Source organism: Myotis nattereri (genome assembly GCF_964212035.1).
Source record: "Myotis nattereri genome assembly, chromosome: 1".
In the NCBI taxonomy this organism is placed as follows: Eukaryota; Metazoa; Chordata; class Mammalia; order Chiroptera; family Vespertilionidae; genus Myotis; species Myotis nattereri.
In genome coordinates, this window is record NC_138075.1 from 164,391,521 (window position 1) to 164,660,074 (window position 268,554).

General features: G+C 39.6%; 1 protein-coding gene across 1 annotated transcript; it reads left to right on the forward strand.

The window, feature by feature from the left end:
* Window positions 1–17,018: 17,018 nt before the first annotated feature.
* STPG2 (sperm tail PG-rich repeat containing 2) lies at window positions 17,019–136,286 on the forward strand (the record flags this gene model as incomplete). The annotated part of the gene is made up of 11 exons (XM_081110189.1): window positions 17,019–17,127; window positions 30,203–30,306; window positions 38,990–39,148; window positions 44,564–44,725; window positions 57,095–57,207; window positions 59,190–59,193; window positions 65,165–65,254; window positions 122,695–122,802; window positions 126,166–126,325; window positions 129,805–129,965; window positions 136,278–136,286. 11 exons carry the CDS (start codon window positions 17,019–17,021, stop codon window positions 136,284–136,286), a joined length of 1,179 nt encoding a protein of 392 aa, XP_080966315.1.
* Between the last annotated feature and the right edge of the window lie 132,268 nt (window positions 136,287–268,554).

The window sequence follows — 268,554 nt, forward strand, 5'->3', positions numbered from 1 at the left end:
GGGATGTCAGAGAGCCAGTTTCTGCTTGATCCCACACGGGAAGCGCTGCTCAGGCAAGAAGCTAGCTCATAGCTAGCCAGCACAGTGGTGGTGGGGGGAGCCTCTCCCACCTCCACAGCAGTGCTAAAGATGTCCGACTGCCAGCTTAGGCCTGCTCCCCCCAGACATCCCCCAAGGGCTCCCAGACTGGAAGAGGGTGCAGGCCGGGCTGAGGCACCACCCCGCTGAGTGTATGAATTTCATGCACCGGACCTCTAATATTTACATAAACTCTCAAGGTACTCCAAATAGTCAACATAATTTTGAAAAAGAAGAACAAAGCTAGAGGACTCATAGCTTCTGATTTCAAAACTTATATAGTAGCAGTAATCAAAACAGTGCGGTACAGTTGTAAAGACAGACATATTGATCAATGAAAAAGAATAGAGAGCCCAGAAATAAACCCTCTCTAATATGGTCAAATGGTTTTTGACAAGAGTACCAAGACCTTTAATAGGGAAAGAACAGTCTTTTCAACAAATGATGCTGGGAAAACAGAATATTCACATGGAAAATAATAAAGTTGGATCCTATCTAACACCATATATAAAACTTAACTAAACTGGATCAAAGACCTAAATGTAAGACTTAAAACAATAAAAATATTTTTAAAAAATGACAAAAGTTTCATGACATTGGATTTGGTATTGATTTTTTGGATGACATCAAAGGCAGAGGAAACAAAAATAAGTAATAGACACACTGGATTTTATGAAAATTTAAAAAAATTGTGCATCAAAAAATACTACTAACAGGGTTAAAAGGCAATCCACAGAATGGGAAAAATATTTGCAAGCCATATATCTGATAAGGGATTAATATCCAGAACATACAGAGAAATTCTCAAACTAAACAATAAAAAGCCAAACAACCTAATTAAAAAATGGGCAAGGACTCAAATAAACATTTCTCCAAGAAAAATGCACAGTGCTTGCCTCAGCAACTCATGCACTAAAATTGAAATGATACAAAGAGGACTAGCATGGCCTTGTGCAAGAATGACACACAAATTCATGAAGCGTTCCATACAAGAAAAAACAAAAAAGGGAAATACATAACACCAATAAACATATGAAAAGATCCTCAGCATTACTAATAATTAGAGATATAAATCAATACTACAATGAGATCTATCTCACACCCATTTTGAAGGGTTAGGATATGGAGAATTTGAAACCTTCCGTACTGTTGGTGGGAATCAATAATACAGCCACTGTGGACAACATTATGGTGGTTTCTCAAAAAATTAAAATTAGAATTACAATATGATTTAAGGTACATGCTGCCTACAATGGAAAGCAGAGTCTCAAAGAGATATTTGTATACCAATGTTTATAGCAGCACTATTCACAGTAACTAAAACATGGAAGCAACCTGTGTCTATCAACTGATGAATAGATAAGCAAAATCCTATCTAATAAAAGGCCAGACCATAAGCATCATGACTGAAACAACTGTTCAACCAGTCGCCATGAGGTGCATTGACGACCTCTTGTCCCCCCCCCCCCACCCTCTCATCTGGCAGGCTGTGATTGCAGCATGGCTAACAGGGAGCCATGTCGAATAGGGGGTGGTGGTGGGGTGGGACTGGGGATTGGACTCGTGGGGCAGCGGCAGCATCACCGAGTGTCCCAGAGTGGCATCAGCGTCATGGAGCGTTCTGAGGCAGTGGCAAACAGCATCACAGAGTGTCCTGAGGTGGCAGCAGCATCACTGAGTGTCCCGAGGTGGTGGTGAGCAGCGTTGCGGAGTGTCATGGGCCCTGATGGCAGGCTAGGGTAGGGACTCTACATGCACACGATTTTGTACACTGGGCCTTTAAGTCTTATTATAAGTTCCTGACAAGAAAGAACTTGATAACATGGTTGGGAAAACAAAAGAGATAGAAATGAAAAAAATTATAGAACATTAACAAATTCTTCCATATGCCTGATAATCTTTATGTTTATCCTCCCTGCCTCAAGACTTATATGCCATTGATCAATTAAAAGTCATCTCCCTTTTCTCTCTTTTTTTTAATATATTCTTTTATTGATTAAGATATTACATATGTGTCCTTGTTCCCACGTTACCCTCTACCACCCCCCCACCCCACCGCTCATGCCCTCACCCCCCCGCTGTCCGCGTCCATTGGTTAGGCCTATATGCTTGCATATAAGTCCTTTGGTTGATCTTTCCCCCTTACCCCTCCCCTCCCCTACCTCCCCTCCAAGGCCCGACAGTCCAATCAATGCCTCTCCGTCTCTGGATCAGTCCTTGTTCATCAGTTTATGTTGTTCATTATATTCCACAAATGAGTGAGATCCTGTGGTATTTATCCGCTCTCCAGTTCCATCCATGCTGTGGCAAATGGTAAGAGTTCCTTTTTCTTCTTCCTCTTCTTAAAGAAGACCTTTCAGCATTTCATATAATGCTGGTTTGGTGGTGATGAACTCCTTTAGCTTTTTCTTATCCGTGAAGCTCTTTATCTGACCTTCCATTCTGAATGATAGCTTTGCTGGATAAAGTAATCTTGGTTGCAGGTTCTTGCTATTCATCACTTTGAATATTTCTTGCCACTCTCTTCTGGCCTGCATGGTTTCTGTTGAGAAATCAGCTGATAGTCGTATGGGTACTCCCTTGTAGGTAACTGACTGTCTTTCTCTTGCTGCTTTTAAGATTCTCTCTTTATCTTTTGCTCTTGGCATTTTAATTATGATGTGTCTTGGTGTGGTCCTCTTTGGATTCCTTTTGTTTGGGGTTCTCTGCGCTTCCTGGACTTGTAAGTCCATTTCTTTCACCAGGTAGGGGAAGTTTTCTGTCATTATTTCTTCAAAAAGGTTTTCAATATCTTGCCCTCTCTCTCCTTCTGGTACCCCTATAATTCTGATGTTGGTACGCTTGAAGTTGTCCCAGAGGTTCCTTACACTATCTTCATATTTTTGGAATCTCTTTTCTTTTTTCTTTTTTGGTTGGGTATTTTTTGTTTCTTTGTATTTCAAATCTTTGACTTGATTCTTGGGATCCTCTTGTCTGCTGTTGGATCTCTGTAAATTATTCTTTATTTCAGTCAGTATATGCTTAATTTCTAGTTGGTCCTTTTTCATGTCCTCCATGGTCTCACTATACTTATTGAGGGATTCATTAAATTTATCGGCGGTTTCCATAAAATTCTTGAAAAACCTTATAAACGTGGCCTTGAACTCTATATCCAGTTGTTTGCTTTCCTCCATTTCTGCCATTTGTGACCTGTTTCTTTGTCTCCACATTTTGTCTGCTTCCCTGTGTTGATAGAGTGGCCCTGCGCGCCAGGTGTCCTGTAGGGCCCAGTGGCTCAGCCTCCCCAGTTACCTGGGGTGGACACTCTTGGTGCACTCTTGGTGCCTTGGTTGTTGTAGGATCACTGGGAGGAATTGACCTCCAGGCCAATTGGCTGTGAGAATCAGCTGTGTCTGAAGTGGGAGAACTTCTGTGCTGAAGACACCCTTCTGGGGCAAGACTTGCTTCAGTGGGGCTTTGGTGCTCACTGAGTCTGCTCCCTGAGTGTGTCCCTTATGGATCTGAGGAGTTGCAATCTGGATGGTCCCCCTCTGACCACCGGGTACAGTGGCTCTTGGATCTAAGGAGGTGTTAATTCAGCCTCTGCCTGAGGCCACACAGCAGGAGCCACAAGAGGGTCAGCTGTGAAGCAATGCAAGCTGCTGCGGGGCCTTGGGCCTTCTCTTGGAAGTTCCGGATCTGCCTGGCTAGGCTGCAGTTAGGTACATTCACATGCAAAGGCTCTGCCACAGCCTGGGTGGGGCGGGGTCTCAGGGAGTCAAAGGGCAGGGGAAAGCAGCTATGGTGATTCTCCGCCCGGAGTCGCGCATCTCAGTGGCCCGATAATTGCTGCAAGCACCTCTGAGGGAAAGCTGCACTCAAGTTCGCCCGCTGCCCGACAGACCAGCTTCTCCCCGTATGAGTCCTGGGTCCCCAGAGACTTCCCGGAACCGGAGTTCAGAGCAGTCGGGAGCTTGTGATTCAAAAAAAATAGCCGAGTCCTCAGGTGCCACCCCTTTCCGCGCGCGCACACGTGCGCGAGCCGCCGTACCTCTGCACTTCACCTCCGCAGTCCCTCTGGCTCTCAGCGTGCTTTTCTTTCCTTCTAGTTGTAGAATTTACACTCAGCCAGGCTTCCTGTTGTTCTGGATGATGTCTGCTCTGTCCTTTGCGGTATTTTTCAATTGTTGTGTGAGGTGACAATTTCCCGGTGTTTATCTATGCCGCCATCTTAGTTTTTCCCCCTCCCTTTTCTCTTAATTCCCATCTCTTTCTGTCTATAGGTTGAATTGTAATAATTTCTGGGCATATATTTTCTATATTGATTTTCCCATTGAGAATAGTTCTGCCAGCAGAAAAAACATATTCATCCCTGTGTTTGGGTGGGTTTGCCTATATGAATCTCCTTTTACTCTACTTCTGTAGCCAATTAATGTCCCCTTTTTTATGGATATATTCTTTCATTAGCTATATTAATATATTTAATAAAGTATAGTAAAAAATTACAGACTTGGCAGGAATTCTGTCTTTCTGGTGACTGCCAAATAAATCAATTATAAGTAAGTACAGAGTTTAACTCTTTAAGGACAATCTTATTTACCCAACAACCCAATTCTCATGAGATCACTCCCTGTAACACTGTACTGACAATTGTAGGTAAGTAAATCAGTATTTTCTTATCACTGCATTTGGGGTTGGTGGCATTTCCATGACATCAATAGCTATTCTGATTGTGTGAGATGGTGTTTTAGGAAATCTCTTAAGCATTACTACTCCTTCTGAGTAGTAATTCTCCACTTGAGCTTAGGTATCCTGCTATTGTATTATTTGCGTTATTTCCATTGTGATAAACATCTGCATTCATCTTTATTTTCTTTCTCTCCTGTCTCAGAAGATAAAAGGTCCCTCCCACTGCCCAACCCACAACAATCTGGCTTCTGCCTATCCTCTACTTCCTTCACCCCATGAATGAAATTATCTTTACTGAAATAAAATAATGCACTATAATTATGATATTCAGTGAATTCTTTTTAATTTTACTGAATCTCTCATCTATTTCTGATTGTTGCACAGGCACTTTTCAAAACTCTATCCTCTCTGACCTTGACATTAGTTATTCTGATTCTAATCACATATGCCTAACCAATTTTGTTATTTTTCCTTCACAGGCCCCTCCTCTTTTGCCTATAAATCTTTAATTTTAGTTGTTTCTGAGTGTCTTCCTGTCTGCAGGCCCTGCTTTTCTCTCTTTGTCCCTCATGTTGGATAAACATTAAAGTGGTTTTAATTACCTCTTGTATGCTGACCTTTAAATCTCTATATCAACCATTATCTCTCCTGAATTCATACTTACATAACTAACTAGATACCAGTTCTCAAGTATTGGTGATGTGTTGGCATTTTAAACTGTGAAAATAATCATTTTATTGCCCAAACTTTAAATTTCTCAACCATATGTATTAGTATTAGGCAGATTTTTTCGTGTTAGAGATAGCTTCCACATAATCTTATTCTTTTGAATTTTTTTCTATTTCATTAGATATGTTGATTAAAAAGCGAAGAAAATTAGATACTTTTAAAATGTGTGAGAAATTAAATATACAACTGTAGGTAGATATGTTATCTCAAGTTTCTCATTTCAATGTCCAATATTCTTTTATGTATCTCTCTAGATATAACTATACTACAGATGCTCATTTTAAGATTGAGGCTATGTCCTAATAAACCCATCACAAGTTGAAAATATCATAAGTTTAGAAATGCTTTTAATTCACCCAACCTATTAAACATCATAGCTGAGCCTAGCTTACCTTAAAGTGCTCAGAACACTTACATTAGCCTACAGTTGATCAGTTATCTTGAGTTTAATCTCACGAGTAATTGCCTTCCTCCTCTCACCAGAAACAGGATACACAGGCAGGCATTTTGTAGACATGATGGGATAGGAAAACATATAATACAATATTCAAATAATACAATATCCAAATAATACAATATCCAAAAAACTCTGGAAACACAGAACACTATAGAGCAGCGGTTCTCAACCTGTGGGTCGCGACCCCTTTGGGGGTTGAACGACCCTTTCACAGGGGTCGCCTAAGACCATCAGAAAACATGTATATAGTTACATATTGTTTTTGTGATTAATCACTATGCTTTAATTATGTTCAATTTGTAACAATGAAAATACATCCTGCATATCAGATATTTACATTATGATTCATAACAGTAGCAAAATTACAGTCATGAAGTAGCAACAAAAATAATTTTAAGCTTGGGGGTCACCACAACATGAGGAACTGTATTAAAGGGTCGCGGCATTAGGAAGGTTGAGAACCACTGCTGTAGAGTATTGGTTGTTTACTCTCATGATTGTGTGGCTGACTTGGAGCTGTGGCTTTAAGCCGCTGCCAAGCATGAGAGAGTATCATACTGCATATCGTTAGCCCAGGAAATGATCAAAATTCAAATTAAAGTTTCTTCTAAATGCATTTTGCTTTAGCACTAATATAAAGTCAAAAAATCCTAAATCAAACAATTATAAATCAGGGACTGTCTTTAGCTTTATGTCAAATAAGCCTATCACTTAAAATATTTTGTCTGTAACAGAAACCCTGACTCAAATTGGTTTAAACAATAAAGAAATTTATTATCCCACGTATCAGTAATTCCAGAGGTAGAGTGGACCGCAGGGTTAGTCTCTTTACTGGCATGAAGACTTAGCTTTGTTCCATCTTTAAATCTGCTTATGTCTTAGTAGGGGTTAGTCTATGATTGTCAGGGTGATTTACTTTTAGGAACGCCATTGGCATAATCATGCACATCTACAAGTCAGCTGTAGCCATTAGGTTCAGACAGCAATATTCAAAGAAAGAAGAGACAAAGTTTGGTCCTGTGGCTCTTTTGTAGAAGTAATAAAATTTCCTCAGAACCAAGTTTTCTAATACTATCATGATAAGTCACCACAAACCTACTAGCTTATAGCAAACACTCATTTATTACTTCACAGTTCTGTGGGACAGAAGTCCAGGTGGGCTCTACTGAGTCCTCTGTGTACTAAAGGCTAAAGTCAATGTGAAGGCTGGGCTGGCCTCCTGACTGGAGGACTTGAGAGGAAAACCCACTTCCAAGCTCATTCAGGTTGTTTGCGAAATCCAGTTCTCTGTGGTTCTAAGACTGAGGTCACTGTTTCTTTGCTGGCTCTTAACTGGGGGTTGATTTCAGCTCCTTGGGGCTGACTACGGTCGTCAAGGAGTTCACTTGAATCCTTCTTGTGCTTCAAATCTCTCTGACTTTCCTTTCTCCCATCAGTTGAAGAAACCTTTCTGCTTTTGTGATTAGATCAGGCCTAACCTTTTTTAAAAATTAACCATACAAATAATGTAACGTAATCACCAGGGTGATATCTCATCATTTTCATCAGTTTCAGGGATTAGGGTAGAACATCTTTGGGAGGGGTAGCATTTTAGAATTATGCCTACAACAGCCACAGTTGGATCACATGCTCTTTCCTGAAAGAATCATTGTCACGGGGGATGAGTTTCCATAATTTGCTCATGAAGTCTTCTGGGATGGAATGACTGGGGAATAAACCACAATATATATTATGTACTCACATTACAATGCTTCTTTGAGAATTACCAAATGGGTTTATCTATTCTCTCTTTATGATATGTTTTTCTTACAAAGAATACTATCATATTATTAGTACTCTCTTTCCTCCTTATTTTCCATAATGCGTAATATATGTTGATTCAGATATTGGTTAAAAATTATTTTGGGGGAGGAAAAAAAGATGCTTTTTGAAGTGAAGCCTAGCATTTGAGAACAAAAAGAATCTGTTTTTATTACTCTATCATAGTAAACTATCCTAAAAAGAGACAGCTGAGTAACTTGAGCTGATGGATCAAATTTGGAATTTTTTAAAAATATTTATGTAAAACATGTAGAATTGATATTGGTTCAGCTGTTATAGGTAAGTCACCTTAGATGTCAGAACAACTCTATTAGAAATCACTGTCTATTTAGCATTACCATTGGTGAGCTACTTAATGACTCATTAACTTTCAAAGATCTACAGTATTGCTTTAAGAGTTCTTCTCCAGGAATTGTCTAACTTCTCTCACTTCCTCAGCCCATCCAAACCCCACTCCAGTTTGTTGAAATCTAAGGGCAATTTGGCTATACAACATGCCACTACATTAATATCTAGTGTAGCTTGGGACAGTCTAGCTAACAATGCAGATGTCATGTTTTTTTACTCCCCTCTTTTTTTTTTTTAATATATATTTTATTGATCCTTTACAGAGAGGAAGGGAGAGAGACAGAGAGTTAGAAACATCGATGAGAGAGAAACATCGACCAGCTGCCTCCTGCACATCTCCCACTGGGGATATGCCCGCAACCCAGGTACATGCCATTGACCGGAATCGAACCCGGGACCCCTCAGTCTGCAGGCCGACGCTCTATCCACTGAGCCAAACCGGTTTCGGCTACTCCCCTCTTTATATGTGGCCTTCCAGAGGTGTTCCTTTTGCCCAAGATGATAATTTTTATCTAAAGAGAACTTTTCATTAGGTAAAAGTACCTAAGTGGAGACTCACCCTATTAGAATCTCTTACGCAAAGACCTACCACAGTTGATTGCACCATCTGGCCAGAGTATGCACTATGTAACTAGGCAAGAGTTCTCCAAGAACCCCAGCCAGGGTTGAGTATAATCAGGGTTGGGAGATGATCCAAGTGAGGTGTACATTCTGCTTGTTTGGCTGATGTGCTGTCTTATCTGCCAAGATACGGCTCAAGAGCTAATACACTTTCAATAATTCCAGAAAATGAAGTGATAGTGAAAACATTGGATACATCTGCTACTTTTGCTATAAATATGGTATTTTTAGCAAATAAAAGGTCAATTGGATGCTAAATAAGGTAGACTCTAATCATTTTCTATTGCTTCTAGATTAATTTTTTTTCATTGTTACATATGAGGAAACTAAGATCCTAATTGTGTATAATTTGCTTAAGGCAAGCAATAAAGTAAGAAAAATTCATACTGTTGAATTTTTGGCTTGTCTACTTACCCCATTTTAAATATGCATAATGAATGGAATCACCAGCTTACTTTATTATGTTACAGAGTGTTATTATATGTTAGTAACACTATAAAAATGTTCATTTGATAGATATTAATGTCTAACATCTATAACTACTTGATGTATTTCACTGTAGAGAGGCTACTATTTTCTTTGGGTTCCTTAAATTATTCATCCAACACTGGAATTCTGGTTACTGTGTTCATAAATAAGAACATAAAACATGTTAAATTGGAAATATTATATTCTCAATAATTTCTTATGGTTATATAGGTTTCCTGTTAGATTATTTAGGTATAACTATTTATAAAGACAAATTATTTTATTTGCGAATTGATAAGAGGATGAATGACTTTATTAGCATAAATTGGTGAAATTGTGCCATCTAGTGTCCTTTAATGAAAAAACTGTATTAAAAAAAATTTTTTTTTCAGCTCCACCAATTTTTAAATGTTACTGATTAAAAATGAGTCTAGGAAACTATTTTTCCAATTCCTAAGTATGAAAGATAAGCAATATGAGTACAAAATAAAATAAACTTAGGACACATATTACTGGGAGAGTGTATTCCAGGCACAGAAGGAAATTCTAGACAATCTCTAGAAATTAGTGAGGTCATTCCAAGCATTTCCTAAGATTTTGTTTGCTATACGTAATATAATGTTTCCTACGGAGTGTGTGTATTATTGGGGAGTAGAGATAAGAGGAGTGTGAGACCAAAAGCCACCAAATAATGAGATTCTTGGTGACTGGTGATGAAATGAAGGGAAGATCTTTTTTATCCCTTTCGGAACTGTATTTTCCTGAAATGTTGCAGATCAGTTACAGCAGACAGAGTGTTGGCCAGCATGGAAAACTGTCCCTCTGGGCTTCTTTTTGCCTGCAGCAGGCACAGGGAAGTAACTGCAGCTTTGATAAGGGCCGTCAAAGGCAGGATCATGAAGACTCTGGCTTCAAGATTGTCGACCCTTCCTTGTCTTTCCCCTGTCTATATTGTCAACCTAGGCCCTATCCTGAGAATTGGGGGAAGTAGAGGTTTTTGTATGTGTGTGCATGCAAGTTTTCATAAGAGGAAGAAGAGAGGAGTTGTGAGTTGCATTAGGATAAATGGGAAATGTGAGGGAGAAGGTAGAGAAAATGAAAAATTATAGTTCAGTGTGCTGGCAGCAGAGATTAACTGACAGAAAGCTTTGAAGTTACTTTTATCCAGATTTGGTTTTTTGTGACTTTGGAATTACCCGATTACTTTTGATGACTTAATTTTCATATGTTAAAAAAAAAAGTGGAGGTGGAAGCAAAGTCAGGTAAATTCAGGTACCTTTTAAAATAGTTGTGCAGAAACATAGTGATGTAACAAGTATCAATTCCTTTCACCATAAAATTTTAGGAAGAATTTCTGTAACTACCTACCTATATAGTGGGACATATGCAGATCATTTGTATTAGTTATTATGCCTGTTCAGTTAGGCTAAAGATTTCTTTTATCTAGTTACCTTCACTTAACTATTAATCATGTATCATCTTGTGACTTCTATTATTTTCTTGAAAATTTTTGTATCGTGAATTGCTATTAATATTTTTAGGACCTGTGTCAACAACTTTATCTATATCCATATCTGCATATGTGTAAAATGTTTTGCATACCTCTCATGTTTTGTTCCTAGCAGGCAATTGATAAGTAGTTGTTACCTTGTTTTCTGGATTCAGAGGAATTTTCTTTTACCCAGGTAAAAACATGTTATCAACAAATCTGATATATAGTACATCCATTGAGAGAAAGTATATTTCATATGTCTGAGATTTCACAAACACTCATGTAACTTAAGGTAATTATTTTATTTTTCATTGTAAAAAATACATAACATAAAATTTAACATCTTTTTTTAAATATATTTTTTATTGATTAAGATATTACATATGTGTCCTTATCACCATGTTACCCACCCCTCATGCCCTCCCCCCCCCCCCCCCCGTTGTCCGTGTCCATTGGTTAGGCCTATATGCTTGCATATAAGTCCTTTGGTTGATCTTTCCCCCTTACCCCCACCCTCTCCTACCTTCCCTCCAAGGCCCGACAGTCCAATCAATGCCTCTCCGTCTCTGGATCAGTCCTTGTTCATCAGTTTATGTTGTTCATTATATTCCACAAATGAGTGAGATCATGTGGTATTTATCCGCTCTCCAGTTCCATCCATGCTGTGGCAAATGGTAAGAGTTCCTTTTTCTTCTTCCTCTTCTTAAAGAAGACCTTTCAGCATTTCATATAATGCTGGTTTGGTGGTGATGAACTCCTTTAGCTTTTTCTTATCTGTGAAGCTCTTTATCTGACCTTCTATTCTGAATGATAGCTTTGCTGGATAAAGTAATCTTGGTTGTAGGTTCTTGCTATTCATCACTTTGAATATTTCTTGCCACTCTCTTCTGGCCTGCATGGTTTCTGTTGAGAAATCAGCTGATAGTCGTATGGGTACTCCCTTGTAGGTAACTGACTTTCTTTCTCTTGCTGCTTTTAAGATTCTCTCTTTGTCTTTTGCTCTTGGCATTTTAGTTATGATGTGTCTTGGTGTGGTCCTCTTTGGGTTCCTTCTGTTTGGGGTTCTCTGCGCTTCCTGGACCTGTAAGTCTATTTCTTTGACCAGGTAGGGGAAGTTTTCTGTCATTATTTCTTCAAATAGGTTTTCAATATCTTGCCCTCTCTCTCCTTCTGGTACCCCTATAATTCGGATGTTGGGACACTTGAAGTTGTCCCAGAGGCTCCTTACACTATCTTCATATTTTTGGAATCTTTTTTCTTTATTGGTTGGGTATTTTTTGTTTCTTTGTATTTCAAATCTTTGACTTGATTCTTGGGATCCTCTTGTCTGCTGTTGGATCTCTGTATATTATTCTTTATTTCAGTCAGTGTATGCTTAATTTCTAGTTGGTCTTTTTTTCATATCCTCCAGGGTCTCACTAAATTTATCGGCGGTTTCCATAAAATTCTTGCAAAACCTTATAAACATGGTTTTGAACTCTATATCCAGTCGTTTGCTTTCCTCCATTTCTGTCATTTGTGACCTGTTTCTTTGTCTCCCCATTTTTTATGCTTCCCCGTGTTGGTAGAGTGGTTTTGTGTGCTAGGTATCCTGTTGGGCCCAGTGGCTCAGCCTCCCCAGTTACCGGAGATGGACACTCTTGGTGCACCCCCTTGTGGGCTTTGTGCACAGTCTTGTTGTAGTTATGCCTTGATTGTTGTAGGATCACTGGGAGGAATTGACCTCTAGGCCAATTGGCAGTGAGAATCAGCTGTGTCTGCAGTGGGAGAACTTCTGTGCTGAAGACACCCTTCTGGGGCAAGACTTGCTTCAGTGGGGCTTTGGTGCTCACTGAGTCTGCCCCCTGGGTGTGTCCCTTATGGATCTGAGGAGTTGTAATCCGGATGGTCCCCCTCTGACCAGTGGGTACACTGGCTCTTGGAGGTTACCCAGCAGGAGCTATGAAGAGAACTGCAGATTCCCCTTCCTTTTTTTGAGTTTGGAGGTGCCCTGATGAGGCCCAGCTGTGAAGCAATGCAAGCTGCTGTGGGGCTTTGGGCCTTCTTTTGGAAATTCTGGGTCTGTGGCCCAGCTGCAGTTTTTTAGGTAATTTTCAGGTTGCAAACGGCCAGGGCATTCATATGCAAAAGCCTCTGCTGCAGCCTGGGTGGGGCGGCGTCTCAGGGAACCAAAGGGCGGAGCAAGGAACTATGGCAGATTCTCAGCCCTGCCCTAAGGGGCCGCGTGCGTCTCAGTGTCCTGATAATTTAATTGCTGCAAGCACCTCTGAGGGAAAGCCGCCCTTGAGTTCCGAGTTCTGCCCGCTGCCAGACAGTCCAGTTTCTCCCCGTATGAGTCCTGGGTCCCTAGAGACTTCCTGGAACCGGAGTTCAGAGCAGTCGGGAGCAAAGCAAATCGGGAATCCATCCCGATTCAAAAAGACAGCCGCGTCCTCAGGTACCAGCCCCTTTCCGCGCACTCTTGAGCCTCCGTACCTTTGCACTTTTACTTCTGCAGCTCCTGACCCTCAATGTGCTTTTCTCTTTCCTTCTAGTTGTAGAATTTCCACTCCGCCAGCCTTCCTGTAAGTTCTGGATGATGTCCGTTTTGTCTTTTTTTTTTTTTTTTTAAATATATTTTATTGACTTTTTACAGAGAGGAAGAGAGAGAGAGATAGAGAGCCAGAAACATCCATGAGAGAGAAACATCGATCAGTTGCCTCCTGCACATCTCCCACCGGGGATATGCCCGCAACCCAGGTACATGCCCTTGACCGGAATCAAACCCGGGACCCTTCAGTCCTCAGGCCGACGCTCTATCCACTGAGCCAAACCGGTTTCGGCCCGTTTTGTCTTTTTATTGTGTTTTGAAATTGTTGTAGGAGGCAGCAATTTCGGTGTTTCCCTATGCCACCATCTTAGTTTCTCCCAAATTTAACATCTTAACCATTCATTCTGTTGCCTTAAGTACATCCATATTGTTGTGCAATGGAACTTTTTCATCTTGCCAAACTGAAACTCTGTATCTATTAAACAGCAATTCTCCATTTCCCCTTCGGCCAGTGCCTAGCAACCACCATTCTACTTTCTATAAGTTTGACAACTTTAGATGCTTCATATATGCGATATCATACAGTATTTTTGTCTTTGTGACTGGCTTATTTCACTCAACAGAATGTTCTCAAGTTTTATCCATGCTGTAGCATGTGATAAGATTTCATTTTTAAGGTTAAATACTATTTAAGGTAATTTTAAAAAAATACTTAGACTGGTTTGGCTGGTGTGGCTCAGTGGTTGAGCATTGGCCCATGAACCAAGAGGCCTCCAGTTGGATTCTTGGTCAGGGCACATGGCCAGGTTGTGAGCTTGATCCCCAGTAGGGGGCATGCAGGAGGCAGCTGATCAATGTTTCTCTCTCACTTATGTTGCCATCTCTCTATCCCTCTCCTTTCCTCTCTCTCTAAAATCATATTAAAAATAATAAAATATTAATAAAGACATTAAAAAAGTACTTAGGCCCTAGCTGGTTTTGCTCAGTGGATAGAGCATCGCCTGTGAACTGAAAGGTCCCAGGTTCGATTCCAGTCAAGGGCACAAGCCTGGGTTTCGGGCTCAATTCCCAGTGTGGGGCTTGCAGGAGGGAGCTGATCCATGATTCTCTGTCATCATTGATGTTTCTCTCTCTCTCTCTCTCTCCCTCTCCCTTCCTTTCTGAAATCAATAAAAAAAAGAATAAAAAAGTACTTAGATTGTAGCCAGCAGATTTATTTAATCAACTATAGGCCCAATGCATGAAATTCTTGTACAGTAGGGTCCCTAGGCTGGGATAGCAATCAGGGCCGATCAGGGCCTTCTGGCTCCTGGCCGGGGCCTTCCTTCGTTCCATGCTGTCCCCTGGTGGTCAGCGCATGTCATAGGGAGTGGTTGAACTCCCGAGGGGACAATTTACATATTAGCCTTTTATTACATAGGATGTGAACTACAAGTCAATTTAATATGGTCTACATATTAATATGGTCTACACAGAAAAAACAGCTACATATATTTAGTAAAGTGCTGTACAATGCTGAGACAGAATTCCAACAATTAAGAATCTTTTAAAACTACAATAAGCTCCTTTGTGATGTTATGTAAGACAGTAGGTTTTAAAAAGTGTCATGTAACATGCTTACATGTCTCTGGATCTAGGGTGGTGAAGGCCTGGGGTGGGTGGTGGGGGGAGCAGGCTAGAAGGGGCTAATGGGTGAAGAAAGGGGACATATGTAATACTTACAACAATAAAGATTTTTAAAAAAGTATCATGTAAAAATGTTCTTACATTTTTTTATCAACAAATTATAAGTTGAGCCACGAGATTCAGATCTTAATACCCACATGCTTTTCACTTTTAACATACTGAATTTAAATGACGATAGGTGTCAAAATTGCTGATTTCCAATCTTTTAAATGCACACACCAGATTTTAAAAAGATTTTCATTTAGTCTTCATTTCGCTTTCCTAGAAGGAAAAGTATAATGCCTTACCATGTCATTCACACTTTGTAAAATGAAAATACTGCATTTGCTATTGTTTTCCTTATTTTCACACTATTAAAAAAATATCACCAGTCTATTTTTTTTCACTCAGAACAATGTTTATTTCTTTTTTTAAAATTCTTTATTGTTAAAAGTATTACATATAATATTACATATAGTATTACATATCTCCTTTTGCCCCTTGACCTCTCCCTGCCCCCCCCCCCCCCCCAGTGTCTGTGTCAATGGGTTATGCTTGTATGCATTCCTACAAGCCTTTTGGTTGATCTCTTAACACCCCCCCCTCACCCCACCCCCATCTTCTCTCTGAAGTTTGATGGTCTGTTCGATGCTTCACTGTCTTTGGATCTATTTTTGTTCATCAGTTTATGTTGTTCATTATATTCCACAAAAGTAATATTTCTCTTTCTCCGACTGGCTTATTTTGCTTAGCATAATGTTCTCCAGTTCCATCCATGCTGTTGCAAATGGTAAGAATTCCTTCTTTTTTACCGCACCATAGTATTCCATTGTGTCGATGTACCACAGTTTTCTAATCCATTCATCTGCTGATGGGCACTTATGCTGTTTCCAAATCTTAGCAATTGTATTACCAGTCTATTATTAACTAGGACTATCCACTCTAGGAGAACCAAACTCACAGTAACTCATGATAAGGACAGGGAAAGCAATCTAAATATCAGGCTACCTCATTTGCTTTGCTCTCAAATGCAGTTTCCACAGGCCATCAGAAGAATGAGCAGTGGCCACTGCTTTCAGGCAGGTGATTTGTTATGTACACTAATATTGATCAAAGCTAGTAAGAGAGACGTTCTATCTGTCCCTTCCTGAGTAATTCCTAAGTGTGTAAACTTCATTTAACTTGCATCATTCCCTTCACGACCCTACATTGTGTGACAAAAGCTCTCCCAAGTGCCTTTCCACATGTCTCCTATGATGAACCTCGCTAGACCAGATGTGGCTCTGCTTCCAATATCTGTCTACCTCATTTGGAAACGGATTTTTCTCATCACAGTGTCATTTGAATCAGGTGGAAAGAGTCATTGTTTAATTTCTATTTTTGTTCATCAGTTTATGTTGTTCATTATATTCCACAAATGAGTGAGAGCATGTGATATTTCTCTTCCTCTGACCGGCTTATTGCGTCTCTAGCAGAGTTTCTATTATACATAGGATAAAGTCCGAGGTGCTTCTCTGTGAGTGCGGGGGTGTCCAGTAGGGGTTGGGCGGTGAGAGTGGCAGGACCCAGGCTCTGCTTTGAACTAAGGCTTAGTTTTTCATTCACAGTTTTTGCTAGTCCCTTCCATGTCGCCCTAATTCATTTATTGCGAAAATGCATCAGAAGCCCTAACCCCTTTAACTCATTTCCTACAGCTTTTCTGAGAAACCAGGACCTACAGCAGTTGACATAGAGCTCAGGATTGGACAAGCGAGGCGGGCTCCACGCTATGCGCATGCTCCGTGGGCCTCACAGGGGAGAGTCTGCAGCCGCTCCCCGGGAACTTCCGGGGCGGGGCCAGCGCCGGAAGCACAGGCTGGAGACCAGTCCTTAGATCTCCTACGGGGTGGGCGGCAGCCGCCCCTCTCAGCGGGTGAACCGGTGATTGTGGGAGATGCCTTAAGTCCTTTCGGCGCCTTTCCGGTTACCACAGGGCCAGAGCTCCCCGGGGTCCCTCGGGCACCCGAGCAGGTGGGGAGACGGCCCATGCGAGCTCCCTCTTCCCAGAGGCTGCCAGCTCCTCGGGCTGTCGAGGCCTTCCTTGTGCTGCACCAACGTGTCTTTACCCCTCTCAGCCGCCCCCTCCCAGCCCGCCCGCCGCTATGTATGAGCGGGCTCCCCGCGTGCTCAGATTCGCGGACGGCGGCAGCACCGCGGACCATGTGGGGCCCGGGGCCTACCAGGTGCCTTTCCCGAAGCAGCAGGCAGCAGGTGAGATGCGGGCTAGGCAGGCCTCCGCAGGGCGCCTCCCTTCCCTCCCGCCCCGTGGGGTGCCTGCAGGTGAATGGGATAGCGGCCCTTCCCAGGTGTCACCCACAGGAAGCAGCAGGAAGATGCCGCCCGTGTTTACGGGCACCAGCTGGTCACCGGGCCCGGGCACAGGGCCATGGCCGCCCACATCGTTCTTGCAGGGGTGCAGCTGGATGCCAGGTTTCGGTTTCCCGCCCTGTGGGCCGTCACAGGCTCCAGATGTCCTTCTTACTGCCCGCGGGCCTTTCCCATGGCGACCCTGTTGGCGTCACACACCTGCCCTACCTTTAGCGAGAGACACATCGATTTACCAAAATGTAATTTTTATGTTTCTGCTTTGCAATGTCATTTGAAGATGGTTCCATGTGTTTTTTCAGTTCGATGCCTCTTGTATGACCAAACCCCTGTTCTCTTTGAGCAGTCCCTTCATTCTCCCATTCTGTGCAAAGCAAAGCTTTACATCTTGAGAGATGAAGTGGGAATGGATCATTTAAACAGTTATTCACTCTCCTCATTTGTTTGCAGCTAGTGACTTTGGGAGGGATTTTTATGAAGTTAAAATAGTTCAATTTGCTTTCTGCTTTTCCTAATCTGCTGATTTTGTGGAGTTTAATACCATTCAAATTAAAAGTTTTTTTCCTTGTTAATCTGCATTTTCCCTATTCCTACACTATGTCTGTATTTTTATTATTTTGTGTCTGTATTTTTAAAAAATATTTTATTGATTTTTTTTTTTATAGAGAGGAAGGGAGAGGGATAGAGAGTTAGAAACATCTATGAGAGAGAAACCTCGATCAGCTGCCTCCTGCACCCCCTACTGGGGATGTGCCCGCAACCAAGGTACATGCCCTTGACCAGAATCGAACCCGGGACCTTTCAGTCCGCAGGCTGACACTATCCACTGAGCCAAACTGGTTAGGGCTATGTCTGTATTTTTAGACAAATGCCAGGATCCATTACTCTGTTGATATGACTGATCAGATTAGTATTTTAGGTTAATTTGGGTTTCTCTGGGTGGAGGACATATTTGTCAATTGTCCTTGCTTTAATATTGAGTTTTACTAGTTGTCAGCATCTGATTTCAATATCCTTGGAGCTTACCATGTCTGTCTTTAATGCAGTTGAGTTGTTAAAAACAGTAACTCCCTAACAGTTTACTAGCTACCAGTGATTACACGTATGATTTTATTTTGGCATAACTGACCACTCTGTTTTTATTTTGAATGTTTTAAAATGGATTTTTAGAGAGGGAAGAAGGGAGAGGGAGATAGAAACATCAGTTGCTGCCTCTGGCACACCCCTTACTAAGGAGTGACCCTACAACTCAGGTAGGTGCCCTGACAGGGAGTCAAAACTGGTGACCTCTTGATTCATGGGTTGACACTCAACCACTGAGCCACACCAGTTAGGAATAGTGCCTAATACATGCTGAGTCAGGGAATCATTTTCTATCTCTAACCAACCCTTCATAGTCTTATTTAAAAGTTTACATTTTTCTAAACATCTTTTAAATGTTTATATACTGTACTTTCTATTCTTTGCTTGTTGCTTTTCTCATGTGTACTTTCTCATTCAAACCCATAGCTTCAACCACTGTCCACATTCTGATTCTTCCCAAAAGAAAGTCTTTAGAGATACAGGTGATTTGTATCTCTAAGATGAGCTTTCTCCCTATCTTAAGTTCTCCGCATTGCCAATTTCTGTTTTGGACATCTCCACCTGGGTGGTTTCTGGCCTTTGAAATTCCAAATGTCTGAACTCATCATTTTCCCCACCTTTACTGGCTCCTTTGAAAAAAAATTCCCTACCAGTAATTTATAAAATTTAAGCTTTAGAATTATCCAGGCTCCTCCTTCTTCTCTGACTGACCATTCCATTGATCTTAAAGACCTATTGATTCTATCTTCTTATTATCTATCAAATTAGTCCTCTTTCTTCATTTAACTACCCTTGTCTTAGTTCAGGTATCATTATTATTATTTTTTTTTTCTGAAATAAACCCATAAGACATTGCTGGTTTCTCTCTATTTTAGTCTCCAATCCAACTTCTGTCTCATGGCTCACATGATCATTAGAGTTATGTTATTTGTTTTTAAAACTAAGATTGAAATCTGAATTCCTCAATAAGAGTCTTCATGATATGATCCCTGACCTGCTCTCCTGCTTTACTGAATTTTCCAGGCACACCTCCACCAAGACTTAACCTACATATCAGCAGTTCCAACTTTGCATTTTCTAGAAGTTCATGCTTAATCACCTCCATGCCTTTGTACCTCCAGATACCTTTGCCTGGTATGCTCTCTCTTTCTTCCTCATCTGGCTTATTCCTATTTATTCTTTGAGACTCAGGTAAAGCGAGGTTATTCTCTTACTTTACTCTTTCTTAATTCTTTCTTCTTTGACTTCTTATTGACGTTTGATAGCACTTTGATACTATCTTGCAATTATCTGTTAATCATCTGGCTGCTGCACAAAAATGTCACTTTCTTGAGGGCAATAATTAGGATTTTTACTCTGTTATTCTCAGGTTTTAGCTCAAGATAAGTGCTTAATTAAAAAACCCTACAGTAATTCTTGAAATAAAATAAAAAAATTAGTAAGTGGCACATAGCAGTATAAAAACTCATATAATATAATCTTTGTGAACTCTTGTAGAGAGCAGTAAAAGACCTGTGTCCTGGGTGCTGGAGGAAAACCGGTGCCGACAGCCAGGGGAAGGAAGGCCTATTGTGCGAATCTTCGTGCAACGGGCCTCTAGTCTATAATAATAAAAGGGTAATATGCTAATTACACTAGACATCTTTCAGGACAACATTCCAGACATCCTCCCAGACGAAGACGGGGCCAGAGGGAGGCCCAGGTCCCGGGTGCCTGTGGGCAGCCAGAGGGAAGCCAGCCCGGGTCCCCAGTGCCTGTGGGTGGTTGGAGGGAAGCCAGCCTAGGTCACGGGTGCCTGCAGGTAGCCAGAGGGAAGACAGCCCAGGTACCAGGGGCCTGCAGGCAGCTGGAGGGAAGCAAGCCCAGGTCCCGGGTGCTATAGGGAAGCCAGTGCTAGCAACTGGGGGAAGGAAGGCCTACTCTTGCACAAATTTTATGCATTGGGCCACTAGTCCTATCTAATAAAAGAGAAACATGGTAATTAGCGTACGACCGCTACCCTTCCCATTGGCTAATCAGGGCAATATGCAAATTAACTGCCAGGCAAGATGGCGGCCAGCAGCCAGGCAGCTTGAAACTAACATGAGGCTTGCTTGCTTCAGTGATGGAGGACTCCAACGTTCCCCACCTGCCGCTGCAGGCCTCTGAGCTGCAACTCTAAGCAACTATGTTACAAATATAGAAGCTAAACAAAACCCCAGAAACCTGCTTTAGTCGCCAGGCTTCAGCCAGCAGGATCGCAACATTGTTTCAAATACAGAAGGTAAACAAAGGCCAGAAACCTGCTTTCAGCAGCAGAGGCCTAAGACCTGGAGCCAAGCCTCAGAACTAAAGCTGGCCCAGAATATAAAAAAAGAAAGAACAAAAGGAGCGGTTGGGAGCTTCAGTCACCCGCCAGCCTGAAAACAGCCCTCAGCCCCTCACCCAGACTGGCCAGGCACCCCAGTGGGGACCCCCACCCTGATCCAGGACACCCTTCAGGGCAAACCAGCCGGCCCCCACACGTGCACCAGGCCTCTATATAGTAAAAGGGTAATATGCCTCCTGGCACCGGGATCAGGGTGACAGGGGGCAGCGCCCAAACCCCCTGATCGCCCTGCGGCTCTGTGTGTGACAGGGGGCGGGCCACAACCTCCCTATCTGCCCTGCTCTGTTCGTGACAGGGGAAGGCGCCCCAACCCCCTGATCGGCCCTGCTCTGTGGGTGATTGAGGGTGACGCCCCAGCCGCCCCCCACGGGCCTGCTCTGTGTGTGACGGGGTAGAGCCATAACCTCCCCATCGGCCCTGCCCTGAGTGTGACGGTGTGGTGCCCCAACCCCCTGATCCGCCCTGCTCTGTGTGTGACAGGGGGCAGTGACCCAACTCCCCTATCGGCCCTACTCTGTGAGTGACAGGGGGGAGCCCCCCAACTCCCTGATCGGCCCTGCTCTGTGCGTGACAGGGGGGAGCTCCCCAACCCCCTGATGGGACCTGCTTTGTGCGTGACGGGGGGAGCTCCCCAACCCCCTGATGGGCCCTGCTCTGTGCATGACAGGGGGGAGCTCCCCAACCCCCTGATCGACCCTGCTCTATACGTGACAGGGTACGGAGCCCCAACCCCCCTGATGGGCCCTGCTCTGTGAGTGACGGGGGCAGCGCCCCAACCCCCTGATTGGCCCTGCTCTGTGCCTGACAGTGGGTGGTGCCGCAACCTCCCCACCGAACCTGCCTTGAGTGTGACAGGGGGCGGTGCCCCAACCCCCTGATTGGCCCTGCTCTGTGCATGACAGTGGGTGGTGCCGCAACCTCCCCACCGACCCTGCCTTGAGTGTGACAGGGGGCGGTGCCTCAACCCCCCAATCAGCCCTACCCTGAGTGTGACTGAGGGTGGCATCGCAACCTCCCAATACGCCCTGCTCTGTGCATGACAGGGGCGGTGCCCCAACTCCCCAATCGGCCCTGCTCTGAGCCCGACCAGGGGCTGCACCTAGGGATTGGGCCTGCCCTCTGCCACCTGGGAGCAGGCCTAAGCCAGCAGGTCATTATCTCCTGAGGGGTCCCAGACTGTGAGAGGGCACAGGCCGGGCTGAGTGACCCCCCACACCCCCCCGAGTGCACAGATTTTTGTGCACCGGGCCTCTAGTCTTATATAATAAAAGACTAATATGCAAATCGACCAAACTGTGGAACAACTGGTCGCTATGATGTGCACTGACCACCGGGGGCAGAAGCTCAATGCAGGACCTGTCCCCTGGTGGTCAGTGCGCTCCCACAGGGGGAGCGCCGCTCAGCCAGAACCCGGGCTAATGGCTGGCGAGCACAGCGGCAGTGGTGAGAGACTTTCCTGCGTTGGCGGCAGCACTAAGGATGTCTAACTGATGGCTTAGGTCTGCTCCCCCACAGAGAGCAGGCCTAAGCCATCAGTCAGACATCCCCCAAGGACTCCGGACTGTGAGAGGGCACAGGCCAGGCTGAGGGATCTCCCCCCCGAGTGCACGAATTTTGTGCACCGGGCCTCTAGTATATATATAAAAGGCTATCTGTCTGACCTGTCACTATGACATGCACTGACCACCAGGGGGCAGACCCTCAATGTGGGAGCTGCCTCCTGGTGGTCAGTGCACTCAGGAAGCTCTGCTCAGCCAGAAGCTGGGCTCAGAGTGGTGAGTGCAGTGGCAGTGGCAGGAGCCTCTCCTGCCTCTGCTGCAGGAGGGTGGTAAGAAGCAAGGGGTTCCAGACTGCGAGTGGGCACAGGCTGGGCTGAGGGACCACCCAGTGCATGAAATTTCATGCACTGGGCCTCTAGTTCAAAAATAAGTGGCACCCCGGACCTGGTGCCAACAAACCAACACTCGGCTTCGCCCAAGTGGGATACAGGCCTCATCACCATCCCGGAGCGACACCCCACCAAATTACAGCCAATGCTGCTAAGACCCCATGGTGCAAAATACAGCCCAGCCCAGCCCGGAAATGGTGGCTGTGGGCAGCAGGTAATGACGTCACGTAGCAACACCTGGCTTCCTCTCCCTAGCGACTAGCCTCCTTGGAGTTTCTTCATCCCAGGAATATGACTTGCTTGACTTGCTTTATAGCAGGTGGAAACATTTTATACTTTAACCAAATGTCCATGAAGTGTTTTCCCATGCCTCATCTCATTTGATCCTCACAGAAGTCCTGGAGTAGGTTGAAAGGAGACTCGGTGGAATCCTATTTTCATTAGCCAGAAAACGGAGATTTAGAAAGTTTAGAAACTTGATCCGACTGAAAAGCAGTAAGAAATGGTGGAACTTGAAATGACTTCAGGTTTTCTCACTGCGCAGAATATAGTCAAACACTTCTACAGTTAAATATTTTACCCTTTATTCTCCCTGTGCGATCTACAATAATAATTTGCTCCATGTTGATATTTACTGCTGTGTTGCTGACAATTACCTGAAAGGGAAGTTGGGGTGCTTCACTGGGCTGGAAAAAGTTTAGCTAAATCAGAAAGCAGGCCTAATTAAGCACGTTTATTCTATATCTATAAAAGGCTAAGTTGACTGGCACATGCACGATACATATAAAGCTCTCACTGATGCAAATCGCACACGTGTTTCGATATGTTATTGTCGATTGTGAATTTGGTTGACACTTCTATTATAGAGAGAGGGTGAGTAGCAATATTAAAATATATCTTCTAATTAATTTCCTTTCAATGTGCATGAATCCGTGCACCGGGACACTAGTATTGTAATAACTATGTATGGTGCCTGGTGGGTACAGGAAATATCAGGGAAACACTTTGTAAAGTATATGAGTATCTAACCATTATGCAGAATACCTTAAACTAATACAAAATAATTTTAAAAGTAAACTGTAATTTAATAAATGGTTAGGTAGATTTTATAGAGTATGATGTATGAAGAGCAGATGTGGGGACTTTATATAACTTGTTACCTTGAATTACACAAGAGGTGAAGATCTTAGAGCAGTGATTTTTAACCGCTGTGCCACAAGAATTTTTAAAACATGTAATACCTGACTATTTAGTCACAGATACTGACTTCTCTCTTAGATTATCAATTAAAAATGTGACATGTGCCAACACCATAATAGCTGCCGTGTTTGAGTGAATTAAAATTATTATTATACCCTTTTTCTTGTCAGATTGGCAAAAACATTTTTTGGTGTGTGTAGAATTTTAGTAATTAGTTTATATGTGCCATGAGATGAAAAAGGCTGACAATTGCTGCTTTAGAGTCTTAGATCTTCAAAAGAAAGAAGCAAATACTCTTTGTTTTTGGCATTTCTCTTTCCTAATTACTGCTTTCCTTTTACTGTTGCCCACTCTGTCAATCCTGCAATGTACTGTAAGATTTTCCTCAGGAAATTCTTTCCACCCTAATTTTCAAACTTTATTGCCTTGGCTTTTGGCCATTTGATCCGGGAGACTTTTATAGATTTGCAGCCTGAAAGGGACAGGACTTAGCTGTTCTGATTTTAGGAGTAGGAGAGATAATGGATATTCCAATTCCAGAGTAATAAGAGCTATTTCTGATTTTTTCACAGTTGTCTGAGAAGCAAGCTTATCTTATCTCATCAAAGCAAATTTTCCCAAGAGACAACCCCCTTGGCAAAATACACTAAAAATATAATCCCTTTAATAATCTGCTCCTGGTATTACTGTGCTTAAGCAGTATTTCATTGTTGTTGTTTTTTTCCATTGGGTTTTGAGCTTGATTTACATAATCAATGGCACCTCACATTAGCTGTATATTAATTATCTGTATTGGTTATATATTAGTTTTCTAAACTGGGTGACATAAGTCCATAAATACTATATTCTTTCCCATATTTTTTTCTTTGATTGGAGAGCAGTTAGCTTTATTTGCCACAGAAGCATGAGCTGCCTGTGGTCTTGTACTTATGCCCATGTGCTTATGCCAACAATAATGATTTTATTTTATTAGCAAATCAGAATTTAAGGAGATCACATCAGGTTGTGCAGTCTATCTTTATTTAAGTTTAAATGAACAATATTAATTTGATTGCTCAATATCAGTGATTTTCAACCTGTGCTGCAAGAATTTTAAAACATGCTATATCTGACTATTTACTAGTAGTCAGGGGCACTGACCTCTTCTCCTTTAGATTGTCAAATAAAAAATGGCGAACACAATAGCCATCCAGTGAATGAATCAAAATTATACCTATTTTTTTTATCAGATCTGTAAAAATATATACATATATTTTTTGGTTTGCTGCATAATTTTAGTAAATACTTTACTAAAATTGCCATGAGATGAAAAAGGTTGAAAATTGCTGCTGTATATGCTCAAAGATCTACTTTTATGTTGGGAATACTCTTTTTTTGTTTTGTGGTTATAGTTGTAGGGGTGGAATTTATTTTTAATCACATGCTGCCCACCCTCTTTCTCAGAATGGACTGATTTTATTGCTTCATGCCAGTTTGATTTATCTCCTGCTGTTGGCACCTCAAACTCAATATATCCCAAAATAAATTTATTTCTTTTGAAATCTTTTCCTCTTCTATATTCTTATTTTCTTCCTACCTGACAGTTTATCATTTGTAGTTGCACACTTTACATGCCAATAGGTCCATATGCCCCAAATAAAACTTCTGTTACATTCCACCAACTCTAATTCCTCAAAACTCTCATCTCCTAAATTTTATACCATAATTAATAGCAGCACTATTTATAGTGTAATTATTTGCTTATTTGTCTGGCTTTCCCACTATTTGAGGCCAGGGTTTTAGCTTCTTCATTATTGTACCCTCACTGCCTCTCTGACATCTAATAAAGTATTCAGTATTGTTGAATAAATTATTAAAGGTGTAATTTAGAATATCACCTATTAATTTGATATTTATTGTTTAATATGCAGGGCACTATGATAGGATGACCAATTATCTTGGTTTATCTAGACATGTCCTGGTTTTAGCCCTAAAAGTCCTGTTTCCTGGGTAAACTAGGACAGTGTGTCACCCTAATTGTAAACATTAGGTATAGTCTATATAAAAGCCAAGCGACCGGAACGCCAGAATGACTAGAATGACTGGAATGACTAGAATGACTGGAATGACTGGTCGTTATGACGTGCACTGCAGCTGGCCAACTGGTCTGATCGGGGGGCTGGCCAACCTCCGCGTTCCTTATTCCCAGCTGGCCTGGCGCGATCGGCACCCATCAGGGTGGGCCAGCTGGACCCCATCCATGCATGAATTCATGCACCAGGCCTCTAGTGCTATGAATAAAACAGAAAACTCCATTCTCTCATGGAGATCATCAGTATAAACATTTTAATTTTCTTGTGGTTTTATTTGAACTCAATGTTTCATATAAACTGTTAGCCCATTGATGAAAAATTCTAAATAATTACCTTTGGAAAACTTCAGTGAAGATTTGATGAGTCTTGAATTCATGGGGCTGTTGTGTATTTTGTTTTTGCATTTTTATATAAATTTCAGTATTTTGCATTTAATTTTACATTTGTCTAGGTAAATTCAGTTAGAATCTCTGCATGCTTGGATAACAGCAGCCTCAGAACTAGCCTGAGCTTAGCTTTCTTATATTTCTCACATGTTAGGTCTCATTAACTTAGTGTCTGTATGAACTTAAATTAGAAGAAATAGACTTTTAATTGTGAGAAATACTTATGAAGAAAAGCATATAAAATATAAATTTATGGCTTAAAAAGTGAATACACGAGAAATATAACATTGCCAAAATTTCCTTTTTAATCATAATCCTTTTCCGTTCCCCTATAGATAAGCACTATTTTGATTTTTATGGCTATCACTTTTTGCTTTTCTTTACAGATTATTAAATTCTCTTGATGAAGTGATACCTTTATCATAATGAAATGTCTCTCTTATCCCTGCTTTTCCTCATCTGATTTTAATATAGTCAAAACAATTTTCATGGATTCATGGATACATGGTATATTTTTCTCATCCTTTTATTTTGAACCTGTGTCCTTATGTTTTAAGAAGGTCTACTGTAGACAGCATAAAATGGGGGTTTTGCTTTTTTCATTCAGTCTGATAATCTACCTTTTAATTGAGGTGTTTGGAATTCTTCCACTTAATTATCAATATTTTTACATTTAAATTTACTCTCTTGCTATTTGTTTTCTATTCATCTCATCCATTCTTTATTTCTTTTTTCTTCTTTCCCAACTTTCATTGAATGAGTTGAGTTTTTTTTAAAAATTATTCTGTGGTTTTTTTTGTTTGTTTTGTTGTTGTTATTTTATTTTATTTTTTTTTTTTGGTTAGTCCTCACCAGAGGATATTTTTTTCCACTGATTTTTAATTTTTTTTTTTTATTGATTTTTTTACAGAGAGGAAGGGAGAGGGATAGAGAGTTAGAATCATCTATGGGAGAGAAACATCAATCAGCTGCCTTCTGCACACCTCCTACTAGGGATGTGCTGGCAACCATCCCTCCTACTAGGGATGTACATGCCCTTGACTGGAATCAAACCCTGGACCCCTCAGTCTGCAGGCCAATGCTCTATCCACTGAGCCAAACTGGCTAGGTCTCCATTGATTTTAAAAAAATTAAATTTATTGGGGTGAAATTTGTCAGCATGATCATATAGGTTTCAGATGTGGGTTTCTATGTTACAAGATCTGTATTCCATTGATCTTTAGAAAGAGTGAAAGGGAGGGAGCGAGGGGGAGAGAGAGAAGCATTGATGTGAGAGTGACACATCAATTGCTTGCTCCTGCCCTCACCCCAAGCCTGCAACCCAGGGACATGCCCTTGGCCAGGATTCAAACTCTCAACCCTTTGGTGCACGTGCTGATGCTCTAACGGTTGGATAACACTAGCCAGGGCTAAATTGTTCTGTTTTTGTCTTCACTATTGTTATAATTCTTTGTTTTATTTTATTTATTTATTTATTTTTTTTAAAAAAATATATTTTATTGATTTTTTACAGAGAGGAAGGGAGAGAGATAGAGAGTTAGAAACATCAATGAGAGAGAAACATCGGTCAGCTGCCTCCTGCACATCTCCTACTGGGGATATGCCCGCAACCCAAGTACATGCCCTTGACCGGAATCGAACCTGGGACCTTTCAGTCCGCAGGCTGACGCTCTATCCACTGAGCCAAACTGGTTTCGGCCTTTGTTTTATTTTTTTAGTGGTTGCTCTAGGGCAGTGGTTCTCAACCTTCCTAATGCCGCGACCCTTCAATACAGTTCCTCATGTTGTGGTGACCCCCAACCATAAAATTATTTTCGTTGCTACTTCATAACTATAATTTTGCTACTATTATGAATCATTATGTAAATATCTGATATGAAGGATGTATTTTCATTGTTACAAATTGAACATAATTATAGCATAGTGATTAATCACAAAAATAATATGTAATTATATATGTGTTTTCCAATGGTCTTAGGCGACCCCTGTGAAAGGGTCGTTCGACTCCCAAAGGGGTCGCGACCCACAGGTTGAGAACCACCGCTCTAGGGTTTGTCTAACTTATCACAATCTACCTTCAAAAAATACTGTACCACTTCACATATTATTAACTCTTCTATTAACTCACAAAAATTTTGTTGTTAATTCTATCCAGTGGCACTTTTCATTTTAGAATTGATTTGAGTTTTTTAATGTAGTATCTTTCCTTTATCTTTTCATCATGTTCATCTTTCTTCTACCTTGTTAAATATATGAAGAATATTTGTGATACTTTAATGTTTGTATGTGCTATCTCCATCTTCTCATTTCTAGATCTGTTTCTTTTCATTGACTCTTTTCCTGTTTATAGGACTTATTTTCCTCCCACTTGGAAGAAGACGTTTTGGTAGTTTGCACTATTGACTTTATATAATCTGTAGCTTAATTAGTGTGTGTCTTGAATGAAACCTGTGTACTGTTCTCTAGTTTCTAAGGATTTCTGTTCTTGTGGTCTTTGTTACTATCCAAGTGTTTTGTTTTGTTTTTTTTTCTTTGCTTTGGGACAGCCAGTTCAAACCATCAGAGTTTTAACATCATCCATGAAGCTTTTCCTAGTCATCTAAGCATGGTTGAAAAGTTCTCTTCTTTTGAGCTTCTAAGCATTTTGGCACTTGATATATTTTTCTTTATTTAAAATTATTTTAGTTGTTTTCTTAATATTTGATAGACTATTGCTTTTTAAGGGTAAGGTCTATATTTTACTCGCTTCTTTTATGCTGTAATACCTAACATAAATAAATAATATTTGATTTCAGTCACATTTTAATACACGTGGGCCTCAAAAGAAACAGGTTATTTCTAGTTTTAAAATGAATACCTTTTAAAATTAGTCTGATTAGTGAGATTTTAAACTATTCTAATTATCACCATAAAATTTCATACTAGCCTTCAGTTTCTGTTAGTGTATAAAATTCTTACCAGTTTTGAGTCCTCACTTTCATTCTTTTATTACCGGTTGACTATAGCTGCTCTATTCTTTCCCATCTCATCTCTCTCTCTCTCTCTCTTTCTCTCTCTGGTTAATCCTCACCAAACAATATTTTTTATTGATTTTTTTTTTAGAGAGAGAGTGGGAGGGAGGGGGAGAGACAGAGAGAGAGCAACATCCACGTGAGATGAACAAATCACTTGGTTGTCTCCCACGTGTGCCCGGGACCAGGGATTGAGCCCACAGCTGAGGGAAGTGCACCTGACTGAAATCCAACCTGGGACCCTTCAGTCTATGGTCTGATGCTCTATCCACTGAGCCAAACTGGCTAGGGCTCCCATCTCTTCTTTAATATCTATGTTGCTTTAACTATACTAATTTTCTTGATACAGTTCTTGAAATATTTTATCAGTTTTTCAGCAGGCTAAGTCTGTCTACTGTCTGTCTACTAAGTTTGTCTAAGTTTATGATTGCTTTTACAGTGAAATTTATAACTTTTATTTATAAACCTTTGGGGTGAGGCAATCCAACTATGTATCAAAGCAAGGGGACATTATTAATTACTTGTTATAAACTCACTGTAAGTTATTTCTACTTAGGCTGTCTCTATAAACTTATATATGTCATTGTCTACAAATAATAGATGCTGTTCCAAAATACAAAACAGTGGTCTTTGGAGGATGAAAATACTTTATCAGCTAAATATAACTGCCATTTTTATTCCAACCACATATGCTTAGAAGAAAACAGACTTTTGTTTCTTATTTTCTTTAGGTATTTTTGCAAATTCAGGTTCTTATATTTAATACATATATTAATAGAAATTCTGCTTTTACATTAGAATCTTTAAAATGCAACAACTTCTGTAGCTAGCTGTTAGTTCTGATAGTATAGTATCAACAGTTGAAGTTAATAAATGATTTTATGCATTTTGAGCGCTTTTTCTCTGAAATCATTGGAACCTTACCTGCCGCCGATATGATTTTACTTTTATAGGTGGCTACGCACCATTCCTTTCTCTGGCTGCCAGAAACACTATTGCCCCTAACACTGAGGAAGCTATTCCAGGTCCAGCACACTATAATGTTTCTGAAAAAAAGGTAAGTTTATAATAATTGTGATAATTATATAAGTTAATAAAAATTATGATTTCTTCCTTTAATACACTATCATGTCAATTGTTTTTTTCCCTTCATATTATCTTCTTTCTCCTTTTGATCTATATTTTGTTGTTAGAATAAGAGAAAGTAAATGTGTTTCAATGCTGGTTGAACACATATTGTAAAGCCAGAACTATTGAAACGGAAACATATGTCTCCTAATTCTATACATTCTCAAGAGTGTGTGACAAGAATATTTTTGATATTCTATTTATGTTAAAAAAACAGTGATGTAACTCTAACATCTTCATAATCACGAATATCACCTTCCACTCTTTCCACACACTTTGCCTTCATAAATAATGATTCCTCACTGACCCCACCAGACCTTCTCTCCCTTGTTGGAGGCCCAAATACAGTCACTGAGGCCTTAACTTTTGCATTAATCTCCCTGAGTTGAGAATAGCAACCATTCTGTCAGTTAGTAAACTTTGGTTACAAGCAATAAAATAGATTTTAAAGATAGATACTAGGTTTACAATGAAAGATTTATAGGAAAGGCACTTGAGAAGCTCATAGACTTAAGGAATATTGAATAGTCAAGTCTTAAGGCAGGATAGGATTAAGATAATTCTAGGTATTTCAGTAGTAGAAACTTCTGCACCTTTTAATAGGAAGCTGCCATTAGATATAATTATTTATGTTTTCTTCTTTCTCCTCTTTCTCTTCCCCCTTCCCTTTTTTCCTCCCCCTCCTTCTCTTCCTTCTAAACTCCTCCTCCTTCCCCCCACTACCTTTCTTCTTCTTATTCTTCTCCTTCTCCTCCTCCTTCTCTTCCTTCTTCTTATGTTTAAAAAATTTTTTTTTGCTTCCTTTCATTTTTTACATGTGACTCCACTGAGGATTAAAATTCTCAGTAGGGAGAATCTGATTGGTCTGGTTTCATTATGGAACAACACCTGTGACTCCAGGGATAGGATATCCTGTGTTTGTAAGCTACTTTGAAAACGACAAAGTATTTTAGCTGTCAGAGGGGAGAGGGGTTATGGGGCTATGTGAAAAGTTCAAAGGAATAAGCCAGAAAACCCCCAATATTCATATACACAGATAACAGTGTGATGATTACCAAAGGGGAAGGGGGATGGTGGGAGGTAAAAGAGGATAAAGGGTGATAGAGACTTGACTTTGGATGGTGAACACACAGTATGATATGCAGATAATGTATTATGGAATTATACACCTGAAACCTATAGGATTTTATTAACCAATGTTACCCCAATAAATTCAATAAAATTAAAAATTAAAAAAATTTAAAACCCCCACAAAAGTTTGGGAAGGGGGCTAGGATTTGATTATCCCAAGGCTGATGAATATGCTGTTTTCCTATCTAATAAAAGAGAAACATGGTAATTAGCCATACCTCCGCTACCCTTCACATTGGCTAATCAGGGCAATATGCAAATTAACTGCCAGCCAAGATGGCGGCCGGCAGCCAGGCAGCTTGAAGCGAACATGAGGGTTGCTTGCTTCAGTGATGGAGGACTCCAACATTCCCCACCTGCCGCTGCCAGCTTCTGAGCTTGCAGTTTGAAACATTGTTACAAATATAGAAGCTAAACAAAACCCCAGAAACTTGTTTTCAGCCAGCCGGGATCTCAAAGCTAGAATTGAAACAGTGTTTCGATTATAGAACCCAAACAAACCAGATACCTGCTTTCAGCGAGGCCTCAGAGCTGGAGCCAAGCCTCAGAGCTAAAGCTGGCCCAGAATAAAAAAGAAAAAAAAGAGTGGTTGGGAGCTTCAGTCACCCGCCGGCCTGAAAACACAGCCCTCTCAGCCCCTCACCCAGACTGGCCAGGCACCCCAGTGGGGACCCCAACCCTGAAGGGTGTGTGACCAGCTGCAAACAGCCATCATCCCCTCATCCAGGCTGGCCAGGCACCCCAGTTGGGGACCCCCACCCTGATCCAGGACACCCTTCAGGACAAACCAGCCGGTCCCCACCCGTGCACCAGGCCTCTATCCTATATAGTACAAGGGTAATATGCCTCCCAGCACCAGGATCAGCAGAGCCGCGAGGCCTCCCGGCACCGGGATCAGCGTGACAGGGGGCAGCGCCCAAACCCCCTGATCGCCCTGCGGCTCTGTGTGTGACAGGGGGCGGGGCCACAACCCCCCTGATGGGCCCTGCTCTGAGTGACAGGGGGCAGCGCCCCAACCCCCTGATCGGCCCTGCTCTGTGTGTGACAGGGTGCGGCGCCCCAACCCCCCCCCCCCCACGGGCCCTGCTCTGTGCATGACAGGGGGGAGCTCCCCAACCCCCTGATCGGCCCTGCTCTGTGCGTGACAGGGTATGGAGCCCCAACCCCCCTGATAGGCCCTGCTCTATGCGTGACAGGGGGGAGCTCCCCAACCCCCTGATGGGTCCTGCTCTGTGCATGACAGGGGGTGGCACCACCACCTCCCCATCAACCCTGCCTTGAGTGTGACAGGGGGCGGTGCCCAAACCCCCCAGTCGGCCCTACCCTGAGGGTGACTGAGGGTAGCATCGCAACCTCCTGATCCGCCCTGCTCTGTGCATGACGGGGTGGCGTCCCAACTCCCCAATTGGCCCTGCTCTGAGCCAGACCAGGGGCTGCACCTAGGGATTGGGCCTGCCCTCTGCCACCCGGGAGCAGGCCTAAGCCAGCAGGGCGTTATCTCCCGAGGGGTCCCAGACTGCGAGAGGGCACAGGCCTGGCTGAGGGACGCCCCCCTGCCCCCCTGAGTGCACAAATTTTGTGCGCCGGTCCTCTAGTCTCTATATAAAAACCTAAGCGACCAAACGACCAGTTGGTAGACTGGTCACTATGATGCGCACTGACCACCAGATGGCAGATGCTCAAAGCATGAGCTGCCCCCTGGTGGTCAGTGCGCTCCTGCAGCGAGAGTTCCGCTCATCTGACTGACCCCACCAGCCTGGCAGCAGCCACTCACTTCCTCAGTACTCCTGCAGGTCTAATCTCTGGAGAACGGACCAGGCACCAACAAATCGGCTCCGCTGGCATGGACCCGACAGCACCACTAGCCTCCTGGAAGTCAGCCTTGGGCACCGCGTCTGCTTCCCCTCCCTAGACACCCCACAAGGAAGAAATAATATGAAAGTGGCCTCCAGGTTGCTCCCGACAACCAGCATGAATGTTAGCAGGACAGATCCGGATCCTGGGCCGACAAGGGCATACCACCACCTGCTCAGAGGGCCAATAGAGTACTGCCCCCACCATCACTCCTCTCAGTATGGGCTGCAGTGGCATAGCCTCTCCCAATCAGAACTGACTGGGCATGAGCCCACAGCAGGCTCAGTGGGCCGGGATGAGTGGGAGCGATAGGCAGGAGTGGCAGGCAGCATTGGACTGCCAGTTACAACCCAATCCCCACAGGCCACACCAAGGGACCCCTCCAGTGCATCAATTCGTGCACCGAGCCTCTAGTTGAGTAGATAATAGAAGAGATGCTGGATAGATTAATACAATTAATTTCCATTACATTTCACCCCTTCACTGCCCAGTTCTCTCCTCTCTCATGTATACAACACACAATACACATACATACATACACACATGCACACACACACACACATACACACACTGAGTTATTCTTACCATATATATGTAATTTACAAAAAGCAATTATCTTGCCAAAACCAGTTTGGCTCAGTGGATAGAGCATTGGCCTGCGGACTGAAGAGTCCCGGGTTCGATTCCGGTCAAGGGCATGTACCTGGGTTGCGGGCACATCCCCAGTGGGAGGTGTGCAGGAGGCAGCTGATCAATGTTTCTCTCTCATCGATGTTTCTAACTCTCTATCTCTCTCTTCCTTCCTCTCTGTAAAAAGTCAATAAAATATATATATTTTTTTAAAAAAGCAATTATCTTCCTGGGAGTAGCCAAACTACTATCTAGCTACTGCATGAAGAGGTGATATTACAGTGTCACTACTACCAAATGAATCCTGGATTAATAGATTAAAGCCATTAATTCTCTTGTTCTTTCACATTTCTATTTCATTATTTGGCAACCTATAGATTAAATAGGAAGTATAACATGAGATAGTATAAAGAAGTGGTTTGGACTGTAGGCTCTGGAGGTAGACTACATAGGTTCAAAAATCTGTCTCTGCCACTTACTGATTAAGCTGTGAGACTTAATCTTAACCTTTAAGCTCTTTGGGCCTCAGTCTCCTCAACTTTTAAATAGGAGTAATAACTTTATAGGCTTTTTCTAAGGACTAAATGTTAATAAGCATTTAGAACAGTGCCTGATTATAGTTGGCATTCAATACACTTCAACATTATTAATGTTGCCATTTTATAATAGAAGAGGGAAAGAAAGGGATGGAGGAAGTAAGGAAATAGTGGTAGGAACCTATTTTGTTTCTGTAACTGATCATGAGGTTATAGGTAATTTAAGAATTTTTTCCATTACTCATTCCACTTTCCCCATCTTTTCAACAAGCACTTTATCTGGTAGTTTTTAGTTTGGTGGGGTGATCAGAATCTTCAGTTCTAAGGAGCCTGAACTCTTGATTCTCAGGCTTGTTTCACCTTTAAATAAACTTGTTTTTTTAGCATTTTCCCTGTATTACCGTGTGAGGAAGCTCTGCAGGGTGTCCCTGGTGTTCCATCTAACCTTGGCTTTCATTAGTCTTGTTTTTCAGACCTGGTCAGGTTAACACCTTAGTCAATGCACTAACCTCCTTATTTTGCTTTTTGTTTTTTTGTTTGTTTGTTTGTTTGTTTTTGTTAATTCTTACCAGAGGATATTTTTTCCCCATAGATTTTTAGAGAGAGTAGAGGGAGAGGGAGAGACAGAGAAAGAGAAACATTGATGTGAGAGAGACACATCAGTTGGTTGTCTCACACAAACCCCAACCAACCCTGGGGATTGAGCCCTTGACTGGAATCACACCCTGGACTCTTCAGTCCTTGGGCAATGCTCTAACCACTTTGACAAACTGGGTAGGTCCTTATTTTGCGTTTTGCTTTGTAGCATAAAGACCCTGGAATGGTCAGTTGGTGGTCTCAGCTTCCAATTCAATGGAACATATGTTGCTTCTCCCTGTCTTAAAACTTTAAGAATGCTAGAGCTTAGAGGACAAAAAGCAAAAAATTCGATAGTGGGTCATTAAATGTAATCATTAGAAGTGTCACACCTACTTCCATGCCATGGTCCACAGACTAGCATATTAATGGATGTATGGGCTTTCTAGTTTTACCAACAGTTTCCTTATTAAAACTGATACATAACTCCAGTATTCTAAGAGGGAAATGTAGTAAAATACACAATAGGTAGAATTTAAACTTGTTAAAAATTATGTGTCAGGATGTTGGAATGTTATTTTATATTAATACTGATTTTAGTCAATTCCATGTGAGATAATATAAAGTACAATCTAGATTAAAATTTACTTTATTTCAAATTGGGTAAATTTCTTGGATTTAAAGAATAAGGAATTAGGAATTATGCTTTTTTTATGTAATGAATGATCAAGAAAAAAGTTCTAGTAGTCTCTGTTTTTCTTCTTAAAATTTTAAACAAATGCCAGAAGAAGATTGATTTCCTTGGTTTATAAAATGACTTCTAATTTATTTACTTAATTGCTGTTGATTTTTTTTTTTGGGGGGGGTGTAGTTTTAGTCTAAACTCTTGCAGAACTTTTAGAAGTTTAAGAAGTGTGCATTTATCACACTGTTTAAGAAATAAGGTTTATTTCATTTCAAATGGATGAATTAGGAAACATGATTGTAATGTGACATAGTTTACATAATTATTCTGTAAATATGGAACATAATTAAAGGGATAATACTATTGGAAATTAATATGCGTATTTAACTTTTTTTTAAACTTTTCTTTTGGAAACATAGGTTGAAATGTTGCTTTCTATCAGTAATACTTAGTACTAGTAAATATTATTTAGGGACTTCAAATGACATTTTGAAAAACCTAAAATGTGGGTTGTGGTTGTGAGGGCCTACCTCCAGTGTAAAATACAAAATACCTGAAGCTTTATTAAGTAGAACATTTAGGTGTTGGAACTGCGTGCCATAATTTGGTCTTGTGTGGTTCTCTGTATCCCTTAAAGCTATTTCACTTTGATTATGGGCATCATTACTATTCCAAAGTTGGGCAGGGGGTAGGGGGTGGGGAGGGAGGTTGGGTATACCTTTGCCTTTACAACTCTTGCCCAGTTATGGCAAAATCACTTTTCCTTTAGCATATCTAAAGCATGCTAAGTTTTTTTTTTTAATTTTATTTTATTGCTTAAAGTATTACATATAGTATTACATATGTCTCCTTTTTCCCTCATTGACCTCCCCCCAGCCACCCCCAACTTCTGGCACATGCCCTCACCCCCCTAGTTGTCTGTCCATTGGTTATGCTTATATGCGTGCATACAAGTCCTTTGGTTGATCTCCTACTCCTACCCTCCCTGCCCCCCCCTCCCCCCCCACTCCTGGAGAGCATTATGCTAAGTGAAATAAGCCAGTCAGAGAAAGATAAATATCACAAGATCTCACTCATTTGTGGAATATAATGAAGCATGCTGAGTTTTTTGAAAGGAAGTTTGTTTAGTAGAAAAGAACATAAAGGAATTAAAATAAAAGGAGAAGAATCAAGTTTACAAAGTGTAGGCTTTTGATCCTTTAGTAGATAATTAGCCCCTTAAGTTACCTGCCTTGTTCTGTTCATATCCTGTTTCCTAGGATTCTTACTTCAAAGTGTCAGTACAAAATTCACTTATGTTTTCTGGTCCTGTTCTTTTCCAATTTCTGACCTATCTCTGCTTGGTAGGTACCATTCTGTTTCTTGCTACATGAGAATGGTTCTAGATGTGGAATCTCTTCTCTGGATCTAGACAAATAGTTTCTTTTATAATTTTTATTATGTAGGCCTAGGAATAGATGTCCAAATTAGGTTTGATTTTTGATCTGAGAGAGATCTCTTACTAGAGCTGAGTGATAGGACATCACATATGATACAGTTCATGTCCTCATCCTTCAGATGAGAATTGCCCCTATAGTGTTGGGGGGTTGCTGACAATGTAATAACTCATCAAATAACTATAGTATTTAGACAAAAGTCAGTACTCAAAAAGTAGTAAAACCATTTTCTCAGAGGTTTTCATATAAAATGCACAATCAGTAATATATTTTTGGGTCATTTATCTGACATACGGCAGTTCCTTTTGTAACCTCTTATAAAATCAGTAGAATTGGTAATTATGAAATATGAATAACCTGAAAATATTCTGGTTAATTTGTATCATAGTTTAAAAAAATCTAGATCAATTTTTAAATCTTCTGTAAAAGTATTCAATGTAAATTTAAATTGCAGTTTGAGTTTTAAGATCCCAGAGACCATAGTAATGGCTTTCAAATAATCAAAATTTGAGGAGGCCTTCTCTCTTAGAGTGATTTAACTTTTTATATAACTTGTAATGTTTTTTGCAAAATCATTAAAGTTTATTATAGATCCAATCTCTTTAAACATAGGAATTCTGATCTTATTAAAATAGTAATCAAATAGTGAATTGGCTATTTAAGAATATAATTTGACTCATTTTTTTAAAAGAAGACCTCTATTGTGTACTTCTTAAAAGCCAAATGAAGGTAAATAAGATGCAAACTAGAGATAAGCTCAGTGAATAGTGATTGTGAACAACTGATTATATATATATATATCATGTGAAAAAATCTGTTGGTAAATCAGTGACTTAAAAAAAATTGTATCTGATCAGTCAAATGCCAGCCACTATTATGAATCATCTTTGGAATAACTGCACTATGACTGTTTATAGAAACTGTGATGGAATTTTATCTGAATAAACTGGCAGTTAGCCAGTTGATAATTCTGATTCGAGAGAATTCAGATATTAGGCATGGAAGACATTTCCTAGTGCCTTCTCTGCAATAAGAAAAATGTTTAAAATTAATCTGAGCATAAAATCAAGCAAGTGCCAGTAAAACTACATAAATATCATTAGAAATGACCAAAATGTTATTCACAAAAATAAATAATCATAGCAAGCTTAGAAGATTTACTTTTTTCCTTGCAATATAAATACCAGAATTTTTTAGCTCATTTCAGAGGTATAAATTCTCCATGAGCCTGTAAGCATATACTCTTTTAAATATAAATATTTTTATTGATTTCGGAAAGGAAGGGAGAGGGAGAGAGAGATAGAAACATTAGTGATGAGAGAGAATTGTTGATTGGCTGCCTTCTGCACAACCCCCACTGGGAATTGAGCCTGCAACCCTAGCAAGTGCCCTGACCCAGAATCCAACTGTGACCTCCTAGTTCATAAGTTTACACTCAACCACTGAGCCACATTGGCTGGGCTATACACTCTTTATTTTTGCTCCACAGCTTTGGAGACTCCTGTGTCTCTGATACCTATTCTAAAACTGAGTTTTTCATTTTCTTAGAGTGCTCCGAGTAAGTTTTAGTTTGAGTTTAGAGTTAAAACTGACAGGTATCATTGTCAGTTTCTCATCCTCTTAGGACTAGGTCTTCAGTCACGGGCCTTAATTTTCTCAGGTTGAGTTTAAAAACTATTTGTTCATATAAACATGTACTTATCAAATAGGTATTAGTTATAAAGTGCTTCTTTTAATTACTTCATTTTTTTCTCTTCAATTTAGTGTAATATAAAAGGTGGCCATAGTCTACAAAACCGGGAGAAACGTTTTAAGAAGTTTATTTCCGATAGTCCAGGACCGGCAAGCTATGATCAATTTTGTCCTGGAGCCTTAGATACCATGAAGAGAAAAGTTCTAGAGGCTAAAGAGCATCTTCAATCAGTAGGTTGCAATTTTAAAGTATGCTTCTAATGACATTTCTTTTAGTTAAAGTAGAAACGGTTCAGTGTTTCCTGTGATGTTAAGTGCATTTAAAAAGCAATACTATAAAAAGTAGTAGGTATATTAGTATCCATATAATAGTTATTTATAGTTAAATGAACGCTTGATTTTGTATACTTAAGTTTTTAATTGTATTGCCATCTGACTTCTTTTTTGCTTTGGATAATCTATAGTCACTTCCTATATCCATGGTGAACAGAAAGTAAGGAAGATTTTTAGAAACCATCTCAATGGTTTACCTGTATATGTGTTTATATATGAAACTCTGTTCAAGTGGTTAATACAATCAGTGAAATTTAAAACATGATTCCTGAAATAAAAAGCTTAACATTTAAGTGGTAAAGATATATATATATATATACGTATGTATATATATATATATATATATATATATATATATGTATATGTATATGTATGTATATGTATATGATATTATTTGACTGGAATGAGGAATTTGTGTAGGGGACTAGCAGGTAATATGTTTGTAAAGGTATGTTGGTGTTATGTAAATGAATATTTTTTACACCAAAGGCCTACCTCTTTGAAATAAATAATGTAATCTTTCAGATTTTGGTCATGGTTTCTTTTGAGTGGTTCTATCTTCTCTTGCCATAACTTCTTCACATAACTCATATTAATTAAATTTGAATTAGTTTCCTGTTTGTTTAGGAGAATATATTTTAGGGTTCAGTACTCAGTTGAATAATGTCAGTGCAATGACAATGAGATTAGTATACTAGAGGCCTAGTGCACGAAATTTGTGCACTTGGCGGGGGGGGGGGGGTTCTCTCAGCCTGGCCTGTGCCCTCTTGCAATCTGGGAGCACTTGGGGGATGACCCCCTGATGGCTTAGGCCTACTCCCTCGTGGGCCTAAGCCAGTGGTCGGAAAACTGCGGCTCGCAAGCCACATGCGGTTCTTTGGCCCCTTGAGTGTGGCTCTTCCTAAGCCTTAGGGGTACCCTAATTAAGTTAATAACAATGTATCTACTTATATAGTTTAAGTTTAAAAAATTTGGCTCTCAAAAGAAATTTCAATCATTGTACTGTTGATATTTGGCTCTGTTGACTAATGAGTTTTCTGACCACTGGCCTAAGCCATCAGTTGGACATCCTTAGCGCTGCTGCCTCTGTGCTTGCCAGCCATGAGCCTGGCTTCTGGCTGAGAGGTGCTCCCCCTGTGGGAGTGCACTGACCACCAGGGGGCAGCTCCTGCGTTGAGTGTCTGCCCCCTAGTGGTCAGTGTGTGTCATAGCAAGTGCTCGTTCTGCTGGTTGGTCAATTTGCATATTAGCCTTTTATTATATAGGATTTAAATTTTCTCCATTTCACGTGTGGAGACACGTAAATGTTTACTTACTCATGTAAGGATTTACCAGACATTTTTTCAGTAACTATGAGTATCAGCCATAAAGCCGGGCACTGATAATATATAGAATACAAATCACTGCTCCCTGGAATCTATAATTTTAACAGGAAAATAATGAATGAAATTCAGTATAAAAATGTTGATGAAATGAGATTTTAATAAACATATATACTAGAGGCCCAGTGTACAAAATTAGTGCATCCAGGGGGGTCCCTCAACCTGGCCTGTACCCTCTCGCAGTCGAGGAGCCCTCAGGAGATGTCCGACTGCCAGCTGGCCCTAAGTTGGTAGTTGGACATCCTTAGCACTGCCACGAAGGCGGGAGAGGCTCCTGCCACTGTTGCTGTGCTTGCCAGCCATGAGCCTGGCTTCTGGCTGAGCAGCGCTGTCCTGTGGAAGCGTACTGACCACCAGGAGGCAGCTCCTGAATTGAGTGTCTGCCCCCTGGTGGTCAGTGCACATCATAGCAACTGGTCATTTTGCAATTCGGTCAATTTGCATATTAGCCTTTTATTATATTTATAATAATAAAAGCATAATATGCAAATCGACTGAATGGCTGAACAGCAGAACTGGCCAGATGACCTTCTAGACGACCTTCAGGATGAAGCCAGGGCTGCAAGGGCTGAGGCAGCCGGGCTTCTAGTCTAATCTAATAAAAGAGAAACATGGTAATTGGCGTATGACTGCTACCCTTCCCATTCGCTAATCAGGGAGTTATGCAAATTAACTGTCAGCCAAGATGGTGGCCGGCAGCCAGGCAGCTTGAAACTAACATGAGGCTTGCTTGCTTCAGTGACGGAGGATTCCAACGTTCCCCGCCTGCCTTGCCGGCCTCTGAGCCAGCAGTTTGAAACATTTTAACAAATATAGAAGCTAAAAAAACCCCCAGAAACCAGCTCTCAGTGAGCTGGGATCTAAGAGCTGGAGTCAGAGCTGGAGTTATACATTGTTTCGATTACCTACTTTCAGCAGCGGAGGCCTAAGAGCTGGAGCCTCAGAGCTAAAGCTGGCCCAGAATTTAAAAAAAAGAAAAGAAAAAAAGGAGCGGTTGGGAGCATCCGTCACCCGCCAGCCTGAAAACAGCCCTCAGCCCCTCACCCAGACTGGCCAGGCACCCCAGTGGGGACCCCCACCCTGAAGGGTGTGTGACCTGCTGCAAACAGCCCTCAGCCCCTCACCCAGGCTGTCAAGGCACCCCAGTGGGGACCCCAACCCTGAAGGGTGTGTGACCAGCTGCAAACAGCCATCATCCCCTCACCCAGGCTGGCCAGGCACCCCAGTGGGGACCCCCACACTGATCCAGAACACCATTCAGGGCAAACCAGCCAGCCCCACCCATGCACCAGGCCTCTATCCTATATAGTAAAAGGGTAATATGCCTCCCAGCACCAGGATCAGCAGAGCCGCGAGGCCTCCCGGCACCAGGATCAGCGTGACAGGGGGCAGCGCCCAAACCCCCTGATCGCCCTGCGGCTCTGTGTGTGACAGGGGGTGGGGCCACAACCTCCCTAACTGCCCTGCTCTGTTCGTGACAGGGGAAGGCACCCCAACCTCCTGATCAGCCCTGCTCTGTGCCTGTTACGGGTGAGCTCCCCAACCTCTGATCGCCCTGCGGCTCTGTGTGTGACAGGGTGCGGTGCCCCAACCCCCTGATTGGCCCTGCTCTGTGTGTGAAAGGGTGCGGCGCCCCCCCCCCCCCCCCCCCACGGGCTCTGCTCTGTGTGTGACAGGGTAGAGCCATAACCTCCCCATAGGCCCAGCCCTGAGTGTGAGAGTAGCGGCGCCCCAACCCCCTGATCGGCCCTGCTCTGTGGGTGATAGAGGGTGGCACCACAACCCCCACCCCTCCCACAGGCCCTGCTCTGTGTGTGATGGGGTAGAGCCATAACCTCCCCATCGGCCCTGCCCTGAGTGTGAGAGTGGTGGCATCCCAACCCCCTGATCGGCCCTGCTCTGTGGGTGATAGAGGGCGGTGCCCCAACCCCCTGATCCGCCCTGCTCTGTGTGTGACAGGGGGCAGTGCCCCAACCCTCCAATCGGCCCTACCCTGAGCGTGACTGGGGGTGACATCGCAACCTCCCGATCCGCCCTGCTCTGTGCATGACAGGGGGTGGTGCCCCAACTCCCCAGTCGGCCCTGCTCTGAGCCCGACCAGGGGCTGCACCTAGGGATTGGGCCTGCCCTCTGCCACCCGGGAGCAGGCCTAAGCCAGCAGGTCGTTATCTCCCGAGGGGTCCCATACTGGGAGAGGGCACAGGCCGGGCTGAGGGACCCCCCCTCCCCCCCCGAGTGCACAAATTTTTGTGCACCGGGCCTCTAGTAGGATATATAAAAGGCTAATATGTAAAGTGTCCCCATGGGAGTTGGACTGGGAGACCGGGAGTTCTATTGGTGACTATGACATGTGATGACCACCTGTGGGCAGCATGGAACGAAGGAAGGCCCCAGCCAGCAGCTGACAGCTGGGGATAGAAGGCCCCGGATAGTAGCTGGAAGGCCCTGATTGGCCCTGATCACTGGCCAGGCCTACGGACCCTACCTGTGTACAAATTTCATGCAATGGGCCTCCAGTATCATAATAAAATGTTTACTAGTAGCCCAAAGAAGAGAGTTTTTTGAGGGATTAAGGATATCACAATTGAACTGCATCTTGAAGGATTCACTAAGTAGTTAAAAAGAATTGTAAAAAACCCCACTCTGGCAGAGAAAAAACACATGAATAAAGACATTATGGTATTTAATGACATGGTGTGTTCAGTGGAGAACAAAGTTCTTTGTAATACTTGGTGCAAAGGAGAGTAGCAGGAATAGAAGCTGGGGAGGATGTGGGGGCCGTATTTTGGAAAGTCTTGACATGATGCAAATAAGTTTTGAAAGTAGAGAGTAGAGGGGAAGCTATTTAGTGCTTTCCTGTTTTAATTTGGTAATCAGTATCATTAAATATCACTAAAACTACTTAATAGTTGTCTCTAATGATAAAAAAATTTCAGTCAGTGACAGTATTTTCATAACATAATTATATATTGGGCATATGTGCACCAACTATAAAATCAATTAATTATTTAATTAACTTAATAACTTTATTTATTATAGAGGATCAGTATATTCTTAATAAGGAATTTTCCAGATTGGTAAATGACTTAAATGTCTGTATTTTGATATATTTTATAGTAGTATTTTTTTCTTTCTCTTCCTTTTTTTGTTTGTTAATCCTCATCTGAGGATGTTTTTCCACTGATTTTAGAGAGAGTGAAAGGGAGGGGGAGAGACAGAGAAAGAGAACCATCAATGTGAGGGACGCATTGATTGGTTGCCTCCTGCATGCATCCTGACCAGGGCTGGCTGAGAATCAAGCCTGCAACTGAGGTATTTGCTCCTGACCAAAATCTAACCCAGGACCCTTCAGTCCATGGGTCAACGTTCTGTCTACTGAGCCAAACCAGCCAGGGCATATAAGATATTTTTTACTAAAGAAAAATATGAAAGAAGTATAATTACCCTGAAACTCATGACTCTAATATTGATATTATATTAATTTTTTCATAGTTCCTTTCAGTATTAAATCATGTATGTATATCACTTTATTCACTTATATATAATTTCACATAATTTACATAGCTGTAGTCATAGATTAAATTTCATATTTATATTTTTATTTCCTTTTAGCATTATGTCATAGACATTTTTCTTGCTACACAATCTGCACAATTAGATTATTAATAAAGGGCACCAATAATATGGAGATAGTCAGGAGCTGGGAAGGAATGAAATCAGGAAATGTTACAGAATATATTGTTTGTTTTTGCATAGCAGATACTCTGATAGCATAACACAAGTAATGTTGATTGTTGATTTTTGGTTTATATTATGAAATTCATAAAATCAATATTTAATAGTTGCCTTTTAGTAAATTTCAATATTTGATTCTTCATTCCTTCTCTTCTCTCTTGCCTTTGAGTAAATAATATAAAATGTTTTTTTACAGAAAATTTCAAGGTTACCTTCAGTTTTCAGAATGATTGTTCCTTCAATTCCTTCTTATGGACGATCATATGGTTATCATATTAATGAGGATGGCAGTATTATAAAACATCTTCCACCTGCTAGTGATATCACACTAGGTCCAGCATACTATAAACCTCAGTTTGTGAGTATAAAGCATTTCATATTGACAATTAGAAAAATTAATTATAATTATTTTTGTTAATGTAACACTAATTGCAGTCACAAATAGACTCCCAAACCTTAGTGGCTTAATACATCAGAAATCTTTTTTTTCTCCTCAATAATAAGGGCAATCTTTGTTAAGAGATTATCCTCCAGGTAGAGATTCAGGGACACAGGTTTATTCCATTTGCATTACTTTCATACCCTGAGAGCTTGTTGTCTTCTGCGTCCCGCTGGCAGAAGGAAAAGAGGATGGTGGACTGCTAGTGGGAAGATTTTGTAGGCCAGGCCTGAGAGTTGAAGCTCTAGAACATAGACATACTTAAATCCCAAAGGAGTCTGGGACATACATAGTCTAGGAAAAAGAGGAAATACTAGAAGTCTAGAAGTCTCTGCTATAATGTATAATCATATGCAATACATAGATATTCTTTTCTTGAATTTGAAAATGAAAAAGAAAATTTAATTATAAAGGAATTAGAATTTGATAGTATATTATTTATTTTATAAATGATTATAAATAAGGTAAGGAACTTCTCTTATTAAAACATCAAACATAATACAGGGTGTCCCAAAAATGTATATGCACTTTGAATGATTATAAAGTCATTATTAAGAGACAGTTCATTTTCAAAATTTAAATGAATATAGGAATGAATAAATCTTTTTTGTCAATACGTGTTTTCAAACTGATGACTATTGTGGTCCAGGCACTGCTGATAACTCAAAGCAATGGAATCGCAAACATCAAGAATCATTTTGTTCGGTATTTGTGCACCCTCAATTCATTGACTGTTGCAGGTTTTGTACCATAAATTTTGTTTTTTATGTATCCCCATAAAAAAAGACTAATGGCACTTAAGGATAAAGTTTCTTCATTCAAAGCTTAGTCTGACTTCACCCATTATTTCAAATCAGTTAACCCTGAAATGGAATGAAAATTGAGTTACCAGCTGTTAAAGTGTGTATACATTTTTTTTGGGACACCCTATATATAAGCTCGATCTTGTCTAGGTTTTAAATTTCAAACTTGGCAAAAGTTGAATTGAAGCAAGATTTTATGAGTTACCCATGAATACAGAGAATAAATATAGATGGGTGAGATGTCTGGTTTTACTTAATTAGTAGACTGAAATATATAGTGCTTTAAATGTATTGCATTTTCACACTTTTATGAGATCTGGAAGAAGTAATCCTAGTGAGGAAAATGGCAAAAGTTAAGTGTAGATTTAAGAAGAGGTTGAAGAGACACCTTGGGCAAAGAATAGGTACTCTCAGGATTTGGCTTGACCTTCATTCCCAATAGTTTTTTGTTTGTTTATGTCTCCAGCTTTAGGCTTAGGCTCACCTTCAGAAACCATTTGTTTGTGACAATAGGTATATTAAGGCATTTTTGGGTCTTAGATTCTTTGATTTATTGAAAGTTTTTTTCTTAAAATATTTTTAATGTAATTTATATAATTACACATTTAATAGTACAAACATAATAACTGATACCATGTACACTTCATAACATATAAAACATAAAATTTTCTCACACTTGAATTAGATATATTTTAAAATAAATATATTATTACAATTATTAACCTACCCAATTTCCCTGTCTTCATTCTTCTCCTTTTGTTAAAGTAAACACTAAATTTTATTATATGCATGAATAACTTGTATGGTTTAAAACATACAAGTAAAAGGTATCATCTGGTATATAGGTGTCTTACTGTTTCACTTAATGTTATATTTTCTAGGTTTAACCATATATATATATATGTATACATGTATTAGATCTAATTCATCCATTGTTTATAGTTAATTTCTTTTTTAAAAAATAAGTTATATTTTGAAATAGTTTTAGACTGATAGAAAAGTTATAAGATTAATACAAAAAATTCTCATATGCCATTCATTCAGATCCTGCAGTTAATACTTTATCACATTTGCTATATCATTTTTTCTCCCTATACATTTATTATTTTTATTAAGAAATTAGAGAGTATGTTTAAGGCATGATGCTCCTTTATCCCTAAACACTTCACTGTAAATTTTCAGAGAACAAGACATTCTCTTTTATAACCAGAATATAATTATCAAAATCACGAAACTTTCATTCATATAATACTATTATCTAATTTATAGATCTATTGAAAATATTGCTAATTACCTCATGATCTTTTTAAAAATTTTTTTGGTCCAGAGGCCAATCTGGTATTACATCATTTATTTTTCATGCCTCTTTAGATTCCTTTCATTTGGAACAGCTCTTTAGTCTTTCTTTGTGTTTTGCAACCTTGACTTTTTGAAGAGTACAGGCTATTTATTTTGTAGACTATGTCTCAATTTTGGGTTTGTGTATATTTTCTCATGACTAGACTATATTTTGGCAGGAATACTATAGATGTGATATATGCTTCTCAAAGCACGACATACAAAGCACAGGATGTAATTTATCCTGTAATTGCTGATGTTAACTTAAAGTGGTGTCTTCCATTTTTATTCAATGTAGTTACTATTTTTAAAAATTTATTATAGAGGAGTTACTCTGAGAATAAGTATATGTTATGTTCTTCATCAAACTCTCACTAGTTTAACATCCATTGATGATGCTTGAATTAGTTTTACTGTGATGTTTATCAAATTGTGATTTTCTAACTCCATCTTTTTCACATTTATTTTTTGACACTTACTGTGTAAAGAAGAACTTTATCTTCTTTCTCATTTATATCAGTATGGATTCAGAATTTCTGTTTTACTGAAAGGGTTATAATTTATTACTCGTTATTTATTTTGAGGTTAAATTACCTCAGACTTGATCCTTGGGAGCCCTTTCAAACTGCTTCTTGCATCTTTTTTTTTTTTTTTTACATATTCCCATCATTTTTTGAGCATTTCCTCACCTTTGGGCACAGTAAGACATTTCAGCTTCACCTCATTTTCCCCCCTGTCCCAACCTTGGAACTAGTCATTCTTTCAAAAAGCCCTACTTCCATTTAGTGGAAAATGATATCCAAACAAGATCAATGCACTAGTGACTAGATACATTCATTGTTACTGTGTTATCATTGTTTTTAGGCCTCCTCAGAGGACAAAATTAGAAATATATACTTATTTCTTCTCTATCTGTTAAAACTGTGAGTTTGTACTGAAACCTCCCAATGCTAAGCCAACCCCATAGGTTTATTCTAGTTTTTTGCATGTTTGAACTCCCTTCTCCTACAGTGAGAAATCTGGCTCCCATTATCTCAGTATATTTGCTTAATCCTATAAAACTCTGAAAGTAGTTACAGAATTGTTAACCCATCACTGCAAAAAACAGATGTAAGAAGGTACAAAGCTCTTATCTTTATATGACCTTCAAGCTCTACACAAGCAGGAAGTGAAGGCTAAGGCACAACCTTTAAACTGCCTCCTTGAGTAGTGAAGGTGTGCCTCAACACATGCACAGAGCATGTCTGCAAAGGTTGGAGAGTTATTGGTTCAAAGCATTTAAGGAAACCTCTTTCCAACCATTACCCGGCTGACTACTCAGCTATTCAGTCTGAGACTTAAGTGGACACACATGATGAATACAGAATTTAAAGAACTGGTCCAGGAAAATCACTAAACAAACAAACAAACCAACCTCTTGGGGTGAGGGAGATTCTGATTTACAGAGTTGCCACACTCTACCATTTAAAATGTTCAGTATTTAACAAAAATTATGCAAGGAACAATAACAAAAATAATGGTTTAAACACTTTTCTCATTACTCTTACTTAACCTATCTCAAAATGTTATTCTTGCTTTAAAATTATATCTTTATGTAGGTTATTTCTTTATTTTGGAATCATATGTCATCTATTAGAAGACCAGAGTAATGCCTCCAAGCCTCCCCAGATGTACAAAACCTTTTCACAGCCCTGGCCATTGTAGCTCAGTTGCTTGGGGGATATCCCATGCACCAAAAGGTTGCTGGTTCGAGTCCCAGTCACGCCACATGCCCAGGTTGCGGGGGTCATGGAGGAGATTGATGTTTCTCTCTCTCCTCACTTACTCTCTCTCTAAAAAGCAAAAACAAATCTTGGAAAAAAATCAAAACCTTTTCACATATAGATAAACATTATTTTGACATTTAACATTTGATTTCATTCTGGCTAAATATTATTAATAGAAGACCAAAATAAGAAGAAAATTTATCCCACAATTTTAATAAGTCTAGTTTACTTGACAACTTATTTTAGTAATTATTGAGTCAATCCAACTTGTGTTTATTAGCCTAAATATCTAGATTTGTTTTAAGAAAGCATATTATGTAAAAACATAGATTTATATATAAATTAAACACACAGTTCTTAATATTCAAAAAAGATTCAACAAAGTTTAATTTGAATTGAATTGTGATATTTTCTGAAATATCCATCTTGAATTTGAGAGAAACTAGAGATAAGGTGGTAAAGCTCAGTAGCTGAAGGCTTTATTTTCTTGTTTTTCTTGCAGAAAAAATCCCCCCAGGTTTCTCACAGGCTGCTGTGAAGGTGATAATATAGGAATGTTAATTCAAATCTTATCCAAATTTCTGATAATACCATTTTCTTAAGCTGTGGGCTCAGTTTCCAGATGTGAATATTAATAGAAAATTAAGAAAATAATCCAATAAATGGATAATTATTGTGGTTCTTCTCTGGACTGGTGAATAGCATCTACTGAAGGAATCTTATATAGCTTAAATATAGAAGCAACTCTGAAATTGAGAGTTGTATTAGACTCTAGCCAATAAGTGATGTTTTAGCTATATTTAATGTATAAAGAGAAATTTTATGTATAAATTATTTTATGTAACATTTTGAATTATAAAATTTAGCCTTTCTCTCTCTGTGTTTTCGAAGAGCCCAGGTAATCATTAGACATTTAGTTTTTAGAGGCAGATTTCACAAGCAGAGTTTGCAGTTGGAATTATGACACTGACATATTTGCTAATGATAACATGCTGGGAACTACCTGTATGCTGCCACACTGGAAAGCAGTCCATTAGTGTTTAAATTGATGCACTTTGGGACTTTATATTCTTCATAAATTCTATTTCCATACTTAATTATAGAAATGACTTGGGGGAAAAGTTACATAGCCACTTCATTTATTTCATTGTCATTGGGAGTGACAGTTAGTAATTCTTCTTCAAGTTATGTTACAACATTCACTTAAAATAATGCAGCTCCATGCTGAGTTTGTTTCAGTTAAGTCATATTTTATTTGCTAATGATTTTCCAAGTTGACAATGACCTTGGAGTTGGTATTGTCAACACTTCTTGACATAAAGAGAGTATGATTTAGAGTTAAGAGTGCATCAATTTAGTTTTCATTTTCTGTCTGTATTTTAAAAAGTATTTTGAATTACATTTTAGATGGGAACATTTACCTGAGTACAGCAAGGTTAGTGAGTTAAGTGCTTGCTTCTTCTCATGGTTTAAATAAAAACAATTTTAGTGTATACACAGGGAAAGGAATCTGCTAATGTCTTAAGTGGTGTGTGTATATGTATGCATAATCTTTCCTTCTACTGGATTATCTAAAGAATTGTTAATAGTTGAGCCACAAAATCACAATAATGTGAATTATTGAAGAAAGCTTCTTGGACATAATTTTGCTCAAGGTCTTGAATTGCTGTGTTAAAAGAATTAATATAAAACCTTAGCATGTATTTTTTAGGCTATAAATTATGATGTAAAAGATGCTTTATTAAAGTGCTCTGTTTTAAAATATTGCTTTTAAATAAATCTATAGGCTATAGTAAATCAATATATTAGATATTCTTTGCCTGAAATATATCAAATATCCCATATAATAAAACCTAATATGCAAATAGACTGAACGGTGGAACGCCCGGTCACTATGATGTGTGCTGACCGCCAGAGGCTCAATGCAGGAACTGCCCCTTGGTGGTCAGTGCGCTTCCACAGGGGGAGCACTGCTCAGCCAGAAGTTGGGCTCATGGCTGGCGAGTGCAGTGGCAGTGGCAGGAGCCTCTCCCACCTCCGCAGTAGCGCTCAGGACTCATCGGGGGATGTCTGACTGCCGGTTTAAAAGTCGGACATCCCCTGAGGGGTCCCAGACTGCGAGAGGGTTCAGGCCAGGCTGAGGGACCCACCCCCAGTGCATGAATGTTGTTCACCAGGCCTCTAGTCCAATATATCTAACACTAGAGGCCCGATGCATGAAATTCATGCAAGAGTAGGTCTTCTTTCCTCTGTCTGCTGGCACCGGCTTCCCTCTAGCACCCGGGACCTGGGCTTCCCTCGCAGCCCTGGCTTTGTCCAGAAGGTCATCAGGTCTAATTAGCATATTATGCTTTTATTATTATAGATTGCTACATTATATTAGCCAGAGTTTTACATTTGTGTACTTCACTAGTGATTATGCCTAAAATTGGCACAATTAGGGAATTCTGCTTCATTTCTAAATAAAAAGAAAGTACAACACAAATGAGAAGTTTTGCTCTTTATGCCATCAGAACTGTATATATATCTTTAAAATTCATGGCTATATTAGGTAATTCCATTTGAAAGATGGTCTAGATGTCTAACACTTATTTTAACAAAAGAAAGTATTGTGAGGCTCCATATTCTTTTCCAGAAACTTTATAGGGTGCAGCAATCTTTGGAGTTACCACTGAACCAAAGGAACAGGCTGCTTTTCAGCTACTCTAGTGGATTCCCTGGTTTCTTCCAGTACCTCTCTACTACCACCTGCTGCTCTGCTGGACATGCAGGCTGTGTAGTTTTTCTTTGCTGCTCTGCTAGTTGTTATAGCTTTTGTCTCTGCACTCCAGACCCAAAGCCGTTGGATGATCTGTCTGCCTTATCTCCTTTTGTGTTATACTCAGGAGTGTCAAAACCATATATTCAATGTGTTTAGAGATTGGTGGAATAACTCTTTCAATTTTTTTTAAATTAAATCTTTATTGTTCAGGTTATTACAGTTGTTCCTCTTTTTTCCCCCCATAGCTCTCCTCCACCCAGTTCCCACCCACCCTCTGCCCTTACCCCCCCCCCCCCACTGTCCTCATCCATAGGTGTATGATTTTTGTCCAGTCTCCTCCTGCACCCCCATACCCCTTTCCCCCCAAGAATTGTCAGTCCACTCCCTTTCCATGCCCCTGGTTCTATTATATTCACCAGTTTACTCTGTTCATTAGATTTTTTTATTCACTTGATGTTTAGATTCACTTGTTGATAGATATGTATTTGCTGTTCATAATTTTTATCTTTACCCTTTTCTTCTTCCTCTTCTTAAAGAATACCTTTCAGCATTTCATATAATGCTGTTTTGGTGGTGATGAACTCCTTTAGCTTTTTCTTATCTGTGAAGCTCTTTGTCTGACCTTCAATTGTGAATGATAGCTTCGCTGGGTAAAGTAATCTTGGTTGTAGGTTCTTGGTATTCATCACTTTGAATATTTCTTGCCACTCCCTTCTGGCCTACATAGTTTCTGTTGAGAAATCAGCTGGCAGTCGTATGGGTACTCCCTTGTAAGTAACTGACTGTTTTTCTCTTGCTGCTTTTAAGATTCTCTCTTTGTCTTTTGCTCTTGGCATTTTAATTATGATGTGTCTTGGTGTGGTACTCTTTGGATTCCTTTTGTTTGGGGTTCTCTGCGCTTCCTGGACTTGTAAGTCTATTTCTTTGACCAGGTAGGGGAAGTTTTCTGTCATTATTTCTTCAAATAGGTTTTCAATATCTTGGTCTCTCTCTTCTTCTGGCACCCCTATAATTCTGATGTTGGTATGCTTGAAGCTGTCCCAGAGTCTCCTTACACTATCTTTGTATTTTCGGATTCTTTTTTTATTTTGCTTTTCCGGTTGGGTGTTTTTTGCTGCTTCGCATTTCAAATCTTTGACTTGATTCTTGTGCTCCTCTGGTCTGCTGTTGGGAGTCTGTATAATATTCTTTATTTCAGTCAGTGTATGCTTAATTTCTAGTTGGTCTTTTTTCATATCCTCCAGGGTCTCACTAAATTTATCGGCGGTTTCTAGAAAATTCTTGAAAAACCTTAAAAGTGTGGTTTTGAACTCTATATTCAGTAGTTTGCTTTCCTCCATTTCTGTCATTTGTGACCTGTTTCTTTGTCTTTGCATTTTTTATGCTTCCCTGTGTTGGTAGAGTGGCTTTGTGTCATAGGTGTCCTATAGGGCCCAGTGGCTCAGCCCCCACCCCCCGTTACCTGAGGTGGACACTCTTGGCACACCCCTTTGTGGGCTTTGTGCACAGTCTTGTTGTAGTTAAGCCTTGATTGTTGTAGGTATCACTGGGAGGAATTTGCCTGTGAGAATCAGCTGTGTCTACGGTGGGAGAACTTCCATGCTGAAGACACCCTTGTGAGGCAAGACTTGCTTCAGTTGGGCTTTGGTGCTCACTGAGTCTGCCCCCTGAGTGTGTCCCTTATGGGTCTGAGGAGTTGTAATCTGGATGGTCCCACTCTGACCACTGGGTTCACTGGCTCTTGGATCTAAGGAGGTGCTAATTTAGCCTCTGCCTGAGGCTACCCAGGAGGAGCTACGAAGGGATCTGCAGATTCCCCTTCCTTGTTTGGGGTTTGGAGGTGCCCAGATGAGGCCCAGCTGTGAAGCAGTGTAAACTGCTGTGGGGCCTTGGGCCTCCTCTTGGAAGTTCTGGGTCTGTCTGGCCCAGCTGCAGTTTGTTAGGTAATTTTCAGATTGCAAAGGGCCAGGGCATTCATATGCAAAAGCCTCTGCTGAAGCTTCAGTGGGGGCGGGGTCTCAGGGAATCAACAGGGTGGAGAAAACATCTATGGGTGATCATCAGCCCTGCCCTAAGAGGCCCCGAGTCTCAGTGTCCTGATAATTGCTGCAAGCACCTCTGAGAGAAAGCCGTCCTCGAGTTCGGAGTTCTGCCTGCTGCCAGGCAGTCCAGTTTCTCCTCGTATGAGTCTGGGTCCCCAGAGACTTCCAGGAACTGGAGTTCAGAGCACTCAGGGGCTTGTGACTCCCTCCCTATTCAAAAAGACAGCCGCATCCTCGTTGCCAGCTCCTTTCCACACGCGTGCCTCCGTACCTCTGAACTTTACTTCCACACCTCCTCTGAGTCTCAGTGTGCTTTTCTCTTTCCTTGTAGTTGTAGAATTTCCACTCAGCCAGCCTTCCTGTAGTTCTGGATGATGTCCATTTTGTCTTTTAGTTGTATTTTTGAAGTTGTTGTGGGAGGCAGCAATTTCCGGTGTTTACCTATGCTGCCATCTTTGTTTTTCTACTCTTTCAATTTTTATTCATAGCTCTTTTCCTTCTAGGATTGACAAGGTTCTAGGCTGGGAATCATGTTATCAACTAGACAATCTACTTATAGTGATAGTAATGCCACTACTGCTAATAGTGCAACTAATAACACCCCTACTACTACTACTACTAGTGCTTTATAGTGTTGTAGCTTCATAGTATGTTAAAGCTCAATGTCCATAGTGAAGAGGGAAAAATACCTTTCTGCTGTTTGTGTTACAATTTATTGGAAGGGATATGTATATCAATAATCTAAGTGTATTTTTTAAAAAAATGTATTTTCATTGATTTCAGAGAGGAAGGAAGAGGGAGAGAAAGATAGAAACATCAATGATGAGAGAGAATCATTGAATGGCTGCCTCTGTACACTCCCTACTGGGGATTGAGCCAACTACCTGGGCATGTGCCCTGACCAGGAATCGAACTGTGACCTCCTGGTTCATAGGTCGATGTTCAACTATTGAACCACACTGGCCAGACTAATCTAAGCACATTGAGACCACTGGAAATATTCCTAATGGAAATAAGGATTAATTCTTCTTATATATGTAACAAGTTTTCCCAGGCTTCATTAGATTGTGATATAGAGTCACCGTTATGTTAATAACTCAAATATATGTTTGTTGTCTACTATTGAGTGAGAGGATTTTTAGTTTTCTGCAGAGTTCCCCTGTTCAGGTGTTTCTGGAAGTCCTCAGGGGCTGTCTCAGCCATGCCCCTAAACAAGTGTGTTTTCACTGGGACAGTTATTGTTCCAGCAGATGTGTCAGTCTCTTGCCAGATGGAGCTCTCTGCTGGGCATTTCCACCAATGCCCTTGATCACAACTGGAGGGATAATGTTGCTCTTCCTTTGCATTATTCTCTGTTAGAGTGGTCTGTAAGTCGTACTGATGTCTACTGGTGTTTTTATGAAACAGGTCTTCTAGATTTCTCTTGTAAACCCTTTGCAATCTATACGACACAGGCATAAATCCAGTGGGGACTGTCCATTAGGAGGCAAATTCATTCAACAGAAAAGACTCAATATTTGGCATTGCTACTCTTGCCACTAAGATTTTCTTACTAGGTGAGGATCATCATAATTACCTGCTTCCCATAGGATTAGATTTCACATTCACCTTCTGATTGGATTGCTCTATTTGTTCACCAGACATTCCAAAATATGTCTGAATCTTACTTGGATATGGCTGGTAACTTTGTTTCTCTCAGCTCAAACATCCCCTTAAGCAAGGAATGAACAAGGGGATTTGTTAAAATCAAAGCAGGGGAAAGCTTTAGAAAATTGTCATTTCATTTCTCTATGAGATTGCATCTATGAAAAAAGAATAACAAAGGTTCCATTTCACTTCATGCAAATATCAAATTTCTGTCAGAGTTTGTGTTGGCCCCTGTTTAATTCTTTAACATCAGGAGGGTGTAGAAGGGAAAGTTCAGTTTTATTGTGTTTGCATTTTATAACATCGGAAGGCTAGTTCTTAGTGCTACATTGTAGGAAGTAAAAGGCGTCACTTCGTAGGGAATTTTAGTGCCGTGTCAGCTTCTTTTTGGATTTTGTTGTGGCGTCCCAAAGCTTTCTGGAATGGTACCTTTCTAACTAGAAAGTCTGTCTTCATTAGATACTCACGGCAGTGTTTCTGATTTATTCCAATCATCCTTGCCAGGAATAGAGTGGGTATTAGTTAGCATTCTTTCACTTCATGTAATGGCACTGGTGCAAATAAATCTCCAAGGGCATTAGTAGTTTTGAGAATTTCTCCCTACTCACTGCCCAAAAGTCCATCCTTATTTCCAGTTTTTGTCTTTCTGGGGACATTAATAGAGTTCAGTTGAGGTTCTTTTCACATTCAGTGAGGTTTTTCTTCTTGTTCTAGTCTTTGCTGTGCTGTATTTCACAGAAATTCCTCAGAGTTTTGGAATGTGAATGATACCTTCTCTTAGTTTGTAGCACTGATAATTTGTATCTATTTTATATACTTCTTTTGAAATTTTGGTGAGAGCAGAGCAGATATGGATTTGAGTAATCATTTATAACTAGAATTATCACAAATATTGCTATTTATTTTTATTTATAACAGTAATAGAGAGAGATTGGGTCTCCTATTCTAGAATAGTAACAGTCACCTAGAACAGCTGACAAACTGTTTAATGCAGTTAAACTATAAGTTTATGTTATGGGAATTTTATTCAGTATCATATGGCAACTATTTTAATAATTCAAGCTCATTTTAAAACTCTTTTTACAAATGTGAATTAAAAGTAAGATAAATATATTAGAAGTCACTTTTTACCATCAGTTTAAAAATTGAGTTTTAAAAATATTCTTAAATGATTGCTCAATATATAAGGTATTAGGTCAACAGAAGAGAATTCTTGTAAAAAAAAAAAAAGCTTGTATTATATTTTGTTATTGTATTATATTTTGTTATCTCATTAGTTTTTATTAAAACCAGGTGCTTTAACTTCTCTAAAGTGAAATTTTTAACGGGTCATATGTAATTTTAATACCTATTTTAGTGGTATTAGATAATTGTTGATTTCTTATGTCATAAATAATTCCTTTGACATTAAAAGACTGATCGTGACCTCAAGCATTAATAATAAAATGAAATGGGGGTGATGTTTAATTTATTGTCATATACTTGTTATTCTGAAAACTTTACATAAATATGTTAGAGTTTTAAATATCAGGTAATTAGAAGTTATTTAATATCTATCAGTGGTATTTGCATTTTAATTGGATTTCTTGAAATTAATATAATTTCTGTTAAGGTCATTTTTAATAGAATTTCCCATTCCCTAAATCATACAATTCTGCCCTCCTCCCTTTTTTTAAATGAATGTATGCCAAGAGCAAAACTGTTCTTATTGGTTGAGGACACGCTAAAATGAGAGGCATTTCTCTAGAAATCCTGGCTGACTCAGGTATGGGATAAGCATTGCAGTAATAACTTACCTTGAGATCTAGCATTTACCCATGAAACCCCTTTGTCTAAGGTTATCCTTGCTTTAGCTTTAGACTTAAATAAAGTTAAAAATTCTTTTGTGACTTATTTAAACTATGTCTCATCTTCACTTTTTTTTTTTATAGGGTTTTTCCAATGCAACTTTAAAATACAAGGGAATACATTTTGGCAAATCTTTGGGAAGACTAAAGTTACCTATAAAGTCAGGGCCTGGTCCTGGACAGTATGATATAGTTCAGTAAGTAAAAAAAAAAAAAAAAAGTATGCCATTAATATAGTTTTTACTATAAAGTATTCTTTTTTTAAAAAAAAACTAGATTATTTATTGCTTAAAGTATTACATGTCTCCTTTTTTTCCCTATTGACCTCTCCCCAGCCGCTCCCACCCCCCCAGTACATACCCTCACCACTCCTACTGTCTGTGCCCGTTGGTTATGCTTATATGCATACATACAAATCCTTTGGTTGATCTCTTACCTCCACCACCACCCCCTCCCTCCCCTGCCTTCCCTCTGAGGTTGGACGTCTGTTCGATGCTTCTGTCTCTAGATCTATTTTTGTTCATCAGTTTATGTTGTTGATTATATTCCACAAATACGTGAGATCATGTGATATTTATCTTTCTCCGACTGGCTTATATCGCTTAGCACAGTGATGGCGAACCTTTTGAGCTTGGCGTGTCAGCATTTTGAAAAACCCTAACTTAACTCTGGTGCTGTATCACATATAGAAATTTTTTGATATTTGCAACCATAGTAAAACAAAGACTTATATTTTTGATATTTATTTAAATGCCATTTAACAAAGAAAAATCAACCAAAAAAATGAGTTCACATGTCACCTCTGACACGCGTGTCATAGGTTTGCCATCACTGGCTTAGCATAATGCTCTCCAGGTCCATTCATGCTGTTGCAAATGGGAAGAGTTCTTTCTTTTTTACAGCAGCATAGTATTCCATTGTGTAGATGTACCACTGTTTTTTTTTAATCCACTCATCTGCTGATGGGCACTTAGGCTGCTTCCAAATATTAGCTATTGTAAATTCTGCTGCTATGAACATTAAAATATTCTAATAATTTAGACTAGACTATGCTGCTTTAAAGGGAAAATCAGTATAAAATCTCCAAGAAGTATTATATTGTGGAATAACCTATACAAAAACTGTTGCTTTTTTGTGAGCCAGATCCTGTGCTACCCTGCTTTACATGTTTCACCTCATTTAATCTTCACCAGTCTCTATGTAACTACTATTGATACATGTATTTTATCAGTGAGAAATGCAAGGATTGAAGAGGATAAATAACATTCAAGATTATGTAGCTATTAAGTGGCAGAGCTGGACTTTCACTAAGGCCTCTTCAATTGATTATATAGCCCATGTATCTAGGTGCTAAAATATACTGTATTTCATTATTAAACAGACAAAAGATCAGAGAAAATATAAAATAAGTTGACCTAGGATTCTTCATTTTGTCCCTGCCTCTGATGTTTATTCTTCTGACTATGTGATAGCTTTAGAAGGCATTCTCAGTGTGGATCAGAGGCATAACAATAGGTTGGAGGGAATATTAATGAAATTTAAATAGGAATAAGATTTCTGGCATAATAGCTGTTTTTACACTAAGGTCTTAGACAAGGGTATGGAAGACCAAATCGAGTAACAATTACCATATTGTCCTCAGAATCTACCATTCCTTTTCATCATTAATTTTTTAAAAACAGGGTTCAGGTTATCTGAATGATACTTTCTCTCATAGAATGAATTTTCTCACAAGACGTCTCACAGTGATTATCTATCCCATTAGTTTGTTAGATTGATTCAGACACATCTATATGCCAGTGGTAGAAATAGCTTAGACTCTTATAAGATACCCCAGCTACTGTTTAGTCATTGAACAAGCATTGTTTGGATTCTTGCTATGTGCTAGTACTAAACTTAGTAACTGCGAAAGAAAAGAATAAAACATGGTCCTTGTTTTTGGGAACTTATAGTCTACTGTCCTCTTCACTCTCCTAATATTGGATATACACTTTGTATTTTTTTTTTAGTAGTTACACTAGAACTTTAACATGTATATTTAGCCTAATGGGGTCTAAACTGAATATCTTTGTCATTCTTCCAAAGAAAAGAAAGTCTATCAAATGCTTTAACACTGCTCATTCCCTTGACAAACGTTTTTGTTATTTAGTGTTCTAATCTTATCCTCATCTTCTTCCAGTGTGGTTGGTTTGCTTATCTGTCTATCTCTTTATCTGCCTGCCTGTCACTTTTATTGAGGCTTAATTGACATAAACAAAATTAATCTTTTTGAAAGTATCTGGTTCTACGATGATTGCTTTCCATTCATTCTATTACACTGTGACTAAGTATCAGGCACAACCAGGACTCTATTTGGTCATGTTTCTCTGACTTTATGTGCTAGTATTTAAAAAATATATATTTTTCTTGATTTCAGAGAGGAAGAGAGAGGGAGACAGAAACCTCAATGATGAGAGAGAATCATTGACTGGCTGCCTCCTGCATGCTCCACACCGGGGTTCAAGCCCTCAGGCATGTGCCCTGACTGGGAATCAAACTGTGACCTCCTAGTTCATAGGTTGATGCTCAATCACTGAGCCATGCTGGCCAGGGTATGTGGTGGTATTTTTAGAACAGCTTTTTTTCACTTCTTCAACCTTATCCCACTCCCATTTTCCTCTTGTTTTTTAATGTTACTTTTATTTGATCTTTGTTATTTCCCCTTTTTCTTCTCATCTTCTATATGTATTTTTACTTTTGCTCCTAGGAATTTATCTGTACTGATTGCATTCCAGACTGTAGTTATAACCATTTCCATAACTGTTTTTTTGGTTTTGCTCCTTTCACTGTATATTTTATATGAAGTTGTCTTGGTTCCTTCTGGCAGCTGAAATTTTCTACCTTTTTTAAAACTTTTACTTTATTGGATCATGTCAGAATTATTCTGGGAGATTTGATAGAGTATAAAGTGGAGATGCTTGACCCCTGTAAATAGAAAGATGAACTCACAGGTTTCTGTTTGGGAAAGACAGACCTAAATGATATGTGACTCTTCTGATACCTCAAATATAAATTTATCATCTATAAAAATATTTGAAGTTTTGAAAACAAGTTCATTTATTAAATACTAGTGGCCTGGTGCATGAAATTCGTGCATGGAGTGGGTGGGTTCCCTCAGTCCACCCTGCACCCTCTCCAATCAGGGACCCCTCTCATAATCTGAGACTGCTGGTTCCTAACCACTCACCTGCCTGCCTGCTTGATTGCCCCTAGCTGCCTCTGCCTTCCTGCCTGATCGCCCCTAATCTCTCTGCCTGCCTGCCTGATTGCCCCTAACTGCCTCTGTCTGCCTGCTTAATTGCTCCTAACTGCTCTCCCCTCCTGGCCTGATCTTGCCCCCAACTGCTCTCCCCTGCTGGTCTGGTCTCACCCCAACTGCCTCTGCCTGCCTGATCACCCTCAACTGCCCTCCCCTGCTAGCCTGGTTGCCCCTAACTGCCCTCCCCTGCTGGCCTGGTTGCCCCCAACTACCCTCCCCTGCTGGCCTGATCTCACCCCCAACGGCCGTCCCCTGCTGGCCTGATCGCCCCTAACTGCCTCTGCCTTAGCCCCCACCACCATGGCTTTGTCCAGAAGGAAGTTGGGCATCTGGAAGATGGCCAGTCAACCCAGTCTAATTAGCATATTACCCTTTTATTAGTATAGATAGGATAGGATTGCTTAAATGGGGGCAAAAAGCCTTTTTCAGCAGGAGGAGATGCTCTTGGCAGACAAAAATACATAATCCCTATATCTGGACTGATAGCCAGCTATATGCACTCTACTGCCAAACCGGTCATTAAAAAATTGAAAAATTGAACCGCTTTCTTCCACCTTACACCAAACAGCTTTTGCCCTTAAAACCCCTCCTCAGCCCCCACCTTAGGTTCTGCCTTCACAGTTCACCCAGATTAGGTTCCGATTGGTTGGTTTCTATGCCAGTCAGCATCAAAAGCTCTGCCTCCTAGGCAGCCATTGGCTCCTCACAGTTCATCCATATTTGGTTCTGATTTGTTGGTTTCTATGCCAGTCAGCATCTCCGGGCCTATCTCCAGGCCTGATCAGAGAGGTGGGGCTGATTAGCAGCCCCCTCAGAGGCCCAGAGAGAAATAGAGGCGCAGCTGCTGGCGAAGCCCAGAGAGAAAGAGAGAGGCAATGGCTGATCAATAGATGCCACGGAGGCTGCGTCTCTCTCCAGGCCTCTCTCTCTGGGCCTGATCCGCAGCCCCCTCAGCATCAGTGCTGGATCACTGTGCCTGAAGGAGCGCAGTCAGTGCTGGGTCGCCATGGTAACCCAGCACTGACTGCAGGACTGACTTCCGGTATTCCGTCGAGCCTTTGGTCAGTCCTTACGGACCCTGGGTTTTTAAATATTAGGATAGTATAAAAAATCATGAAGTCAGCCTTTAACAGTGAACTGATATGTTAAATGTATATTTAAATTATAGCAATGTCAAATAATTGTTTTTATGTTTTTTTATTATCTGATTTTCTGCTTATGTTCTGGATAGTTCACGGGATATGTTTCATATATGACTTAATTTTCTGTTTAAGAAATAGAAAAAAATAGCAGTATACTCAGTATAGCATATAATATAATGGTTATAATAACAGCTTGCCGGGAGCCGGTCCATGCATGCTGTTTCAAGGGACCTGGCATATATGGCATACTGTTCTTAATATGTTTGCTCACCTTGGCACTATGTGTTTTAACCAAGGTCTCTGAGAAAGGTTGTTTCCCCAGGTAGGGATTTTCCCCTGAAGTTAGGGAGCGAATAAAACCTCTTAACTAAGTGCCAGGTGGGTAATTAATCACTTTAACTACGAACAATCATGCTTAAGCTACATAATCTTTACTCCCTGGAATGGAGATAAGAAACGCCCTAACCTTTGGAATAGAGATTGATAGGATTGGAATCAACTGGTATAAATACAGATGTAAGAACACAGAACTTAGAACACAGAAAGAAGAAGACAGAACTGAGAGAGACAGAACCTAGGCACAGAACCTACACAGAACGTTCTCTAGAGATAGAAGAACTTTGCTGGAGAGAACATGGCAAAAGATCCTGGACAGAAACTGGCCTCAGAACCTAGAGAGAGAACATGGCAAAAGATCCTGGACCGAACCTGAGTACAGAAATTGGCAAGAGAACCTGACTAGAACCTGGTGACTGAACCTGACTGGAGAACCTGGACAGAACCTGGCTGGAGAACCTAGCGAGGGAACATGGCTACAGAACCTGGCTGGAGAACCTGGAGAACCTAGCAAGAGAACATGGACACAGAACCTGGCTGGAGATCCTAACCAGAACTTCGCTGGAGATCCTGACCAGAACTTGGCTAGAGATCCTGGCTAGGCTGCTGATCAACTGAACACTGTCTCCGTGTCCTTCCTTCCTTCGCCGACTCCGTCCACGCCTTTGGGAACCCCTGGACCCACTGGGTTTGGACCCCAGCACAGCTAACAGCTATTGTGTACTTATTATGGGTTTATGGGTATGAAAAGCAATAAACACTTTATATATATATATATATATATATATATATATATATATATATATATATATACACACACACACACACACACACACTAGAGGCCCAGTGCACAAAAATTTGTGCACTGGCCGGGGGGTCCCCTCAGCCTGACCTGTGCTCTTTTGCAGTCTGGCACCCTTCAAGGGATGTCCACCTGCTGGATGTCCACCTGGGGAGCGGGCCTAAGCTGGCAGTCAGACATCCCTCTGGCAACCTGTGAGTCCACTTGCCAAAGGGAAGCAGGCCTAAGCTGTAGTTGTACATCCTTAGCGCTGCTGAGGAGGGGGGAGAGGCTTCCACCACCACCGCTGTACTGGCAGCCGTCAGTCTGGCTTGTGGCTGAGAAGAGCTCCTCCCATGTGAGAGCGCCCTGACCACCAGAGGGCAGATCCTGCATTGAGCGTCTGCCCCCTGGTGGTCAGTGTGTGTCATAGTGACCAGTCATTCCCAGTTGTTCTGCTGTTAGGGTCAATTCGCATATTACCCTTTTATTATATAGGAGATTATCTATATACTCTAATCATTATAATCTTGAGAAGTGTTTGTTACTATTCCCAATTAGATGGGGAATCTAACCTGACCCTTAAAGAAATTAGGTGATTTGTTTAAGGTCACATAGTTAGTAGATAGCAATGCTAGGATTCCCATCAGGCTGTCTGACCCCAAAGCTTGGGCACTTAATCACTGCTTAGGTTCTTATTCTTTCTTGAGGTTGTGTACATTTCAATGATAATAAGCTTCCCTTTCATTTTCAAAGATCTTTCTTCATGTTTATTCCTTGATTGTTTTATGATATAAATAGCATAGGGCTATTTTCCCTGTTATTTTAGTAATAATTGAAATACTAAGAAATTTTAAATGTTAAAGAATTATACAGCAATTTTTTTGGTAGCTTTTTATTTATTTATTTATTTATTTATTTATTTATTTTTTAATATATTTTATTGATTTTTTACAGAGAGGAAGGGAGAGAGATAGAGAGCTAGAAACATCGATGAGAGAGAAACATCGATCAGCTGCCTCCTGCACATCTCCTACTGGGGATATGCCCGCAACCCAGGTACATGCCCTTGACCGGACTCGAACCTGGGACCTTTCAGTCTGCAGGCCGACGCTCTATCCACTGAGCCAAACCCATTTCGGCTTTTTTTTCTTTTTGGTAGCTTTTTATTTAAACTCCTGACACATCCTGTTTTATTTTTGGAGTAATTATTAGAATAGGTTATATTATAATGCTCTGAATTGGAAAATGCAGATCTACTCACCAAAATAAATAAGTACATTTTATAAAATATAGAATATATTGGTCTAACACACCAGATAAACTTATTATTGCATACGTTTTAAGCAGAAAATGTTGGTGTAAAATATTCTGTTGGTTTATATAAATACTTATATATTTATACTAGAGGCCAGGTACACAAAAATTTATGCACTTGGGGGGGTCATCCCTCAGCCTGGCCTGTGCCCTCTCACAGTTTGGGACCCCTCGGGGGATGACCACCTGCTGGCTTAGGCCCGCTCCCCGGGGGATTGGGCCTAATCTGGCAGTCAGACATCCCTCTGGCAGCCCGGGAGCCCTCTGGGGATATCCACTTGCCAGTGGGGAGCAGGACTAAGCTGCAATCCGACATCCTTAGCACTGCTGAGGAGGCGGGAGGGGCTCCCACCACCACCGCTGTACTGGCAGCCATCAGTCTGGCTTGTGGCTGAGCAGAGCTCCCCCTGTGGGAGTGCACTGACCACCAGGGGGCAGCTCCTGCATTGAGCATCTGCCCCTGGTGGTCAGTGTGTGTCATAGTGACCAGTCATTCCCAGTCGTTCTGCTGTTAGGGTCAATTTGCATATTACCCTTTTATTATATAGGAGTGCCTGCCCAGCCTGGGTAAGGGGCTGATGGTTATTTGCAGGCTGGGCACAGCCCCTTCAGGGTAGGGGTTCCCCCTGGGGTGCCTGGCCAGCATGGGTGAGGGGCTGATGGCTGTTTGCAGGCTGACCACAGCACCTTCAGTGTGGGGGTACCTGCTGGGGTGCCTGGCCAGTCTGGGTGAGTGGCTGATGGCAGTTTGCAGGCTGTCCACAGCCCCTTCAGGGTGGGGGGTCCTGTTGGGGTGCCTGGCCAGCCTGGGTGAGGGGCTGATGGCTGTTTGCAGGCTGGCTAAGCCCCCCAGCGGGGACCCTCAACCTATGAGGGTGTGGCCAGCCTGGCTGAGTGGCTGATGGCTGTTTGCCAGCTGGCCAAAACCCCCAGCCACCCAAGCTCCCAGTGGAGGCTAGCTGGAAGCAGGTATCTGGGATTTATTTGTCTTCTATAATTGAAACTTTGTTGCCATGAGCAGAGGCTTCAGCAAGCTCAGGGCTGGCAGGAAGCTTGGCTTCCTCCATTGCCCGGGCAACCAAGACTTCTGCTTGCTCTAGCTCTGTGGCTGCCAGCCGCCATCTTGGTTGGGCTAATTTGCATATAGTCGCTCTGAATGGCTGGTGGGCGTAGCAAAGGTACGGTCAATTAGCATCTTTGTCTTTCATTAGTGTAGATATTTGAAATTGCGAACTCAGTATCTTTCTTAATTTTTTTTAAGGAAAAAGACATATTATGAAAATATTAACATCAAGAAAGATCAACCAAAAAATTATTGTTTACATGTCCCACGACTTTATGAAGTAATAATAATTCAGGAGGTAAAAAAGGTAAGTTGGGAAGTAGCTATTTCATCTACTTTCTAGATTCTAAGATCATTGAATCTTATTATGACAAGGTTAAAGTACTCTTAGATTTACTGCATTTAGTTGTCACTCAGTGAATATTGTGGAAGAAACTGTATTTAAAATATCTGTCAAGTTATCACTGTCTCTGCTAGAACACCTCTTGTGACTAAAAAACAAACAAACCCTCCCCAACCCTAAGTTTTTTGTTTGTTTGTTTCAGTAAGGCCACTGTTTCTTACAATTTTCTTTACAAACTGACTTAAATTTTCTTTCCTGCTTGCAACCTACTTATTCTTTCTTTTCCTATGACTTCTTTTTAGTCTTCTTTTATTTTTTCTAGTAAGGATTAATGTTCTAAATACCTTTGAATATTCTCATTATTTAACTTCATGGTAACTTATTTTCTTTAAAGTTATTAAGGGATTTTCTTTCTTCTTATGTTTGTGAATCTCTCTTTTTAAAAAGCATATCAAACGAGAACTAAACATAATATTCTTCATGTATTCTGGTTAATACTCAGTAAGATTTTCATCTTCCTTGTTCTCAATAATGTATGTTTATTAGTATAAAACCTAATATTCCATTAAATATATTTTTTGTAGCCATGTTTCAGTTTATTCATTTGGAACTTGTAGGCAAATTATACCCTGAATTATTCCCCCTTCAATATATTATTATATTTAAACTTAAAAACTTGAAGATTATAGGATAAAATTTTAAAAATGGATTCATTTAGAGTAAGGAGAAATGATTTTTAGTTGAAAAATCAATAGCTATTTTATTAAGAATTTTCTCTGCATTTGATTTCTTTGGTCTTCCCCTGAATATTAATCAGAAATTAAAATATTGTTTATAGAAGTATTAGAAAAACATAACAGGATACTATAGTATAATTGTTTTCATAGAATAGCAATTTTAAATCTCTAACAGGATAAAAAGTGTTAATTTAGAATCATGAGAGATGCTAGTCTGTGGTTTTCTTGTAATCTCTTTGTCTGGTATTGGTATAGGGGTAATGCTGGTCTCATAGAATGAGTTAAGAAGTATTCTTCTTCTATCCTCTGAAAGCGATTATAAATGTCTTCCTTAAATGTTTGGTAGAATTAACCAGTGAACCCATCTGGCCCTGGTTTTGGAAGCTTACTAACTATTGATTCAATCTTTAATAAATATAGGCCTATTCAGATCATCTTGTTTCTTTTGTGTGAGTTTTTCAAGGAATTTGTCCATTTAATCTCGATTATCAAATGTATGGGCATAGTGTTATTCATAGTATTCACTGATTATATTAATGTCTATGGGATCTGTAGTGATGCCCTCTTGTTCATTTCTGATATTAGTAACTTGTGTCCTTTTTTTTCCCTTAGTTTGTCTGGCTAGAAAGTTAAAGATTTTATTGAACTTTTCAAAGAACAAGCTTTTTCCTTTATTTATTGCCTCTATTCATTTCTTATTTTTAATTTCATTGATTTCTGCTCTAATTCTTATTATTTCTTTTCTTCTGCAACAGTGTGGTGATGGCTAGAAGGACGGGGAAAAGGGCTGGGTGGAAGTGGGCCAAGAGGGGGTAAATGGGAGGCATCTGTAATAGTTTCAACAATAAATAAAAAAATAAATTAAACTGATGCACTGAAATTAATTATGGTACACAAAAATTAGTTATAGGTAGTAATATCTTGAAACTGTTTTAGAATACTCTATTTATATGGAGCCCATTGCTCTTTCCATTGTTACCTTGGATCTCACTCAGATTTCTGGCTTCTATTGATCCTTTCATAATTCTCTTTTTGGTTTACTGTAGTTTAGCTATCCTCTATGGTTCTCATATTTTTACAAAGTTCTTCCTCTGAACCCTGTAGTTCTGGCTAATTCAGGACAATCTCTTCCTTTTATATTCCTATAAGGGGGAAATTATCACACATGCTAGAAGAGGGGATGTAATTAATGTTTTTAGATTTGTTTCTCAATGTGGTTTTTATTCCATGTTATTTAGCTTGCCTCAAAATTCATCACTTTTTAAAGTTACAAGTTTGCCTTTAAAAAAAAATCAGCTTTATTAAGATACTAGAGTCCTGGTCCATGAAATTCGTGCATGGGTAGGGTCCTTAGGCCTGGCTGGGTGATCAGGGCTGACCAGGGCTTTCTGGCTGCCAGCCGGGGCCTTCCTTCCCCGGCTGCTGGCTGCTGGTAGAGGCCTTCCTTTGTTCTGTGCCACCCCGTGCTGGTCAGCGCATGTCATAGTGAGTCATAGAATTCCTGGTCTCCCGGTCAAACTCCTGTGGGGACACTTTGCATATTAGCCTTTTATATATATACTAGAAGCCTGTTGCATGAAGATTAACGCAATATGCTTTCCTTCCCCTGGCTGCCAGGCCTTTGATCCAGCCGCAGGAGAGAAGCCAAGCCTTGAGGCTAGGCTTCTCCCCTCCAGCCACAGCGAGGCTTGGCTTCTTCCCTCTGGCTGCAGTGAGGCTTGGCTTCTCCGCACCTGTGTATGCAAAGTAACCACCATCTTTGTTGGGTTAATTTGCATAGTTGCTCTGATTGGCTGGTGGGCATAGTGTAGTGACACCAATTTGCATGTTTCTCTTTTATTCCTGTAGATAGATAATTCATACATCTTACTGCTGGGGTCCAACCCCAGCAGGTCCAGGGGTCCCCAAAGGTGTGGACGGAGTCAGCGAAGAAGGAATGACACGGAGACAGCGTTCAGTTGATCAGCAGCCTAGCCAGGATCTCCAGCCAGGATCTCCAGCCAAGTTCTGGTCTCGATCTCCAGAGAGGTTCTGCTTAGGATCTCCAGCCAGGTTCTGTGTCCATGTTCTCTTGCCAGGTTCTCCAGCCAGGTTCTGTAGCCATGTTCCCTCACTAGGTTCTCCAGCCAGGTTCTGTCCAGGTTCTCCAGTCAGGTTCAGTCACCAGGTTCTAGTCAGGTTCTCTTGCCAATTTCTGTACTCAGGTTCAGTCCAGGATCTTTTGCCATGTTCTCTCGCTAGGTTCTGTCTCTAGGTTCTGAGGCCAGTTTCTGTCCAGGATCTTTTGCCATGTTCTCTCCAGCGAAGTTCTTCTGTCTCTAGAGAACATTCTGTGTAGGTTCTGTGCCTAGGTTCTGTCTCTCTCTAGTTCTGTCTTCTTCTGTCTTGTTACATCTGTATTTATACCAGTTGATTCAATCCTATCAATCTCTATTCCAAAGGTTAGGGCGTTTCTTATCTCCATTCCAGGGAGTAAAGATTATGTAGCTTAAGCATGATTGTTCGTAGTTAAAGTGATTAATTACCCGCCTGGCACTTAGTTGAGGGGTTTTATTCCCTCCCTAACTTCAGGGGAAAATCCCTACCTGGGGAAACAATCTTTCTCAGAGAGGAGACCTTGGTTAAATCACATAGTGCCAAGAAGGTGAGCAAACATTTTAAGAACAGTATGCCATATATGCCAGGTCCTTTGAAACAGCAAGGATGGACCGGCTCCCGGCATCTTACAATTTGTCCTTTTAAAGTATGCAATTTAATGATTTAGTATATTCAAAGAGTTATGAAACCATCACCACAATCAATTTAGAGTATTTAACTCACCCCAAATAACATTAATTCCCATTTCCCCCCAGTTATCACAGCTCTAGGCAATCACTAATCTACTTTTTGACTCTGTAGATTTGCCTATCTGGGCACTTTTTATAAATGGAATCATACAATATTTGTCCTTTTGTGATGGCTTATTTTACTTGGCATAATTTTTTTTCATGTTGTAGCATATATCAATATTATATTTCTTTTTATGGCTGAATACTATTTTGTTTTATGGATATACCATATTTTGTTTATCCATTTATTGATTGATGGTCATTTAGGTTGTTTACACTTTTTTGGCCAAGAATAAAAATAATTAGTATACTAATATGCTAACTAAAAGCATAAGAATAATGAGCAAAAGAATAATGCTGCTTTGAATATTAGTTTACAAATGTTTTCATTTCTCTTGAATATATATCTGGGATTGAGATTGCTGGATAATGTCATAAATCTATGTTTAACTTTTTATGGAACTGTTTTATAAGTAGTTATGTCTGCCAAAGTCTGAAGGTTCCAATTTCTCCACATCTTTTAAACATTTGCTATATTTTATCTTTTTGATAGCCATTCTTGTGTGTGTGAGGTGATATATCATTGTGATTTTGATTTGCAGTTCCCAAAGACTAATGACGTTGAGTACTATTTCATGCACTTATTGGCCCTTTATATATCTTCTTTAGAGATATATCTAGTCAGATCCTTTGCCCATTTTAAAGTTGGATTGTCTTTTTGTTATTGACATGTCAGAGTTCTCTAAGTTTGATTTTGTTTTGTCTGAACTTATGACTAACTTTAATAATGTTATTTCTTGTATGGAATCTTTTAAAATATATATTTATGTCCCCAATTAAAACATTCTTTTAGGACAAGAATCTTTTATTCTGCTTGTTTTTCGGTATACCTGTAGTTAGTAGAGTGAGATACATAATGTTTACTAATGCTTTTGGAATTAATTGACTACAGGTCTGAAAACGAGTTTAATTTTAAAATTTGAATTTAGAGAAAGAATTATTAGGCTTTTTCTTTCCTCCCATTTATCCTATTGCCTAAGAATAAATTTAAAGCAGTAAAATAATTAAACAATAATTAAGTAATAGAATAATTAAATATTCTAGGGTCTTTGGATTTAAGCATTTTCTGGTAGTATAACAAAATATAAGATAAAATAACATGAATATAATATTTTAATGCATGGTTGTGAGTTTTTAAATTTATTATTCCTTGAGTTCTACTTAATTCTATTGTATACACATTATTGTTTCCACATAGCTTTTGCATATATCATGACTTCCACTCTACTGTGAACTTAGGTTAGAAATACAGATATTAATTTTTATTCAATTTGAATATTTTGCATAGGAATATATCTTGCCTTTGGCAATAAAAATTCTTTTTAATATCTTCCTTAACATTAATGAAGTCTTTAATTTAAAAAATCTAACAGCTGTTCCTATTCAAATTCTTTGATGTAGTATGCAAAATTTATGAAGTTGCTGTATTAATGCAAAATTTATGAAGCTTATTATCTGTTAAAAAACTTATTAATATTTCATTAGGTGGCACCAATACTTTGGATCTTTATTGACATGAATCCTTATTTATTCATTCATTTCCCATATTCATTAAGATAAATGTTTAAATATTACATGGCAGGGTATGAAAATTTGCCTTGTAATTCTTCTGAGCAAACCTAAATTGCAAATTTTAATTCTTTGAAAGTTCTGCCAAACAGATATAATTTGGAACTATGTATTTTAAAATGTTACTTAAATTCTGGTTGCAAACAAAATTATAGAGCTGTTATGTTTCTTTATTTATGCTATAAATTTATTAAAATTGTTAGAATTTAAAAAGTTATAATTTAAAGATTTAACTTAGGTACAGTTAGGGGATAAGAAGATGGCGAACCAGCAGGATGGCAGTGAGGAAGAGAGTGTTAAGTGAGGGAGCAAAAGAGGAGTGTGTGGACGTGTGTGTTGTGTGTGTGTGTGTGTGTGTGTGTGTGTGTGTGTGTGTGTGTCAGCTAGGGACAGTTAGATCCTGCAGGACTTTTGGGGCTGGTGGACCAGGTGATCTTAGACTGCAAGACCCTGCTGCCACTGCAAGCTCTCCCGGACGGCAGGCACTGGTACAGAAACCACATCATCTTGAAGGGCAGACTGCTGTGACTGGGAACCCAGTCACACCAGCACCAAGACTGGCCTCAGACAAAAACCGGGATACTACAGCGACTCTGGACAAACACCTGTTACCACAGCTGCAGACCCATGGAAACTGAGATTCCAGCCATCCTGGCCGAAGATTCCTGAGTCACAGAGTGTGTCCCAGTCCCACTGGCCCACTGCAGCAGCATAGGACCGACGCAGCCTGTGGTGTGCTAGCGGGCCTCTCACTGATACAGGGCGGTCGTGCAACCCTGCCCCTCTAGCAAGCCCATGACTGATTCTTGGTGCACGCACATGTAGGGACTCTGATTCTTGGTGTGGAGGCCCCCTGTTGACCTGTGGCGGCAGAACCAACTGCCTGTGACTCTGATACTTGGTACATGCATGTGGGGACTCTGATTCTCAGTGCATGCACACATGAGGACTCTGATTCTTGGCGCGGAGGCCCTACACTGACCCGCAGCGGCCAAACCGAGCACCTGTGACTCTGATTCTTGGCGCATGCATGTGGGGACGCTGATTCATGGAGCGTGTGTGAAGCCCTGGGTGACCCAAGATGGCCAAACGGAGTGCCCATGACTCTGATTCTCGTGCACATGCACAGGGATTCTGAATCTCAGTGATGCATGTGGGGTCTCTGATTCTCAGTGTGCGCACAAGGCCCCAGCTGACCCAAGGCAGCCACACCGAGAGCCCATGACCCTGATTTTCGTTTCAGGCACACCTGGGGGCGCTGTGGCTGACCCCCAGTGGCTGTGCCACCCACCCCCGAGCTGGCAGATTCTTGTCACTTACAGCTCCCACTGGCCCAGGGCAACCAAGCCTCTTGGTGCCTGAGCTTTTCAGTGATGCTTGAGTGGCATTACACATGTGCCTCAGGCCCTCACAACTTGAAGCTTGGGCCTTTTGGTAATAGTAAAAATGGGGAGACAATGAAACAATCCCCAAAGGAAAGGAAAGAAGGGATCAGCAAGAAAGGAACTAAATGAAACAGAGGTATGCAATATGTAAAAAAAAGGAAAAAGAATTCAGTCATATAGTTCATAAACTGGATGGATGAGAAAAATCAACAACCTATGCAAGGATCAGGAGGAAATCAAAAGTGATATAACTACAGTAAAAAACACAATGGAAGGTTTCAACAGTAGATTAGGAGAAGCAGAGGACCGAATTAGTGAGTTAGAAGATAAGGTAGCGACAAAAGCCAAATCTGAACAGCAATTGGAGAAAAAATTAGAAAGCAGGAGGAGAGCCTAAGGGAGCTTTGGGACAACATGAAACGAAGTAACATACGTATAATAGGGATGTCAGAAGGACAATAAGAGCAGTAAGGATTACAGAATCTATTTGAAGAAATAATGACAGAAAATTTCCCTGATATGGGGAAGAAAAAAGTCACACATGTACAGAGAGTCCCAAAGAAGATGAACCCAAAAAGACCCACACAAAGACACATCATAAATATAATGGCAAATGTTAACGGCAAAGAGAGAATCTTAAAGGCTGCAAGAGAGAGACAGAGAGTTACCTACAAAGAATATCACATCAGATTATCAAATGATTTCTCAACAGAAACAAATAAAGCCAGAAGGGAATGGAATGAAGTACACAAAGGGATGCAAGACAAGTGACTTAATCCAAGAATACTCTATTCAGCAAGGCTATCATTCAAAATTGAAGGGGAAATCAGGAGATTCGCAGACAAAAAAAGGCTAAGGGAGTTTATCACTACCAAGCCAGCAATGCAAGAAATGCTAAAGAGACTGTTGTAAAAATAAGGAATAGAAAGGGAGGAACAGAGGCATATAGAATATCAGTGGCTACAAACAAGTACCTATCTATAATAATAAAAGTGTAATATGCTAATTAGACCAGACAGCCAAATGATCTTCATCATTCCAGATGTCCTTCTGGAACACCCGCGGTGCAGGGGCCGATGCAGAGATGGTTAGGGGTGATCAGGCAGGCGAGTGGTTAGGGGAGATCAGGCAGGCAGGAAAGTGTTTAGCAGCGATCAGGCAGGCAGGCAGAGTGGTTGGGGTGATGAGGCAGGCAGGCAGAGGGGTTAGGGGTGATGAGGCAGGCAGGCGAGTGGTTAGGGACGATGAGGCAGGCAGGCAGGCAGGCCAGCAGTTAGGAGCCAGTGGTCCCAAATTGTGAGGGGGATGTCTGACTGCTGGTTTAGACCCGCAGTGGGATTGAGTCTAAACCAGCAGTTGGACATCTCTCAACGGGGCCTGGATTGCAAGAGGGTCTAGGCCGGGCTGAGGTTACCCCCAACCCCCTCCTGTGCACAAATTTCATGCACTGGGCCTCTAGTCAATAATAACATTAAATGTAAATGGATTAAATGCTCCAATCAAAAGATATCAAATGACTAAATGGATAAGAAAACATGACCCATATATATCCTGTCTACAAGAGACCCAACTCAGGACAAGGGACTCTCACAGACTGAAAGTGAAGGGATGGAAAAATATCTTTCAGTGAAATGAAAATGAAAAAAAAAAAAGCTTGGGTAGCAATACTTATATCTGAAAAAATAGACTTCAAAGTGAAGGCCATAACAAGAGACAAAGAAAGCCACTTCATAATTCTAAAGGGATTGATACAACAAGAGGATATAACTCTGGTAAACATATATGTAGCCAATGCAGGAGCACCAAAATATATAAAAAAAATTTCTGGAAGATATCAGGGGAGAGATTGACAGCAATGCAATCATAGTAGGAGACTTTAATACTTCATTAACATCACTGGATAAATCCTCCAGTCAAAAAATCAGCAAAGAAACAGAAATTCTAAATGACTCACTATGGACTTAATTGACATTTTTAGAACATTCTGTTCCAAAGCTATAGAATATACATTCTTCTGAAGTGCACATAGGACATTTTCAAAGATAGACCACATACTGGGTCACAGGCAAAGTCTCTCCAAAATCAAGAAGATTGAAATCATATCAAGCCTTTACTCAGATAACAATGGCATAATATTAGAAATAAACTACAAAAAGAATAATCATAAAATTCAAACACTTGGAGGCTAAATAGCATGTTATTAAACAATGATTAGGTTACCAAAGAGAAGAAGAAATAAAAAACATTCTGGAAACAGATGACAATGAAAACACAACAATCCAAAATCTATGGAACACAGTGAAAGTAGTGTAGAGTATTACAGGCCTACCTCAAAAAACAAGAAAAACTAGTAATAAACTATCTAACTCTGTAAATTGAAATGTTAGAAAGAGAGCAACAAGAAAAGCCCATTGTGAGCAGAAGGAAGGAGATAATAAAGATCACAGCGGAAAGAAATGACATAGAGGCAAACAAACAAATACAAAAAAAAACAAAACAAAACCAATACAAAAGATCAATGAAACCAAGAGCTGGTTCTTTGAAAGGATAAACAAGGTTGATGAACCTCTAGACAGGCTCACCAAGAAGCAAAGAGAAAGCACCCAAATAAACAAAATCAGAAATGAAAGAGGAAAAATAACAACAGACCCCACAGAAATACAAAGAATTGTAAAAAAAAATACTATGAGCAACTCTATTCCAACAAACTAGTCAACCTAAAAGAAATGGACATATTCCTAGAAAAATACGACATCCAAAACTCAATCAGGAAGAATAAAAAAAAATATGAATAGGCCAATAACTATGGAGGAAATTGAAGCAGTAATAATAATAATAAAAAAAACCTTCTAGCCGAAACCGGTTTGGCTCAGTGGATAGAGTGTCGGCCAGTGGACTGAAAGGTCCCAGGTTCGATTCCGGTCAGGGGCATATACCTGGGTTGCAGGCACATCCCCGGTGGGGGATGTGCAGGAGGCGGCTGGACGATGTTTCTCTCTCATCGATGTTTCTGACTCTCTATCTCTCTCCCTTCCTCTCTGTAAAAAATCAATAAAATATATTTTTCTTTTTTTAAAAAAAAACTTCTAATAAACAAATGCCCTGGACCAGAGGGCTTCACAGGAGAGTTTTATCAAGCATTCAGGAAGAACTAAATCCTGCCCTCCTTCGACAATTCAAAATATTCAAGAGGAAGGAACACTTCCAAGCTCTTTCTATGAAGCCAGCATTACCCTAATCCCCAAACCGGATAAAGACAATAAAAAAAAAAAGAATTACAGGCATTATCCCTCATGAACATAGATGCCAATTTTCTCAACAAAAATTCTAGCACATCGGATCCAGCATTACATTAGAAAGATCATACACCATGGCCAAGTGGGATTTATTCCAGGGATGCAGAGATGGTACAATATCCACAAATCAATAAACGTGATACATCACATAATCAAATTGAGAGATAAAACTCACATAATCATATCAATTGATGCATAAAAAGCATTTGACAAAATCAAACACCCTTTCTTGATAAAAACTCTTAGCAAGATGGGAATAGAAGGATCAGACCTCAACACAATAAAAGCCATATATGACAAACCTACAGCCAACATCCTACTCAATGGGCAAAAAATAAAACTGCTGACTTAAGAACAGGAACAAGACAGGGATGCCCAGTCTCACCACTCCTGTTTGACATAATACTGGAGACCTAGCCATAGTGATCAAACAAGAAGAAGAAATAAAAGGCATCCAAATTGGAAAAAAAGAAGGAAAATTGTCATTATTTGCAGATGAAATGATATTGTACATAGAAAACCCTAAAGACTCTATCAAAAAACTAGTATAATTAATAAATGAATTTGGCAATGTAGCAGCATAAAAAATTAATGCCAAGAAATCTATGGCTTGTTTTTATACACCAATAATGAACTCACAGAAAGAGAAACTAAAAAAAAAAAAAATCCCATTTACCATTGCAATTAAAAAAAATAAGATACCTAGGAATAAATTTAACCAAGGAGGTAAAGGACCTGTACTCAGAAAATTACAGGACACTGAAAAAAGAGATAGAGGAAGACATAAACAAATGGAAGAACATACCATGTTCATGGATTGGTAGAATCAACATCATTTAAATGTCCATACTACCCAAAGCAATCTATAAATTCAGTGCAACCCCCATTAAAATACCAATGACATACTTTAAAGACCTAGAACAAACTCTCCAAAAATTCATCTGGAAAAAAATAAGACCCCCGAATAGCTGCAGCAATCTTGTGAAAGAAGAACAAAGTTGGAGGGATCACAATACCAGCTAGCAAGATACATTACAAAGCCACTGTCCTCAAAATTGCTGGTACTGGCATAAGAACAGACATATAGACCAGTGGAACATAACAGAGAACCCAGAAATCGACCCAAGCCATTATGCTCAATTAATATTTGACAAAGGAGGCAAGAGCATACAATGGAGTCAAGATGGTCTCTTCAATAAATGGTGTTGGGAAAATTGGACAGATACATGCAAAAAAAAAAAAAAATGAAACTAGACCACCAACTTACACTATACAGAAAAATAAACTCAAAATGTATAAAGTACTTAAACGTAAGACGGAAAACCATAAAAATCTTAGAAGAAGCCATAGGCAACGAAATCGGAGACATTTGTTGTAGCAATATCTTTACTGATACAGCTCCCAGGGCAATGGGAACTAAGGAGAAAATAAACAAATGGGACTACATCAAAATGAAAAGCTTCCACCTACCAAAAGAAACCATCACCAAAACAACAAGGAAGCCCACTGCATGGGAGAAGATATTTGCAATGTTATCTCTGATAAGAGTTTAATCTCCAAAATTTATAGGGTACTCATACATCTTAACAAAAGGAAGATAAACAATCCAATCAAAAAATGGACCCAAATAGACACTTTTCAAAAGAGGACATACAGAAGGCCAAGAGACATATGAAAACATGCTCAAAGTCACTAATCATCAGAGAGATGCAAATCAAAACAACAATGAGGTACCATCTCACACCTGCCAGAGGCAATCATCAACAAATCAACAAATGACAAGTGCTGGCAAGGATGTGGAGAATAAGGAACCCTCATGCACTGCTGGTAGGAATGCAGACTGGTGCAACCACTGTGGAAAACAGTGTGGCGTTTCCTCAAAAAACTAAAAATGGAACTTCCATTTGACCCAATAATCCCACTTCTAGGACTATATCCCAGGAAACCAGAAACACCAATCAGAAAGGATATAAACATCCCTATATTCATAGCAGCACAATTTACCATAGCTAAAATTTGGAAACAGGCTAAGTGCCCATAAGCAGATGAGTGGATTAGGAAACTGTGGTACATCTACACAATGGAATACTATGCTGATGTAGAAAAGGAAGAATTCTTACCATTTGTAACAGCATGGATGGAACTGGAGAGTATTATGCTATGGGAAATAAGCCAGTCAGAGAAAGATAAATATCACATGATCTCACTCATTTGTGGAATATTAATGAACATTATAAACTGATGAACAATAATAGATACAGAGACAAGGGGGCATCTATTGGACTGTCAAACTTAAGTAGGGAGGCAGGGGAGGTTTTGGGGGGTAAGAGATTAACCAAAGGACTTGGCTGCATGCATATAAGCATAACCAATGGCCACAGACACTAGGGGGCTGAGGGCATGTGCCGGGAGGTGGGGGAATCTGGGGGAGGTCAATGGGGGAAAAGGAGACATATGTACTACTATTTGTAATACTTTAAACCATAAAAATATATAAATAAAAATAAAGGTGTAATTTATAAACTAGGTTTTCCCCTTAAGTAGTAGATTGCCTAAATATAATTTACTAATCTTAAGTTGCTCTCAAGTAGAAAGGTATTATTTCATATAAGTAAAAATATGCTAAAAAGATTAATAACAAGGACATAAGAGAGAGAAATAATATATCCTTTTGTGATTATTTTTTGAAGCCTGCCATTATAGTATTAATGATTTTGTCTATGACTGGGTTGTCCCATTATTTCTGATGCAAAAAAATTACCATTTTACTTTTCATTACTAGTCTTTAATATTTATTAAATTACCTAATAGTTTGCATTATAATAGGCACTTGGCAATTTATTGCACTTAGTAATGATGAGTAGTACAAAGCTTCTTGAATCAAGAAATTAACACTTTGATGGCAAGTACAAATAGGTAAACAATGATATGATAATATTCAAACAAAGTACTATGAAACTTCAGAAGAGAAACTCATGGATTCTGCTTGGCGGATGATAGAAGTCAAGAAAGGATATCAAAGTATGATTGAGTTGTATTTTGAAGGATGTGTAGGTAATTTTTGTCAGATGGATAGAAAACTACAGGTAAAGAGGATGTGGAAAGCCATAAAGATTTGAGAAAAACTTTTTATTTTTAGCTAGAGGTGATAGTGATCCAGTGAATGTTTTAAGTAGGAGATTCACAAACAGTTTTAAAATTTTATAAGAACATGACAGTCATCTGTAAGTCAAATTGATGACATATGGGGAAAGGGAGGGAGAAAGAAGTCAGGATGTGGTACCTAGTGATTCAATAGTGAGTCCCTGTATTAAGATAGTGAAATGAACCTGGAAGTGAGGGGAAAGTGACATTTGAATGTTAGCATTGATTTTCGTCTAGTAATTAATATGATGTGAGAGGATGAGGGGGAAGGATGTATTAAGGATGACTCCTAGATTTCTCACTTAGAATGCCTCATGAATGGTGTAGTGAGTTAGAGAGAATATAGAAACCATGCCATACTGTGTGTGTGTGTGTATGTGTGTGTGTGTAATACTGAGGAATCAGATTATTTTAAACATGTATTTGTTATATAGGCATAAATGTTTTGAAGATAGTCAGAAAATTGAGAAAAATGTTGACAGGAGATTTAGAAATTAATTTTTGGGTTAAATTACATAATTCAAAAGGAGTAAGGATCGAGTGTGGAGATTGACTTTTTTTTTTTTTTTAACAAGTATTCCTCTAATGCATTGTTAGGTTAGTAAATACTATATAAGCAAATAGGAGTTGAATGAAGATTGAAGGTATTTGATTATGAAAAAAACCCACAATCTTATTTTTGCCAATGGCAGTGGTCAGCAAACTGTGCCTCACGAGCCACATGCGGCTCTTTGGCCCCTTGAGTGTGGCTCTTCCACAAAATACCACATGTGGGCGTGCACATACAGTGCGATTGAAACTTCGTGGCCCATGTGCAGAAGTTGGTTTTTGGTTGGGCGAGTCTCTTTTGAAAAAGTGGTGTTAGAAGAAGTGGGGGGTGTCGGTTGGTTGGGCGACGGGAGACGCGGCGCAGGTGGGCCCTGGGATACGCAGCGCGGGGGAGATGCGTGCGATTCATGCATAAGTTGAGTGAGCCAGTCAGTCAGCAGTCTCATGTGCAGTGGTTAGTGCTAGTCGCTTCCACAAATAGCGTGTGGGTGACAAAAGATAGAGGAAACAAGTATACAAGACGAGTGTGGATGGGAGAGTTGGAAGGGGTCGACTTCAGCAAACGTACCTCAATCAGATTGAGGACGTTTTTAGCAAAGGCCAGCTTAGGAGTACCCTAATTAAGTTAATAACAATGTACCTACCTATATAGTTTAAGTTTAAAAAATTTGGCTCTCAAAAGAAATTTCAATCGTTGTACTGTTGATATTTGACTCTGTTGACTAATGAGTTTGCCGACCACTGGCCTGTGGGATATTTTCTTTTTCTTTCTTTCTTTTATAAAAAATTCATTACCCAAAGATATGTGTTATTATTTTTTTAAAAAATTGATTTTAGAGAGGAAGGGATGCTCCTATGGGATATTTCTTATACTTCCAGGTATCTTTTGCTTTTTTCTGATGTTTAGACTGTTTCATATATCCACACTAGCTGAATAAATGACCCCTGTGTAAGTGATGTGTTGCTATAAAACAAGGAATGGTTATGAAATAAATCAAAGAGACCTCACTTTCAACTTTGAAGTGTAGAAAAATACGATAGGGATTATGAATTAGAAAATATGGATCTGAAATTTTGCTTCATCTCTTATTACTAAGTGTGGATATTGAAAAGTAACTTAATTTCTCTGAAGGTTTTTATTGATAAAACTAGAGGCCCAGTACACGAAATTTGTGCATGGGGTAGGGGAGCGGGGGAAGGAATGGGGCTCAGCCAAGCCTGCACCCTTTCACAGTCCAGGAGCCCTCAGGGGATGTCTGACTACATTTTTAAAAAATCACCCTGTACTTAATTTTCTTACTAACTCCTTTTAAACTCCTCTCACTCTCACATTCTGTTTCTTCATTTCATTTAACTATTTTCCTGGCCTCACCCCATTTTAGCATCCTTGTCTTTCCTGCTTTCTTTACCTCCCTCCCTTTGAACCTCCCATGGCCCCTCTCCTTCCCCCACTCCTCCTTTCTCTCCATTCCACTGTCTGTCTCCTTCTTACTCCTCCCCCCTTCCCCCCATTTGCCTTTCCCTTGTGAGCCTGAAACCTGCCTCCCTCTCTCCTTCCCTATTATTACCCCCCCTCCCCCCGCCCTTTTCTCTCTGGGACCTGTTTCCAGCCCCACCTGAGCACACTTTGATATTAAAGCTTCCGTTCAGGGGGCGTTAACCCCCAGCCGAGGGCCCAGCCCCAGCCAGGCCTTTGCTGTCTCCCACTTCCCCGGCTTCCCCGCCGCCATTCTCCTCCCATTCCCTGTCCAGGATGCCCCAACTTCTAGTCAACAAAGTACACTTAATGCGCCACCATTGTAACTCTGGCCAGTGGCTTTGGCGTCCAGACATCAGGGGTGAAAGCGGTACCCTCCTTAGTGATCGACTTTGCCCCAGCTAAGCTGCGCCTCCCCTCCCAGCGCGGGATGCCTGGCCCAGCGAGGTTGGCCGAGGCCCATGCCACCTGGGCGCTGCTGCCATGGAGCAGGACCGTCTCCACCCAGAAGACCTTGGACCGTCCACTCTTCCATCCCAACATCCTGCACCAGGGCAACAGCCCTCCTTCAGCATCTGGGTAGGGCTTCCCGCTCTGCGCCACCTGTGCCCCGCCCCTCGCCCCGTGCAGCTGCTTCACCGCCCCCCCTCCTCCCCCCGTGGTTGCCACCCCCTCCCACGTGCAGCCCCGAATTTAATTCCCTTTTCCATTCCTGCATTTTTTCTTTTTTAAAAATTTTGTTTTATTGCTTAAAGTATTACAAAGAGTATTACATATGTCTCCCTTTTTTTCCCCCCTTGACCTTACCCCTCCTGCGTTTTTTTCTTGTTCTCTTTCGGTATTTCTATTTCTTCTCTCAGCCTGTCTGCATGCAGGCCTGCCTTCCTCTCCCTCTCCTTTATTATCCCCTCTTATCGCATCCTATCCTACCTACCCCGGGACTTGCAGCTGCCTGAGTAGGAGGCAGGGATGCAGCCTGCTGAACGGATATTACATGACAGTGTCCTGTACAACTTGCGTATTCCTCTATTATTAATGTAGGTGGGAGTTATGACAATTCCAATTTCACAGTATTGTATAAGAAATGAGATAATGCATGTGAAAGAACCCATTTTGTTGAAAGCATTACATATATTAATTGTTTCTAGTAAATAATCACAGAAGCAACCACATGTACTTTGTGTTTATACACTGTTTTTGATAATAAAAATTTTGCTACATCACTGCCTTTATATAAATAAAACTGGTATATTTGGTAATGTGATTATCTTGCTGCTCTATTTATTTTAACTTATTTGAATGGTCTTATTATTTTTCTCTTTTAAAAAGTTCACATGGAATTTTTTATTGGATATTTTAGACTTATTAGGCTAAAGGAACACCTTTTTCTCTTTAAAAGTAACTATTGGGATGGTGTGTGTGTATGTATGTATAACATTGCGTACATGTGTTCACATTTGAATTTTAACTTTTAAGGATGCAGGTCATCTTAATGAAAGTCAGTCATGGTTCCCACTCCAGTAAATTGATTTGCTATAAGAATAAATAGTCCATTAGTGACTGAAGCAACCACTGGTTGTTTTAAATCTCCAGGTAGAAAGTGAAATTTAATAGTTTATAAACTGTAGAAACTTCCTCAAACTTAATTATAACAATTACTTTAAAACTAGAGGCATGGTGCATGGATTCATGCATGGGTGGAGTCCCTCTGGGTGGCCTGAAGGGATCTGGCCGAAACCCTCAGTCCAACGTGGCCTGCAGCTCCTACCTGCCGCTCCTGTTCATCCCAGCCCCACTGTGCCTGCCATGGGCTCGTGCCCAATCAGTCTCGATCGGGAGAGGCTTACTCTGCCACAGCAGCGCTTGCCAGCCATGAGCCCTGTGTCTGGTGCTCTCCCAAGGGGAGTGGCCTGTGGGATCGGGCTGAAACATGCTCTTCAATATCCCCTGAGGGGTCCTGGATTGCAAGAGGGCGCAGACCAGGCTGAGGGACCCCACTGGTGCACAATTGGTCCGGGGAGGGACCGCAGGAGGCCTCCAGGGTGTGTCTGGCCCATCTTGCCCAGTCCCGATCAGCTGGACCCAAGCAGCAAGCTAACCTACTGGTCGGAGCATCTGCCCCCTGTTGGTCAGTGCACATCATAGTGAGCGGTTGAGCAGCCTTAGCATATCATTAGCATATTATGCTTTGATTGGTTGTTCGGTTCTGCAGTTCAGTCTATTTGCATATTACCCTTTTATTATATAGGATAATATTTCTCATAGCTTTATGTATAAATGTGCATATTTTGAAAAATATGTTTCCACTTTTTGACTGTATATACTTTTTTATATGTATGAATTTATCTAAGTATCAATTTATGGCTTTATTGGATTTTCTTTAAGAGTTTAAGTATAATTTTACTCTGAAAAAACAACTGCAGAAATTATAATTCTTGAGTCTTACCCACAACATCTTTTAGAAAGTAAAATGACTATCTCTATACATTTTTTATGGGTATATAAATATTTCACAAATTGGTCTCTGTAAACAGTCAGTTTGGACTATGGCATGAAATAATTTTATTTCAAAGCAGATATTGACAATATTTTAAAAAGTAAAATTTTAGAGAAATTGATATGTGTGACAAAATTACATATACATGTACCTGAATAGTTTTATGACATAAAAAAATATTACCTTTTGTATTTTGCTGCATCATAACATGGAGTGGATATCTTGTGGGTCAGTCAATGGAGAAATTTAGGAGGAATTAATTTTTCAATAGTACTAGCAAGTTTATTTTAAAAGTCTGAGTCTAATAAGAGTAATAGTTTATAATAATTGATAAAGACAAGTAGTAAAGAGTGAGTTTATAAGAAAAAGCGAAAGCCATGTCCTGTTAAGACTAATGAGTATGTGAATTACTCATTTTGCTTTCAAACTATACCTTTTATTTAGGTGATCAATCAGTCAACAGTGGCAGGTAGTGACCATTAGGTGGATTCATTAACACCCTGCAGCCTGCATGTACAGGGTGACTCACATCTGTCTTCATTAGAAGTTTCCTAGTTGCCAGTAGTGAACAGATGGGTCATTATTGCCAACACTGCCCTCTGGGCCTACCTGGAGGACACACAAAGTCATCCTATACAGGATACATATCCACATTTACATACTAGGCTATGAGCGAAATATTTTGAGTAATGGTGATATATTAAAATATTTTTAACTAGAAGCTGCCCATGTAGATTTGTATTTGTAAAAAATTTTTACAAAGTATTATTTTGGAGGAGAGGGAAGTTATTTAAGTATGAATGTATACCTATTCTGAACATCTGTAAAAGCCAGGATATAATTGAGTTATAAATTAGGCATAAGTTGATAAATTTTTATTTAGATTATTTGAATTTAATAGTATGCTGAAAGACTTTAATAGAAAAATAAATGTGTAATAGATATGGTTATTATTGATGTTTTATATCACAAGTACAATGTATTTCAAGATTTCCTTCCATTTATCTAATAGAGTTCAAGTAAGATTATACCTTATAACAAAAGACATTAAACTCCAAGTTTAAGATAGTAAAAACTTACAGATCTATATATTTAATCCGCCTAATTGACTTAAGTAAAAGAAAATTTATATTCTTGTCAAAATATGCAATTTTAGTATTGAATTATATTTTGAGACTGTCTATTTATTTCAGTGGCAGCAAGCACTTTTGTAAGGGCAGATAAGTTACATTTGTTGTACTAACCTGGGTGTAAATGATGGGAAAATATTGACTGCACATTTAACTTTACATTCCTGCTTCTCTTTTTTTATCTACTGAGGTGTCTATGTTCATTAACATTTAGATTCACCACAATGGTGAATATTCAAGCCTACCTGTATATAGACAGGTTACTTTTCATATAATGCTGTAAAGCCCTATTTTAAATCTAGTGCTCTTTGTTTAGAAATCTGGAGGCTAAGGTCCTGAGGAATTGGAGGAATTAATTTTTTTCCTTAAATGTGACAACTGGCTAGTGATGAAAGTAAGTTTCTAAGATGCCGGGAGCCGGTCCATCCTTGCTGTTTCAAGGGACCTGGCATATATGGCATACTGTTCTTAATATGTTTGCTCACCTTCTTGGCACTATGTGTTTTAACCAAGGTCACCTCTCTGAGAAAGGTTGTTTCCCCAGGTAGGGATTTTCCCCTGAAGTTAGGGAGGGAATAAAACCCCTTAACTAAGTGCCAGGCGGGTAATTAATCACTTTAACTACAAACAATCATGCTTAAGCTACATAATCTTTACTCCCTGGAATGGAGATAAGAAACGCCCTAACCTTTGGAATAGAGATTGATAGGATTGGAATCAACTAGTATAAATACAGATGTAACAAGACAACAGGACACAGAACCTAGACACAGAACCTACACAGAACCTAGAGACAGAAGAACTTCGCTGGAGAGAACATGGCAAAAGATCCTGGACAGAAACTGGCCACAGAACCTAGAGACAGAGCCTAGCGAGAGAACCTGGCTGAAGAACCTAGAGACAGAACCTGGATAGAACATGGCAAGAGAATCTGACTAAAACCTGGGGACAGAACCTGGCTGGAGAACCTAGCGAGGGGACATGGCTACAGAACCTGGCTGGAGGACCTAGCAAGAGAACATGGACACAGAACCTGGCTGGAGATCCTAACCAGAACTTTGCTGGAGATCCTGACCAGAACTTGGATAGAGATCCTGGCTAGGCTGCTGATCAACTGAACGCTGTCTCCGTGTCATTTCTTCTTCGCTGACTCCGTCCATACCTTTGGGGACCCCTGGACCTGCTGGGGTTGGATCCCAGCACTAAGAGAAATATATTATGAGGGCTAGTAAATGATAAAGTAATAATAATAATAATAGTAATAATAATAAGCTTTTCCTTTATAATATTATTAGAAAATATCCTTTTCCTAGGGAGTCAAATGAAGGTAACTAGACACACAGTGCCCCACCTTTTGTTAAAAAGTATATCTTTCATCAGGAGTATTTTTCTTTCTTTCAGTGATCAACTTGCTTTACATTTGGGGAGAGAAACAAAGAGTTTTTTAAGGATTATATTTCTTTATTTTTTTTATTTATTACTTTTGGAGAAAGAGAGGAAGAGAGAAAGAGAAACATCAATTTGTTGTTTCACGTATTTACGCATTCATTGGTTGATTCTTGTATGTGCCCTGACCGGAGATTGAACCCACAACCTTGGCATATCTGAACAATGCTCTTACCAATTGAGCTATCCAGCTAGGGCTTTGAAGGATCATATTTGAGATGACATGACATTCAAGCCCTGTGTATGAGTTAAGTTTTTTTCATTTCCACCCTGCCCAGGTGGCTTAGTTGGTTGGACCCATGTCCTGTATACCAAAAGGTGTGGGTTCAATTCCAGGTCAGGGTACTTAACTAAATTGTGCGTTCAATCCCCAATCAGTGTGTGTGTGGGAGGCAGCCATTTGATATTTCTCTCTCACATCAATGTTTCTCTCTCAAAACAATAACCATATCCTCAGGGAAGAATAAAAAAATTATTTCAGTAAAACTGTCCTTGTATTAAGTTTTCAAGGGGCACAGAAAATAAAAGAATTAGAAAAATGTTGTGGGGCACATGCACAATGTCTTCTACCATTGTGATTCTTACTGAAATAGCTAAAACTTACAGAAGGTCACTAGGCCAACAAGAAAAACTTCAGTCTTCTGTATTAGTTTGTGAGGGTGGCCATAATAAAATACTATAGAGTGAAGGCTTACACATGGAAATTATTTTCTCACAATTCTGGAGGTTAGAAGTCCAAGATCAAGGAGTTTACAGTTGTGGTTTCCTCTAAGAGCTGTATTCTTGGCTTACAGTTAGATGTTCACCTTCTTGCTGTGTCAACACATGGCTTTTTCTTTGTTCACATGCATCCCTGGTAACTCTTCCTCTTCTTATAAGGACACCAATCCACTTGGATCAGGGCTCCATCTTTAGGATGTCATTGAACTTTTATTATGTTTTTAAAGTTCTTGTTTGCTCAAATATAGTCACACTGGGGTTTACGCTTCAACATATGAATTTTTGAGGGACACAATTCAGTCCATAATATTCTGTGAGAGTAGAAACATTTAATATTGGTGAATTATTTTTTTAAATTAATCTTTAGTGCTCAGATTATTACAGTTGTTTCTCTTCCCCCCCCCCCTCCCATAGCTACCCTCCACCTGGTTCCCACCTCATCCCCCACCCCATCCTTATCCATAGGTGTACGATTTTTGTCCTGTCTCTTCCCGCAACCCCCAAGAATAGTCAGTCCACTCCCTTTCTATGCCTCTGGTTCTATTATATTCACCAGTTTATTCTGTCCATCAGATTATTTATTCACTTGATTTTTAGATTCACTTGTTGATGTGTATTTGTTGTTCATAATTTGTATCTTTACCTTTTTCTTCTTCTTCCTCTTCTTAAAGGATACCTTTCAGCATTTCATATACTGGTTTGGTGGTGATGAGCTCCTTTAGCTTTTTCTTATCTGTGAAGCTCTTCATTTGGCCTTCAATTCTGAATGATAGCTTTGCTGGGTAAAGTAATCTTGGTTGTAGGTTCTTGGTATTCATCACTTTGAATATTTCTTGCCACTCCCTTCTGGCCTGCATGGTTTCTGTTGAGAAATCAGCTGACAGTTGTATGGGTACCCTCTTGTAGGTAACTGACTTTTTTCTCTTGCTGCTTTTAAGATTTTCTCTTTGTCTTTTGCTCTTGGCATTTTAATTATGATGTTTCTTGGTGTGGTCCTCTTTGGATTCCTTTTTTTGGGGTTCTCTGTGCTTCCTGCACTTATAAGTCTACTTCTTTCACCAGGTAGGGGAAGTTTTCTGTCATTATTTCTTCAAATAGGTTTTCAATATCTTGGTCTCTCTCTTCTTCTGGCATCCCTATAATTCGGATGTTGGTATGCTTGAAGCTGTCCCAGAGGCTCCTTACACTATCTTTATATTTTTGGATTCTTTTTTCTTTGTGTTTTTCCAGTTGGGTGTTTTTTGCTTCTTCGTATTTCAAATCTTTTACTTGATTCTTGCGATCTTCTAGTCTGCTATTGGTTCTCTGCATAATATTCTTTATTTCAGTCAGTGTATGCTTAATTTCTAGTTGGTCCTTTTTCATGACCTTGAGGGTCTCACTAGATTTCTTGAGGGTCTCACTAAATTTATTGGCGGTTTCTAGAAAATTATTGAAAAACCTTAAAAGTGTGGTTTTGAACTCTATATTCAGTAGTTTTCTTTCCTCTATTTCTGTCATTTGTGACCTGTTTCGTTGTCTTCACATTTTGGCTGCTTCCCTGTGTTGGTAGAGTGGCTTTGTGTGCTAGGTGTCTATAGGGCCCAGTGGCTCAGCCTCCCCAGTGACCTGAGGTGGACACTCTTGGTGCACCCCTTTGCAGGCTTTGTGCACAGTCTTGTTGTAGTTAAGCCTTGATTGTTGTAGGTATCACTGGGAGGAATTGACCTCCAGGAGAATTGGCTATGAGAATCAGCTGTGTCTGCAGTGGGAGAACTTCTGTGCTGGAGACACCCTTCTGGGGCAAGACTTGCTTCAGTGGGGCTTTGGTGCTCACTGAGTCTGCCCCCTGAGTGTGTCCCTTATAGGTCTGAGGAGTTGTAATCTGGATGGGCCCACTCTGACCACTGGGTACACTGGCTCTTGGATCTCTAAGGAAGTTCTAATTTAGCCTCTGCCTGAGGCTACCCAGGAGGAGCTACGAAGGGATCTGCAGATTCCCCTTCCTTGTTTGGGGTTTGGAGGTGCCCAGATGAGGCCCAGTTGTGAAGCAATGCAAGCTGCTGTGGGGCCTTGGGCCTTCTTTTGGATGTTCTGGTTCTCTCTGTCCCAGCTGCAGTTAGGTTATTTTCAGATTGCAAAGGGCCAGGCCTCTCATATGCAAAAGCCTCTGCTCACAGCTTGGGTGGGATGGGGTTTCAGGGGATCAACAGGGCGGAGCAAGCAGCTATGGCTGCTCCTCAGTCCTGCCCTAAGAGGCCCGGCTTCTCAGTGTCCTGGTAATCGCTGCAAGCACCTCTGAGAAAAAGCCACCCTCAAGTTCTGACCGATGCCACACAGTCCAGTTTCTCCCCGTGTGAGTCTGGGTCCCCAGAGACTCGCCCAGAACTGGAGTTCAGAGCATTCAGGAGCTTGAGACTCCCTCCCAATTGAAAAAGACAGCCGCATCCTCAGTTGCCAGCCCTTTCCACGTGCACCTCTGTACCTCTGCACTTTACTTCCACAGCTCCTCTGAGTCTCAGTGTGCTTTTCTCTTTCCTTCTAGTTGTAGGATTTCCACTCAGCCAGCCTTCCTGTGGTTCTGGATGATGTCCATTTTGTCTTTTAGTTGTATTTTTGAAGTGGTTGTGCGAGGCAGCAATTTCCGGTGTTTACCTATGCTGCCATCTTGGTTTTTTTCAATATTGGTGAATTATGCTTTCTGATTTAACTTTTACTATATTAACATTTATTGATACTCTTAGACGTTTAGTATTTAAAAACATAATAATGTAAAATTAATATTATACAATTTTTAGCAACAGTTTTTGATGTTTTTTCTTTCTTAATTTATCATTTAGGTTGTGGGGTACTGGTTCTCAAACTTTTTGACATCAGAACATTTTTATATTCTCAAAAATGGTTGAGGGCCTAAAGAACTTTTATTTAGGTGGGTTATATTTATGGATATTTGTTATATTAGAAATTAAAACAGAAATATTTAAAATACAAGAATATACAAGTGTTCATAAGAAAGCAAGAGTCAAATAGGCAAACAAAATCTTAGCATTTTCTAGAGACTGAATGTGTCTCTCTGAAATTCTTATGTTGAAACCCAATCCCCAGTGTGAAGACATTTGGAGGTGGGGCCTTTGAAAGTTAATTCAGATATGGGCCCTTATGAATGGGACTAATTCCCTTACTTCTTCCACCCTGTTTATTTTTTATTATTTATTTATTAAAAATATTTTTATTTCAGAGAGGAAAGGAGAGGGAGAGAGAGATAGAAACATCAATGATGAGAGAGAATTATTGATCGGCTGCCTCCTGCACGCCCCCCACCGGGTATCGAGCCTGCAACCCAGGCATGTGCCCTTAACCAGAATTAAACCTGGGACCCTTCAGTCCGCAGGCCAACACTCTATCCACTGAGAAAAACAGCTAGGGCAACCCTGTTTAAATTCAGTGAGAAGACTGCTGTCTATGAATCAGGAAGCAGACCTTCACCTAACATTGAATCTTAGAATCCGCAACCTCTGGAACTGTGAGAAAAAAATTTCTGTTATTAAAGCTACCTAGCTTATGGTTTTGTTATACCAGCCCATACAGACTAAGACAGCATTACTATGAAAATAATCTTGATCTTGAAGATTCCCTGAAAAGATATCAGGGACTCTACAAGGGTCCCTGGAACAAACTTTGAGAACCCTGACTGTAGGGTATGCTTTTTGTTTGTTTGTTTTTGTTAATCCTTACCCAAAAATATTTTTCCATTGATTATTAGAACGAGTGGAAGAGATAGGGAGAGACACAGGGAAACAGTGATGTGAGAAAGACACATTGATTGGTTGCCTTCCCAACACATCCCGACCGGGGCCGGAGATTGCAACCGAGGTACGTTCCCTTGATTGGGCCTATCCTCTATCCCAGGGGTCCTCAAACTTTTTAAACGGGGCCAGTTCACTGTCCCTCAGACCGTTGGAGGGCCGGACTATAGTTTAAAAAAAAACTATGAACAAATTCCTTTGCACACTGCACATATCTTATTTTGAAGTAAAAAAACAAAGCGGGAGCAAATACAATATTTGTATTTGCATGTGGCCCGCTGGCCCTAGTTTGAGGACCCCTGCTCTATCCACTGAGCCCAACTGGCTAGGTTGACTGTAGGGTTTTTGAAGTTATAAATAACATTGCTTTGTTTGTTGATTAAATACCTAGCTCAGAGAGCTTTTAACACATGTTAGCTTATTTAGTAGTAAAAATTCACCATATATATTATAACGTGTGTTTTAATGTATATGCACCTTTAAATAGGACTGTTTTTTACTTAATAAAGTACAATTGTACCCTTTATTCCAACATACAGTGAAATTGTAATTAGGAATGAGAATAGGTTTTCTGAATACACCCATTAAATTTATAGTGATCTTTAGAGTTATTACTGATATTTGCAACTTTTATATCAAATGTCTTTCAATATTATACTGTTAGCAGTGAACATGAGGATTGACTAGATTGAATGGCAGTTTTAGGAAGACATGAACTTTGAAATACCCATAACTGCCTTTAATGTCAAAAAGTACACGTGGCCAATCTCAACATTTATTTCAATGATTCTAAAATCTATGAATTTTCAAAATTGTGTTTAAGAAGCATCTTCTTACTTGAATGTGCCTTCAGATGTTCATATGGAGACAAAAATTGACATTTTCAATTGTGATATAAAATATGAGCTATTAAAAGTAAGCTATTTATTAGATTAAGGCTATATCAATTTTAATAAAAATTTAAGACTTCTCTCTTATTAAACTGTCTTTTGGGTTTTTAGTTCTTACCTTCAGTTTTTCATGTTGGATTATTTGGATGTTTTACCATTCATTTTTTTCTTTTATAATTGTATGGTCTTTGCTTCTTGAAGATTTTGTAAGTACCCCCAAGTGTTTCAAACTTTATAGTTAAACTAGGGGCCCAGAGCATGAATTTGTGCACCTTGAAAGGAACTGTGGGCCTTGAGGCTGTGGTGGACACAGGGGCGGGTCTTGGCCAGCCCCTCTCGCTGCAGCCTCTGGCCCCATCTGCCGGCAGCACCACTGCCCCACTTGCACCCACTGATGGCACAGAGCAGAGCAATTAGGGCCAGCACCAGCAGCGGGTAAGAGCAGGGCTGGCTCCATCAGTGGGTGCGAGTAGCGACTCTAGTGTTGGCAGTGGGTGCAAGCAGGGCCATCGCCGGCAGTGGGTGTGAGAGGTGGCTGCTTGCCCCAGTCACCCCTCAGGAGCAGGAGGAGGTGGAGAAGCACTGAGGGGTGATTGGGGCCAGCAGTTGCCACTCGTACCTGTACCCACTAACGGTGCCAAGCAATCGGGTACAAGCGGCGGCTCCGGTGCCAGCAGTGGATGTGAGCAGGGCTGGCACCAATAGCAGGTGTGAACACAGGGCAGGATGGCGGCGCATGGGAGCAAAGAATTTTCAGTAACCACCAAAGGCTCAGCCCGATTACAGTGCCCCTGCTCACCTGTGCCACCATCCTGCCGCAGCCGATGCCCACCATGTTCTGCGCTCTGCCACCTGCTGCCTACACCTGCCATGTTCTGCACGCGCCCCCTGGTGGTCAGCGCACATCATAGTGACCAGTTGTTCTGTTGTTCCCACCATTCCATCTATTTGCATGTTAGGGTTTGATATATATTTACATATATATATATATATATATATATATATATATATATATGTGTGTGTGTGTGTGTGTGTGTGTGTGTGTGTGTGTATATATATACATATATATATATATATTCTCAGTAAAAGAAAAGTTTTTTGTGTTCTGAAGGATAGAGGTGCTTCTTTTCATAATCTACAGAATACATTCCAATTTTAAGGCTGGGTTTTATTATTACATGACTCATTTTTCTTTTCTTTTAATAGTATTTAGTCACATGTTTTGGTGTCTTAAGAATAGTGAAGAATTCTGTTTCTGGGTATGCTGGAGTAGTCTGTACTAGCTACAATTATCCTGCTGAGAGCAATTGTTGAAGTAGATAAATTATGTGATTTCCAAATGGTTGAAGGCAACAAAGAGCAACCAAAGGAGATAGGACCTAAGGGATAAATATTCCAGAGAGAAAGAGAAATGCGTTGAGGTTAATCTGACATGCTCTGGACCTTTTTACATTAAGGCATTTTTTTAAACATTTATAAGTGGCATAGAAAGAAACGCTGAGGTGTTAAGCAGAAATAGCTGATAAAATCTTTCATCATTCCTACAAGGTTGGAAAATAAAAAACAATGAAATTCAGGAACAATGTAGTCAAAGCTTGAGGAAGCAAAGCCACAGGAAAGTAATGCTGCATTCTGTGCTGTTATTTTTTTTCCTGCAGGTTTTGTTGATTTGTATGATGTCTAGGCAGGAAGCCAAGACTCCAATTAGAAAGTGGCAGCTAAGTAGGTATCCTGATTTAGAAGCTTCATAGTGCTAGACCAGTGGTTCTCAACCTTCGCCAAGGTTGAGAACCACTGCCTTAGTTGACCAAAGTATTTGATTTTCTGACTCAAAATTAATATGCTTAAGAATAAGAAATGAGCTAGATAATTTAACAGAAAACCAAGTTTATAAAACAATCAAATAGAGATTTTAGGACTAAAAATACAATACATGAAATTTAAAACTCAGTTGATGGATTTCATGGAAGATTAGAAGTAAGCAACATTTTTGTCATTTTACTAATTGTAGAGTAGAAGAGTAGTAAATTTGGGGATAGTTCAGTAGAAAATATTTATAATTTAAAACACAATTAAAATATAGGCACATAAGGGCATACAAGAGACATGTGAACATATGTATAATTGCTGTCCCAGAAGTAGAGAAAAAAGAATGGGGCAGAAGCAGTGTGAAGAAATACTGGGTGAGAATTTTCCCAAAGTGCAAAAAGACATCAACCCACAGATTTAAGAATCTCTGTAAACTTGAAGCAGAATAAACACAAAGTAAACTACACCAAAGCACAATATGTTAAAATTGTTGGAAACTAAGTACAAAAGAAGAATTCTTAAATGTGGACAGAACAAAAGACATTGTATTTGCAATGGAGCAAAATTAAGCTCCAGGTTATTATTCAACAAAAATAATTGGAAATCAGAAGATAATGGAATTATATTTTTAAAGTTATAAAAGAAAATAGATGCTAACTTAATCATTTTATACCCAGAGAAAATATCTTTCAAAAAATGGAGGTGAAGTAAACATATTTTTATTGTCAATTACAGTTTGATAAAATAATCAAAAGTTATATCAGGCAAAGTAATTTTAGCAAATATGTTACCTTTTGAGTCAGTGAGAAGTGGGAAAAAAGATCATATTCGAGTATACATACATAGACTCTTAGCACTACAAAATCAAAATCAAAATTGTTTAGGGGAGCAGATATCTGAGGGGAAAGAACTTACACTGTTTGAAAAAGCTTTACCGGTTATTCTGATATTCCTGTCTTTGCCTCTATTTTAGAAGTTGATAATCTCTGTTTTAGGCAGTGATTTATGTGTTCACCTTTCTGATTTTACTTGAAATATATTTGCAATGTACTTATAAAAAAGTAACAGTGATTTATAATATACATATTCAAGTTTTGTATTTTATTCTTAATTTTATTGTTAGTTTATGTTATGAGTTATTTATAAAATTAAGAACGTTGTCAGAATATTTTAAATAGGTACTAAATATATATTTACATTATAAAATAAGAAAATTGTAGCCTAGTATCTGTCATGTATGTATACTTAATACAAATTAGTTGAATCAGAGTCTGCATATTAAATTCTATGAGTGAATTACAAAGAGGTAGGATAAATTATTTTAAAGTATGTGTTATATCTTTAATGTATAAGAAAAGAAAAATGGAAAAAATTCTAACATTCCTTTTATCCAGCAGTATGAATTATGTGGATCATAGTAAGAAATCTGGAAAAAAGTATAACAAGCTCCTTAAACAGCACAAATAAATAAAGAAGTGAATGAATAAATAAATAATAATAATATGAAGAATAACCCTATTTTCTCTAGGCATGTTAACTACCTGCTTTTTATATAGTATTTATTCTTTACAGCAGTCTTTTGAGATAATAATTATTAAATCTATTTGAAAATGAGATCACTTGAGATAAGGAAGATTAAATAGTTTGTCCATCATCACATGACTGATATGTAATAGAACTGATGTCAAGTGTTTAGGCAGTTTCTATGCAGTAGTATGGTGATAGCTGATTGATTGACTTGCTACTCTTCCATAGATTCAGCATATAAGGAGACAATGAGTAAATGGGTTTAGACAGTTTAATGCCTATAGTAATGTAACATCTTGGCTGTGGTCCCTGACCTCCTATCTCCATAGGTCAAAGAGAAAAGGGCCAGGTGTTGGTAGAATTTAATCTTATGTGAGAACTATGGCAAACCTACCCATCCTTACCTCGAGAGAAAGAGAGATTATCTTCCTTAACCTACAATATAGCAATTTTACCCTAAAAAGGGGTGGTAGGCATTTTAATCTTTATTACTCTTAAATGTCTCTGGGAGAGGGACAGCATATCTCTATATTTATTTTCTGGGAATGTAAGTTTGCTCCAGAAGTCATGTGTTCATCTTTCCAGGGCTGTCTGCTTATACAAATCTTCTTGAAAGGATAGTCCTGGAGAAATTGACTGTTAATGTCTAGTTGTGTGGAAATGTGAGACATGGAAAATTATCTCCCAACAGCTCGACGTCAACCTTTGTTCTGATAAACACCAAATGTTAGTAGCCAAATTTCATGATTGTTTTTTTTTCCGCTAAGAGAAGCTTAGAACTTACTACTCTTACTTTAAGCATCTTTCAATGAAACTTTTACTATGATATCCCAGCCCACAGCAAACTAAAAGAACTGATCAGGGACATGCTGACTGCAGCAAGTCTATGATGACAGATAAGGAGAAGGGAAAATTTTACAAAAACATACACAAGAACTATTTATCATGGCAGAAGAGTTCAGATATCAGTTATTTCTGATATAATTACTACTCAATAGCTAAAAATACTTAAATTTAAAAAGTTCAATTATTTAAAGAATACTTTTCATTTTTTGGGAAAATTTATGTATGTAGAACACTCAATTATCTTATGATGAAATGTGTTACAATACAAGTGTTTCAAAAAATGGTGATTGATACACTTGTACAATTGACCAATTATAGTAGAATGAACAAGCATTCATGTATTTTAAAAATATCTTTTAAAAATGTGTTTATTTTCCTATTCATATTCTGAAATGCAGTAGTAAGTACAGGTTGTTTTGGCACTTATAATACTCCCACACAGAACTTTTGGAGTTCATTGTGTCTAGACCCAGAAAAACCATATACATGTTTAAGGGGAAAATGGATAATTTTCTTGACCTCAGTAAATTTTTATATTACCATGAAACTCAGAAACTGTTCAGATTCATGACCATTTTTTAAACACTTGTGCTTCATTTAATAATTTACTCAACATCCTATCTAATAATAGACAAACATGGTAATTAACCGTACCTCTGACACGCTTCCCATCGGCTAATCAGGGCAATATGCAAATTAACTGCCAACCAAGATGGCGGCTGGCAGCCAGTCAGCTGAAGCGAACAGGAGGCTTGCTTGCTCCAGTGAAGGAGGAAGCCAAGGTTCCCCGCCTGCCGCTGCTGGGCTCTGAGCTTGCACTCTAAGAAACAATGTTGCAATTATAGAAGCTAAACAAACCCCATGCTTTCAGCCAGCCGGCTGAGCTGGAGTTGCAACAGAGTTTCAATTATAGAAGCCAAACAAACACAGATACCTGCTTTCAGCAGTCAAGGTCTCAGAGCTGGAGCCGAGCCTCAGAGCTAAAGCCGGCTCTCAGCTCCAGTGACATCCATAGAAGGTAAATAAATCCCAGAATAAAAAAGAAAAAAAGAAAAGAAGGAGAGGTTGGGAGCTTCAGTCACCCGCCACCCTGAAAACGGCCCTCAGCCCCTCACCAAGACTGGCCAGGCACCCCAGTGGGGACCCCTACCCTGAAGGGGGTGTGACCAGTTGCAAACAGCCATCATCCCCTCATCCAGGCTGGCCAGGCACCCAAGCGGGACTCCCACTCTGATCCTGGACACCCTTCAGGGAAAACCAGCCAGCCCCCACCTGTGCACCAGGCCTCTATCCTGTAAAAGGGTAATATGCCTCCCAGCACTGGGATCAGCTGAGCCGCGAGGTCTCCCGGCACTGGGATCAGCAGAGTCGCGAGGCCTCCTGGCCCTGGAGCAGCGTGACAGGGCACAGCACCCAAACCCCCTGATTGCCCTGCAGCTCTGTGCCGGGAGCCGGTCCATCCTTGCTGTTTCAAAGGACCTGGCATATATGGCATACTGTTCTTAATATGTTTGCTCACCTTCTTGGCACTATGTGTTTTAACCAAGGTCTCTGAGAAAGGTTGTTTCCCCAGGTAGGGATTTTCCCCTGAAGTTAGGGAGGGAATAAAACCTCTTAACTAAGTGCCAGGTGGGTAATTAATCACTTTAACTATGAACAATCATGCTTAAGCTACATAATCTTTACTCCCTGGAATGGAGATAAGAAACGCCCTAACCTTTGAAATAGAGATTGATAGGATTGGAATCAACTGGTATAAATACAGATGTAAGAAGACAGAACGGAGAGAGACAGAAATTGGCACAGAACCTACACAGAACGTTCTCTAGAGACAGAAGAACTTCGCTGGAGAGAACATGGCAAAAGATCCTGGACAGAAACTGGCCTCAGAACCTAGAGACAGAACCTAGCGAGAGAACATAGCAAAAGATCCTGGACTGAACCTGACTACAGAAATTGGCAAGAGAACCTGACTAGAACCTGGTGACTGAACCTGGCTGGAGAACCCGGACAGAACCTGGCTGGAGAACCTAGCGAGGGAACATGGCTACAGAACCTGGCTGGAGAACCTGGAGAACCTGGCTGGAGAACCTAGCAAGAGACCATGGACACAGACCCTGGCTGGAGATCCTAAGCAGAACCTCTCTGGAGATCCAGACCAGAACTTGGCTGGAGATCCTGGCTGGAGATCCTGGCTGGAGATCCTGGCTAGGCTACTGATCAACTGAACGCTGTCTTCGTGTTATTCCTTCTTCACCGACTCCGTCCACACCTTTGGGGACCCCTGGACCCACTGGGGTTGGACCCCAGCAGCTCTGTGTGTGACAGGGTGCGGGGCCACAACCTCCCTATCCACCCTGCTCTGTTCATGACAGGGGAAGGCGCCCCAACCCCCTGATCGGCCCTGCTCTGTGTGTGACATGGTATGGAGCTCCAACCCCCTTATGGGCCCTGCTCTGTGCGTGACAGGGGGCAGCGCCCCAACCTCCTGATCAGCCCTGCTCTGTGTGTGACGGGGTGGAGCCGCAACCTCCCCATCGACCCTGCGTTGAGTGTGACGGGGCGGCAACCCAATTCCCCAATCAGCCCTACCCTGAGCGTGACTGGGGGTGGCATCGCAACCTCCTGATCTGCCCTGCTCTGTGCATGACAGGGGGTGGCGCCCCAACTCCCCAATCGGCCCTGCTCTGAGCCCGACCAGGGGCTACACCTAGGGATTGGGCCTGCCCTCTGCCACCCGGGAGCGGGCCTAAGCCAGCACGTTGTTATCTCCCGAGGGGTCCCAGACTGTGAGAGGGCACAAGTGGGGCTGAGGGACATCCCCCCCCCCCACACACACACACCAGTGCACAAATTTTTTGCACCGGGCCTCTAGTATATTTAATAAGCTTCTACCATATGCCAGGTACTCTGCTAAACTCTGGAGATATAATGGTGAACAAAAGTACATGTAGACTCTCACCTCATGGAGACTAAGGAGAAGACTCTTAGGAATGAGGTTTGAGGTGAGATGTGAAGGAGAACATAAATTAGAGGAAGAGGTAAGGGAAGTTCATTCTAGGCAAAGGGAACATCAGAGGCCCTGTGGTGGCAGGGGGCAAGAGGATACTCAAGCACAGCCTGGATGTTTCTTGACATACCTATAGATAAGGAAATATAGAAAAGATTATTAATTACTTTGTGAAATCAACACCTTATTGTGGCCCTAACCGGTTTGGCTCAGTGGATAGAGCGTCTGCCTGTGGAATGAAGGGTCCCAGGTTCAATTCCAGTCAAGGGCATGTACCTTGGTTGCGGGCACATCCCCAGTAGGGGGTGTGCAGGTGGCAGCTGATCAGTGTTTCTCTCTCATTGATGTTTCTCTCTATCCCTCACCCTTCCTCTCTGTAAAAAAATCAATAAAATGTATTTTAAAAAACGACAGTATAAAAAAACCAACCAACAAAACAAAAATACCCACCTTATTGTGGATTTAAGATTAAATTTAGATAGCCTAGGTTAGAGCATACCATCAGAAAAACTTTTATAAGAGAAGTGAAAATCAAAAGAGCTGCTTTTTTCTTCTAACTTTAATAATAAATGGGAGATAAGGTTTTACATGTTGATAGAAAAATATAGACTTAGGAATGGAAGAATTCTTTTCTATACTACCCAATAAAGCATAAGTATTTTTCTTAATGTTATACTTAATAAAGATAATAATTTGGGTTTTAATCCTAACAACAAGGTTGAAAGACACAGGTTTATTAGGAACTCTGTTGTTTCAGTGCTCATTGTTGCAATCCTTTAAAATTTTTTTAACCCTACATATCTCTTAACTTTATACCCAAATCATATAATACAAATAATAGGTAATCTGAATATGGTTGCTTTTAAGATATAAAATAAAATCTTGAACTTTTTTATAGTTGGCATTGTCCCCCTTTCCTGCTCCCCAAACTCCATGAAGCCACTTAATTTTTTTTGATACTATTGGCTGAAAGATGATTACGACATTAACTTACTTTAATATCAGAAATACACCTGGCTTCCAGATGTAGAATAATAAGCAATACTATTCAAGCTATTAAATCATTATTTATTTATTTTTAATAGCTAAATTACTGTGGTTATCTCATTGGCTTGAAATTTTCTTTAAATATTATAGGAGCTATATAAATGAGTTTACTTTAGGTCAGAGTAATTTATTTAGTGTTTACATTGTGGAATTCAAACTTTTATCAAGCACTTGTCTAAGATACAGTTCCAGATTGCTTTCTGAAAAAAATCCTACCTCTCTCTATATGATAACCAGATAAGTATTTTTAATTTCCTACTTTGTGTTTTTATATGAGGAGAATATTTGACTCATTGAATTAGACTGATTGTTTAGATTTCTAAAAAGAAGAGGGGCGAGAAGGAAACATATTCTAAGTGTTTTGCTGAAATTGAATCTTGAGCCTTCTGACATCCATAAATGCTAAAATCTTAGAAAATGTAATTTTTTCATGTTTCTATATACATATTTTACATTTAACAAAATGACCATAACTGATACTGATCGTCAGAAATAATAAGCTTGTGAATAAATAAAGCAGTCACTTGTAAAGTTATAGGTAGAAAGAATGAAATAGGCAATTTGAGTACATGTTATTCACTTAATAGTAAAGGTGATTTATGGATATTACATTTTCTTGACTCATGAATGGTAACATTAATAGTTGGTCTAGTAGAAAGAGGATATATCTGCTGCCATTCCTGCTGTCTTTTATCAGTGTTGCTACAGATGAAGATATATTTTCTTGTTAGATATGGGTAAAGGAATGGGACATAAGCTATTTTCCAAATGGAATAAATATTGAAGTGTGGCTTCTGTTTAAATTTTGACAAATAACTTCTGCATTAAGATATACTATATATCCAGATTCAATTTGTCTTCTATGAGAGCCAGGTTGAATTGCATTTTCCACTAAATGTGTAATTTAAAAAAATTTAGGCACTAAAGTTGTTTAAATATGTACATAGGTGATATATTTGATTATATTAAAAATAATATATATATTTTTATTAAATAAACTTCCCTCAGCTTTGATAGATGTATATTTGATACATATTGTTTTACTTCTAAGTATCTGAAGACTTTGAAGTCTCAAATTGTTATGTTTAAGTCCAGTAGAGAACATTACATAAAATGACCTCTTTACTCACAAAACACATTATACTCTAGTACTTTACTAAACTGCATATAGATATTCAAATCAAAACATGGGTACATATTCTTGCAAATTCAATTACCCTGATAAAATTGTAGCTATAAAACATATATCTTAAACATAGAGTGTAATAGTCAAAGACAATGTCATAACTAAAAGTGGTCTTCTGAGTACATCTGTATTTAAACTCTGTTGCCTTATTGATTAAATAGCAGAAATAGTCTCAATATTGGGGCAGTTATTTAGGCATAGTATCTCTTTGTCATTGAAATGAAAGATTGGAGGTGAGGGAGTCTCTGATTTAGTAAATTGTTGAATGGAATGATTCAAGTATGTATTTGTTTATTTTGCATGTTCCTCATAGGTATACTAGAGGCCTGATGCACGAAATTCATGCAAGAGTAGGCCTTCCTTCCCCCAACTGCCGGCACCAGCTTCCCTCTGGCACCCGAGACCCGGGCTTCCCACGGCTGGCAGCAGGCACTGGGAACCTGGGCTTTCTGCGTAGCCCTGGCTTTGTACGGAAGGTTGTCCAGAAGGATGTCTGAAAGGACGTCTGGTCTAATTAGCATATTGCATTTTTATTATTATAGATACTCTCCTTGGCAGATATATTAGATGACGGTAAACAAACTCAATCAGTCTTAAATAGAAAGGAAATTTACTGGTACATTTTAGAGTACATCTAGCTCAGGCTCTCTTTCAAGCTCAAATGGTGTCTCCAGGACCTGGTTGCTCTTTTTGCTTTCGGGAAACTTGTCTGTATTTATTTTGTTCACAGATAAGATTTTCCTAATAGTGACAAGAAGGCTTTTGCACTTAATAGCGTCACAGTCTCTTGTTCAAGTACAGTGAGAAAAGAGTATCTCTGCTCCTGGATAATTTAAACAAAAGTCCACTTTGAATAATCTATTGGTTTGTGATGTTTAGTTACCATGTATTAAATACTTATATACATTATGGTCAGTTTGTGAGCCATTTCGATTGTTCATACAGCTAATATATGGTAGAGAGGTTGTGGAAGAAATTTATTTAAATCGTTATTAGGACTTCTTTGAGAAGAGTGTTATTTCAGAAAAGGGATGTGATGCCCTAACCGGTTTGGCTCAGTGGATAGAGCGTCGGCCTGCAGACTCAAGGGTCCCAGGTTCGATTCTGGCCAAGGGCATGTACCTTGATTGCGGGCACATACCCAGTGGGAAGTGTGCAGGAGGCAGCTGATCGATGTTTCTCTGTCATCGATGTTTCTAACTCTCTATCCCTCTCCCTTCCTCTCTGTAAAAAACCAAGCCGAAACTGGTTTGGCTCAGTGGATAGAGCGTCGGCCTGCGGACTGAGGGGTCCCAGGTTCGATTCCGGTCAAAGGCATGTACCTGGGTTGCGGGCATATCCCCAGTGGGAGATGTGCAGGAGGCAGCTGATCGATGTTTCTCCCTCATCGATGTTTCTAGCTCTCTATCTCTCTCCCTTCCTCTCTGTAAAAAATCAATAAAATATATTAAAAAAACAAAACAAAAAAAACCCAATAAAATATATATATTTTAAAAAGAAAGAAAGAAAAAAGAAAGGGGATGTGATAGCTCGTCCATATTGTTATTAGAGAATTGTTTAAAAACACTTGTACTAATGTTTATCAGAATTATACCTTCTTGGCACAAATGAAACTGTTTTTTAAGTAAAAAAAAAAAAAACACGCAACAAAAACACCCACCTCTTTTAACTGGCTTTAAGTGGAATAGAAAAAAGATTTTATTTAAAATTTTCATCTAATAACTGGATTCCTTACAAAACTTTTTTTTTAATTCTAAGAGATTTTCTAATAATTCTCTTAGCTCTTCTACATATGTAATCTTTGTAATCAAAATGATAATTTGTCTTTTGTCTTTGCCAGCATTATTTTTGGTTTGCTGTTTTGCTGCCTTGCACAGAAACTGCAACAATATGTCATTATAATGGTGGTATCTGACATTCTATTCTGTTTTTAATGGGAATGCCTTTAGTTTTCCCCTTTAAGCATGACATTGACTTCTAGCTTAACATGAATATTCTTTATAATTTTAAAGTATCTATTATAACTGGTTTTATAATATTTTTCAATTTGGAAAATGTGTTTAATGCTTTTTGTTATCTAATGACTGGTATAGAAAAATGAGGTCATCATATGCTAGATCTCACTAAACCTACAGACATAATAGATTTGTTGAGAGATTTTCTTATAGTAAGCCACTGTTGAATTTTTCAGGCATGGTAGACAATTCTACTAATATACTATTGAATCAATTTTGCATGTATGGTCTCACACAATATCTCTCTGGCTAACATTTTCCTAGTAGAGACTACCTCTTATTTATGAATGCAGTAATGTCATAGAATGTACATCCTTTAAACATAATACAAAATTTTCACAAAATGATGTGCAGGAAAAGTCTTTAGGCACATTTTAAAGTACAATTTTGGCAGAATATAAAATTCACCTGTAGATGTTCTTTAAGGTACACTGAGCTATCAGTGAAGGGATGTTCATCTTCAATGTCCTGGGCTAAGACAGGCTTCATAATATTAAAACATGCAAAGCAACTGTTTATTAATATCTATATGAATTGTTTGATTATCAGGAAGCTATGTTTTAACATTTTACATCTTAAACATAGTTTGTTAACTACATAGGTATTTTATAGGGATTTAGTTATTACATAAAAATCATTAGAGGTTTTAGGTTGATGTATATACATTATTATTGTTATTTTAGCATAAAACATCAGTTTTTAGGAAGGAATGATATGAGATCCAAGATGATGGTAGAGAAGGTGGAAGTTACACTCATATTCTTCCAGGATCAAACCAGAATTACAATTAAATTATAGAAGAATCAATCTGAGTAACCAACTGAAGACTAGCTTAATAGAAGTCTTATTATAACCAAGGATTTACAGAAGAAGCCACATCAAAATTTGGTAGGAAGGGCAGAGACACAAAGGGCTGGCTCACACCCAAGTGCAGTGGTTGAGAATCTGGAGGGGTATCTCAGCTCAAAGGTACCTCCTGAGGAGCAAGGAGTCTGGATTACACTGCACACTCCCCATCCCAGAGCACCAGAGCCAGGAAGAGGAGTCCACAAAACATCTGGCTATGAAAATCACAGATTCTATCTGCCTAGAGAGACAGGAATATGCTAGACATCCAGGTAACTTCTTAAAGGGTCAATGCACAAAATTTCATTCATGGTTACTCACCCTGAGCTCCAGCAGAGGGAAGGCGACTCACAGGGTTATGTGACTTTGGGGAGAAGGCTAAGGGACAGCATCAAAGTCTCTGTGCTGAATCCCTCATCCATACCACCCACAGACACCATCTCTCTTGGGTAGGGCACTCCCCTCCATATGGGATCAGCCTAAGGGAATGCACTAGCCTCACCCTCCTGGCTCCTCCTTGGAGAAGAGTGTGGCTAGCCTGGGACTGCAGTGCAGACTTTCTTGGAGGACTCTTAAGGTGGTCCAGGTGGACTTGGGGTGTCAGAGATGAACAGGGAAAGACTGAGTTGTGTTCCTCTAGGGCAGTGGTCTGCATACTGTGGCTCGCGAGCCACATGTGGCTCTTTGGCCCCTTGAGTGTGGCTCTTCCACAAATTACCGACTTCTGTGCATGGGCCACAAAGTTTCAATCACACTGTATGTGTGCGCCCGCACGTGGTATTTTGTGGATGAGCCACACTCAAGGGTCCAAAGAGCCACATGTGGCTTGCGAGCCGTAGTTTGCCAACCACTTCTCTAGGGTGAGGACCATTTTCCCCCTTTGCACTTGACTGGAACTGCTCTCACCAGGCCCATTCTCCTGATTCCTTGTCCCTCCCACCCACTGAGCTCTTTCCTTGCAGATGAGTCAGCTGGCTTTGGCTAGCCTGGGCCCATGTGCAGACTTTATTGGAAGGATCTTGAGGAGGTACAGGCATATTCATGGGGTGGCAGAGACTTAGTTGTGTGGTTCTATAGCAAGGGCCATTTTTTCCTGGCATGCCAATGCTACCATTCCTGTGCAGAGCCCTCTCTCCTCAAAACCGAATCTTGGTCTATTTTAGCTTGATGACTTCTACTGACATTATCCTGACAACTCCCTGAGACACTGCCCCATCACAAATATCTGCAGGCCTGCAGCGGTAGCGGCTGGTCTTGGTGTACTTTGAGACTTTTGCTGAGTAGCCTCAGACCCAGCACTGGCACCAAATTTGATCTGTGTCACCCTTGTGGACACCAGTTGCCTTCCTGGTGACTCACTGAGAACCTACTCACACAATTTGCATACCACTAGAGGCTCTTTCCGTGGCTGAGCCTAACAAGCAACCCAAAGGTGGAGGTGGATCTCAGGGTGCCTTAGGCATTTTGCTGATCTACCCCAGACTCAGTGCTACTGGAAGACAGCCTTGGTACACAGCTTGGCCCCTCTGATGCACCCCCAGGCCCATCAGAGGCAGCCACAAAATATGGATTGCTTTGTAGGTCCAAACAGGTAGCTCAGGGCTAATCACAAGCAGTTCCTGACTTTGACCTACACTAGAGTTTCTCCCAAGAGGCCCAAGAACCAACACACCTGGTGACAGCTTCAGAACACATCAGAGCACGACCCAATTAACCATTACTGACCTATTCTTTTCTCCCATAGCCTCTTCAAACATATTTTGTCAGATCAAGGGCTTTATGTTGTTTCCTAGTTTTGAAGCATTCTCTTTTAGACCTTTCCACTAAAAGTATAATTGTCCTTTATATAACTCTTGAAGTTTGATGGCCAGTCAGGCTAATATCTTGTTCTTTGACTACCCTCTTCTTAGGCTCAGCTAAGCATTCAGACTCACAAAACTATCATAGCCCATACTTGACATCATCTAGTTAGGAGGATAAAGGACAGGAACCACAGCTTGCCTGCCCAAAGAATTAGGAATTCTTCTATAAAAGTCTTTTTAGCAGTCACACAGAAATTATAGCTCAGGTGCAAGGATATGTGATACATATCTGATACTTATACTAGTATATCAGAATATCAGTGATGTTCTTCCTGGATTAAAAGTCTCATGCTCCATAGGAACCAATATCTCACTTTTTAAATTATTTTTATTGATTTCAGAGAGGGAGAGAGATAGAAACATCAATGATGAGAGAGAATCATTGATTGGCTGCCTCCTGCATGGCCCCTATTGGGGATTGAGCCCACAATGTGGGCATGTGCCCTCATTGGGAATTGAACCGTGACCTCCTGGTTCATAGGTCGACGCTTAACTACTGAGCCACACCAGCCAGGTGAACCAATATCTCTTGTTCCAATGTTCCATAGGCATAGCTTCCAGAGTCCCCACAAGGGACATGCCAACTACAAGTGATAAAGATACCCATGTCCTAATCCCAAGAATCAATGAATATGTTACCTGCCATGGTGAAAGACTTTTGCAGATATAATTATCTTAATGTGGGGAAATTATTCTGGATTTCCTGGGCAGCCCCAATGTAATCACAAGGGTCCTTAGAAGAGGGATACAGGAGACTCAAGAGTCATAGAAGGCAATGTGATGACAGAAGCAAAGATTGGAGTAATGTAGGCAACCTCTAAAAGCTGGAAAGGCAAGGAAACAAATTCTCCTCTGGTGACTCCAGAAGCAATTTAGCCCTGCCAACACCTGATTAGGACTTTTGACCTCCAGACTGTAAAATAATGGATGTGTGTATTTTAGCTATAAGTTGGTTATATTTGTTGGAACAGCTATAGAAAAACATTTTTTTCTTCACTGAGGAATGAGGATATTTTTTCCATTTGGAGAGTGGAAGGGAGGAGGAAGGGGAAGAGGGAGAAGAAAAAACATTGACATGAAGGAGACACATCGATTTGTTGCTTCCTGCTCGCACTACCACTGGGATTAGGGGCTGAACCTGTAATCGAGGTACCTGCCCTTGACAAGGAATCGAACTTGATGCTCTAACCATTGAGAAAACTGGCCAAGGCAGCAATAGAAAATGAATATAGATTTTTGTACCTGGAAGTGGTGTCCTAAAAAATGTGAAAGTGGCTTTGGAAATGGGTAATGAGAAGAGGCTGGAAACATTTTGAGAATAATGCTAGAAAAGGCTGAAATTGCTTTTTTTAAAATATATTTTATTGATTTTTTACAGAGAGGAAGGGAGAGAGATAGAGAGTTAGAAACATCGATGAGAGAGAAACATCGATCAGCTGCCTCCTGCACATCTCCCACTGGGGATATGCCCGCAACCCAGGTACATGCCCTTGACCGGAATCGAACCTGGGACCCTTCAGTCCACAGGCCGACGCTCTATCCACTGAGCCAAACCAGTTTCGGCCTGAAATTGCTTTAAACAGAATGTTAGTAGAAATATGAATAGTAAAGAGTGTTCTGCTGAAACCGGTTTGGCTGAGTGGATAGAGCGTCGGCCTGCGGACTGAAGGGTCCCTGGTTCGATTCCGGTCAGGGGCATGTGCCTGGGTTGCGGGCATGTCCCCAGTGGGGGGTGTGCAGGAGGCGGCTGATTGATGTTTCTCTCTCATCGATTTTCTAACTCTCTATCTCTCTCCCTTCCTCTCTGTAAAAAAATCAATAAAATATATTAAAAAAAAAAAAAAGAATGTTCTAACAAATGCTCAGAGGAAGTGAGGAGCATGGTAGAAAAAAAACCTGTATCATCTTAGAGAATACCTAAATAATCATAAACAGACTATCGTTAGAAATATGGATTTTAAAGTCACTGTTAGTGAAGGATCAGAAGAAAATGTGGAACATGTTATTGGAAACTATAAGAAAGAAAACCCTTATTGTATAGTGGCAGAAAATTTAGTAGCATTTATTTGTATAAAGAGATTGGCAAGCAAAGTGTTGAAGATACACTTAGGTTTCTTCTTGCTGCTTATAGTAAAACTAGAGGCCCAGTGTGTGAAATTCTTGCACTGGAGGGGGTGTGTCTCAGCCCGGCCTGTGACCTCTCGCAGTTGGGCACCCATCGGGGGATGTCTGACTGCCTGAACCAGCAGTCGGACATCCACTGAGGGATGTAGCAGTGTGTTAAGTGGCAGGCAGCCAGGGAAGAGCCCAAATCAGGACCAGGCACAGCTCACACTCGTCCCAGACTGCTGTGCCTGCTGCTGCAGAGTCAGGAGAGGCTCCCACGTGGCAGCTGTACTCGCCAACCATGAACCCAGCTTCTGGCTGAGCGGTGCTCCCCCTGTGGGAGCGCACTGACCACTAGGGGGCAGCTCCTGCGTTGAGCGTCTACCCCTGGTGGTCACTGCACATCATAGCAATCAGTTGTTCCAGTCATTCTGCTGTTAACGGTCGCTTAGGCTTTTATTATATAGGCTAGAGGCCCAGTGCACGAATTCAGGATGGGGCCAAAACTGGCTCTCTTATATATCCTCCGAGGGGTCCCAGATTGTGAGATGGCACGGGCCAGGCTGAGGGACCCCACCAGTGCATGATTGGGGTCAGGGAGGGATGCAGGAGGTTGGCCAGCTAGAGAGGGACCACAGGAAGGCTCCAGGGCATGTCCAGCCCGTCTCGCTCAGTCCCGACCGGCCAGACCCCAGCAGCAAGCTAACCTATCTGTTGGAGCATCTGCCTCCTGGTGGTCAGTGAATGTCATAGAGAATGGTTGAGCAGCCTTAGCATATCATTAGCATATTATGCTTTGATTGGTTGAGTGGTCAACTAGTCGACCAGACACTTAGCATATTAGGATTTTATTATATAGGATGTGCGCAGAAAAAGATAAATTGAGGGAAGACCTATGAAGCCAAATGAACCAGGACTTGATGATTTGGAAAATATTTAGTCTTGATTAAACATAATGAAAAAGACATGGAAAGTGTGCTTTGAAGAGAAAGCCAATGTTTTGGTTGAACAATCTTTTGCTAGTGTCTTGGAAGGAGAGAAGGCAATATGATGATGGAAGTAGAGGTTGGGAGTGATATGGTGCCATAAGCCAGGGAATGGGGACAGCCTTTAGAAATTGGAAAAGATAAGGAAACATACCCTGATGGCATACAATTCCAGTAGTCATTGTGATACCATTGTAATTAGCTAGTTATTAATACTAGGAAAGGAGCAAAAAGGAGGCCAGGCATTATAAGCATGTCATTTGGGCAACTTCACCAGGAAACTGCAGTGTTACACTCCCCAAGGAACCACTGGTCCATTTCCTACAAAACCCTGGGGGAAGGGATTGGACAAATGGGAAGATGGGGACATACGCAGTGAAATTGGGGTGACATAGGGAAGGTGCTTGCTGCCAGTCAAACCTGGGAAAAGAAATCATTGGTTGGGGGAAAGGGCCACTACAAGTATATGAAAATTTGGGATACATAATCCCCCAAACAAAGGAGTTTCCTCTCTCTCTCTTGGCTCTTGTTTTGCTCAGGCCTGTGCTTCCTCTATACCATGTGACCCTACAGACCCTACATGCAGTGGACTGATGGACTGCAGCGGCTAACACAAATGAAGCTAGCTGATGCTGGACTGGGCCTGTGCTCCAGTAAGGAGCAGAAACTCTGGACACTGGCTTTGATCCTAGCTTGGCTGAAGCCACAGCTACACTTCTTCTGTGGCAGGGCAAAAGGAAGTGGGACCTTGGAAACTCAGGGGTGCAATTCCACAGAAATAAACCTTTCTATAGTATCTCATCCTCCTGTGGGGCCTCCAGAAATTCTTATTCCAGTGGCACTCCAAGAACCTCACTTCCACCAATAACTGTATCAATTGCTTGCCTGCTATATTGATTAATCCTCAAATTCAGTTGAAGTCCAAATGAATACTCTTAATTAAAAACTCAGCTGTAAAATAACCTAATAATAAAGGCAGCCTCTTCACTCTTAGGCCTTTTCTTTTTGCTCTTATACTTTATGTAATGTTGGTGGAGTAATTTGCAGTAGTCATTTTATGACTATTGGATAGCAAAATGAGACAATGTTCAAGAGAATCTCAAAGATTTGTGTACTGATATTATTGAGCTTCTGAATCAATGCTTCCACAACCTATTTCTGGACTTCTTTCTTTTCTTAAAAAAAAATAAATTTTATTGATTTTTTACAGAGAGGAAGGGAGAGGGATAGAGAGTTAGAAACATCTATGAGAGAGAAACATCCATCAGCTGCCTCCTGCACACCCCTTACTGGGGATGTGCCCGCAACCAAGGTACATGCCCTTGACTGGAATCGAACCTGGGACTCTTCAGTCCACAGGCTGACGCTCTAGCCACTGAGCCAAACTGGTGAGGGATAGACTTCTTGCTTTATGACACATTAAAACTTTATTTTTCAAGGCAGCATTGGGTTTGTTGATATATGTGGACAAGTGCCTTTCTACCTGATATTCTTATAAAATGAGCTAAAAAGTCAGTGACAGTAATTATGCTGAAAGGAAAGTGAAATTCCTTCATTAAATGATACAATCAAATGTCATATAATATCAGTTGCATATCTTTAAAAAGCACCTATAAATATGTATTAATTATTCTGTCCAAACATGTAAGATATTTTGGTTTATAGTTGTGTTAAACCACTGATTTGCATAATATCATTTGACCCACGCTTAAGTGTGCTGCATATATATGTGGGGAAGAATTTGGCAACATTTAGTTATCGTTATCTTTGGAAACTCAAGCAAAAGGAGAAGTGGTGTGTCTTTGATTTTAATTTTATAAAACATGTAGACTTGAAAACTTGCATTGGGATCAGCAATGCATAGCACCAATCATATTCATCGCATAGAAGAGTAAATGAAAGAAATTCCACCCAAGTGGCAACCCATTCTCTGCTTTGTTCAGAGAAAACAATTGATAATCAACAGTGTGCTTCCTAATTTTAGATTGAAAGTAAAAAATATAGATACACTTAAATTGCAGTCAGCGTATATGTGTTTTTAGAGTATGGATAATGAAGAAATGAGTAATGGATACAACTGCTTGATCACACTGAAGTAAGTTTTCACATGAGCTATTGAAATAAAATATAAATTTAATACCAGTAAAGACCATTATGATTTTGTGTGTTTATTTTTCAAATGTCATATCTTAGTATCTTGAGTAGTCTGAACTCATTATTTCTAAGCCAAAACACTATGTTTTTTAACACTGAGGATATTTTCTCAGGATTTTAGAAGACAAACTGCAATACAAATAGTTTGAGACAGACATTTGGACTTTTTCCCAGCTCAATGTCTTTTTTAGTCTATGGAGAAAGAAACTGATGATGTATTATTTAGCTAATATATAACCACATCCAAATGTTGCAACAGAGCATGCAGAATTAATTTCCAGGCCTAAAAACAAGAATAGATTAGAAATATACTTTCTGTTGTCTTCCAAGTTGAAACATTCAGTCTTCCAGCTTTTGGCTATAAAAGGTTAGATAGAACTTGTCATCCGTTAGTACTGAAAGTAGTCTTTAGTGAGCCATCTCTCCACAATTTCTGGGCCATTTGTGTTTAATATGTATATCTGGACTTATGTGGCAGCCACTGAACTTGGTGCCGTTTATAATGATCTATGATTGTGAATTTGAAATTTCTAATTTAGTAGAAGCTAGCATGAGAAATCAATTGCCAATATAACCTCAATTACAAATTAAGCTATCCTCCATTGAGTTTCATAAAGCTACGTTGGTAGAAGACTGAAAACGATATTACCCTTCTCCTTAAAATAAAATGTATTTTATTGATAATTTTAAAATATTATTTTTAATCATGAAAACTAAGAAACATATTTAAAATATACTTATAATTGGTGATCTTCATGCACACAGATTACCCATAAGAGTGTGTAGGTGCCACAATATAAGAAGCACTACTATTGAAGCTATAGACAAGGAATAGCCTTTATTTTTATTATTAAATGCCTTGTTTATTTCAGTGCTCTTCGGTAATCACAAATATCCTTAATGTAGGGAGTCAGAGTTTCCCTATCATCTTCTTGACCTTTCATCGGTATGAAATTCATATTGACATTCTAGTATTCAGCATCAGCTAACTTTCTTAATCTGGTATTTTCATTACTTGTTTTTCTTGATCCACAACCTTATCTGCTCAGGGGATGTCAGTAAATATGTCCTACTGAGCCTGCTTTTACACTTTATTTTCTGATGGCCGCCAATACTTCCCCCATATACTTATTAGGACTATAAAAAAATTCTAATTCATTGTGTTCACTAATTTGTGAATATAACAGGAAGATAGATTATTTCTTATAACAATGAGAATTGTGAAGACAAAATCAGTCTCTTCATAGTGTTGGGCTATGCCTTTGATGTGACTCAGTAGTCTGGACATTGCACAATAATCTAGTTAAAGTAAATACAACTAACTGGTCCCATTTCTTACACAGCATTTCACAGATTATTTCAAATCTAGACAGTCCTAGTTTCAGAACTATCAATGTGTATAAAGATCAATCTCTGCTTATCACCTATAACTATGAATATTATCATTTTATCTTGATACTACAATGAGGCATAGAAAATTTCAACTCATTTATGAAACCTCTTTTGGACTTTGATTTTGTAAAATATGGAGGTGTATGCATGAATTTATAGAGGGAGGTATATTCTTAATATGTTTATATTTATACTAAGATATATTTAGACCAAGAGCAGAGTGTGAAATCTCGTGGCCAATGGGCTGAATTTAATCTGCAAGTGGATTATGGCCAGATTATAGTTATAAAAAATTGAATTAGTTGCCAACATTTGTAATTTGTAGGATTTCATTTAAAAATCCAGATATTCATCTTTTCTTAAAAATGAAAAAAACACACACACCCCACAACAAAACAAAACAAAACACCAAACTAATAACAATAATCAGTTGGGGCTGATTAAATGCTGCCCTTGGGGGTGAGGATGAGTGATCTTCAACGCAACATTTTCCATTAAACACTTATTTGCCTGCCTGGCCCAGCAGACATTTGAATTTTTCATCCTTGTGAGTGTAATCTCAATTAATCTTATATGGGTCCTTTAGTTTTATTTAAGATTTATTAACCCTTTACATTATTTCATTTGTATTATTTACTAAGCGTTATCATTTCTTTTTCCTTTAAAAAGAAAAATTTGGGTTTGCAAAAACAGGAAGAATATATTTAGGAACTCTATGCAGAAGTTTATGTTGCATTTCACAGTAATAAATGTTAATGAACTCTGAACATTTATATAGTACTAATTTACCAGAATAGGCATTATAAATCTTGACGACTACTAGGTAATCCACCATATAGGGTACAGTAATTACAGGGAAATTATATCAACTGTTTGTATATTATTCTACTTGGTGAAAATTTGAGCATAAGCTTTTATGTACTTTCTTATCATTTAGTGAGACTTTTCAGGATAACCACATTTAACTCATACTCTAGCTCAAAACTTGGAAGTGTAGCTTCAGGTTTACTATATTAAATTTTTGACTCAGCTGAATTACTAAAACCAGGGTTATTATGAACAACTAGAGGCCTGGTGCACAAAAATTTGTGCACTTGGATAGGGGGGTCCCTTAGCCCGGCCAGTGTCCTCTCACAGTATGGGACCCCTCGGGGGATGTCCACTTGCTAGCAGGGAGCATGCTGTGCTGGCAGCCATCAGCCTGGCTTGTGGCTGAGCGGAGCTCCCCCTGTGGGAGTGCACTGACCACCAGGGGGCAGATCCTGCATTGAGCGTCTGCCCCCTGGTGGTCAGTGTGTGTCATAGTGACCAGTCATTTCCAGTCATTCTGCTGTTAGGGTCAGTTTGCATAATACCCTTTTATTATATAGGATAGAGGCCTGGTGCATGGATGGGGGCCAGCTGGTTTGCCCTGAAGGGTGTCCCACATCAGGGTGGGGGTCCCGCTGGGGTGCCTGGCCAGCCTGGGTGAGGGGCTGATGGCTGTTTGCATGTTGGTCAAGCCCCCCAGTGGGAACCTTCACCCCATGGGAGTGTGGCCAGCCTGGGTGAGGGGCTGGTGGCCGTTTTCAGGTTGATCACACCCCCTTCAGGGTAGGGGGGGTCCTGCTGGGGTGCCTGGCCAGCCTGGGTGAGGAGCTGATGGCTGTTTTCAGGCTGTCCATGGCTGGGCTGGAAGCAGGTATCTGGGATTTATTTAACTTATATAATTGAAACTTTGTTGCCTTGGTCCCACTTGAAGCCTGGGTTGCCCCTGGCAACCCATGTTCCCAGCCCCTCTTTGAGCGGAGGCCACGCAGGCTGGAAGCAGGTATCTGGGATTTATCTTTTATAATTGAAACTTTGTAGCCTTCAGCAGAGCACCGGGCTGGCAGGGCAGGCGGGAAGCTTGGCTTCCTCCATCGCTTGGGCAACTCAAGCCTCCTGCTCGCTCCAGCTCCTTGACCGCCGCCATCTTTGTGATGGAGTGAGGGTTAATTTGCATATTACTCTTTTATTAGATAGGCTTATTCCAACAGATATATTAGGGAATCTAGATAACTTTTTATCAACTTTACTCACTTTCATGTTGGAATGGTCAAAACTGCATAAACCAATCCTTTACTCCAATGCAACAATACACAAACCTAGTAGCTTATATTTGTATTCTGTCTCTCCTGATATACTTGCAGAGATTTACAAGGATACGCCACTTTTGTATTCTATTTCTGTTATTGAGCACATGGTAAACGAACTTGCCTATCATTTATTCTACTAAGTGCTTTCTGTCACTTATTTAATTTTCTCATTTTAATGGTGTATAACCTAAGTGCTGTATCTGCAACCCAGCGGCACTTGTAATGCTATCATTGGTTAATACAAAGTTATTTTCAAATGTTTTTTGCTCACTTAAAAGTTTTCCTTACCATGTTTATTTGATTTAATTCTACTTACATTTAATTAGATTTTTAAAAATCATGTAGAACATGTTTGTTTCCAACGATCAGAAACAAAGAATGCATTATGTTTTCTAAATAAACTAAAATTTATGTTGTAGCTGTGAAAATGATAGACACGTGTTCTTTTCTACACTCTCTAGTCAGAGTTATATATTGCTCTGTCTAATCAATCATTATGATTGAGTCACTCAAAGAGTTAACTATATCTGGGATATACTTATTAAATATATTTAATTTTAAACCAAAAGCTATTTTTTTATTAAGATTGTAGTGCCAAGAATAACCATATAGCAAAAATTAGGTTGATATAAGAATACTGAAAATATTTTGAGGTTAAAACTTTCATTTTGAGCCAAACCAGTTTGGCTCAGTGGATAGAGCGTTGGCCTGCGGACTCAATTCCGGGTTCGATTCCAGTCAAGGGCATATACCTTGGTTGCGGGCACATCCCCACTGGGGGGCGTGCAGGAGGCAGCTGATCGATGTTTCTCTCTCATCGATGTTTCTAGCTCTCTATCCCTCTCCCTTCTTCTCTGTAAAAAATCAATAAAATATATTTTTTTAAAAAAACTTTCATTTTGAGTTGTTTATAAATTTGTTTCTTATTATAAGATGACATAATAGAAAAATAATGTTGAATATTATTTGTTTTTAGGAATTAGAATAGATACATTTGAATTAGCTCTGGAAAAAGGAACAATTATCAGTACCATAATATTCAATCTAGATATTAGATGAGGAATATAGTAAATAATCTCAAATTTTTATAATAAGGTCTAAAGATTAGAATGATTCATAAATTCTTGAGCCATTAAAAAGTTAGTGCTGACAGCAATACAATCATAGTAGGGGACCTTAACACCCCATTATCTCCACTGGACAAATCCTCTAAACAGAAACTCAGCAAAGAAACATCAATCCTAAATGACTCACTAGACCAGATGGAATTAATTGACATCTTCAGAACATTTCACCCCAAAGCCACAGAATATACATTCTCCTCAGGTGCACATTTGTCATCTTCAAAGATAGACCATATATTGGGTCACAGACAAAGTCTCTTCAAATTCAAGAAAATTGAAATCATATCAGGTATCTTCTCAGACCACAAAGGCATAAAACTGGAAATCAACTACAACAAAAACAATCCAAAAAAATCAAACACATGGAGACTAAATAGCATGCTATTAAACAACGACTGGGTCACCAGTGAGATCAAAGAAGAAATAAAAAACATCATGGCAACGAATGACAATGAAAACACAACAATCCAAAACCTATGGGACACAGCAAAAGCAGTCTTGAGAGGGAAGTTCATAGCTCTACAAGCCTACTGCAAGAAACAAGAAACAATGAGAATAAATGACCTAACTCTACAACTCGAAGAATTAGAAAGAGAGCAACAAAAAAAGCCCACTGTAAGCAGAAGGAAGGAAATAACAAAGATCAGAGCGGAGATAAACGACATAGAGACCAAAAAAACAATACAAAAGATCAACAAAACCAAGAGCTGGTTCTTTGAAAGGATAAACAAGATTGATACACCTCTAGCCAGGCTCACCAAGAAACAAAGAGAGAGGACCCAAATAAACAAAATCAGAAATGAAAGAGGAGAAATAACAACAGACCCCATAGAAATACAAAGGATTGTTAGAAAATACTATGAACAACTCTACTCCAACACACTAGACAACCTGGAGGAAATGGACATATTCCTAGATAAATACAACCTTCCAAAACTTAACCAGGAAGAATCTAAAAATCTCAATAGGCCAATAACTATGGAGGAAATCGAAGCAGTAATCAAAAAGCTTCCAGCAAACAAAAGCCCGGGGCCAGATGGCTTCACAGGGGAGTTTTACCAAACATTCAAGGAAGACCTAAAACCTATCCTCCTCAGACTATGTCGAAAGATCCAAGAGGAAGGAACACTTCCCAGCTCATTCTATGAAGCCAACATCACCCTAATCCCAAAACCAGATAAAGACAATACAATGAAAGAGAATTATAGGCCAATATCCCTCATGAACATAGATGCCAAAATCCTCAACAAAATCCTAGCAAATCGGATCCAGCAGTACATCAAAAAGATCATACACCATGACCAAGTAGGATTTATCCCAGGGATGCAAGGATGGTACAATATCCGCAAATCAATAAACATGATACATCACATAAACAAATTGAGAGAAAAAAACCACATAGTCATATCAATTGATGCGGAAAAAGCATTTGACAAAATCCAACACCCTTTCTTGATAAAAACTCTCAGCAAGATAGGAATTGAGGGATCCTACCTCAACATAATAAAAGCCATATATGACAAACCCACATCCAACATCATAATCAATGGGCAAAAACTAAAACCATTCCCCCTAAAAACAGGAACAAGACAGGGATGCCCCCTCTCACCACTCCTGTTCAACATAGTACTGGAAGTACTAGCCATTGCGATCAGACACGAAGAAGAAATAAAAGGCATCCAGATTGGAAAAGAAGAAGTGAAACTGTCCTTATTTGCAGATGACATGATACTGTACATACAGAACCCTAAAGACTCCATCAAAAAATTATTAGACTTAATAAATGAGTTCGGCAATGTAGCAGGATACAAAATTAATGCTAAGAAATCCATGGCATTTCTTTACACCAATAGTGAACTTACAGAAAGTGAAACTACAGAAGCAATCCCATTTACCATTGCACCAAAAAAATTAAAATACCTAGGAATAAACTTAACTAAGGAGGTAAAAGACTTATATGCTGAAAACTACAGGACACTGAAAAAAGAGATAGAGGAAGACATAAACAGATGGAAGAATATACCGTGTTCATGGATTGGTAGAATCAACATCATCAAAATGTCCATACTACCCAAAGCAATTTATAGATTCAATGCAATCCCCATTAAATTACCAACGGCATATTTCACAAATCTAGAACGAACGTTCCAAAAATTCATCTGGAATAAAAAAAGACCCCGAATAGCTGCAGCAATCCTGAGAAAGAACAAAGTAGGTGGGATCTCGATACCAGATATCAAACTGTATTACAAAGCCACTGTTCTTAAAACAGCTTGGTACTGGCACAAGAACAGACATATAGATCAATGGAATAGAATAGAGACCCCAGAAATCGACCCAAACCACTATGCCCAATTAATATTCGACAAAGGAGGCAAGAGCATACAATGGAGTCAAGACAGTCTTTTCAATAAATGGTGTTGGAAAAATTGGACAGATACATGCAAAAGGATGAAACTAGATCACCAACTCACACCATACACAAAAATAAACTCAAAATGGATAAAAGACTTAAACGTAAGACGGGAAACCATAAAAATACTAGAGGAAGCCACAGGCAGCGAAATCGCAAACATATGCCAAAGAAATTTCTTCTCTGATAATGCTCCTAGGGCAATGGAAACTAAAGAGAAAATAAACAAATGGGACTACATCAAAATAAAAAGCTTTTGCACAGCAAAGGAAACCATCAAGAAAACAACAAGAAGACCCACTACATGGGAGAACATATTTACCAATGATACCACCGATAAGGGTTTAATTTCCAACATTTACAGGGATCTCATGAAACTTAACAAAAGGAAGATAAACAATCCAATAAAAAAATGGGCAACGGACCTAGATAGACACTTTTCAAAAGAGGACATACAGAAGGCAGAAAGACATATGAAAACCTGCTCAAAGTCACTAATTATACGAGAGATGCAAATCAAAACGACAATGCGTTATCATCTCACACCTGTCAGAATGGCTATCATCAACAAATCAACAAACAACAAGTGTTGGAGAGGATGTGGAGAAAAAGGAACCCTTCTGCACTGCTGGTGGGAATGCAGACTGGTGCAGTCACTGTGGAGAACAGTATGGAGCTACCTCAGAAGACTAAAAATGGAACTCCCATTTGACCCTGTGATCCCACTCCTAGGAATATATCCCAAGAAACCAGAAACGCCAATTAGAAAGGATATATGCACCCCTATGTTCATAGCAGCACAATTCACCATAGCTAAGATTTGGAAACAGCCTAAGTGCCCATCAGCAGATGAGTGGATTAGAAAACTGTGGTACATATACACAATGGAATACTATGCTGCGGTAAAAAAAAAGGAACTCTTGCCTTTTGCAACAGCATGGATGGAACTGGAGAGCATTATGCTAAGTGAAATAAGCCAGTCAGAGAAAGATAAATACCACATGATCTCACTCATTTGTGGATTATAGAGAACAACATAGACTGATGAAAAGGGACAGACCCAAAGACTGAGAAACAGCGATCAGGCTATCAATCCCCAGAAGGAAAGTAGGGGAGGGCGGGGGTAAGGGGAAGAGATCAACAGAAGGACTTGTATACATGTATATAAGCCAAACCAATGGACATGGACAACGGGGGGATGGGAGCATGAGTTTGTGTGTGGGGGGGAGGTTGGGGATTAAAGGGGGGGATGAGGACACATTTGTAATACCTTAACTAATAAAAAAAAGAAAAAAAAGTTAGTGCTAAGAATACAGTATTAAAACCAGTATACTAAGAATTACATACGTATCACATAATATTCTTAGTTTTCTCTTCTTTCTCTATGCAGTTTCCCCCAAAACCACCTCGTTTCATGGCTTCAGGTACCACCTATATGTACTGATCATTTCTGAATACACATCACTTCCAGTGTGTGTTTATACCTTGAACCCTCCTCTGAGCTTTAATCTTCCATGAATTACTGTGTATAAGGCATCTCCATCTTGATGTTTTATACAAACTACAAAACTAACATTTTTTAAATGAACTAGTCTTTCCTAACTCTACTCTGGCTTTTATTTTATTTGTTTGACAGTTGCTTATATTCATTAGCCAGGACTGTGTTACATGGCCACCCCTATTTGGCAGATGGCTGTCAAAAGGGAGGTTGGTAATTGGGATTGTGCAGGCAGCCAATACTATATCTCAACTACTTACAGGCTATGTTGCTTTTGGAAATAATTTATTTCCTTTGCACCACAGTTTCCTTATCTGTGAATTGAAATAGTGTCTGGCAGGTGGTAGGTGCTTCGTAAATGTTAACTGTCTTTCTGTCACCTCTTGCTGCATAGCCAATTACCCTAAATGCAGTGCCCTAAAACAGTAATTTGTTATTTTTCATGATTGTACTAATAGTGGCAGGTCGGGGTTGATTGCTAAAGAAGACTCAGGGCCCAAAATGCTTAGTTGCAGAAAAAGAATACAAAAAACAACAGCATTAAAGTGAGAATATTCCTTACAATCAAAGGCTGCAAGGATTCCAGGGGTGAGCTCTAATTGGAATTAGGAACCACTGACACATGCATGGACATGTTTTGTGCTTCAGAACCAGGAACTATATAAAATGGAATCTTGTCAGGGTTTCTTTTCTCCTACTGGTCACTTAGGAATATTCTATTACATAACTAGCACCAGCAGTAGAGCCCTGTAGGAGTCCCACTGAGGCAAGGCACAAATCATCAGCCTCATTGCTATCAGTGAACAATATGCATGAGCTGATACAAACCACCCTGAAACTCATGTGAGCCCTAATGCAAAGCAAGACTGTTAATTGGTAGTTTCATAACTTGACCAGGGATCAGCACCTTCTATATACTTGAGAAAAACAGCTCACACCAATTCCAGACCTGGAATTAACCTTCACTGTAGTGATTCTCTGGGTTCAGTAGACTGGGGTAGTTTTTCTCTTCCACATGGTATCAGCTGGGGTTACTCATGTGGCTGCATTCCAGAGTGTCCAAGACACTTTCATTCATATGTGTGGCACCTTTAGCTGATTTGTTGGAATGGCTGTAATGACTGGAAGCTGGCTGGGCCTTGCTTTCCTCTCAGGCAGTTGGACTTGCGTGAAGGCTCAAGGCTCTGTAAGTATAAATGGGGAACATGTCATGCCCTATAAAGCTTAGGAGGAACTTTTGGTGGCTTTCTTTGTAGATTATTCTTCATGACTATTATTCTTGTGGTCATAATTATTATCACCACCACAATTATTCTTTAGTCAAAGAAAACAAGAAAGCATTATATGCCTGGATTTCCAAAATAGCCTCCTTTAGCTGGTATCCCCACTTCCAATCCTATTTCCATTTATTTTTCTTCCGAATCCACAGCCTTAGTGTATTGGGACGATGTTCTAACCAACTGAACTACCTGGCCAGGACAGAAATAACCAGTGTGGTGGTTAGACATCTGAGATCAAGATGTTGGCATCACCCTATTTACATATCAGCTTTTATCAATTTTACCTTAATAAGGTGATGCCAACAAGAAATCCAGTTCACATTATAGTGCCTTGAAAAGTTCAGGAATATCAATTACTCTGGAAGGTAGCAGGTGGGACTGAAAAACATCAGGATTGGTGATAATCTGGTGGAGAAGCATAGTCTCTGGTAGTAATGCACTTTCCCATCCCCACTGTAGGACAAGATGTGAGGTCTGTTGGTGGAGAAGTTAAATGAGAGAATCACTGGACTTGGGGACACTGATATAGAAGAGGAAAGAAGTGATATAACAAACATGGAGGGTATTTCTAGACTTCAGATTGGTGTTTCTAAATACCATTCACCACTAAAAAGAATCATAGCTCCTTAGTGAAATGGCTGATTCCAGGTCAAGAGCAGGAATTGTATATGGTGCACTTGAAGCATCTTGTCATACCAGAGAGCAGAAAAGGTATGAAAGACTACAAAGGTCATGTCAAAAGGATTCAGAGGCTCATTCAAACAGGTTCTCAATGATCAAAATGGGATTATTTCAGCATCAGTGAGTAATATTATAAAATGCCACCCGGGAACTGGCCTAAGCAAGCAGGTTGTTATCTCCTGAGGGGTCCCAGACTGTGAGAGGGCACAAGTGGGGCTGAGGGACACGCCCCCCCCCCCCCCGCCAGTGCACAAATTTTTATGCACCAGGCCTCTGGTTTTACTATAATTAGGAATGGCTAATGCTCCTATTTGGATCCATATTATTTCCCAAAGGAACATATCTCTAAATTCTAAAGATACTGCAATGAAAAAAACAAAAAGAAAAATAACTGCTTTCGAGCTCACAACATGGCAGAAAATTGTATATTAAATAGTAAAAAAAAATGGTTAGGTTAAAAAACAGGTAGGAGAGGGGACAGGAATTGTTTGGGGGAGGCAATGACATTTTAGATTGGACTGGAAACAACACATTGAGACCTTCTCAACACATTGACACTTTGAGTAGTGACTCGATTGAAATGGAGTGAGCCCTGGAGTTATCCAAGAGAACTTTCCAGCAAAGAGAATGGCAAGTACACAGGTCCTGAGGGAGATACATGCTGGGTATTCTTGAGAACAGAGTGATGGAGTAGAGAGAGTAGTAGGAGATGAGGTTAGAGCAACTGTGGGCAAACTATGGCCCGCGGGCTGGATCTGGCCCGTTTGAAATGAATAAAACTAAAAAAAAAAGACCGTACCCTTTTATGTAATGATGTTTACTTTGAATTTATATTAGTTCACACAAACACTCCATCCATGCTTTTGTTCCAGCCCTCCGGTCCAGTTTAAGAACCCATTGTGGCCCTCGAGTCAGAAAGTTTGCCCACCCCTGGGTTAGAGTGACAATTGTATGCCTAGGGATGAAATTCATATCATACTAAGGACCTTGGTTTTTGCTCCAAGTGAGACTGGAAATCATTGGATGGGTTAATAAGGGGAGTGGTGCAACCTGACTCAGGGTCTTAACTGGATTGATCACTAGCTGCTATTTTGAAAATGTTCTGAAAGTGGACAAGGGTAGAAGCAGGGTGGGCAGTTAGGAAGATTTCACGATAATCTAGGTAAGAGATGGTGCATGGATCAGAGCGGTATTTGTGGAGGTGGAAAGAATGGTTGGATTTGGACATATTATAGATAGAGGTGACAGGATTTGCTGATAGAATGTCATTATATATCCAACTTATAAGCTAAGTATTTAATTCATAAATAAAGGATTTGAATCTAACTTTTTTATAATAGGAAAGATACTATTTTAAGGTAATTAAAATATTTGATGATGAATAAATAGAACTTTTTGAAATATATTTAAACTGTATTACTAAGATAATAAAAACTCAATCCCAGTGTTTACTGATTAAGTTTTTATCTATTGTAAAATATTTAGTGAAAAGCTTAATATCTTACATCTTCTAACATTTGTAGTTAAAATAAAATATATTCTGAAGTTTATTTGCTGATACAAAGCAGTCTATTGATTATCAAAAATTTGAAATACAGTAAAATATTTTTTTAGAGCTGGTTGTATACATTTAAATGGAAGAAATTTGGAAGCCCCTTTATTCATTGTAATGTTTAAGTGTGTGAAGAACTAGATATTTTTTTCTGAGCTGTATCAGTAGAGGGCAGTAAAGTTTCAAGTAGTGTATTTTTAGGTTCCTGGGAAGCTTTGATAAAGAAAATTTCTTTCTTTCTGTGTTTTTTTTTTTCTTTCTTTTCTCTTAAGAAGTTTGTTCTGGCTTTCCTTTTAATGAAGTGCTATGGTAATATCATATAGACATTTGCTTAAAAACCCTGTAGCTTTGATTCAGATGTTTAGCTAACTGTTCTCTGTTGCTATAAATGCTTTCTTAATGAGAACATGTATTTTTTTTTTCTTTTTGTAATGATTTAGGGAGTACCAGGGCCTGGAAAATATGACATTAAAAGTCAGTTTGAGAAGACTGAAAGTGTGACACCAAATGTAAATGATGCATCACATGCTTTTCTTTCTCAATCCCAGGTAATGGTCTGTAGTTATTTTCATAAGTAGAATATAATAGGTATAAAGTGAAGCCTGCAACAAATCCAATGATGTTCAGGGAGATTATAAAAAGGGAAGTGATATTTAAGCAAATTGGAAACACACATGGCTTGAGCAAATCATATTACCAAAAGATGTGGGTAAAGTGAAATGAAATAAGATGATGACATTAGCAATAATATGCAAAGATGAATATTTGAATTGAAACCATCTATTAAACATTTTCTATTATGCAAATCTGCATATGTGATCGTTTAGTTTGGCTTATAAGAGTTTTTAGTCTGAGTTTTTAAATATATTTTGTCAATGAAGGCAGGCAGTGTTAACGTGTAATCTGTGAGGATATGCATTTCTTTCAGAGAAGGTTCTGAAGGCTCTCTGTGGGGCCAGGCTATAGGTCATATCAACAACTGCCACTGGGGCCTTTGTTAATGATGCTGGAGTCTATTTCACAGTAGTCAGCTCACGTTCTGCAAGGTATATACTAAGAGACTTGAAGGTATTAAGATATTTCTAAGGCAAGAACATTACAATACTAGCAAATCTTTATAAAGCAGAAGCCTCTCTGTGGTTCTCAACCTTGGCTGCACATTAGAATCACCTGGGAATCTTTTTAAAATCCTGATTTCTGGGCCTCATCCTCCGGAAATTCTGTTTCTTTGTTATGGGGTGAGGCCTCATCATTAGTAACAAAGAAACAGAATTTCCGGAGGATGAGGCCCGGAAATCAGGATTTTAAAAAGATTCCCAGGTGATTCTAATGTGCAGCCAAGGTTGAGAACCACTGCTGTAGATCAATGTAGTTGCAGTATTTAACCAATTATACTACGTACAGCTGATTATCTTATTTAACTTGGGAACATTATTTACCTTCGGATGACTATAGGTGATCGCTTTGGTTTCATTGTACTTAAGAGGCACCTCCTTGGCCGAAACCGGTTTGGCTCAGTGGATAGAGCGTCGGCCTGCAGACTGAAAGGTCCCAGGTTCGATTCCGGTGAAGGGCATGTACCTGGGTTGTGGGCACACCCCCAGAGGGAGATGTGCAGGAGGCAGCTGGTCGATGTTTCTCTCTCATTGATGTTTCTAACTCTCTATCTCTCTCCCTTCCTCTCTGTAAAAAATCAATAAAATATATTAAAAAAAAAAAAAGAGGCACCTCCTTATAGACAAGTAGAGAGATTGCAGGTATATTTTGGAGATATAATTAACACTTTATTTTATTTTATTTAAAGAAAATCTTTATTGTTGAAGTTATTACATATGTTCCCCTTGCCACTCCTCCATTGACTCCTTTTAGCCCACCCCTACCCCCTCATCTTAGGCCTTCACCACCCTATTGTCTTTGTCCATGGGTTATGCCTACAAGTTCTTTGACTTTTCTCTACCCACCCACCCCTGTCTTTCCTCTGAGATTCAACAGTCTGTTCCATGCTTTTGTGTCTCTGAATCTACACTTTAATGGGTTAGATGCTGTGGTGAGGGACGTAGGAAGAATCAAGGATAAATACCAGGTTTCTACCTTAAGCAACTTGATGGTACTTAAGGTAACTACACAAAATGAATGTGTGGGAATAGGACATTATGCATGTATGTACCTTTGATTTTTTAAAAAAAAAATCAAATTAATTTCAGAGAGAAAGGGAGAGGGAAATAGAAACATCAATGATGAGAGAGAATCATTGATCGGTTGCCTCCTGCATGCCCGATACTGGGGATCAAGCCCACAATCTGGGCATGTGCCCTGACCAGGAATCCAACCCTGACCTTTTGGTTCATGGGTTGATGATCAGCTGCTGAGCCACACTGGCCAGGCTCATTGTATTTCAAATGTATACTCTTAACCACATTGAAGGGGGGGAAAAAGAAAAAATATCCAGGTAACCACAGTATTTGATATCAGTCATGGCTAGCATGAAATGGGCATATAACTTTTCATGGTTCTATATAGATACATGTGTGTGTTTGCGTGTGAGAGAGACAGAGAGGGAAGAAATGGACAAACAAACATAGAGAAGGAGATAGAAACAGAGATGTTACTGGCCAGATAATGAGACTTGTGTTCTTGTCTCTGTGAAGGAAAGATTTCAATCAAGAGACAAAGTGTAGAAAAACAAGAATTTATTGACTGCAGCAAGAATATACTTAGGATAATGAAACAAGGAAGGGCATAGAAGAAGCAACAGGAGAGCCTAGGCTGGGCTTCTTTGGCTCACTGGGAAGTCATGGAAAAGGGGACCTTGGAGGCAGATTTAGGGGGTTAGCCCGGGAAGAGCTGCTGCTGCTCATTGCTCCTCTGGTTGCAAGTCTAATGGGATCCCTTAGTGCAGTGGTTCTCAACCTTCTGGCCCTTTAAATATAGTTCCTCGGGTTGTGACCCAACCATAAAATTATTTTCATTGCTTCTTCATAACTGTAATGTTGCTACTGTTATGAATTGTAATGTAAATATCTGATATGCAGGATGGTCTTAGGCGACCCCTGTGAAAGGGTCGTTTGACCACCAAAGGGGTCGCGACCCACAGGATGAGAACCGCTGCCTTAGTGGTTAGGGGGTATGTGCCTATGGGGGAAGAAGAGGAAGTGAGAATGGCACTGGTATACTCTCTGGAGGAAAAGTACTCTGGGGCATTCGTTTTCAGGGGTTTTAAAGGCTGGGCATTTATTTAGGGGAGGTCTTAGGAGAGATTCAACAGAATATTAATCAGTATTATGCTGATGTACCAAAATGAGGTTTAGTCTCTTAATTTGTTTGTTCTTGGCTGGCAAATGGCACTAATTAGATTTCTGTTATGTCTCTCTGAATATGGTGATTTAAACTATTTACCCTCTGACTAGGGAGAAGTGCAAACCATTTACTCTTAAGTGTCCTTGGTTTAGGGAAGATAGGATTTACTAGGTGGCTGTAAACTGCTGTTTTACTATCTGTCTTAGTTTCCATATTGTGCCTGTCCTAGATTTTTCCTAGCTTCTTATTATTCTATAACATTACAGAGATAGTGGGTAAACAAAAAAATAGCAAATGGAATGGTATGTTAATAGATGAATCTGGGCCAAACCCTGTCTTCTAGAATCTCATATTGAGATGATTTCCTTTAAAAAGTCTATCTGGCATAGTAAAGTACATAATGCATCGCTATATTAATATATAGATGACTTTACTAAAAGCCATATATTTTATGTTTGATAGGTACCAGATCTTAATTCATCTACATTTTCTTCACTCCATTAGGAAACAAATTAAGCTCTAGATATTATATTACTGAGAAGGAAGCTTTTAACTCATGAAGTATCAAAAGGTACTGTAGTTTCTCATTGGCATGTTTTCCCATTCTTCACTAGAGATTTGTACCAGTGAAATCAACCACCCCAGCTCCTGGCACATATGATGAATCTCGAACTGCTTTCAAGCCCTTGAAAAAAACACCAAAATTGAAAAATACCCCATTTGGTCAAAATGCTACTCGATTTCCACAGGACTCCAAGACAGAGGAAATACCAGGTTAGCAATTAGTCCATGTATTACTATTGTTTAGCTTTATGTAACTTAATATTCTTAACAAGATGGGTACACCAGAGAGTAGTCTTTTTTGTTGTTCTATGGCTGGTGTTATCATTTTAAATCTACAATGCTTTTTATTTATTTATTTATTTATTTTAATATATTTTATTGATTTTTTATAGAGAGGAAGGGAGAGAGACAGAGAGTCAGAAACATCGATGAGAGAGAAACATCGATCAGCTACCTCCTGCACATCCCCCACCGGGGATGTGCCCGCAACCCAGGCACATGCCCTTGACCGGAATCGAGCCCGGGACCCTTCAGTCCGCAGGCCAATGCTCTATCCACTGAGCCAAACCGGTTTCGGCTACAATGCTTTTTAAAACATTAAATATACACTAAGCACAGATAGATAAAAATAACATAATTTTTCAGGTCAACATGTCACACATCTTATTTTTAACTTTCTGTTATTTTCCTTTATTCAGTGAATTTCCTAGTTTTCTCTTGGTGGATATATATTACATCAGCTATGTGGTCACTGTCAGTAATATAACTTAGATTACTAAGTTTTGTTAAAATTCTATTTTGGGGATGTCCAATCACATATTCTAGTATTTTTTGTGGGTATTCCAGTATACAAAGCTAAGATTATAGCATCAAAATAACATATAATGGTGAACATACAGTTATCTGTTGCTGCATAGAAACTTAGTGGCTTAAAATAAAAAGACTGTTCTATTATATCTCAATGTCCTGTGGGATAGCTGGACAGAAGAACTCAGACGGTGCTCATTCAGGATGGGTGCATAGCTCCAGTCCTGCTGCCCCAAGTAGTTGGTCTTTTAACATGGTAGTTCAGGCCACCACTGACCTTGCAGGATGCTGCAAGGCCTTCTACGACCTACCCTCAGAAACCCCAGGACACTACTTCTATCACATTCTGTTAGTCAACCAAGTCACTCAGGGCAGTACATATTGAACAGAAGGGTATGAAGCTTCATCTCTCAATGACAGAGTTAGCAAAGAATTTGTGGCCATCTTTAACCTATTTCAGACTACCCTGTGACCACAAAATATTTATATTTTTCCCACATGCATTCTCAAGGCCACGAGAGTCTCATGAATTATGGTATAATCTTGAAATCCAGGATCTTGTTTTTTGAGTCAGATATGGTGCAAGTGAGGATTCTTGGGTATGGTATTTCAGATAAGCTTCTTGGACTCCTCTCTGTCAGAAGAGCTGTGAACTAAAGGTGCAAGTTAGGAGTTCCTCTCATTCAACACATAGTGGTGGGAGAGAGATAGGATAATCATAATTGACACTCCTAATCAAAAAGGAGGGGAAATTGTAGGTCCAGAGCAGTCACAGGCTTATAGAAATTAGAAATCTAACCAGGTGTATGTTGCCATTTCCTTGATTAGGTCCCAGTTGGGCTCTTGAAATTATTTTCCATCGTCTTTTGTTCTACTTCTTGGTTTCATCCTTTAGATCATCCTTCCTTTCTATAAGAAATAGGTTATGTTTGCAGCTGGAGCTTTCTTAGCCTGCTTCCTGCACATATTTGCCTTTTTCCTGAACATTACCAGTGGAGAAATTTGGAAGATGGCAGGAATGAAACATATTAGCATTTAGATTTTCTGAGAGTTGGCACAACAAATTTTGGTAGGCTTTTGGGGACTAGACTTTAGAATTGGAATATTTAAAAAATTGGGAAGAGTTTATGGGCAGCTTCCTTGAGAAAAACATATATAAGAGAAGTATAGTAGCAGAGGATTTGACCATATAGAATGATTTGCTCACATTTAATCCAGAAGGAATCTCAAGTACTATCTAGCCATGTGCTCCTCAAAGTGCTCATTTGTCATCTGTTTTCTGCCTACAGTGAGGAAGGAGATGTACCAGAATGTAAGTCAACAGTCTTCCCATGGAAAAAGAATATTTACAAAATGCTTAATAAAATATTCAATTTATAATTAGTTGTAAGCTCCTTTTATTGCAGATTGCTCTTAGACAGGCAGCAGTCCACAGACCACATTTTGAATAGCACTGATCTAGTCAATTCCTATTATCTTCAAACAAGAACTTGAAGCCCAGAAAAACAAAAGAGATTAAGTGGTTTCATACCTATTTAGTTGCAGAGCCAATTTTATAGCAACATGAGTATAACAAAGCCAACTCTTCTTTCAAGTGTATCATATTGTATTTTATGCATATCGCTACTCACTGGAACTGATTTAAAAATACTGAATTATAAAACATATACAAGTATTTTCAAAAAATGCATTTTTATTGATTCCAGAGAGGAAGCGAGAGGGAGAGAAAGATAGAAACATCAATGATGAGAGAGAACCATTGATTGGCTGCTTCCTGCACGCTCCACACTGGGGATCAAGTCTGCAACCTGAGCATGTACCCTGACCAGGAATCGAACCGTGACCTCTTGGTTCATAGGTTGACACTCAACCACTGACCCACACCAGCTAGGATACAAATAAGTATTTTTGATCTGTGGTTGAGAATGCACGTATGTGGAAGGCCAGCTTATACACAGATTTTCATCTACGTGGGTGTCGGTGCCCTTAACCCCTGCATTGGGTCAGCTGTATTTGTTTCAAATATTTGAATGTTTTGATAAAAACTTTTTCAGTGACATGAAAGTTGTTTGTATTATTTGAATGAAAAAAAAGAGAAATTTTATTTTCTCAGATTGCCACTGTAGAAAATATTCCTAGTTATAAATATGCACTAACAGCTAAAAGGCAAGACATTAAAATAACTGCTGTGACAGGAAGATTGGATGATAGGTAATTTTTTTTGAATTGATTTTATTGTTGCTACATCAACTTTTCAATACTTTTTGCCATCAAGAACTTCTTTCTTCCTTCTTTGATTGAGTTACAATTTACATAATAAAAACAACTCACTTTAAGTGTACAGTTTGATGAGTTTTGGTAAATGTATATACTCAAGTAACCATTACTGCAATCAAGGTTTGAAACATTTCCATAATTCTTAAAAAGTTCTCTCATGCCCCTTTGCAGTTAATCTCCATTCCCACTTCTGGCCCCAAGCAACCGTTTTTGTCATTATGATGTTGCATTTTTTGAAATTTTATATAAATAGAATCATCCAAAATTCAGGATTTACATCTGTCTCCTTTCACGTAGTATGATTTTTTGAGGCTCCTTTGTGTTGATTTATTTATCTTTCCTTTTTATTGCTGAATGTTTTTTCATTGTTTGGGTGTAGCATGTTTTGTTTTATTTATTCACCAGCTGATGGACATTTGGGTAGCTTTTATTTCTATTGAGAATGTACCTAGGAGTAGGTATGTATATATTTAACTTCCTAAGAATCTGACAAATTGTTTTTCAAAGTGGCATACCATTTTGCATTCTGCTAGCAATATATGAGGATTTTTTCTAAAAATTAAAAGCATGTTTATTCTTATATATTATATTTTTCATAATCTTAGGTCCTGGGTCTTATAATATCCTAAACGATACTGTCATTGACAACTCTAGCAAAACGTGCTTAAAGAAACAAAGCAAAAGTGCATTTGGGTCTTCTGCTCCTCGGACGTTCTTCTGGGATCAGAAAGAAGCTTTTAGTACTCCTGGGCCTGCTGCTTATCAGGTAACATGTAAATGCGAAAATAACTCTTCTTATATCTAATTAATACCAATAATTTAGGGTTAAAAATTACATGTGGTATAAATGAGTCATCATTATAAACCATATGATTATTATTGAAATTATTATATGGTGAGTTATGATATAAGAATAATAGTTAATCTGCCCTAACCAGTTTGGCTTAGTGGATAAAGCATAGACCTAAGGACTGAAGGGTCTGGGTTCGATTTTGGTCAAGGGCACATACCTTGATTGCAGGCTCCATCCCCAGTTGTATGTGTGGAAGGCAACCAATCAATGTGTCTGTCTCACATTGATCAATTTTTCTCTCTCTCTGTCTCTCCCCCTCTCCCCCACTCTCTCTAAAAATCAATGGAAAAATATCTTTGGGTGAAAAAGAATACTTGTTAATTTTGTTCACAGCTATGTTTATAATTTTATAAAATAACTGATCTTATTCTGTATCTCTTTGAGAATCTTATATGTATTTCTTTAAATGCTTATCTTTATTTTGAGATTGTTCCACCTGATTCTTACATTTTATATCAACCAGTCATTGTTTTGTATCTTATGTGGGATTAAAAGAGAGAAAATAATGTTGAAAGTGATATGAAGATGATTAATCAAAACCTTAATGCCATTACTTAAGTGTTTGATGCCAACATGACTGCATATGCACCCTGCATGTGGTATAATGATGGCATTAATACCATTAAAACCCCTTTGTAATAAATTTATGACTAATGAAACATGACATTTAGAAATTGACTTCAAATGTCTAATTATCTTAGATGCACATATTCATAAGGAGTAAACCTTGTTTCAGTATATTTAAATCTTTAAGAAGTCATATATCTTTTCAAGATTACCTCCACTGATGCAGGGTGCCATGCTAGATTCATTTACAGAAGTCTGATCTCACTGATATGGTTAACACACATATTTTGAACAATTCAGAATGTTAAACTTTTGAGTATCTGGTCATCATCAATTTTTTACAAAAGTATAAACAAATGGTCCTATTGGCATTTTTAAAAGGATAAACAATAGTTCCATTGTCTATTACATATATAGGAGGAAAGACACTTTTCCATCACATAAATTTAAAATTAGTTATTAAATAACATCATATTAGTACTAGAGGCCTAGTGCATGAAATTCGTGCCCTGGGTGGGGGAGGGGATGTCCCTCAGCCCAGCTTGCACCCTCTCCAATTTGGAACCCCTTAGGAGATGTCTGGCTGCGGACATCCCTTTCACAATCTAGAACTGCTAGCTCCCAACTGCTTGCCTGCCTGCCTGCCTGATTGCCCCTAACCACTTCTGCCTGCCAGCCTGATTACTCCCTAACCACTCCCCCGCCAGCCTGATCAACACCTAACTGCTCCCCTGCCAGCCCGATTGCCCCCAATTGCTCTCCCCTGCCAGCCCGGTTGCCCCCAACTGCCCTCCGCTGCCAGCCCAGCCACCCCTAACTGCCCTCCGCTGCCAGCCATCTTGTGACAACATGGGCGTGGCCATCTTGTGACCACATGGGGGCGGCCATGTTGTGTGAGGGCGTGGTGGCCAATTTACATATTACCTCTTTATTATATAGGATTATCAGTACACAGGTAACAAATATGGCAACTCTAACAAGTTCATATAAGTTAAAATGACATTGGTAGAAAAATAGAGGAAAAGAAAAAGAGTAGAAATAAAGAAGGCCAGAGATGTGAGAAGAAATATAAAGAGGTGAGATAATGGGAAGAAGTCTCATGTTGTAAAGTTTGAAGAGGTACCAGAGGACCCTCTATAAAAAAACTAAAGCAGAAGCATTTAGGAAAAATTGCCACTATGGTAAGGAACTGCTGCTTCTCCTATGAAGAAGCAATCCAAGGAAGAAATCCCTTTTCCCACCAGCCTTGCACAAACCCCTGAGAACCTCTCATTTTCTGAGCCCAACAGAGAGCCACCTGTCAAAGCACAAATACAGATTTCAGATTCCCAGGATTGGAGTTGGGACAATAGCTTAAAATCTGGTACATGTCACCCCTTTGATTACTTAGCATCTATATGCATCTTTAAATTTATAGTTGAACTTTGACATAATATTCCAAACAAATCCATAATTCTGCTAATACTGTAAATCTGTCCCTTATATAACAAAATTTTTTTTGTTCTGAAAAATGAGGAGACACAAGTTTCCAACAATGATTGTCTTCACCTCTGGGAAATTTTAGTCATAGTCCATTTAAATATTTTGTTATTTAAATAGTGTTATAAATTATTTATTTAGTTTTAAATTTTACCTGAATACTAAATTATACATTATTAATGTATTATAAACTTTTAAAAAGTAAAAAGGAGGAGAAGAGGGAAGATTAAAATAGTACACACATAGCCTGGCCGGCGTGGCTTAGTAGTTGAGCATTGACCTATGAACTAGGTCACGGTTTAATTCCCGGTCAGTGCACAAGCCTGGTTGCAGGCTGGATCCCCAGTGTTAGATGTGCAGGAGGCAGACTATCAGTGATTCTCTCTCATCATTGATGTTTCTATCTCTCTCTCCCTTCCTCTCTGAAGTCAATAAAAATTTATTTAAAACTAGAGGCCTGATGCACAAAAATTAGTGCACTTTGGGGGGGGGTCCCTCAGCCTGGCCTGTGCCCTCTCGCAGTCTGGGACCCCTTGGGGGATGACCACCTGCTGGCTTAGGCCTGCTCCCTGGGGGATTGGGCCTAAGTGGGCAATCAGACATCCCTCTGGCAGCCCGGCAGCCCTCGGGGGATATCCACTTGCCAGTGGGGAGCAGACCTAAGTTGCAGTGGGACATCCTTAGCGCTGCTGAGGAGGCAGGAGAGGCTCCCACCACCACCGCTGTACTGGCAGCCATCAGCCTGGCTTGTGGCTGAGAAGAGCTCCCCCTGTGGGAGCGCACTGACCACCAGGGGGCAGATCCTGCATTGAGGGTCTGCCCCCTGGTGGTCAGTGTGTGTCATAGTGACCAGTCATTCCCAGTCTTTTTGCTGTTAGAGTCAGTTTGCATATTACCCTTTTATTATATAGGATGGAGGCCTGGTGCACGGGTGGGGGCCAGCTGGTTTGCCCTAAAGGGTGTCCAGGATCAGGGTGAGGGTCCCGCTTGGGTGCCTGGCCAGCCTGGGTGAGGGGCTGATGGCTGTTTGCAGCTGGTCACACCCCCTTCAGGGTGGGGGTCCTCACTGGGGTACCTGGCCAGCCTGGATGAAGGGCTTATGGCTGTTTTCAGGCTGGCCACACCCCCTTTAGGGTGGGGGTCTCCACTGGGGTGCCTGGCCAGCCTGGATGAGGGGCTGGTGGCTGTTTTCAGGCTGGCCTGTGACTGAAGCTCCCAGCCTCTCCTTTTTTTCTCTTTTTTTTTTTTTTAATTCTGGGATTTATTTACCTTCTATAATTGGAACTTTGTTGCCTTCACTGGCGCTCCCAGCTCTGAGGCCGGGACTGGCTGAAAGCAGGTATCTGGGATTTGTTTAGCTTCTATAATTGAAACTCTGTTGCTTTTGGAGCTGTTGCTCTCAGAGCTCAGAGTCGGACCGCGGCAGGCGGGGAACCATGGCTTCTTCCATCACTGGAGCAAGCAAACCTCCTGCTCGCTTCAGCTGTGTGGCTGCCGGCCGCCATCTTGGTTGGCAGTTAGTTTGCATATCTTGCTGATTAGCCAATGGGAAGCGTTGCGGAGGTATGGTTAATTACCCTTTTTGGTCTTTTATTAGATAGGATAAATAAAAGAATTGGGGCTTTCAGAAATTTAGACATTCATTATGCTTAGAAGAGTACTGTTTAATTTCCATGCAATTGGCTTTTTTCTAATTATTGATTTCAAGCTTACTTCCATTGTAAAAATAGAATAAACTCAATTATTTCAATTAATTAAAAATGTAAGTTTTTAATGAATCAGCATGTGATCACTTTTTATGTGTGTATGTGAAGGAATGACCCATCATCACTTTGTGATATCTACAGAATTCTCCTTAATGCATTGAAATATCCTTAACAGGCATATTATTTTAGCTACTAGCTATCTCAGTATCATGAGGTAGAACTCATGAGCAGCTTCAGATTTTCCTTTATTTGAAACAGGCTGATTATATCTGACAATTATTTTCAGGTGTTTTGAAATCTATTTTTATGAACAAAAATATGAATTTATTTTTTTGAGCAGGAAAGTTACTTCTGATAAAACAGATGGGGCCCAGCCAGCGTGGTTCAGTGATTGAGTGTCGACCTATGAGCCAGGAGGTCACGGTTCGACTCCCGGTCAGGGCACATGCATGGGTTGTGGGCTCGATCTCCAATGTGGGGCATGCAGGAGGTAGCCGATCAATGGTTCTCTCTCATCATTGATGTTTCTATCTCTCTCTCCCTCTCCCTTTCTCTCTCTGAAATCAATAAAAACATATTTTTTAAAAAATGATGAGCATAAAATAGAGCTTAGTAATTTTTTTCTCAATCTTTAAAAAGCCTTTTATGAATATTATTACTCAAAAATGCCTTTTTAAAATCTTAATTTCACTTTAGACCACTTTCTCACATATTTAATTAACAACATTGCTATTAGGTTGGTTTTTACTGATTATTTCCTTTTCTTAATTTTTTATTTTTTTAATCCTCACCTAAGGATATTTTTTTCATTGACTTCTAGAGCGAGTGGAAGGAAGGGAGGTGGGGAAGAGAGAGAGAGAAACAGCAGTGTGTAAGAGACACATTGATTAGGTGACTCCCCCATGAACCCCTACTGGGGAACCTGCAACCAAGGTATGTGCCCTTGACTGGGAATGGTACCTGTGAACCTTTGGTACATGGGCGCTAAACACTGAGCCATGCTGATTATTTATTTCTTAAAGGTAGGTATTCTGGCTTCATTGTTCCTCTTTATGGTTTGGCATCTTGAGAGGAACATAGTAGGTTTTCAGTATATACCTTTACATTTAAGGAAGAATATAAATCAGAGGCTACTCCTTTACCCTATGAGCACTGTCTTCAGAACATTCTTCAAGGAAAGATGGTGGCATTTATGAAATATTTAGTGAGCTAAAAAGACATGAAATCTTTCTTAAATTGATATAGAGTCTAAAGAAACACTTGACATTGTCTACATAAAAATTGAGGAGTGATTTTATCTTCTACACTAGAGGCCCAGTGCACAAAAATTTGTGCACTCGGGGGGAGGGGGGGATCCCTCAGCCTGGCCAGTCTGGGACCCCTCGGGAGATAACGCCCTGCTGGCTTAGGCCTGCTCCTGGGTGGCAGAGGGCAGGCACAATCCCTAGGTGCAGCCCCTGGTCGGGCTCAGGGTAGGGCCGATTGGGGGGTTGAGGCACCGCCCCCTGTCACACTCAAGGCAGGGTCGATGGGGAGGTTGCAGCGCCACCCCCTGTCACCCACAGAGCAGGGTCGATCAGGGGGTTGGGGAGCTCCCCCCTGTCACTCACAGAGCAGGGCCCATCAGGGGGTTGAGGAGCTCCCCCCTGTCACTCACAGAGTAGGGCCGATAGGGGAGTTGGGGCACCGCCCCCTGTCACACACACAGAGCAGGGCGGATCAGGGGGTTGGGGCGCCGCCCTCTATCACCCACAGAGCAGGGCCAATCAGGGGGTTGGGGCGCCGCCACTGTCCCACTCAGGGCAGGGCCGATGGGGAGGTTATGGCTCTACCCCATCACACACAGAGCAGGGCCCGTGGGGGGGGGGTTGGGGTGCCACCCTCTATCACCCACAGAGCAGGGCTGATCAGGGGGTTGGGGGTGCCACCACTCTCACACTCAGGGCAGGGCCGATGGGGATGTTATGGCTCTACCCCATCACACACAGAGCAGGGCCCGTGGGGTGGGGGAGTTGGGGGCCCACACGCTGTCACACACAGAGCCGCAGGGTGATCAGTGGGTTGGGGAGCTCCCCCCTATCAGGCACAGAGCAGGGCTGATCAGGGGGTTGGGGCACCTTCCCCTGTCACGAACAGAGCAGGGTGGATAGGGAGGTTGTGGCCCCGCCCCCTGTCACACACAGAGCTGCAGGATGATCAGGGGGTTTAGGCGCTGCCCGCTGTCATGCTGATCCCGGTGCTGGGAGGCATATTACCCTTTTATTATATAGATTGTACCTTGCACCTTACCTAGTTGCGGTGTTTTTGTGCCTAGAATTTCCTAAATCCAAGACTATTTGAGGTTATTTTTATCTTCTGTATCAATACAGCTTGTTCAATGTAATTTTACTCGAATATGAATATATCTTTTAAATCTTAAATTTATTTATTTAAAAATCTATATTAATTTTTCATCGTGTTTTGAATTTTTCAGGTGAAATAAGCCATGCTGTTATGTAAAAATAGAAAACAATATGAATCTCATTAATTGTTTGCCAGTGTTGAACTTTTGTTCAGATTTTTCTAATTTGTCCTATTACCAAAATTCTTTCCTGACCTAGCACTTTATTCCTGGTGACCTATTCCATCTACATTTTCTTTAGGGTTAGTTATTGTGCTAATTTTTTTAATAGTGATGGTGAGCAACCAACACTGTGGTTTTTATTGGGCTTCAGAGAGTTCTAAGATTAGTTGTGTTTGTCTTAAAATAAATTTCTAGGACTATATGATGAGCATCAATTTAACTTGTGAGAATAATTTGCTCTCAGTTAAAGATTACTTAAAAAACTCTATAGAGGATGATTTTCTTGCTTGTTGTTAGCAAGTATTGAGTATGTTCACTTCAGATAAATAATTTCAAAGAACTGATTATCTTGCATGTGTAGGTCTAGATCTCATAATTGTTATGAATTTTGGGGATTTTATTTTTAGTTCCTGTTCTGAATGCACAGCTTTGATCTGAGCTTGAACATTCTCAGGATTTGCATTTATAATTTTGTTATTTTTGATTAAAAGAAACACTCAAAATCAGGAAGCAACCTAAAAGTTGTATTATTGTAAATGTTAAAATATGTCTTCAACTTGCTCATTTAAATTTGCTTATTAAATTTAAAATATTCACACTTAAACTCAAATTTAGCATGAGAGTGTATAGAAAAATTTGTTTTTTTATGTATGCATTAGAAGTTTTAAAATTTATAATCCATTGATTCTGATATTTGTTACATTTAAAAACATGATAATGCCCCTATATTGAATGAGGATACTTATTATTTAATCCATCATATGTAGGTGTACAGTCGAGTATTAATGACCCTTGGGGATTACCTATTATGATGAACTGTAATCTTAATTGATAGTTTAAAGAAACACCCTCAACATTACATCATCAAAGGGAAAAAACTGTTCTATAGTCCAAGGGCACTGTAGATCATTTATGTCTACAGCCCATCCTCTCCCTTGACTTCCAACATATGTCCAACTGCTTGTCTGACATCTTCATTTGAATTTGTCATTGGTATTTTTAATTTTAATGCATCAAAACCCAATTGAGTCTTGTAACATTTTCATTTCCTGTAATTCCAGATGAATAGCATATAAGTATTGTAAAACACAACTCAAATGATTAATTTAGGCGAAGCAATATTTTTGAAGGTGGCAAACTGTGAGCTGGTTCTTAATTTTGTGGATTGGGAAAGATTTGTTAACTTCCCAGGACAGCTATTTAGCCTCTTTTATTTCTCATTCCTGTTTCTGTCATGACTATCTGTATTTTCTTTGAAACTTAAGTTGCACAAATTCTCTTCAGGATAAAGCTTATTTTTAACAGGATTGCGAAGTATCTGTTGTGTTGTCAGTATTTTTAGAAGGTACATATCACTGTGGATTTATTTTGCTGAAACATTTATTAGAAGCTAAGAGTTATTTATTAGCTCCTTTAATCTTTATCATAAAGATGTCCCTTTCCTCTTTAGAATTCTATTATTGGATCTTTATTACAAATAGATTTCTCCTTTGGTATTTTCCCACAGGTCTCTAAGACTCTTTTAAGTCTTTTTAAATCTATTTCTCTCTGTTCTGATTCGATAATTTCTTTGATCTTTAAGTTTGATGATTCTTTTCTTTGTCATTTTCATTATGCCATTTAGCTCATCTGGTGAAGTTTTAAAAAATTTGTCACTGTATTTTCTATTCTGAAATTGTCATTTTTTGGTATATTGTAGATTTTTACTAAGAGTTTCTAATATTCCATCCTATATAATAAAAGCGTAGTATGCAAATTGTCCCCTTGATTGGGAGTTCGTCCGGGAGTACCCAGCTGGCAGCCAGCAGCTGCTAGGGACCCTGCCAGTGCGCAAAATTATCAGTGCACAAATTTTGTGCACTGAGCCTCTAGTGTTGGATAAATGAACATATGAGTGTCTGAGCAAGGGAGTGAATATATACATGGGTGGATTCCTCCTGATTATGAAGCCCCATAGTTTCTGCCCAGTCTTTCTGGGCATTCTAAACCAAATGAACTACAATTCATATTCTGAGTTTCCATGAGATCATGGGAAACACAGAGGGAAACAGTCACCGAGACTGAATGTCTGCACTGAGAAAATAGGGGCTACTAGAAGGCTGGTGCAGACATGTTAGAGGCTGTGTGCCTAGGTCCTCACTCCTCACCACTCACTGACTGGATGACCTCACACAAACCCTGTGCCCCCTCTGGACCTCTTAAGGTGGAGGGTGAAAGCCTGCAAGTGCTAAAACTATGTGACCTTATCAATGGTTGGATGATAAATTTTCTCCCAGATTCTGGAGGGAAAGGTAGACTTCATCTAAGGAAGTTTTCTTGACTGAATTCCTTTTCTTTCTCCTCCTGTGTCAGATGAGATGTGGCTTGGGCCATATTTCAGAAGGGCTCTGGGCAGCTGGAGAGGCTATTTGTGATGGAAGTAGGCTCTTCTCCTTACAACCCAGCAGGTAGAGTGTGGGGGCTCCGGTCTCTCCAGCCCATACAACTGTCATTCCCAGAGGGAAAGGGGGAGACTTTATTCCATTTGTAGGAGAAAGACCAAAATCCTGACCACAGCCTACTTGACCAGATCCATCTCTCCAACATCACCTTCCACCCCTCTTGGCAGCCAATTCCCTGAAGCATAACCACTGGCTCTCTTTCTATTCTTAACTCCTGCCACTCTCCCTTTTACCTCAGGGCCTTTGCATTTCCCCACATTTCCCCACACCTGTGTCCCTTCCAATTCAGCCCAACCCCTCAGGGCTCAGCATAAATGCATTTCTCTTTAAGCCAGCTCAGTCTCTGCTTTATGCTTTTGAAAAACCTCAGACATCCCTTCCTTGGCACCTAGCACATCTATAATCTACAACTCTTTGGGTTATTCTTATTGTGATTCTTCCACACATCTGTAGACTCCCCGAGGGGAGGTCCAAGCCTGCTTTGTTCAGGAATGTACCTCTGGTATTTGGTTCTGTGTCATGCACATAGTAGACACTCAGCGATGTTTGTGAAGTGAATACACGACTTGCTGTGTGGCTTTAGGCAAGTCTCTTTGCTTCTCTTGGCTTTGGTTCTTCCATCTGAAAACAAAGTGGATAGATTGTCTGTGAGATCTCTGAACCCTCATAGGAAATGCTGGGAGATGGCCAGACTGTCATAGGATGGTGGCCCTGAGGCCGTGCGCACTCCTCATTACCCAAGGTCCCCTCTGGCACCTCTCCTGTCCATGGAGCTCGTGCACACAGCCTATGTGATTTTGAATGGCTTTTTCAGAAATTTTCAGAAGCACCATCTAATTAGCAAGTAGAGGAAGCTCAGCATGGCCAGGCCTCACCACCTGTACCAGATGGAAAAGTTCTGGGAAAGTCATTGCTCAGAGGCAGGCAGGAACCATGTCTGAATCGCATGTGCCAGCAAGGAAACCAGCCCAGGCTTGGCACAGCCTGGGCATCAGGAACTAGTTTATTATAATTGCTTATTGGTACTTTGTATGATATCTGCTTTAAAATTACTGTCAGATAATTCAAGCATCTTTTCGATTTTGGTGTTTTCATCTGTTGATTATCTTTTCTCATTTAAAAATCTCATATCTTTTCAGATCTCCTCATATCGTTTCCTTCATGAGATGACTAATTTTGGATTGTGTCCCAGACATTTTCAGTATTATTGATTCAGGTTTTCCTGAGCAGGATGCAAGGGTTATTTCTTTCCTGAGCTTTGTCCTGATGGATTCGAAGAATGAAGCCGAAAAGGGTGGAAATTTATTGGAAGCAAGTATAGAATCCCATGTAGGAAAGGGGTCCCAAGGAGGTAACCCACCAAGCTCTTTTTTGCTAAGGTTTATAAAGGCTGTAGTTCTTTGTTTCTTCATACTTCCTTCTAATTGGTCACTCTTTTGCAGAATATCAGCTTCAAAGTCCAAACCCCATGTGGTGCCTCCCTTTTTCCCTCCCCCTTCAGAGGTAGAATTCTCTCTCCTGGGAAAATCTGTTTTCCTCTTTCTCCCATTTGTTGGCATTTCTCTATCCCCTGTGAAAGTTTGTTTCCTTCGTTTTCCCCATGTCCTGTGGCTTTTTCTTATCTTCTGTGAATGGATGTCTTCCTCTCTCCTTATTCGGAGAGAGGAAGACATCCATTTATTGATTGATTGATTGATTGATTGATTGTGAATGTATGCCTTCTGGCAGCTTCAGGCCTTCACCTATGCACTCCTCACCCATAGACCTTTTTATTCCTAAACCTGCCTAGTTTATCCCTAAAACTCCTTTCAGTATGTTAAATTCTGGTTTCTACTTAAATCTATTTTAGCAGTCAGTCAACTTATTTGAGTTTAGAGTACACATCCTAAACCATTTTTGTGTGTGGTGGTTCAAATGTCAATTTAGTTTTTAAAATCTTTGTACTTTCATTCTGTTCTGTTCTGGTTTTATGCTACCTAGCAACCAATTTTAAACCTGGACAGTATTCCACATGATATTTCAGTTCTCAGAACTTTTGCTTTGTTGATTTTGGTTTGCCCCATGACCCACTTGGGGATATACCCAGGACTTCATACACAGATCCCTTTCTTTAGTTCACTCTTTTCTGTAATCTACCATTCTCCTGCCACTCTAGCCTGGAGGAGGTGAGGGGCTGCCTTTGGTTGTCATTTTCTTAGAATGGAGTGGGATCAAATGACATGTCCTGCTCTCTAGGCTCTGCAGCACCAGGTGGGGAGTAGAAGTATCACTTAGACTTAGAGGAACTATAAGGCTCTGCCCCACAATCTCCAGAACACCTGGGTGGTGGAAGGAAGGAGAGGGCTGGTAGGGTATAGATTATTTTGTGGTTCTTTCTGTTGAGGAGAGTGAGTGTAGTCAAAAGTCCTACAGGGATTTCTTTTTCCTGGTTCTTGGGCTAGTTAAAGTAGGTTTTTCCTAAGGCATTTTTTCTTTTCTGTGTCAGTTGGCATTTCCAGGGTTTGGGTTACTCTTGTGTCTAGGCTAGGATATATAGGAGCGCAAAAAAAAAAAAAAAAAAAAAAAAAAGTTAGGAATAAACTGCCCTAGGTCTTTTCTTGAGTCCCGAGGTGCTTAGTCCACTTTATTTTCTCTACCCTTCAGGTCTTCTGATCACTGTATTTGATCCAAGGTTTTATTGTATGTAGTAATTTCCAGGATCAGAGTGAAATGTGCTTATTTGTTTTGTCTAAAACGTAAAGTCTCTTATTTAATTTTCTATCTATCATCTATCTATCTATCTATCTATCTATCTATCTATCGATCATCTATCTATCATCTACCTATTTATTAAATATATTTTTATTGATTTTAGAGAGGAAGGGAGAGGGACAGAGAGATAGAAACATCAGTGATGAGAGATAATCATTGATCAGCTCCCTCCTGCACACCCCACAGTGGGGATCAAGCCTGCAACTTGGGCATGTGGCCTGACTGGGAATTGAACTGTGACCTCCTGGTTCATAGGTCAATGCTCAACTAATGAGCCACCCCCACAAATTTCACACCTTTTAGACAGCTGCTCTCAGTATCCTGTCTATGGTTTTTAGGTGGGCTGTGTTTACTCCATCTTAACTGGAGCTACAACTCCAGTGCTAAGGTACAAGTATCTTTAGAAAAAAATTATTTTCAGATTATTTGTTCTAGTATTTAGAAGTGCATTATGCATATTGACTTTTATATTCAGTGATCTTGCTTAATTCACTATTCATTCTAATAGTTTATATGTAGTTTACTTCAGATAATTTGCATACAAAACTGTATAATGTATGGAGAATTACTTTGTAATCCCTATGCATTTTGTGATGATAATGATGATGATTACCATGCTTTAGTGTATGCACTGGCACTGGCACCTGGAGAATGTTGAATAATAGTGGTGAGAATGAACATCTTTATTTTGAATCTTGGAGAACATTTTAATATTTCACTATATTGTAAATATGAAAAGCAATTAAAAATAATTTTTATTTAAATCTAGCTTGCTAAGAGCTTATATTGGGAATATGTATTCAATATTAATATTTTACATCTATTTGGGTATTCATGATTTTTTTCTTTATTCTCTTTATGTAGTAAATTACATTGATTGCTTTCTTAATAGGAACCCATTTTTGCAGATAATTGAGTAACATCCCTTTTGTTTTGATATATTATCCTTTATACACTATAGCACCTTATTTGCTAATATTTTATTAGGGACTTTGTTTCTGTGTTCATGGAATAGATTGGTCTTTTTCTTTTTAGCAGTTTCATTGTCATGCTTTAATATCATGATTATGGTCACCTCATAAGTTAATTTGATGTGTTGCCTTTTTCCTGTTTTCTGGAAGAATATGTGGAAGTTTTGTGATTTTCACTTAAATGTTTCTTTAATTCACTGGTGAAACCCAGGATATAATTTTTTTAGATAGTTTTTAATAACAGATTGAATTCCTTTATTTGATTCAAGGAATCTTTTTGTATATTTTTTTTGTGCTAGTTTTTTCTCACTTTATCTAAATTTGAAATATATTCGCATAAAGTTGTTCATATACCCTCTATTATTTCTAAATATCCCTAGAATGCATAATTGATGTCTGCTTTTTTATTTCTTACATGTTTGTTTAATCTTTTTTATTGATGAGTCTTGCTAGATAGTATATAACTTTTATCAATTTTTACAAATTATCATTTTGTGGCTTTTTTGATTTTCTATTCTATGTTTATTGTTCTTGTCTTTATTTTATTTTTCCACTTTTTTAAGGTTTAATTTGCTTTCCTTTTTCCAGATTCTTAATTCAATGCTTAGATATTTGATTTTGATTATTCTTTTTCACTATAAATTTCACTTTAAGACATATGTTAGCTGCATTCCACACATTTTTCAATATCATATTTCATTATTATTTAATTTAAAATATTTTATAATTTGTACTGTAATTTGTTCTTTGACCCCAATGATTTTTATAATTGTTCTAGAGGTTTGGTGCACAATCCCCCTTGGCCTGGCCTGTGGGATTGGGTTGAAACCAGCTCTCTGACATCCCCCGAGGGGTCCCAGATTGAGAGAGGGCACAGGCAAGGCCAAGGGACCCCACCGGTGCACGATCGGGGCTGGGGAGAGAGGCAGAAGATTGGCCAGCTGGGGAGGGACTGCGGGAGGGCTCCAGGGCATGTCTGTCCTGTCTTGCTCAGTCCCAATTGGCCGGACCCCAGCAGCAAGCTAACCTACCAGTCGGAGTGTCTGCCCCCTGGTGGTCATGTCATAGCGACTGGTTGACTGGTTGACTGTCTATTCCCTGGTGGTGAATGCATGTCATAGCAAGTGGTTGAGCAGCATATTACAGTTTGATTGGTTGAACAGACGACTGGATGACTGGACACTTAGCATGTTAGGCTTTTATTATATAGGATAGCTTAATTTCCAAAACTTAATGGATTTACTATTTACTATCTTTTTCTGGATTTCTTGCTTATTTCACTGGGATCAAATATATAATGCATATAATTTAAATACTGGAAACATCATTGAGACTTGTAGTATAGACTATTATATGGCATATTTCAATACGTGTTTTCTGTATACTTGAAAAGAATACTCATTCTGCAGTTATTGGGTATAGTGCTCTAAATATGTCAACCATCTCAAATTTGTTAATTGTACTATTCATATCTTTCATATTCTTAATTTAAGTTTTATTTGCTTGTTCTATATCTGCTTGTTTAAAACAAAGATAATTGTTTTAAAATCTTGAAGTTGCAATGTGGACTTATTTATATTTCCTTTATTGCCCTTTTTTGCAAAATCAAAACAAAATGAGAAAGTTTGATGATTATTTTCAACTCTTGAATTTATCCTTTACAAAATAATTATCTCCCTCCCTCCCATTCCCATTACACAAATGATTGAATTTTTATAAGTGTAATATGTAATTCAATTCAATTATAAGAAGTACCAGCCTTTGCTCACCATTTCTCTCATGCCCCAAATCTTTCCTAAAGTTTAAAATTTCACATTTCCTGCCTTTTGATAAGTATGTAATGCCATCATTGCACTCCAGTTGTTTTCAATTTAATGATTAAAGAATTTAAATTACAGAGTAGACAGTGTCATGAAAACTAAGTGCCTTGCCATGGAAATTTTAAGTAAGGAGTAAGTGATGGTTTTTTAGGGTACTGTGGAAGTGTTACCTTATATGCAAACATTCCAGTTATTGCTATTTTGCATGTATTATAAGCACATACCATTGACATTTATAAAAAAACATTCACAAAGGTTGATAATTAAACATTCCATCACTGAAAAAGAAAAATATAGAATTTCAAGTTTTAGAATGAAGTGAAGGATTTTTAAAAAGTTTTTATTTCCCTTAGTATTTTTAATGATTCTGTAATTGAAACAACTTATGGGTCTACTGAAGTTTTTTCATTAATAAGAGAAATACATAATTGAAGAGATTTTTGAAGAGAAAATAGAAGAAAGTACAAAATCCTATGTAAAAAAGAGGTAATATGCAAATTAACCTTCACAAGATTTCTGCCTATGACCTGGCTGGCAGGGAGGTTAGTGAGGGACGACCAAATGACTGAACAAGCAGGCTGAGTGGGGCGACCAGGCTGGTGGAAGAGGCAGTTGGGGGCAACCAGGCCAGCAGGGGGGACAGTTAGGGGCGACCAGGCTGGTGGGGGGGGCAGTTAGGGGCAACCAGGCTGGCAGAGGGGTGGAGTTGGGGGCGACCAGCCTGGCAGGGGGAGCAACTGGGGGCGATTAGGCTGATGGGGGGCAGTGAGGGGTGACCAGGCAGGTAGGCAGGTGATCAATTAGGAGCCAGCAGTCCAGGATTGTGATCGGGCCTAAACTGGCAGTCGGACATCCCCTGAGGGGTCCTGGATTGGAGAGGGTGCAGGCTGGGCTGAGGAGACCCGCCCCCCCCTCTGTGCACAATTTTCGTGCACTGGACCTCTAGTGGTTTATAAAGTTCTATGAACTAACAGTAACAATGGTCTGTGTCAGTGGTTCTCAACCTTCCTAATGCCGCGACCCTTTAATACAGTTCCTCATGTTGTGGTGACCCCCCAACCATGAAATTATTTTTGTTGCTACTTCATAACTGTAATTTTGCTACTGTTATGAATTGTAATGTAAATATCTGATATGCAGGCTGTATTTTCATTATTAAAAATTGAACATAATTAAAGCATAGTGATTAATCACAAAAACAATATGTAATTATATATGTGTTTTCCGCTGGTCTTAGGTGACCCCTGTGAAAGGGTCGTTCGACCCCCGAAGGTGTTGCGACCCACAGGTTGAGAACCGCTGGTCTATGTTTTAGTGAATTTTTTCTTCGTTGTAATAAAGTGAAAATACCTTTTGTGTATTTTGTTTTCTTCAACATGACTGAGTTATAAATATTTTGTGGTATAAAATATTTTTACTATTATTATTTAATGACAAATAAAGGAATCTCTCATTTATTGTGAGGAATGCATTACTAAAAATGTCCTATAATTCAATTCCCAAATAAATTAATAATTTTCACATAGGAATACATATAAATGTGTGAGTACATTTATATTCACTGATGATCTACTGTAACTTAAGAACAGATTAGTGGCATTGATTTTGTAGCCATATCACTTATAGGCTTATAAAAAAAATGTTTTCATCATCCCTACCTAATTATGTAATGCTTTTTGAAGGGAAACATCTGTAGCATCTGTCCTTGATTACTTTTGACACTATTACTTGTGATTTTTCTCTTGTTTTTCATGTGTGCTCTGAGTTATACAGACATTCTTAAGGGATAGTTGACACTTTTTGTTTCATTAGAATGTTATTGGTTTCATTAGTTCTAGACATAAAATTTTATGTAAATTTTATATTCCTTGATTTAGGTTAATTATGTATAATTGTATCTCTCTTAAAACAATGATTGGTTCAGGTGGAAATGGGAACTAAGCTGGCCCAGAGAATAGCCTAATATTGTGTTCTGTGGTTGAAGAAAAAGAAGCTTTCGCTTTTGGATTATATAACGGATAGATATAAGGCTGTAGTCATCATCTATTATGAAAGCCTGCCTGCAGAAGGAGTTGACACATGGGAGAGTAAAGGGGTTTAGAGAATCAGAAATAGAATAGATATTCTGTTTAAGTCACATCTGAAACCCATCTTTCTAAAGCAGTGGTATTTAACCCTTTGTGTACATTGGAAGTTAAAAAATGTCTGTGGTACCCAGGGCTACTTAAAGAAACATCTCTGGAGAGGAGCCATTGGGATCTGGGCAAGGACATTTTTCAAAGATAGGAGATATTTTGTCATAACGTTGACTATATATCTCCTGAAATATTATGTTATTTTAGGTTTGACTTATAATTTGTTTCTTTTTCTGTTACACATAAAGATTGCCTTTTAATTTCCTTTAAAGTATTTTAAGTGTAGATTAGGCACTTTATAGGTGATATTTTATTTACAAACCATTCTTTTACATTTTACTGGCAGAATGGTACAGCATTTCTTGTTTACTACTGGGTACTAATCATCAGACTGGTTTCAGTTGCTTCACCATGTATCAGAACTGCATTTTTTTTTTTTGAGGGGGGGTGCTACTCTTTGATCCCATATCTATCTGAGTTTTGAATTAAATATTATTAATTTTCTGTTTGAGTTGTGTGATTTCCTTAGTTAGCATTTAGTCACATTTATTTTAAAAATTCACAGGATGGCTGAAAAACAAATTTGAGAAATAAATTGGAGTCCATATGACATCAAATATTCTTGTTACTTTTTGGAATTTTTTCTTGGCCACTGAACGTCAATAATTTCTTTCTTTTTTTAATACTAATATTAGAGATCCACTTCTCACTCTTTTCTCTGAACTGCTTTTGTTTGCCACTCAAGGCTGGCTGTTATGGTTGAGACCCAGACCTTTTAACAGGGATGCCAGTATTGGAAAATCTGCTCAAGTTTCTTGAACTGACATAAATTTAAATCAAGAAAGACTACAATTCAGACATGTAAACTATGTAGGACATTGAATATGACTTTATATTATCTGGCATCTGAAGACTATGGTTAAAATGTTGAGTAGAGGAGTTAACTGGGGATTCTGAGATAAATGACCCAAGGAGGAGAATGCTGAAAACCTCACAGTTGATCATAAGAAAAGAGATGCTGGAAGGCAAAGTTATAGCCAAAGTAGACAGGAGGGAATTCTTAGAAAGTAAATTTTAGAAAATAAATGTTATTCTGTTTTTGAAGCAAGGAGCCAGAAGCAGTTGCTTTGGTTTGAATGGCCTGCTTTCTAAGTAGTTCAATGGGTAATTGCACTACTTTTTATTTTTTCATAGATGAGTGTTCTGAGAGAAAAATGGTCATCACCCTGTTGTCCATGTCCATGAATTCTTTTTTTTTCACTTGCACTCAATACCTCCACCTCCCATGCCCACTCCCCAGACCTGTCTGCCTGCTGTCTATTTATGAGTCTAATCCTATATAATAAAAGCCTAATATGCAAATCTACTGAATGGTGGAACAACCCGTGGAATGACAGGTCACTATGACACACACTGGCCACCAGGGGGCAGATGCTCAACGCAGGAGCTGCCCTTAGCCTTCAGGCCCCAGGCCAGCCAAGGTGGATGTTTTTTGAGGTAGGCCTGTAGAGCTATGAACTTCCCTCTCAAGATTGCTTTCACTGTGTTCCATAGATTTTGGATTGTTGTGTTTTCATTGTCATTTGTTGCCATGATGCTTTGTATTTCCTCTTTGATCTCTTTGGTAACCCTATCATTGTTTAATAGCATGCTATTTAGCCTCCAGGTGTTTGATTTTTTTAATTGTTTTTATTGTAGTTGATTTCGAGTTTTATGCCATTGTGATCTGAAAAGATGCGTGATATGATTTCTGTCTTCTTGAATTTGAAGAGACTTTGCCCGTGTCCCAATATGTGGTCTATCTTTGAAAATGACCCATGTGCACTTGAGAAGAATGGCTTTGGGGTGAAATGTTCTGAAGATGTCAATTAATTCCATCTGATCTAGTGTGTCATTTAGGATTGATTTTTCTTTGCTGATTTTTTGTTTAGAGGATTTGTCCAGTGGTGTTAGTGCGGTATTAAAGTCCCTGCTATAACTGTATTGCTGTCACTCTGTCCCTTGATATCCTCCAGAAATTTTTTTTATGTATTTGGGTGCTCCTGTATTGGGTACATATATGTTTACCAGAATTATATCTTCATGTTGAATTGCTCCCTTTAGTATTTTGAACTGGCCTTCCTTATCTCTTGTTATGTCCTTCACTTTGAGGTCTAATTTGTCAGATATAAGTATTGCTATTTTTTCATTTCTATTCACCTGAAAAACCTTTTTCCATCTCTTTACCATCAGTCTGTGTGAGTCCTTTGTTCTGAAGTGGGTCTCCTTTAGACAGCAGATATATGGTTCATGTTTTCTTATCCACTCAGCTACCCTATGTCTTTTGATTGGTGCATTTAATCCATTTACATTTAAAGTTACTATTGATAGGTACTTGTTTGTAGCCATTTTTATTCTTTAGAACTGTGTTCTTTCTTCCCTTCCTATTTCTTCTTTTTACAGCATCCCTTTAGCATTCCTTACATTGCTGGTTTGGTGGTAATAAATTCCCTTTGTCCTTTTTTGTCTGTGAAGGTCCTGATTTCACCCCCAACTTTGATTGATAGCCTTGCTCTGTATAGTATTCTTGGATTCAGACCCTTGCTTTGCATGACTTTGTATATTTCATTCCATTCCCTTTTGGCCTGATGTGTTTCTGTTGAGAAATAAGTCAATAGTCTGATGGGAGATCTCTTGTAGATAACTTTCTATCTCTGGCAGCCTTTTTAGATTCTTACTTTGTCGTTGGTGTTTGCCAATCCTATATAATAAAAGGCTAATATGCAAATCAACTGAACAGTGGAACAACTGGTCTCTATGACGGGCACTGACAACCAGGGGGCAGACGCTCAATGCAAGAGCTTCCCCCTGGTGGTCAGTACACTCCCACAGGGGGAGCACCACTCAGCCAAAAGCCAGGCTCACAGCTGGCGAGTGCAGAGGCAATGGTGGGAGCCTCAACGGCAGTGCCTAGAATGTCTACCTGCTGGCTTAGGCCTGCTCCCCATGAGCCTAAGCCAGCAGTCGGACATCCCCCAAGGGCTCGCAGACTGTGAGAGTGCAAGAGGGTGCAGGCTGGGCTGAGGGGGACCCCCCGCCCCCCAGTGCATGTATTTTGTGCACCAAGCCTCTAGTTTAATTATAATATGTCTTGGTGTCAGTCTTTTTGGATTCATCTTGTTTGGGACTTTGTGAGCTTCTTGGACTTGTGTGAGTTTTTTCTTCTTCCCAATATCAGGGAAGTTTTCTGTCATTATTTCTTCAAACAGGGTTTTCTATTCCTTGCTCAATTTCCTCTCATTCTGGGACCCCTATTATGCAGATGTTTTGTTTCATGCTGTCCCAAAGTTCCCTTAGGCTCTCCTCCTGTTTTTTAAGTTTAAGGTTTTTTTCCAGTTGCTGCTCTGCTTGGGTATTTTTTCCTACCTTGTCTTCCAGCTCATTGATGTGACCCTTCGCTTCTTCTAGTCCACTGTTGATGCTTTCTATTGTGTTCTATATTACAGCAATGTCATTTTTCATTTCTTCTTGGTTCTTCTTCATTTCCTCTTGATTCTTTCACATATTGTTGAATTTGTCTTCCAACCTTTTCAGCGTCCTTATGACCATTGCTCTGAATTCTTTCTCTGACATATTGCTTGCCTCCATTTTGGTTACTTCCTTTTCTGGTGATTCCTCCTTTTCTTTCGTATGTGGGTTGTTTCTTTGTCTTCCCATGTTCACTCCTCTCAGGCTGTGTGGTTATGTAGCTCCGTCTCTCCTGTGTTGACTCTCTCCAGGCAATCTCTGACCTTTCCATCCATGGATTGTTGCACCAGCTGTGTTTAATTCAACAATTCCTGTTGGATATTATTTGATTCAGCTATTCCTTCTATTTGCTCTGTGTGAAGGTGCAGATCCCATCCACATATTCGGCACAACATTTTCTCCCCCTGAACAAACATTTTAGGCGCCCACAGCCAGGGAGGCTAGAGTCTCAGTGTTTGTGGGTTCATAGCTGAGGCAGCTGGTCCCTGGGCAATGTGGTTGTAGGGTCCCGGGAGGTATCTGAGGTCTCCCCAGTTGAAGGTAAGGCTGGGCATCCAATCACAGCCACTCTCCCCTTCAAGATGGTGCAGTCTCTGCCCTTCCTTTCTTTATGTAGATGATATGCCTAGGTGTATTTCTTCTTCTTCTTCTTTCTTCTCTTTCTTTCTTCTTCTTTCTTCTTCTTCTCCTTCTCCTTCTCCTCCTCCTCCTCTTTCTTCTTTTCTCCTCTTCCACTTCCTCCTTCCTCCTCCTCCTTTCTCCTCCTCCTTCCCCTTCCTCCTTCCTCCTCCTCCTTCTTCCTCCTCCTCCTTTCCCTTCCTCCTTTCCCCTCCTCCTTCCTCCTCCTTCCTCCTCCTCCTTCCCCTCCCTCCTTCCCCCTCCTCCTCCTTCCTCCTCTTCCTTTCCCTTCTTCCTTTCCCCTCCTCCTTCCTCCTCCTCCTTCCTCCTCTTCCTCCTTCCTCCTCCTCCTCCTCCTCCTCCTCCTCCTTCTTCTTCTTCTTTTCTCTTCTTCCCCTTTCTCCTTCCTCCTCCTCCTTCCTCCTCCTCCTCCTCCTTCTTCTTTTCTCCTCTTCCCCTTCCTCCTTCTCCTTCCCCTTCCTCCTTCCTCCTCCTCCTTCCTCCTTCTCCTTCCCCTTCCTCCTTCCTCTTCCTCCTCCACCTTCCTCCTCCTCCTCCTCATCCTCCTTCTTCTTCTTTTCTCCTCTTCCCCTTCCTCCTTCCTCCTCCTCCTTCCTCCTCCTCCTTCCTCCTCCTCCTTCCTTCTTCTTCTTTCTTCCTTCTTTCTTCTTTCTCCTCCTCCTCCTCCTCCTCCTCCTCCTCCTCCTTCTTTCTTCTTCTTCTTTCTTCTTCTTCCTTCTTCTTCTTTTTTTTCTTTTTTTTTTTTTTTTACATTTACCATGCTTAGTGTTCTCTGAACTTCCTTGACCTGTGGTTTAGTGTCTGACATTGATTTTGAGGAAATTTTCAGTCTTTATTAGTTCAAATATTTCTTCTTTCTCTATTTCTTCTTCTTTTGGTATTCCCATGATACATATATTAGATCTTTTGCAGTTGCCCCAGAGTCTTGGATATTCTGTTTTATTTTTTTTAGTCTTTTTACTTTTCAGTTTTTGAGAATTCTGTTGCTATATCCTCTAACTCAGAGATTTTTTTACTTATCCATGTCCAGTCTACCAGTAAGCTCATCAAAGTAATTTCTGTTACAGTTTGTTTTGTTGCTATAATTTCTGTTTGTTTGTTTTCTTAGGATTTTCATCTTCCTGCTTAAAATGTATAGCTGTTCTTAGGCTATTTATTTTATCCATTAGAGCCTTTAGCATACTGATAATTAATTGTTTTAAATTCCTGGTCTAATAATTTATCACATTTCCTGTCATTTCCTGGTTCTGATGTTTGCTTTATTTCTTCAAAATGTGTGTGTGTTTTGTCTTTTGATATGCCTTGTTACTTTTCTTTACAGAAGACACTGTATTGCAGCGCTTCTCAACCTGTGGGTTGCGACCCCTTTGGGGGTTGAATGACCCTTTTACAGGGGTTGCCTAAGACCATCCTGCATATCAGATATTTACATTACGATTCATAACAGTAGGAACATTACAATTATGAAGTAGCAACGAAAATAATTTTATGGTTGGGTCACAACATGAGGAATTGTATTTAAAGGGCCAGAAGGTTGAGAACCACTGGTTGGGTAAAGGGAACTGCTGGAAATAGGCCATAGTCATGTGGTAGTGAGATGTGGAGTGGATGGGAAGCATTCTATATCCCTATGATCATCCCTCAGTAGTTTAGTGACCTATGCATCTGGGCTGTGAATTTCACAGGTATTTCTCAGATTTTTTCTCTTCCCTTAGGAGGGACAAGATGGTAGAGTAGGCTGGAGTTGGGGATTTCTTTTCCTCAGTTCAGTGAGGCTCTGATAATATCCCAGAAGGCTAGGCTATTAAGTAGTTTCTCCTGAGTGCAGGCCTTCTTAAGAAGAACAGAGTGCTCTAGCATATTTTAAAATGTTTTCCCCACACCCCCTGTGGGAAGCCCAAGGGGATTTTTCTCTGCTATTTACTGTGGGAATCTGCTGCAGCTCTTAAATCATAACACTGTGGGGGCCCCTCTATGACTGGGTCTCCCTGGAGTTTTTAACTCTCAAGAGTTGTCTGCACTGACATATATTACTCTTATATGTATTTAAATTACTCACAATTTATCCAATTTTATCAATCCTTTCTATTTTATCTTATTTCTACTATAATCTTAACCCTGCTGCTATAGCCTTACACTAGGATCTTGTTCAGTTATGTTTTGGGACATTTCTGTTCTTTTGGACATAAACTAACAATCTTTGCCTTCTCATAATCTTCCTTCTTTACCTCTACATGGATGATATATTTTCCAATAAAATTCTCATTAGCTATCTCACCTTTCCTCATCTTCTCTTTTACAGTCCTAATACCCCTGAGTCTTTGGATTCTTCTTATTTACAGATCTTTGCTCTCATTTTATATTAGAAAATTAATTTAAAATTTCACACTGATTATTAATTACACTAGAGGCCTGGTGCACAAAAATTTGTGCACACGGAGCGGGGAGTGTCCCCCTCAGCCTGGACTGTGCCTCTCGTAGTCTGGGGCCCTTGGTGGATGACCACCTGCTGGTTTAGGCCTGCTCCCTGGGGAATTGGCCTAAGCTGGCAGTCAGACATCACTCTGGCAGCCCAGGAGCCTTCGGGGGATGTCCTCTTGCCAGCAGAGAGCAGGCCTAAGCTGCAGTTGGACATCCTCAGTGCTGCTGAGGAGGTGGGATAGGCTCCCACCACCACCGCTGTACTGGCAGCCATCAGCCTGGCTTGTGGCTGAGAAGATCTCCCCCTGTGGGAGTGCACTGACCACCAGGGGGCAGCTCCTGCATTGAGCGTCTGCCCCCTGGTGGTCAGTGTGTGTCATAGTGACCAGTCATTCCCAGTCTTTCTGCTGTTAGGGTCAGTTTGCATATTACCCTTTTATTATATAGGATAGATGCCTGTTGCACGGGTGGGGGCTGGCTGGTTTGCCCTGAAGGGTGTCCCGGATCAGGGTGAGGGTCCTGCTGGGGTGCCTGGCCAGCCTGGTTGAGGGACTAATGGGTGTTTGCAGGCTGGTCACACCCCCTTCAGGGTGGGTGTCCCAATTGGGGTGCCTGGCCAGCCTGGTTGAGGGGCTTATGACTATTTTCAGGCTGGTCAAGCCCCCCCCAATGGGGACCCTTACCCCATGGAGGTTTGGCCAGCCTGGGTGAGGGACTGATGTCTGTTTCCAGGCTGGCCACACCCCCTTTAGGGTCGGGGGTCCCCACTGCGGTGCCTGGCCAGTCTGGGTGAGCGGCTGAGGGCCGTTTACAGGCTGGCCAAGCCCCCCAGCGATGGAAACCCCCAGCATCTCCTTTTATATTTTATTTTATTCTGGGATTTATTTACCTTCTATAATTTAAACTTTGTTGCTTTCAGTGGAGCTCAGAGCTGGCTCCTGCTAGCTCCAGCTCCATGGCCACGGCCGGCTGAAAGCAGGTATCTGGGGTTTATTTATCTTCTATAAATGAAACTTTGTTGCCTTCAGTGGAGCTCAGAGCCAGCTGGGAAGCTTGGCTTCCTCCATTACTGGAGCAACCAAGCCTCCTGCTTGCTTCAGCTCCATGGCTGCCGGCTGCCATCTTGGTTGGGTTAATTTGCATATAGTCACTTTGATTGGCTGGTGGGCATGGCTTACAGCATTGCGAAGGTATGGTCAGTTTGCATGTTTGTCTTTTATTAGATTAGATAGTTCCTGTTTGTGAAATTGATTTCATGTAATAGAAGTAGCATCAAAAGTTTTGCTGAAATGAATGAATGATTAAACAAACAAGTTCTTAACCTACAATGACAGAAAGCAGATCAGTGGCTGTCCACAGAGGAAGACAGTGAGCAGGGATTAAAATGGCATAATAAAACTTCTGGAGTGATGGGTATATTTATTGCCTTCATTATTGTGGTGGTTTCATAAGTGTATACATATGTCAAAATTATCAAGTAGTATATTTTAAATATGTATAGTTTTTGTATGTTAATTATACCTCAATAAAGTTGTGAAAGTAAAAAAGAATAACACCTGTAAATGATGTTTTAAAAATTGTTCTATCATTGAAATTATGCCTTTTTATCACCTTGTTTTCCTTCTCTGTTTGATTGCTTAAGGAAAGCATGTCTTTCTCAAAATCCTTCAGGCACCTTTATCCTGGGAATCTCTATCCTCTTCTAAAATAAAAAAGATATTCTGCTATCTAAGCCAGTAAACCTAGCTCCAGGTTTTATGTATATTAACTTTTAAGATTAAGATTTTTTATTTATATTAATATTGTTTTATTTTTTTATAGTTTTCTTTTTTGTCGATTTTATCAGTTTTTCCTTAAGTGTGTAAAGTATCAAATTTGTACTGTACAGGGGCAACTATATGGCGAGGGTGGGAGAGATCAACCAAAGGACTTGTATGTATGCATATAAGCCTAACGAGTGGACACAGACACCAGAGGGGAGAGGGCATGAGTGGAGAGGTGAGGGGACAATGGGAAGATAAGGACACATATGTAATACCTTAATCAATAAAGAAAAAAAAAGCCCTGCCTGGTTTGGCTCAGTGGATAGAGCGTTGGCCTGCGGACTGAAGGGTCCTAGGTTCAATTCCAGTCAAGGGCATGTGCCTTGGCTGTAGGCACATCCCGAGTAGGGGGTGTGCAGGAGGCAGCTGATAGATGTTTCTCTCTCATCGATGTTTCTGTCTATTCCTCTCTGTAAAAAAATCAAAATATGTTTTTTAAAAGCGTATGCCACTATTTTAAATAAATAAATAAACAATAAATAAAAAAATTAACTAGTGTGTAACAGTTATAGTTGTTTTTCATTATGCTATCTTTTTGAAAATCTGATCACTCTAAAAATTACTACATTTAAATAGACAAATTCCTATTTTTTTCTGCATTACCTAGTTTTATAGGAGAATATTCATATTATTGACCCTCTACTGTTTTTTCAATTTAGTAGAGTTCAGTGAGAGAATTTAAAAGAAAATGAATAGACACTGGGAAGATACAAATTATTTTATTTTAGCTTTGAAAACAATTTAAATTCTAAATAATTTTAAAGAATGTTCTTTAGAAATAAGAATTAGTTTTTGCCTGTTGACTTTGCAGTAGGCTCTTAGTTTAAGGGTAGAGTTGAGATATAAACTAGCAGTCACAAGTTTTTCTATTACTTCCCTTAGGATAAAAAAGAGGAAAATTTTGGGGTTGTCATCCTTTTCCCAAATTGCTGCTATAATTCTGTCAACGCTTCTAAGATATTCTAAAGATTGTATACACTGGCCTTTCTTAAAATACATGAACTTGCTATGAGTGCTACTCCATCTGTCCAAAGGGTGTTACTACTCCAGTTACATAATTTCTATAGCCCAGCAAAGAGTTGGAACAGCCTGTCTACTGCCAAGATGCTCATGTTGCAACTACCAGGTTAACCTGCTCTGTTTCCATTTTGATGATGACTTTTAACCATGTACCCACATTGCTGTTTTTGAGGAAAGCAGTCAAGGATAAATTAGTAGGATGTCTTAGTACCTGAGCACCCCCAATTCTACTTCTGTGACTCTATTCCTTCTTGTTGTTCCATGAGGTAATACATTCCAAGTGAATTTATTCAATACTTGGACCCAAGATCTTGCTTCCTCCTACCACTCACTTCCATGAGTAACCTTTTTCTAAGTGCTTCCAACATAGTTTCTCATTTATTTTATGCTCTGTTTCTCTATAATATGTTTGGTAAAAGGATATCCTGAGCTTAAAAGTGCTCACCACATTATTATTAAATTAATTTTAACTAGCTAGAGCTTTTAACCAGAATTTTTAAAGGTAAATATTTGACCCAGTTTTCTTAAAATACAGGGTTAATAATGTGCTCGCTTGTTTATTTATTCATTCATTTATTCAGTTCTTTTAGCAAAACTTGTGATAGTTTTATTACATTGACTTCCCAAGTAGGAACTATTTGTCTAATAGTGAGTGTGAAGTTTTAAATTATTATAATCCATAATATTTGGATATTCTTTTCATGTTGGAAGAAACTGTATAAAAGCTACAATTTTATAAGTGAAAGTAGTTGTAGTAAATAGTTGTGTGAAATATAAAACAATTGAAATAAAAATATTGTGGAAAAAATCTCTAGCCTGAAATTAATTTGCACTTCACAATTCTCTGTACAGTCTAAAACCACTTTTTAGTGATTCTTCCATCATTTTATACACTTACTAGAGGTCTGGTGCATGAATTCATGTACAAGTGCGGTCCCGTGGTCTGGCTGGTGATCGAGGCCTATTGGGAGGCTGGGTGGCCAGGGAGAGGGACCCCAGGAGGTTGGCCAGCCGGTGCCCCAATTAGGGCCTATCAGGCGGCCAGCTGGCAGGGGAGAGGGACTGTGGGAGGTCGGCTAGCCAGTCTGGGTGTCAGCTGCCTGGGGGAAAGACTGCGGGAGGTTGGCTGGCCAGGGAGAGGGAGGGACCATGGGAGGTTGGCCTGTCAGGGGGTGAGGGACCACAAAGGTTTGCTGGCTGGCACCCACATTGGGGCCAACTAGGGGGGCTGGCTGGGCGGGGGGCTGAGAGGCTGAGGGAGGTTGGCCGGCAGGAGGGGAGGGGCCACAGGAGCTTGGCTGGCCAGGAGTAGGGGCTGTGGGAGGTTGGCCGGCTGGGTGGGAAGGAGGTTCCACAGGGAGTTGGCCAGCCGGGGGGAGGGGCCACAGGAGGTTGGCTGTGGGAGCACACTAACCACCAGGGGGCACCTCCTGCATTGAGCATCTGCCTCCTGGTGGTCAGTACACATCATAGCAACTGGTCAACTGGTGGACTGGTTGTTCTGTTCGTTCATTCATAACAGTCACTTAGGCTTTTATATATATAGAAAACAATGATATCTAGGTGGTAGGGTATACACCTGTGATTAAGTGTTAACTTAGATTTTTTTTTTTTAGTTTTACTTATACTGTTTTCACTTGAAGTTTGAAATCAGTCTAAATTGAGCTTTTGTTATCTTGACTAGTTTAAATTTTTTCTTTAAGCTGGCAATAATAAAAAGTAGTAAAAATCTCTTACGTTAAAAGAATAGCATAAAATTACTGTTTCCAAAGAATTATCTTTTCAGATATCAAGTAAAACAATTACGTTTTTAGTAAGATAATTATATTTTTAACAGCTTTAATTATTTAGTATAAGGATCCAAAGGTGCTATGGGGACGCTCATATTTTAGTAATCCATAGAAACAGGCAAGAAAATAGTAAAGATGATCTCAATGACAAATTTTGAGAATCATGGAATTTGATATTTATTTTTCTGTTTATCTTGTTACGTTCAAATCACAATCAGCAAAATACAGGTGATCCTGCTAGTCAAGTTTTGTCACTAAAGCAAAATTACAGGCCTACCACAAGAAGAGGAACACACTATCTACAATATGCATTTTTTAAAATGAAAAATTTGGAAACTGGATTTTTAAAAACTTTTATCTGATATTCTACCATGTTATTTAAATAGAATACCTCATCAATAATAATAGTTGTAATAATAATAAAAGTACAGTGGGGCCTTGACTTATGAGTTTAATTCGTTCTGTGACGGAGCTTGTAACTCAAATAACTCGTATGTCAAATCAAAAAGTGAACGAGTGAGACACGTGATGCTGGGCTGATGTTGTGGTGTTCACTGTGACGTTCACTGCACCAACTAGCAGTGGGGTATCTGAAGCTGGCTCGTAATCCGAATTTTAGCTCGCAACTCAAAGCAAAAAATTGGCCCAGAGACGGCTCGTATCTCGAAAAACTTGTTAGTCGGGACACTCGTAAGTCAAGGCCCCACTGTATTGTGAAATCCAGAATCCAGAACAGTCACACCAAGGCATATGAAAAGTAATGCAGCATGCAAAACAAGTATTGTGTTGTTACTGTTGTTGGTGTTATTGCTTGCAGCAACTTGTATAGAATCTTCTTCAGTTAATGTATTATTTTCTCTAGCACATGGTCATAGTTACTGCCACTCTTTTATTAGCTGCCTTCAGGTGGTCTTAGTTCTTTTGAAGTGTTATTGATTATATCAGTTAGATGTATGCAGTATTAAATAAATGGAAAACTCTTAGCTATAAATATTTTCTTCATAAGTGACCACCACTACCATCACTTGGCATTATAGCTTAATTTGCCCTTGTTCAAATTAACCTTCTGACTCTGTCTCGCATACTACAGGATTCTGAGTAGATGCCAACCTCTCTCAAGGTAATGCCACAAAGGTGGCAAGGAATCCTTTGTGTCATATAAGTCTGATTCCCAAGAGGAGCATTTGACTTTTTCTGGATTGTAGTTCCACAAGTAGGATATTTATAGAAGTCAAAAGAGCTGGCATTGTATGAGGAAGGATATCTTTCTCCGTAATGCTAGGGAATGGTTTTGATAATATAAGGCTAATCTATGTTGGAGGAGGCAATAATTACCCAAAAACAATTGAGATAATTTTCTAAGTCTTTGATTGACCTGGGAGACCTCTAATATACAAACCATAAACATCTTGTCTAGCATCTAGGATCTTCAGCCTAAAATTCCAAACAGAACCTTAAAATACATTTACTATTCTTGACTTGGACACAAAGCCAATGCTGCAGCTGGAGACTGAGGACTAATTTGAATCAGGGATTGTGTAAAGACAGATTGAGACAGTCTATTATTAATTTACTCATGAAACCACAACCTCATAGGCCAGGAGGTCAGGAAATATGCTGTGTTATGTACTTGATGTGAATGAAAATGTTTTCCAGACCAAATGGCATCATCATGTACTTAAATTGGCCAAGTCTTTATTCAGATGACTGTCTTCTATTACCTTCCTGGTAAAGGTTAAGATTGTAGGTACTACAGGTATAATTTTGTAGTCTCAAGTAAATAATCCTATATGATAAAAAGCGGAGTATGCAAATTGTCCTCTCAACCAGAGTTCTTCCGGGAGTTCCACCAAGGGGTGGGGGTGGGGCCAACCAGGGGAATGGAGGGAGGCCCGGGCCAGTGGCAGTGGCAGGCACCTGGGGGAAGGGAGGGAGGCCCCAGCCAGCCAGCAGTGGCAGGCAGCCGGGTGAAGGGAGGGAGTATTTGGCCGACAGCCCACAGCTACTAGGGACCCTACCAGTGCACAAATTTTGTGCACTGAGCCTCTAGTTTAGATTATAAAATATGCTTTTCTCCTTTTGATCTTGTTCATATCACACATCAGTATTTTTCTTTTATAAGACCCAGTGTGAATATCAGGTAACAAATCTCTATATTAATTTAGAAACTATTTGGACTATTCATAACAAATTGAAGTGTCTTGCAATTTTAAAAATAGATAATAGTTTTAACAGATATCATCTTACTAGTGGCCCGGTGCATGAAATTTGTGCACATTGAAAGGGAATTAATTAGAAGAAATATTTTAATATTGCTGTTTGCCCTTTCTCTATAATAAAAGTGTGAGAGATAAAAGGAAATGAGTACAATGTATATGAAAATAATACATAATTTTATTACTAAATAAACAATAATAAAATGATGTAACAACAACAAACTCATGATATAAAAACAACACTGGTACAAATAATGATTGATAAAGTGATTACACTTATTCTAATATCTCCGTGTATACCACATTAAGAGTAAAACCACTTTCAGTGTGCTTGACTAATTTCCCTTGGGATAAAGTATTTACAACTTTAACTTTAACATCACACACTCTTCGAACTCGAGAGAAAGCAACATATAACTGACCATGTGCAAAAATGGGTTCAGGTAGGAATATTCCTACTCTGTCTAGAGTTTGTCCTTGTGATTTATTAATAGTCATTGCAAATGCTGGCATCACGGGAAACTGTCGTCGAATTAATTTAAATGGGAGACCAGTGTCAGATGGAGACAAATCAATTCTTGGAATCAGAACAACCTCTCCCTCTGCAGATCCAGTTAATACTTCAGCTTCGATAATGTTAGGTAGTAATCTTTTGATAATAAATCTGGTACCATTACAAAGACCCCATTTACTATTGAGATTTCTCAATAGCATGATGATTGCACCCACTTTCAATTTTAATTTATGACACCGCGTTCCCGAAGGAGTAATATTATTAAGAAATTCAATGGGAAAATTTTCCTTTTCGGCATCATCTGTTGAGTCAATGGAATCATCACTCAAATATGTGTGAAACTCCCCATCAAGTATATCCAAAATTTCTTCATTTAAGTTTTGAACATGCTCATTTTTTGGACAAAGAGTTGCACGTTTAGATATATTTTTGATATTATCTATAGATATACTATTTCCAAAGGTGGCTGCAATAATAGATCCATTACAAATCATTTCATGGAGGATTTCAATAATATCTGTTCCTAAATGAAAACTGCTATCAAGTTTGCCATCCCCAAGTTTTACTAACCATTCACTATAAGCAGAATCCTCTGATCTCATATTTGTTTTAAGAGACAACTTTCTGAAACATCCCCACACATTGCAGTACTTTAAACTCGTTTGTACTATGGCCGATCGCATAGCATGCGGTACAATACTGAGACATTGTCGAAAATCCCCTCCGAGAAGGAGAACTTTCCCACCAAATGCAACACTCAAATTCATAATTTCTCTTAGTAATCTATCTATGGCGTTTATAGCATGACTGGATGCCATGGTACATTCATCAATAATAAGAAGTTGGGTCTTTTTAATGATTTTAGCAACTTCGCTCTTTATATCGAGTCTAGAAATTGAAGTTTCATTTAATGGAATTGGTAATTTATATTGGGAATAGAAGGTTCTTCCACCAAGAAGTAAATTTGCAGCAATTCCTGTAGACACTGTGGGTAAAACAGTACCACCACGACCTCTAATATAATGTGTTGAAACTTTATGCAGGTATGTTGTTCCACTATCACCTGGACCAGGGGTCCTCAAACTTTTTAAACAGGGGGCCAGTTCACTGTCCCTCAGACCGTCGGAGGGCCGGACTATAGTTTAAAAAAAACTATGAACAGATTCCTATGCACACTGCACATATCTTATTTTGAAGTAAAAAAACAAAACGGGAACAAATATAATATTTGTATTTGCATGTGGCCCGTGGGCCGTAGTTTGAGGACCCCTGACCTGGACCATCCAAGAAAAAGCATTTGGGGTGTACAGTTTGATCTTCGATGTCTGAAGTTATAGTATGAAAGGCTGCCAACTGTTCATCATTCAGAGAATTTATCAAAACCTCTGCCCTTTGTTGCCCGTAGAATTGATCACATGTATTTGCATTCGTTAATAAAGGATAGTCCGGAAGTTTGAAATGTGAACATTTCATTCCATGCAATGTGAATACCTCCTGAATTTCATTAAGGGCATGCGTTTCACAGTTTACACAGGTACCTTCTCTTCGGTGTAATTTCCAACAGAAATCTTCAATAAAATGAGATTTATTCTCATCCCATAATTTGTCTGCAGCAGAAGGATATCCAAACACACATATATATGCAAAAAGTTGACGTAGTTGTTTGGGCATATTAAGGATGATTGCATCGTCAATCGTATCTTTCCAGATAGTGTCATCAAGTAATAATCCCCGGTGTTTAGCAGCTTCAAGAAATGTATCATAAGTTACACCTCCTACAATTCACAGATCCTCAAAACTTACCTCACCTTTTACATGCAGAAGCAAAAGTCTAAGGTAATATCGTTCTGGTTCTCTAAAGCTCACAGTGAACAGTCTACCTAATACTTTATTCCCACCCTTTCAGCGTTTTGTCCACAAAGAATTATTAAACACATAATGCTGTGGAATCTCCCAATAATAATAATTATGTGCATCAGAGTCTTCTCTATTCAATAAGAACCAAGCCAACAAAGTCGAGTTATGCCTTTTAGCCCTATCTAAAACTTCAGCAAAATCATCTGCATGAAAATATAAATTCTGATCATTTGGCAAATGAATAGCTAATCTTGTGATTGCATGAGATTGGTCATGCATTCGCATTCCAAAAAGTCTCCTAACAGCCTCAGGAGTGCTCACACACCTGGAGTCAATGAAGTCCTGTACTTCGTCATGATTGATAATATTTTTATCAGGAATTTGAATATTTGCACAGTCGTGCCCTTTATAGATGTATTTAAATAGATATTTGACACTTCTAATTGATGCACAGACTTCAATATTTATATGACAGTTATACTTGAGGCACAAATACGGGTTATAAGGGACAATCCAAGTATTATCGACTATTTTATTTCCAATAGAAATGGTGCTATCAGATCTTCGTTTGTATTTGGGATATCCATCAATATTTCCAATTCTCGCATTTTGAAATTCTTCTGGATATCCCTTTGAACATTTTCCATTTTCCATACATGGACTACTTGGATTTTGCATTCCACATGGTCCATGTACCATATTTGATTTTACAATTTGAAAAAGTTGAGGACACTGGTTCTCATCTGGAATTTCTGCCTTAACTATACGGTCAAGGTCATCTTCTGAACGTAATTTGGACTCATTATCTAATACCAATAATATGTGAGCGTGAGGCAGTCCGCGTTTCTGAAATTCAGTGCCATGAATCTTAGCTATTACTTTGCCAAATAAATGGAATTTACATATATCATTTAAAAGAGCATTCAGCTTAATATTAACAACTCTGGCTACCAAGTCAGGTCTGTTTCCAACTTTTTGCCAGCGTTGTAAATTGTTTGTAATATCTGCCCATTTGGAGTTGCATGTCATGGTTATGAATAAATCGGGCTTGCCATACTTCGTTATAATTGCCATAGCATCCTGATATCGCTGCTGCATATTTCTGGGACTGCCCTCAAAAGATGATGGAAGTATTATCATTTTACCAATCAGCACATTGTCCTTTTCAGATCTAGATTTCAGATAATCCATCAAACGACTATATTTTTCAACTTTCAACTTAGATTGGTTTGCTTTGGTGAAATTTATCTGATTGTCCTCCATTTTTGAATACGAATCCACAATAAACTGTTAATTTTCCTGCATTTAAAATAGGATTTAACGTGTCCCTCACAGAGAGATGAAATCCATAATACTGCATTTGGGTGACTCGTGTCCTTACATTTTGTCTAGTATTATTGTCGACTACACTGTTGTCTCTGAGTCTTAATGCAATATCTGTTCCCCAGCCTTTTTCACCATGTGGAAAAAGAATAGGATATGTCATTGCATCTAATGTAGGAAACAGAATACTGATTTGTTTCATTTTAGTGGCACTTGGATTATTAGGATCTGGTTTACAATGAATGAGCAAGTCCCTTTCAAAAGGAGATTCTCCATCTTCGTTTCTGAATATGACAGCAACTTCGGTTACACGGGGAGAATTATATCTACCTGGGTCACTGTTGCGATTGTATTTAATTGCCATTGTTACCTCTGTGGGAGCAATACCTTTTGCTGCTCCTTCAGATTGGGCTTCTTTTTCTACCTCATGTATCATCTTGTATGATTTTGTTAATTCATTGATTTCATGCATGAGGTTGTTGATGTTGATCATGAGTCTTTCTGAGCAGCTAACATCGATTAAATTTCCCATCGGATGGTTTTTCATCCGAGAAATTGAGTGATAGGCAAAATTTACATCGAACAGTCATTCCACCACAACTATGTTTGAGAAAAGCATCCTCATGTACTCCATTTTCGCTGAGAAGGCAGTTCCTACCAGTATTGGTAGTACTTGTTGATGACTGTGTGCTCGGCTGCATATCTGGCGCTTTGGCCAGATGGGTCATGCTGTGCTGTCTGTTCCTAAAACACATAGATAGGAAGGTACTGACATCAGGCCAGGCATTGAGATATGGTCTCATGGCCCCTTCCCAGCATGCAGGCCTTCTTTCTCAGAAGGCCCGGAAGTCTCATTCCAAATTTGGGAGACAAAGGACTGGAAAAAGTATAAATAAAGAGAGTTTCCTCCATATTGGGGGCCCAGAATTTGAAAGACACATTTTCTCTGGGCCTTCACAAAATTTAATAATAAAATGTAACTCTTGTAGTCAGCACTGCAGTTCAGCCTCTGCTTCAGCAGGGTGCTGTAACTATAGTCAGCTGGCCAGCTTAATAAAGGCTCCTAAATTTAAATTCTGAGCTGGTGGTCTATCTCGCTGAGTAAACCCATAACAACTGTTCTCTAGACATGTTCTGTCGTCGCCACCGCCTTCTTTCAACTTCAAAGGCACGTTTGTCTTTAGACATTTTCTGTCAAAGACGCCTCTGTTTTTTGGCTTCAGAGCGACGTTTTTCCAGTAGCTGGTCTTCAGATACATTCTGTTGCAGGAGCCACCTTCTTTCGAGATCAGACTCACGTTGCTCTGCAGACATTTTCTGTCGGTAATGCCGGCATCTTTCGGCTGCAGAGGTACTTTGTATCAACCGTTTTTCTTTGGACATAGTTCTACCTCTCTACTGACATGGTCTGAGATGCAGGTGAATGAGAGTCCTGCCTGTCGGCCACTGAGAGCTGTGTGACTAACGGCTGATTCTGGATGATTCTGTGGGGGTGGGACTTCCTCCTTCCTGCTGTCAGTTTCCACAGCTGTGATGAGGAAGCTGGGGTGACAGAGGAGCCACGCTATCCCGGGCCGCCTGGGTCAAACGCTGGAGGGCCTGATGGAGGTGGGGTGGGTGGCAGATCACCACGGTCCCACCCACCAGCCCCGGGTCCCCCACGGGAGGGCTGGAAGAGGGCGAGGTGGGTGCCCGATTGCCGCGGTCCCGCCCGCCAGCCCCGGGTCGAGTCGCACACGGGATGCCTGCCGCCCCGAGTCGCAGATAGCAGGCCTGGATGGCGGCGGGGCAGGCGGGATGGCGCTGTCCCACCATGCCTGAAGTATGCAAATTAGCCGCTATCTTTGTTGGAGGTTAATTTGCATATCATGCTGATTAGCCAATGGGAGGTGTAGCAAAGGTATGGTCAATTACCATGTTTGTTATTAGATTAGATATCTGAATTGCTTAGCAGCTTTAACAGAGTTTTTGTCTAAGTATTTTTTAAGTTTTGCTGCCTTATTTTAGTCTCCTGAGTTCTCTCAACCAATTTAACATCTGTAAACTTAGTAAAAGCAAAACAGTGCTCTTTATAAATTAGAAAATGATGGGAGTTTGGGAAGATTTTGGGATTCATTGTATAATACAGATTAAGAAATTTAACTTCTACAGACTATTACTACTTTTAAATTATTAAATAATGCAATCTTTTCTTTATGTGATTAATATGCTTTAAAACTGTATAATTTTGTAATATTTGTGAAACTATAATTTAATATAGATTGTAAATTTAATTGTGAAAATATAATTTAATTAATTTATTTTATATAATACAATAACCTAAAGTTCAAGTATTTTTATTGAAGGTTCCTTTTATTCAAGCATGAACATTTAAAAAGAATTTTTTTTGTAGTAGAATCATGGATTGACTTTAATTATTTAGACTTTAGTGTCAGTATTAAGAAATTAAAATCAAATATAATGGCTACAAATAGAAGACCATTTTTAGTCATATGTTTTTAAAGTCATTTGATATTTCCATGCTGGGAACCCTTTTGCCATATTAAATGAAAATCAGCATGATGTTGTAGCAGATAGTATTTGAATTTTGCTATTATCTTCACTAGTATTGAAATGAGAGAAATTCAAATACAACAAGTAAGCTAATATTTTATATATATAACATTGCTCACCTGAATCAGAAACTGGCACAGGCCTTCAGTAGATGTTCTTTCTTTTTTTGAGGGTACCCTTGTTTTCTCTGTTCTTGGTGAGACTGCATTGGGATCAGAATGCTAACAGTTTAGTTACTTTAGTAGCATTATTCCCAATTAAGTGAATATTAAATTCAATGAATATCAGTGTATAATTGCTCTGAAAGTTCAAGGTAAAACTCAAGGACTTGACTATAGCCTTCTGGGAAAAGTCCATGAAGAAGATATGCTTATATCCATGTTTATTCATTGATCTCCATGAATAAAGTGAAGACAGAGTAAGATAAAGTTTTCCCATATTTATATAAAACTAGAGGCCCAGTGCACAAAAATTTGTGCACTTGGGGGGGAGGGAGGGTCCCTCAGCCCGGCCTGTGCCCTCTTGCAGTCTGAGACCCCTCGGGAGATAACGACCTGCTGGCTTAGGCCTGCTCCCGGATGGCAGAGGGCAGGCCTAATCCCTAGGTGGAGCCCCTGGTTGGGCTCAGAGCAGGGCCAATTGGGGAGTTGGGGCGCCGCCCCCTGTCATGCACAGAGCAGGGCAGATTGGGAGGTTGCGATGCCACCCTCAGTCACATCCAGGGTAGGACCGATTGGAGGGTTGGGGCACCGCCCCCTGTCACACTCAAGGCAGGGTCGATGGGGAGGTTGTGGCGCCACCCCCTGTCACGCAAAGAGCAGGGCCAATCGGGATTGGGGCACTGCCCCCTGTCACACACAGAGCAGGGCCAATCAGGGGATTGGGGCGCTGCCCCCTGTCTCGCACAGAGCAGGGCCCATCAGGAGGGTTGGGGCTCCATACCCTGTCATGCACAGAGCAGGGCCCACCAGGGCGTTGGGGAGCTCCCCCCTATCATGCACAGAGCAGGGCCGATCAGGGGGTTGGGGCACCACCACTGTCACACTCAAGGCAGGGCTGATGGGGAGGTTATGGCTCTACCCGTTCACACACAGAGCAGAGCCCGTGGGGTGGGGGTTGGGGCGCCGCACCCTGTCACACACAGAGCCGCAGTGCAATCAGGGGGTTGGGGAGCTCTCCCCTATCAGTCACAGAGCAGGGCGGTCAGGGTGTTGGGGCACCTTCCCCTGTCACGAACAGAGCAGGGCGGATAGGGAGGTTGTGGCCCAGCCTCCTGTCACACACAGAGCCGCAAGGCGATCAGGGGTTTGGGCGCTGCCCCCTGTCACACTGATCCCGGTGCCGGGAGGCCTCTCAGCTCCGCTGATCCCAGTGCTGGGAGGCCTCGTGGCTCCGCTGATTCCAGTGCTGGGAGGCATATTACCCTTTTACTATATAGGATAGAGGCCTGGTGCACGGGTGGGGACCGGCTGGTTTGCCCTGAAGGGTGTCCTGGATCAGGGTGGGGGTCCCCACTGGGGTGCCTGGCCAGCCTGGGTGAGGGGATGATGGCTGTTTGCAGCTGGTCACACACCCTTCAGGGTGGGGGTCCCCACTGGGGTCCTGGACAGTCTGGGTGAGGGGCTGAGGGCTGTTTTCAGGCTGGCGGGTGACTGAAGCTCCCAACCGCTCCTTTTTTTCTTTCTTTTTTTTTTTTTTTTATTCTGGGCCAGCTTTAGCTCTGGCTCCAGCTCTGAGGCCTCTGCTGCTGAAAGCAGGTATCTGGTTTGTTTGGGTTCTATAATTGAAACACTGTATCAACTCCAGCTCTGAGATCCCGGTGGGCTGAATGCAGGTTTCTGGGGTTTTGTTTAGCTTCTGTATTTGTAACAATGTTTCAAACTGCAAGCTCAGAGGCCGGCAAGGCAGGCGGGGTACATTGGTTTCCTCCGTCACTGAAGCAAGCAAGCCTCATGTTAAGCTGCCTGGCTGCCGGCCGCCATCTTGGCTGGCAGTTAATTTGCATATCTCGCTGATTAGCCAATGGGAAGGGTAGTGGACATACGCTAATTACCATGATTCTCTTTTATTAGATAGGATACTAGAGGCCTGGTGCATGAAATTCGTGCACGTGGGATGGGGGAAGGGTCCCCTCAGCCCAGCCTACACCCTCTCCAATCCAGCACACCTCAGGGGATGTCCGACTGCCGGACATCCTGGGGATCAGGCCTAAACCGGCAGTCGGACATCCCTCTCACAATCTTGGACTGCTGGCTCCTAACAGCTCACTTGCCTGCCTGCCTGATTGCTCCCAACTACCCCTGTTGCCGTCCTGGTAACCCCACACAGCATGGTGCTCGGTCATTTGGTCGCCCCTCACTGACAACCCTGCCAGCCGGTTGCCCCACGCAGCCTGTTCGGTCGTCCATTCGGTTGTGATGGTTGCTTAGGCTTTTAGGTAGATAGATTATTTGCCTTCTAAGCTAATTGTATTATTCCCATTTTTGATTTCTTCATAATATTTATGGTCAAATATTTTTATTAGCACAATGTTTGTTAAGTTTTGGCCTCCATTAAAATCATAATGGCTTGATCTTTTATTGGTATGCTTTTATTTTTTTTTAAATATATATTTTTATTGATTTCAGAGGGGAAGGGAGAGGGAAAGAGAGAGAGAAACATCAATGATGAGAGAGAATCATTGATCGGCTGCCTCCTACACTCCCCCTACTGGGGATCAAGCCTGCAACCCGGGCATGTGCCCTTGATCGGAATTGAACCCAGGACCCTTCAGCCTGCAGGTCGACACTCTATTCACTGAGTCAAACCAGCTAGGGCATGCTTTTACTTTTTAAAAAATAACTCATATATTTAAAAAATTTAGTGTTGCCAAATTTTGTGAATGGTAACACTCTTTATTGTCCTCTAGTTTTCAGATATGACAGTCTTTTTATAGATCTTTTTGTGATGCCTTCAGTGATGCCATTAATCACTCTCTCAGTGGTCTTGACATAGCAACCGTGATAGAACTGATCTATGCCACGTTTCCACATTTGGTGGGAAACAGAGTTACCATGGTAACTCACTGGGAGCACTGGGACAGTTTTTAGGGTTGAGAGACTTTAGAAAAAATTTAGCTAGAAACAGACTATTCTTTTGAGGAAATGAGACCATGAATTTTATATTTTGTACTTAGAAAGTATACCTAACCAAAAAATGATAAATATTTTCTGAGATAGTCTTATGGGAAAACATTTTGAAGTAAAGTAAATTTAAAGTAATTTAAATTACTAAAAATATAGTATTAAATATTGTGAAGGCAGAAGAAACAATGCCATCAGTGTAAAAAAATTAAGATGGCTTTTAATATTTGCTTACTACTTTAACTTTCCTCTTATTTTCTACTATATTTCAAATTAATAGATTTTTTAAAAAAATATCACCCAAGGATATTTTTTTCATTGATTTTATGAGAGAGTTGAAGGGAGAGGGAGAGACAGAGAAACACCGATGTGATTGCCAGAACTGAGGTATGTGCCCTTGACCAGAATTGAACCTGGGACCCTTCAGTCCATAGGCTAATGCTATAGCCACTGAGCCAAACCAGCTAGGGCCAAATAGATTCTTTAAAATTTCAGCTTCCATTTTTTGTTGTTGTTGTTATGGCAAGGATTACTTGAACTACTTGGAAGAATAAAATACTAAATCTCCTATAACTTGCATGTTAGTGGGAAAATTGAAAAATATATGCAATTTTGCAGTAAATAGTGGTAGACACTCTGATAGAAGTAAATGTAGGCAGACTGCCTACCCCAACTTGAGTGGGTTCAGCATTGTTTAACCTGAGTCCTAAAGGTTGAGTGAACTGAATTAAAAGGAGGATTTTCCATGCAATGTTCAGCATGTACAAAGGCTCCTCTGCTTTGCAACTTTTTGGAACAAAAATAATTCAGAATATTTATAATTAGAGCACAGAGTGTGAGGAGATTGTGGTGAATGAACAGGCTGGAAGAGTAAACAAATACTATATCAAACAAGGGTCTTATATTGCGATGCAGAGGAGTTGGAACTTTAGTTAGTAGGCAATGCATTTTAAGTGATGGTTTTAAACAGAAGAATGACAAAAATAGAGTCATATTTTAGAAAGATTATTCTAGCATTCATGTGGAGAATGAGTTAGAGTGGGTTACACAGGAATCAGCACGACCAGTAAGGAAACGTATTAGATTTCTACAACTGCTATAACAAATTCCCGCAAATTTAGCATCTTAAAACCACACCCATTTATTATTTCACAGTTTCTTATGGTCAGAAGACCAGGTGCAGCGGGGCTCAGGTGGGTCTTTGCTTAGGATCTCGTAAGACAAAACCAAGTTGTTTGTAGAGCCATATTTCTTTCAGAGGTTGTGGAGAATAATCTGTTTTCAAGCTTATTCAGGTTGTTGACTCAAAAGAAGGTGAAAGGATTAGCCAAAGAAAATATATGCATAACCCATAGAAACACAACAGTGTAGTGATGGCCAGGTAGAAGAAGAGGGCTAGGGCAGGGTGGAGGTGTGCAAAGAGGGAAGGGGAATAGCAACATCTGTAATAGTGTAAACAACAAAAATACAGTAAAAAAAAGAATTTAGTTCTTTGCAGGTGTACGGTGAAGTCCCTGTTTTCTTGCTGTCAGGCAGAGGAGCCTCTATTATATTCTTAAGATCACAAGAATTCCCTTTCTTGTGACCTCCTCCATCTTTCTGATGTGTGCTTTGGGTTTCTTAGGATATATTCCTAGAAGTGGAATCACTGTGTCAAATGGGAGTCCCATTTTTAATTTTTTGAGGAAACTCCATATTGTTTTCCACAGTGGCTGCACCAGTCTGCATTCCCACCAGCAGTGTACTAGGGTTCCTCTTTCTCCACATCTTCTCTAATACCTGTTGATTTGTTGATGATAGCCATTCTGACAGGTGTGAGGTGATAACCTCATTGTCATTTTAATTTGTATCTCTCTGATGATTATTGACTTTGAGAATTTTTTCATATGTCTCTTGGCCTTCTGTATGTCCACTTTGGAGAAGTGTCTATTTAAGTCATTTGCCCATTTTTAAATTGGATTGTTGGTATTAAAAAGGACATTTTAAATTGACAGCATTAAAATTATGTTAACAAAAATGGCTGGCATCCTTTTAAACTGATAACTGAAGTCTTGGTAGGTGTATTCCGCATTTATTTTTAAGTGTTTGTAGAGTCATCCCTGCCCCTCAACTTGAACATACTCTTTTTTTATCCCTGAAGGCTTTTCTTCCTAGCATTTAAAAATGTCAGAACATTGAGCAAAGAACAATATTGTACTTTAGTTCATGTGGGTAATTTGCATTTTTTATAAACTCTGTATCTAGTGATGTCAGCTCTTTACCTACCTCATACCTGGTCATAACTTCTTAACCACCAAGGTTATTTTTGCTGTAGGAGTATTTGATTTTAGGGATTCCCTAATGTTCCAGGTATATCATAATAGACCCTGAACTGGAAACCAGGAATCTTTATTCTCTTCTCACGGCTTCTTTTCAATACAATGCTACTTCCAAAGGAAATATATCTTGACATCTTTGCTGATGTATGAAAACAATCTTCTTTCACCTATACTATTTCTTATTCGATTGGGCATACTTTATGTCTTTACTAGTTGCTTTTTTGCCATCCCAATCTCCCCCCGTTTTTAAAATTTATTTTTATTGATTTTAGAGAGAAAGGAAGGGAGAGGGAGAGAGAAATAGAAATATTGATGAGAGAGCAACAACATCATCGATGACTGCCTCCTGCACATCCCTTGCTAGGGATCAAGTCCTTAACTCCAGCATGTGCCCTGACCAGGAATTGAAACTATGACTTCTTGGTGCATAGGACATGCTCAAACTCTGAGCCACACCAGCCCAGACAGCTCCCTCGCCGCTTTTTAAAATTATAACTACAGAAATAGAGGTTCTCAATGCATCTGAAGCCATTGAAACAAATGCTAAAGGTTTTTCATGAAAACATTTTATCCAAATGCTGCTGTGTCCTAGTTCACAATTTTTCTCTTTTCTCTGGCTTATTGTCAAACTAAGAGACCACAGGAATATCTTTGCAGAAAGTAAACATACCTAAACTCTTTTGAAATACTATTTAAATAGTAATAATGAAAAGGGAAAATGAGATTTTTGTGCATTTTATTGTTTTATCTTGTCTTAAAATTTTTAAAAACTTTTTTGTTGTTAATCCTCACCCAAATATATTTTTCCATTAATTTTTAGAGAGAGTGGAAAGGAAGGGGAGAGACAGAGAGAGAGAGAGAGAGAGAGAGAGAAACATTGATGTGAGACACATCAATTGGTTGCCTCCCACACACTGGGGCATGGGATGGAGCAAACCCAGGACCCTTCAGTCTCCTAGCCAATGCTCTATCCACTGAGCCAAACTGGCTACGGCTTTAAAAACTTCTAAAAAATATTTAAAAACTTACATGCAGTAAGACATTCTTAACTTTTAAATTGTGTGTGATGATTAGTCTGGGAATGATGTTCAAAGAAAGTAAAGCACTTCCCTAAACAGTAGAGAACAAAGGAGGCAGCATGTAATTTAATGATAAATATCTCTGAGGACTTTCTAATTACCTTCTAATATGACTTTTATATTTAGAAAATTAATTTACCCATTTTTATGCTCCCACATTCAAATTTGGAAATATGCTTTTAAGACATCATTGCTTAATTATAACAGAAGCATTAACAAAGTAGATTTAAAAAATCTGAATTTGCACATTTGAGCATTTCACTGGGGTTTAAGACCTTTTCTAGACCTTTGATTTGCTGTATGCAAAAGTAAGAAAAATCACCTTATCACCTTTAAACATTTGCCAACAATTTTCTAACATGCATTGTAAATACATGATTACACCTGTTTCTTTATATGAGTCTCACAGTGCACACTTCGGGGGCTTTCTTTCTACTAGTATCCAATTGATTTAATTATGCGAATCCCACTAATGTGCTAATTGGAAGACAGACGTTTTAGCATTCGCCTGAGATTAGATTACATTCATGGAATCATAATTATTTTGATGGCTTTCCATAGTAAAATAGATGAACTATGTTACCAGCTAAATTTTTAGTTAACTTTTCATTTTCATTCCTATGTGGTTTCTTTATTTTGCATATAAGGTTGTTTTTCATAGTGCCCTTTGTTTTCAGTTGTCACTGTTTTTCTAATATGCCACATCTCAAATAGTTTAATAACATTTTATTGTATAGTTACAAGCCTGAGAAATGAAAGATAAAACAATTTTGATATGAAGACTTACTGCTGAGAAATAGCAGTAAGAAAAATTACATATTAGAGCCCGATTGTGGCTTAAGATATTTTAACTTGTAAGTTCTTATATACACTATTATATATTCTGTTTCTTATATTAGCTTATCTAAGGTCATGGTTCTGATTCTAATAAAACACTATTATGGTCTTATTATGTTGCAGTCACTGTGATAGCAGTTGGGCACAAAGATAACTAGGATCTTTCCTCTGGAAGAACTTCATCCAAGAGTAGTAGTAATGTCTTTAAAAAATTTGAGGAACATTATCTGTTTATTTTAATATTGCCTGGAATGATTCCTTTTTTTCATTTATATGTTTATTTTACCTAATTTGATGTTATGTGGATTCCCTATTTTTTCTACATTTTTTCCCCTTAAAAGTCATTAGACTCTCATTATTTTCTTAGGCCAGTACGTATATCAGAGGCTTTTTGGCCTTTTGAGAAAAATATTTTAAAAATTGATGTAATTGCAATATAAATATATAAAGAGATACTCATGTACAACCACTTTGAAAAGCAATTTAGCAGTTTCTTCAAAAGTCCCAAAATTTAAAATTTGCCTACTGTTGACCTGAATGTTCTACTCCGAGTATTTATTCAAGGGAAATGAGAGGTTGGTATCACAGTGTTTATGGCAATGTTATTTTTTTTTTAAATATATTTTATTGATTTTTTACAGAGAGGAAGGGAGAGAGATAGAGAGCCAGAAACATCGATGAGAGAGAAACATCGATCAGCTGCCTCCTGCACATCTCCCACTGGGGATATGCCCGCAACCCAGGTACATGCCCTTGACCGGAATCGAACCTGGGACCCTTCAGTCCGCAGGCCGACGCTCTACCCACTGAGCCAAACCGGTTTTGGCGGCAATGTTATTAATCAAAACCATTATTTTTAAGCAAAACCTGGAGACAATCTGTTTATCAACTAGTGAATAATCAACAGTGTAGTGCATCCATACAGTGGAGTACTACAGCTATAAAATAAATGAAATATGGATACACACAAGAACATGGTGAATCTCAAAAATCATTATACTAAGTGAAAGAAGCTAGAAACAAATTATTAAATAATATATAAAACTATAATATGGAAAGTAATGCATAGTAAAAAGAAAATCACTGTTTACATATGAATGTGGGTAGAAGGTGGAATGGCTTACAAAGGAACATAAGGTAACTTTTGGGGCTGAAAAATGTTTATTATCTAGATTTCTGTGATTGTTTCATGCATGTGATATGCCATACCTTGTCAGATTATACACTTAAATATGTGAAGTTTATTGTATGTACAGTGGGGCCTTGACTTACAAGTGTCCCGACTAACAAGTTTTTTGAGATATGAGCCGTCTCTCGGCCGATTTTTTGCTTTGAGTTGCGAGCTAAAATTCGGGTTACGAGCCAGCTTCAGATACCCCACTGCTAGTTGGCGCAGCGAATGTCACAGTGAACGCCACAACATCAGCCCAGCATTCAATTCATTGTAATGGTGAAAATTGATTTGACATATGAGTAATTTGAGTTACGAGCTCCATCACGGAACGAATTAAACTCGTAAGTCAAGGCCCCACTGTATTCATAAATAAAGTTGCAAAAATTACTTAGTGAGATAAGACAAAAATACAGGAAAAACACATTGACAACAAATATTAGTCATTAAGATGATCATTGCATGAATTGATAACCACAGATAATAATGGGTCCATAAAGTATTTCCAATGAAGTGTTAAATAACTAATTTTTATATCACATACTAGTGGCCTGGTGCACAAAATTCGTGCATGGGGGGGTGTCCCTTAGCCCGGCCTGCACCCTCTCCAATCTGGGATCCGTAGAAGGATGTCCTACAGCTGGTTTACAGGGATCAGGCCTAAACTAGCAGTCGGACATCCCTCTCACAATCCAGGAGTGCTGGCTCCTAACCACTCACCTGTCTGCCTGCCTGCCGGATTGCTCCTAACCACTCTGCCTGCCGGCCTGCTCGCCCCCAAATGCCCCCCACCAGCCTGATCATCCCCAACTGCCCCCCGTGCCAGTGTGCTTGCCCCCAACTGCCCCCCCTGCTGGCCTGATTGCCCCCCTGCTGGTCTGCTCACTCCAAATTGCCCCCCCACTGTCCTGATCACCTCAAACTAACCCCCACTGATGGCCTGCTCACCCCCAAATGGCCCCCCTGATGGTCTGCTTACCCCCAATAGCCCCACCCCCCATCAGCCTGATCACCCACAATTGCCGTCTCATCCTGGCCTGATCACCCACAACTGCCCTCCCCTCTTGGCTGCTAACTGCCACTACCACGGCCTCACCACCATGGCTTTGTCCAGAAGAATGTCTGGAAGTAATCCCAGTCTAATTAGCATATTGCCCTTTTATTAGTATAGACAGAGGCCTGGTGCACGGGTGGGGGCCAGCTGGTTTGCCCTGGAGGGTGTCTCGGATCAGAGTGAGGGTCCCACTGGGGTGCCTGGCCAGCCTGGGTGAGGGGCTGAGGGCCATTTTCAGGCTGGTCACACCCCCTTCAGGGTGGGGGTTGCCCCTGGGGTGCCTGGCCAGCCTGGGTGAGGGGCTGATGGCTGTTTGCAGGCTAGCCAACCCCCCCCAGCGGGGACCCTCACCCCATGGGGGTGTGGCCAGCCTGGGTGAGGAGCTGAAGGCCATTTTCAGGGTCGGGGGGTCCCACTGGGGTGCCTGGCCAGCCTGGGTAAGGGGCTGATGGCTGTTTTCAGGCTGGCCACGCCCCCCAGTGACCAAAGCTCCCACCCTCTCCTTTTTTTCTTTCTTTCTTTGTTTCAGTGCCTCCTTGAGTGGAGGCCAGGGCCAGCCAGGGCAAGGGGGATGCTTGGATTCCTCCATCTCCGGGGGAAGCTCAAGCCTCCTGCTCACTCCTGCTCCATGGCCGCTGCCATCTTAATTGGGTTAATTTGCATACTTGCTCCTTATTGGCTGGTGGGTGTAGCAGAGTGATGGTTAATTTGCATGTTTCTCTTTTATTAGTGTAGATTCCAAGATTTAAAATGATCCCATTTATTTTGGTTGGTGAATGAATAGGGTTCACTTTTGATGTCTGCTTATATTCTTTTTTTTCTAATGTCAAATTCTTCACTGCAAAAGAGATTGACTAATGTTTAAGCTTCTCTTTTATTATCTATACTAGAGGCCCGGTGCATGAAATATGTGCATGGAGGGGGGTGTTCCTCAGCCCAGCCTGCACCCACTCCAATTTGGGACCCCTTGGGGGATGTCCAACTGCAGTCAGACATCCCTCTCGCAATCTGGAACCACTGGCTTCTAACTGTTCTCCTGCCTGACTGCCTGATCTCCCCCAACTGCCCTTTTCTGCTGGCCAATTTGGTTCTGATTGGTCAGTTTCTATGCCAGTCAGTGTCAAAAGCTCTGCCTCCTAGGCAGCCGTTGGCTCCCCACAGCACCCAGATTTGGTTCTGATTGGTCAGTTCCTATGCCAGTCAGCGTCAAAAGCTCCACCTCCTAGACAGCCATTGGTTCTTCACAGCACCCACATTTGGTTCTGATTGGTCGGTTCCTATGCCAGTCAGAATCTCTGGGCCTGAACAGAGAGGCGGGGCTGAACAGCAGCCCCCATGGAGGCTGGGAGAGAAAGAAAGGCCTGGCTGCGGGCGAAGTCTGGAAAGAAAGAGGGAGAGAAAGAGAGAGACAAGTACTGATCAACAGCTACCACCGAGGCTGCGGATCAGACCCTGCCTCTCTCTCTGGGTCTCAGCCCCACAGGCAGTCAGTGCTGAGTTGCCAGGCTGCAGCAGGTCAGTCTGGTGGATTTCCGGTTGGTCAGCCTTCAGTCATAATTGATTGTTACGACCTTGGGCTTTTATATATTAAGACTAGAGGCCCGGTGCATAAAAATTCATGCACTGGAGTGGGGTACCTCAGCCTGGCCTTCCCCTCTCACAGTTCAGGAGCCCTCAGGGGCGGGAGGCGAACTGGCGATCAGGGGAAGGCGATGTCCCATCACACCCCTGCTTCTGTCACTGCCAGCAGCACAAGCCTCAGCCAGCCCTGGTTACCTGGGCCTCTGGCGGTCCTGGGGGGCTGGGCAGCTGCCATCTGAGGCTTGCCTGAGCCTCGGGAGGCCCTAGGTGGCTGGGCAGCCACCATCCAAGGCTTGCCTGTGCCTTGGGTAAGCCCTGGGGGGCTGGGAGGCTGAGGGGACTGGGAGGCTCTGGAGGCAGGTGCACAAAAAGGCCGGGCCTGCCCGCCACCCTGGTGGGGCTGAGGGACTTAGTGCTGCCATCTTGTGGCTGTGGGTGCCACCATCTTTGAGGGTGTGACAGTCAATAGCATATTCCTTCCTTCTTGGTTGTGGTTGCCGCCATCTTTGCGACAGGGCGTTAGGGTTGGCTGTGGTTGCCGCCATCTTTGCGACAGGGTGTGAGGGTCAATTAGCATATTCCCTCTATATTGGATAGGATTAGTGGCCCAGTGCATGGATTTGTACACATTGAAAGGAAATTAATTAGAAGATTTGTGTAGTAATTACGTCACTGCAAAAAATTACATGTCAAAATAGTATCCTATATAATAAAAGCCTAATATGCTAAGTGTCCAGTTGTCCAGTCGTCTGTTCAACCAATCAAAGTGTAATATGCTAATGATATGCTAAGGCCGCTCAACTGCTCACTATGATGTGCACTGACCACCAGCGGGCAGACACTCCAACCAGTAGGTTAGCTTGCTGCTGGGGTCAGGCCGATTGGGACTGAGTGATGTGGGCCAGACATGCCCTGGAGCCTTCTTGTGGTCCCTCCTGGCTGGCTAATCTCCTGCATCCCTCCTCAGCCTCGAGCGTGCACCAGTGGGGTCCCTCGGCCTGGCCTGCACCCTCTCTCAATCCAGGCTGAGGTACCATCCACCGAGTGCATGAATTTTGTGCACTGGGCCTCTAGTATATAATATCTATCTATCTATCTATCTATCTATCTATCTATCTATCTATCACCCTAATATGCAAATAGACCGAACAGTGGAACAAACAACTGGTCATTATGATGTGCGCTGACCACCAGGGGGCATGGGCGGAACATGGCAGGAGTCGACAGCAGGTGGCAGAGCATGGAACATGGTGGGTGTCAACCATGGTGGGATGGAGCAGGTGAGCGGGGATGCTAGACCAAAGTAGGTTGCCAGTTGCTGTCAGTGGGGCAAGCCTCGGCTGGTTACTGAAAATTCTTTGCTCCCATGTGCCAGGGTCCTGCCTGGTGCTCACACCTGCTGCCGGTGCCCGCCACGCTTGCACCTTCTGCCAGCGCCAGAGCCGCTGCTCATACCCGCTGCCAGCACCGGGTGCAGGTTCTGATGGCTCAGTGCCGTCAGCAGATGCAAGCGGCAGCTGCCAGCTCCGATCGCTCCTCAGGACTTCTCCACCTCCCCCTACCCCTTAAGGGTGATCAGGGCAGCAGCTGCCACCTACACCCACTGATGGTGCCGGCCCTGCTTGCACCCACTGCTGGGGCCGGCCCCAATTGCTCCGCGCCATCAGTGGGTGCCAGTGGGGCCAGCGGCATCAGCGTGTGGGAGCAGCGGCAGCAGGAGTGGGTTTGCCTGCAGAGAGGGGACTGCGGCTGTGGCGGGAGTGGCCAAGCGGGGGCGCGGAGGATGGGCCAAGACCTATCCCTGTGCCCACCCAGCCTCATAGCCCACAGTTTCTTTCAAGGTGCACAAATTCATGCACTGGGCCCCTAATCCTATCTAATAAAAGAGAAACATGGTAATTAGCATATGACCGCTACCCTTCCCATTGGCTAATCAGGGCGATATGCAAATTAACTGCCAGCCAAGATGGCGGCCGGCAGCCAGGCAGCTTAAAGCAAACATGAGGTTTGCTTGCTTAAGTGACGGAAGACTCCAACATTCCCGGCCTGCAACTACCAGCCTCTGAGCTGCAACTCTAAGCAACTATGTTACAAATATAGAAGCTAAACAAAACCCCAGAAACCTGCTTTAGTTGCCGAGCTTCAGCCAGCAGGATCACAACATTGTTTCAAATACAGACGGTAAACAAAGGCCAGAAACCTGCTTTCAGCAGCGGAGGCCTAAGAGCTGGAGCCAAGCCTCAAGGTAAAGCTGGCCCAGAATAAGAAAAAAAGGAGCGGTTGGGAACTTCAGTCACTCCCAGCCTGAAAACAGCCCTCAACCCCTCACCCAGACTGGCCAGGCACCCCAGTGGGGACCCCCACCCTGATCCAGGACACCCTTCAGGGCAAACCAGCCGGCCCCACCCATGCACCAGGCCTCTACCCTATATAGTAAAAGGGTAATATGCCTCCCGGCGCCGGGATCAGCATGACAGGGGGCAGCGCCCAAACCCCCTGATTGCCCTGCGGCTCTGTGTGTGACAGGGGGTGGGGCCCCAACCCCCTGAGCAGCCCTGCTCTGTGACTGATAGGGGGGAGCTCCCCAACCCCCCCCCCCAAGGGCCCTGCTCTGTGTGTGATGGGGTAGAGCCATAACCTCCCCATCGGCCCTGCCCTGAGTGTGAGAGTGGCGGCGCCCCAACCCCCTGATTGGCCCTCTCTGTGCGTGACAGGGGGCAGCGCCCCAACCCCCTGATTGGCCCTGCTCTTTGCGTAACGGGGTGGCGCCGCAACCTCCCCATCGACCCTCGAGTGTGAAAGGGGACGGTGCCCCAAACCCCCAATTGGCCCTACCCTGAGCGTGACTGAGGGTGGCATCACAACCTCCCAATCTGCCCTGCTCTGTGCATGACGGGGCGGTGCCCCAACTCCCCAATCGGCCCTGCTCTGAGCCCAACCAGGGACTGCACCTAGGGATTGGGCCTGCCCTCTGCCACCCGGGAGCAGGCCTAAGCCAGCAGGTTGTTATCTCCCGAGGGGTCCCAGACTGTGAGAGGGCACGGGCCGGGCTGAGCGACCACCCTCTCCCCACCGAGTGCACAAATTTTTGTGCACCGAGCCTCTAGTAGTATTATAAAATTAAAACATGCATGCAATTGGCTCCAACAAGAGTTTTGTATGTATTGGGCATGCACGAGTCAACGTTTATTTTTAAATTGCCAGTGTGCGTCATATGTACCAGCCGATTGGTCAGTCAGATAGATGATGAATAAATCATGATGTGGTTCACATTGAATGTCAACAAAAACAACCAAATTCATGATCAACAATGACAGATCGACACACATGCTTGTGATTGGCGCCAGTGAGAGCTTTACATGTATCACGCATGTGCGAGTCAATGTCTTTATTTAAATTGCCAGTGCTAGTCATATGTACCAGCTGGTCGATGGGTCGGATGGTCGGATGGTTGGTCACTTAGCCTTTTATATATATATAGATTACTGATTATAACCTGCCTAACTGGGAGCTTGCCACTAGAGCTGCTGGCCCCAGAACCTAGTCACTGCCTGTTGATCAGGATGCCACATGCTCAAGCTATTTTTCCTTGCTATAACTGTCAGTTAAGACACACTGCCTCTAATATATTCTCCCCAGAAAAGAAGTCCTCATGCAGTGTCTCTCAATTCACATAACTCAATTCCAAATTCAAGCTTACACAAATGCATTTGAAGGGCAAAACCCAGTCATGTTTGGATCACTACCTGTGAAAGTTTCCAGGAATAATGTGCAAAGAGCAGCAGTTCACATGGCAGCCTAGAGCCGAGGTATATTTTGAGATGCATTCCTGAAATTTCAGCCTAGAATCCATTTATTGGTCCACTAACATTGATATAAGCTATTAATATGTTGTAATAAATCTGTTCTGTTTAGATTATCTAGAGAATATTATTTTCTCTACAGCTGCATGTAATCTTTATTTTTCTCTGTTTTTTTTTTTTTTAAAGATAATCTTTTCTTTGATATTCTGTTGCTTCATTATATACATCTAAGTGTGTATTTATTTTTTACCATCCTCATTGGAATATGATTCAGTAACCTGAATCTGAGAATTCACATTTCATTTATATTAGAAAAATGTCAGCCATGACCTTTGTAGATATGATCTCTCCAAAATTCTCCCAATTAACTCTTTGTGAAATTTCTGTTAGATGCATTCTGGGAATTCTCATTCATTTCTCCTAATCTCTTTGTTACATTTTTCAGCTAGTTACCTCTTTAGTATTTCGGGTGATTTCTTCAATGCTATCTTCCAGTACACTAATTCTCTTCTTAGCTGTTTATCAGTTTTAGCTATTGTTCTATTACTACATGTAACAAAAGCCCCATTACAGTGCTGACCAAACAGAAATTTGTTTTTACCATATAGCTTGGTATCTGAAAGTTGGCAGCCCAGGGCTGATGCAGCAAACTCTTCCTATTTTCTACTCCTTCAAACTTAACATGTGGTTAATTCTCATGATTGCCTTAAGATAGCAAAATGGATGCTTCATTGCATTCCTTCTGTTTGCTTTTCAGTCATTAATGGAAAATAATACTTGTATACTTTCAAATATCTTCTTGTCTATAATTGTAAGAATGGTGACAATGTAACTTGATATTATAACAGATTTTCAATGAATACTTTAGTCAACTACTTGAAATATGAAATTAAATACTGTCAGGACATTAAATTAATTCATATATACCCATTATTAAGTAACAGGTTATAAAGATGTTTTTGACTCACTTACTGAATTTTAGTCCCTCTAGCTATAGCTCTAAGTATATATTAACTATTAATACACAGTGGTTGTTCTCATCTTAAAAATAATCCTCTATTCATTATTTAATGAAATTTGATGGAATTTTTAAAATGTCTCCCAAAGAAGTTGTGTTCTAATCCCTGGGAATTTTTGAATATGATGAATTACTACTTCTGTGATAAATTTTGTATATGGCACAGTCTATCTTAAAATAAGGATGTTATTCTGGATTATCTAAATGGGTCCAATGGTAAATCCTTAAGAGTAGAGAACTTTCTCCAACTGGGGAAGAGAAGAAACCAAATAAATTAGAATTCTGGGGGGACTGAATAGGTTGTTGCTGTTTTGAAGATGGAGACAGACACTGAATAGGAATTTGGAGGTTTCAAAGCAGAGACAGGCCCTCAGTTAATAGTCAGTATGGAAATAAGGACTTACTATAGCTGCAAGGAAATGGTTTTTGCCAACAACCTGAGTTAGTCTGGTAGTACATTATTCCCTTGAGTTTCCAGGTTAAGAGCCCAGCATGATTTAAACTTTGATTTTTAGCTTGTGGTACCCTGAGAATAGAACCCAGCCATGTCTACCCCAGACTACTAACCTACAGAACTGTGACCTAATAAATGGGCATTATTTTAAATCACTGTGTTTGTAGCATTTTGTTACACAGTATTAGAAAACGAATATATTGGTCCTTATTTTTCATATTAAATTTATTTAATATTCCTAAGAAATAATTTTATTTAATCTGTTCAAATTAATCTCTTTTAAATTTAACAGATAGAATAAAGAGCATGTATTCTGATTCCAACTCACACTTAACATTTCCCTGTTCATCCAAATGTAATTTGATTATCTTATTATTTCATCTATAAAAAACCATTGTATAATTATATTATGAGCATTTTTTAATGCTTAGGAGCATTGTTAAATGATGATATAACCGCTGATTAATGTGACAACACTTTGAACTACATGAGTGCTGAAAATGCAGAAATGATGATGAAATGCAGATACAGTCTGAGAAGTAAATGTCTTTATTAACTTTATTGTTTCAAAGAATCAAAGCAGGGACAATATTTTATACTTAATACAACAGAGAATAAAGCATATTCATAAAATCAAGAGTAGGAAATATAGTGCATTGATTATTAGACTTTTCAGCAGCATTGCAGGTAATATTTAAGAATGTCACATTGTTCAAAGCTCAGAGGGAAGGTAGGGGAGGGTGGGGGTAAGGGGGAGAGATCAACCAAAGGACTTAAATGCAAGCATATAGGCCTAACCAATGGACACAGACAACAGGGGGGTGAGGGCATGAGTGGGGGGGGATGGGGGTAATGTGGGGATAAGGACACATATGTAATAACTTAATCAATAAAAAAAATTTTAAAAAAAGAATGTCACATTGTGCTATTGTTTGATTAGAGCTTCCTTGCATTGTCAAGTGGCACCACACATCAACTTTAATTTTTATTGTCTAGGTTTTAACAGTATACATTAAAAAAGGTCAGTATAAAAAGATTATTTAATTTGCCTTTAAAATATCAAATTTTTATAGATCTTAGATGGTATTATATGATTTGGCCTAAAAGCCTTTCAGAGTGCAGTATGTTTTGTTACATTAAATTAAATATTTTGCTTGGAAAAAGGGAAAGGCAAGGCAGTGGTTCTTAACTAACTTTTGGAAGAAAGGAAAGGAGGAATCAAGAAATAATGAGATTATTAAGAATATTAAAAATTGAGCACCTTCTTTTCATTTTGAAAAATATTTAAATTGGTTAACCAAAATGAAAGCTTTAGAAATGTTTTGAAAACCTCATCTCCAAATCCAATGTATTGTTTATAAATACGGGGTGTTCCAAAAAATCTATACACACTTTGAATGATTATAAAGTCAGTGTTTATTAATATACAGTTCATTTAAAAAATTTTAAAGAATCTACAGAAATGAATAATTTGTTTTGGTCAAAGCCTGATGACTGTTCTGGTCCAGGCACTGCTGATAATATGGAGCAATGGAATCACAAACATCCAGAATCACTGGTATTTGTGCACCCCAATTTGTCAACTGTTGCTGGTTTTGTACCGTAAACTTTATCTTTTATTTATCCCCATGAAAAAGTCTAGTAGATAAGTTTTCTTTGTTCAAATTTTAGTCTGGCCTCACCCATTACTTGAAATCAGTTAAGCCTGAAAAAGGAGTGAAAATTAAGTGAGTTATCAGCTGTTAAAGTGTGTATACATTTTTAAATGTCCAATAAATTATTATTATTCAAAGTGTGTCTACATTTAATTTAAAACGGATGCAGATTAACCTTTACTAAGGAAAGACTGGAACATAGTTGATTTTACCCACCCTTTCTGCAAGAGTCCTTGGGGAATAGCCTTGTGAGTTTTGCACCCCTTAAGCATTGCTTCTTAGTGATAGTCTTGTGGGTACAAACCTGTTGGCTTTCAGAGATAGGTGTTGTGAGAGTCCTTCCCTATGGTGGGAGTCTTAAAACGTGGGGCACTGTTTGTGGAATCCAAGCCCCTCACTCCTCAGGGAGAAGCTAAGAGTTTCTCCTGATTGTTTGACCCTGTGCCATGAGTGGGGTTTACGGTGAGAGTGTGTCTCAGCCTTTGCTAACCATTTTGATGGTGGGTACTTTCTCATTCATCCAATGTGTAATTGTTCAGCTAATTTCTGGATCTATTTGAGGGATCAGAAGAAATTGTTCTATGTTTAGCTGTATGTTTGCTATGTTTGTAGGAGGTGGATGCTCAGGAGCCCCCCATATCAGCATCTTGGTCAATTTTCAGTAAATATTTAAATTTTATTGTTTTGATTATATTATTGATCATTGACTTTTGTTTATTGGTTAATTTTATTTGCTTAAATTCAGCCAATCATGTCCTTTTCTCTTTTCTATTGTAGAATTAAAATTTTTTTCTTATTGCTTTCTAAGAGATAGTTATGTTCTACAGAGAAAATTCCATTAAAAGCAACTATACTACTACTAAGAAAGGTTTATTACTAATTGGGATTTATTGTTTCTCTCTAAATTTTTTGCAGTAATCATGTCATATGAAAGTTTTAAATTTTTATAATTTTTAATTTATAAAATTATAAAATATAAAAATTATAAAATTTTTATAAAATTATAAAAATTCTGAGTATTTTTGTAATTATAGGATCCTTATCTTAAAAGTAGTTAAATATACTTATATTAGTTCTTGTTATGTTATTTTTTCACATGTCATTTTATTTTATTAAAATATATTTTTATTGATTTCAGAAAGGAAGGGAGAAGGAGAAAGAGAGATAGAAACATCAACAATGAGAGAGAATCATTGATCAGCTGCCTCCTGCATACCCCCTACTGGGGATCGAGCCCACAACTCAGGGATATGCCCTTGACCAGAATCAAACCTGGGACCCTTTGGTCCTCAGGCCAATGCTCTATCCCACTGAGCCAAACCAGGTAGGGCCACATGCCAATTTTAAATCTTGGGTTTAGGAAATATTTCAAACTTATGGAGAAAGACAGAGAATAACAAATTAAAGACTTTCATATTCATCATCTTGGTCTATCAAACATGTAGCTATACATTTTTAAACATCAAACTGGATAAAACAATCTAAACCTAGTATATATAACATATAGATTTTGTGGCTTTCTTTTAACCCTTATTACTATTGAATTGAGTGATAGGTGATCATCTAATCTATATCTATTGTTCAAGTTGATATATATATATATGTATGTGTGTGTGTATATATATATATATATATATATATATATATATATATATATATATTATCAATTGTCAATGTCTAGTAGGCATTCATCTAGAGCAGGGGTGGGGAACTATTTTTCTGTCAAGGGCCATTTGGATATTTATAACATCATTCATGGGCCATTCAAAATTATCACCTTAAAAATTAGCCTGCTATCTTTCGTCAAGCATTTAACTCACCCCTAATGCTTTGGCAGGGCCAGACCAAATGATTTCACTGGCCTCATACAGCCCACAGCCAACATTCCCCACTCCTGATCTAGAGCAACTAGATTCTTTTCATCACCCCATCCCTAGCCCTCAGCGTATTTTTCCCACTTTGAACTTAAAGAGTTCATGGAAAACTATAGCACTAAGTACTATTATGAGAATATTTTCTCTCTATCCATGACTGTAATGTTTTACTTTTATGATGGAGTCTTCCTACAATACATGTTCTGTACCTGGTTCTCCTTTTCTCTATTAGTTATCTTTAGAATCTGAGAATGACAGGTTTTTAAGAGTTGCAGAAATATAAATTGATTACTTTCCCTGTGAAACAAATTAAATTGGTTAAAGATTTAAATGTTCAATTAAAGACAAATTTGGATTAAAAATAATCTTTAATTTCAGAGGACTTTTTGAACAAAGCATAAAACAGGGGAACTATAAAGGAAACGCCAGGTAAATTTGCCTTCGAAGAGGTAAATACTCTTCCATAGAAAAACTAAATAAAAATTACTCTAAAACACTTTACTACAAATAAACAGAACTCTGAAAATGTTAAACCATAAGACAAATGCTATAAATAAGTGACAAGAGATAAATTATAAACTAGGAATAATATTTTAAATACATACGAAGACAATGGCTATTTTCTTAACATAGAAGAATTTGTAAAACAAGAAAGAAAAAGAATGAAGTAGTCAATTAGAAAATGAGCTGTAGATTGTTAATATAGAAATGAAAAGATGCTCATACTCGAAACAAAATAAATATAAATTTTAAAAATGGAATTATGTTTTCTTATTTAAAACATTTTTAAGCCCAGCCAGCGTGGCTTAGTTATTGAGCATCGACCTATCGACCTATGAACCAGGAGGTCACAGTTAGATTCCCAGTCAGGGCATATGCCTGGGTTGTGGGCTTGATCCCCAGTGTGGGGCGTGCAGGAGGTAGCAGGTCAATGCTTCTTTCTCATCATTGATGTTTCTATCTTCCTCTCCCTCTCCCTTTCCTCTCAATAAAAATATATTTTAAAAAATCTTTAAAAGACAGTGCTCAGTGTTAGCAAGGGTAGAGGAAATAGACAGACTATTTGGATAAAACCTTTCTGAAGCAACTTGGTAAATTCAGCCAAAGGTTAAATTGCACCTATCCCTTGCCCTAACAATTAAAATTATCAGGAATTTATTTTACTGACATTTGCACATAAGCTTAAGAAATATGTATGTGTTTTCATGTACTGTGTAATTGTTTTTAACCATGCAAAAGTGGAAATGAGCCACATGCTCATTGATAACGACTGGTTTCAGTAACAGTAGCATAATATAGGAGTTATCTTGTCAGGCAGAACTGTGCAGGTTGGTAAGAGAGAGACTTTCTTTTTCGGTTTTCTATTTTAAATGTTTACAATGAGAATATTATTTAAAATGCATGAGTGTAGTGATGGGAAAGGAAAATAGAGCAATAACTGATTGCATCAAAGATGATCTATACTAGTCTGGTAGTCTATGTGGTATTGGTCTTGGTTGTCTTAGCCAGGAACAGGCAGTGGAGGCAGGATGCAGTGTCTCCCCTCTTTCAAAGCTACTTGATAGTATCTATTTCAGGTAAACACAGTATTTTATGCCAGTTTTCCCTTTCTATTCAGGACTATATGATTAAGTTATCAGATATTCTTTTCCACTTATGGGTTGTTGGTTTTTGTTGTTCATTTTTTTTGGCTTTTATTTTATGTGTATTTTTTCCTTTCTATATTTGCCCTGAATACACTCACAAATTTGGAGTGGCTTTATGAGATATGTGAATTAGATGCTTTCTAACCTGAAAGCACGGACTTTTCTTTTTTCTCTTACTCTTGTCTTCTTTTTCACATGCTTTTGTGCATGCTTCATTGACGTTCCCTTTTATTGTACTGGCATTAATACGGACTATGGACTTGACAAATCAGAAATTTAGTTGTTTCAAGGTAGTTATACCTTTAAGGTATTGAAAGTGTGTTTTACAAAACCAGAACTTGAGTCTAGAAAAATTACATTTTCTTTAATATACTGAAATGTAGATTCCCAGTAACTATAGCAAAGGCATTTTAAAATGTTCAATAAATAATACTTTTAAAAATAATTGATTCATTTTCATCCTCCTGAAATGCATGGAAAATGGTTAAAATAAGGGTTTTTTTTAGCATGACATGTCTTCAATAATGTTAATAAATGATAGAGGCCTTTCTGTTTTATTTTTATGTCTAATAAAGATATTTGTTAAATTATGTTTGGCTCATAATCAAGTTACAATTCCATGTCAGTCGTTGTGCATTTAATCACTTGAAACAGATATACTGATATTTTTCTAAACTGCTTATTCTAAACTTAATTTATTTCTGACATTGAGGAATATAATACTTTCAAACAGTACTTTTAGTAGTTTGTTTTGTTTTGTTTTTTTGAAAATCAAATACCACCCACATATCTGAGCTGTTAATAATGAGGTATGGCCCGGTTTGGCTCAGTGGATAGAGCATCAGCTTGTGGACTGAAGGGTCCAGAGTTTGATTCTGGCCAGGGGCACATGCGTGGGTTGTGGTCTTGATCCCCAGTTGGGTGCCTGCAGGAGGCAGCCGATCAATGATTCTCATCATTGGTGTTTCTGTCTCTCTTTCCTTCTCCCTTCCTCCTGAAATCAATAAAAATATATATTTAAAAAATAATAATGAGGTATGATAATAGCTAACATTTAAATAGTGCTCACTTATGTGACTGGCACTCTGTGTTGCACCTGTATTAACCCATTTAATCTTTTCAATAACCCTAGGAGGTGGGAGCTATTATTGTTCTATCCATATTACCACTGAGGATATTGAGGCATAAAATATTCCCATGGTCATATGGTTAGCAAAACTTCTGAGCCAGGGCTAGAACCTGTTACACAGCTTCAGTGTCTTTATCACAGGTGGACACCAATGCCAGTGCTTAGTAAAAACTCAGTACATTTTTATTGTTCGGCTGACAGACCAATACTAAAATAGTGTAGCACTTGAAAACATTACCTTTTAAATAGTATTTTATTTATAATACTGAAGGAAACAGTATAGCAGTTCTTCATAGGAAGGGAAAGGAAGAAGTAAGGATAGTAATATTTTTAGTTTAGATGATCATTATCTTTATTCCTTAGGGAGGTAAAAATATTTCAGATATTTTTAGATGGCTATAACCTTTAGCCATATAAAAATAGTGATAGCACCATTGAAGCCCTTTCATCTAATGTTTTATTCTGCTTATGTTGCTTCTCTGTCTATTCCAGCGATTTTCAATGTGTGTGCTGTGGCAGGCATGCTGATATACCACAAGTATTTTTTAAAATATGCAATACCTGGCTATTTTGTCAGAGACACTGACCTCTTTTCCCTTAGATTTTTGAATAAAAAATGACGTTAGCCAACACAACAATACCCATTCAGTGTGAAGAAATGGAAATTATACCTATTTTTTGTCAGATCTGCAAAAAATATAATGTATTTTTGGTGTGCAGAATTTTAGTAATTTATGTGTGCCAAGAGATGAAAAAGGTTGAAAATCATTGATCTATTTAATGAACAAGTATTTAGTGTCACTAAAAATGTGCTATTAAACTTGACATTAAATATAAGCTAACTTGAATAATTCTTTAGTGTTATGTAAGCATTATAAATCTGGAAGAAGATGGCATACTTAAAATATATTTTATTCAGCAGATAATATATAGAAACATTAGGGAAGAATAATTAGGTTTCCTACATTTCAAATGTATAATTTTCCCTTTGCTGTTGAGGTCTATAATCTATGTGTCATAACTGGAAAAGAGTTATTTGCCTGAGTGGTGAACATTACCAGAACCTCCTGTCTCTGTCTACACAATGTTCATTTTCTCCTGTTCCATACCCTCTTTGTCTTAATCACCTTGCTTTCTCTCTTCTCTTTTTATCTTCTTCATAGTCTATTCCTCTTTGTCATCACTTCTATTCTCTCTGTCTAGATATAACCATAACTATTTTTGAAGTAGGTAATAAGGATGCTAAGATATGTATAGCTTACAGAAAATAAGCCTGGACCATTCTACCCACACTTAGCTTATTATCATTGAGGCATCTTCCAAATATAAATAGTTCTATGACTTGCCTCACTGACAATCTCACAGGAACAAAAGAAAAGAGAAAGATGCCTCTCCTGCATAGTGATCCACTAAATATTTCTGAACATGACCTTCAGCATAGATCATGGTGGGAATGGGTTGGATGAGCAGATGAGATCCTTGAAGCTAATATACGGCTGTGGATATGACTCAGTGATTTTGATTTCAAGTTCTGTGGTATTTCAGTATCACTACCTTGAAATGATCCCTCTTTGTATGTAAGGGATAATTCTTGCCCTACTGAACGTAAGTAGATGACAATAGGGATCATTTGATTTCAAAAAGTTTGAACATAAATTGATTTGAATATTTCTTATAGACATTTCCCTAGAGTTAATGAATATTTTTCACAACTCTACGATTCAGAGTCACAGGTCTCTCACAAATCACATTCAAAATTTACCTCTTCTAAATTTTCTAAGTTTGTCAAGATGATTTTAGTGTGTTATTTAAATGTCCAATTGAATCTGAGGGCAATTATATATGTATATTAAAGAATAACTTACATTAACTTCTTTTTCACATTCAATTTAGAAAAGAATTAACTTTTGGATTTGTATTGAGTTGGTAAAACTGAAGAAATTATCTCATGTCAATTAGAGTTATTATAACTGGCAATAATCTATGATTTTTTTCTGCCTCAGTAGCATTAGCATTTACAGGAAGAGAAAGGTTATGTAGGCCATTTCTGTTCACATGTTTTACTTTAATCTGCTGAAATATACATTTTTCCCCCTGGAAAACCAATGTCAGAGGTGGTCATGGAAAGCCTAAGCATCAAATTTAAAAGTCACCTTTTTGATAGCAAAGAGAAAGAAGTGCATCTCACATAAAATATTAACCAAATTGAACTTCCTGGAGACCCATGGTAATGATTTTGTGAAAGTTAGTCCTTGATCAGTTTGAGTAGATATATCCATACTTCTACATCATTGCTGAGATTACAAATGATAATTTTCTTTATTAGAAACAGGAACATTTTTAGGGGAAGCAGTACTTGAGCAGTCTTTACACAACACACATTTTATATAGAGCTGCTTATATATGATAAAAATTTAAACACCATTGGGGTGAAAATATTTTCAAGACATAGTGTCAGCCTTAATATTATGGAGGAACTCAGTGATAAGGCCAAACAAAGCAGGAAATCTTCAAGGTAGACAGATACTGATAGATTCATTTACTCATTTGTTAACTCATAGATCCACTCAGTGATTAAAAAGAATTCATTGATCACTTCCTGCGTGCAAGGCACTTGCCTTCACTGAATATACAATAATGAACAAAACAGATTTTTTTCTGAACCCTCAGGAATTTACATTCCTCTGGGGATGGATGATATTAATTGAATAATTAGAAGCTTGTTTAATTGCAAGTGTAACAACTGCTGCAAAGTTAAGAGCAGTGTATTCTGAAAATATATGGGAGGAGACCTGACAGAGCCAAATGAATTCAGGGAAGATTTGAGACCCAATGGATGAGCAAGAATTAAACAACAAAGCCTATAAGCCATAGGTCAAAATAGCTTTTAAATAGAGATTGTTTAAAGTCATGGGTAGTATTCTAGGACTGAGTTAGTTTTTTCAGTAGTTCTAGTGCCCTCAAAAGCAGAGAGCTGTGACTGAGATTACTACTTGCCTACCCCATATGTATTCTCTTTTTCTTCCTTACTAGCAGAACCCAATTTTATTTAGAAAAACAACATTCCCAGGTAAAACAGCAGCTTTTTCCAAGTTCCCTTATAGGTATAGATGTCTGAGAGGTTAAAAGGCCCTGGCTCAACAGAGTCTTAATTAATACAAAGAGAACAAAGGTTATTGGATTGAACTTCTAGGAAAGTTCCTCAGAGAAGGCTGTTTTAGCTGTTAAGCACAATTCTTATCTTTTGACCTTGCCCTTCATTTCTGAAATGAGAATGTTATGGCAGGAGCTATGTTCAGTATCATGAGAGCATAAGGATAAGGTCATCATCTAAGTCTGGTGCAACAGAAAGCAGGAAAGAGCCTAGAGATCCTAGTGTTATGTGGAGCCCCTGTACTCTTGGATTGCTACCATCAGTTTTCTTTAATTTGAGAGAATAAAAGGAAATTTAACCTGCAAACATGTTGGGTAAATAGAAGCTTAGCTGAGGAAACCTTGTCTACCTTCTGATCAGATGACTTTATTCTCTTTCTGCTTTTGTATTGACAAAGTAAGAAATAAATGTTCAAATAGATATGGTATGTTTGCTTAATGTGCTATTCACATGTTTATGTGTTTATGTAAATAATGAGTAAAGAAGAATTAAAAAGTGAAGGATATCTCTTCTAGCTAGGCAGTGATGGCGAACCTATGACATGCGTGTCAGAGGTGACATGCGAACTCATTTTTTTGGTTGATTTTTCTTTGTTAAATGGCATTTAAATATATAAAATAAATATCAAAAATGTAAATCTTTGTTTTACTATGGTTGCAAATATCAAAAAATTTCTATATGTGACACGGCACCAGAGTTAAGTTAGGGTTTTTCAAAATGCTGACACGCCGAGCTCAAAAGGTTCGCCATCACTGAGTTAGGGTGATCAAAAATGCTTCCTGGAGCCACTTCAGTTCATCTGACATGTAAGTCTGGTGGTTCCAACTTCTCTGCAAGCTGGCAGCCCTCTAGCCCCAGTAGCTCAGGCTGGGAGGCCCATTCTGGAGGCCTGCGTGGTGACAGGACCTGCAACACATTGATGCAGGCTGAGCGTGGTCGGAAGCAGAGGTGTGCTGTGGATCTAAGAAATACCACATGGAGTAATGATGATTCCAAGTTTGGCCAGAGGATGCTGGAGAAGATGAGATGATCTAAAGGAAAAGATTTAGAGACGCAAGGAGTCACAGAACATTAAAGTTCAAGTTAAAAATAACCACCTGGGACTTGGAACTGCAATCAATAATGAAGACAACTGGGTTGCTCATTAGGATTATTTTAATCAGCTTCTGGCTAAACTGAACACTTGCCATGGACTGGAAACAGCAGTCTCCTTCTCAGACAACAAGGAAAATAAATCTTTCGATCTTGAAGAAAAGTCCAAAATCTCCAAAAATTGTGTTCATTAAATGACCTTCACATAAGCAGCGGTTCTCAACCTGTGGGTTGCGACCCCTTTGGCAGTCAAACGACCCTTTCACAGGGGTCGCCTAAGACCATCCTGCATATCAGATATTTACATTACGATTCATAACAGTAGCAACATTACAATTATGAAGTAGCAACGAAAATAATTTTATGGTTGAGTCACAACATGAGGAACTGTATTGAAAGGGCCAGAAGGTTGAGAACCACTGAGGAAGGCTCTGTCATCAGAGCAAAACAGATCTTGGCTGCATTTGGGGGAAAAGATAGAATAAGAAGACTCCTGAGGGTGCTTTCAGCCCTGCCACTCCAGATAGGAATGAATCCTCCACCAGGACAACTGGTGCCTTCCCCATCCAGGAGACTTTGCAAAGCAGACGGCAGAGCTAAAGAACAAACCGTAGGTCATGGTTTCAGGGCCTGACCTTCCAGAGACCCAAAATGGAAAGGAAAAGGGGAAAGAAAAGAAAGGCAAAAAGATAAAAATGTAGAGAATTACACCCAACCCAAGACCAAGAAAAGGAGAGACCAGGATGAGCAGCAGCTTGGAGACAAGAATTGCGATGCTTCTGCTGAGGAGAGGGTTGCATGTGGCCCTTGATGGCCAGAACTTACCACCAAAAGCCTCAAAAAGGTAGAGAAAAGAAGAACTACAGCCCTGACCGGTTTGGCTCAGTGGATGAACGTCAGTCTGCAGACTGAGGGGTTCCCAGCTTCAATTCTGGCCAGGGGCATGTACCTTGGTTGCTCGCAAATCCCCGGTGGTGGGTGTGCAGGGGGCAGCTGATCGATGTTTCTCTCTCATTGATGTTTCTAACTCTCTATCCTTCTCCCTTCCTCTCTGTAAAAGTCAATAAAATATGTTTAAAAAAAAAAAAGAAGAACTACAAAAGCAAGTTGAGGTTGCAATGGATGCTATGCTAGATGAAATACCAGTGGAAACAAAAGGAGAAAAAGAAGAAAGGTTTCCAATAAATTCTGTTGAGCCATGGCCTTTTAACCTCTCTGACATCAGGGTGCTGCCAAGCAAACTCCTTTGGCCTCAAGTAAGAACAGAGTTCACCGAAAAGAGTTTGTGCACATCTTTTAACATGCTTAAGGATTGCTGAGTCTTACTCGATCACCACATTTTCTCCCCAATCATATTCCCAGAAGAACTTTTAAATACTATATATATAAAAGCCTAAGTGACTGGTCAACCATTTGACTGGTCAACTGATAGACCAGTAGCTATGATGCACACTGACCACCAGGGGGAAGATGTTCTGACCGGTAAGTTAGCTTGCTGCTGGAGTCCAGCTGATCAGGACTGAGCAAGACGGGCCGGACACGCCCTGGAGTCCTCCCACGGTCCCTTCCTGACTGGTTAGCCCCAATCAGCCCCATCGGGACTGGGCGAGATGGGCCAGATATACCCTGGAGCCTTCCCCTGCCCCAATAGTGCACTAGTGGGGACCCAGATTGCGAGAGGGTGCAGGCCAGGCCAGGGACCCCAAAGTGCACGAATCTGTGCACTGGGCCTCTAGTCTATATATTTAAAACGTCAAGAGTCTCTCTGACCATCTGACAAGTAGCTATGAGATGCTCTGATCACTAGGGGGCAGACGCTCAATGCAGGAGCTGCCATGACGCTCACTGGCCATTTAAAAAAAAAATGGCACTGAGGACCTGGCACTGACAAACTAATACTCAGCTTCCCCCAACTGGGACACAGGCCCCACCACCACCCTGGAGCAACAGCCCACCAAATCTCAGCCAACGCTGCCAACACCCTTGGTGCAAAATGTGACCGGCAGCTCAGCCCAACCCAGAAAGGTGCTGGATAATGACGTCACATAACAACGCCCGGCTTCTTCTCCCTAGTGACTAGCCTCCTTGGAGTTTCTTCAGCCCAGAAACCCAACTTGCTTTATAGCCAGGTACAAACTTTTTATGGGTCAATCAAATGTTTGTAAAGCGTTTCCACGTGCCTCATCTCATTTGATCCTTACAGAAGTCCTGGAGTAGGTAGATAGGAGACTCGGTAGAATTCTACTTTCTTTTCATTAGCCAGAAAATGGAGATTTATAAAGTTTAGAAACTTGACCCGACTGAAAAGAAGTAAGAAATGGTGGACTTTGAAAAGGACTTCAGGTTTTCTCACTGCACAGAATATAGTCAAACACTGCTACAGTTAAATATTTTATCCTTTGTTCCCTCTGCGTGATCTAAAGTAATAATCTGCTTCGTGTTGATATTTACTGCTGTGTTGCTGATAATTATCTGAAAGAGAAGTTGGGGTGCTTCATTGGGCTGGAAAAAGTTTAGCTACACCAGAAAGCAGGTCTAATTAAGCAAGTTTATCTATATGCAAAAGGCTAAGTTGACTCGTGAATGCGCGATACATATAAAGCTCTTGCTGGCACCAATTGCACATGTGTGTTTTGATCTGTCATTGTCGATTGTGAATTTGGTTGACACTTGTATTATAGAGAAAGAGAGAATAGCAATATTAAAATATTTCTTCTAATTTCCTTTCAATGTGCACAAATCCATGCACAGGGACAATAGCACGCGCGCGCGTGCGCGCGCGCGCGTGTGTGTGTGTATTTCAGAGGGGAAGGGAGAGGGAGAGAGAGAAACATTAGTGATGAGAGAGAATCTTCAATTGGCTGCCTCCTGCATGCCCCACACTGGAGCTTGAGCTCACAACCCAGACATATGCCCTACCAGGGAATCGAACCATGACCTTCTGGTTCATAGGTTGACGTTCAACCACTGGGCCACGCCAGCTGGGCCCAGAAGAAATTTTTAATGCTCCAAATCATGGCTCTCATAAACAAATAAATTTCTTTTTATACTCAGAAAAAAAAGGATGCTTCATAGAAGAGGTTTCACTTGAACTAGGTTTTACAATTATGTATTTGCCTTCAAATTTAAGATGGCTTTACATGAAAGGAGACTTTTCTGAATTTATTTTTTGTAGGCACTTGGGAGCCAATGAACATTTCTAGCAGATTTCTGTCATGTTTTAGTACAATAACTTATTTGCTATTGAGATTCCGATGGTTTAAGACTGGATGAGCTGAACATTAAAGAGGCAATTAGTCTAGTTGTCAAATAGTATTTTGAGCTCATGCAGGATATTTTTGGTAAATAGTATTTTAGAGCCCATGCCAGGATTTATTATTTGTGTGTGTGTGTGTGTGTGTGTGTGTGTGTATGGTAAATAGTATTTTAGAGCCCATGCCAGAATTTTTTGTAGTAAAGGAAAGACGGGGATAAGGTGAGAGAGGGTACAATTGATAACTAAAGATTTTTAGATATGACAGGGAAAGGTGAAGAAAAGTAAAAGCCAGCTTTCTATTTTTAGGTGTGGCTAAATAAGGACTTACTGTAGGCAGGTGAGAGCGGATAGGTGGTTGTGTAATTGGGGAAGGGAAAATAATGAGTTTTATTTTAAATCTATGTGAGGATAAAGAAGTGGAATGCCCAGCAAAAACTAGAAATTTGTGATTCAAGCGTGAATTTTATAATGTTATTATATTGGAGAAACCAGTTGAAATCAATGGTTTTATTTCCTACATGATTTCATCCATCAGTACTTTTTTGCTATTCTTTATTGAGCCTTAAGATATTGTGATTAGCTGAAAATTCTAGTTCTGTTAATAAAAACAGCCTTAGGATAAAGATAAAGGACCTTTTTCACTATGCCTGGAGAATATGGAAAATAAAATCAACATTTCTGGTTTTGCCTATCACAATTAACATTGTCATATCTATAGTAAATTATTTTTTTCTTAAATAACAGTTATTCTTTCCTAAGTCATATAATTAAAGAGGCATATTTTTAGAACATTAAGATTGTGAATGCTGAAAAATGGCAAAGGTAACATGTTTGTAATTATAATTTGCAATTTGCAAAACAAAGATAATTCAATTATTACCTGAAATGCCTTTCTTTTCTATAAAGCTTAAATTAAGCAAATTGGAAAAGCATATTGGTAAATTGATTTAATCAAAGTTTTTTTCATATTCAGGCAAATTTCACTACATATATGACTTATAAATATTTTCACCATATATATTTGATTAAAGACATTGATTCAAAGCTTGATTGAAAGTTTCATTGAAATCTTCTAATGTTAATTCACTGATAGGATAAACTTTATTATAAAAATGCTAGGTGGCTTTTTAATAATTGTATATTTGGAATGTTAAAAGAAAAATTTGGACTAGAATATACTTAACTATGAAATAACAGCTAGAACAAGTACCCCCCCAAAAAATTAAAGTTTATTTTAGTCCAAATCATGCTTTTTTTACTATATTATGCTACCCAACATTATATATACATGTATGTGGATATATATATATATATATATATATATATATATATCCCCTATGTAATAAAGAGCTAATATGCAAATGGTCATCATGCCCTCACACCATCACACCCTCACACCATCACACCGTAACAGCTCAGACACTCAACACTGGGGAGAGAAGAATGGGGACCAGCCAGGCACAAATGCGCTCGCGAGAGAGGAAAGGGGACCAGCCAGGCTGCGGCCTGGGAGAGGGACAAGCTGCACGCCCTGCAGTCCTGGGAGTCAGTGCCTGCAGCTATGGCCCGGGACAGGGACAAGCCGCCTGCCCACGGTCCCCTGCAGTTGCGGCTGGCCTGGGTCCTGGGTGCCTGTGGCTGGCCAGAGGGAGGGAAGCCCAGGTCCTGGGTGCCTGCAATCAGCTGGAGGAGGGAGTCCTGAGTCCCGGGTGTGGGGCAAGGCAGAGGTGGTTAGGGGCGTTCAGACCAGCAGGGGAGCAGTTAATGGTGATCAGACAGGCAGGCAGAGGTGGTTAGGAGCCAGTGGTCCTGGATTGCAAGAGGCAGTCAGACATCCCCCGAGGGGTCCTGGATTGGAGAGGGTGCAGGCCAGGCTGAGGGACCCCCCCTACACACACACCAGGCCTCTAGTGTGTGTGTGTGCATGTGTGTGTGTGTGTGTGTGTATGTATAAACATATGTAATATATAACACTATATATGCATATATGTACATGTATTTAGAAATATAAGAAACAGAAATAGAAGAACATTTATTTTATAACTTCAATGAAACAGTTCTGATTGAATTGCCTAGTATTTTAACTCTCATGCAGGGTATGCATTTCTGTCATAGAGCTATTCTATCCAACCAGTTGTATGTTGCTATGCTAGTCCTGGTGAGAGTTGTCTCCTAAGTCCTGCAAGACAGAGTCTGTTCTGCTTTGTGGCTCTGAACCCTCTTTTTTTGTTGCTTTTGGAGTTTCTTTTGTTGAGGGTCTGAGAGTTCTCTTTTTCTTCCTCCCTGCAAGTTTTATCCTTTACTAGTTTTCAGCTTTATTCTTCAGCTTCCTATCCTCTTCAGGATCAAAACTTGTCAAATATCTTGAAGAAGAGCTTGTATTTATTGACACTTCTTGCTCTAGTGTGACTTGGCTCTTAAGTATCACTAGACTATAAATTTTACTTTGTATCTCCAGCTCATACTTCTATCCTTTTGCTTGCTCTAGCACTCAGTAATTTTTTTTAAAAAAATGTTTTCATTGATTTTAGAGAGGTGAAGAGAGAGGGATAGAGAAAGATAAACATCAATGAGAGAGAAACATGGATTGGCTGCCTCCTGCATGTCCCCTACTGGGGATCAAGTCTGCAACCTAGGCATGCACCCTGACCGGCAATTGAACCAAGCGACCTCTTGTTGCATGGGTTAATGCTCAACCACTGAGCCACCCCGGCCAGAGAGCAAATTCTTAATAGTAAAAAGCAGTCTTTTTTTTTTGGGGGGGGGAGGGTCCTTTAGTCTTCAGTTTTTCATGTTAGACTGTGTTACCTAGAAAAATTCCACTTATATTTGCTTCAAGGTATTTAAAAAAAAAGCTTCTCTGTGCCAGTAGCCAAACCCATCAGTCTTATCTAGGAGAGGCAGTGGAATAAGGAATGGGTGATGATACCAGCCAGGGTGTTAAGGGAAGCAGGAACAATAATAGCTTCTGTTAAGAAAATTAAAATGTATAATAGAGACAATCAAGTACTTTGCCAAACTTTCCTAAATATTAGTCTAAGTATATTGTGACTCATGATTTCTTTGTGCTTTTGTACTCTTTTCCACTTTCACATACCACAAAAGCAGCCCCAAAACATCCAAAAGTCATCTTTGGAGCTAATGTTACTATTGCTTATCCTCAGCCTACCATTACTAAATATATTGTTGATGCAGGCAAGAAGGAAACAGCTGCTGGCATTTCTTAGGGGACTTACTGATTGTAGCATTTGGTGTTTGACATAGGACTTAAACCAGAAATGTGTGGTTTCAGTAAGAATTTCCTCTGTAGTCATGATTAGTACTCTTACTCTATTTAGTAATTTTTTGGAAGTGGATGATTATATTGTAGGCCTATGCTTAAGGATAATAGGGATGTAAGAAACAAAAGAATCTTTTATAAAATATGGCTCCTAGATGGACTTCAAATGCATGCTTTCTCAGTAGCCTAATTTGTTTAATACTTTCCTATTAGCACAAATGCTGATAGTTTAGTCTTTTTTTTTTTGTCATTTAAATTAGCTTTTGTGGAATAGTAAGGTTAGCTAACTTTTATAGGTACCACTCTAAGTATTTTACTTGTTTTAACTCACTTAATCCTCACATAAACCCTTTTATATACATTAAGATTTGCTTTTCATATTTAGGTGTATCAGTGTTTGCAAGGGTTATATCCTCTTGGTGGATTGCTCCCTTTATCCTTAGTGTCCTTCTTTGTCTCTTATCATAGCCTTTGTTGTAAAGTCTGTTTTGTTAGATATATGTATTGCTATCCCACCTTCTTCCAGAAAACAATTAAAATTTTAAAAGTTTGCTCTTTACACATAATACAGATGAAGATATACATTATATATAATTTATATTTTAAAATAATTTGAGAAAAGTGAGTTTTAAAAAGTTATTGAGATAATTAGCTAATGGTTTACAGAAATTAATTGTGCAACAAATTTATGATATTTCATACTTAATTTTGTTTAGAATTATTATTCTACTGATTACTATACATGTGGTTTATGTTGATTAAAATGTTAATATAACGGTAGAGCATATAAAGAGCCATAAATGATGAAAGGGGAAGCCTTTCAACTTAATTGGATCTACTAAAAATGAAATAAGAGGTCTCATTTGTAGAAAAATTAAAGTATGCTCACATAGAAGAGTAAAGCAGAAATAGTTTTTTTGCTTATGAAACAATAATCATTGTTCTCATTCCTGTATAAAATTTGATTTTAATTCTGAAATTTATATATGAGAATTTGATCTATATTATGAAGTCAATTTTATTTTGAGAATATGGATCTAAATTTCATAATTCTGTTTATTTTTACCTTAATTTTTGACAAATGAATTTACACTTTTATTAGGAGGACACAGGTTTAGGGATATGCTTTTAAAATTATATTTTTAATAATTAAAGAAAACTTTTTACTTTTTTACTTATACCATTGCTTAGTATGAACATTTATGGTGTATTTTCTTTTAGATTTTTAAAAATTAAATTTATTGGGGTGACATTGATTAATAAAGTCATATAAGTTTCATGTGTACAATTCTACAATACATCATCTGTATTTGTTTTGAATATTTTCGATATAAGATACATTTATACTCATTCATTGCAATTTTTTTTCAGGATATTTCATCATGAGGCAGCTGTGATGTTCAAAAGTCATATGAGATGTCCCAAGTACAACATAGATACATGCTACCTTATGGTTTTGTGGATAAAATAAAATATACCTCCTTTCTTATCACAACTCCTGGGGACCTGGACAAAGTAACTGAAGAACCAGACAAGTAAGATTGTATTTTTAAAACTACAGGGGGAAAAATATAGGATTTCCATATTAAAACAGACTATTGTCAACATATATTCACAGTTACCATGCCTCTTTTAATTGTGTAGGACAAAAAAAACCCCTGTTTATTCAGTGAAAGACTTTTTTTTTCAAGTGTAAGAAGATTAATTTTGTGTTTTGTTTCTCTTAATTTTAGCAAAGACTATTTTAGCAATTTTCATAAGCTAATAAAGTTATCTTCTATTAGGGAAAAACCCAAGATTCTCAGTATGCTAGAGTTGTTAGAGGAGAAAAGTACTTAACCATGGTTTGAAACATCATTTGTGTAAAACATTCACATCATGCCAGTGTCCTCAATTATTTTAATTTCTCTAAAACATCAAGAAAGCAGCTATATAAAATGGCACATTTATTTGGGGAGTTAAAATTGCAAAATATACAGCCAACATCATACTCAATGGGCAAAAACTAAAAGCTATCCCTTAAGATCAGGAACAAGACAAGGATTTCTGCTTTCACCACTTTTACTCAACATAAAACTGGGAGTTTTAGCCATAGCAATCAGACAAGAAGAAATAAAAGGCATCCAAATTGGAAAGGAAGAAGTAAAATTGTCATTTTTCACAGATGACATGATATTATACATAGAAAACCCTAAAGAGTTCACCATAAAACTACTATCCTATCTAATAAAAGACAAAAAGGGTAATTAACCGTACCTCCACTACACTTCCCATTGGCTAATCAGGGCGATATGCAAATTAACTGCCAACAAAGCTGGCGGCCGGCAGCCACGCAGCTGAAGCGAACATGAGGTTTGCTTGCTCCAGTGATGGAGGAAGCCAAGGTTCCCCGCCTGCCGCAGCCCAGCTTTGAGCTCCAAAAGCAACAATGTTTCAATTATAGAAACTAAACAAACCCCAGAAACATGCTTTCAGCCAGCCGCAGCCTCAGAGCTGGGAGCACCAGTGACAGCAACAATGTTTCAATTATAGAAGGTAAATAAATCTCAGAATAAAAAAAAAAGAAAAAAAGGAGAAGCTGGGAGCTTCAGTCATTGGCCAGCCTGAAAACGGCCCTCAGCCCCTCACCCAGACTGGCCAGGCACCCCAGAGGGGACCCCCACCCTGAAGGGGGTGTGGACAGCCTGAAAACAGGCATCAGCCCCTCACCCAGGCTGGCCAGGCACCCCAGGGATCCCCACCCCGATTTGGGACACCCTTCAGGGCAAACCAGCTGGCCCCCACCCATGCACCAGGCCTCGATCCTATATAGTAAAAGGACAATATGCAAAATGACCCTAACAGCAGAAAGACTGGGAATGACTAGTCACTATGACACACACTGACCACCAAGGGGCAGATGCTCAATGCAGGAGCTGCCCTCTGGTGGTCAGTGTGCTCCCACATGGGGGAGCTCTGCTCAGCCACAAGCCAGGCTGATGGCTGCCAATACAGTGGTGGTGGTGGGAGCCTCTCCTGCCTCCTCAGCAGCACTAAGGATGTCTGACTGCAGCTTAGGCCTGCTCCCCGCTGGCAAGTGGACATCCCCCGAGGGCTGCTGGGCTGCCAGAGGGATGTCTGATTGCCATCTTAGGCCCCGGGAGCAGGCCTAAGCCAGCAGGTGGTCATCCCCCGAGGGGTCCCAGACTCTGAGAGGGCATAGGCTGGGCTGAGGGACCCCTCAACGCCCAAGTGCACAAGATTTTGTGCACCAGGCCTCTATTCCTATCTAATAATAAACAAACATGGTAATTGACCGTACCTTCGCTACACCTCCCATTGGCTAATCAGCATGATATGCAAATTAACTGCCAACAAAGATGGTGGTTAATTTGCATACGTAGATTTCAAGCGGTGGAGCGAAGCCTGATGGCCCAGGCCAGTGGAGCAGCGAGGCCTGACGTTTCCAGGGCCAACGGGGCAACGAGGCCTCATGGGCCGGCAGAGCAGCGAGGCCTCACGGCTCCAGGCCCGGCAGAGCAATGTGAGGCCTGACATTTCCAGGGCTGGCGGAGCAGTGAAGCCTGACATTTCCGGGGCCAGCTCCGGCCAGAGCAAAGGCCTGGGCCCCGGGTGCCAGAGGCAAACTGGTGCTAGCAGCCAGGGGAAAGGAAGGCCTATTGCACGAATCTCTTTATAATAATATAAATATTATATTATAATAATATAATAAAAGGGTTATATGCAATTGACCCTAACTGGTGGAACGACAGAGAACGACCGGTCACTATGACGCGCACTGAACACAAGGGGGAGGATGCTCAATGCAGGAGCTGCCCCCTGGTGGTCAGTGTGCTCCCACAGGGGGAGCTCCATTCAGCCACAAGCCAGGCTGACGGCTATGAGTGCAGCAGCAGTGGTGCAAGCTTCTCCCACCTCCTCCATAGCGCTATGGATGTCTGGCTGACGGCTTAGGCCCGCTCCATAAGGATGCCATCAGCCAGACATCTCCCCAGGGCTCCCAGGCTGTCAGAGGGATATCTGACTGCCAGCTTAGGCCTGATCCCCTGGGGCGTGGGCCTAAGCCGGCAGGTGGACATCCCCCGAGGGGTCCTGGACTTTGAGAGGATGCAGGCTGGGCTGAGGGACACCTCCCAGTGCATGAATTTTCATGCACTGGGCCTCTAGTATCTAATAAGTGAATTTGGCAAAGTAGCAGGATACAAAATTAATATTCAGAAATCAGTGACATTTTTACACACCAATAAGGAAGCTGAGAAAACAATCTTATTTATTGTTGCAACAACAAGAAAATAAAGTACCTAGGAATAAGTTTAACCAAGGAGGTAAAAGACCTATACTTGGATAACTATAAGACATTGAAGAAAGAAATTTAGGAAGCTACAAATAAGTTGAAACATATGCCATGTTCATGGATAGGAAGAATTAACATCATTAAAATATTCATATTACCCAAAGCTAACACTAGCTTCTGAAAGAATTTGGGAGAGGGGAATATATCTTCATTATTAGTTGAAAGTCACAGACACAGTGACTGTCAAAACCATACAATTGTAGATAAAGTAGCCAGTTTGCTAAATGAAAAGCGTTTATCACATCGGTTAAACTAATAATTCATAATTCATCATTTGTTATCTTGCATCGTAAGGTAACCTATATATCAAAGAAATGATAGCAGAAGTCCAGCATGCTTCTATAATCAACACATTACAAAAAATATGGACGTCTGAAGCTATTCCCTGATGCCATGATACATGAAATTTGATTTCTTCTGACATGTATAGATATTTTAATAAGTATAGAATTGTTCATTGTTTATAATTTAATCTGCTATCTTAAGGTATGCAGTCCAAAATATGTTTCTAACACAGATATTAAAAGGTGACCAGAGCCAATTTGATTAATATCCATGTTTCATTTTGGTAATTGAAGATTAACTTCCAGTTGTCTTAACTTTGTTCCATTGATACAATCAAGATATTCTGGCATGTTATCAACTCTCTGGATTCCTTATTTTTTTATTGTTTTTTACTTAGAATAAGTTTTTTTTATGAATATGACAAAGAATTCTTGATTCGTTTAATATATATCTATTCATATGGTTTTCTGCTTTAAAATGAGATTAGCTGATCTAACTTTTGCGGGGGACACATAATATGTCTTTTGATTTAAAAAATTATTATAGCCTTAGCCTGTTTGGCTCAGTGGATAGAGCGTTGGCCTGCGGACCAAAGGGTCCTGGGTTTGATTCTGGTCAAGGGCACGTATCTTGGTTGCAGGCTTCTCCCTTGTCCCAGGCCCTAGTCAGGTTCGTGCAGGAGGCAACCAATCAATGTTTCTCCCACACTGATATTCCTCCTGTCTTTCCCTCTCTCTCCAACTCTCCCTAAACATCAATGGAAAAATATTCTAGGGTGAGGATTAAAAAAAAAAGTAATAAATTAAAATTATTGCAGTCCTGGTCTAGAATGTCAGCCTGTGCACCAAGGAGTCTCAGTTTGATTCCAGTCAAGGGTAGGTCAAGGATATGTACCTGGGTTGCAGGTTCAGCCCCCACCCTGGTCAGGGGTATGCAGCAACCAATCGATGTGTCTCTCTCACATTAATGTTTCTTTACCTCTCTGACCCCTCTCTCTTTTCCTCCCCGCTCCTTTCCACTCTCTCTGAATATCAATGGGAAAATATTCTTGAGTAAGGATTAAAAAAATTATTATAGAATCAAAAAATACAGTGGTAATAGTTTTATTGGTTATATGCTTTGTATCAATGTTTATCCTGTGAATGATATCCATTCCTTTCATATTTTCTTAGAAATAAAATAAGGGAAAGTGTGTTTATTAACCTTATTATTTGTCATTTAAACATTGTAATTTTATTTTACTTTAATAGAATGACAAGAACCTTCTTCGGTTATATATTAAATTCTTTATGAGTCAGATAAATTATTTTCTGTTAATACATGTATATATAAGTATACAACAGAAGTAAAACTATAAAATTGTTTAAATAAATTTATAGAGCATGATATGCATGTTTGTTACTTGACACATGATATAACTAAGAATAATTCAGTGCCTTGCTTTATAGAACTTAAATAACACCTATATTATTATATTTCTACCTATAAATAGAATAATTGGCAAAGTAAAATTGATTACTGAATAACTTACATTTGTAGGTAAAAGTGTTAAGAACTAAGGTTGATAAATGATGTATTATGTTAAAAGTTTGATTGGTATATGAATAATATTCTCCTAGGACTTACAAACTTATAGGACATTCATTCAATCACAACATTTTATAGCCTTTCATTTATTTCAAATTGTTTTAGAACTTTTATTAATAATATGTAAATTGTCTTATTCATAAATGAGGCCTTTAATTTGGCTGCATATATTTAACAAAGATAAACTCATTTTTATTAGTCTAAGTTAAAGAGGGAAATAGCATATTTACAATGAGTATACTATATACCATTAAGTATTATATAATCAATAAAACACATTAGAATTATTTAATGAAGAAATTATTAAGTGAGGTGTATCACATTAAAAAGCAATCTACTCTTATTGCAGCAAGTTTTAATCCATAGATATATAAATGATTTTCTGATTGATTTAGCTCAGGTAAAGTAAAATTTATAAGTGGAAAAAGACTTAAACATTACTTTTTATTTCTCATATTGACCCGTTTTTGAAAATTGAGAGGAGTAAAATACTTACAAACTTAAAATTAAAATGAATGAAAATATTGAGAGTGTGAAAAATTGGGACTCTCATACATCATAGTGGAAGTATAAACTGGTATCAGCAATTCTCAAGGACAGGCTGGCATTATGTTTTAAATAGACATGCCATTTAACCTCAGAATTCTGCTTCAGGGATTACCCTAAGGATATAATGAATGCTATGCCTCCAATTTAAGCATTCAGGATACTCATCATAAGATATATATCTAATCTAATAAAAGAGAAACATACAAATTGACTGTACCTTCATGACACCCCAAGCCATGCCCACCAGCCCATCAAAGCAACTATATGCAAATTAACCCAACCAAGATGGCTGCCGGCAGCCATGGAGCTGGAGCAAGAAGGAGGCTTGGTTGCTCCTGCAATGGAGGAAGCCAAGCTTCCCACCTGCCTTGGCCAGATCTGGCCTCCACTGAAGGCAACAAAGTTTCAATTATAGAAGATAAATAAACCCCAGATACCTGCTTCCAGCCAGCCTCCACTGGGAGCTTTGGTGGCTGGGGGCCGTGGCAGCCTTCTAACAGCCATCAGCCCCTCACCCAGGCTGGCCAGGCACCCCAGGGAGGACCCCTAAGCTGAAGGGGCTGTGGCCAGTATGAAAACGGCCCTCAGCCCCTCACCCAGGATGGCCAGGCACCCCAGTGGAACCCCCACCCTGATCCAGGATACCCTTCAGGGCAAACCAGCTGGCCCCCACCCCATGCACCAGGCCTCTATCCTATATAATAAAAGGGTAATATGCAAATTGACCCTAACAGCAGAAGGACTGGGAATGACTGGTCACTATGACACACACTGACCACCAGGGGGCAGACGCTCAATGCAGGGAGCTGCCCCCTGGTGGTCAGCGCGCTCCCACAGGGGGAGCTCTGCTCAGTCACAAGCCAGGCTGAAAGCTGCCAGTACAGCCGTGGTGATGGGAGTCTCCCGCCTCCTCAGCAGCACTAAGAATGTCTGACTGCAGCTTAGGCTTGCTCCTCTCTGGCAAGCCTTGCTCCCCTGATGGCTCCCAGGCTGCCAGAGGGATGTCTGACTGCCAGCTTAGACCCAATCCCCTGTGGAGTGGGCCTAAGCCTGCAGGTGATTATCCCCCGAGGGGTCCCAGACTGCAAGAGGGCACAGGTCAGGCTGAGGGACTGCCCCTGAGTGCACAAATTTTTGTGCACCGGGCCTCTAGTGTATGTGTCTGTGTATATATATGTGTGTGTGTGTATATATATATATATGTGTGTGTGTGTGTGTGTGTGTGTATGTATGTATGTATATATACATACATATATATATATATATATATACATACATATATATATATATATATATATCTCCAGTGACTGGTGAGTGACCAATCAAGTGGTAAGGAACAAGCGGGCGGGTGGTTAGGAGCCAGCAGGTGAGTGGTTAGGAGTTATGGGTCCTGGATTGCGAGAGGGTGCAAGTAGGGCTAAGGGACCCCCCCTGCATGAATTTTGTGCACCAGGCCTCTAGTATTAGTAATGAAAAGCTTAAATGAGAGAAAATGGGTTTTAGTTAATTTTGATACATCAGCTGAGTAGAATACTATGAAATATTTTTAAATGGTATATATTTTTTAGGTCTGGTAACAAGATAGGATTCATTTGATTAATCATTTAGCAAATGTACACTGAGAACCTTTTATGTATTAAAAGTCTCATGCTCTACCAACTGAGCTAGTTGGGCATTTTCTCTTATGTATTAAGCACTTTTCCAGGGGCTTGTGGAATAACAATGAGCAAAATAGTATAAACATTATTTTTTCATAGAGCTAAATTCAGGTATAACAGACGTTTAATAAATGAATGAAACTATGGTTCAATAGTTTGGTAGAAGAAGAAAGAAAGGAAGTGAAGGGAGGAAAAATACCAGGTTGTTATAAATGCTATGGAGGAAACTAAGAGAGAAAAAGATCAGCAGTTCACATTGGATAGTGAATCAGTTTTAGATAATGTTATCAGAAAAGGCATTACTGAGAAAATAATGTTAGTAACAACCTTAGGCTTGTTAAATATTTTATTTTGTTTTTCAGTTTTTAGCTGATAATCTATATGAACATGCACTGCTGTATAGTAAGAAAAGGTTATTTTAAGATTTTTAAATGAAGGAAACAATTGAAATATAAACATACTTTTTATTAACATCAAGTATTTAAATGAATGAAAGACTTAGCAATGCATAGCATATAAGGCAACACTTGTAGGCTGAACATAACTAAGACTTCATATAGAAAGTATAGATCATTTCTCATGAACATTACATCATGATTTCTGTATCACATTCCCATAGGAAATTATTTTAGTAAAAAAAAATTGAATTTATATTAGGAGTTAATTAAACATATCTCATAAAGGCAGTGTTCACCTTTTCAATGAACATAAGCAACACCTTTATATAAAAATCAGTGTAGTGTGGAAACTAATTATTCTATTTTCTCAGTGGCCTGTAATATTATAGCTACTATAGTGTTTATCAGAATGCAGATCATCTTTCTTGATGAGTACTGTTAATCTACTGTAAACAAGAAGTAATTTTGTTTAATTTTTTATAGCTTCCAGAAATGCTTCTGAGTTGTTAAAAATGCAAGGTAATCTGAATATAGGCAAACATATATTTAAAGCTCCTAGCACATTCTGTGACATAGTAAGTGCTCAATAAATGTCATTTTTTTTCTCTTCATCTCTTTTGTGCTATTTTTACTTTGACCTTGCATAGTTATGTTCAAGAAAAGGTGCTTTTAATGGGATACAGGGGATTTAAGTAGAAGCTGGGGGACAGAGAGGAAGTTATTGCAGGAAAGATAGGATGGTTGCTTGGAAAAAAGTGATAGCAGTGAAAGGATTAAGAGAAGGATATATTTGAAGGTAGAGGCAACAGAATTCGATAATAGATTATATACAAAGATGAGAAAAAGATGACTCCACAGTTTTTGACTTAAGCAACTGGTATTGCAGGGACGACTGATGGGGAGGACTTGTTAGGGATAACGTGGAGTGGGAGATATACTCTGTTTTGGACATGTTACATGTAACAGTCTATTTGAATTTTTTAAATTGTAATTTTGATATATGGGTTATAAACTTTAGGGATAAGATTGGGACTGAAAATGAAAAAAATAGGTAAAAATAAAGTATAGATGACATTAAATTCACAAGACTGAGTGTAGGAGATGTAGGAAATCAGGAAGAAAGAGACAGTAGGACTGAGCTCTTGGGCATTAGAGCTTTCAGCAGCAGTTCATACCAGGAGGAGAAATTAATAAAGACAAGATGTATGTTTTGTTGTATAGTTTTTCTTTAAAACAATTTTTTTAACTGTCAAAACCAATTAGTGTTTTAGTGAACTGGAAAATGCATATAACCCCATTAATTATACAATTCATTTCACAAAATAATTATGAGCAGCCACTTAGACACACTGGATTAAAATTACTTTTATGTTTTCCAATTTTAGAAATAAATGTAGAACAGATTATGAACATGATTTAAGTTATAAAAACATTTCTGTGAGTTTAAAGAAAATATTTAGAGAATAGTTTTAAGTCTGTCTAGAAACTAGTATAAACTATTCAAGTAGTAATAAAAGTCTTGAAAAATCAAGACTCAGAATATGACAGTCTTCAGTATTTCTTTGAATTTAGGCAAAGAGTTAGTAATATATGAGAAAATAGAAAATATGTATATATTATATTTTTATATATATGAAAGGTGATTTAAGATTCATCTTTGCATGCTTTTTTAAAAAAATATATTTTATTGCTTTTTACAGAGAGGAAGGGAGAGGGATAGAGAGAAACATCCATGAAAGAGAAACATCCATCAGCTGCCTCCTGCACACCCCCTACTGGGGATATGCCCGCAACCAAGGTACATGCCCTTGACCGGAATCGAACCTGAGACCCTTGAGTCCGCAGGCTGACGCTCTATCCACTGAGCCAAACCAGTTAGGGCCATCTTTGCATTCTTAATAATTGCCATTGTCTTATTGTTAGAAAGATTAATCGGTGTCTTTTTAACTTTTGACCATATATTTAACTAGTTAGGAATGTGATGTATTGGCATTGTCTTTTTCAACCTTGATTAATTTTCTAGTTTATTAACTTACGTTTATATAAAATAAATAAAAAAACAAGTTTTTCAAATTTGTTGGTGATTCATATTTTTTTTAAATATATTATTATTGATTTCAGAGAGAAAGGGAGAGGGAGATAGAGATAGAAACATCAATGATGAGAGAGAATCATTGGTCGGCTGCCTCCTGCACACTCCCCACTGGGGATTGAGCCCACAACCTGGAATGTGTTCTTAACTGGAATCAAACCTGGGACCCTTCAGTCTGCAGGCCGATCCTCTATTCACTGAGCCAAACCAACTAGGGCCATAGATTTTTGTTGTTGTTTTTTTAATGACTTTAAGTACTTTGTTTTAAGCAATAAAACTGTTTTATTTCCTTTAATAATTTTTATAAAGAATAGCCTTCTGGAACATTTGATATAAATATTTCATCTATATATATATAGAGTCAGGGGCTGTCACATCTGAAACAACTGAATGGACTACCGAACAGACTGCGTGGGGAAACCAGGTCAGCAGGGGTGTTAGTGAGGGACGACCAAATGACTGAGCAGAAGGCTGCATGGGGCAACCAGGCCAGCAGGGGGGTTAGTAAGGGATGACCAAACGAGTGAGCAGCAGGCTGTGTGGGGCGACCAGGCCGGTAAGGGGGGCAGTGTGGAGTTACCAAACAACTGAAAAGCAGGCTGCATGGGACGACCAGGCCAGCAGGGGGGGCAATGAGGGGTGACCAGGGTAGCAGGGGGTGCAGTTGGTGGCAACCAGGCCAGCAGTGGGGGCAGTGATGGGTGACCAGGCCCGCAGTGGGGGCAATTGGGGGCAGCCAGGCTGGCTGGGGAGGCTGTGAGGGGCGACCAAGCTGGCAGGGGGGCAGTTAGGGGCGATCAGGCCGGCAAGGGGGGCAGTTAGGGGCGATCAGGTCAGCAGACAGAGGTGGTTAGTGGTGATCAGGCTGGCCAGGGAACCAGTTAGGAGTGATCAGGCATGCAGGCAGGTGAGCAGTTAGGAGCCAGCGGTCCTGGATTGTGAGAGGGATGTCCAACCTCCGGTTGGAACTGGATTGGAGAGGGTGCAGGCTGGCCTGAGGGGGATTCCCTCCCACCCCCATGCACGAATTTCATGCACTGGGCCTCTAGTATAATATAAAATTTTATATAAATGTTTATATGAACAGCATAATATCCAAATTATGGCATTTATCACATTGTATTGTCATTATGACATGCTTGTACACTTCATTTAGGATTCATTAATTCAACACAGACTCATTGAATAACCTTGTTGTGCCAGGCACTGTGGGCAGTGAAGGCAGGACTATGTTCACCTTGTTTCCTGGGAGGACTTTAGGAAATATCAGATTAGTGTATAAGTGCATACTCAGATCATTTTTACTTGCCTATTCCTTTAATATGAGCATTAATCTTATTCTTTTTTTAAAAAAATATATATTTTATTGATTTTTTTACAGAGAGGAAAGGGAGGAAAGGAGAGGGATAGAGAGTTAGAAACATCGATGAGAGAGAAACATTGATCAGCTGCCTCCTGCACACCCCCTACTGGGGATGTGCCCGCAACCAAGGTACATGCCCTTGACTGGAATCGAACCTGGGACCCCCCAGTCCTCAGGCTGACACTTTATCCACTGAGCCAAACCGGTCAGGGCATTAGTCTTATTCTTAATGTGACCAATGTAGTCCTTACATATGGGCAACAACAAGCGCATCTTTGGTTAATTCACAAACTAGGACCAGAAACTTTAATTCATGTGTTTTTTTATTTGTTTTGAAAATTAGGTTTTGTTTGGTCTTTAGACTATACCTGCAAATAGTCTTTTTAAGATATATTATTGTCCATGGCATTTTGTGGGTCTAAACATTGTAACATCACATATTACTAGTATATTTGTTTCTTATTGCTGTATAACAAATTGCCACAAACTCAGTGGTTTAAATCAACAGCTGTATATTAGCTCACAATTCTGAAGGTCAGAAGTCTGGGTAGCTCTGTGAGGGTCTGCTTAGCTTCTCAGAAGGTTGAAATCAAGGTGTTGATGAGGCTGAACTCCTCTCTTGAGGTTCTAAGGAAAAATTTGTTTTCAAGTTCATTCAGGTTGTTGGATGATTTAAGTTCTTTGTGGTTTTAGAGTTGAGGTCCCTGTTTCCTTGCTGACTGTCAGCTGGTGGGCCACTCTGAGCTTCTCAAGGCTGCCTGTATTCCTTGGCACACAGCTTCCTCATTCTCAGGCTAGCAAAGGCATATCAAAATTCTCTCAGACTTCAAATCTCTGACTAAGACAGGGAAGGACTTTGGGAAATAGCATGTGTACCTAGCCAAAGAAAACTTGACCTTTAAAGGAATCACTTGACTGTGTCAATTTTATTGAGATAACTGACATATTTTAAGATAAATTGGCTGGGACTTCAATTATATCTACAAAAATCCCTTCATAGTAGTAGCTTGAATAGTGGTTGCTTAGATAACTGGGGATGGGAACTCTTGGGGCGGTATCTTTAGAATTCTGCCTCTCACAATTAGTTTACTCAATTTCAGTGAATACATGTTATCATCTGATACCAAAATCCACTTCCATGGTCAGTCCTTTCTTCTTTCAGTCTTATTATAGCTCTAGTTTCTATGTATAGAGGACTTTTATCTTTTTTTGCCTTTACAAGTTGAGTATTTTTAAGATTTTAAAAATTATTAAACAATTTTTATTGACTTGGAAATTATATTCATTTTTATTTTGGTGGTTACATCCTTGACTTATGAAAGTTAAGCAACAATTGATATTTTTACTTTATTCCTGGATAATGCAAGAATGTTAGTGCATTCTAATTCCATTCATGCTTTTCCTCATTTTCTGCCATTATTTTCATGTATTTTGATTCATTGCTACCTTAATCTCAAAGACATTATTATTGTTTTACACAAGCGGTCAGTTGTCAAATAGTCTTATTCATTCCACATTTATGCTTTCACTGCTCTGTTTTTTTTGTTTTGTTTTGTTTCTTGTCATTCAAGATGTCAACTCCAATCATTTACTTTGTTTTTTCATTGCTGTTTTTTGTTTTTCATTCAAGATGCCATCTCCAATCATTTACCTTCTGTCTGAAATAAGCTGTTTAGTGTTGCTTTTAGAGTTCATCTGCTAGTGGAGAATTCTCTTTGTTTTTTTATGTGCATCTGAAATATTTAAGCATATATTTTTGTGTTAAATTCTGTGTTGTTCAGCACATTTAAAATAATTTAATTGTATTTTGGTTTCCATCATTTCTGTGTAGAATTCAGAAACATCTAAATATTGTTTTTTTTAAGTACATATATTTGTTCTCAACTTTGTTTTTTAACAATTTTACTATATTGTACCTAGGTCTGGTTTTCTGCGTATTCATCCTAATAGATTTATACACTGCTCTTTGAGTTCATGCCTTGATGTCTTTTTCCTGTTTTGCAAAGTTCTGTTATTATATTTTAAATAGTGCTTCTTTTTTGCTTTATTTCCTCATTCTCTTTTCTCATATTTGTTTTTCTTCTAGTGTTTCTTCTATTTCAACTCTAATTAAACATATCCTTTTTTTGTTTTCTATGATAACCTCTTCTTTATTTCCCTTTCTTTTGTTTACCCATGCATCCTGTGGATATTTTATTTAGCCTTTTCTTCCAGTTCATGAACTCCTCCTCCTGTGTCTGTTCTGTTTGAATAATCTAATAAATTCTTAACTTTAATATTTTTATTTTTGCTATTTGCAGTAAGTATAGTTGTAAATTATTAACATTTTGAGGCAGTTTAATTGAGAGTATTGGCTATTCATAATGCTGATCATGTCAAAAGGATTTAACAATTATTTTGCAGATAGGGTTGTGATATATAAAAGAAATAAAACAAACATATTTTTTTGCTCCCAGGAGTTTAAAGGCTAAAATGGGAACTAGTTAGGGAGGGGAAATATTATAAGAAAATTTATATGTTATTTTAAAATTAGCCAATAAATATATTAAGTTAGTTATTTGAGAGTGGAAGTCCAAGATTGGTGAAAATCTGAATTATTTTATTTTCCACAAGTTAAACCAATGGAAGAAAATAAAAGCTAAGTATAGTATCATCTATATTATAGAGAGGCATTGGATAAGTATATTTTTTATATCACAGACTGTATAGTAATGGTAGAAAAATATGTATATAATTTATTTTTTACTAGCTTACCAGTTTATTATAGGGGGATATAATCAGGAACAGCCAGATGGTAGAGATACCTAGGGAAAGGGCATGAGGAAAGGGAATGGAGAGCTGCCTTACCCTCTCCCAGTGTGCACTCTCCCTGCATCTCCAGATGTTCATCAGTCCTGAAGCTCTCCAAACCCTGTCCTTTTGAATTTTCAGGGATACTTCATTACTTAATCTTAATTGATTAAATCATTAGCCATCTGAGGCTTGATTTAACCTCTAGCCCCTCTCCTGTCCCTGAAAGTTCCAATTCTCTAATCACTTGGTTCACCCCACTGGCAACCAGCCCGTCTTAAGGTATGTTCCAAAAGCCAACTCATTAGCATAACAAAAGGCACATTTGTTACTCTTATAGAATATTTGACATAATACAGAGAATCAAGTCAATGGAATATCTATAATAATAAAAGCATAATATGCTAATTAGGCTGGATGTCCTTCCGGACGACCTTCCAGACAAAGCCGGAGCAGCAAGGGAAGCCCGGGTTTCAGGATCCTGCCAGTAGCTGGAGGGAAGCCTGGGTCCTGGGTGCCAGAGGGAAGCTGGTGCCAGCAGCCAGGGGAAGGAAGGCCTACTCTTGCATGAATTTCATGCATCAGGCCTCTAGTTATTTGTTAATGAAGAATCATACAGTTTATTCTACTTCAGTGCATATTTCATTAATGTGAATTAATTCATACATTATTTAAGAACTAGAGGCCTGCTGCACAAAAATTTGTGCACTTTGGGAGGGAGCGTGTCTCAGCCCGGCCTGTGCCCTCTCGCAGTCTGGGACCCCTCGGGGGATGTCCACCTTTTGGGTTAGGCCCACTCCCCAGGGGATCAGGCCTGAGCTGGCAGTCAGACATCCCTCTGGCAGCCTGGGAGCCCTTGGGGGATGTCCACTTGCCAGCGGGGAGCAGGCCTAAGCTGCAGTCGGACATCATTAGCACTGTTGAGGAGGCGGGAGAGGCTCCCACCACCACCACTGTGCTGGCAGCCATAAGCCTGGCTTGTGGCTGAGCAGAGCTCCCGCTGTGGGAGCGCACTAGCCACCAGTGGGCAGCTCCTGCATTGAGCGTCTGCCCCCTGGTGGTCAGTGTGTGTCATAGTGACCAGTCATTCCCAGTCGTTCTGCTGTTAGGGTCAATTTGCATATTGCCCTTTTATTATATAGGATAGAGGGCCTGGTGCATGGATGGGGGCCAGCTGGTTTGCCCTGAAGGGTGTCCCAGATCAGGGTGGGGGTCCCTTGGGGTGCCTGGCCAGCCTGGTTGAGGGGCTGATGGCTGTTTGAAGGCTGGTAAAGCCCCTCATTGGGGACCCTCACACCATGGGGGTGTGGCCTGCCTGGGTGAGGGGCTGAGTGCTGTTTTCAGGCTGGCCACACCTTTTTCAGAGTGGGGGTCCCTACTGTGGTGCCTGGCCAGCCTGGGTGAGAGGCTGAATGGCTGTTTTCAGGCTGGCCACAGCCCCTTCATGGTGGGGGTCCCTACTAGGGTGCCTGGCCAGCCTAGGTGAGGGGCTGAGGGCCATTTTCAGGATGGCCACACCCCCTTCATGGTTGGGGTGTTCCTGCTGGGGTTCCTGGCCATCCTGGGTGAGGGACTGATGGCTGTTTTCAGGCTAGCCACAGCCCCTTCATGGTGGGGGTCCCTACTAGGTTGCCTGGTCAGCCTAGATGAGGGGCTGAGGTCCGTTTTCAGGCTGGTCACAGCCCCTTCAGGGTTGGGGGGGTCCCTCTGGGGTGCCTGGCCAGCCTGGGTGAGGGGCTGATGGCCATTTTCAGGCTGGCCACGCTCACGGGCTGGAAGCAGGTATCTGGGATTTATTTAAATTCCATAATTGAAACTTTATAGCCTTGAGCAGAGCTCAGGGCTAGCCAGGGAAGGTGGGAAGCTTGGCTTCCTCCATACCAGGGCATCCCAAGCCTCCTCCTCGCTCCAGCTCCGTGGCCGCTGCCATCTTTGTGACAGAGTGACAAAGTGAGGGGGTGACAGAGTGAGGGAGTGATGATTAATTAGCATGTTACTCTTTTATTAGATAGGATAGGACAAAGAAGTCAGTAAAAGAAGTTGTCTTGGTTCTTATGCAATTAAAAATATTTTTATTGATTTCAGAAAGGGACAGGGAGAGAAAGATAGAAACATAAATGATGAGAGAGAATTATCAATCAGCTGCTTTCTGCACACCCCCCACTGGGGATTGAGCCCACAACTAGGGAACGTGGCCCTGACCAGGAATCAAAACATGACATACTGGTTCATAGTTTGATGCTCAACTATTGAGTCATGCTGGTCAGGCCATATGCAATTATTTTGAGACAACCAAAAGTAAGCTTTCTTATGCTTAAACATAAAGACTTAGTAATATATGACAAGATATTAGAAAAAATCAGCTAAATATTGCACATTTGTGCCTTCTTAGTGCTCATGGTCAGTGACCTGCTACACTTTTTCCCATGTTAAAGTTTTGAGGAAGCTAAGATAGCATAAAGAGCAAAGACTTTTCTCTTTGTATTAACCCCACCCTCTAAAACACACCTCCCTTGATTCATAGTCGTTACCACAGGTCAGCTTCTTATTATTAATGAAACTACTTTTTCTTAGGCTTGAATTCCCTCAAGGACCCAGTGCTTGAGAAGTTAAGAAGCATAACTTCTCGAGTTAAGGACTACAAAGAATGGGATGATGCTAAGTGGAGATTTAACTGTACTCTTTTTAATGGATTGGAACAGTATCTAATAGTACACACAACATAAAATTAATCATCTAACCATTTTTAAATGTAGAGTTTGGTGGTATTAAATACTACATTCACTATCTTCTACAACCATTACCACTATCCATCCTCAAAACTCTTTTCATTTGTAAACCAAAATCCATCCTCATCTATAATAATTAAAAGCATAATATGCTAATTAGACCAGACATCCTTCCGCACAACCTTCTGGATGAAGCCGCAGCTGCAGCTGTGGGATCAAGGCAGCTGCCGAGGCTGTGAGGGAGTGATCCAGACAGCCGTTGCAGCTGCCAAGGCCTACTCTTGCATGAATTTTGTGCATCAGGCCTCTAGTTAAACAAAGATTCCCTATGGTTCCTCCCCCCAGTTCTTACAAACCCAGGAATGAATGAAGGGCCCATAATGCTGTGGAGAAAGTAAAAAAGAATGTGAGACAATCCCCATATTGCCTTCCCTAGTATATACTATGGGGAAGTGAATCATAAAAGGAGAAAGTAAAAGTAACACATTTTTTTCGGGGGGGAGGGTGGTTTAATATGAGCTCTATTTTATTGTGATTTAAATTCTAAATAGTACCCACCTATTTCACCAACCAAACTACTACCCTAGATTCATGTCTGATTTATATATTCACCATAGCTCTATTATGTTTGTTGAGTGAAATCTAAATGCACCAGGGACAAGTTGTGCTAGTCCTTGAAATAGTACTCTAAAATATGACTCCAGTATTTCTTGAGAATAATGTGATGTTAGCATTAGGGTTAGGGGAGGGGAAAGGAAGGAGGAAGAGAGATTTTCTTGACCCGATAGCAAAGTGTAGAAATATGTGTTTGTCGGGGAGGAAGATGTTCCTTCTAAGTCCAGGAAATATAATAATAGATTTAGGAGAATCAAAGGATGAAATGTCATTAACTAAATACCAAGAAGGCAAAGTTAAGGGAAAAGGGGAGATATGAAATCCAAAGATTGTAATTATTTTTGAAGCATTTTTTCTTTTCATATGTAAATATAAATTTTGTAGGCAGAAATTATGATTTTGCACCTGCTAGTTTAATACCCTAGGAACTAGAAAAACCTAGTTTTAATTTAAGGATTTCCATGTAGGATAGTGTTACAGTTCAATACATGAGAAATATGTTTCAGTCAGATCTAATATTCTTTTTTAAACAAATCATGTCTAATTTTGTACAGCAGATCCTCTTTGGAAATGCTACACTATTATTCTAAAATTGAATTAAAATTCAAACACTTGGAACACAGAAAAAGAACTCTTTTTATATTAGAAGTTACAATAAAAGTTTTAAAATAGTTTAGAGTAGGATAATATTTACATAAAGTATATCTAGGCAATGATACAAATTTATTAAAACTCAACACTATTGTGAATAGTGTTATACAGTAGCTTTACAGAAAGCTCAGAGTATGCAATTTGTTATGCCTAGTGGAACTGCATTTCAATTAAAACATTTAGCAATTTCCTTGTTCTTTTTGAAATATTTTGAAACCCATTAGTGTGTCAATGGCTTGGCATTGCTCTCTAATTGCAATAGATTTCAAGTGATAAAAATTGATTTTTTTGTAGCGTACTTTGTAGAGTCAGCATTGGTACCTGAATACATTACATTACAGTTCACTTCAAACATTATTCTATGTTAGAAAGTTTTATTGTCTGAACTTGAAATTATATATGCAGTTTATTCTTCACTACAGAATGATTTGTATTTCGAGGAAATGTGATAAAATGTGGAATTCTAATTTAGATATTGAGAAATACATTTTAAAAGCATTTGTTTACACACCAAGCTAAATTATACCAACATAGGTTCAGTATATTTATCTCTTAGCATTTTGGGAATCATACATGTAATTTTTATTATAAATTCATCACAAAGCATTAACAGAAATATCAAATTTATATTTCCAGGAGACAATGAAGTCTTGTTGCTTTATCTACTAATTATGATTAACAAGCTCCATATAATACACTTTTTAAAATAAAAATACCACATTTATTAACATTAAAGGGTAAGAGGGAATAAATGCTAAAAAGGTTCAAATATATGGTGATGGTAGAAGATTTGACTTTGGGTGGTGGGCACACAATGCAATATTCAGATGGTGTTTTATACACTTGAAACCTATATAATCTTATTAAGCCAATGTCACTCCAATAAGTTTAATTAATACTGTAGAAAAGTACACAATTATTAGTTTGATCTCAATTCATTTTTATAAAGTGAACCCATATAACCCATGTAAACATTATTAAATGAAGAAATAGAATATTACAATCATCTTCAATCCCTCCTTTTATTCTCTCCTAGTAACTGCCACTGCCCCAAAGGAACCCATATTCTAGCTCTGTCACCACCGGCTTATTTATACTATTTAGTGCTTTTATGAATACTGTTTCAGTGAACATTCTTGTAGCTTTTTTTTTTTTTTGGCACATGTAAGTATACGTTTTTCTTGATTATAAATTAGAAGTTGAATTTCTGGGTAGTAGTGTCTGTAGATGTTCAGTTTTACAATCTTACTCAACCGTTTTCCCAAGTAGATGTAGGGATTTATATTTCCAACAGTAATGTAGGAGAGTTAGAATTGCTCTGCCATCTTACTAACACTTGATATTATCAGTCTTTTACATTTTAGCCATTTTGGTTTAGGAGTATTTTATTAAGGCTTTAATGTGCACATTCCTGATGACTAATAAATAATACTTTTTCATGATTTTTTGGCCATTTGGATATCTTCTTGTAAAGTCCCTTTTTATGTCTCTTGTCTATTTATCTAAGTTCTTAAATACTTTTTATAGAGTTTATTGTTTTGCTTTTCACAATTATCTCTATATTACCTTAAAGAATGTTGCATATATATTTATGAATAAGGTTAGCTTGATCTACCTACAGTCCATTTTTTGAAATCTCTTAAGAGTTGATTTATAGCCTAATACTTAGTATTTTTTCAAATGTTTCATTTACATTTGAAAATAATGTGTGTTTGCCAGTAGTTGGAAAATGCTCTATGGATGTCAGCTAGATTAAGCTTATTAATTGAATTTTTTTGTATCTTATATATCTTGCTTAATGTATTACTTTGAGTAGTGTGTCTATACCCCCTATAATGGTGCATTTTACTATTACTCCTCATGGCCTGTTTAATTTTTACTTAATAATTTTTGAATTGCCGAAACCAGTTTGGCTCAGTGGATAGAGCGTCTGCCTGCGGACTGAAAGGTCCTAGGATCAATTCTGGTCAAGGGCATGTACCTGGGTTGCGGGCACATCCCCGGTGGGGGATGTGCAGGAGGCAGCTGATCGATGTTTCTCTCTCATCGATGTTTCTGACTATCTCTCTCCTTCCTCTCTGTAAAAAATCAATAAAATATATTTTTAAAAAAATAATAATTTTTGAATCAATACTACTAGGTGACTATAAATTATAGCTTCTGTTGAACTGAACATTTTATCATATTATAACTAGAGGCCCGGTGCACAAAAATTTGTGCACTGGTGGGGGGGGGGTGTCCCTCAGCCCCACTTGTGCCCTCTCACAGTCTGGGACCCCTCGGGAGATAACGACCTGCTGGCTTAGGCCTGCTCCCGCGTGGCAGAGGGCAGGCCCAATCCCTAGGTGCAGCCCCTGGTTGGGCTCAGAGCAGGGCCGATTTGGGACCTGGGGTGCCGCCCCCTGTCATGCACAGAGCAGGCCGGATCGGGAGGTTGCGATGCCACCCATAGTCACGCTCAGGGTAGGGCCGATTGGAGGTTTGGGGAGCTGCCCCCGTCACACTCAAGGCAGGGTCGATGGGGAGGTTGCAGCACCACCCCCTGTCACGCACAGAGCAGGGACCATAAGGGGGGTTGGGGCTCTGTACCCTGTTACACACAGAGCAGGGCTGATCAGGGGGTTGGGGAGCTCCCCCCTGTCACACATAGAGCAGGGCCGATGAGGGGAGTTGGTGCACTGCCCCCTGTCACACACAGAGCAGGGTGGATCAGGGGGTTGGGGCACCTCCCCTGTCACACTCAGGGCAGGGCCGATGGGGAGGTTGCGGCTCCACCCCGTCACACACAGAGCAGGGCCCATGGAGGGGTTGGGGCGTCATACCTTTTCACACATAGAGCAGGGTCGATCAGGGGGTTGGGGAGCTCCCCCCTATCAGGCACAGAGCAGGGCGGATAGGGAGGTTGTGGCCCCACCTCCTGTCACACACAGAGCCACAGGGCGATCAGGGGGTTTGGGTGCTGCCCCCTGTCATGCTGCTCCAGGGGCCAGGAGGCCCCGTGGCTCCGCTGATCCCAGTGCTGGGAGGCCTTGTGGCTCTGCTTGACACTGTGGCAGTGAGGCCTCGCTGCTCCGCTGATCCCAGTGCCAGGGGGCCTCGCGACTCCACTGATCCCGGGGCGTGAGGTCTCGCAGTTCTGCTGATCCCGGGTTCAGGAGGCCTCGCGGCTCCGCTGATCCCGGTGCTGGGAGGCATATTACCCTTTTACTCTATAGGGTAGAGGCCTGGTGCATGGGTGGGGGCCGGCTGGTTTGCTCTGAAGGGTGTCCTGGATCTGGGTGGGGGTCCCGCTTGGGTGCCTGGCCAGCCTGGATGAGGGGATGATGGCTGTTTGCAGCTGTTCACACCCCCTTCAGGGTGGTGGTCCCCACTGCGGTGCCTGGCCAGTATGGGTGAGGGGCTGAGGGCCGTTTTCAGGCTGGCGAGTGACTGAAGCTCCCAACCTCTCTTTTTTTTCTTTTTTTCTTTTTTATTCTGGGATTTATTTACCTTCTATAGCTGTCACTGGAACTGAGAGCCCGCTTTAGCTCTGAGGATCGGCTCCAGCTCTGAGACTTGGGTTTGGCTTCTGTAATTGAAACACTGTTGCAACTCCAGCTCGGCCGGCTGGCTGAAAGCATGGGGTTTGTTTAGCTTCTATAATTGCAACATTGTTTCTTAGAGTGCAAGCTCAGAGCCCAGCAGCGGCAGGCGGGGAACCTTGGCTTCCTCCGTCACTGGAGCAAGCAAGCCTCCTGTTTGCTTCAGCAGCCTGGCTGCCGGCTGCCATCTTGGTTGGCAGTTAATTTGCATATCATCCTGATTAGCCAATGGGAAGCGTGTCAGAGGTATGGTTAATTACCATGTTTGCCTATTATTAGATAGGATGCCTCTCTTTATCTCTGTTCATGCTTTTAGTTATATCAGCCTTTTTTTTTTTGGTCTGGTGAGTCATTCTTCATCCTTTTACTTTCAACTATTCTCTGACCATGCTTTTATTGGGTCACTTTTGTTTCTAACATATTTAGGAAATACACTGATTTTGTTTTGATTACCAGGTTACAAAAACTCTTTTCTGTTGTTTTACACTTTTCTGTATTTCTTTTTTTCCTTGTGCCTCTTTTGGACATGATTTAGAGCCTTTCCAACATCCTTTACTCCCACCCCTTTTTCGTCTTTTTGCTTTACTGGTTTGGAAACTATATACTATATTTTTGCCTTTTAGTCAAAATCCTTGGTGTTGCTACATGCATACTTAATTTAATAAAGTTTATATTTTTTTAAAGATTTTCACTCTCCTGAACAATGCTTTACACTTGTTTACTTTTCTTTAACCTTATAAATTGTCATATGCAATAAATTGCTGTTTAGATTAAACCATATTTATTATTTTCTTCATTTCTTTCTTACATCTCAACATTCCTTATAGGACTATTTTCTTTCTTCTTAAAGTATATTTTTTAGAAATCCCTTTAGTGACCAACTTTGAATGATAAATTCTCTCAATCTTTTATTCACTTCATCAAATTATTACATAAACTAGTATATACAAAAATCTTTGCATCAGGGATCTAAAATTCTAGGCATGGCGATAGGCAATAAGCAAGATAAAATGTAAACTATATTAAAAGTATATTACATTGTGTAGCAGAAAAAATAAAGTAGAAAAATATGATAGAAGATTTTAGGTAGGGTAGTCAAGGAAGGCTTTCCTGGGAAGGTGAATTTTTGAATGAAGACCAGAAAGAACTGAGAGAATATGAAGGTATCTAATGAAAAAGCATTACAGATAAAGGGAACAGATTCTACAGGAGGACATGAGAAGTTCAAATGGCCCTGGCCGGTTTGGCTAAGTGGGTAAAGAGTTGGCCTGTGGACTTAGGGTCCCAGGTTCGATTCTGGTCAAGGGCATGTACCTTGGTTGCGGGAACATACCCAGTGGGGAGTGTGCAGGAGGCAGCTGATCGATGTTTCTCTCTCATCAATGTTTCTAACTCTCTATCCCTTTCCCTTCCTCTCTGTAAAAATTCAATAAAATATATTTTAAAAAATATTGAAATGTCTTAATTTCATCCTATTCTTGCCATATATGGTAGTTTTGCTTCCAGTATTATTTTGATATTTAATTTATCTTCGTTATTTAAAGAGTCATTCCATTGACTTCAGATTTTTATTGTCACTGCTGACAATTCAGTCCTCAAATTGTTATCTCTTTAATATGTAATCTGTCCTTTCTACCTGTTTTTTGAGATCTCTGCATTTCATATTACTTAGTGATCTTTGTTGTGCCCAGATTTCAAGATCCCCAAGAAAACCACACCAGGTAGCCAGCCAGTCCAATGCAAAAGCAGAGGGTCCTTTATTGAGCTAGCTCGACTCCCCCTCCTGGCCGACGCAGCAACCGGAAGCAGAGTGAAGCCGCCATGAGAGAAACAGGGTTTTAATAGGGGGTGGAGTGAGGGGAGGGGAGCTGACTGTGGGCCCTGCCGATTGGCCAGGCGCCAGTCGGGTCTTCTTACACAGGATGTGGTCATCTCTATGGCGCGCACGTCCCTTGATTGTCATTGGTTAGTTTAAAGAAATCCTGGGCGTGGCCAGCAGGGGCCTGTGCTTCCGGGAAGAAGGTACTCTCCTGAGCACATGGCGGCTGCCCCAACATGGAGGGTACGGGGCAAGATGGAGGGCATAGCCCTCGCCCTTTCAATCTTGTATCTCTTACTGGTATTCTTCTGTCAATGTGAGTTTTTTTTCTTTTATTGTAATCATTAAGGAATTATTCTTTGCTGCTAATTTACATAAATTTTAATAGGTATAAGGGTTTTATTTGCTTACTTGTTTGTTTGCTTTATTTGTTCTGCTTGGATCTAGCTGTGTCCTCTCAATCTGAGTTCACATGTCTTTCTTTCATTCTCAAATATTCCCAGCAATTATTTCTTCTCATACTGCCTCCATAGCCTTCTCCTATTCTATTTTTATATTTCTATATTTCTATTTCTATTTCTGTTCCATTCCACTCCAATTTCTAGCTAATGTTGGAAATTCTAGCCTCTAGATCACTTTTTTTCCCCAGTATCTTCTAACTCTTTATATGCTAAGCCTGACAGTCAACTAAATTTATTGTTACTATTGCTCAGGAGATATTTCCAACTGCTTAGTGACTCTAGCAATCTTAGAGTTCATACTATATCTCTACTCACTATGACAGTATTGCAAGCTATTTATTAATTACTGCTATAATGTCTCTGGAGTAGTTAAATTTTATTATACATTTTACACAATTAGCAAAGAAATCCTCTGTCTAGAAACTTTATGAGTGATAAGAATTTAATTTTTAAAGGTTAGTATTGATAAAGCTGTAGATTTGGTATACATGGCTTTTTATTTAGGAAATGAAATTCACAATAAGGTGCATCATTAAATACATATTTGCAAAAAAAGGCTGCTGTAAATTGACGTCACATTGTAAATAGTTTTTATATTATTACCTTGATAATTTGATAACACTTCTATTTATGTAACTTATAATCCTGTTAATAAAGTAAGTATTGAATTTGTCTAATCTATCTTAATTGAATATAACAAATAAATATATGATTGCTATTTTTGTAAATGATTTGGAAGAGAAACTACCAGCTTGAGACTTCAATATGATATAAACTATATTTTGTAGAGATTATTTGTATTCTAAAGTGTTTTTGACTTTGACAACTTTAAAATTGCATTCAGTACTAAGCAGAAAAAAATGGTGTTACATAAAATCATAGCATCAGTGTAGTGTATGCAGTAGAGTTAATAGTTGTACTTTTAACCATTTTATTTCACTATAAATGGAATTCATTGTTTGGCATAGCTTCCTGAACTGTGTTTTCCAGTCAAGTTATTTTGTAAAGATTAAATTTAATTTATTGCAGAGTTCATGCTTTTAGAGACCATAGGGAAAAGTTCATAAAGACAGTTTTCTATATCACTACACCTTTTCAGAATAGTTTTCATACCTCAACCACAAGATTTTATTAAGTACAAATTGAAGTGAACTTATGTCAGTAAGAAATAATGAAAATGCATCTTCAAATGTCAATTTTGCTTCTTCAGAGTAGAAATTTAAACTGTACTTCAAGATTACTGAGAGAGTATGCAAAGGTGTTGTTGAATTTGAGTAACTACTATATTCAGAATATTAAGAATACTGAATAACTAAGCATCATAAGTCATAGATTTTGTAGACAGAATAATGCCTTCCCACCTGCATCCTACCCCTCCAAAGTGCCTACTCTTTAATATCAGAGTCTGTGAATAATATCTGTTAATGGCAAAGGGCTTTTACACATGAAATAAAAGGTTGCTAATCAGGTGATGTTAAATTAGGGAGGCTATCTTAGATTATTCACTTGGAGCCAATTTAATCACAAGGGTCTTTAAAATTGGAAAAAGATGGCAGAAAAGTCAATGATAGATGCAGCAGGAAAAAAAGAGGAAGTTAAAATGTGGGAAGGATTTTACTTCCCCTTGTTGACAATGAAGATGGAGTGAATGCTTGAGTAAAACAATGCATTCAGCCTCACGAAGCTGAGAATGACCCCTAGCCACCAGCCAGCAAGGAGAGGTGGGGGGGTCCTCCATCTATATGGAACTGAATCCTGGAAAAAGTCTGAATGTTTTTTAAATGGATTCTCTTCTACAGACTCCAGAAAGGAGAGTAGCTCTGCAGGCACTTAGATTTGGTCTTGTGAAAGAGGCTAAGAAGTAAGCCCTGCCCACCAGACTTCTGACCTGCAGAACTGTGAGATAATAAATTTGTTATTTTAACCAAATTTGTGATAATATCTTATAGCAGCAAAGAAATTTCTGCAAAGGGCAGAAATCTTATATAAAATAAATTAAAATGATAGGGGAAAATATCTTATTTTTTCTTTCTGAATGTTATCCCGATGTTCCTTTCTATCTTTTTACACTCATTATATTTGTAACTTTTTTCTTTCTTTCTTAAAACAATAACTATGCTGGAAAAAGGTGCACAGTCTAGAAGGTATGGTGAACTTCTAAGCACTGAAAAACTCTATTTAAAAAATTAGAGTAGTCCAGTTTCATTGTTTTGCATGTGACTTTCCAATTTTCCCAGCACCATTTATCAAAGAGGCTTGCTTTCCTGCAATGTATGGTTTTGGCTCCTTTGTAAAAAAATAATTTGCTCATATACATGTATGTTTATTTTTGGGCTCTCAATTCTCTTCCATTGGTTTGTTTTTCTGCCAATTTCATACTGTTTTGATTATCGTTGCTCTGTAGTATAATACAAAGTCAGCTACAGTTTATCCCACATGTACGTAAATTGACTCAAAATAGATCAAAGACCTAAATATAAGATCTGAAACAATAAATTACATAGACGAAAACATAGGTAGTAAACTTATGGGCCTTAGTCCTACAGAAGATTTTATTAATTTAATCCCAAAGACAAGGAAAGTAAAGGCAGAAATAAATGAAATGGACTATATCAAACTAAACAGCTTCTGCACAGCAGAAGAAACTGCCAACAAAACTAAAAGGCAACCAACCAAATGGGAGAAGATATATTGTGAGACCCCGAGCAAGGACCCTCACTCTGTCCTACAGATCGACGGCGACCCCAGTCAACTGCAGGAGGCGTCACTTGATGCAAACAGCAAGAGGCTTTATTCCAGCGTGCTGGGGCTCAACTCGTAACTCACACGGGAGCAGAGGAGTTGGGCCCCCGAGCAGAGAGTTTTCCAGATATTTATAGGCAAAAATTATACATTAGGGAGGGGTCGCATGCAGGAGGGAGAGAGGGGAACAAAGGAATTCCAAAGGGGTCTGAGTTGTCCTGACAAGGCTGAAGGTTTAGTCATCATTCCTGCCTGGTATGTTCATATCCTGTTTATCTCAATGGTTAATCGGAGAATGGCTTGCTCAGCCTGCTCTTTGTGTCTGGGATATTTCCTGGAACCGCCTTAAGGGCTTGGTTCCTCTTGTCCCTATCCCTAAGGGGGGGAACCTGGAGAGTTGAGATACAGCAGGCAGCCAAGCCTGTGCCGTTTGTAACATTCTTTTATTCTTTCAATATTTTGGATATTAACCCCAAGGGCTTAACATCCAAAATGTATAAAGAACTCATACAGCCCTGGCTGGTTTGGCTTAGTGGACAGAGTATCGTCCTGTAGACCTAAGGGACCCAGTTCAATTCCGGTCAAGGGCATCTGCCTAGGTCGGGGACTCAACCCCAGTAGGGAGCATGCAGGAGGTAGCCGATCAATGATTCTCATCATTGAAGTTTCTATCTCTCCTCTCCCTTCCTCTCTGAAATCAATACAATTACATTTTTTTAAAGAAGAACTCATATAATTCAACACCAAACAAACAAACAATTCAATTAAAAAATGGGCAGACAACCTGAACAGACATTTCTCCCAAGAAGGCATAGAAATGGGCAATAGATATATGAAAAGATGCTCAACTTCATTAGCTATTAGGAACATTTAAATCAAAACTACAATTAGAGCCCTAGCCGGTTTTGCTCAGTGGATAGAGCATCGGCTGCAGAGTGAAGGGTCCCAGGTTCGATTCTGGCCAAGGGCACATGCCTGGGTTGTGGGCTCAATCCTCAGTAGGGGGCGTGCAGGAGGCAGCTGATCAATGATTCTCACTCATCATTGATGTTTCTCTCTCTCTCTCCCTCTCCCTTCCTCTCTGAAATCAATAAAGAAATATATTTAAAAAAACACAAAACTACAATTAGATACCATCTCACACCTGTTAGAATAGCTATTATCAATAAGAAAAGTAATACACGTTGGAGAGGTTGGAGAGAAAAAGGAGCCCTCATACACTGTTGGTGGGAATGTAAACTGGTACAGCCACTATGAAAACCAGTATTGAGGTTCCTAAAAAAAATTCAGAAGAGTTACCATATGACCCAGCAATCCCTCTTTTGGGTATTCACCTGAAAAATTTTAAAACATTGATTCACTAAGATATATGCACCCCTATGTTCATTGCAGCATTATTCATGGTAGCCAAAACATGGAAACAACTAAAGTGTCATTTGATAGATGATTGGATAAAGAAGATATGGTACATACATACAATGGAATACTAATCAGCCATAAGAAAAGATGAAATACTAAGATTTGTGACAACATGGATGGACCTTGAAAATATTACACTAAGTGAAATAAGTCAGTCAGAAAAAGCTAAGAACAATATGATTTCAATCATATGTGGGAAACAAAACTGAAACTCTATAAACAGAGACAACAATATGGTGGTTACCAGAGGGAAGGGAGGTAGGGGGTTAGTAAAGGGTAAAGGGGGTCAAATATATGGTGATGGAAGATGATTTGACTTTGGGTGGTGGGTTCACAGTGCATTATACAGAACATGTGTCATAGAAATGTACACTTGAAGCCTATATGATCTTATTAACCAATGTAACCAGGAATTTAAATAAAATAAAATTCTAAAAAAATGAAACAAAGAACTATCCAAAAATATAAATTAAGAAAACAATTACACTTATAATATCATTTAAAAACCATAGGAGTTAATTTAAGCAAGGAGGTAAATAATCTATATATCGAAAACTAAAAGACACTGATAAAAGAAATTGAAGAAGACACAAATAAGCGAAAAGACATCATGAGTTCTTAGATTGAAGAATTCATATTAGGGAAACGTCTATATTACTCAAAATGATTTATAATTCAATGCAATCCCTATCAAAATTTCAATGGCATGTTCACAGAAATAGAGAACACAATTCTAACATTTGTATGGAACCCCAAAAGACTCTGAATAGCCAAAACAATCTTGAGAAAGAACAAAACTGGAAGCATCACACTTTCTGATTTAAAGCCATATTACAGAACTATAGTGATCAAAATAGTATACTGAATAAAGACAGACACATAGACCAATGGAACAGAGTAGAAAGCCTAGAAATAGACCCACAGTATACAGTTAGGTCATCTTTGACAAGAGTACCAAGACTACACAATGGAGAAAAATTGTCTCTTAAATAAGTGGTGCTGGAAAAACTGGATATCCACATGCAAGAAAATGAAACTGGACCACTATTTTATACTGACTCAAAAATTAACTCAAATTGCATTAAAGATTTGAACATAAAACCTGAAACTGTAAATCCTGGAAGAAAACATGAGGGAAAAGCTCATGTCTTGGTAATGATTATTTTGATCTGACACCAAAAGTACGAGCAACAAAAGCCAAAAAAAAGAAATGGGATCATATCAATCTGAAATTCATATGCACAGAAAAAGAAACAATCAACAAAGTGAAAAGACAACCTATGGAATGGAAGAAAATATTTTCAAATATATCTGATAAGGGGTTAATATCTAAAATATAGAAGGAACTCCTACAACTCAAGAGCAAAAAGCTAAAATAACCCAATTTAAAAATGAGCAAAAGATTTGAATAGATATTTTTCTGAAGAAGATATACTAATGGCCAACAGGTACATGAAAAGATGTTTAACACCACTAATCATTAGGAAAATGCAAATCAAAACCACAATGAGATATCACCACACACCAGTTAGGATTTGTTTATCAAAAAGACAGGAGATAGCAAGTGCTGGCAAGGATGCGGAGTAAAGGGAATCTTGTGCACTATTGATCATAATATAAATTGATATAGTGATTATGGAAACACAGTATGGAGGCTACTAGAAAAATTAAAAATGGAACTACAATACAATCCAGCAATCCCACTATTGGGTATATATCCCAAGGAAATTAAATCAGTGTCTAAAGAGATATCTATATTCTGATGTTCATTGGGAATATAATAGTGTTATTCACAATAGCCAAGATATAGACAATATGTAGAAACAACCTAAGTATTTTCTGAGAGATGAATGGATAAAGAAAAATATTATCCTATATAATAAAAGGCTAATATGCAAATTGGCCCCTCGGGAGTTTGACCGCTTGCTATAATGTGCACTGACCACTAGGGAGAAGCGTGGAACAAAGGAAGGCCCCGGCCAGCAGCCAGGGAAAGGAAGGCCTCTATTGGCTCTGATTACTGGCCAGGCCTAGGGACCCTACCCATGCATGACAGGCCTGTAGTATATATATATATCTATAATATTATCCAGCCATAAAAATAAAGAAATCATGACATATGCATCAATATAATGATGAGTCAACATTGAGGACAATATACAATGAAAAAAGCCAGAAAGTGAAAGACAAATACCATATGATGTCACTTACATGTGGGATTTAAAAATAAGTCAAACTCATTCACCATAGCTAAGATTTGGAAACAGCCTAAGTGCCCATCAGTAGATGAATGGATTAGAAAACTGTGATACATCTACACGATGGAATACTATGCTGCAGTAAAAAAGAAGGAACTCTTACCATTTGCAACGGCATGGATGGAACTGGAGAGCATTATGCTAAGTGAAATAAGCCAGTCAATGAAGGAAAAATACCACATGATCTCACTCATTCATGGATAATAAAGACCATTATAAACTTATGAACAATAATAGATACAGAGGCAGAGCTGCCTCAAACAGATTGTCAAACTGCAGCGGGAAGGCCAGGGAGGGTTGGGGGGCAGGAGGGAGGGGGGTAAGAGATCAACCTAAGGACTTGTATGCATGCATATAAGCATAACCAATGGACATAAGACACTGGCAGATAGGGGAGGCTAGGGGACTGTCAAGGGCGGGGAGGGGGGGGGAAGGACACATATGTGATACCCTTTGTAATACTTTAAGCAATAAAAATAAATAAATAAATAAAAAATAAAAAAAATGAGAAAGGACCTGAATAGACATTCTCCAAAGAGGACATGCAAATTAAAGCCACAGTGAGATATCACCTCACACTTGTCAGAATGGCTACCATCAATAAATCAATAAACACATGCTGATGAGGATGTGGAGAAAAGGGAACCCTTGGTGGGAATGCAGAATGGTACAGCCACCGTGGAAAGCAGCATGGAGTTTCCTCAAAAAATAAAAATGGAACTGCCTTTTGAACCAGCTATCCTACTTCTGGGATTATCTCTTAAGAATCCTCAAAACACTGTTTTGAAAGAATATGTGCACCACTATGTTCACTGCAGCATTATTTACAATAGCCAAGATCTGGAAGCAGCCCAAGTGCCCATCAATAAATGAGCGGATAAGAAAGCCGTGGTACATATACACAATGGAATACTATGCAGCCATGAAAAGAAGTAACTCTTAACTTTTGCAAAGTATGGATGGATCTGGAAATTGTTATGTTAAGTGAAGTAAGCCAGTCAAAGAAAGAAAAATACCATATAACTCACTTATATGTAGAATCTAATGAACAAAATAAACTGGCAAACAAAATAGCAACAGAGGCATGGATACAAGGAACAGACTGACAGCTGTCAGAGGGGAGATGGGAGAGGGGGACTGGATGAAAGAAGGTGATAGGATTACCCAAAGAACATATATGCATGCATAATTCCTAGACACAGACAACAGTGTGATGATGGCCAGAGGGAAGGGGTGGAGGGGACTGGGTGGAGTTGGGCAAAGGGGAGAAAATGGGGACATCTGTGATAAAAGTAGAATAAAAAAATAGGCTTCCATTCTCAATAGGCTTTTGATGGATATGAAACAAGTAGGGTCACTGAGGATAATGCAGTTGCCATGGATCCATCTCAGAGACTTTAGGAGTCCTACATATTGACAAGAAAAAAGTAATATTTGAGACAAACAATTTTAAAGTAAGCAAACAAGCAAGCAAACAAACAATACCAATATAATTATGCTACTTGTACTTTGAAAGATATATTTTTGTTATCTAGACAGGTAATAGCAAACAAGTGTGTAGAACCTCTTTTTTCAAATGCAAAGTATTTTTTTTTAACTTTGATCATAAAGTTCAAAAGCATCTCAGGCAGAGTTCATTAAGAAACATTTTTATAAATGACTAGGGGCCTGATGCACGAAATTCGTGCAAGGGGCTCGGCCCTCATAGCCCTGGCTTCGTCTGGAAGGTCAGTCGTCCAGAAGGACATCTGGTCTAATTAGCATATTATGCTTTTATTATTATAGATTGTCCTTTTGAAGCAATACAAAAATATTGAGTTAGAAAAATTTTATTAGAATTTATAGATGTAATTCACATAAGACTTCTCATTATTTCCCCTTTGTTGTTTAGCTTTGCTATTTTTTGTTTTGAAAAAGAACATATTCTCTCTCATAATGTTATCTTATGCTTTAGTAGTTCTTATAATTGATTGAATAAAATGACATAAGAAAGTCCAATTTTTCTTTCTTGTATAGCTCTCTTTTCTATTTATTAAGGTTAATATTGTAAATACCATTATTGAGCTATCTCAATTGCTTTTTGTGGTACAGAGTAAAGTTCAAATAAAAGCATTTGGAGGGAGAAAGTTAATCATATTTGCAAAATAGCTTAATGAACTAGTCTGTATGCATTTCTTCAAATGTTTTATGAGAAATATTTATAAAATTAGTTCACATGTTACTGGACAATCTTACTACATATTAGGATAAAGTTGTAAACAGGGATGTGTGACCTGAACTAATAAAATATTTATGAATACTTTATGGTAGGTAAGTGTGTAACTCGTGAGCTGTTAAATCAGATGTATTTGATAGGGACCTTGGTCACAGTTGATGGAATGCCTTGTCATGATGAAGAATTGAACAAATTGATTTTACCAGTTTTAGTCATCTTTGATCAAAGTGAAAGAAAAAGAGAGATGACTCTTGTAAATTTTATCTATGCAAGATAAAGGCTTTGGACACATCTTTAAATTATATTTCATGGAATTGTAAAATCCTTAAGGCAGACAGGACTATATATATCATCTGCTTACTAATATGAATGTGAGAGCCCACGGGTTAAGGGATATTCAAACCATTACATAGTTTTTGAGAGAAAGAGCCAAAATTAAAGTCTAAGTTTCCCCATATTTAGTCTAATGGCCTTTCTCCCTCACTATAGACTTTGTGGGGAAAAACTAGACACACACACACACACACACACACAAGCGCGCACACACACACACACACACACACACTTTATTGGCAATGTATTTTGCGCCAGCGAGCCGGGCTTCTTACCCATTTAAAGTTTGAGAATAGGTTGAGATCATTTCAGCCCCAAGACCTCTAATCATTCGCTTTACCGGATAAAACTGCGTTTTAGCAATGTATTTTGGTGTCTTAATTTCTCCAGTAATTTTTTCCCTATATAGAATATCACAACATTGCTATAGTAAAGTAAACATTGTTACTTAAAATCTTTAATAGTAAAATGTTATTATCAGACATAAGTGGCATAGGCAATTTAAAAGTGAATCAAGAAAACCTGTTTCAGAAAAAGGAGCAGTCTCTTAGTAAAAATGGAATTTCTGACACTTAGAAAATTACCCAAATTATGGAGCTATACTACCATGTTTGACCTAATTTTATGCTATTAAATTTTAATTTTGCAAATAATGAATATGCCAAAGATAGCTCATACAATCTTCATCTTTGGCTGATAGCTTCTAAAAGCAGAAAATTGACATATAGTAATTTGATGTCTTAGGTTGATACTCCATCAGAAGCAGAATATGAGAAATAAAGGAGAGTAAATAACAATTTAAAAGAGATGATTTGTATCCTAGTTAAAGCAAGTGTTAGGGCCAGTAGTACTTAATCTAAGTTATAGTAGAGAAGATAATCAATGATATATTTTTAATCAACAAAAAGAAAAGAGTTAACAATACATTTTATGTATCACTGTGAAACCAATCAAGGAGTAGCTTTTATATGCAGGAAGAAGTTAGAAACTGAAAGCTTATTGATTTTGCAATCCTTTCTCTGATTTCATAGAGCTCACACACCTGGTCTAGTAATGTGGCTAGGAAAATCATGTGTGGGACCAGGGAAATGCATTGCTTTACTCATAACACAGAGTACACACAGTGGATCCCTGATAGGAATTGGAATTTTTTGCCACAATGTTTTGCTGCTTAGGGAGACATGATTAATTGCCCTCTAGCTTAGTATTTTATATATATATATATATATATATATATATATATATATATATTATTGATTTCAGAGGGGAAGGGAGAGAGAAACATCAACGATGAGAGAGAATCATTGATTGGCTGCGTACTGCATGCCTCCTACTGGGATCAAGCCCACAACCCAGGCATGTGCCCTTGACCGGAATCGAACCCAGGACCCTACATTCTGCAGGTTGATGCTCTATCCACTGATCCAAACTAGGTAGGGCCTGGCTTAGTTTTTTAAGTAGGATGTGAATAGGACCTTTCTATTACATTTAAAAAGAGGAAACTATTTTGTGATATAATTTTGGCTAAAAATTTTCAGGGAGAAAAGCCTGTATAGACAGTTATTGCTACTTAACTATCTATAATAATAAAAGCATAATATGCAAATCGACCGAAAGGCCGAATAGCAGAATGACCATCCAGACAACCACACTATGACACCCACTGGTACCAGGCCAGCCAAGAAGGGTGCGATGTGATTGGTCAAGGGCCCAGCCACTGCCCCATGATCGCCCTGCAGAGGGAGGCCCAGGCCACAGGCCAGCAAGGCAATCGATCAATCGGGGAGTTCCAGTATCACCCCAAAGAGGTTGGCCCAGGCCACTGGCTGATGGGCTGTGGTGGGTGGCCGGGACCTCCCTCTGCGAGGGGCGATCCATCACAGGGCTCCTGGACTGTGAGAGGGCACAGCCAGGCTGAGCGGACCCCCCCCTGCCCCCCCCCCCCCCGCTCCAGTGCATAAATTTCATGCACCAGGCCTCTAGTAAACTATAAACTGAAGGGTCAACAGTGCTTTCCCTTTGACTAAATGGGAACATCTATTCTGCATTTTTGTGGAGTTATTCCTGCATCAGTTTTCAGTGTGTAGTGCGTTGTAATCATCCTCTAAACTTTATTTATTGAGCTCATGTATAGTGACAGTAATTAAGCCTAATGACCTAACCTTATATTTGTATAGCACTTAATAGTTTTCAAAATACTGAAAAAAAAAACCCTTTTTTAATTCTTAAAATAAACTTGTGACATAGGCAGTATAGTTTGATACTATTATTTTCCTGTTATTCCTAAAATTAACAAAAAGAACCACCAGCACAAAATTCTAGGATTGTTGGCATGCACTCCACTGCTTTTTATAGTGTCACAGTGTTGCCTCTCTGAATCTCACTACAGTGAAAAATAACAATAATAAAGCCTGGCCAGCATGGCTCAGTGATTGAGCATCGACCTATTGATACCGAATTTTTGGACTAGAACCCAGGTCCTTTGATCGTAAGAATCAAAGAATGAATCTGTTAGGTCAGAGAGAGCCCAGGATCAGACACATGCAGACGTGTGATGAGATAATGGACTCTCCCTGGCATTTCTAACAGATCAGCGTGCCAGACACAGATACTGGCTTCTCCCTGAATCAACATGACCCCTACACAGATAGTGACTCCTTCCTGAATACCCCTGCTAACCCCCTGCAGCGGAAACTTCCTCAGCTGAATACCTCAGCTCATGTCCCCGCCCCTCACCCAATAGCAGTATAAAATAAAAACGCCCCCCTCCCTGTAGGAGTGAATGCACATGCCCTGTCTTTGGGGTATGTGGGTCTCCTGGGGACTCAATAAACCTTTTCCTTTTCTTTCTTTTTCTGATTCACTGGACTCTCTTTATTTCCTATGCTGCCTCCTGAGCCACCTAACCTAACAGAATCCACAGACAGAAAGTGGAATAGCAAAGGTGGAGATTTATTGAAAAACAAGTACGGACTCCCACGGGGGGAGAGGGAAGTGTCCCACGGAATGGTCTCCCATGTAGGGAGGAGGAAAGGGTCCCACTGAGTTCCTTTTCCCTATGGTTTATAAAGGCTGCAGATCCTGTGTCCTGATATCCCCTCTGATGGGTCAACATTCCCCTTGGAATTGGTTACTATAGTGATTTCTAATGCCCACCTTCCTCATAATCCTTCCATTCCTCTGGGCTTTCTTCTTTTCCATCTGAATGGAGGGCTTCCTTCTCTTTATTTTGTAAATATAGAACTTTCTTGGCTACCTCCAGTTCTCTTGTTTTATGGAAATGCAGATGTTGCTGCTCCCTTGTCTTATGGAAATGTACCTGTTGCTGCTCCCTTGTCTTATGGAGATGTCACTGCACCTGGCTTCCTTGTGTTATGGAGATATACCTTCTCCCAGTCTGAAGCCCCTTGCTTTTCCATGGACCCCAATTCTAAAAAATCTCTAAGCCTGCCTAAGTTCCCCCAGAATTCCTGCTTCACTATGAACCAGGAGGTCATGGTTACATTCCTGGTTGGGGCACATGTTCAGATTGCTGGCTTGATCTAGAGGCAGCCAATTAATGATTCTCTCTCATCACTGATGTTTCTATCTGTCTCTCCCTCTCCCTTCCTCTCTAAAAACAATAAAAAATATATTTTAAAAACAACAATGAAGATATTGTACATAGAAAACCCTAAAGACTCCATCAAAAAATTATTAGACTTAATGAATTCAGCAATGTAACAGGATACAAATTAACACCAAGAAATCTATGGCATTTCTGTACGCCAATAGTGAACTTACAGAAAGTGAGATTGTTGTAATGTACCCCGCGAATCACAGAAGGACGCCACAAGAAGTCGAATTAAAGAGTCACATTTATTGTAATCTGGGACTATGAGGGGTCATTCCCAAATCTCATAGTGATAAGATGGTGGCAAAGCCAGACTTATATAGGCAAAGATCACAAAGGTATTGATTACATCTCAACTTTTGGAATGAGGAACCTGGTTCGCAAAAAAAGCAGTTTACAAAAGCAGAATTAAGCATGTTAATTATAGTTTTGGGTCTCAGGGTCACTGAATTGACAGAAATACATTATCTAAAGCCCTTGGGTAACCTGGGTTAAACTTAGGCATGTTATCTAAATTACAGTTTTGGGTCTAGAGCCCTTGGGTGTCCAGACCACTGAGTTGCCAGGAACTCATTATCTAGAGCCATCAGGTAATTTAGAGTAATTGCGCTGTCCTGGACTTGGGACCACTGAGTCAACTAGAACACATTATCTGTGGCCACTAAAACAATTTAGGATAATTGTGCTGTCCTGTTTCCCAGGTACAGAAGAATGTGCTTTCTAAAACCAGTAAGATAACAATCAATAGGATAGTCATTCAATCGAATGGGATGATTTATATACTTCAGAAAATCAAAATAACCTGTCCATTGTTAAACAAAGCAAATAGGTACCATACTTCAAGATTTAAAAAAAATTCCATTTATCATCATACCAAAAAAAATTAAGATTCCTTGGAATAAATATAACTACGGAGGTAAAAGACCTGTACTTGGAAAACCTGGACACTGAAAAAAGAGATAGAAGAAGATATAAACAGATGGAAGAACATACCGTATTCATGGATTGGTAGAATCAACATCATTAACATTTCCATACTACCCAAAGCAATCTATAGATTCAATGCACTACCCATTAAAATACCAACGGCATATTTCACAGACCTAGAATGAACTCTCCAAAAATTCCTTTGAAATAAAAAAAAAAGACCCTGAATAGCTGCAGCAATCCTGAGAAAGAAGAACAAAGTAGGTGGAATCACAATACCAGATATCAAGCTGTATTACTAGTACAAAGCCACTGTTTTCAAAACTGCCTGGTACTGGCACAAGAACAGCCATATAGACCAATGGAATAGAATAGAGAACCCTGAAATTGACCCAAACCACTATGCTCACTTAGTATTTAACAAAGGAGGCAAGAAAATACAATGGAGTCAAGACAGTCTCTTTAATAAATGGTGTTGGGAAAATTGGACAGATACATGCAAGAAAATGAAACTAGACCACCAACTTACACCATACACAAAAATAAACTCAAAAAGGATAAAGGACTTAAACATAAGATGGGAAACCATAATAATACTAGAGGGATCCACAGGCAGCAAAATCTCAGACATATGCTGAAGCAATTTCTTCACCAATACAGCTCCTAGGGCAATGTAAACTAAAGAGAAAATAAACAAATGGGACTACATCAAAATAAAAAGCTTCTGCACAGCAAAGAAAGCATCAACAAAACAACAAGAAAGCCCACTGCATGCGAGAACATATTTGCCAATGTTATCTCCGATAAGGGTTTAATCTCCAACATTTACAGGGAACTCATACACCTTAACAAAAAGAAGATAATCCAATCAAAAATTGGGCAGAGAACTTAAATAGATACTTTTTGAAAGAAGACATAAGGAAGACCAAGAGACATATGAAAACATGCTCAAAGTCACTAATCATTTGAGACATGCAAATCAAAAGAACAATGAGATACCATCTCACACCTGTCAGTATGGCTATCATCAACAAATCAACAAATGACAAGTGCTGGCAAGGATGTGGAGAAAAAGGAACCCTCGTGCACTGCTAGTGGGAATGCAAACTGGTGCAGCCACTATGGAAGACAGTATGGAGTTTCATCAAAATACTAAAAATGGAGCTCCCATTTGACCCAGTTATCCCACTTCTAGGAATATATCCCAAGAAAGGAGAAACACCAATCAGAAACGATATATGCACCCCTATGTTCATAGTGGCACAATTTACCATAGCTAAGATTTGGAAACAGCCTAAGTACCCATCAGCAGACGAGTGGATTAAAAAGCTGTGGTACATTTACACAATGGAATACTACTCTGTGGTAAAAAAAAAAAAAAAAAAAAAAAAAAAGAAGGAATTCTTACCATTTGCAACATCATGGATGGACCTGGAGAGTATTATGCTAAGTGAAATAAGCCAATCAGAGAAAGATAAATATCACATGATGTCACTCATTTATGGAATATAATGAACAACATAAACTGATGAACAAAAACAGATCCAGAGACAGAGAAGCATCAATCAGACCGTCAAACCTCAGAAGGAAGGAAGGGGAGGGTGGGATAAGGAGGAGAGATCAACCAAAGGACTTGTATGGATGCATATAAGCCTAACCAATGGACACAGACACTAGGTGGATGAGGACATGGGGGGGGGGGCGGGGGTTAAGGAGTGGCGGCACAATGGAGGGATAAGGACATATATGTAATACCTTAATCCAGGGGTGGGCAAACTTTTTGACTCGAGGGCCACAATGGGTTCTTAAACTGGACCGGAGGGCCGGAACAAAAGCATGATGGAGTGTTTGTGTGAACTAATATAAATTCAAAGTAAACATCATTACATAAAAGGGTACAGTCTTTTTTTTTTTTTTTAGTTTTATTCATTTCAAACGGGCCGGATCCGGCCCGCGGGCCGTAGTTTGCCCACGGCTGCCTTAATCAATAAGGAAAATAATAAAAAAAACGAAGAACATATTATCTTTTGGTGATATTTCAGAGATAATCTATGTTTGATTGATCTAGTTTTATGTATTAGACTAGTAGATACTAATGGCTTTAATACTTTTAACAGAGCTCAACTTCACTATGTAGAATGTCCTTCATTCCACATTTTCTATTGAATTTCTAGCCATCATTCCAGTCATCTATAATAATAAAAGCGTAATATGCTAATTAGACTGGGTGTCCTTCCAGATGTCCTTTGGATGACCTTCCGGACAAAGCCAGGGCTGTGAGGGAAGCCCCAGTCCTGGGTGCCTGCCGGCGACCAGAGGGAAGCCTGGGTCCCTGGTGCCAGAAGAAAGCTGGTGCTGGCAGCAGGGGGAAGGAAGGCCTACTCTTGCAGGAATTTTGTGCATTGGGCCTCTAGTGTATTAAATGCCACTTTCTCCACATATTTGGAGATTATATAAAAAGGGTGTCTGTTCTAGTCTTCAGGTTAGGGACAGCCAGGCCCAGGCAAGTGCCAGTAGAGTTAACTCTGTGTATATCTGCAGTTTCCTGTGGATGTTGGAGTTGAAGAGTGATCTAGGCAGATGCACCACTATGTTCTATGATTCTGAGCATGGAACATTTGAAGAACTGCAAAAAGAAAGTGTGGCTAAAATGGAGAATAGGGGAGGGTGCTACAGAATAAGGGTGGAAAAGTGGACTTGGGTCAAATCAAGTAGGCCTTCAGACCATATTTAAAAAGTTAAAAAAAAGGAGACATATGTAATACTCTTTGTAATACTTTAAGAAATAAAACAAAATTTTTTAAAAAAGAAAAAAAGTTAAACCTCAATCATTATGCAGTGAAAATGTCACTAAAGTACCATCTAAGATACAGATAAAAAATGTTGAGCACATTGATGCTAATAAAATCATAACTATCTTCACTGATTAATGCTGATAACTAATCAGCAATATTTATATACTAGAGGCCCGGTGCACAAAAATTTGTGCACTTGCTGCGGGGGGGGGGGGGTGGTCCCTCAGCCCGGCCTGTGCCCTCTCACAGTCTGGGACCCCTCAGGGGATGACCACCTGCTGGCTGAGGTCTGCTCCCCAGCGGATTGGGCCTAAGATGGCAGTCAGACATTCATCTGGCAGCCCAGCAGCCCTTGGGGGATGTCCACTTGCCAGCGGGGAGCAGACCTAAGCTGCAGTCGGACATCCTTAGCGCTGCTGAGGAGGCAGGAGAGGCTCCCACCACCCCCGCTGTGCTGGCAGCCGTCAGCCTGGCTTGTGGCTGAGCAGAGCTCCCCCATGTGAGAGTGCACTGACCACCAGAGGGCAGCTCCTGCATTGAGCGTCTGCCCCCTGGTGGTCAGTGTGTGTCATAGTGACCAGTTATTCCCAGTCTTTCTGCTGTTAGGGTCAGTTTTCATATTACCCTTTTACTATATAGGATAGAGGCCTGGTGCACGGGTGGGGGCTGGCTGGTTTGCCCTAAATGGTGTCCCGGATCAGGGTGGGGGTCACTAGGGTGCCTGGCCAGCCTGGGTGAGGGTCTGATGGCTGTTTTCAGGCTGTCCGCACCCCCTTTAGGGTGGGGGTCCCTACTGGGGTGCCTGGCCAGCCTGGATGAGGGGCTGATGGCTGTTTTCAGGCTACCCGCACCACCTTCAGGGTGGGGGTCCCCACTGGGGTGCCTGGCCAGCCTGGATGAGGGACTGAGGGCTGTTTTCAGGCAGGCCAAGCCTGCAACTGAAGCTCCCAATCTCTCCTTTTTTTCTTTTCTTTTTTTTAATTTTATTCTGGGATTTATTTACCTTCTGTAATTGAAACTTTGTTGCGGTTCCAGCTCCGAGGCTGGCTGGCTGAAAGCAGGTTTCTGGGTTTGTTTAGCTTCTATTATTGCAACATTGTTGCTTAGAGTGTAACTCAGAGGCCAGCAGCAGCAGGCGGAGAACCTTGGCTTCCTCCATCCCTGGGGCAACCAAGCCTCATGTTTGCTTCAGCTGCCTGGCTGCCGGCCGACATCTTGGTTGGCAGTTAATTTGCATATCGCCCTGATTAGCCAATGGGAAGCGTAGTGGAGGTATGGTTAATTACCATGTTTGTCTATTATTAGATAGGATTATCATACAGAGTGACTTCCCTATTCTGGTAGGGCTGGTCATGGGTTCATTCCATGGGGCTGGATGTGGAAAATGGAGTGCCTATCTCTAGAACACCAGAGATGACTGTATAAGGGAAAGAAGCACCTGAGATGAATTTTGAAGCTGAGTTCAATAAGCTATTAAACTAAAGATCAAGTGAATCCAAAGAAATATTAATTCTTATAAGTATTAAACAACAACAGTAACTGAAGTCAAAGAATGAGGGTTAAAGGTTGAGCAGAATCTGGCTTTGTCTAAGTGATTTTCTGGAATAGGTGTATTTTTGCCCAGGTTGATTCTTGTGAGAGATACAAGGTGATATATCTAGTTAAATGTGAAGTGATATACCCACATAAAAATTTATCCACATTTTGTGTATTGCCATAATGAAAGACTCTGTTAAATGACTTGGTATAGTCTGGCTACACTATATTTATGGCTCGCTATTCCACAGAATGGCAAACCGAGGAGTACTGATCTATGGTTTATAGGGTCTACCCTGTGCCATTTAGAAAAGACAGTTGAAATTATTTTAAACCATTTTCACCTCCTCACCCCTCTCACATTCTTTACACTTCCTCCTAGATCTCTGTAATGCTCCCATTATCTAACTTTAAAGTGGTCTCATATTCCTGCTCTATAATACATCCAAAACAGTATACTTGACTTTCTTAAATTTGGATTTCTGAGCAGATAGGTGCATTCCCATTTGGATTTCTATTCCCCTTATTATCAACCCATTTCCTCCCTTTCAATTACCCAATCTATGCCAAGCTGAGATAAAACCAGGTTAAAGTTGGAGCCAACTGAGAATGGAGGGCTCTGCTTCTAGTAGTGGTGGTGTACTGCAAATAAGTCACCAGGTGTAAATAATGTTTCTCCCTTATCTACATATATTTTATTTTGAAAATTATAAGCATAACTTAAAACATTTTTAGAAGGTACAACTCTTTTAGGATTAGCCTCACTGATTTATTATTTTGGATAGGATGACTGTATAATACTACTACTCTAAGTGCCTTTGAGAGTGAAAGGGTCTCCATATATAATGTTCAGATAAAAGGTTTTATAAAGTAAGATTGTCCTGGTGAAACTGGGACATTTGGTCACCCTACTTATAGGTCCTATATTTGTCTTCAGTTACAGGTCATCTCATAAAGCTTTGGCATGAAATCTAGTAAACTATATAGTAGAAAGGTGCAGCATTAATTGGAATTTAAATATACGTGAAATTTTTATTTAAAAATCTTTGCCATTGGATTATAATCATTTCTTGTTTTATAGAATTTTAGCCTACCTTTGTATGTAAACGGTTAGTTTATTGTTTTGTAAAGTCCAAGGTTCAGGAGTTAGGGCAGCATGTTTAAATTTACCTCTTATCACCTATATGCTAGATAAGTAACTAACCCTATATAGATAATTATATGCTAATCTATATTTTATTATTGGGGTAAAAGGCTCTTATTATATTTTAGTATTAAGATTTGTGTCCAGTTTTTCTTTTTGAAAATATAACCAATTATTGTATCTACAGTTAGGTCTTCGGAACGTAAAAATTGAGAGAACATTAGCAAGATCTAATTATGAAGCTTTGAATATGTGAGAAAACAGATACATTAACATTTATGCAAAAACTAGAATGCATTCTTTTTTAGCCACGTGATTTTAGTAATAATATCTTTTCATAATCTGATAATGATAGCTAAGGAAATGAAAATATTTCACAAGAAATTGAAAAATGGCACATTCTATTTTTTACTTATTTTTTGCTTGAGGCATTTTTTTGTTTGTTTTCAATTTGGAATACTTGAAGAACATATTTAATCATGGATTTAATGTAAAATATTTTGTAAATAGGAGCGAGGCAATAGCTTTGATTTTCTTTTTCATTGCTGTTGTAAAATAAGATTTTCTCTTCATACTTATTTTCCCCTGAAGCATTTTAACTACATGCTTCTCATAATTGAAGTAAGTGTGCATATTTGTTAATGGTGTGCACATCTACAAGGCAAATAAGATCATTTTCATAGGGAAAAAGCTTCCTATTAGGCCAAAATTATAATTTTTTTAGCTGTCCCCATTCATATTCTCCTGTCCTTTCTGTTATCAGCTTCTAGTTATGTGGGCAGAACAGGACTGAAACTAATGTTCCTATAAAGATTGGTCACTAGGGTACAGCATAGAATGTGCTTATCTCAAAAGACAAATGTGTTAATCCTACTCTATTAAGAAGGAGAAAGATAAATCCGACAATGAAAAAAATGAGAAGAGCCATTTTGTTTCTGTAGGGTTAAAAGATCTTTGGGAATAGGCATTTCTTTCACGATAAGAAAAAAGAAAGCAATCCTGCTCCCAGTAAAAAGTGTTGTTAGACGCCAGCCAGCTACACCGAGTGCAGATACAGATTGTCTTTAAAACACCCAAAGCTTCTGCACAGCAACAAAACAGAGTGAAAGGCAACCTCTGAAATGAGAGAAAATATTTGTAAACCATATATCTGCTAAAAGATTAATCTCCCAAATATATAAGAACTCCAACAACTCAATAGCAAAAGAACTAATAACTTGATTAAATATGGGATAAGGACCTGAAGAGCCAGTACTCCAAAAAAGACATACGTATGGCTAACAGGTATATGAAAAAATTCTGTGTCCCCAGTCAGCGGGAAATGAAAAATCAAAACCACAGTAAGATGTCACGTCACACCTGTCAGCATGGCCATTATCAAAACACCAAAAGACAACCAGTGTTGGCAAGGATGTGGAGAAACTGGCACCCTTGCATACTGTTGGTCTGAAAGCAAAATGGTACAACCGCTGTGGAAAATGATATGGAAGTTCTTTATAAAATTAAAAATGGAACTACCATATAATCCAGCAACCTGATTTTTAGCTATTTATCCGAAAGAGTTGAAATCAGAAGCTCAAAGAGATTTTAGTGCTTCCATGGTCATTACATATCTTTCACAATAGCAAGATGTAAAAACAATCTAAATGGTTGTCAAGAAATGGGTAAAGAAAATGTTGTGAATACATACAATGGGATACCATTCGGCTTTAAAGAAGAAAGAAATTCTGTAATATGAGACAACACAGAACCTTGAGAGCATTAAGCTAAGTGAAATAAACCAGGTACAGAAAGACAAATACTGTATGTTTTAACTTATATGAGATACATACTAGTAAAATAGTCAGATTCATGGAATCAGAGTGGAATGGTGGTTTCCGGGGACTGGGGGACAGAAGTAGGGAGTTAGGAATTAATGGCATAAAGTTTCAGTTAAGCAAGATGAATATGCCCTAGAGACTTGCTTTACAACACTGTATTTTATCATCAACGATAATGTATCGTGCATTTAAAATTTTCTAAAGTGAGTGGATCTCATGTTAAGTGTTCTTACCACAATAAAATAAAATTTAAAAAATAACCTCCAAAAATTGAAAGTAGAAACTTTAAAATCTCAAGGACACTGAATTGGCACAGATTTTCCTTTCCAATCTACTCAGGTTCTGTCATAGAGCCTAGCCTATACCTAGGCATTTTTAATTTAAATTGTGTGTTTACCTAAATTGAACTTGAAGTAGCCATGTATATTAGCCACTTAATTCAACTAATAGTAAAATCAGCAACAAATAGTGGTTTGAAATAACTGCTAGGTGATCCAGAATTTTTAATACAAGTTTCAGGAAGATAAAAGCCTCAGGATACTATGTAAGTTAGGAGGAAAAAAAGACCACAATTTCCACTTCTTCAAAGAGATTTATCTTGTTCTTTCTTAATTAGAGGGCAAATGTGGTCTATTTTTATTGTTTCCCCACTGACTGCAATGGACAGAATAATGCCCTCATCCCCCAAATATGTCTATGTCCTAATCCTCAGAATCTGTGATTATGTTTCTTACACAAAATACCACAAACTGGATACTTAAAGCAACAGAAATTTGGTGTCTCACAGCTCTGGAAGCAAGAAGTCCTCATAAAGGTGTTGGCAGGGGGCCAAGATCCCTTTCCAACCTGTAGGAGAATTCTTCATTGTCTCTCCTAGCATCTGGTGTTTGCTGGCATTCCTTGGCTTGCAGATGCATTCTAGTGAAAATAAAGAAATCCCACACCCTTTTGTGTTCCAGGTAAAAACTAATGACAAGGACCAGCTTGTCCTCACATTCTCTGATATAAGACCAATCTTTGTCCTAAGACTTGTGGATGACTCTCATTTTCCTGCCTCTATAAAACTTTAGGCCCCTTCCTTTTATATGTTTCTCATGAATTTATGCAATACCCTGAATAAAATATCTCCTTAATTATCCAGTGTATTTTGTCTTTCTCATTGGCAAATTATTAAATGTAAATAGAATTTTTCCTAAATCTTTTGAAATATTATTTGCTAGCAGGTATATTATCTTCAGCTTTCTTACTAAATCCTTTTTCTGTTTTTGCACCTAAAATGTCCTTGTTTCTTTAATTTATTGGTCTCTTCATCCCTTTACTATCTAGAATGCCAGAGCCAAATATCTTTTAATAGAGTTCTTTATCTCTCTCTTTTTTCTTTACACTTTCCTTGCATATCACTGTCTAGGGCAGGCATGGGGGACCTTTTTTCTGCCAAGGGCCATTTGGATATTTTATAACATCATTTCAGGGCCATACAAAATTATCAACTTAAAAATTAGCCTGCTATATTTGGTTAAACATTTAATTAACTCACCCCTAATGCCTTGGCAGGGCCAGACCAAATGATTTCATGGGCCTTATACAGATGTTTCCCACTCCTGGTTTAGTGCATCTCTATTCTCACACAAATGACCCTAAAATGCTTTGATAAACTAGTCATTCTTTTTTAAATTTTATTTTTCAATTATAGTTTACATTCACTACTATTTTGTATCAGTTTCAGGTGTACAGCATTATGGTTAGACAAACAGATTGTTTACAAAGTGATCCCCTGATATTTCAAGTACCCATCTGACACCAGGCTTACTTATCACAATATTATTAACTATATTTCCTATGCTGTACTTTACATCCCCATGACTATTTTGTAAGTACCAGTTTATATGTCTTTATTCCTTTACATTTTTCACTCAGCCCCCAAACCCTATCCCCCCCTGCCAACCATCAGTCTGTTCTCTGTATCTATGAGTCTGTATCTGTTTTATTTGTTTTATATTGTTCCTTAGATTCCACATTGCTGGAAGCCGGTCCATCCTTGCTGCTTGACACAGTCGCTGCAGGATAGAAACATCTGCACAGCATATGTTTCAAGGGACCTGGCGTATATAGCATACTGTTCTTAATATGTTTGCTCCCCTTAGCGCTGTGTGTTTTAACCAAGGTCACCTCTCTGAGAAAGGTTATTTCCCCAGGTAGGGATTTTTCCCTGAAGTTAGGGAGGGGATGAAACTCCTTAACTAAGTGCCAGGCGGGTAGTTAATCACTTTAACTACAAACAATCATGCTTAAGCTACATAATCTTTACTCCCTGGAATGGAGATAAGAAATGCCCTAACCTTTGTATTAGAAATTGACAGGATTAAAATCAACTGGTATAAATACGGATGTAACAAAACAATAAAGAGCAGAACCTCTCTGGAGATCCAGACCAGAACTTCGCTGGAGATCCTGGCTGGAGATCCTGGCTGGAGATCCTGGCTGGAGATCCTGGCTAGGCTGCTGATCAACTGAACACTGTCTCTGTGTCCTTCCTTCTTCGCCGACTCCGTCTACGCCTTTGGGAACCCCTGGACCTGCTGGGGTTGGACCCCAGCACCACATATTAGTGAAACCATATGGCATTTGTCTTTTTCTGAGTGCCTATTTCACTTAGCATAATACCCTTGAAGACCCTCCATGCTATTGCAAATAGTAAGATTTCATTTCTTTTATGGCTGAGTAATATTCAATTGCACTTTTTTTTATCCACTCATCTATTGATAGCATGTGGATTACTTCCATATCTTGGCTATTATAAATAACACTGCAATGAATACATATTATTTTGAATTAGTGTTTGGGGTTTCTTCAGATATATACCCAGAAGTGGAATCACTGGGCCATAATCCTGTTCTATTTTTAACTTTTTGAAAATCCTCCATATTGTTTTCCATAGTGGCTGCATGAGTAATGAATCTGCATTTCTACCAACAGTACATAAGGGTTCCCTTTACTTCACATCCTCATCAACATTTGTTGTTTATTGATTTCCACAACCATTCTGACTGGTGTGAGGTGATTTCTGAAAAATCTGTAACTACCATTCATTATAACGTTTTAATTCTCATTAAAAAGACTGAATTCAGAACCGTTAAAGCCTGGACTTTCTCCTTCAAATGATGTATGAAATTAAAGTAATTTTGATTAAAATTATTTAAAGTTTTACATTTTATTTCATTAGCAACATTTATCAACAACTTTGTTATGTAGGATTGTTCTTCATTGAAAGTAATTATCAGGGAAATTAAATGCTTACTCTTAATTTTATATGTAAATTGGAGCTAGGATAATACCAATGATATAGTCACAGATATTAATCTCACAACTTATTCAACCTACTGACTTATATCTACAATCTTGTTAAATTAATACTAAAAAAATATAAGGAAAACACACACTGCATAGAAACAGGATGAACTAACTAACCACTGATAGTGGATACATTTGTCTAGAAATTACTATTTTGAGCTAATGGAGGTTTTAGTCTCATTGTATACCAAGTTTCTAATATTAATTAGAATATCTATTGTTTAGTTTTAGGGATATATATATGTATTGTACATGTTAAGTTTAGGAGTAAATATAGAAAGTATTAACTGAATTCTGGGAAGTGTTGAGTGCCATAAAGAATATTTCAAGAGAGACTTACTTTGCAAAGTGTTTACTCTTCTTATAACCACAAACCCGAGTTATATTGCTGTGTAGCAGAGCAGTAACCTAATTGTCAACTAGAGCACCTCATCCTAGTGTTAGAGATAATTAAAATGAGAAAAGTATACTGCACTTTGGAATTGAAGTAAGCTTAATTAGGAGAGGAACTGCTCATAATTAACTTCATTTTGGGAGAGGGTCAGAGTAGAGTTTTGAAAGGACTTTTGTTGTTATAAAAAGATGAAATGATGAAATGATGAAGAGATGTGCTTGAGTTATAAGTAAAGGACCAGTACCAAGTTTTCAATGTCATGGATACTACATGCAATATGGCTGTAGACACTGTAAATAACGAGAATGTCTGTGAATTCATATTTTCTCACATCTTTCACCTGGTGTTTTCATGGTTTAGAGAAAAGTTCACGAGCCTCAAGATGGTAAGGTGCATTCCTATAGTGGCTCTTACAGATGATTGCTGTGGCTTACAATCAGCAATTCCTTGCTGCCTTGATTATTTTCTAGCTCCTTCCTATAGCAAAGAGGAGTGCTTCTACCCAAAGAAACAATGTGATGAGGACACAGAAATTTAACAAGATAACATCTAGATTTTTAAAAATATTTTTAACGTTTTTTAATGTTCTGCAATCATTTTTCTTCTACTGAAGAAAAAAATGAAATAGAAACAGTGAAAATGTTCCTATGCTTCTTGCAATAATAGGAGGAAACAAGGAATTGAGGAAATTCCTCCTAAGAAACACTTATTTCTTCTCAAAATAAGAGGCAAAAGTCATTTTCTCAAAGGTAAAGGGAGTGGGGATAATCTATAAAGAATGTAAGAGGGGAATATTTCATTTGTACTTTTAATAACTTTGTCTAATTATCTACACTAATAAAAGACAGAGATGCTAATTGACCATACCTTCGCTATGCCCTAAGCCACGCCCACCAGCCAATCAGAGAGACTATATGAAAATTAACCCAACCAAGATGGCGGCCGGCATCCACGGAGCTGGAGTAAGCAGAGGTGCTTAGTTGCCCTAGCGATGGAGGAAGCCAAGCTTCCCACCAGCTCTGAGCCCGTTGTGGCCTCAGCTCATGGCAACAAAGTTTCAATTATAGAAGACAAATAAATCCTAGATACCTGCTTCCAGCCAGCCTCCACTAGGAGCTTGGGTGGTTGGGGGTTGTTGTGGCCAGCCTGCAAACAGCCATCAGCCCCTCACCCAGGCTGGCCAGGAACCCCAGCAGGGATCCCCACCCTGAAGGGGCTGTGGCCAGCCTGCAAACTGCCATCAGACACTCACCCAGACTGGCCAGGCACCCCAGCAGGACCCCCACCACCCTGAAGGGGGTGTGGCCAGCCTTAAAATGGCCCTCAGCCTCTCACCCAAGCTGGCCAGGCACCCCAGTCGGGACCCCAAAACTGAAGGTGCTATGGCAAGTCTGCAAACAGCCATCAGCCCCTCACCCAGGCTGGCCAGGCACTGCTATATAATAAAAGGGTAATATGCAAATTGCCCCTAACAGCAGAACTACTGGGAATGACTGGTCACTATGACACACACTGACCACCAGGGGGCAGACGCTCAATGCAGGAGCTGCCCTCTGGTGGTCAGTGTGCTCTCACAGCAGGGAGCTCTGCTCAGCCACAAGCCAGGCTGATGGCTGCCAGTACAGCAGTGGTGGTGGGAGCCTCTCCCGCCTCCTCAGCAGCGCTAAGGCTGTCCGACTGCAGCTTAGTCCTGCTCCCCGCTGGCAAGTGGACATCCCCCGAGGGCTCCTGGCCTGCCAGAGGGATGTCTGACTGCCAGCTTAGGCCCAATCCCCTAGGGATTGGTCATCCCCCGAGGGGTCCCAGACTGCAAGAGGGCACAGGCCAGGCTGAGGGGACCCCCCCCCCCCGCCCCAAGTGCACAAATTTTTGTGCACCAGGCCTCTAGTTTTTCAATAATAAAACATCACAATATGCCAGGGCACAACATGTCATTGAGTGAGATTCATTCATGTCCTTCAAGAGGTAGGAAGATCTGAAGTAACTCTTATGGGAAGAGGGGAAGGAGAGAAAGGGAAAAAGAAAATTAAAAAAAAAATAACCAGAGGGAAAGAGAAAAGAGAATGTAGGGGAGAGAGTGGAGAAACATATGATTAGAAACAATCAGAAATATACTCAGACAATGTTGGTCGGTTCAGCCGGAGCCACAGATGTGAAGGGTGAGCCCTTGTCATGGTCAGGATTTATTTCATTATTCTTGTGAATCCCGTTGCAAGAGTCACACATGTTTATTTTACATCTTTAGAGCATATCTCCCTGGCTCTGTGTCCTAAGACTTTCATCCAAGGACTTTATAAATTTAAAACTAGAAACATGGTGTGAAATAAAGATAGGATGGCTTTCACACATCTTTCATAGAGGATCATTTTCTAAGAATATAAACTTAGAGAGAGAGCTTTGAACTGCTCTGCAGCATAAGCAGGGAGCCCAGAAAATATAAATCAATATAAATGTCTAGCTGATCTTTTTGTTTAAAAAATATTGGTCAAATTTAAATACACATACAGTGCCACTCTATTCTTGAGGTCCAAATCTTTTTAAAATGTATCAAATAAAAATGAAGAGAAATGAAGGCAATGTAGAGCATATTTTTATTTATTTTTTCTTAAGGAAATGGACAATTTATACTACTAGAGAAAAGACAATGCAGTGTGTTTGGAGAAAATAGGCTTATGTCAGAGTAAATAAAGATAACTCAGTTGTAGAGAAGATATTGATAAATTCTTACGATAGAAAAGAATACTAGAGCATGCAGTATGAGCACAATTTTCCCTCTCTGAACTGTTTATGTCGCCCTCCAGGTACCAGTAATTCAGGCAGAATGTTATTCAGCATTTTATATATTACACTTTGATTACAGTTATAGTATTTTGTTAGTGGACATGCTTGGATCACTAATAGACATGGTGTACCATTCTCTCCTAGATTTTAAAACAATTTTTAAAAAATATTTTTCATTGATTTTTTACAGAGAAGGAAGGGAGAGGGATAGAGAGTTAGAAAAATCGATGAGAGAGAAACATCGATCAGCTGCCTCCTGCACACTCCCTACTGGGGATGTGCCCGCAACCAAGGTACATCCCCTTGACCAGAATCGAACCTGGGATTCTTCAGTCCGCAGGCCGACGCTCTATCCACTGAGCCAAACTGGTCAAGACAAAATAGTGTTTTACTTGAGAAATTGTAGGTAAAGAGTCATACTTACTCAGTATTATATAAATGAAAATGATAAAATTGAAAAGTATATATTTTCCCCTAAAAACTTACCACACTGAAGAAATATTTTTTGAAGTCTGAAGATAAGCAGAAACCTTGAATTAACTTTTTTGTTGTTCGTATTATTTTTTAAAAATTAGGTTGTGTGTTTTTTAAGTATACTATATTGATTTTTTACAGAGGAGAGAGGGATAGAGTTAGAAACATTGATCAGCTGTTTCCTGCACACCTCTTACTGGAGATGTGCCCACAACCAAGGTACATGCTCTTGACCAGAATCGAACCTAGGACCTTTCAGTCCGCAGGCCGATGCTCTATCTATCCACTGAGCCAAACTGGTTAGGGCTGTATTATTTTTTATTCTTATTTTTGCTTAATTTGCCCTTACTAACTTCAGTCACCCATTCATTTTAGAGTGGTGTTTCCAAAATTATGGTCATCAAAACTAGCCAGAGGATATTCCTATGTCATGAATGTGGTAAGTAGATTTCTAAAATGGCTCTACTGATTCTGACCTTCTGGCATTCATGGCCTTGAGTATGGATCTATGTTAACAGACAGGGAGAATAGGATGAATATGCAGGTGATGGTAGTTGGGCAGAGGGGATGGGGGTCTGTAGGACTCTCCTTTGATGGCTTTAATGTTCATAGTAAGGTAGAAAGTAGTGCGATTGGCTGAGAGTGAAGATATATTGGATGATTGAAAAGAAAGAAGGTGTGAAATGGTCAATTATGAGTGGGAGACTACATAGACCAGACAGAAATAGTATGATTGAATGGAAGCATTGAGAGTCCATAGATGTGCAAATTAGATATCTGAGTCTGGGAACTGGAAGAGAAGTCTGAGCTGTATATATAAATTTAGGAATTAAGAACCCATCTGATGAGGAGTGAAATCAGGGAAGATAATGAAGTGAGTGCCAGGAATCTGTCTCTCCGCCTAGAAACAGTTTTACGGGTATGACTCCAGCACCAGGGGAAAGCGTGGCTGGTGAATTGATGTTAATATCATCCATTTCATCCTTCAGTGCAGTAGTGACTAACCCCCACCCACCCCATCCCATGGCAGGCAGCTGTGGAAATGACAACCCATGTTTCTTTCTTGGGTTTCTGGAACTGGGGTGGGCAACAGGACCGTGTTTTTTAAATACTGGGGCTGTGTGATGTGATTGCATGTTGTTGTTTCTGATAATTTGGTTCACAAAGAAAGGCAAGTCAACATTGTTTTGATCCCCACTGACTAAAGCAGCTTCTAGGAAATTTATAAGAACAGCACCTGGTCATTTATTTTTATTTTTTTGACATTCAAAAACAGCCACATGTAGAGGGCATATAGAAGGCCACTGGGCTTGCCCAGGGAAAGATTCAGGCTCAGAAATGACCAGAGGAGGCCTTAAGCTTTCTCCTGTGTTCAGTAACAAAAAGGCTTAACAATATTCCTCAAAGTGATCTACAGACTCAACGTAATCTATATCAAAATTCTAGCAGCCTTTATCACAGAATTGCAAAAGCCAATACTCAAATTCATAAGGAATTGCAAGAAGTCCAGACTAGCCAAAATAACCTTGAAGAAGAATAAAGTTCGAGGACTCACATTTTTTGACTTTCAAACTTATAACAAAGCTACAGTAATTAAAATAGTATGTTACTGGCTATGGACAGACATTTAGGCTAGTGAAATAGGGATTTCAGAATGAAACCCTCACATAAATGATCACCAGAGTGTCAAGACCATTCAATAGATAAAAGATAGTCTTTTCCAATAAATAGTGCTGAGAAAACTGGATATCCACATGAAAAATAATGACGTTAGACCTTTACCTTGCAGTGTAGGCAAAAATTCATTCACAGTAGATTAAAGAAGAGCTAAATCTAGCCCTAGCTGGTTTGGCTCAGTGAATAGAGTGTTAGCTTGTGGACTGAAGGGTCCCAGGTTCGATTCCGACCAAGGGCACATGCCCGCGTTACGGGCTTAATCCCTAGTAGGGGACATGCAGAAGGCAGCCAATCAATGATTCTCATCATTGATGTTTCTATCTCTCTTTCCCTCTCCCTTCCCTCTGAAATCAATAAAGATTATATATATATATATATATATATATATATATATATATATATATATATACACACACTAGAGGCCCGGTGCACGAAATCGTGCACTTGGGGGTCCCTCAGCCCAGCCTGCACCCTCTCGCAGTCTGGGAGCCCTTGGGGGATGTCTGACTGACAGCTTAGGCCAGCAGTGGGATATCCTTAGTGCTGCCACAGAGGTGGGAGAGGTTCCCGCCACAGCCGCTGCGCTCGCCAGCTGTGAGCCCGGCATTTAGCGTCTGCCCCCTGGTGGTCAGTACGTGTCATAGTGACTGGCTGTTACGCACTTTGGTTGATTTGCATATTAGCCTTTTATTATATAGGATATATATATATGAAAATGCCTTTTAAAAAAAGCTAAATTTGTAAATCTTTTGAGATAGTATATTGTAAATATTTTTTAATTTGTGTTTTTTATGCTTTCTTTTTTTGTTGTTGTTACTACTTTTTTAAAAAATATTTTTTATTGTTGATAGTATTACAGGTATCTGCCATTCCTCCCCCTTTTGCCCTATCCTCCTAGCTCCTACCCCCTCCCCCACCCAGGTCTTCACCACCCTATTGCCCCTTTCCATTGGCTATGCATGTAAGTATATGCCGCAAACTTTTACAGCTAGGGTTCAGGATCTGAAGAAGGGGCCGCGCACAAATGAAAACACTAGACAAGAAATATGAATTTAGAATGCATGGGGGGCCAGGTGGAAACCTCTGGTGGAAAAGCTCACTGAAACTGGGTCCTGTCTGTTTTTATTCACTTGAATACACATTTGCCCTTTAGGAATGCATACAGGCATATCAAGTTTGGTAAACAGTAAAAGGATTATCAGTTTAGGGAATTGCCTTCAGCCATTGAGCCCACAGCAGGGCAATATTATGCTGATTTTCAGCACTGCTCAATATCAAAGTATATTGGCCTTCCAATGGTTCTTTTGCATTAATGCTAACTACTGTTGGTTTTAGCCTCCATCAGTATATAAGTTTTTTGTTTTACCTGTTCTTGTCCCCCTAACCCCACATCGAGGTATATTAGTCCGTTCCATGCCTCCCTGTTTTGGGTCTTATTTTGTTGGTCAATTCATTTTGTTCATTAAATTCTACAAATAAGTGAGATCATGTGGTATTTGTTTTTCTCAGATGGGTTATTTCACTTAGCATAATATTTTCCAGGTCCATCCATGCTGTCCCAAAGGGTAAGAGATCCCTCTTTTGTTATAGCTGCATAGTATTCTATAGTGTAAATGTCCCACAGCTTTTTATCCATTCATCTACTAATGGGCACTTGGGCTGTTTCCAAATCTTAGCTATTATGAACAATGCTGCTATGAACATAGGGGTGCATATATTCTTTCTGGTTGATGTTTTGGGGTTTTTAGGATATATTCCCAGAAGAGAGATCACTGGGTTAAATAGAAGTTCTATTTTTGATTTTTTGAGGAAACTCTGTACTGTTTTCCATAGTGGCTGCACCAATCTTCATTCCCACCAGCAGTGAACTACTGTTCCCTTTTCTCCACATCCTCACCAGTACTTGTTGTTTGTTGATTTTTTGATAGCTGTTCTGACAGATGTGAGGTGATATCTCACTGTGGTTTTAATTTGAATTTCTCTGATGATTAGTGACTCAGCATTTTTTTCATGATAGTATTCTTTGATGAAAACATTTTGATTTTAATGAATTTCATTTACCTATATTATCTATTTAAATTTTAAAACAAAAACCCCCCAAACAAACCAATTTTTAAAAAATGGGCCAAGTTCTTACATAGACATTTCTTATGGGTAGAATTATAGGTGGCCAATAAGCACATAAAAAGATGCTCAACTTCATCAGTCATTAGGGAAATGAAAATAAAAAACATATTGAAATACCTACTAAAATAGCTACCATTTAAAAAAAAGTGTTGGTAAGTTTGGGAGAAACTGGATCCTTGTGTTTTGATGGTGGGAATATAAAATGGTATAGCTGCTGTGGAAAACAGTTTGGTGGTTTCTCAGATAGTTAAACATAGGACTAACATGACTCTGCAACTTCCCTTTTAGGTATATATCCAAAGGAATTGAATGCAGAGACTCAAACAGATATTTGCACACCAATGTTTATGGCCAAAAAAGTGGAGACAACCCAAGTTGTCTACCAACAGATGAATATATAAACAAAATGTGTTATATACACTGAATGGGTTATTATTCAGCCATAAAAGGGAATGCAATTTTGATTTATGGTACAATATGAATGGACCTTCAAATTATCATATTTTTGTGTGTGTGTGAAAAAAGCCAGAAACAGTGGACAAATATTGTATAATTCTACTTTTGGAAGGTATCTAGAATGGGTAAATTCATAGTCAAAAATTAGAATAGAGAATAATATCAGGAATTGGGGAAATGGTCCAAGGGGGAATTATTATTTAATGGATACAGAGTTTTGTTGGGGATGTAGAAAAAGTTTTGGCCATAGGTAATGGTGATGGTTACACAACATTGTGAATTTATTTAATAACTAGAGGCCTGGTGCACAAATTTGTGCACGGGTGGGGTCCCTCCTGTCTGGGTCCGGGGTGCAGGTGAACTGGATTCAGGGCTGCCAGGGCCACAGCAGCAAGTTCTGGGTCAGTGCGCGTCATAGCTACTGGGTGGTCAGCCGGTTGTTCCAGTCGTAATGGTTGCTTAGGCTTTTATATATATAGATACCAAATTATGTTATTTAAAATAGTAAAAATTATCATTATGATATATATGTATTTTACTACAGTGATTTTTTTAAAGGAACCCATCTGAAGTTAGCATTTGTGATTTTAGAGTGACCCCAGAAAGTACGGTTAAATATTTTTCTTCAGCATTGCAGGAGATGATTGACATGCCAATGGATAATTGAGATAATTTCGATAGGAAGAATAATTTTGTAATAGGAATACACTCTACTATTCATATGAAAACAAGCTTTAGGAATTTAGAACACAAAGAAATTAGAGTGAGTTACAGTTTTTAGAAAACCTTTTTGAAAGATACCTTTCAAAAGAATTTACTATTTAGATATATGAAAGAAGAGAAAATCAAATCTTAAGCAAAAATGTGACATAAGTCTTGGATTTTGTCATTAGCATATTCCATTACGCTATAGTCCAGGGTAATAATGCAGGCTAAATTTAAGAAAATATGAAGTGGTATGGGATTAGGACATGCAAAGTGGTGTAAAGCTAGATTTTAAATGGTCTTGAATACTAGGGTGAAGAGTTTGAGTGTTTTACTCCAAGTTGGGAGCCAGTGCTATAAAACAGAGAGGCTATATGATATAATCACTATTTTAGGAAGGCAAATGAGCAGCACTATGTTGGGTTGATTAAAGTGAAGTCAGAAAATATTAAGCAAGAATTTTGAAGAAATTCTTTTTCTCATTCTAAATCTTATGTGACTATCTCTGTGACTATGGGGAAGTCACTTAACCTCTTTAAGCTTCAGACTTATCATGTGGAAAACAAAGAGATTGACTGTTTCGTTATGATGGAATAATAAAGCCATTTAGAGTACTTAGTTCTAAAGCACAGTTTGGATCTGCTGGTACCTTTAGTAAAATATTAATTGAAGAAAAATACCCTGATATGGAAGCATATCATATAAAGAAGTCAGTCTGACTGAACTAAGTGAGGAGAAGAGAAGTGAGAGACGAAATTAGAGACAATATGTGAGAACTAGGCTGTGAGTTATCTTGTGCATGTGAGAGAACAGATGATAGAATCATATACACACCTACATTGTCAGGCAGTTGAACCATCACTAGAAATCATCTAACTCAGGATTTCTTGTTATTGTGAGAGAAATGATTACCCATTTGTTTAAGCCACTAGGTGACAAAATCATTCCTGACAACAGTGTTTAGTTTAATGGCTGTCACAGGCAAGTGCTCAAAGCACGTGGGGAAAATATGGTTATGTGTGGGTCTCAAGACTAAGAAATCCCTTTTAGTTAGAGGATAGCAGAACTTTAAAATAACAAGAATAAAAGTTCCAATGGACATAGTAATGAGAAAATGAAATGGGATATTTTAGGAACTTATGGGTTAGTTCACCATTACTGTGAAAATTTGTGAAATATCTTAGGAATGCACAGAATTGAGGCTGCTGTGCCCTTTTGCCATTCAACATAAATAAAAGTTTAGAAAGATTGCAGCAATCCCGTTAGTATAATTTGTTTAAGTCCTTTAGAGCCCTTGTTTTTATCCCGCTAATTATCATGGATAGCTTTATGATTTAGATGACTAGATTTTGAATATGAACTTGTCTCACATCTATTAAATCTGGACACAACCGTAACCTAGGACTTTGCTCTTTTATATATGGCTCAAATAAATCCAGTTCTCAATATTTTTCTTTGTGGATAAGGTTTTACACCTCCCGTTTCTGCCAATAAGAGAACTTACTGGAGAAGTTCAACTAAGTTAGATAATCACATTGCAAATGTATTATAGAGGGGATCTAATTGGGTAAAGCCTAGAACTTTCATAGTACATAATTTCATAGTACTTTTAGCTATAAAAATATATGGGTAGCCTGGCCGGTGTGGCTTAGTGGTTGAGCACTGACCCAGGAGACCACCAGTTTGATTCCTGGCCAGGGCATATGCTGGGGTTTTAGGCTCAATCCCCAGTAGAGGGTTTGAAGGAGGCAGCCGATCATGATGTTTCTCTCTCATTGATGTTTCTATCTCTCTATCCCTCTCCATTCCTCTCTCTCTAAAAAATCAATAAAAATATTTTAAAAAATCTATGGACATCTGTATGAATATCATTTTGAAACGGGAAAATTGAACAGAAACTCATGGTGTTCCTCTGGGCAGGATGGTTTCTGGGCTCTTGTCTGGTGGAGTTGAAGAATGAAGCCACGGACGAAAGATGGTATAATAAAAGGTGGAAATTTATTGAGAAACAAGCACAGACTTCTACGTGGGGAGGGGGAAGGAATCCCACTACTAGTAAGTCTCTTTTTTCCACGGTTTATAAAGGCTGCAGTTCTTTGTGCCTTGACATCCCCTCTGATTGGTCAGTATCCCTCCTGATTTGGTCACTATAGCAACTTCAGAGCTCAAACCTCAGGTGCAATAAGTGAGGGATAAGTGAGGTTCTCCTCTTCTTCTCCCTTATTGTTTTCCTATTCCCTCTAGGCTTTCCTCTTCCCTCTCTGAATGAGGGGATTCCTTCCCTTTATTTTGTAAATGTATACCTTCTGCAGCTTCCATCTCCCTTATTCTATGGAAATGTACCTTCTGCTATTCCCAGCTCCCTTATTCTATGGAAATGAACCTTCTACATCTCTTTAGCTCTGTGCTTTTTCCATGAACTCTTTAATTCCTAAACTTTTCTAAACCTACCTATTTCACCCCTAAAAAATCCTTTCAATTTCTGCCAAGTTGTTATATATATAGCTTTGTTTTAAAACATTTTTATGGTGTCCTTTAATTTAATTTGATAAAGATACAAGTTGAACCCTGACCGGTTTGGCTTAGTGGATAGAGCATTGGCCTGCAGACTGAAGGGTCTCAGGTTCGATTCTGGTCAGGGGCATGTGCCTTGGTTGTGGGCACATCTCCAGTGGGGGGTGTGCAGGAGGCAGCTGATCGATGCTTCTAACTCTCTATCCCTTTCCCTTGCTCTCTGTAAAAAATCAATAAAATATATTTTAAAAAAAGATACAAGTTGATACTATTTTATGTGTGACAATGTAACAAAATATATTGAAGGCTTAATGGTAAAGTAATGGTAAGTATAATTCTCATGAATATGTTCATTTCATAACATTTTATTCAGCCACACTTTATCTGTCATTATCAAATGACCATCTGTATAAAGAAAACTAAATCTGGCCGAAGCTGGTTTGACTCAGTGGATAGAGTGTCGGCCTGCAGACTGAAGGGTCCCGGGTTCGATTCCGGTCAAGGGCATGTACCTGGGTTGCGGGCATATCCCCGGTGGGGGATGTGCAGGAGGCAGCTGATCGATGTTTCTAACTCTCTATCTCTCTCCCTTCCTCTCTGTAAAAAATCAATAAAATATATTAAAAAAAAAAAAGAAAACTAAATGTGTTTGTAAACATTATAATGTTACATAGAAATGGGCAATTGGAACATTCAAGAACTTTTAGAGAAACAGATGAGGTTCTTAAGCCCAAAAGATAAATTGGGTCAAATGACTCTCACAGTCTCATACTACATCTTATTTAGAAGGTTAGAAATCTAGATGTTAAGATTAACTCTTTATATTTCAAACAAGTATTGAATTTAATGTTATTTAGAGAACTAGAAGGTCCGTGCACAAAAATTTGTGCACTGGCAGGGAAGGGGGGTCCCTCAGCCCAACCTGTGCCCTCTCACAATCACGCTGCTGCTCGCCCTGCCCGCCCCGCCCAAGACACAGCAGGCCTGGATCTTGCCTTGGGCAGCGCAGCTGGTTCTGCCTGCAGTATGCAAATTAGCCGCCATCTTTGTTGGCAGTTAATTTGCATAGCTCACTGATTAGGCAATGGGAGGCATAGCGAAGGTACGGTCAATTTCAATCTTTGTCTATTACTAGATTAGATGTTCATTTTATTACTCTTAACAGCTGTTTGACTCAGAGAAACATTTTGTAAAGGTAAAATCCGCACATATGATATAACCTTTCTCAAATTATCTAAACTGATTTTAACCCAGGTTAATTGAACAATATAATCTCATGTAAATGAGTTTAAGGGTCTTTTATTTGTCCAAGATTCTGTAAATTCTAGTAGAACACATTGTGTTTTCCTACAGATATTAAGATAACAGCTTTTCTGACATTTCTTATGACAGCACAAATTTTACTAAAGATCTTTCATAAAAAATGTTTAATAAGATGTATCAAGCTATCGTATTTTATAATTATAGCTTAGTTGAACAGACTTTTGAAAATATGAGATGAGTTCATGAAATCAATAGAGTAAGAGGAAAAAATGAGAAAAAAACCCTTTAGTTTTATCAAATATCTTTTGTATAGACATTAACATATAATTTCATAGATTGATTTAAAATGGAATAAATAAATATGCTATAAATCCTTTTCATGGATATGTATTTGATTTATTGCAGTAATTAAGGACATTTTTTTCTGTACAATTGTATTTTAATTTTGTGCAATCAGCTCTGAATGAGAAGGTAAGGGTGACACAAATTGGACTGAAAGCAGTTCTGGTGTAGGCCCTAGTTTTGAAGAGTCAATGCAAGTTCATAAATTATATCATGAGCATTTTCTTAAATTTCTTCTTAAACCATTGGTAGCTTGTTTTTAGATGGAATGGATAGGCAATTTTATAAAGCACTATTTCTGGAAATATCAACTCAGCATAACTAAGACAAAAAATCTCATTGCCACATTTAAAAGCACTGAATTTCTTTTTTATGTGAGGAATAGATGGCAAAAAAAGAAAGAATTTACTGTAGTCTTCCATTTGAACCTATAATTAGTTTTAATCTTCTGAATGTACTAATAATCAGTTAACAACTAAAACTATTAAATTATTAAAATAAAAAAATGAACTATTTTATGTTTAATAAAACCAAAACAATATTTGTGGACATTTCATATACATGAATAAAGGGATACTATCATTCCTCTACTTTTATCTACCCCCACCAATTAAAGAACTATTTGCTTTCAAGATAAAGCCACAAAATAAATTACTTATGGGCTCATCTTTGTTACAGCTTATCCTACACACTTTAAAGTAGTACATATTATATAGTCTGAGTAGTATAGATAAATTGTCAAGTTTACAGGAAATGATGTTACATAAAAATAAAAAGAATACCATCATCACAGAAGCCATTTTTTTGTGAACAATTAGCTTTAATTATAGTCTAGTAACTCACCATGATCCTTAGTGAATATGAATTATTAACATTAATTATGAATGACAACAAACACTGTGAACAGGAAGAATTTTCCAAATAAAAGTAAATGTAGGTAATCCCAAATGACCAGGGTGGAGACCAAGAGGTGAGACAGCTGAGGTCTGGCAGTTGCCATCACACTGTATCAATCCAAAAAGGTCTTCTCCAAGGCCCATTATAGGAGGAGCACCAAACCACAAACATACCAGCTGGCCTCTCCCAGCTCACCCTACCCCATTGGGGGTACTGCCAGCAGTGTCTGGTTTTAGGGGACAGTGCTGGGATTCCACGGGCTCGGAACCCCATGGCCTACTACAGAGGTCGTGCCCTGAGACTAAAGTGATTTGGTCACAGATGGGACACCCACCTTCTCAGGAAATACAGGACATTTTCAAGTGCCGCACAGAGATCAGGGAAACCATAGCAGTGCAAGAGAAACTAAAAAACTGACGCTTGAGTGCCACCTACTGAAAAACAAAGACTTCCTATCAATTGTACTAAATAGAGAAGTGCCATTCTTAAAAAGAAAAAAAAAGGCAGATTTCATTCCCATACATGCATAGGCAGAGAAAGAATCCATCAAATACCATGAATAACCAATGTAGCAAGGCAGCTTAGAAAGAATATTAAAAAAACTCCAGAAAAATAAATGTCAAGACATGTACATATGTGATTTATTTATTAATTTATTTACATTTATTTTTATTGCTGAGAGTATTATAGATGTCCCCTTATAGCTCCCTTCCACCAGCTCTTGCCTTACCCTAGAATTCAAGATTTCAATTCTGAATAAAACTCAATGAGATATAAGAAGACACAGATAAGCAGTTTAATGAACTCCAAAATAAAATCAATGAACAAATGGAATACTTTACCAAATAACTAAAAAAACTTAAAAAAGAAATGAGTAGAAATTCTGGAACTGAAGAACTCAATAAAAGAGATGAAGAATGGACTAGCGAGCTTCGGAAATAGAGCTAAGCAGATGGAAAGAAGAATAAGTGGTATTGAAGATAGAAATCTAGAAATGATGCAGATGGAAGAAGAGAGAAACTTGAGAGCAAAACATAAAAAAAAACCACTATGAGAACGATCTGTCTCCATCAAAAAGAGCAATATTAGAATAATGAGTATACCAGGAAGAGAAAAGAGGGAAAGAAAGCAAAGAGGCTATTCAAACAAATAGTTCATGAGAACTTCCCAGACCTATGGAAAGAGCTGGATCCCTGAATCTAAGAAGCAAAAAAGCCCCACCTAATTACAGTACCGAATTTTTGGACTGGAACCCGGATTCTTTGTCCGCCGGAATCGAAGAATGAGTCCAAGGACAGAAAGTGGTATAGCAAAGTTGGAGATTTATTGAAGAACAAGTACAGACTCCCACGTAGGGAGGGGGAAAGGGTCCCACAGAACTGACTCCCAAGTAGGGATGGGAAAAGGGTCCCACTGAGTTCTTTTTTCACATGGCTTATAAAGGCTGAAGTTCCTATATCCTGATATCCCCTCTGATTGGTCAATATTCCCCTTCGAATCTGTTACTATAGTGATTCCTGAGGCCCTCCTCCCTCATAGTCCTTCCATTCCTCTGGGCTTTCTTCTTTTCCATCTGAATGAAGGGCTTCCTTCTCTTTAGCTTATAAATATAGACCTTTCCTAGCTACTTCCAGTTCCCTTGTCTTATGTAAATGCCACTGTTTCTGCTTCCTTGTTTTATGGAGATATAAGTGCACCTGGCTTCCTTGTGTTATGGAAATGTACCTTCTCCCAGTCTGCAGCCCTGTGCTTTTCCATGGACCCCATTTCTAAGCCTGCTTATGTCACCCCAAAATTCCTGCTTCAATTATATCAATCCAAAAAAGGCCTTCTCCAAAGCACATTATATTAAAACTGTAAACAATTAATGACAATGAAAGAAATCTCAAGGCAGCCAGGAAAAAAAAAATGATAACATAAAAAAAACCCATTAGATTATCAGCGGATTTGTCAGTAGAGACCCTGCAAGTTATGAGAAACTGAAATCAAATATACCAACTACTGAAAGGGAAATATAACCAGCCTAGAATAACATGTACAGTGACATTATTCTTTAGATATGAAGGAGAAATAAAGACTTTTTCAGACACACAGAAGCTGAAGGAATATACCACCTCAAGGACTCCATTACAGGAAATACAAATACTAAAGGGGCTTATTCTACATGAAACAAGAAAATAAAAGGATACAAAACTGTGAGTAAGGTGACTAACAGAGAGAGGCAGGAAATTGTAACTCTTTAAAAAAAACATAAAAGGGGAAGAGTGAAGTTCTGAAAATGCAAAAGGGAATGGAGAAAAGATGTATCCAGAAGAAAAAGGACTAGTGTGTACATGAAACTTTCTTTTGTATAAATCTAATGGTAACCACATACATGAAATCCAGAACTGAGACACATAATGTAAAAAAAAGGAAATAGAGGGAAAAATTATAAAAGACCACCAAACTAAAACAACAGACACAAACTCAAGGGTAAAGAAACAATGGAGATACACAGCTACCAAAAAAAACCCCAAAATATAAATGGCTATAGCAAATCCTCAGACATCAATAATAACCCTAAATGTAAATGGACTGGACTCACCAATAAAAAGGCATGGTGTAACAGATTGGATAAAACAAAACAAACAATTACCCAACCACATGCTGCGTTCAGAAAACACAGCTTCAAGGACCAATACAGACTCAAAATTAAAGAATGGAAAATGATTCTCCAAGTAAATGGTACCCATAGAAGCACAGTGTAACTATACTTTTATCTCACAAAATAGATTTCAAAATAAAAAGGTAACAAGAGGTACAGATGGACATTTTATAATGACAAAGAACACAATATTTCAATGTACATGCACCCAATCAGGGAGGACCAAAATATGTAAAGCAACTCGTAACAGAATAAAAAGGAGAAACTGACAAAAACACAATTATAGTAGGATACCTAAATACCCTATTAACAACTATGGACAGATCTTCCTAACAAAAAATCAATTAGAAAATATTGACCTTTAATGGCACATTAGACTAAATGGACATAATTGACATTTACAGAGTCTTTCATCCCAGAACATCAGATTATACATTCTTCTCTAATGCACATGGAACATTTTAAAGGATAGACCATATGTTGGGACACAAAATTAGCTTCAACAAATTTAAGAAGATTGAAATACCAAGGATAATGCTTTGAAATTGGAAATCAACTGCAAAAAGAAAATAGGGAAAACTAAAAATATGTGGAGATTAAATAATGTGCTTCTAAGGAACAACTGGCTCAAAGAAGAAATTAAAGGAGAGATCAAAAGATACATAAAGACTAAAGAGAATGGCAGTAAACATGTGTGGACAAAAGGGGCCACATGCTGACCTGACAAGCTCAGGAGAGGCCTGCATGGCAGTTTTGCAGACTCAGAGACCTAAAGGAACCACAAAGGATGGTCTGAAATTAAACCTTAACTAAAAGCAGTCATGGTGGGCAGTTACGTCCTAAGCCGATATCTTCACTGATAAGGTCAACCTTTACTGTAACTGAGCCTATCTGTCTTTTTGCATCTATGATAACATACCCTTGAAATGTCTGGGTAACTTGTGATTTCCCTGTATCTGGAGCCCCTGGGGCTTAGCACAACCAGGTGTGCTAAGCCCAGGACAGATGCAGCAGATTCTTTCATTTATCATGTTAATTGTTCCTGCGCCCACCTAAGTATGTGCCCATCATTTTACTTTTTATCCTATCACAGAGGTCCCCCCCCCCCCCCCCCCCCCCCCCCCCCCCCCCCCCGCTTCGCTTAATCCCACCTCCTTAAATCTGTCACCAATGAATTTCCGGAGCACTATCTCAATTCGTTGAGGTTCTGCTTCCCGGCATATGTGGACAGTTTGGCTCAAATAAACTCACAAAAATTCTTTACAGGTTTCAATGGTTTTTTTTTTACGTTAACACATGTCAAACCTTTTGGGATGCACAAAAGCAGTAATAAGAGGGAAGTTTATATCATTTACAGGCCTATATCAAGAAACAAGAAAAATACCAAATAAACAATCTAACATTACATTTTAAAGAACTAGAAAAACAAGAACAAATGCAGTCTTAAGTGAGTAAAAGGAAGAAAATAATAAAAAATTAGAGCAGAATTAAATGAAATAGAGAACAAAAATACAATACAAAAATTATGCAGCAAAGAGTTGGTTCTTTGAAAAGATTAATAAAGTTGACAAAACTCTGTCTAGATTCACTAGGGAAAATAGGGAAAAGACTCAAATAAAAAAAAACAGAAATGAAAGAGATGTTACAACACATACCACATATATACAAAAGATCAAACAAGAATACTGTGAAAGATTATATGCCACCAAATTCAATAACCCTGAAGAAATGGTCATGTTCTTAAAATATATATATAAGCTTCCTAGACTGAATCACTTAGAAATGGAAAACCTAAACAAACTGATCAACAGTGAGAACTTGAAATAATCATCAAAACCTCCCTAAAAGTAAAAGTCTAGGACCAGATGGCTTCATTAGTGAATTCTATCATACATTCAACAAGATTTAATACCTATCCCTTCACAACTGTTCTAAAATCTCAAAGAAGAGGCAACATTTTCCTAACGTATTTTATGAGGCCAACATTGCCCTGATACCCAAATCTGGAAAAGGTAACACATACAAAGGAAACTACAGTCCAATGTCTCTAATGCACACAAATACATAACTCCTAGACAAAATACTAGAGTAAATCAAATACAACAATCAATTGAAGATAACACATTACAAAGAAGTGGGTTCATTCTAGGGGAACAAGGATATGTTCAACATACACAAATCAGTCAATCAATGTGATATACCACATTAACAAAATAAAGTATAAAAATCATATGATCATATAAATAGATGCAGAAAAAGCATTTGAAAAGATACATCCACTTATGACAAAAAAATTAAATATGTGTAGAAGGATGGTATGTCAACATAAAGGCCGTACATGAGAAACCCACGGCTAATATACTCAATGATGAAAAACTAAAAACTTTCCCTGTAAGAAAGAAGACAAGAATACCCACTCTCGAGAACCAAGATTGTGCCATAGGTAAACACCTGTACTTGCAGCCTCCCACAACCAAGTCAAAATTACAAATAAAATACATAACAACTATCATCTAGAACAGCCGTGGGCAAACTACGGCCCGCGGGCCGGATACATCCGTTTGAAATGAATAAAACTAAAAAAATAAAAGACCGTACCCTTTTATGTAATGATGTTTACTTTGAATTTATATTAGTTCACACAAACACTCCATCCATGCTTTTGTTCCGGCCCTCCGGTCCAGTTTAAGAACCCATTGTGGCCCTCGAGTCAAAAAGTTTGCCCACCCCTGACTAGAACCACGGGAAACCTGAGTGGAAGAACTACAACTAGAAAAGTAAAGAAGAAAGAGCATTGAGACTGGTAGGAGGTGCAGAGGCATGGAGGTGCGGATGTGTGTAAGGGGCTGGCACCTGGGTGTGCTGCTTTTTAATCCAGAGGGAGATACGAGCTCCCACGTGCTCTGAGCGCCAGTGTTGGGCAAGACTTTGGGGGACCCAGATACATACAGGGAGAAACTGGACTGTCTGGAATCAGGGCAGGAATGTGGGGGCAGCTTTCTTCCAGACAGAGGTGCCCACAGCAGCAATCAGACCTCCCCAGTGTAGGACTGACTGGCAGCCATTGCTGTTTGCTCCATCCTGGAGACTCCCTGAGACTCCACCCCACCAAATTTACAACCCTACCCAAGCTATGAACAGCAGTTTTTGCATATGAATGGCCTGTCCTTTCACAGCCTAAAATCTGTCAAACTGCAGCTGGGTCAGGGAGCCCCAAAGCTATCTAAAGCACAGCAGCAGCCTGCCTTTGCCTCACAGTTGGGCCTCCTCTGGGTACTTCCAAACTCCATACAAAGAGGAGGAATCTACATATCTCTCTGTAGCTCCTGCTGGGTGGCCCCAGACAGTGGCTGACTTTGCACTTCCCTGGAGACTCAAGAGCCAGTGTACCAGTGGTCAGTGTGAGACCATCGAGATTACAACTCATCACATCCATAAGCAACACACTCAAGAGGCACACTCAGTGAGCACCAAAGCCCCACTGAAGCAAGTCCTGCCCTATAAGGGTGTCTCCTGCACATCAG